Raw genomic sequence first — 288,358 nt, 5'->3', positions numbered from 1 at the left:
AAATGAAATTATTGGCCCACGTGACCCATTTTGGTTGTAGGATTCAGTTGACTTTTGACTTTACTGATTGATGAGCCAAAAACGAAGGAAATTGAGTTTTCTTGCACAATTTGATCCTCACGATCAATTCCAACTACTCTCAAATGAATGCCAAACCTAGTAAATAGTAGGAGAACACTCCACCACCCAATTTTATCTATCTACTTGGTCAGAATGGTTTAATGGTGCCATTTCTATCAGGGCCCTATTTCAACAAAATATCAGATTTCATTGTATTTGAATCTGTGCCCGAATCAGATTTTCTCCAGATCTCTAAAGAGACTTAATGGCAGTAGTTGTGGAGTAACTTTAGTTATAGAACATCTCAGTTATGCCTAAGCTATAAAGGCATTTTTTGTAGATTTTGTTGAGGTCAACCCTTCTCTATTTTCTCTGATATTGCTCTACAATTTCACTGTAAATCCCCTTTGCCTCTGAATTGTATGACATTATTATCTCCTTCAGCCATTGATGTGAAGTGCAAGAACTATTTTCCTCTCATTGGTGTATTGTAGATATCTACAATCTTGCATGACTGTATCTCTTTTGGCCTATGAATGGTATATAAGTGAATCCTCTCTTTCCTTATGTCATTCATTTGGGTTTTTCTGATATGCATGTGATTGTTAGATTAAAGCAAGTCTGGATGTGTATATCTTTTGGTGTCATGATGGTTCAATAGTGCATATATGGGTAGAGATTGGTTTGAACACTCTATTTGTGGTGCATCACCCCCCTTAGGTTAGAATAGGTAGATTTGCTTCTATGCATTCCTTCTCCCTTTTCCTCTCCAAGAGTAGTTAGGTGCACCCTAAAAGTAAAGGAAGTCGGCCTTCTCTAGAGACACAACCTCACATTTCAAGTCCCATAGCTTGGAGGTTGTTTCCATGTTTCACAAGGTTGTCCTTAGGTAAAAACTTTGGACAAGGGTGCAAACTTTTTTGACAACAATTACTTTTCTTTTACACAAAGTTTTTGTCCTTTTGTGACTGTTTGTAAAGTGTAAATACCTTTTGTAAAAGGACACTTATCAATTCTCTACACCTAAATCTTGTTGCATCTCACACTTTATAAGTGAGATTCTGAGGCTAGAGAAAGGGTCCAAATTTTAATACAATTTGAGTCTATATTGAGTATAGTTTGGTCCAGTTATGGTAGCAAACTTCATGATGTATCTTCTCTGTAAATTTCTTTGAGAATACATTGATATCATATGATCCTTGTATCTTTTTTAGAGTCATTCTAAGTTTTAGTATAATTGTATACAATTTTCAAGGAAAATTAATACAAATTTGAGCTGTCACCATATCTGTTCTTGTTGAATTTTGTCTCATTTGTTATTACTTGGTTATTATGATATTGTATGAGTAAAGCTTTTCCAATTGAATGTAATTCACTTAGGTTGTATGTGAATTCATTATTGTCATTAATTCAGTGAATTAAGTAAAGGCTTTAGTGAATTTGATGGGATTGCTATGGTAATAAAAAGGATGTCTGTAAGAATGAATTCTAGTAAGATTTGTTGATAATATTTGTTGTAATGCAAAAAATTAGATCTATAAATTAGAGGACACTCTAAATCCCAATGGAATAGGCACTGATCTAATTAGTCTAGTATGTAGATAGGTAGATCATGAATAAGCATCAAGTCTAAAATTAAAATCACCTTTATTTTACTATTTGAAGAGCTTCAAAGATGGTCAACACTTCTTTGCATGTAACATTTTAGCTTTAGTTAGCTACTATTGTTGGAAATACCTACAAATCTAAGAAGAATTATGACCAAATCTACTTATAAGGGATGTATATCATCTAAAAATATCAAATAATGAATAAATGATATATAATGTCAGAGATATAAGATGAGAATCAGAATGAAACTAATAAAATTCTTATACAGTAGCATTCATTCTGAATCATCCCTTAGGTATGCCCACCTTGGTTCTACAGAGCCTAAAGAGTAGAAAGCCAGTCCTAGTTTTGTTGAAGTTGGTTTCGGATAATATGCAAGCATAATTGTTAATATAACATAGCTAATCCTTAGATTTATGAGTATTATTATCCTAGTATTGAACCTTTGTTATTCAATAGTTGAAAAACACCAACACTCGGCATCCTCTATAAAATTGGTTGGCATGAACTAAATTTTACTAGTGCTCAACATCAACTAAACTTTACTTAGCATCCACTATTTTGCTCAGGATACACTAAAACAAACTTTTACTCAGCTCCAACTAATTTTCTACTTGGCTTATATTGACTTTGCTTAGCACCTACTATCCATTCGGTCAAGCTTGGTAGAATAACTTTGTTTAACTTGTTCTTCTAAACTTTCTTAGTGTAACCAACCTTTGCAACCTTAAGTAGATTATCAATGCACTACGAGATCATTGTCTTTGCTGATTCTTGTACTCCTTTCTATACCATAAGTCAACCTTTCTTATAGGTGTTTTTGTTACATCTTTTTTATCAAGTCCTCTTCATCAATCAAACAAATGATAGTACTTAAATTATATAACTAGTTGTCTTATTATCAAAATAACAGGTTTGACATCAGTGAAAAACAATGATTGAAACACATTTATCATACTTGTATCAATCTATTTTCAACAATCTCCCTCTTTGACATTGATGGAAAACCAAAATGATCAACCAAACTAACTTAGTTGAAATAGTAAGACCAAAAAAATACCAAAAAGAAAATAATTCCTTCTATTGAAATCTCTTCGTCTATTAGCAAATTTCATCTTCTAAATAGTTTACAAAATTCTATTTTGTTCTGATCAAAAGACAATCAATAATCAATTCATCCTTATGACTTCCTCTAAATTAATTCTTATATCTCCCTTCTACAGTAGCTCCCTCTTACTAGGTAGATGATATGTCATCAGTAGATTTCCCCCTCATACTATGTGTTAGGATTTCTCCCTCTTTGTTCAATCTCCAATTTCTTGTATTTCTTCCTTTAGGATTAGGGATCAGTCTCCCTCTTTGTTTAATCTCCAATCTCTTGTATTTCTCCCTCTTTGAAAATAATTCCAAAGACTTGTCATCTTAATATGTAGATGTGAACTTTTTTATTTTCTCTTGTGTCACCATGCTTGTGACTAATTTGTATTTTCAACTCTTTGATTACTTTAGGCAGCTCCTAGAGTAAGATCCACTGCATCAATTTGTAACATATGGAAATTAGCTTGTTTGATGTGGGGCACTCCTTTTGTTATTTAGATAGCCTTTGATAGGGGTATCACCCCTAGTTTACCTCTTAAATACTCATGAGCATCCTTAGGTAATTTTTTTGTGAAGATATCAACAATTTTTTCTTTTATGTTAACATATTATTTATTCACCTCTTTATCTTGAACTAATTATCTCAAGTAATGATACTTGATTGCAATGTGCTTAGAATATTTAGAGCACTTGTATTATCACAATAAAGTGTTGCTAGTTTAGTGTTCTCTTCCTTCATACCTTTGAGTAGTTGTTTGGTCCATACAATGTTTGTACAATTTATGGCAGCAACAACATATTCAGCTTCAGCAGTAGATTGTGAAGTACAATTTTGTTTCTTACTAGTCCATGTAACCAGCCTCTTGCCTAAGAAAAATGCTCCTCCATTGGTTCTCTTTTTGTCATCAATGTTTCTAGCCCAATTAGTATTAGTATAGGCTATTAATTTAAATTTCTCATTCTTCTTATAGTATAGACCATATTCCTTTGTTCCTTTCAAGTATCTTATTATTCTCTTTACAACCATCAAATGAGTCTCCTTGGGATTAGCAAAGAATCTTGTAACTATCCCTACAAATAATGCAATATCAGGTTTGCTATGTACTACATATTATAAATTTCCAATCATTGACCTGTACAATGTTTGATTCACCTCAACTAAATCATCATTCTTTGACAAGTTATGTCCTGTCACCATAGGTGTACTTACTAGTTTGGAATCCTCCAATCCAAAAAAAATCAGTATCTCCTTGACATATTTTGACTAAGTGATGTATATACCATATTACATCTAATGTACTTGTAAACCCACAAAGAACTTGATCTTTCCAAACATAGACATCTCAAATTCTTGCTTTATTTGATTTGCAAAGCCTTACATAAAGAATCTTGACCTTCAAATATGATATCATCAACAAAAAATTTAGATAACAAAATACCTTTTCCTTTCTCTTTCTTCATGTACAAATTGTTGTTATCACTAGTCCTTTCAAATCCAATCTTCACAAGATCATTATGAAGTCTCTCATATGATTCTCTTTGTGCTTGTTTCAAACCAGATAGAGCTTTGTGTGACCTACTTACCATGTTTTTATTATTAATATCAACAAATCCTTTTGGTTGTTCTATGTAAACTTTTTCCTCTAATATGTCATTTAGAAATATAGATTTAACATCCATTTGATAAACTTTGAAAGCTTTGTATGCAAAATAATCAAGCAGAGTTCTCACTTCTTCAAATATAGCAACAAGAGAAAATGTTTCTCCATAGTCAATTCCTTCTTCTTGTGCATATCCTTTGTAGACTAATCTTACCTTGTTTCTTGTGACTCTACCATTTCCTTCTAGCTTATTTATGAATACTCACTTGGTTCCAATTACATTTTTTGTCTTCTGGTCTAGGAATTAGAGTCCATGTCTTATTTTTCTCAATTTGTTCAATCTCTTCTTCCATGGCTTTACTCCAATACACATCTTATAAGGCATCTTTTACTGATTTGGGCTCTTTTATACTTATTAAGCATTATCATTTCTCAACCTATTCCTTGTCGTTTGTCTAGCATCTTTATCTCTAACAATTTGTGTAGCAGGATGATATATCTTGACATATTTGGACAATCTTGGTTCAGCTCTAGTTTCTTCAACTAGTCTATCTACTTTAGAGTCACTGTGTACATCTTTGTCAGGTATTTCACCATCTCTCTCATGTAAACTAATCTCCTAATTGGAATATGCATCAAATTCATTATGTAACTCAACATTTAAATCTAGCTCGGTTCTTGAATGCAACTCGGCATTCATAGTATGTGACTTGGTAGTCATTGAAACTTGCTGTTGACTTATAGCTTGATTTGTAGCATCTTCTTCAGCAAGCACACCTGCATAAAAGTATGCAAATGATTTGTATTCTTTTTTTTCTTTCATAGGTTCATCTTCATGTACTTTTGTATATTCATCAAATTTCACATTTGTACTTTCCACAACTTTGTTAGTGTTTGCATTTAAACACTTGTAAGCTTTACTTCTTGTGGAATAACCTAGGAATATACCTTCTTCACTTTTTGCATCTTGTTTACCATTCCTAAAATCTTTGAGGATAAAGCATTTGCTTCCAAATACCTTAAAATATTTTACATTAGGTGAGTATCCATACCATATTTCAAAATGGGTTGAGTGAGTACCTTCCTTGACTTGTACTAGGTTTAGGGTATAGACCTTTGTACTTATAGTCTCTCTCCAGTATTTCAAAGTAACATTTTTCTCCATCATGAGTGTCCTAGCATAGTCCATTACAAATCAATTCCCCATTTCAACAATTCTATTTTGTGGAGGAGTTATAAGAGCAGATGTATGTCTTTTGATACCTTTGTCATTATAGAACATTTCAAACTCATTTGATGTAAATTCTCATCCTCTGTCAGATCTCAACCATTTTAGACTTTTATCTATTTCCTTCTCAACTCTTGCTAAGTACCACTTAAACATTTGGAAAGCATAAGATATTTGTTTTAGAAACATAATTGTCATCATTCTACAATAATCATCAACAAGCAGCTTAATATACTTATCTCCTTTGTAGCTTTGAACTTCAATTGGTCCACACAAGTTAGTATGAACAATCTTTAGTATTCCTTTAGTGGTACGAGTTTTACTCTTAAAAATTAAATTTGTTACTTTTCCTAATTGACATTTTTTGCACATTATGTTATATGGCTTCTTCAACTTACACAAACCTCTAACTTTTCTCATGTTACTAATACTAACCAAGTTATCAAAATTAACATGACATAACCTCTTGTGCCATAGCCACACATCATCAAATTTTATAATTAGACAAGTAGCATCCTCTATATCAAGATAGAATAGATTACTCTTTGTTAGAATCTGTATAACAAATTCTACAGGAGTCAAGATTATAATCCAAAAGCAAAATATAAGCTACAAGAAGAATTGAAGCATGAACACAAGAATAAGAACAAAATTACAATATATTCAATATGTGTTGGACTAATCCATCTTGGTCACCTTGGTTCCCTTGGTTTATTACATGTGAGCTAGCTTGTTTATATAGGAAAGAGTCAAAGTTAGGTACCTACCAAAGTTGGGCACCTACCAAAGGTAGGTGGCATGTGAGAAATGAAGACATGTGTTTAATTTTCCTATGAAAAATTAAATATATGTCTCATAATATATCTCAATAATTCCTAAATAAATAAACTAAATTCACCTAAGTAAACTTAAGTAAATAGAGAAATTGGGAAAATCCAATTTACTCTAACACCCCCCTTAAGTGCAACTTAGGGAGATGTACTTAAGCATACAATGCATCTGAAAAAATGTATGAAAAAGAAAGGTAACTACAAACAAACTTGAGTCCCAACAACAAGGTCTAATTAGGTACCCAATCACAATAAAATCTCTATGAAGTGGAGAAATAGAGAAAATCAAATGGGAAAAACTCTACTCCAAAAAGAGATAGCTAAAAAAAAAGTTCCATAAAATAGGAACAAGGCTGATCTTGAGGAACACCACGATGAAGTTGCAACCAACTATCAAAAATAAATTTTTGATGTGAAGATCCTCTGTGGCAATAAAACCTAGCCAGACAGAGAAGACTCTTATCTGTATGAGTTCTTTTTTATGACACTACTTGAATCAAGAGGTACAAAAAGGCAAACAACTAAACTCAAAGATATAGATGGCATAAAGCACCAAAGCCTTAAGAGCTTATCAATGGAAGGTGGCATCCAAAATAGGAATGAAAAGAAGAGTGTCCATATGGTAAGTGTTCCATCTCACCGGAGTGCATAGATACCCAACCACTACAAACGCTTAGTACATAGGAACAAGTACTGAATACATGGTTTACTCCATCAAACAAAGGAAGCATTAGAAACCAATGGTGAAATCCCCCCTAAATGCTAACAAGGGTGAGGTGATAGGAAACTAAGAAAGTGGGTAAATATCTCCTATAGAAAAAAAGAGAATCAAGAACATAGAGAGTGAGGAAGGAGTATAGACACCTATAAAGGCACGTGTCATTCATCGACACATCATGTACCTATAAAGGCAAATGTCATCGACACATCATGGGGCTAATGTCTCTAAAGAAACATTGACTAGACAAAGGAAGAGGGCACTAAAAGGAAAACAACTATCTTGCCATGGTACTTTATAAATTAGTGTAAGTACAATAAGTCAAAATGATGAGAAAGATCCCAAAAAGCAAGAGTGGCACTTTATCTCAGTGCGATTTGCAATACAAACTTACAAAAGATGTCATCAAAGATCATGATATGCCTACTAGTGTAGAAAACATAAATCTAGTCTTTGATTTCCAAAAATAGTAATCAAACTGCATCAAAATCCCAATATTCCTGCACCAATGGATAGCTCTTAGAACTAGCTTTCTGGTGATATTTTGTTTGCCAAAAATAGAGTTTGTATGCTCAAATTATGGAGAAAAAATAACAGTAGGTCAACAATAGACCTGAAGGCTTGTAGGTGGGTGATGTAGTGGGTCATCATGCCATGATGAGAAATTGGACGGCCATATGACCACCATGGCATAAAAGTACTGCCACGTGACATCTCATGTGGTAGTGATGTGTCAGTTGATTTGATGTTGACTGGATGCTGACAATACGTCTATGTGGCTATGGGCCCCACTATGATGATGTCATGATGACATCAACATGTCACAAAAAAATGCCATACCGAAAAAATTCCAAATGTCACAAAATATCCCCCTAGAGACAAATTTGGTCAATGGGAAAAAGATCCTCCCCCTAGAATAAAATATTTGGTTGCCATAAAATATCCTCCCTCCCCCAAAAATAAATCTAAGCTCCTAAAAAGATCCCCCTTGCTAGAAAAAAATATCCAACAAATGGAATTAGGTCAGTGGCTAGGAAACAAAGCCCAATGGCCATAGGTTGTAGGCAGCCTGTATGGTTGTTTGGTCACAGGTAGTGGTTGATGGTCGCAAGCAGTGAGGAGGTTGTTGTTTGTGACGTTGTCATGGGCACAATAGTCATGGCACATAGAGGTCACCTAGTGGTATTGGAGGTTGCAATAGATAGATGGAGAGGGTCGCAAGCAGTGGATGGGTCGCATGGGCAGATCTAGAAATGCCTGTGATGGTGCTTCTGTAATTTTTACATTTTGTGAAAAAAAAAATTACTTTATATATATATATATATATATGAATATGTATATTCTTGCAAAATTTACACAAAAAAAGTGTCCACAAAATGACCTTTTAAAAAATAAATTTAAAAAGATATAAATATATTTTTTTAAATAAATAAAAAACTTGCACATGCATATGGTGCAATTAAAAAAATTTCAACAAAACAATGGTGAAATACAAAAAATATATATTTAAAAAATATATATTCACCTTGATTTGTGTGCCAAGGGGTTTGACATGCTAGGAATCCAATTATGAGGTCCATTTAGGCCCAAGGTGCTCTGAACAAAAGCTCCTCTACATATTCAACTGAAAAACCTCTAAATCCTTGTAAGCAGTCAAATGCTCCAAAGATCTTCAAATACGAGTGAGTAGCTTTTAAATACAAAGCTCTGATACTATGTTAGAATTTGTATAACAAATTTTGTAGGAGTCGGGATTATAATCCAAAAGAAAAATACAAGCTACAAGAAGAATTAAAGCATGGACACAAGAATAAGAACAAAATTACAATATGTTCAATGTGTGTTGGACTAAGCCATCTTGGTCACCTTGGTTCCCTTGGTTTATTACATGTGAGCTAGCCTATTTATATATGCAAGAGTCAAAGTTAGGCACCTACCAAAGTTGGGCACCTACCAAAGTTAGACACCTACCAAAGGTAGATGGCATGTGAGAAATGAAGACATGTGTTTAATTCCTATGAGGAATTAAATATATGTTTCATAATATATCTCAATAATGCCTAAATAAACAAACTAAACTCACCTAAGTAAACTTAAGTAAATAGAGAAATTGGGAAAATTCAATTTACTCTAACACTCCTAGTTTGATCACCCTTTCCAATCAATTTTCCATCAGCATCATATATCTTAGCAATCTTGTTTTCAAACTCAACCTTACATCCTAAATTATTCAACTATGACACACTCAATAGATTATAGTTAAGTCCTTCAACATAGTAAGCATTGTCACATAAAATCTTTATGAGTTTGATAGAGCCTTTTCCTTTTATCAAACATGGTGCATCATCACCAAATCTTACACTATTTCCATCATAACAACTCAAGATAATGAACTTAATTTTATCTCTATTCATGTGATGTGAACACCCATTGTCAATGATCCATTGGTCATTCTTGTTCACAAAAGACACAAGGGCAGTTGCCTCATCTCTATCAGATTCGTCCTTCATTGCAACATACACCACTTCATCATTATGTTCATCAAATTCATCTCTCTTTTTTCCTCTTCAGCAATGTAGCAAGACTTCTTGTCTTTTTCTTTGTAATCCTTGTTGTCTTCATCTCTTCTACTTTTGCACTTGTTACCACCTTTGTAGTTCTTCTTCTTTGGACATCTAGCAGCAATATGGTCAACTTCTTTGCAATTGAAACAAATAACAGGTAGTTTAAACTTGCCTTTACCTTTATGAAATCTCTTTGCCAGTAGTGCTTCAAGTTGATCTATGTCCTTCTCATTTGTATCACAATTACTAGACACATACTTTATCTTTTTCTTCTTCTTTTCATCTGGTTCCTTCAATGACAGCTTAGCTTTGAAAGCAAATTCAATACTTTCAAGTTTGTAATTATCAAAGTTAGATAGCTCAAAAGTAGTGAGCCTACCTGCCAGACCTTCAAGAGATAGAGTATTCCCTAGAATACATCTCAGTTCTTGTATTACAAAAACTCTATTAGCATATATAGGTAGTAGTGCTCTCTAAAATGTGCTTAATATAGTATCATCATCTATTGTACCAGTAGCTCCTCTTATTGCATTAACAACATCTTTTTTCCTTGAACAATATTGAGGAACATTTTCACCTTCTTGCATTCTCATATCATCAAACTTACCTCTAAGACTTTTAGCTTTGGCTCTTAGAAAATTATTGTCTCCTAAATAGATGGTGTTTAAAGCATCCCACACTTTTTTTGTACTCTCAAGACTTTTGATATCATCAAAGTTAGCATAGCTTAGGGCAAAGGCAATCTCCAACATTGCCTAGTTGTGTTCTTTCTTCTTTTTCATATCCTCAATAGTTAGGACTCCAATAGGAGCAACATGCTCAATAGTGATGGTAGATTGTGCATGATCTCCAAGTCCTCCAATGTTTAGCTTCATTAAAATTTTCCATGTAGGAAAGTTATCTCTATTGAGCTTGGGTACATCTCTTTTTGACATCTTGATCTTTGTGCTTGTACTACCTTCAAACTAGTCCTCTTAAGTAGATAGCTCTGATACCAATTGTTGGAATTCTTTAGAATAATTGAAGGGGGGATAAACCAATTATCCAAGGTCTGGATGTATAAACAAAACTTTTCACAGCTTAGTGAACCCATAAAAAATTTATCATCATGAATGCATCCATAAGGTTATGCAATCACTTGAAACTTGTACATTATTGTCAAATAAATTTGCAAAAATGTAACATGAAACATAACAAATTCAGCAACACATTTGACACAATTATTTGCATGGAAACCCAATTTGGAAAAAACCACCAGTAACATGCTACTCTTTTTCACTCTTCTAAAGTGATGCCCTATGAAAGGCCAACCCTATTAAAGGTTACAATACAGACTATTAAATATGACCTTATTAAAGGATTTCAATCACCCTGTTAGGAGTGAACCTTGTTAGAGGACTTTAGACCATTCACTTGGAATGTCACCCAATTAAAGGATTTACAAATGACTATTAGGTCAACCTTAATCCAAAGGATTTACCCTAGATTGATACAATTATTAGAGAGTAACATTAAGGATTCATCTGATAACAACTTACAACTCCATTTGCAAATTACAAATCTCTATTTTAGTCCTCCATTATGCTTGGCTTTCACACATTTAAGCTCTAATAGCTTGTTCACCCTTCAAGAATCCATACCCTAATGTCTTCTTATATAACATGCCAATGTAGACTCTTCACTTAGGTCACTTGATGAAGCAATATCCTTGACTCCTTTTCATCCTTAGGTTCTCACACATGACAACCCTTGCTTCTGACCAGCTATCCCTATAAATAGAGAATTAAGATCTTTTTCCATTCATTCTCCATTGTCCAATTTAGGGTTAGGATAGATTAGTTTGGATTCAATGAATCTACCCTTCATTCCATATCACTTCTAGAAACTTCTCCTTCAAAATGGTTTCCCATGAATTATGTGCCACTAGCTCATCAATCTTATCTTCCACCTAGTTCACACAATCCAAGAAAACAAACTCATCAGCTCAAATCCATCAAATTCACAATCTTTCTAATAATACTAAGACTTGGCACATACTGCGTTTCTTGACATCCTCTATAAAATCACTCGGCATGAACTAAAGTTTATTGGTGCTTAGCATCAACTATCCTTTACTTAGAATCCACTATTTTGCTTAGCATACGCTAAAATAGACTTTTTCTAGGCTCCAACTAATTTTTTTACTTAGCTTGTATTGACTTTTCTTGGCACCTACTATCCATTTGGTCAAGCTTGGTAGAAAAACTTTGTTTAACTTGTTCTTCTGAACTTGTTTAGTGTAACTAGCCTTTGCAACCTTAAGTAGATTATCAATGCATTATGACATCATTGTCTTAGCTAATTTTTCTACTCCTTTATATATCATAACTCAACCTTTACTCTAGATTATTTTATTACATCTTTTTTATCAAATCATCTTCATCAATCAACAAGTGATAGTATTTAAATCATATAAGCAGTTGTCTTACTAGAAAAATAGCAAGTTTTTCATCAATGACAAAACAATGATTGAAACACATTTATCATACTTGTATCAATCTATTTTCAACAATCTCCTTCTTCAATACTTAACCATGTCATCAAGAAACAATGTAGAACATGTCCTCAACTATGCCAGACCTTATCATCAATACACATTTTGTATGACCATGTTCTATGTTTGCTACTCTGTTGGTCTTTACAAAATCAATACTATGTTGAGATCAATGACAAACACAAGACATGAATTCAACATGTCAATCATGCTAACTATCTCTCCAATGCTTATGATATGCCCCTAAAGGAATACCATCAATATTCATGCTAACAATCCTAGGTTTTGAAAGATTTGGCCATATCTTCCAAACAAGATGGTACTCAAATCTCAAATTATTTTTGCAGCTTAGAGATGCATAAGAGATGACTCATTTCAAAATTCAGATTTTTCTTATCTGCTTTCTGTGAGTTGTGTTTTTTTTTCTTTATTTTTTATGGAAATTAATTTTTGGTTGCAAATCAGCAAATTTTTTGAAAAAAGTGTATTTTTTTTTGTAGTTCTATGTATTCTACAAGGCTTTTCCTTTTTTAGTTTTTAATTAAGATGCAATATCATGACTCAAAAACTCGATTTATAAAAACTAGTTTGTTTTGGTAAAATGGGTTCCTAGAGCACAAATCAAGAGATATTGCTAAAAAAATTGCATTTTTGGAAAGCACTCTAATTTTTATTATAGGTCTATTCTTTTTTTTATTTTCATTTTTTGGGGCCAAAATCATGGCATATAGATTCAATATTGTTGACTAGGTCAAAAGCAAAAAACAAACAAAAAGCATTTTGTGATTAGCTTGTGCTTTATTTGCACAAAGTTTAAAGCATGTATGAGTTTTCATTTTGTATGGACTAAACTAATTCAATGTATTTTCTTTGACTTTTCATATTTCTTCATGATTTCATGCACTTTATTGAAGTTTTTGAAGCAAAAAAACTATAAAGTGTGAAATCAAGGTGTAGACATTCCAAATCTTCTTGTTTGCATTGTAAATATTGATCATTGTCTTTTTTTTTACCATCAAATAATTTCTTTCCTTTTTCCAACCTATTTGGTGTGTCTTCCCAACATTGAAAAATAAGGCTTAAAATCAATTATTAACATTTGGATTTGAGCTTAAAATGAACCCCTTTGTCTTTTAATCCCCAATATTTTCTTGTGTGTATTTTCTTCTTGCATCCTTGTTAAGGCATTTGAGGGGAAGATAAATAAGAGTTTTTAATTTTTTATTTTTAGGGGGCCTTCCTAGAGAAGTGATCAGTATAATTAATGACCTCAATTCTAGTGTTTTAGTGGAGTATAAATAGCAGGGCTTGAATCTAAAGACAAGCCTCTTAAAAGTAGCAATATTGTTAATCTTGGCTAAGCCCCAAAGGACTGTATACCTTTGGGACATGAAGGTGGAGATTTGGTTACCATTTACTCCTAGTTATTTGACAATATTCTCTTTCATCTATGAATTTGGGCCTCACATACCTCACATATATCAAAGTTATCCCCTAGTTGAGCTTGTGCATCCTAGTAGGAAGTTGAATAGGTGGTTGGTGTGTTTGATGTGCTTGAATATTTAAAAACTTCTCCACTTGGATCAAAAGGGGACACATCCATCAAATTGAACCTTAGGAATTTTTCCTTTTTGCACACTTTCATTGTGTGTTTGTATCCAAAAAAATCATAAAACTTCAAAAATACTCAAAAAGTGTTCAAAACATTTTTCCCATGTCAAAACATCAAGTATAAATATTTTTATTTTGTTTCTTACTAGGGGAATTTCATCATTTGAATTTTATTTGCTATGTCTATTGTGTCTTAACTTGCTTAAAATGTCTCTTTAGTCTTACCACTCCCGGTCTTTTCTATCTTCTTTGTTTTTGTCAACACACTAGGACCTTTTTTTGTTGAAACATTACCTTGAAATCTTGACTACACTCTTTGGTTGGAAATTTTGGTCGCTTTTCAATATCTTTGCCTATCTATCTATGGCTTGGATACCATCTCTTGACACAAGTCACTAATGTCATAAATTACTTGTATACTTTACTTGATAGGTCACTTTAAAATATCTCTACTATCTTGTCAAGTGAACACTCTACCTCTCTAGTTTTGACATCAAGTTATCTTGTGCCACCTTATTATCTTCTTTTAGTCTCCTTCATTCTTTATTTCTATCCACCACTATGGGATTTTAATCTTTTTATTCCAAACCTCAACCAAGTATAGATGATCATGAGCTCCTACATATCACAAAGGAATTTTAGGATCTATAGGCTCGATGCAAAAAACTAGAAGAGGTGGATGATCCTACTTATCTTTGTATCGCTGAGGACATCATGGCTATGTAGTCTAACCTTCTAAAACATATAAAATAAAGAATGACATAATCACATGATTTTTCATTAGGTCCTCTACATGCACATGGGTAATCTTCTCCAATATCACATTCATCCTCATCTTCTAGGTCTACATGCTTTATCTATGATTCAAACAAATCAAATGACTCTTGAAACATTTTGGGCACCTAGATCTAAACATAAATTTACCCCTTTGGGATACTCATATGATGTGGTGCTCAAGACCATAATTGTGAACAAGATGATTATGTTACCAAATAACTCTAGACTTTATGAACCTATAGTAAAACCTACTTGGTGGAATGATAATTGCTATTGTAAATACAATAGAAATAATAGTCATAAAAATTAATATTATGTAGAGTTGAAAGATAAATGCAAGATCTTTTTGATGATGGGAATTTTTATGTTGTAACCCCTAATGACTCATGTGATGAATATGCTACTCATGAGAAAGATCATATCAATGAACCTATGTCTAGTGGTGGTTTTCTTGACACTCATACTTCTTCCAACACTGATACTTCTTCCAACATGTACGCATCTACCAAAAATTCAAAACTTTCCAACATTACTTCATCAAACAAAGAACCTAATGTTTTCCGCATTTATTATGCATACCCTTAAGGGATACCTCTAAAAGAAACCCAAGCTGATTTTCATTTGGTTGCAACCCATTAAGATACTACTAATATTAACGATCCTCAACCTTCATGTGATGTTATGCCTACTTCAAACAGTCCTTCATTACCTCTTCAATATCCTACCATGCAAACCCCACTTTCTCCTTTGTCCTTAAAAGTGGCTCCATCTCAAGAGGACTCTCAAAATGATGAAGATATAAATTTCAAGAAAGATCAAGATTTAGCACCCATTAATCTCCTTCAATATTTTGCCCTTCCATATACTATGCCTTTTTCATCTCTCAAGTATGATGAATATACCACTTCCACTATCTCATTTGAGCTTACAAAAAATTATGAGAAAAATAGTATGCCTATGTTATCCAAAGAAACATGTCAAGATCAAAGTATCCCCTTACTTTCTTTTTCTACTTCTCCATATCCACTTCAAAACTATGCTCAAGTTTTAAATGCTCCTATCAGAGTTACTCATGAGTGTATTGATGGCCTTGATCACATTTCTCACTCTAAAGATGTTGATCTCCCTACTCACTATCCATTTGCATCTCCTAAGTTTATCCTTGGTCCTTTTCCATCCAAGCTAAAAGCCTTCAAACCTTCCTTTCATATTGGGGCCTTATGTTCCTTTGTATCATACTTTCACTCCTAACTCTCCTATCATACCTCAAGATCAACAAAGACATGCATCCTAGATAAATGTGCATGCACCCATCCATATAAATCCACCATATCAGCCTTTTCCATCCACAAATTGCAATTATTTTGTAAGAAATTTGAATACAACATAAGAATAAAAATAATAATCCATTGTCAAATTAAGATTACCATGACCTATCTAATCGACATGTGAATGCAAATAAAGAAAAAATATTCAAGAGATAGAAAAGGTCCACTAAGAAAATAGTAAAATCAAAGAAAATATTGTTTCCTAAATCCAACATTGAAGAAATGCATTCTAAAGCATCCAAAGGAAAAGAAAAATCAAAAGTGATATGGATTCCCAAGTCTCTCTTACATGTTTTAATATAGAAAATAAATCAAAGTTGGTGATCAAGCTTCCATAGGCTTCCATCTCATCTTCTTCCAAACATCTACCTCAAAAGATTCCAAATCCTTCCACCCCATATTCTTCCAAAAGTATTCTACCACCTCATACATCTAAACCTTAAGCTATTTCCTCAATTATTCATTTGTCATTCCATCACCCTCAAGGTGTGTGTCAATGTTGATCTCTCCCTCTTTCTCACCTATCCTTATGCAATCCTTTCAATCATGTACTAGCCTACTATCCATACTCCTCCTAGCCTTCAAAGGCGTGAACTCTTATCCTTCATATACCTTTTCTACCATCTCCTTTACATCACCTTATCCACATCCTTGAGCACACCTTTCTATGGTCCTAGTTTATCATGACTTATCCTTATAATATGATCACTACTCAATTTTAAAAGGCTTCAACTCTTTTGAAAAATCCAAAAGGAAAAAAAATCAAAAAAGAAAAAGAAAAAAGTGCCTTGGTGAAAACATGAAAAATGGACACCTTGGTAGAAAAATTAAAGAGAAATAAGTTTCTCTTAGGGTGAAAACTACTTCTTGTGATGCCTTCAATAAGTACCATGATGAAAACCTGGCAAACAAGCATTATGTTTAATTCTTCCACAATCTATTCATTCCATCTTTCCTCTTTGATAATGACAATGTTGATCTATCCATGAGCATTGGCTATCTTATCTATTGCTTACCCTGTTATGGTCCTTATCACAAATGATTCACTCATAGCCTTCATATATAGATTCATTCTTATTTCTTTATCCTACCACCATCCTATCCAATTAACCTCTTGGTCTTGATCACAATAAAGATGAAAATTTGGTTCTTAGAGGCCTCTTGACATATCCACTCTTTTTAGATATAAACTTTCATGACATCATGTCATTAGCCTATATGTTGTCTTTCACTCATTATCTTCCATTTCTTATCCCAAAACATACTTCATATGGTTATTTTAACCTTTTCCCTAGCTTCAGAACTCTTGAGGATATGGTCCTTGTGGATCACTTTTTCTTTCTCTATCCATCATTGTCTATTTATCTTATCTATTAAATTGTTAATCCATGATACCTTGTACGTTGCTAGATACTAGGACAAAACAATGTGATCTTGCTTGAGAGATAGTCAATCTTGCCAACAAATGAAAACCTAGAAATAGGTACTACTTGAGACCCTTGTAATTATGTTTATCATCATGTCACTTTGCACTTTGAACCTATCCATCTCACATCTCCATAGCCTTTCCTAGTTTAGAATTGCCTCTCATCTAAGTCTAAGGGCATGAGTTGTATAACTTGTTAGGCTCTTGGCTACATTGGAATTCCATTGGTAGTGTTGCTTCTCAAAATTATTGGTTGAAAACTTATAAGTCTTGCTTACTTGATGTTGGAAAATCAACACACTTACTCAACCTTCACCCTTTAGGCTTTGTAAGACCTAGGTAGTTGTACCTTATATCTCAACTTGTATAGAGGAAAAAAATCACCAATGCAGACTGAAAATTGATACTTTTGAGTAGGCAACCTTTTACTCAAGGAGAAATCACAAAGTAAATAAAAGAAAATGAGTGAAAATATATAGAATAGATTAATGCAATACTTGTGGATAGAACTTCACTAGTCTACAGCCATACATATCAACTTGAAATGAACATATAGAGATTAGTCCCTTAATCCATTAGGAAATTGAGTCAATCTTCCACATATCCTTATCATCAAATAACCTCAAGAGACAATGTGCACCCCATCAACCATTAGATAGATAAGATGTAAATACAATCCTAGACTAAATGTTTTTAACTCCAATTGAAGGAGACCAATTACATAGATACCATAACTTGCTAATAAAATATCTAATAAATCAAGTTCATGTATTATTCTCATCCATCAGAATAATAACACAATCCAAAGGGACAATAAAAAGTATGAGGTATTAAAACTATATGCCATTGAAAAAGAGAATGCATCATCACACTAACTTTATTCAAAAAGTAATACAATAGAGAATCTTCATTACATATCCAACAAGTAATTGTATGAAACAAGAATTACTCCATAATGTATCTCTCATAAAAGAGTACTTTAAAAATCAATACTTATATGTTTTTAGAAAATGAAGCCTCCTAAATAAGGGCTTTGGTACCTTTTCTTGTAAAATGAAAAGGTGTGCAAATAATCAACCCCTTTCATAAATATAACTAACTATTAGTTAAAGCATAAATAAGAAAATAATTCTAATCATCTCCTACTTTATTAGCAACCAAAAATTCTTCAATGTTTTCCTTAGGAACTTTGAGATAGTGATCGATCCATTTCACAATTTGACCATGAGTTGGCCATATAAACTTTGATATTTTTGGAGAAAATACATGTAGTTCCACCCACATTTTTCCTTGTTTTGTCTTTACTTTTGTTATGAATTTTCTAAACTTCACTTTTGTTGTGATTATTTTATTTTATAACATGTGGAATAAATCAATCTAAAAATATTGTTCCTCTTTGAATCTAGTTTCTTTCTTGAGGCAACCTTGTAAACTTTGACCTCCATTACTCCAATTGTTTAACTTTTCCATTTGCATTCTTAATATAAGGCAAGAAGGAATGATCAACAAAGGAAAATTGATTCAACTTTTCTTCCAATTTTGGATGTTCCTATCTTATGTAGCTTAGATTCTCTAAAACATCATTAATAAGATCAATAGTGGCTTTTATTTATGTAGGGGCATCAAGATCTCTCTTTGTGACTCAAATAGTTTGTTTAATTCACACTTGGAGGTTCCCCATTTTCTCTCTATCTCAAAAAAGCTTATATTTTCCTTTTTCAAAGAACTCCAACATATTCCCAATGTTATTGAATCCTTCATACACTTGATCACACTTAGTTATAATGATATTCACCCTATAAACAAGAATTTCTTCTAGAGTTTTGAAGCTACATTCCTTATGATCAACACTTATAGCTTCCTTAATTCTCTTATTTTAGTATCTACATCTCTAGGCTTATGAACCACAATAGCTTGAGATTTTTTAGGTTTTGAACCTTGTAATTTACTCTCCAACCTTCTTGTCTTTACATGCATCTTGTTTATAATTTAATTCATTTCCATTTCTCTTCTTTGTAATTCCACAATCATTTCTTTCATGTGTTTAATATGGGCCTGATTAAAAATTGATTCATGTGTCAACCTGGTTACGACAAGAATGGGGTCAGTATTTTCCATTATTTGTATCAGAGCCATTCCCTGTTCCCCTTTGATATATCAATAATCCTTGGCTTATTTCTTTTGAATGTTACCCAAGTGGCAAGGGTTTATATCTTGTGTTCATACCATGTTCCTTCAACTTTGTCTAAAGATTTCATTTTTGATACAAATGTGGAATCCTGTTGATTTCTTACTTGATCAAGTAAGAAGATTTCCTTCAATGTCAAACCTCAAAGAATCAAGATATCAATATTATTTACCATCTCTTTTTCTTTTTCTTTGGCACATGAAATATTATCTAAATTCAACTCATCTAGCATTTTCTACACAATTGAGGCATGTTAATCTTCTTCAATGCCCTTAAGCCTCTACTGGCTTTCTTCAAAATCCTTCATTTTGTATTTGATCCAAAAATATTTAAACTCTTTTATTTGGGTGAAATTATATTTCTCAATAAATCTGAGGGATATGTCTTTCTTTGCATCATTAGTATCTATTAGAATATCAATTGGCATAATTTAAGCATAATAACAATATTGTTCCTTAGAATATCAAGGAGGTGGCTCGGATGTCTCAATAGTCTCTTTCATTTTCCTAAGAACATTGACATCTCTTATTGACCCCTCATCTTCTGAATCCTCATAAGATACTAGGGGATTACTTTCTACATCCTTCTTTTGAGGAGTTATAGATGATTGAGTAACACTTGAACTTTCTTGACTCACCTTCCTTTTCTTTGCTTGAGGAGGTAAAGGAGATGTGTGTTTTGACTTGTTACCTACATCCTACTCAACATATTCTTTATACAAATTTTCAAAGTCATGTATACATTTTTCAATTCTCAAAACATTTTATTTTTTGATTCTTTGAGTTATCTCCTACACATCATTTCAATTCCTTATAACATCACCATCTATATTTAATTAATGAGAATATTCAGCCTTTATAGCCCTAAAATTTCCTTTAGGATCATAATCTTTTCTTTTATCACTAGTCAACAATGATTTATTCATAAGGAGTTCTTGTACTTCTTGAATCTTATGAGCTCCAATCACATACCCATCAAACCTTAAAAAGGTAGGCATCATGTTTGCCTTCTTTCTTGGTTGAGTGTATTCCTTCTCAACCCACAAAAATTGTCATATGAACTCTAAGAAACCTAATCTCTCTAAGAGAAACACATGGAGTCTGTGAGTTGGTTTTCTACATCTATATAATCTTATCAAAGAATACTTTGGCTTAAGAATCCAGTCACCTAGGTTGTATTCAAAACCCTTGCTAGCCAAAAATTCCTTAAGTCTCAACATGTTCTTGATTGATTGTAGTTTTTTGGTGAGGGTTTCCCAAAGTTCTCTTATTATCCATTGAATGAATATATCTCTAAAAATTATGAAATCTCCCTCCTTAGCATGTGTGTCCCACAATTGACACCATTATTGAATGGGTTGTATATTTCCTTCCTCATCATTAATTGTGGCCAACTTCATGGAATTTATAAACTGGCTGAAATTTTGATGAAGAATTAAATAACACAATAGGGAATATTTCTTGAAAGACTTGGTGGCCTTCCACTAAATCAATTGTGAAGAGTCCTCTCAATTTCACTAGCAAAATCAAACTCCAAATATGTATGTGGTAACAGTATTTTCATGCATATGTACATGTAATCTAGAGGGATTATCTATTGTTCCTCCTCTCCAAACAATTGAATCCATGCTTAAAATGTGTACTTGAAAAAAATCATAAAGGAATCAACTGAGTGAGGACCCATGTGATCCACATGCATAATTCTATTGGTATGCCTTCTATACATGAAATATGCAATTTCTCTTAACTTCCCAAACTTCATAGTCTTCTAATACTCATATTTGAAATGTTTCCTATCAATTTTTTTAGGGCTTGGGTCCTCAAAACAAAACATTCCTCAATGTGGGACTTTGTGATAACCAACAAAGGCATTCCATCCATTTTCCTAACAAACCTAGTGGTGGCTCATAGTGATTCACTACAACATCTATTAGCTCAGTATCCACAAAAACATTTGGGACCATAATCTTTCCTAAATCAAGCCTCCATGACTTATTTCTAGGCTCCTTCCTATATATCCTTATTTGCATAAAAATACCAAAATAAATCATGCCCATACAATGAAATGTTGCAATCCCTACAATCTTGAAACTCATCTAGGAAGACTAACTTTTGACCATCGAGTGAGGAATTGAGAAAGATATATAACAATATTTTTTGAATATATTTCTCAATAGGAACTTCTTTAGACTCTTCAATCTCCTTCTTGACAAGCATTTTCATTAAATGAGTAATAACCAAAGAAATAAAAGAGCTCAAAGTTACTATTTCTCCAAACTCCTAGTGTACTCCTGAATTCTCCTCACCAGCTTCTATTCCAGATCCACTCATATGAAGTTATGAAAAAGATCATTTTCACAAAGATGATTAATTCACTTCTATTCCACATGTATGGCTCATAAATTTATGTCCATGTACCCACTTTGCAAATTGTCCATGTATCCCATCAAGTAAGTACTCGGTTCATACTTTGCACCATTAATTTAACAATTTGTATTTTTTCCCTTTCACATCCTTGTTATAAAATCATTTACAATATTGTGATTTTCAAAATCTCAATAACTTTGTCTCTATCGAATATCACACTCTAATCAACTTTCAAATCTTTCATCACCAAAATCGCACATTTGGTAGCACTTCTTTCATTCATTAGTGAAATTGTGATCTCAAAATAATTCTTTTGAGTGACCAATGAAATCATAATTTCAAAATTAAAGATTTTAGGTACTTCTAAAATTGCAATTTCAGAGACCCTTTGTCTCGTCTTACCAAATTTTCCAATATTTTGTTGACAGCTTAATTTGTCCATTCTAAAATGGAAAAAAATACATGAAATTGGGGTTTTGTACAAGGATTTTTTAAGGTCTACCAGGTATCTCTCTAAATAATGTCTTTCAACACTCCCCTTAACATTAAGTGTTTCTCTACTCTTATCGGATGCCTTACCTTGAGTCAAAACTTTGTCTAGTCCAGGATGTTGTGATATTTTTCACTTGCAGACATGAGTTCTAAGGTGACAATAGATTGAGTTTTACACAAATACTTAATCTAAAATGATGAAAACTTTCTTCACTTATTTTCTTTGTGTGTTTTCTATGTTAATTTATTTGTTGAATGTTCCCTCCTTAGTCTCTTGATGATGTCATTGAACTAGAGGACTAGGGGCATGGGGCATGTTTTCCTTTTCTTTATGTCAATGGGTGTACTTTGCAGATCTTAGGTGTCTTGAGCATCTTTCTTCACCCCCTTGACACTTAGGATCTTCAAACATGCATCCTTATCTATTTATTGCAAGATCATACTTGTGGCCATCTTAATATTTTGTGTCTAGATGCAAGCATAATCTTGATATATTAAACCTAGGGATTCTAACTACACTGTCATCTTGACCTTTATGCCTTCGATGCATAGGTTGGATTTCCATATTCCTATTCGATATAGATCATATCATATCCTTATAGTTTAAACTAGTGATGATTGTATGATCATGTGATGTCCCTAATAAGGTTTGATGATAAAAACTAGAACCTACTTATATAACCCTTACAATTGCATTTTTTTATACTAGCTTGCCTTCTAGGATTTATTCTAGCTTAGTTTTGCACTTGAGTGTTGAGAGAGTCTTCTTTATCTTTCATACACATGTCGATCAGCAGTGTTCTTCCTCTTAGTTCTCCTTGATCATGTCTTCATCTTCTTTTGATTTTTTCATCTCATCTTCTTCTTTTCCTAACATCACAAAGGAGTTAATCTTATAGTCACATCTATCTATCCTTTTGGATCCTTTATATAGCATTTTGACCTTATTTTCTGAAGTTTCATATTTCTATGAGAACTTCAACCTTACCTAAATTTGATATCTTGGATCCATTTTTGGGATCAAAATCAAAATTCAAGTTCATCTTTCTCATCAAAATTACATATTAAAATTATTCCTTATTCTACGTAGTTGGTTGATCTTTTGAGGCTTAATCTTCGAATATTTCTGAGGAGATCTTCATCCTTTTTGTTTCTTCATCATTTATACTCTATTTCACTCTTCTTATTCATTCCATTTCATTTAATTTCACCTTTCTTCATGTTTTGACTTAATTATGATGCTTTATCTTTCTTGGTCAAACTTAGTCAAATTGGGGCATATCTTCATGGCTTGGTAGTCATTACTTTAGATTATCTTTATTTGATTAAACCTATCTCATTTCTACATCTCCTCTACCTTATTTTGATTTTGATTCCTATAAGGGGGTAGAAATACTCTATCGTTGTTTTTTCATCACTATAAATAATTTTGCTATATCTATTTCTTCAGAGCATATGTGTGACCTTTCAATTTTCTCTTGATATACCTATCTCTCTATGGAATATGCATCACCTTTCCATTTTCTATGGATCTATCTCCCTCCTAATGTCCAATCATGTTTCTTATCAACTATGCATTTGGGATCAGCTATGTCTCTATGCTTCATTCTTCGGAGTCATATTTCTCTATCAGCTTTGGTTTTTTATTCTTTGACTTAATGTGTTCCCATATCAATCACAAATTATTCAAAGAAGGACAAATATAATCATCCAAAAATGTTAATCTAGATTATGAGCCCCTTTTCTAGCATTTTTTCTTAATTTATCCATTGTTTTTTCTTGATTAAATCATCACTTTACTATTTATTTTCTTTTAAACTATGGTTTGACCATATTATCCCAAATCTTTTATTTAATTGATATAACTTATCCCCTTTTAATTAAATAAAATCCCCAAAGTCCCACTTATCCTAAGTGTGTACATGAAAAGCATTATTCTTATTTTAAAAATAAAAGAAAAGGCAATTTTATCTCACATGAGGTGCACACTTTCCAAGGTGGGTGAAGTATTTATTCTCCTCCATACATCTTTTGCCTCTTAAACATCATTGTTGATATTTCTTAGGTGAGATAATTATGCACATGGATCTCTCAAGATTCATTGTCCACCCTTGATTTTGTCTCTTATTCTCTACCATCTATTTCTCTTTAAAAAGAAGCTCTCTCCTCACTCTGTCATCTCTTACACTCTCATGTTATTTTTATGTTGCATATTTTCTTGGTGGTTTTGGAGCACTTGGAACACTCACTTTTCACTTATTTTTGTATTTACATTCTCTTACTTGCATTTATCTTAGTTTCCTTTTATCTATGTCTAAACTCACATAGTTTAACTAGGTGGATCTATAACTCTCCATACTTGTTAGCTTAGTCTTTCATTTCATTTAGCTTAGATTGAATTGCATTGCATACTTTATTCTTGGATATTGGCATCCTTGCCTCTACTCTTTGAATATTCCATTATATCATGCATCTTGCAAGGGTTTCTTAACCTAAGTTCATTTGAGAGCCATCATTTCATAGCTCTTGTACATCATAGATAGGAAGCTCTATTTTTCTATTCAATGTTCCTAATCTATTGGATTCCTTGGATAGAATGTCTTAGAGAAGAATGTCATAATTTATGCACATATTTACTACCCCTATTTCTCCTACACGCTATGAAGAAGACTATGAGTTTCTTAAAAGGATGGGATATCCTTTGACTAATTTCAAGAATGCCCTTTCCAAATCTTTAAGAAACACTAATGGATAAAAATTTAAAGATACCACTATATTAGGTTTTGATTTTGATGATGGATTAGCTATTTGTGACCAAGAACCTACTACTACAAGTAATTCAGAAGAAGATGTCCAACCTGATAAAACTACTCATCAAGAAGATGAGAACTTTGTGCCCTCTACTTCAATTCTTTTGGGAAAAAATGAACAACCAAATGATCATAATATTGAAGCATCTACCTCTAGGAAGTTTGATTAATCATATGTACAGAAGATCTTAATAGAGATAGAATTAGGAGAAACATTATTCACTTAGTCGAATGTGATCTTATTACTAATTCTAATGAGTATGAATGGGATTATCTCTCTATTTTTTCTCATGAAATGGGATAGATGTTATACACTCTTATATGAACCAAACTAACATGGTAGATGAGTGACCCATAGGGCTTGATAAGTTGAACACACATGTTGACTTAGTGGGCCATGTTGACCTTACTAGGGAGTGGCCTAATTTGAGTATTTCCAAAGACTCCCTTATACATTTTGAATATCTTATTACTAGAGATGAATCCCTCTATATCATAAAATTAAAATCTTCTACTTTCCTTCTACTCATGTATCCTAGCCTCATCAATTGGTCCTTATTAAACCAGTGACCTAAACTACCCTCTTTTCAACATGACTAAAAAATTGCTTTCTATCTCAATGCTATTGAGCTCATAGCCTCTTCCGTACATGAACCATCTACCAACATGATAGAATTAGATATCAAGTACTTTAGTCATAAAATCAAAATAAAATTGAAGAAGAATAGGTGCTCTAATGGTGAAAACCACTTTGTGGCAGTGTCAAAGCTAAAAATAGTAACAAAAATAAAGACATATCCAAGGGTCAAAACCACTTTAAGGATCCCAAGGATGAGGTACTTGGTATTCTCTCTGTAGACACCTAAAAATCCTTTAAAAAATAAAGTATTTTTATTTTTTGAAAAAATTCCTGATGACATCATCATTTATTAATTAATTATTTAATTAATTAATTAATTAATTATTTAATTAATTATTTAATTAATTTTTATGCCATTAAATCCCTTTATCTTAATTAAAAATATTTAATTAAGGAATCCCTCCCAAAAAGTTTAAATCTTATTTAAACATTATTTCCTTATTTATTAATTATTTAATTAATAAATTGACCAAAAATCCTAAAATAAATTAAAAAATTATTTTTTGCCCAAAACTTGGCCAATTTCCTTATGACCAATAACCTCTTCCAAAATCTTCTAATCCTTCTTTAATTTCGATTAAAGGCTAATCCCATCATTTCCTACCCCTAATACCAACTTAAAATATTTAATTAAGATTAAATATTAATCCTCATGTTTATTAAAAAAGTTTTAATAAATATCTCCTCAACCCAAACCCTTGAAATAAATAAATCTTTATTTATTTCCTAAAAATCTAATTTATCCTCATCCTAAGAAGTTCTAGACTCTTCTAGAAAGTCTTCATCCTCATCCTAGGAAATTCTAGACTATTCTAGAAAGTCTTTATCGTCATCCAAAGTTTAGACTCTTCTAGAAGATGTCTTTAAAACTAATCCTAATGCCCTCCTAACCTTGTCACATTCCCTAAACATGAGTTAAAACTTCCTAACCCAAGCCAAAGTTAACAAATATCTCCTCCTTCACCCACCCTCATTAAATGCCATCCACTTGCCTATCCCTAAGCTAATCCTAAACCATCCTAATCCATCCTCTAATCATTTGTACAAGCCTAAGCAAGCTTAAAACCCTCCTAATCAAGCCCAAGTCGAAATTGCTCTCATCTCTCTCAAAATATCTCAACCATAAAACTTTATGAAGTCCATTAGGCCATAAATGACTCTTACAAGCCCTTTTATTGCTCTTACAAGTCATTATGAGGGTCTTTATGAAGATTTTATCCCTTGAGCCTCCTTTGTTGACTCATCCTTCCCCTTTCCTCCATCCTCTCACCATGTGACATGTGTCACTCTTTGATTGGCTGTAAGGAAGCACAATCCATGTGCTCTCCTCTCATGCAATCTGAGCCCTTCATAAGCTTTTTCCCATCCTTGCATCTTAGCCCTCAATCCCTCAAGCCTCTTGCCTATAAATTGGATCCTTCCCCTTTGCAAAATAACACAATCCATGAAGTAAAGTCATAATGCCATTTTGAAGAGCCATTTTACATCAAAACCATACACTCACACCCAAATTCCAACTCCATTTGAAGCCCTTTTTGAAGCATAAAGCTTGAGCATACATCCTATCTATTTAGACAAAGCTACTCAACAAGAGAGCTTCTCATTGAGAGAGCCCATTAATGGCTCATATTCTCAATTGAGAGCTCATCTTAGTCTATCTTGAAGTTTATGAATTTTTTTAGTTTGTAGAAGCTTTATTTACATTTGGTTTCTATTAGCATACTAACATTTCTCATATACATTTTGGCACGCCCGGTGGGACCCTGCATGGATCATCTTCATTAGCTATTTTAGTCAAGTTTTGTATGTCATTTGCTAATTTTGGCTAATTTTGCTTGTTTTTGTGATTGATGGGATTGTATAAATTGGTTTTGTAGGTCCACATGAGCATGAAGAAGACAAAGGAACTCATAGTATATCTCATAGTGTTTGCAGATTTTTCAAGCTTATAGGTGGACAAAGAACTTGGAATTCTTCTTCCTCTTCTTGTATATATTCTTCTTATTCCATCTACTTCTTCTTCTTCTTCTTGTGGGAGATCTTGGCCATTTTTTTAAGGAAGCAAAATCATACACACTTCTTTTTAGTGCTTAAAATGAACCCCCAAATCATACTTAAATCCATTAAAAACTAAAAATTTGCCAAAAAAAAAAATCTTTTAACAAGTGAAACTAAACCAATCCAATCATTTGCATCCTTGCAACATCAAGGTTTTAGATGCATTCATGCAAAGTTAGGAACACTTCATTTTTGGGAATTTAAAAAGAACTTTAAGTATCCATTTCAAAAGGTTCAAAATCAACACTAAGTGCACACTAAAATCTAAATCAAACTCAAAGCATCAATCAAGGATAAAATGAACCTCATTTGCAAATATTTTAAAGTTCTTTTAAAAATCTCATGAAAACTAAGAGTCCTAAATGGTTGCCAAAATTGTCCTAAAAAGCTTTGTTATTTGTTCCAAACAAATGTCTTGTTGCAAAATCTTGAATGTTTCTTAGGTTTTTCATGCATCAAAACAATCTAGGAATATCATTTTTGGGGCTTAAAATATGCAAACTATAACACAAAATCTTGAATGAAAACCAAAGTCCAAAGAGTCATTTTCACTTTTGAGTCCAAAACAATCTTGAATGATCTAAGGTTAAAACAAAGCACTTCAAAGTTCTTAAAACAATACACAAAATCTCAATCTTGAATGCTCAAAGGAAAAAACTTGAATGTTTAACCACTTGTTTTTGAATGCATGTTGCTAAAATCACTCTTGAATGCCATGGATTAAAATCAAATTTTCCTTGAATGCATGATTAAAACAACAAATCCAATCTTGAATGCCAAGGATCAATTAACCATTGCAATATCAAACACTTCATTTGGAGCTTCTAAAAATTGAACAAAACAAATCTCTTTTCCACATGCAATCTAGGTAAAGTTTGATTTTTGGACATTTAAGAAACTTTGTTAAGTTAAAATACAAATTTGTAAAAATCAATTTGAGTAGTTCCTTGGACTCACCTCTTTTCTAATCACCCATCAAATATTAACCATTGGTTGCAATCTCAGCACCATTTATGGGGATGGGTCTACTTGAAAAAGGTGTTAAATGTTCCACAATCTAACTCACTCACTTGGTCATTGAACGTTTGCTTTAACTTTATCAAAATTCTTAAATGATCAAAAATCTAGATTAAATCGATCACACTTCAAGTTTGGGCACTAAAATTGAACAACAACTGACGTGGAGAGCCTCCGGGCGCGCGCTTGAAATCGAATCTCACACACTTTTCTTTTGGGCTTAAAACAAACTCGCACTCAATCTTGAATGCCTTAAAGAAAATTAATCGATACTTGACGTGGAGGGCCTCTGGGCGCGCGAGTTTTCTTTTGTTGACCCTAACTCTTCTTATTGTTTGCATTCTTCGATTGATTTACTTTTGTTGGCGCTTCAAGTTGGAATTGAACATTATCTCTTAAACATGAGTGCTTGCAAAGTCTAGATTAGCACACATAAGAGTCAGTTGGTAAAAGAACAAGCGTGTTTTTTAGCCCAAGGTCATCCAAGTCTTCTCTCCCCTTGTCATCTTTCGAGGCCATCTTGGGTGCATAAGATTAGGATCCAAAACCTTGTTTGTTTTTAGGAGGCCTGCTTGGGGATTTCATCACCCCTTGGACGACCTCAACTCCAGCGTTCTGGCGAAGTATAAGAATTGGGAGGTGAATCGAAAGAAACCTCTCTTGGGATCAAGATTTTGTCACTCGGGCTAAGCCTCAAGGAACTTTATACCCTTGAGAAGTGAAAGAGGAGAAGTAGGTTACCGCTCCTCTCGGCTGTGTGACATCTTTTTGGTCTCATCTACGGATTTGGGCCTCACGTACCTTGGGTATATCGAGGACTCCTTAGCTAAACCTACTGTCAGCCTTGTAGACAACCATCTAGGATGTTAATGTGTTTGAGGTGACTGATCGAAACATTTGTAGAACATACACACTCCTTGGCGCAAGTATCACTTTCTGAGAATCAAAAACTTCTATCTGGTTGTTTCTATCTATTGCTTGATCTTTTATTTGTTGAATGAATGTTTTCCAAACTTGGTCAATCCTAGCTTAGGGCATACTTAGCGTAGTCACTGCCTATTCCAGAAGTTGAATGAGTTGAAGCAAAACAACCAAGATCTCTCAAAGCCAAGCAGATTCAGGAATTGATGTCAGAGCAACCCAAACCCAAACAAAAGTTCCACAAAGTTAAACTCAAACCATCTTTAGCATACCAAGAACTTTCAGCCAAGAGAAAAGAAATAACACCAAGCCCACGAATTGCCAAACTCCACAAAGCAGAGGACAAAGCTACCGATGAAGCACTTCAAGAGGCCTGGTTAGAGCACAACATCAAATTTAGCCAACATCCAGGAGTTAATCCTGCTTATGCCTTACCAACTAGGCATGACTTCTATGATTAGACACCCTTGTTTCTCCACATCTTCTTGGATAAGCCTCAATTTAGAGTCATCTTTGTAGAAAAGCCAACCATCTTAGGTTATCCCCTTAAGCATTATTAGCTCATCCATCTCATTTAGAATCAAACCATCTAGCCAGCAATCAAAACCTCACATCCAAGCCTTCAAAATTGTTGTCACTTTTGCCAAAAGTTTTCCATTCCTAAAATCTTTCAAAATCCACCAATCTCACCAAGGTTATCCCTTTGACAGAGCTTTGTCTAGGGTAATCCAGCTTTGTCACTTGTTATCCCTCATCACCTTGAGCTAAAGGTTGGGATCCACAAGTGGTCAATCTCGTGTTCTTCCTAAAGGATCATCAGTCTATCCTTAAGTTGACACAATCACCACCAAGCGTGCACATAGGAAAGCAGACCTTTTGTGCTTTGGCAACATATCTTTGAAGTTAGAATCTCCAACCCAATCCTCCTTAGGTTTTTTCATATAGCTTTGCCTTAACCTAGGAAATCATTTGCATAGAGAAGCCTTCCCCCTTTTGCATCCATCAGCATTATTGCATCTCATCCCTACGAGCATTTTTCATGCCACCCGTCACTCGCTTAGCCAAGAAGAAAGAAACAATGGAGCCCTATCATTTGGATCGAACAGCCTCACCCCCCTTGAGCACTCAACCATCCTTCAGCCCAGAGAAAGCTATGCCATCATGTACTAACATTGAAGCTTTCATGAACCAACCAGGAAATGCAGTATTGGTAAATGCCATTATAGACAAGAACAAAGAGACAATCATGGCTAATTTTTGAAGGGACAATGTAGGAACCTTTGACTTTGGAAGACCCCCTCCATTATTAGATCCATCTCACCCATTGTTTGGGCAGCTACCATCACCCATAGGCTCTTATGGTCCAAATTATCCTCAATATATGCCAAAAGAAGAGCCTCCAGCCAATCCATATGATCCAACAGACCCAAACATACCATCATCCACCCAAGTTGAAATCTCCATGCCGCAAGCCAACCCAGCCACCACCACTCCATCCTTGGTTCATACCTCTCTAGTCCAAACCCCCTTTACCCAAAACAGCTCACCGTTCACCCCCTTCACTATTGTTGCTACTGCTCCCCAACCCAGCCTTCCAAATCCACCCATCTCCCAAATCAGTGCTAGCATTTTTGGCCAACCTTAGCAATATACAATAGGGATGCCACCCATGGGGCCAAGTAATCAACCTTTCATCACCCCTAGCTTGTTCACTACAGCCCAAAGCACAATCCCATCATTTCCATTAGGTCTTGGGAGCTCAATACCATTAGCCACAAATCTACAAGCTACTACCCTCACTCCACAAAGCTATCAAATTCCACAAGCTACTACCAATTTTCTACCAAGCTCCCAAGTGACCCCAGCCCCTGCCACCACTCTACCAAGCTTCCAAATCCAACCACAAAGCTATCAAACCCCATCAGTTCCATTCCCAAGCTTTCAATTCCCACCACCTCCACCACCAACTAATCCATTACCTCCAATTACCAACTACTTTTCAATGCCACTTCTAGGAGGTAATCCACCACCCCAGCCAACCACCAATTATTTGCAGATACCATCCCAAATGGGGGCACAACCCACATATATTGGTCAAACCCCAAAAGCCCCCCGATCCTTTCCCCAAGCCTCACAACCATCTTATACCTCCACAAAGCAATCCATTTATCCCACAGCTAGCTTATGTTCCTCAATCCCAACCTCAAATCCCATATCAACAGCAAGCCTCACAGCGCATGCAGCAATATGGGCCACCTCCCCCTCAGCAAACTGTCATCCACCATGTGGCTGCCCAAACAATGTACAATCCCTATCAGCAAATCCCTCACAACCATCCATATTCAGTGGCCCCATCCAACACATACCTACCTCAAGGAACTCCTACATTAGGGGCACCCCAGCCATCACCTATCAATTCAGAATGGGAGCAAATGAAGATAGCTCTGAAAGCCATCCAAGAAGGGAATGATCCAAAGACATTCAAGTTTGAGAATGTGTGTCCTTACCCATTTGACAAAGCCATTACCATGACACCATTTCCCAAACACTTTGAGGTACCCAAATTTGACAAATTCAGAGGAAAAGGAGACCCTGTCACACATATCAAAGAATTTTACATGCACTGCCAGGACGTGGCATACAATGATGTCTTCCTCTTGTGCCTTTTTCCCAAAAGCTTGGCTAGACCAGCTCTTGAATGGTTTTATAGAATCCCCTATGGCACAATTAAAAACTATGCTGAATTATCTGAGGCATTTGTAGCCCAATATGCCCATCTTGTTGAAAAAGACCTATCAATAGTTGATCTTGTCCACACCAAGCAAAAAGGTGTGAATACCTGCAAAGATGGCAAACCCTTACCACCCGCATATCCTGCACCTTGCCAGAACGCCATGTGGTGAAAATGTTTATTGATAATGCCCATCCTAGCTTGGCTCACCACATGACCATGAACTGTTTGCAGACCTACAAAGATATCAAAGAGAAAGGAATGATCCTTGAGCAAGGACTCATTAAAGATGGTGTGGTCAAAATTTACAAAGAGGCCAACCAAAATCAATCACATTCCAATGACAAGTCTAGGTATTGGAAAAAAAATAGACATGTTGCAATAGATGGCATCATTGACACCAAACATGTGAATATTGTTGGTCCTTCTCAAAACCTGTCCAACCCACCATATCAACCAAACAATCAACAAGCTATCAATTACCAATAGCATAATCACCAAAGATATCAAAACCACAATCCAAGACCCAACTTTCAAGGGTCTAGCAATCAAGCTAATGCCATCAATGTAGCTGCAGGACAAAAGCCCAGATTCCAACCTACACCTAGAAACTATACACCCCTTGGTGAGCCATTAGATGTCATTTTTGAGAAATTAGTCAAGGAAAACCTCATCAAATTTCCTCCTACCCAGCAAATTGACCCAAGCCAATCCAAAGCTGCATGGTACAAAGATAATGAGTACTGCAAATTTCATAGGGTAAAAGGTCACACTACCCTCAGATGCATGAAACTGAAAGACTATGTGCAAGACCTCATTGATCGGAAGGAAATCACTATTGGTGCCCAAACCTCTCCCAATGCAGGCTTATAGATCTATCAAAATGCTTTTCCTCCACACCACAACCAAAATCCTGGAAAAGCACCTATCCAAACCAATAACAACAACACCAACAACTGTCAGCCAAACCAATAGCATGGGAAGAACAATGACCACACTTCATCCTATATAGACTATGGTAGCCTTATAGGTTGTATATCCGAGAAAGAGCCTTCTGTCAATGTTATCAATATCCAAGGACCAAACAATGAGTGTGCAGTCACCTCTCGAAGAGCGCGATTTAACATCGCAGGCCCACCCGTTCCACCAGCACCATCAGTTCCATCAAAAAGCCAGTACAATATCTTGGAACACCTTGGGAACATGCCAGCCCAAATCTCAATTTTAGACCTTCTTCGCACTAGTCCTGTGTACAAAAACATCCTTGACAGTGCTCTCATAGAATCTCGTGTCCCTTCAGATATCAATGCTACTAATTTTTGTAATCTTGTTGGACACCTATCCTCCTCATGTGCCCTATCTTTCAAGCCCACCGACATACCCATGGTCGAGCCAGATCACACCCTTCCACTTCGCATAGCCATCATGGTATCCAACTTTGTTGTGAAAAGAGTAATGATAGATAATGGATCAGCCTTGAATATTTGCACCCTAAAATTCATAAAACAAGCTAGGTATACTGAGGCAGATATCATCAGTGAGGTTATCACCATCAAAGCTTATGACAACTTGGAAAGAACCACAGAAGGAACTATTTTTCTGCCAATCAAGGTTGGGCCAGTCATCCAAGAGACACTCTGCCATGTTATTGATCTAAACCTACCATTTAACATCCTCCTCGGTTACCCATGGATTCATGCCATGAAAGCCATTCCATCCACTTACCATCAGTGCATCAAATTTCTGCATCAAGGCACTGAGGTAACCATCCATGCCGATCCAGAACCCTTTTCTTACTGCAATGCGGTTGAAGCTTCATATACAAACCATTGCCCTGGAATTGATATTGGCACATCCATTGCCAGCTCATCCCACACTTATAATGACCCAGAAACCATCCTCGCCTCTACCTTGTCTACCATGAAGATCAATAACAAAGGTTGTGGAGAGTATAGTCTGTCATATGCATTTGCTGTCGGGGCACTCCCACTTGATCCACATGCCCATGGACGACCGACATATCACAAAGCTAAGGAGATTCCACCTCCTCGATACAAACAGTTTGGCCCAACAACCTTTGTATCCTCGAAAATCCCTCTTCATGAGGAGCTCACTCTAGATATCAACAAATGGTTACATAAGGATGCACCTCAAAGAAATCAAGCATGCCTTGATCACTTCAACCAAAAGTATCCCCAAGAACATAAGCTCATCACTGACAAATGGAACTATCAAGGTGGTGGTCTAGGACCAGAAGAAAGAGGCATGCAGTGCCCCATCGACACACACAAGTGGGAATCGAAGTCAGGTCTTGGCTTTGGCATACCCACAACTGGGGGCACCAATGAGAACGGTCACGCTTTTTTGAACATTCACCGTGACCTTGTCAAAATTGAAGACATTCCTGAGGAAGTTGAAAAGAGAGCCTACGACAATATCCTAGACCAAATCTCCCTCGGAGACTCTGTTCTCCAAGAACTATCCATCCACCTCATTGACCTACCACTCACCCATCCACAACTCATAGATTGGGACCAACCAAGTGTCATACACATCGATGAGTTCACATCAGAGGAGGCACTTCTAAGATTCATGGGAGCTGAAACTCCTCACAAGAAAACAAAGCTAGATTCTACCTATTTCAACAAGCTAGATCCCAAGGGGTATTTTGGAGAAAATCCCCAACCTAGTTTCGATACACCCAAAACTAGAACTAAGGTGAATCTGAGACTAGCTAAGGCAACAAAGAGAACCCCTCAGCAAGAAAATCTAGAGCCACAAGAAGAACATGAGGATTTAGCATTGCCTCCTCAAGATAATCGACCAAAGATATCTTCTATTCTAATTGAGGATACTAGAGAAGTCAACATCGGTTCTTCAGAGATCCCTAAGCTTGTTCACATTGCTGCATCCCTATCATAAGACCAAGCCGATCTCCTCTTTGAGGTCTTAAGAGAGAACATTGGCTGATTTGCATGGTCATATCAGGACATGCCAGGGTTGGATCCAAAGCTTGTAGTTCACCATCTTGCAGTCGATCCAAAGATCAAGCCCGTCAGACAAAAGCTTAGAAAAATGCACCCCAAGGTGGCATTAATGGTCAAAGCTGAGTTAGAAAGAATGTTAGCTGCTAAGGTTATCCAACCTATTGACTATTCAGAGTGGATCTACAACATGGTCCCCGTCACTAAACCTTCCGGTGACATCAGAATCTGCACTGATTTTAGAGATCTTAACAAAGCTTGTCCAAAAGATGATTTTCCCTTACCCAACATAGATATGATTGTAGATCTTACAGCTGGACATGAAATTCTGTCCCTCGTGGATGGATTTTCTGGGTATAATCAGATCAAGATTGCAAAAGAGGATCAGCATAAGACAGCATTCACTACCCCTTGGGGAACCATTTGCTACAACATGATGCCTTTTGGCCTAAAGAATGTTGGGGCTACCTATCAAAGAGCTATGACAGCCATTTTTCATGATCTCATCCATAGCATTTTGGAGGATTATGTGGATGATATCTTGGTCAAGTCTCATACCTTCATGGATCATCTTGCTGACCTGGAGAAAGTCTTTGATAGGTTAGCCAAATATCATCTCATGCTGAATCCCAAGAAATGTGTCTTTGGGGTCACATCTGGTAAGCTTCTAGGCTTTATAGTTTCTAAACAAGGTATAGAGATCGACCCTAAGAAGGTCAAGGCTATCTTAGACATGCCTCCTCCCCAGACACTGCGACAGCTTCGTTCTCTTCAGCGAAAGCTTCAATATGTTCGGTGCTTCATCTCCCAACTTGCAGATAAGTGTACACCATTTTCACATTTACTAAAGAAGGATGAGAACTTTAAGTGGGATCCTTTATGTCAGTGTAGCTTCGACCATCTCAAGTAGTATCTCATCAATCCTCCTATCTTGGTTCCACCAATTCCTGGTCGTCCCCTGATTTTGTACATATCAGCAACACCTACTGCTCTAGGGGCACTTCTAGCACAGCTTGATGACTATAGTAGAGAAAGAGCCATCTACTACATTAGTAGAACCCTAGTTGGTTATGAACTCAATTACACTCCTATGGAAAAAGCTTGTTTGGCAGTTGTTTTCTCAACTCAAAAGCTTCGCCATTACATGCTAAGTCATACCATCCAACTAGTCTCCAAGATTGACCCTCTCAAGTATATGCTCTCCAGAACAGCACTTACAGGCTGTTTGGCCAAATGGGTTATGCTCCTTAGCGAATTTGACATCCAGTATGTGGATAGAAAGGAAATCAAAGGGAAAGCTATAGCAGATCACCTAGCTAATGCACCTCTAATAGATGCTTATCCGTTGATCACAGAATTTCTAGATGAGCATATCTGTCTAATTGAAGAACAACCCCCGTGGAAACTTTATTTTGATGGCTCATACACATCTCATGGATCAGGGGCAAGAATATTGTTGGTCACACCTCAAGGAGATTACATTCCAAAAGCCTTCAAGCTACAATTCCCTATCACCAACAATATAGCTGAATATGAGGCCCTCATAGCAGGATTAAAGATAGCTGCAGAATGGAACATTGCTGAGCTACAAATCTTTGGCGATTCTCAGCTCATCATCAAGCAAGCCCTAAATGAATATCAAACCAAAGATGAAAAGCTATTACCCTACAAAGAGCTAGTTGATCAGCTAACCCAACATTTTACAAAGCTTCAGTTTACACAAGTGCCTCGAATACAGAACAAAGCAGCAGATACTATGGCTACTATAGGCTCACTCTTGGAAATTCCCCAAGTAGCTACACAGTATGAGTTTTTAGTGGAGCAGCTCCTCACACCCGCCTATGCGAATGAGGATTCAAACCATGTTTTTATCTTGGTTGGTCCCCAATCCCCTTGGTACCATGAGATTCATGCTTACCTTAATGATGGTATCATATCCCTTCACCTCACATGTACCCAATGCCAGAACCTCATTCGAAAATCATCCCGCTATGTTATCATAGCCAATACCCTATATCGTCGAGGTTATCACAATACTCTCTCTCGATGTTTAGACCAAAACGAGGCCGCAATGGTGTTAAAGGAAGTACACTCTAGACTTTACGGTGCTCACACGAGTGGTATTGTCCTAGCATTACAAATCCTTAGAGTAGGCTACTATTGGCCTACCATTGAAGAAGATTCCTATGACTTTGTCAGAAAGTGTCTCCCATGTCAGCAGCATGCAAATCTTGTGCACGCTCCAGCACAGGATCTACAGCCTATTGCACCACCTTGGCCTTTCGCTTGTTGGGGCCTTGATCTAGTTGGAACTATCACACCCCTCTCATCTGATGGACATAAATGGATAATAACAGCTACAGACTATTTCACTAAATGGGTGGAAGCAGTCCCCCTAGTCTCAGCTACAGGAGTTCAGGTCTCCAAGTTCATCTTGTACCACATTGTTTACCGCTTCGGCATCCCATCCACCATCTTCACCGACCACAGAGGTAACTTTGAAAATCTCAACATGGAAGAATTATGCACTTCCCTCTGCATCCATCACCACTTTTCTAGCCAATATTTCCCACAAGGTAACGGCCAGGCAGAGGCAACTAACAAAACCCTCCTCAAAATCCTAAAGAAAGTTGTCAATGATTCTGGCCGTGATTGGCACCTACAAATAAATCCAACCCTATGGGCCTATTGAACTTCCTTCCGTACATCCACAGGCACAACTCCATACTCCCTAGTCTATGGTGTCGAAGCGGTACTACCTATAGAGGTTGAACTTCCCTCCTTGCGCATATCTTTGCAAGGGCAAATATCAAATGAAGAATATAGAGTAGCTCGGCTCACCCAGCTAGATCTCTTAGACAAGAAGCGACAACAAGCCTATGATCATCTCACAGCCTATCAAACTTGTCTCAAAAGGAATTTCAACAAGAAGGTGCTTCCACGACACTTTCAGCCAGGTGACATGGTCCTCAAAGAAAACATGAAAGCCCAAGTAGATCGAGAAAAGAAAGGCAAGTTTGAACCTACATGGCTTGGTCCTTATGTTGTCACTGCTTCCTTTGGCTCTGGAGCCTATCAGTTGTCTACACCAAAAGGAGAACTCTTGAATGATCCTACTAACATCATTCATCTCAAGAAGTTCTATGCTTGAAGATCCTTGGTATACCCAGCTTTTGAAAAATACAAAAGTAAAAAAAAAATAGTAAAGAGAAATAAGCGTCCAACGATGAAAACTTGGCAATTCAAGCGCCTTGGATAGGTACCTTGGTGAAAACCTGGTAATTCAGGAACCTTGTGTACTAAGACTAATCCATTATCTATCACTATCCTATCCCTCATCCATTCACCCACCATCCCATAAAACATCTGCGTGTTCCCTTGGTGTTCCAACCAAATATCCAAAATCTAATGGAGCTTGTAAATACCTCCTGTACAGCTTGTAAAATCTTGTACCAAAGCTTGTATTATACCTTGTAAATCTTGTACCGTACCTTGTATATTTGAATCTTGTCCAAAGCTTGTACCATACTCCAGCTTGTAGATAATCTTGTATCCTAGCTTGTATCCTATCACATGCACACAAAGAATCTCATTTTTCTTAAGCTTTTTGCAAACCATCTACCTATCCACCTATCAACTATTATAGACATCCCATCCTTCACAAACATTTCCATCTCACAAAAACCAAAACATGAACAAACTTGTACATTTGTAACATATCTTGGTCCATCAGCTTGTACATCCTCTTTAGCTTAGCACCATTGTATCTATCCAGCGTTTGTGTCAGTTCGTCCTTGATCAGCATCTTGCACCCATCGCACATCTTGGTTAGCTATTCCAATGCATCCTTTAGCTAGATTTCCTATCACAAAGTGTTATCTTTCTTAGTCCAACTTGCCAGACGCATCACTCATCCAAATCCACCAGCTTAGGTGCTCTTCGATAGATCCTTGCAGGATATAGCTTTCCTCATGTCTGATCTTGGTCCGTTAGTACCTCGTCCTACCCATCTCATTGGCAAACGGTTCTCTTTTGGATTTTCACTTTCTTTTGATTTGGACTCTTCCTTGTTGGATCTTGAAATATCTTTTCCAAGCAATCTCCTTGTTCCCTCCTCAAGGTTGCCATGATCTTCTATATCATGGTATACTGCGAATGGGGCAATCAAAGCATAAGGTCTTGATCATGTCTTTTGTTTGTTTTTCTTTTCTGCTTGTGGGTTACCCAGTGTCGGTTCCACTCTGATTCTTTCAAGATTCATGTGTGATGCTAGGGAAATCCTTGCGTGTTTGTTTTGAGTCAGTTCGTCAGTCCTCTGGACAGTTGGTGAAAAGGCCTTGATGTTCTTAGTAACCTTGGCAATTAACCAACAGTCCTATAGCAAATCTAGTGCTCAACTACATGGTGTTACTTCTCTTTAAAGTATCCCCCTGCTCAAAAAGCTTCAATGGTTTTCCTTCATCTCCATTGTCCCCCATCAATATCTAGCATCCATCTCTCCTACCCCAGCTTATGCATCAGTATCTCTTTGAATCACTCCTCACCTTTAGCTTTAGGGATCCACAATCCTAGTCTTAGGGATCCACCAATCCAAATCAATCCACCAAGCCTCATCTTTCGAGATCCACAATCCTAGTCCTAAGGATCTCCGAAACCCATCTTCTGCCAATCTAACTCTTTGAAATCCTGTTGCATCAGCTTTATAATCCCCTCATCCATCTCCCTATCCTAGATTTCTTTTTATAGCGCTTCGCTCCTTCATCCTCCACCTTCCCTAAAGTCTTAAGCTTGCTTCCTCTTGTGCATCTGATTCTCCTTTATCATTCTCCCATAGTGAGAGTTTGAGCTAATTCAGCCCCTTCTCTTTTCCAATCTGAGTCTCCTTGCTCATCTGAGATTTTTGTACTTTTCAAGAAGCCATCGAGCCTCGCTTTCTCTCCCCGCCGCCTTCTTGAGGGGGCATCTCACAGTCCATTCTCTCCTCTTCTGCTCTAGCCTTGGGCATCTTATTTTCTTATCTTTGATGCCATGCCACTTGCGGCATCACATCAAAGAGGGGCAAAATGTAGACACCTAAAAATCCTTTAAAAAATAAAGTATTTTTATTTTTTGAAAAAATCCCTGATGACATCATCATTTATTAATTAATTAATTAATTAATTTTTATGCCATTAAATCCCTTTATCTTAATTAAAAATATTTAATTAAGGAATCCCTCCCAAAAATGTTTAAATCTTATTTAAACATTATTTCCTTATTTATTAATTATTTAATTAATAAATTGACCAAAAATCCTAAAATAAATAAAAAATTTATTTTTTGCCCAAAACTTGGCCAATTTCCTTATGACCAATAACCTCTTCCAAAATCTTCTAATCCTTCTTTAATTTCGATTAAAGGCTAATCCCATCATTTCCTACCCCTAATCCCAACTCAAAATATTTAATTAAGATTAAATATTAATCCTCATGTTTATTAAAAAAGTTTTAATAAATATCTCCTCAACCCAAACCCTTGAAATAAATAAATCTTTATTTATTTCCTAAAAATCTAATTTATCCTCATCCTAAGAAGTTCTAGACTCTTCTAAAAAGTCTTCATCCTCATCCTAGGAAATTCTAGACTATTCTAGAAAGTCTTTATCCTCATCCAAAGTCTAGACTCTTCTAGAAGATGTCTTTAAAACTAATCCTAATCCCCTCCTAACCTTGTCACATTCCCTAAACATGAGTTAAAACTTCCTAACCCAAGCCAAAGTTAACAAATATCTCCTCCTTCACCCACCCTCACTAAATGCCATCCACTTGCCTATCCCTAAGCTAATCCTAAACCATCCTAATCCATCCTCTAATCATTTGCACAAGCCTAAGCAAGCTTAAAACCCTCCTAATCAAGCCCAAGTCGAAATTTCTCTCATCTCTCTCAAAATATCTCAACCATAAAACTTTATGAAGTCCACTAGGCCATAAATGACTCTTACAAGCCCTTTTATTGCGCTTACAAGTCATTATGAGGGTCTTTATGAAGATTTTATCCCTTGAGCCTTTTTTGTTGACTCATCCTTCCCCTTTCCTCCATCCTCTCACCATGTGACATGTGTCACTCTTTGATTGGCTGTAAGGAAGCACAATCCATGTGCTCTCCTCTCATGCAATCTGAGCCCTCCATAAGCTTTTTCCCATCCTTGCATCTTAGCCCTCAATCCCTCAAGCCTCTTGCCTATAAATTGGATCCTTCCCCTTTGCAAAATAACACAATCCATGAAGTAAAGTCATAATGCCATTTTGAGAAGCCATTTTACATCAAAATCATACACTCACACCCAAATTCCAACTCCATTTGAAGCCCTTTTTGAAGCATAAAGCTTGAGCATACATCCTATCTATTTAGACAAAGCTACTCAACAAGAGAGTTTCTCATTGAGAGAGCCCATTAATGGCTCATATTCTCAATTGAGAGCTCATCTTAGTCTATCTTGAAGTTTATGAATTTTGTTTAGTTTGTAGAAGCTTTATTTAGATTTGGTTTCTATTAGCATACTAACATTTCTCATATACACTCTCTAGTTACTATTGGAAACTACAATTAGAGAAATTTCTATGTGGTCATTGATGTCAAACCTATTGGTAAGGTAGAGTGTCAAACCCACTAGAGAGACAATTCGCTAACAATGTAGAGTGTCATTTCATTTGATTGATGAAGAGGATTTGTAAAAAAAGAGATCATAAGATGACCTAGTAAAAGGATGAGTTGAGAAGTTAAGTATCATGGAAATATAATAGGCACTTGATAATTTATTCTTTGAAAAGATAATACATTTTTCAATCAATATATGAAGTGAAGAAGATAGTTGGATGAAATTAAGAGTTGAGTCAAGTCAAAAGGATAAGCTTGACTGAGTATCAGTATTGCCTGGTCAATGAAGGAGCTGAAGTAGAAGATTAAGGAACTTATGTAGAAGTCAAGAAAAATATCTCAAGTTGAGTGTTAGTTATTACCAAGAAAATTTATGAATAATTATTGTAGCTTCCTAGCATAAAAATAGATGAGTGGGCCTATTAATGTTGAGTGAGATAGTATATTGTGTGTCAAGCTACATAGTAACGATCGAGCTAAAGAACACAATGATTGTCTAGTGACAAAAAGTTATAGTTGTTGATATATGATTGTTATTGTTGTAAGAATTATTTTCAATCATTGTTTTGTCACTAATGTCAAACTTGTTATATGTTGGTAAGATAATTGCTTATATGTTTCAAGGACTATCACTTAGTTGATTGATGAAGAGGATTTGATCAACAAGATGTAACAAAAGTACCTAGAGGAAAGGTTGAGTTATGATTATGTATTGAAGTGCAAGAATCAGTTAAGACAGTGATAACATAATGTATTGATGATCTACTTGGGGTTACAAAATGTTTGGCTACACTTAGAAATTTTGAAAGAAAAAGGTTGGACAAAGTTCATTTGCTAAGCTTGACCAAGTTGGTAGAAGGTGTCGAGCAAAGTTAGTGCAAGCCGAGAAAAAAGTCAGTTGGAGCAGTGAAATAAATTTCTAGTGGATGTCAATCAAACTAATAGGTGTCATGTAAGTTAGTAGATTCTGAGTGATTTTTAGTATGTGTCGAGCACCAGTAAAATCCAATTGATGTCAAGAGATTTCACAATAGATGCCAAGTAATATAGTATGTGTCGAGCATCAATAAATTGATAACGTCGAGCTGATGCATTATGAATAAGATTAAAGATTTGACAAATAAAAGCCGACAAGTTTATTTTCTTGGAAATTGTAAAATAGGAGAAGATAAGATTGATGAGCTAAAGGCATAAAATCTTATCTAAATTGTTTTGGAGGTGAATTCAAATAGATTCTAGGAGAAGTTTCTAGAGAAGACAAGATATGGGGTAGATACATTGTATCCTACCTAATCCATCAAAAACCCTACATTTTGAGATGGATAATGAGTAGGAAAAAGAGTTATAATTCCCTATATGTAGGGATTTATGGTCATGAAGCAAGGTTGGCAAGAGAATTCAGAGAGATTTTAGATGTGAAAATCTGATACGGAGAAGGAAGAAGGCTTTGCTTCATCAAGTGACCTAAGAGGAGAAGTCTGCAATGGAAAACTAAGCAAGAAGGCTTAATGAGGATGAATGCTTGAAGGATGAACAAGCTATCAGAACTACAAAGATAGAAAGCCAAGGAGAGTTGAAGACTGAATAGTGATCTATAATCAGCAAGTAAGGTTGTAAGTTATATCAGATCAAACTCTACTGTTACTCTCTAATAATTATATCATATTAGGGTAAATCCTTTGGAGAAAGGTTGACTTAACAGTCATTGGAAAATTCTTTAATAGGGTGGCATTCCAAGTGAATGACCTGAAGTCCTCTAACAAGGCTCAATTTTAACAAGGTGATTGAAATCCATTAACTGGGTCACATTTAATGGTGTGTTGTAACCTTTAACAAGGTTGGCCTTTAACAGGGCATCACTTCAGAAGAGTGAGAAAGGAGTAGCATGTTATTGGTGGTTTTTTCCAAATTGGGTTTCCACGTTAAAGTATTGTATCAGGTTTACTGATGGATGTGTTATGCTTTATGCTTTACATTTGTGCATGTTAGTTTAATAGTAACATATCAGTTTTGGTTAACACATAATGAATGCATGCATGATTAAGAATGTCATATGGGTTCACTAAATTGTGAAAAAAATTATTTGGACATCTGGACCTTGGATAACTGATTCACCCCCCCTCTCAATTATTCTAAAGAATTCTAACAATTGGTATTAGAGTACAGTCGCTTAAGAGGATTAGTTTCAAGGTACTAAAAGCATAAAGATCAAGATGGCAAAGAGACAATACCCAAGCTGAATAGAGATAACTTTCCTACATGGAAAAGTTTGATGAAGCTACACCTTGGAGGACTTGGAGACTATGCATAAACTTGCATTGCAGCAGAACATGTTGATCCAGCAAGAGCCCTAACTGCTAAAGATTTGAAGAAAAAGAAAGAGCACAATAGAGCGATGTTGGAGACTACCTCTGCCCTAAGTTATTCTAAATTTGATGATATCAACGACCTTAAAAATGCAAAGCAGATGTGGGATGCCCTAAACACCATCTATGGTGGAGACAAAAATGTTCAAAGAGCCAAGTTAGAGAGCCTCAGAGGTAAGTTTGATGACATGAGAATGGAAGAAGGAGAAAACATTGCTCAATATGTTGCTAAAATAAAAGAGGTTGTTATTGCTATAAAAGGTGCAACTGGTAAAATAGATGATGATACTATGATAAGTAAAGTCTTGAGAACTTTTTTTCTTGTATATGCCATTAGATTGTCTACAATTCAAGAGTTAAGATGTATACCAGGAAATGATCTAACCCTTGAAGGTATAGTAGGTAGACTCACTGCATTTGAGTTATCTAATTTTGACAACTATAGACTAGAAAGTATTAAATCAGCTTTCAAAGCCAAATTGTTGTTAAAGAATTCTTAGGAGGTAAAGCCAAAGAAGAAGAAAAGAAAGATAAAGTATGCATCTAGTGACAGCAGTACAAATGAGGAAGACATTGAACAATTGGAAGCATTGTTGGCCAAAAGATTCCACAAAGGAAAAGGTAAATTCAAAGGTAAGCTACCTATCATTTGTTTTAATTGCAATGAAGTTGGCCATATTGCAGCAAGATGTACACAGAAGAAGAACTTTAGAGAAGGGAACAAACACAAAAATAGAAGAGAAGATGATGGAAGAGACTATAGAGATAAAGGCAAGAAGTCATGCTTCATTGCTGATGAAAACAACTCTGATGAAAATTATTGATGAAGTGGTATATGTTGCAATGAAGGATGAATCAGATGGGGATGAGGCTACTACACTTATGACTTGTGTGAACAAGAATGAAAAATGGATCATTGACAATGGATGCTCACATCACATGATTGGAGACAAAAGTAAGTTCATTACCTCAACCTGTTATGATGGAAATAGTGTAAGATTTAGCAATGATGCACCATGTTCTATAAAAGTAAAAGGGTCTATTAAGCTTACAGACAAGATCTCATGTGACAATACTTATTATGTTGAAGGATTGAATTATAACTTGTTAAGTGTGTCACAATTAAACAATTTGGGATTCAAAGTTGAGTTTGAAAACTGTAAGGAAACTTGGCAATAAAGAATATAACCATTTCCACATAACCCATAATAGATCTAAAATAAACACGGAATTAAAATCCACATGCAAGAGAATAGAAAACATACCCACAAAATTGTGACACAAGATATACCCTGGGAAACCCTCATTGAGGGAAAAAACCCAGCCTCCAAAAGCATCCATCATCATGTATTATTCAGCAAAAATACCATTGTCATACAACCATGGAAGCCTTCATGGCCATAGCCACAACCGAGCAAACTATGTGAACAAGCATGAATCCACACATCCCATGCCATGCTTTCAACCTTCACAAATGCTCCCTTGGAAAACCTGTCAAGCCTTGTCCCGCTCGACTCTTGCCTTTTGTCTTCTCCTTGTCACTCTCTTTCTCTATACAACAACTACCCTTGTGGCTGCTTATATAGTAGCAAGTCCCACAAAACCACCAAGTGGTATTACATAAACCATGTGCTACCTAACCCACTGACCCCACATTTAATATTAGGCATTTAATTCTTTTTCCCCAATATTAAATAATTACATGAAATATTATCACAATGTTACAAAACAACTCATCAAGAATATTCCATGAGAATCTTTACATGGTGCACGTCCATCTAGGCACAACATTACATACCAAAATAAAATATAACAATATTATGCAATGTGTGCAACACCCATTATCTCAAAAATCTCCCACTTGCTGTATACATTGCATAGGGTCAATCTGTAGCCACTTAAATAAACAAGGGAACAATCCCTCCCAGCACATCCACCATCATGGATCAAAATACACCAAGTGCTCCATCCTAGTACCTGCAACAAAATCAAAGTATCCAACATCTCGAACATGAATGATCTCACCTCCTATTATGCCACTCCCACTGGACATACATAGAAGCCATCCAAAGAGAAAGCCACCCAACCTGTCGCATTAGAATATCATAAAATCCTGTACCAACTGAAATTCCAAGCACAAAAACCTGATCCAAAGGTAATCACATATATCCGTAGTTGTCAAAAAATATCCATAGCTGAAATAGCACCCACAGCAAAGTGTCAAACCCATCCAACTATCCATACCTCAAAGGTATAACAAGTGAATCTCATATCACCAACATATCCAATCTATAACCTGCAATCACAAGCCTCAAGAGCAATACCTACCACATATATACCAAGAAGCTCCCACTGCAAAAGATAATGTCAAAACTATAACCAATCCACTCACAACATCTCAAAGAAGTGAATCCATGTAGTATCAAGAACATCCACATAAACTAATATCCTGCAGGAAAAAATTCTCATAACAAGTCTCCAATAGTCTCCCAAATTCTCCACAACCAGCAAAGGAAAGAGATAAAAGAATAACCATGTCATCTCTCACATGACATACATGAACACAAACTAGTGATCACAATCTCTAACCAATCTCAAATCCAATGTAAGCAAAAACTAAACATCCAGGAAGATAACCAAGACTGGAGAAACCATGCAAATCATAACTTGTATCATGTCCTTCTACACACACCTCTAGATGTAAACTGTGCAAGTATGATCTCCTCCATAAAACCCCAACAAGAAGCCTCAACAACACCCAAACCATACCATATAACTAATCATGGATGTAAGCCTCTCACAAGAAGATCAAACTCAATAAACCATTCCTAAACCAAGGAATAAACATTCCTAATCCAAGGAATATGCCCAATATAAAACCATCTCCCAAACTCAACCAGCATAACAACATATGCACATGGAGATAACCAATGCTTAACCATCTCTCAAATGAACCCTCCAGAACTAACTCATGTGCCATAGCTCAAGATCCATATCCATGAAAGACAAGCATAAATATAATGCAATTGAGAGAAACAATGGGCTATACCTCTCAAGTAGCAAACCGCCGAGTAGACCAAGAGTGGGGAATGAGAATGCTCATCAAGATACCCAAGTCTCCAACCAACACTCATCTAAGAACAATCTCCTCTCAAGTTCATATCAGGTGACTACCCCTTGGACTTCCTGCTGAAACCATCAACCATTCCAACAAATACTTCTCTAATCCAAGAGAAATCAGCGTCACCACCGTCTCTAAGTATCTATGAGCACTTGTAACCAATCAATCCATGCCAACTCCAAATGCAACATATCAATATCATGAAGTATCCAGCTTATGATCAGTGTACTCAATACCAAGAAACTAAACCAAGATCAATGTCAAAGTTCCAACCATGGCCTCAGGAACATAAACATGACAACATGATCTTACCATCTCAACTAAAGAGATAACATGCTCCACATGAACATACTATAACATGTCATAACTTTAAACACGTATCAAGAGTATACCATGACATAATAATGAAACCATCCTCATACCAAGGATAACATGCCAAATAAAAGCATAAACCACACCTTTGCCAAGAACCCTGTGAGTCCTCAAGATGCAACCATCTCCATACACCATGAAGAAAACCATCTCCACATACCATGAAGATAACCAAAAACTCCATGAGTCCTCAAGATCTAACCATCTTCACACACCATGAAGATAACAAGTGCACCATGCAAATGTCAAAGATGCTTCTGCAGCAACAGGATCTAAGACAAACCTCCAACATCTGCAAACACTCAATAAATATATCAATGCCAACAAAACTCCCACTCAACTATGGTACCAAGTCACCTATGGCATCATAAAATCCATCCTCTCCAAACCAAGAAGATATAAGCCAAACCAAGAACTAATCCTGCACTGTCACCCCATTACTGTCACAAGTTCCCACTAAATCGTGTATCCAAGCTATCCATGACATAATGATAAAAAAAAAATCCATCCTCTAACCATGAGAATCAACCAAAGCATTAAACCATCAAAGAACTCAAAGTGCACATCATGAGCTCCTCAAAAAAAATTAAATAACCATGATCCTCAACCAAGAAGATATACCACCATAACTAAATCAGAAAATCCAAGCTAAAAAATATCAAGGATGTACCTGTATATCCAATCATGTCATGCCAAAATCCATGACACCATGATCACATCCATGAACTGAGCATCTGGCTCTCAATATGTCCAACCTGTCAGCATAGTCAACCACAATCCTCTGCCATGACTGTACCTGGTAACAACATCTCATCCCTTCTACATGAAGATAAAATCGGCAAATCATGGGACTTAGGGCATAGACAACCAAAATCCAAGCCACCAATCTGAATATGCATCAATAATGAAAGATCAATGGGCAAAGACAACCCATAACCAAGCTATAAATGCAACCTATAAGTATAGACCGCTTACAACACTACACAACTTGTAGACCCAACAAGTCATCATGCATATCTAAACCAAACACTAATAACCATATCATCATGAGACCAATCTAAAATATGAACTGAGTATACAATGACATCAAATCTTAAATCTCCAATGCCATAAATTCACAATGTTACCATAGTCAAAATATATTAATAAACTATTCAGGTCAATATATCAACAAATAAATCATGCCAAACCTACACCAAATCTGAACCAATTTGTAGAGCTCTCCAAGAGCTTTTCGTTGACTACCTGAAGTCCAAAATCCGACTCCGTATGCCCAAGTTATGCCCCGATTTGTGCTTAAAATAAATAACATCTGACTTTAGGGCTCTTAAAACCTAACAAAATCTCAAAATCATAGAACCAAACTTACACCATCTTGTAGTGCTCTGAATTAGCTTTCCAACGCCTATAAGAACTCTGAAATCTGATATACTAAGAGAAAGTTATGGCTATTTTACTAAGACAGTATTTTTACCATTTTCAGTATGATTTTTCTTTTTTCAGTGACAAAAATTCTGACGGGATTAAATTTGACGGCCATCATGGGCTGAAACCAAAAAACTCTTTCATTTCCTCTTAACATGGCCAAACTAGGGCATATTAGATATCAAAATTTATGGAAATGTTGACCCGGATCCAATGGTGAGGTCTGTTTTTACCCAGGACCCCCCAAAACCCTCATTTAAATGAAACATCTGAAAAACTCTTTTGTCCAACAATTTCACATGCCCAAATATTTTAACATCTCATCACAATAACAAATCCAAAACCCTTAGATCTACAATAAATAATTCATATATCTTGCCCTTTTCTTTTATCCTCTCATGCATTCCCATGGATTCAATCTAGGGTTACAATGATAAAACCATAGCTCTGATACCACTTGTAAGGAAACTTGGCAATAAAGAATATAACCGTTTCCACATAACCCATAATAGATCTAAAATAAACATAGAATTAAAATCCACATGCAAGAGAATAGAAAACATACCTACAAAATTGTGATACAAGATATACCCTAGGAAACTCTCATTGAGGGAAAAAAAACCCAGCCTCCAAAAGCATCCATCATCATGTATTATTCAGCAAAAATACCATTGCCATACAACCATGGAAGCCTTCATGGCCATAGCCACAACCGAGCAAACTATGTGAACAAACATGAATCCACACATCTCATGCCATGCTTTCAACCTTCACAAATGCTCCCTTGGCTAACCTATCAAGCCTTGTCCCGCTCGACTCTTGCCTTTTGTCTTCTCTTTGTCACTCTCTTTCTCTATGCAACAACTACCCTTGTGGCTGCTTATATAGTAGCAAGTCCCACAAAACCACCAAGTGGTATTACATAAACCATGTGCTACCTAACCCACTGACCCCACATTTAATATTGGGCATTTAATTCTTTTTCCCCAATATTAAATAATTACATGAAATATTATCACAATGTTACAAAAAAACTCATCAAGAATATTCCATAAGAATCTTTACATGTTGCACGTCCATCTAGGCACAACATTACATACCAAAATAAAATATAACAATATTATGCAATGTGTGCAACACCCATTATCTCAACAAAAACAAGTCAACCAAGATATATGATACAAATGGAAATCTGATTGGAAAAGGTGATTGAACTAGGAGTAATCTATTCTATTTGGATATAGAAGATGCTACTTGTCTTATTGTAAAATTTGATGATGTATGGCTTTGGCATAAGAGACTATGTCATGTTAACTTTGATAATCTAATTAGTATAAGTAACATGAAAAGAGTTAGAGGTTAGCCTAAGTTGAAGAAACCAGAAAACATAATGTGCAAACAATGTCAGCTGGGCAAGATGGCAAAGTCAAGCTTTAAAAGTAAAGTGTATACCTCTAAAGAAATACTTGAAATTGTTCATACTAATTTGTGTGGACCTATTGAAGTGCAAAGCTACAAAGGAGATATCTATATAATGTTGCTTGTTGATGATTACTCTAGGATGATGACAGATGCTTTTCAAATGTTTAAATGGTACTTGGCAAGACTTGAGAAGGAAACAGGGAAGATTTTGAAGTGTTTGGGATTAGATAGAGGAGGTGAATTCACTTCACATGAATTTGAAGTATTCTGCAATGACAAAGGAATTAAAAGATAGACACTAGCACCAAGGACTCCCCCACAAAATGGAATTATTGAAAGAAGAAATAGATTTGTAATGGACTATGCTAGAACACTAATGATGGAGAAAAATATTGCCCTAAAATATTGGAGAGAAGTTGTAAGTGATGCAGTATACACTTTGAACTGTGTACAAGTAAAGAAATGTACTCACTCAACACCTTTTGAACTATGGTATGGTCATCCACCTAATGTGAAATATTTAAGGTATTTGGAAGCAAATGCTATATTCTTAAAGATGTTAGGAGTGGAAATTTTGATGCAAAGAGCAAAGAAGGTATATTCCTTATTTACTCCACAAGAAATAGAGCTTATAAGTGTTTTATTACTAACACTAACAAAATTGTGGAAAATGCAAATGTGAATTTTGATGAGTTTACAGAAGCACATGAAGTTGAACCTATGAAAGAACTAGAAGACTACAAGACATTTGCATACTACTATGAAGGAATACCTATTGAAGAAGATGCTACAAATCATGTAGCAAATCAGCAGCAAGTTTTAACAACTATCGAGTCACATCCTGTGAATGTTGAGTTGCATTCAGATGCTAAGTTGCAAGATGAGGATAATGCACAATCTAACTCTGAGATTGGCACACATGAAAGAGATGCTCAAATACCTAATAGAGATGCACATAGTGATATTGAAGCTGAGAGACAAAATGCAGCATTGAGAACTAAGCCTAGACTATCCAAATATGTCAAAAGACATCATCCTATAGATCAAATCATTGGAGACAAAGATGCAAGGCCAATGAAAAGAAATAGGTTGAGAATTGAATCATGTTTGCTAATCATGAAGGAACCTAAGATAGTAAGAGATGCATTGGAAGATGATGATTGGTATAGAGCTATGGAAGAGGAAATTCAGCACATAGAAAAGAATAAAACTTGGAGCTCAGTTCCTAGACCCGAAAACAAGAATGTGATTGGCACAAAATGGGTATTCAGGAACAAGCTAGATGAGAATGGTGAAGTAATAAGAAATAAAGCAACACTAATTTGCAAAGGGTATGCACAAGAAGAAGGAATTGACTATGGTGAAATATTTGCCCCTATTGCTAGAATGGAAGGAGTAAGAATTATGCTTGCTTATGCTACATACAAAGGTTTCAAAGTTTACCAAATGGATACCAAGTCTACATTTCTGAATGGAATATTAGAAGAGGAGGTCTACATAGAATAGCCAGAAGGATTCGTGGACAAAAAAATAAGAATATGGTATGCAAACTGCAAAAAGCCCTATGTGGATTGAAACAAGCACCAAAAGCATGGTATGAGAAACTTCATACTTATCTTGTTAAGATTGGATTTGAAAGGACAGATGATAATAGCAACTTATACATGAAGACAGATAAAGAAAAGGGTATATTGTTATCTAAAAATTTTGTTGATGACATAATATTTGGAGGACAAGATGCTCTATGCAAAGACTTTGCAAATTAGATGAAGCAAGAATTTGAAATGTCAATGTTTGGTAAGATCAAATTCTTTGTGGGATTACAAGTCTATCAAAAGAAGTAAGGTGTATATATCACTTAGTCAAAATATATCAAGGAGATATTGAAGACTTTTGGACTTGAGGACTCAAAACAATTACGTAAACCTATGATAAAAGCACTCAAACTATCAAAGAATGATGATTCAATTGAGGTTAATCAAACATTGTATAGATCCATGATTTGAAAATTGTAATATGTAGTACATAGTAGACCTAATATTACATTAGTTGTAGGGACAGTTACTAGATTTTCTACTAAATCTAGAGAGAATCACTTGATGGTAGTGAAAAGGATAATGAGATACCTGAAAGGAACAGAAGAGTATGGCTTATACTATAAGAAGAATGAAAAGTTTGAACTAAAAGCCTTCATTGATGTTGATTGGGCTAGAAATATTGATGACAAAAAGAGCACTAGTGGAGGAGCATTCTTCTTAGGTAGAAGACTTGTTACATGGACAAGAAAGAAACACAGTTGTACTTCCCAATCCACTACTAGAGCAGAGTATGTTGCTACTACTATCAATTGCACAAATATTGTATGGATCAAACAGTTGCTAAAGGGAATAAATTAAGAAATTATTGAACCAATGATGATTTATTGTGATAATGAAAGTGCTATAAATATATCAAAGAATCCTATCATGTATACAAAGACAAAGCACATTGCAATAAAGTATCATTATGTAAAGGAGTTGGTTCAAGTCAAAGAGATGAAAATGGAATATATCAACACAAAGGAGCAAATTGCTGATATTTTCACCAAAGCATTACCTAAGGATGCTTATGACTATATAAGAGGTAAATTAGGGGTGATACCCCTATCAAAGGCTATATAAAAGATAGAGGGAGTACCGTACATCAAACAAGCTAACATTCATTTCATATAAATTGATGCAGTGGATCTTACTTTAGCAAGTTGTCTAAAGTAATTATAGAGCTAGAATTTCAAATCAATCACAAGCAAGGTGACAAAGGGAGAAAATTGAAGAGCTTGCAAAATCTTATATCTACATATATCAAGATGCCAAGTGTTGATTATGTCTTTGGCATTGTTGTCAAAGAGGGAGAATGTGTAGTAAACTGACCAAATGTATTGTAAATAATCAAGTGTATATTCATCAAAGAGGGAGATGATCAAAGCAGAAAATCAAGTAAAAGGGAGTAAGTGCATTGGATGAAAAGTACAGTGCAAAAGAAGTTCAATAAAGTGAAGATACATCATTAGAAGATCAGAAGACTGGAAGCAAGAAAGAAAGAAGGAGAAAGTAGAAAAACAAAAGAGGGAGATGTTCTGATATTCTGTTGATCCATGACTAAAGAGAATCAGATAAGAGATATTTTGTAACCAAAGAGGGAGTTGCTGATAGAGGGAGAAGTTTTATTCACAAGCTTTCTTTTTGGTATTGCCTTATTGTTTTAACCTAGTTAGTTCATCATTTGTTTAATTGGTTGATCAGTTTGATTTGCCATCAATGCCAAAGAGGGAGATTGTTGATATATGATTGTTATTGTTGTAAGAGGTGGCTTCAATCATTGTTTTGTCACTGATGTCAAACTTGTTATATGTTGGTAAGACAATTGCTTATATGTTTCAAGCACTATCACTTAGTTGATTGATGAAGAGGATTTGATCAAAAAGATGTATCAAAAGTACCTAGAGGAAAGGTTGAGTTATGATTATGTATTGAAGTACAAGAATCAGTTAAGACAGTGACAACATAGTGTATTGATGATCTACTTGAGGTTACAAAATGTTTGGCTACACTTCGAAAGTTTAGAAGAAAAAGGTTGGACAACGTTCATTTCCTAAGCTTGACCAAGTTGGTAGAAGATGTCAAGCAAAGTTACTGCAAGCCAAGCAAAAAGTTAGTTGGAGCCGAGTGAAAGCAATTTCTAGTGGATATTGAGCAAACTAATAGGTATCAAGAAAGTTAGTAGATGTTGAGTGATTTTTAGTATGTGCCAAGCACCAGTAAAATCTAGTTGATGCCAATATATTTTACAATAAATGTCAAGTAACATAGTATGTGTCGAGCATCAGTAAATTGATAATGCCAAGCTGCTACATTATGAATAAGATCAAAGATTTTCCAAATAAAAGCTGACAAGTTTATTTTCTTGGAACTTGTAAATCAGGAGGAAGATAAGATTGATGAGCTAGAGGCATAGAATCTTATGTAAACCATTTTGGAGGCAAATTCAAATGGATTCTAGGAGAAGTTTCTAGAGAAGACAAGATATGGGGTAGATACATTGTATCCTACCTAATCTATTGGAAACCCTAAATTTTGAGATGGATAATGAGCAAGAAAAAGAGTTATAACTCCCTATATGTGGGGATGTCTGGTCATGAAGCAAGGTTGGTGAGAGAAGTCAGAGAGTCTTTGGATGTGAAAATCTGATAGGGAGAAGGAAGAAGGGTTTTCTTCATCAAGTGACCTAAGAGGAGAAGTCTGCAATGGAAAACTAAGCAAGAGGGCTTAATGAGGTTGAATGCTTGAAGGGTGAACAAGTTGTCAAAACTACAAAGATAGAAAGCCAAGCAGAGTTGAGGACTAAATAGTGATCTATAATCAGCAAGTAAGGTTGTAAGTTGTATCAGATCAAATTCTACTATTACTCTCTAACAATTGTATCAGATTAGGGTAAATCCTTTGGAGAAAGGTTGACTTAACAGTCATTGGAAAATCCTTTAACAGGGTGGCATTCCAAGTGAATGACCTAAAGTCTTCTAACAAGGCTCACTTTTAACAGGGTGATTGAAATCCCTTAACTGGGTCATATTTAACAATGTGTGTTGTAACCTTTAACAAGGTTAGCCATTAACAAGGCATCACTTTAGAAGAGTGAGAAAGGAGTAGCATGTTACTGGTGGTTTTTCCCAAATTGGGTTTCCATATTAAATCATTGTGTCATGTGTACTGATGGATGTGTTATGTTTTATGCTTTACATTTTTGCATGTTAGTTTAATAGTAACATATCAGTTTTGGTTAACACACAATGAATGCATGCATGATTAAGAATGTCATATGGGTTCACTAAATTGTGAAAAAAAATTATTTGGACATTTGGACCTTGAATAAATGATTCCCCCCCCAGTTATTCTAAAGAATTCCAACAATAGTTTGAGTAAGATTTGAATTTGAGGCTAACATGGTTGGAATTTTGAATTAGTCAAGGTGCATGAAAGATAAAGATTGATGAGCTAGCATATTTAATGCATGAGAAGATTTTGTTAGTGATCAAAGGAAAGGATTTGATCAAAAGTTTCAAAAAGAAGGAGAACAAAAAGATGGATAGAATCAATGAATATGAACTAACCCTAAGATCAACGATGGTGTTTAATTGGAAAAAGATTGAAATTACCTATTTAAGGAGACATAAGAGATATTTTCTAAGGTTGGTTTGTGGTTGATTAGATATCTTAAGGAGAAGTTGTGAAGAGAAAAATAATAGAGGTGAAGTATGAAGAGTTTGGTGAAGATTGATTACTTGAGGAGATGCTAAGCATATCAATGATGGAGATGTCAATGCAGGCTGATCAGTACACCAACAAATGAGCGAATAGAGATTTGAATTTGAAAAGTGAGTTTTACATTATAGATCAAACCTATTTTTATATTCTAATCATTGTATTAGTTAAAATCCTTTAATCAAGGTTGACCTAATAGTCATTTTGTAAATCCTTTAATCAAGGTGATATTCTAATGAAATGATCCAAGGTCCTCTAACAAGGCCACTCCTAATAGGGTGATTAAATCCTTTAATAGGTTCAATTTAATAGTGTTTTGTATAACCTTTAACATCGTTAGCTCTTAATCTAGCTCACATTAGAAGAGTGAAAAATTGGTAGCATGTTACTTGGTAGTTTTTCCCCAATTGGATTTCCATGTTAAATCCTAGTGTCAAAGTGTTATTTTCATGTGTGTATGTTATTGTTATACATGTTGTATTTTATAGTAGTTTATTTACTGGTAGTTGACACATATATCAACAATGAGTTTAGTAATTGAATGAAAAGTTATTTTGTTGATGATTTTCTATATTGATCGAGTGAGTTTCTAAGATTGATTAAGTTGTTTGGAGATAGTAAAGTTGAATTGGTACATTTTGTCCTGAGGATAACTGATTCACTCCCCCCCTCCCCCTACCCCACCCCCCTAGTTATTCAAAATCATTATAACAATTGGAATCAGAACTTTGGTGCTTGTAAGAAAAGTTTGAAGGGACTCAAGCCAAAGATCAAGATGTATAAGGGATAGATACCTAAGTTGAACAAGGAGAGCTTCTTAGTGTAACAAATGGATTTTCATAACAAATTAAAGGTGATCTAGGAAGAATTTTCCTCAACTAACTATTGAAACAAAATATCTTGAATTCCTTTTCATGATACATTAACTGATTTTAACTACTAACGATTAACTGATATAACAAAACCAAATTGAAATAACTATAATAATGATCAACTGAAACAATTGTAACAATGATCAACTGAAATAACTATAATAATATCAACTGAAACAACTATAACAATGATTAACTAAAATAACTATAATAATGATCAACTGAAATATTGATTTACTTTCTTTACATACAAGTAAAGTAAATGCATAACATGAAATAGAAAGAGGAACATACGAGAAGTAATTGGTGAGTCTTCAATTGGTTGTGCAAGCCTCGACTTTTGGTAAGGGGAGAAGTATTGACTTAGGCCTAACCTCCCAACCTTAGACCATATTCATCCCCACACAATCTATTGAACAGAAAGGCCCTCCCTACCCTGAGATCAGGCTTGGGATACTTTTAGTCCAGCTACCTGAGTATTCTGGTGTTTAGAATGTCCACAAAGTTATTGTAGATTTCTATTTCACCTCTTCACCTCTTCCTTGGCTATATAATTAGTTGAGTCCTGGATTTTTAAATCTCAGAGCAATGAGTTATTTCTATTTATCTTCAACTAGTATAAGAATATTATATGTTTCCATCTTATCATATTTCTATGATCTAAGAAATGTAACTTTAAGACTTGTAGAATAAATACCATTTGATTTTGACATTCAACAGAATAATAAAGATATGATATCATGTCATGGATACTTGGTTTTGACTCATCATAAGCAGTTATGTTCTAAAGAAGGAATAATTGATATTTAACAATAAATGATTTACAACATATTCTAGAATTGTATCTTGCTGTTGTAATTTCAAAATGTAGTAGTATCTAAAAATAAAACATATTACAATCACTAGGATATGGGGGCAACCACATAACCTGGTAAAATCTAGAAATATAATCGAGTCTTGGCTAGATGCTATCAATCAGCCCCCTTCATGGAAGAACTCTAGTTGCATCCTTAGTGTGATTACTAAGCATGTGCTTCAACAAGGAAAATATATAATGAAATGGTAAATTGTAATGTCCCCACTAATAGGGTTAGTTAGGGACAAGTAATACCTAGAAAAATAAACACTAGTCATAATAATAAAACTAACTATGTTATTCTACCCTCTAAGTTAAACCCAATCTTAAGGACATCTCTAGATCAGGCTTCATAACTCATAGCTACTTTGTAATCATCTTGGAAGTGCACCCCTTAAGATTCTTCTTGGATAGGCATCCTCTATCGAAGGCCAATGACATATGCATATGTTTGACAACATTAGAATTTTCTTGCAACACGAAGAATTCTTGGCCATGGTGGTTGGTTCAAGGTGTTAATACCTTGCTACCCCCATGCTTCAAGCTTTATAATTCTCCTAATAGATTAATAAATTATTATTTAATTTCCAGTATGTAAGTTCTATGGACTAACACAAAGGAAAAATATTCCTTGCATAAGGAATCATGTTCATTTAATTGATATCATTATAATATCCATATTTTCTTATATTAAAATAATATAGTATATTTAAAGATCATATCCAAATGTTCACAAAAACTAATAATATGTTATTCAAAATATAATTAATGATTTTATAACATATAACAATAACATATATATATATATATATATCCTATATTGTTCACAATACTTCTAAACACTTTAAATGACATTATAAATTATGATATCTTAATTATTATTACCTTTCATTTATATTAAATCAAAATTCACTTACTTTTCTTAGCCCACGATGGTGATGTGGGACCTAAAGTCACTGTAAGATAGTTCCTTTCTCTACGTGATTGGGAGTTACTTCATTACCTAATAAAGTGGACTCATAAATTTGTTCAACATCTCTAACCCTTCCTTGAATGATGTGCACCCTAATGGTTTCATGATGTGCTCGGTTGCCAACCATACCTCCTTATGTCAATTTGTGTATCGATGTGGCAATTTCACCTATGTGGCTCTTTGTTCTGTGTTTGACATGTTATCTTTTTTTGTCTTGTGCCTTCTTCCTTCGATCTGTCCTTTGATTGATTGTGTGTCCTTCTAGAGTATTTGGATCCATGCATAGGGAATATGTTCTATGTGAAACCTTTACCCTTACACTTAGATGTGTTATGTTTAATGGGTTGTGCCCTTTTAACCTATTAAATCACGACCTTTAGTGTATGGGTCCCGTATTGGGGATTAGTATTCAATGTTTATTTATTAATTGAGATAATATATATATTTCTTAAAATGTTGGTTTATTTAGGAGATAGTTAATAAATAGTATATATTTAATATTATACTTGTTTTTATTTTACTTAGCCTACCAAATACTAATCAATCTATATTGATATTCAGTCAACATATACTTAGTAATTATGAAGTATCTATATTTGTTTATAAATTTATTTATTATAGATAACTGAGATACCTAATAAAAATTTTATTCTTTAATTTATTACTCAAATATTGTGTGTTAAGTCACCATATTAGAGGGGAATATTGTATAAATCACGGCAAGCAAATATGTAGAGGGATATCGAGTGTAATAATGCAGAGATGTGTCGTGATTAATATTGTCCATGGTCTCTCACAACTTCATAATATAAAAAAGTATTCAAAAAAAAAAATTGACTTCCAAGAAGCTATAACTTAAAAAGAAAAGGACTTGGCATCTTGAACGCCAATATGCCAAATGTACATTTTGATTTCTAGCAAGAATTTGAATAAATAAGGAAAAAGATTTGAAGGATATAAATCAAGGATAATTATAATATATTTATCTACTTACACATGGATGTACTTATGAGGTGACATCATATTATTTATTTTATTAAAATAATATTATGGTGTCACCTTTATTCATATCTCTATGTGCATGTATATAAATATACATTATAATGATATGGTGGAAAAGTCAATCAAAAGCAATTTGAGGTATGCATTACTTTTAATCTAAATAATGAATGTTTTAAATGTTTATTTAATAGCTCATGTGGGTCCATTGATTCTAATGTTCACGTCGCTAGGTCCTTACCAAGACAATTAAATGTCATACCTGTCAACCCAATAATTGGACTAAGCTAGTATCTCATTTCGTTCATCTCGTTTAGCAATGCTTCTCCCCTTAATCTTCTCCTATAATCACTTGTGCAAAATTTAAATGATAATAATAAGTTCCATAATAACATTTAATGTAGATAATAAATTTAATTATTAATTATAATTTTGAAATCAAGCAACTACTAATCATCACATAACAAACAATGAATAACGACCATCATCATTAAATAGTTAACATAATTTGAATACAATGGATATATTTAACCACTCTCTTCACATGATTATGAAAGATAATCCATCCAATCCAACGGTTCTAAATAAATTTAAATTAGGTCAAAATTTGGGATGTAACACCTAGCTTGGAAAAGGCTGATGAGATTGCATTTATATGGTATTGGAGATTTCATGTCTTGCTACTTGGACAATAAATATATTGAGGTGCCTGAATTTGTGATAATTAAATAAATAAATGAGAAGTGGGAGCACAATCAAATGATGATTGAACATGCAAAAGCCCTTAGTTATGCAAAATTTGATGATGTGAATGAATGCACCACTACAAAGAAAATGTGGGACAAGTTGGGAAAAATCAATGGAGGAGACAAGAATGTGTTGAGATCTAAGGTAGAAATATTGAGAGGAAAATTTGATGACATGAGAATGAAAGAAGATGAAACTATTGCACAGTATTGTGGTTGAATCAAAGAACTGGTGAATGCTATTAGATGAGCTAAAGGAAAAATAACTAATGAGACTGTGATAAGTAATGTATTGAGGACTTTACTTTTGATCTATGTAATCAGAGTATCTGCAATTCAAAAATTGACATGTACACTTGGTAATGTTCTAACCTTGGATAGTTTTATTAGTAAACTTATTTCATTTGAGTTATCAAAATTTGATAATTATTCCCTTGCTAGTGTTGAATCTTCATTCAAAGTACAACTAATCCTTCATGGATTTAAGAAAAATAAGAAGAGTAAGTATGTAGAAAGAGGCAGTGGATCTAATGATGACCTTGATGAACTTGAAGCATTATTGGAAAGAAGACTTCCTAGAGGAAAAGGAAAATACAAAGGTAAGCTTCCTATTATTTGTTTTACATGTAACAAAGTTGGTCATATTATTGAAAGATGTCCTAACAAGGATGAGAAATAAAAAAGGAAAGGCTTAAAGTACAAAGAAAGGAGAGATGACAAAGGAAATAGAGATAAAAGAGACTCCAAAGTAAAAGGTAATAAATCTTGCTATATTGTTGAAGAGGATGGTTCTAACATTAATTATGATAGTCATGGTGAATAATTTGTTTATAATGCACTTAAAGATGATTCGGATGAAGATGAAAAAACTAAATTGATCTTACTTGTGGGTCAGAATGATAGATGGATGATTGATAGTGGTTTCTTCCATCATATGACCGGTGATACAAGTAAGTTTGATAAGATAGAACATTATAGTAGAAGTAGTGTTAAAGTTTGGTAATGACACACCATGTTATGTAAAAGGTAAAGGATTAACTGAATTGAATGAAAAGATCAAATGTGACAATGCTTGTTGGGTTGATGGTTTGAAATATAATTTTTTGAGTGTGGTATAGTCGATAATTTTATGCTACAGATTTGATTACCAAAATAAAAAGGCAAAGATCTATGATACTACTAGTGAACTAGTTGGAAGTGGAAAGCAAACAAGAGGTAAGTTGTTCTATCTAAACCTATCTGAAGATACTTGTTTATTTGCATAATGTGAATGTGTATGGCTATGGCATAAGAGGCTATGTCATGTAAACTTTGATAATTTTGTAAGCATAAGTAAGATGAAAAGAGTTAGAGGGTTACCAAGACTAAAACTTGATAAAGTGATGTGCAAACAATGTCAAATGGGTAAAATGACATAGTCTAGTTTCAAGAACAAGACCTATTCTTCTAATGATATTTTGGAGTTGGTTCATATTAACTTAGGTGTTCCTATTGGAATACAAAGCTATTATGGTGATGAATACTTCATTTTGTTTATTGATTACTTTTATAGAATGATGACTATGATGTTTCTTAAAGAAATATCTAATGCATTTGAAATATTTAAGTGGTAACTAGCTAAAGTTGAGAAATAAATAGGAAAGAGTTTGAAATGCTTGAGATTGTATAGAGGTGGTCAATTCATTTCAAATGAGTTCAACATATTTTGCAATGACACTAGTGATTGAGAAGGATGTTTTACAGAAGTATTGGAGAGAGGTTATAAGCATTGCACTCTATACTCTTAACCGAGTTCAAGTGAAGAAAGGAACAAACAAAACAACTTTTGAACTTTGGTATGGATATGCACTAAATGTGAATTATTTGAAAGTCTTTGGAAGCAAGTTCTACATATTAAAAAATGAAATGAAAGATAATATTGATTCAAAAAGTGATGAAGTCATATTTCTAGGTTGTCCCACTAAGAGAAAAGCTTACAAGTGTTTGAATTCTAACACTAAAAAAATTGTGGGAAGTGCAAATGTTAGAGTTGATGAATTTGAAGAGCAAAATGAAGAAGAATAAAAGAAAGAACCAGAAGATTATAAATTTTTTTTCTATATCTATGAATCTAAACCTAGCACCTTACCTGAACCAGAAAAGGTGGCTACCAAGCATCAAGAGTCACGCATTGTTGAGGTTCTACAATATATTTTTGTGGAGCATCAACAAACTATCGAGCATCAGGCTATAGGAGCCAAGTCATAAACATTGATTGACGACCAGCAAATAGAGGAATCCAAGTTTTAGTCAGAGACAACAAAAGTAGTTAAACATGTAGAATCTAGTGGACAATAGAAAGAAGAAAGTGTACCTGAACATGTATTGGAAAAGTATGTGAGAAGACATCATGCACCAGATCTAATTATTGGAGATAAATATGTAGGAGTCATGACAAGAAGAAGACTAAGAAATGATACATGCTTATTATGTGAGTTTGAGCTTAAATCTATGAAAGATGCTTTGGAGAATGAAGATTAGATTAAGGAAATGAATGAAGAAATTGAGCCAAATGAGAAGAAGAAAAAATGGGAATTGGTGCCTAGACTAAAAGATAAAAATGTGATTGGAACTAAATGGGTGTTCAGAAACAAGTCGAACAAGAAAGATAAAGTCACAAGGAACAAGGAAAGACTAGTTTGTAAGGGATATGCACAAAGAAAGGAATTGACAATGGTGAAACTTTTACCCCAATTGCAAGGTTGGATGGAGTGATAACTTTGCTTGCATATGTTTCTTACAAAGGATTCAAAGTGTACCAAATGGATGTAAATCTATAGTTCTAATTAGAATTCTTGAGGAAGAAGTCTACATTGAATAACCTAAAGGTAATTTTGATCCAAACAAAAATATTATGGTATTTAAGTTACACAATGTTTTATATAGTTTGAAGAAAGACCCTAGAGCATGGTATGAAAAGCTACACAATTATTTGGTGAATATTGGTTTTGCAAGAACTAATGGCAATAGCAATCTATATCTAAAAAGTGAAGTTGAAAATAAGATATTACTAACTAAACTTTTGTTGATGATGTCATATTTGGAGAAAAGGATTCATCAAGAAAATTATTTTTTTATCAAATAAAAAAGGAATTTGAAATTTAAATGTTTGGAGAGATTAAATTCTTTGTTAGTTTACAAATGTATCAAATGGAAAAAAGGTATTTTTATTGCTCAATCCAACTATATCAAAGAGATTTTGGAAACTTTTGGTATGGAAGACTCAATACTAGTTGGAATACCTATGGTGTCTAGACATAAATTATCAAAGAATGATGATTCTATTGAGGTTAATGAAACATTATACAGGTCAATGATTGGAAAACTACAATATTTTGTATATAGCATACCTAACATTTCATTAGCTATTGGAATTATTTCTAAATTCTATTCTAATCCTAAAGAAAACCATAAGATGGTAGTAAAGAGAATGTTGAGATACCTGAAAGGAATTATAGAAGACTATGATGTGTAGCACAAGAGAAGTGACAAGAATGAGCTGGAAGTTTAAATAGATATGATTGGGTAGGAAATGTTGATGACATAAAGAGCACAAGTGGAGGATATTTATTTTTGGGAAAAAGATTGATTTCTTGTACAAGCAAGAAGCGGAACTTTATTTCACAGTCTACAACAAAAGTTGAATATGTTGTTGTAGTAGTGAATTCTTCAAACATTGTATGGATCATGCAATTGTTGAAAGGAATGAAGAGATTACTAAATATATTTAGATATCTTATGACAAAAAAAGTGTTATAAACATATCAAAGAATCATGCAATGCATATAAAGACTAAGACTATTGAGATCAAGTATCATTACTTGAGAGAGTTGGTTCAAGACAAAGAAGTGAGATTAGAATATGTGAATACAAAGGAATAGTTAGCTAACATATTCAAGGCACTAACTAAGGATTCTTATAAGTATCTAAGAGGTAAGTTAGGGATCATTCCCCTACCCAAAGAAAACTAAGTAGAGATTTTGCATTGCATCAAATTTTTGAATCATAAAATCATATACATTGATGCATGAGGTCACACTTCAAGAGCTGCCTAAAGGTGTGAAAAGAAAGAGACTAAACTATGAGGTCATATACATTGATGCATGAGGTCACATTTTAGGAGCTACCTAAAGGTGTGAAAAGAAAGACACTAAACTATGAGTAGATAAAGCTACAAGAAGTTGATGTTGAGATGATATTTATATATTAGTCAAAATAGTAACATGAAGATGTGTGTATCATTAATGTTTTTGGCATTATTATCAAGAGGGAGAAGATTATCAAGAAGTTACCAAACAAAATTTATCAGTTAAAGGGGGAGAGAAGTATGTAGAGAGAGAATGATTATTGTCAAGTGGGAGACATATATTGTTGAACTTGTGAGCTGTTGCTAAGAAAGAATATGTATTGAACTAATAGAGGGAGCATCTTGAGACAAACTGGATGTGAATCATAATGAAACTAAGAAAGAGAGAACACAAACATAGAGAGATTCAGTATACAATATTTAATATTTTGGATTACATGGCAACTAGAGGGTTGTTGCCATCAATGCCAAGGAGATTGTTGGAAACTACAATTAGAGAAACTATTATGTTTTAATTGATGTCAAACATAGTGGTAAGACAGAGTGTCAAACCTATTGGAGAGACATTTTAATAATAATGTAGAGTGTCAGATCATTTGATTGATGAAGAGGATTTGAAAAGAAGAGATCATGAGATGACCTAGTGAAAGGTTTGAGTTCAGAAGTTAAGTATCATGAAAATACAATGGCCACTTGATAAGTTAGTCCTTGACATGTTAATGTGTTGTTCAATCAATAAATGAAGTGAAGAAGATAATTGGATGAAGCTAAGAGTTGAGTCAAGTCAAAAGGATAATCTTGACTGAGTATCTATAGTGCATGCTCAGTGAAGGAGCTAAAATACAAAATTAAGGAACTTATGTAGAAGCTGAGAAAAATAGTTCAAGCCTGTAGGACTAGAAAATAGGTCTAAAAGCATACTATGAGCAACCCAAAACTCAATAGATATACTAATCTACTCTAATATACCATGAAAATCATTTAAAATAAGGAGATTGAAAACAACAAAACCCCATTTTCAATTGCAATTCCCATGTCCTTCTTTCTTGTCCATTGTTGATGTAGCTCCAATTTCCTATAGCGCACATACAATTGAAAGCAAAATGCTAATGAAAAATTTATGGGATGAATGTTATTGAGAATACTAGAAGTGTAGTTTGGGCATAATGGATTCTTTAGGTGAAAATGAATGCAAGATGGCTCAATTTATAACCAAACTACAAGAGATTAGACATGAATGAGGAAATGGAAATTTGTCAATTCAAATTTGCAACTTGGCACAATATTCCTTGGAATATTTATGACAAATATGACACAATATACCAAATATAGGATTCTATGACACATTCAAGTCAACACGGCTAAAAGTGGAAGAGAATCTATGATACATCAAAGCCAATTGTAGACAAGAATACATGATGAATGTGGCTTATTATAGTCATGTGTAAGGAATAATATATGTCAAATATGACATATATTAGCCAAGTGTAGAAAGAGGATCTATGAAGTATTATGGCTATGTGTCAAGACTAGGTGGAATATTTGAATTCATAATTCATAATTCTACACAAATGGGAATTGGTAAATTATAAATTATAAATTATAAATTATAAATGGAAAAATAGGACTTAGGAAATTGAGAGTTCCCATACTTTGGAAAGATGGACCAATTAATTAATAAATATTAATTAATTAAGAACATTATTAAGTAAGAATAATTAGTAAAGTGGGATGAACAATGATTGAAATGGCATAGGAATAGGTTATGGGTTAATTAATCCTATATGACAAATTAGTAAATGATTGGCCAATTTGATGAAATAAATGTGTGATTAACCTTTTGATGAAGTGTGATGATTATGTAGATAAACTAGGATGATGGTGGGTAGATCAAAGCCATGACCAAATTGATCAAATGATTAGGATTGACAACATGTCAAGGAAATATGACATGGATTAAGGACATGTGACATTTAAGGTACATTATAAATGCCACAGGATTGAGTTTGATTAATACAATTGATCATAATAACATCAACAAACATTGTCAATGTTATTAAATTGATTGGATAAGGCCACGATCTGACACCAAGGGACTCAATGATGTTGATGATCAAATGATGCAAATGGCAACTTGACCTAGTGTTGAGGGACATGGTAGTGCTAAGGTCAAATTTGATAGTTTGAGAAGGCACTAAGAGACAAGACAATGCCTATGGTTAGATAAATGATGATTCATTAGGGATGTTTGACATGTTTCAGACCAATTAGGTTTGACTTTGAATAGTTTTGAGTCAATTTGGGATGGTTTTGGGTTGATTAGAGATGGTTTTGAGTTGATTAGAAATGATCCTGATGATATTGAAAAGGTTCAGGGTTGATTCGATTAGATTCTAATGATGTTGAAATGATTTACAGTCAATTATGGAACATACGGCAATCAATTCAGAAATGATCTGCAATTGATTTGAAAAATAGGGTGTGAATGATGAAGAATATTGTTGAAATATGCTTGAATGATTAATCATGTTGGCCAAAAGATCAAAATTAGTGTAATGAGAAAATGAGATGTGTCGGTATGAAAATGTGATTAAACAGTAGACGCGAACCATTTTTTAGCATCTTCAAAGTCGAGTGTTAGTTATTACTGAGAAAATGTATGAAGAAGTGTTGTAGAGATTGAGCATAGTAATGGAAAAATGAGCCTATTGATGTCGAGTGAGATAGTATAGTGTGTGTTGAGCTACATAGTAATGACCAAGTTGAAGAACATAGTGATTGTTGAGTTACAACAAAAGTTACAGTTTGAATAAGATTTGAATTTGAGGCTAACACAATTAGAATTTTGAATTAGTCAAAGTATGTGGAACATAAGGATTGATAAGCTAGAATATTTAATGTACAAGGATATTTTGTTAAGAAGTCAAAGGCAAGGATTCGATCAGAATCTTCTAGAAGAAGGAGAATAAAAAGATGGAAGGATTTGATGAATCTAACCTAACCCTAAGATCAATGATGATGTTTAAGTGGCAAAAGATAAAAATTACCTATTTAAGAAAGCATAAGAGATATTTTATAAGGTCAGTTTATGATTGATTGGAAATCTTAAGGAGAAGCTATGAAGAGAAGAGGTGAAGTGCAAAGAGTTTGGTGAAGAGTGATTGCTAAAGGAGATGCCAAGCATATCAGTGATGGAGATGTAAATAGAGGTCAATCAGTGAACTAGTAAATGAGTGAATAGAGATATAAATTTGCAAAGTGGGTTGTACTTTATATATCAAACCTAGTGTTACATTCTAACCATTGTATCAGTCAAAATCCTTTGGTCAAGGTTGACCTAAGGGTTAGTTTGTAAATCCTTTAATCAAGGAAACATTCTAATGGAATGATCCAAAGTCCTCTAACAAGGTAACTCCTAAAAGGGTGATTAAATCCTTTAATAGCTCACATTTATAGATTGTTGTATAACCTTTAATAGGGTTATCTCTTAACCAAGCTCACTTTAGAAGAGTGAAAAATTGGTACCATGTTACTTGGTGGTTTTTCCCAAATTGGGTTTCCACATTAAATCCTAGTGTCAAAGTTTTATTTCTATGTGTGGATGCTATTTTTATGCATGCTATGTTTTATAGTATTTTATTGACTGGTAGTCGACACATATAGGAATAGTGAGTTAAAGAATTGCATGAAAAATTATTTTGCTGATGATTTTCTATATAGACCAAGTGGGTTTTTGAGATTGATTAAGTTGGTTCAAGTTAGTAAAAGTTGAATTGGTACATCTAGACCTAAAGATAATTGATTCACCCCCCCCTCTTAGTTATTCTAAATCATTATTACAATTACTTTCAGAAGAGATTATCAATGTTGATTGAGCCTACACAACCTATAAACCTCAAAACAAAAGAGTCTCCTAAGCCCATACATCTAGCTTAGTCCTTGTAAATAGAAGACAAAGAACAATTTAGTAAATTATTCCAAGAGAAAAAGATTATTTTTTCTTGGACCTATGTAGATATGCCAAGACTTGACACTGAACTCATTATGCATCATATATATAGCTCCTAGAGTCAAGGTAGTCAAACAAAAAATGAAGAAAATGAACCCACATATAGCCCTCTTGGTGAAAGTTTAACTATAAAAACTCCTAAGTGTTGGATTCATATGAGCTATAGACCATGTTGAATGGATTTCCAATATTGTACATGTATCCAAGCATGATAAATCCATTAAAATATGCATAGATTTTTGAGACCTGAACAAAGCTTTCCTAGAGGATGATTTTCCACTTCCTAACATTAACATGATAGTGGATATGATAGCAAGGTATGATATGTACTCTTTAATGGATGGGTTCTCAGGTTACAACCAAATTAAGATATCTCTTAAAGACCAAGAGAAAACTTCTTTCACATGTGCATGGGGGACTTTCTATCAGAACATCATGTTGTTTGGCCTAAAGAACACTAGTGATACCTATCAAAGAGCTATGACCACTATTTTCCATGACATGATGAACAAAAGTATAGAGGACTATGTAGATGACACCTTAGCAAAATCTAAAATAAGGAACACTCATCTAGAAGACTTAAGCTTGATTTTAGATTCCATGGAACAAATTTAGATTAGGCTAAATCTTAAGAAATGCGTCTTTGGTGCCACCTTGGGTAAACTATTGGAATACATAATATATGCTAAAGAAATTGAGGTTGAACCCAAGAAGGTCCAAGCTATCATGGAAATGTGTCCTCACAACATTAGCCAACTAAGGAGTCTTCAAGGACACCTTTAGTCAATCAAGATGTTCATATATCAACTAGTTGATAAGTCAAATCCTTTTAATCAGAACTTACACAAGGGTCCACATGCATATGGAATGAATAATGTGAGAAAAACCTCACTCAAATCAAGGATTACTTGGCTAAACCTTCCATTCTAATGCATCCTATCCTAGGAAAACTTTTGATTTTTTACATCTCAGTTATGGCTACTCCCTTGGGGCCATTATTTGCACAACAAGATGAAAATGAAAAGGAAAGAGCTATGTACTACATCAACAAAACACTAGTATCTTATGAGGTTAACTACAATAATATTGAGAAGGCTTGCCTCGTTGTGGTATTTGCATCTCAAAAATTCAAACACCACATGCTTCCACATACTACTCTTGGTTACTAAAATTAATCCTCTAAAGTATCTCTTAAGTAAAGCTGATCTTACTTGTTGACTTTCTAAGTGGATGATGATTCTTTCAAAATTTGGCATTCCATATGTTTATCATAAGACTATCAAAGGATATGCTACTGTTGACCAACTAGTTGATCTTCCACTATAGGATATTGCTCCTATATGGATTAATTTTCCTAACTCATCTATCATGTATGTAACTAAGAGAACTTGGAAAATGTTCTTTGATAGATCTCACACTCAGAATGGTTTTGGTGTTGATATCTTGTTTGTTACCCCTCATAGATACACAATTCCCAAATCTTACAAGTTGTCTCCTTGCACCAACCAACATAGTTGAATAGGAGGCTTTAACAAATGGGATCAAGCTAGCTATTGAATATAGAATCACAAAATTGCACACCTTTGGAGACTCCTAGCTTGTCACCAATCAGATCAATAATGATTATCAAACCAAAGATGATAAATTGATCCCTTATAAGAATTTGATTGATTCTTTAAGGAATTACTTCAGTTTTTTCACATTTCAACATATTCCTAGAGCTAAGAATAAGGCTTTTGATGCTATGGATACTTTGGTATCTATTCTACAATTGTAAGAATATGAATCTAGATATGAATTCTAGGTGGAAGAGTTGCATCACCTTGTTTATTACTCCTTTAATGATAGATTTATTTATGTCATTTTTGGTCACGACTCATCCTGCTATGTTATTGTCTATTCCTTTTTATATGACAAAATCATACCTAACAACTTAACCCGCAATGAGAAATGATATCTCATTCACAATGCCTCTCATTATACCCTCATCTCTAGTGATATATTTAGGAAGGGTCTAGATAGAATGCTTCTTAGATTCTTAGAAAAGGATGAGGCTAAAGAGTGTTAGCTAAAGTACATGAAAAAATATGTGTGTCTCACTCTAAAGGCCTTGTGCTAGCTCAAAAACTACTTAGGGCTAGTTAGTATTGGTTTACTATGTGAATTGATGCTGTATGATATGCTAAGTCCTATAAGAAATGTCATCTTCATAGTAACTTGATTCATGCTCTTTGATGTGAGTTGATACATTCCATTATTCATTGGCCTTTTTAGCAGTGGGATTTTGAATTAGTAGGAAAAATTGATCCTTACTCTTCTAGTAGTCATATGTTCATTATCACAACAATTGAGTACTTTATGAAGTGGGTTGAAGTTGTCCCTCTTTCTGCTGCTATGGGAGAACAAGCATTCTTCTTCATACTAAATCCCATAATCTATCATTATGGAATTCCTTCATCTATAGTTGCTAATAATGGAGGATAGTTTACAAATAAAGATCTCAAAAAACTAAACAAGAAGTTTAAGATTAAAAAACATTGATCATCAATCTACTATCCTCAAGGAAATGGCCAAGCTAAAGTATCTAAAAAAACACTCCTAAAAATTTTGCGTAGAATTGTTCAAAAATTAGGAAGGACTTGGCACTTGCAAATTAATCATGCATTATGGACTTATATGACTAGCATTCACACACCTAATGGGGCTACACCTTTTGTGTTAGTGTATGGATTTGAGGTTGTTCTACCACTCAAGGTCAATATTCCTTCTCGACGGGTCTCTTTGAAAGGTTTGATTATTGGTAAGGACTATAGAACTATGAGAATACAAGAATTAGAGCTTCTAGATGGACATCAAAAAGATGCTTTTGATCACATGAGAGCTTATTTGAAAAAGGATGTCTCAAAGTTACAACAAGAAAGTTTTGTTGGAATGTTCAAAATGGGAAGAGTACTTCTAAGAGGGGGGGGGGGGGGGGGGGGGGGGTGAATCAGAAGTACCACACTTTTAACCTTTTTCAATCCTTTAAACACATAACTGAAAAGTAAACTACATGCATATAAACATATAAATGAACACTAAGTGGACACATGCAATAACACATAACACCATATTTGATAACCCAGAAACACTCTAGGAATAAGAAGGTAAAACCAGGGTGGGGATGATACCCACAAAAATTATTGCAGTAATAAATATTCAACCACTTCTGATGGTCTATCCTATGAAAGGCCTACCCTGTTAAAGGCTTTACATTGTGTCAATAGTGACCTGGTTAGAGGATTTACAAACACTTTACATGAAGTGTCACCCTATTAAAGGATTTTCAATAGGCTATTAAACCCACCTAATACATACGATTTTCAATCACCTTCTCCAAAGGTTCTCCTACCTAGTTGTTAAGCTAACCTATCAATATAGGATTTCTAGCATCTAATACAATGGCAAGAAAGTATTAGAACAATAAAACTGACAGTATACAATTTCTAATTGCTGAATTCAAGCACTTGATCTGCTCTCTCTGATCTTGATCCTCTGAGATCTAATATCTGATCGTGTTCCTTGTCCCTTGTACTATTCTGATCAACTGGATATGAAATTGTTGCTCTGTTCCTCTAAGTCTTTCCTTCTTCACACTAAAATTTTTCTATAGTCTCCCCATACACTATTCTCTCTCACACATGCAGTGGAGTTTTTGACCTCCTTTTAAAGATTATGAAGACTTAGGGTTAGGTATGGATCTATGATCCATATTTAATCTCAAATTCTTGCTCATACCTTGCATTTTTCTCATTAATTGCATGCCTTCTCCATTTTTTTGATTGGCTACATGTAGATCATATAGGGAATGTAAAAGATTCATCCTTATCCTTTTTCTCCTTCAAAATCTCTCTATGTTGGCTCAAAAAATAGTTTGCATCTGAGTTTGTGAGGGCACAAACTCATATGTTGATTCTGTGTTACTTAGCACATACTGGACTACTGGTGCTCGGCACACATACTATCTTAGATTGCTTGGCACCTATTACACTCTGTCTTGTTTGGCACTTATATAATTCTGGTTCACTCGACATATGAAGCATTCTAGCTTGCTTGGCATCAACTGTGACTTGACACCTATATATCACTTGACACCTATTGAAATACTAGTTCGGCACACACTGTGGCTCAGCATACATAGTGTACTCAGCTTCAATACAAAAAGTGATTAAGTGCGTTGACACTCAAATGTCAAAACTTATCTAAGGACTAACAATCTCCCCCTTTGACATGAGTGTCAAAAACACTTAACTGAACATCACTAATCTGTCCTTATGAGTACCTTATTCACAAAATTTCAAAATTTGTTCAAAATACCTTAACTCCCCCTGAGCTGATTGTGCCTTGTCATTCTTGTAACCAAAATTTTGTGTTGAATGTGCTTGATACTCTTTGTCTTCTATCCTATACCTATATTTTGTACCTATGTCTCTATATCTAATTTATCAGAGCTTATGGAATATTTGTATTTTTTTATCAGAGCAACTTTCCATATGATTGCCAAAAAAAAATTTATATCTCCCCCTCTTGGCTATCAAAAAATATATCTCCCCATTTTCTTGTTTATATCTCCCCCTTTTCTTGTTATCTCCCCCTATCTTATTATCTCCCCCTTTTTGACACTTATGTCAAAGGGTTCTAAGGAGTAATACCATACTTAGCCAAAAAAAATCTATTTACCTCCATTATTGTTTTCTGAGTTGCATCCCATTTCTCCAAAGCTATGTCAAGTGGCTTGTGCTAGATGGTAGTCTCTGCAGCAAGGTGTACAAGTCCATCAAGGGTAGAAAGATTTGGATCTTTCTTTAAGACTGTTTCAACATAAACTTGTTCCTTGTGGAGGAATTCTGAATGAGGGGTTATAGAGGACTAGATTTGCATCAATTTTTCCTTAATATTGGCCTCCTCTACTATTAGTACACCTAACTCCCTTTGTGTGTGAAGCGATTATGTAAAATGCTTCTCACTCTAAGCTGGATCCCTAGGTAATTGCATGCTAGAGATTTTCAAGTTTCTTTCCAAGCCCATTATTCTTTGATTCATTTCTTGTGTGAAATTGGAAAAATCACACAACTTTCTATAGAATGAAAAAATGTTTTCAAGAAGGGTGGGGCCCTAGCTCGGTTGGCTAAATCTTCCCTGTTGCAGGGGGTTGGTCACGAGTTCTAGTCTCCCCCGTCCCTGTGGTACCGGTGGGCGTGTCGCACCAGCGCTACCAGTCACGTTAAAAAGCTTACCTAGTGCACTGCAGTTTATAGGGGGGACCGTGCTACACCCGATTCCTGCAGTCTAATTAAAAAAAGAAAAAAGAAAAAATGTTTTCAAGAACAATTTTGGCCGTATCAATTTTCTTGGCCAACTCTACCTGTTCAGGTGCAATGCCACTTGATATATTTGCATTCACCTTTCCTTGAAATTTTCTTTCTGACCATTCCATGAGTTTAACATTGGTGTCCTAGTCTTCATTTGTCACCTGGTCAACTATGTCTGATAGTTGCTCAATTATTGGCTTGGCTTCATCTAGTGACTGCAAGCTGAAGGCATCCATGAAAATGTCCTTTATATCATGAAGTGCTTGCTTAAATTTAAACTCTTTTCTCAGTATTTACTGTCTCATCCTTCTATCCAATGCATTTTGCATTTCAGTCATGTGTGCCATTGTGATAGTTTTGGAATCATAGGAAGGAATCACAATATCTTCATCTAATTCAAGGTCTCCATAGTGAAGTACATTGGCCAATCTTGTTGAACTTGAGCTTGGATTTGAAAATTGCAAGGGGATGCATCAATGTTTAGCTTTTGAATGGTCTTTGTAGGAGTGCCAGTCTTTGGTAATTCTACCAATTTTTGTATGGCAACCTACTCCTTCTCTTTTGTTGCATCTTCTTTTTCATCTGATTCCCTCTCCTCTACACTTGGCATCTGAACAGTTTCACTTGTTGCACTTGGTGGAGGTGGTGGTGGAAGCATCAAAACCTTAGTTATAGTAGCACTATATATGAAGGGTGGTTCCCTTGGTTTCACCTTTTCCTTTTATGGTGTTGCTATTGCTCTTTGTAGTTCATCTACACTCACCAATATAGGGCTTGTGCACAACTGTGCCTGTAAAGTAGATTGGTGAAGGATCTTGGAGAGATCCTCTATAGTAAGTGGATTGATGTTTTGAGCTATCTTGTCAGTAACATCCTTTATGACTACTATTTTTTCAAGTGTGATGGTTGTGTGAGGTGGACTAGAAGGTGGAAATTGTGTATCTTGCACACTTTGTTCTTCTTCTTGCTGCTGGTCAATTGTTGCCATAGTTTCTTCTCCCTTTGCTGATTCCTCCTCTTCTTTCTCCTTATTCTCTTCTTCTCCTTTCTCTTCCTAACCTTTCTTTTCCTCCTCTTTCTATTCTTCTTTCGTCTTCTCTATTTCTTTTGATTCTACCTCTCCTTTATCATCAATAATTTTATATATTGTTTTCCATATCTACGTAGATTTATTTACAACATCTTCAACTTTGTTTTGAAGAATGCAAAAGGCTCTATACTTGGGTGAAAACTTCCCACTATGTTTCTTGTTTGTCTTAGTTATTTGAGCCTTTGTCATATCAGGCTTCACTTATGCTAGGGTAGATTATCTAATCTCCCTCTCCATCTTTAGACAATAATGCCACTTGTTCTAAACTATCTCATATAGTTCCTTTGGCATAGTATTATCAAGCTCTAGAGGTGTTTTCTTAAATTCTGCCATCACGGCATACATAGATTCCTCTATTTTATTATGCTCTTCTCTACTACACTTATTGAAATTAAGAGACTTTAAATCTTTTAAATCTACATTTTTAATCTTATTACATAGTTTATCAATTACAAATTTGGGAGGATGGCTTACCACTTTAAATTGGCTTATGTCCTCTGACTCTGTCCTCTCTTCATCATCTATATTTTTCTTAGGCTCTTCAACTAGCTATGCAGTAGCTTTCTTCTTTTCCTTTAATGCCTCTTTGACCTTTTAAGTGGTTGCCCTTGTAGTGGCCCTGGTTGTTGCTGGCTTAGCTGGAGCTGGTTTGGTTTGAGCTTGTTTGGTGGTTTTCTTAGGCTTGGGCTGAGCTGTAGGTTGAGTTTATACCTTTCTCTTCTTTTGCTTGACAAATGTTGGTGCTTCCTTGGCTTCTTCTCCCTCAACACCTTCCTCTTTGTCTTCTCCTAGGCCTTGGGATAGCTCATCTAGCCCTTGCCCTTGCTCTTCTTCTTCCTCACTATCTCCTTCTACTTCTTCTTCACTTGCTTCACCTTTAATGTTTTCCCCAAATGTCTTCTTTATCTTTATTACCATTTTGTCTTTCTTCTTGATGATAGAAGTAGTTTTCAATTCAGTCTCAACTTTGGACTTAACAACATCATATGTCCCAAAATGAGGAGCATTCTCATCAATTTCTTCTGATAGCAATGTTGTGATTACTATTGAGGCTTCATCTATATCAAGCTTATATCCCAATGGCCTTAGCCATCTTACCCTTGGTATTGTTGCTTGAATGTAGGTGAAATCAATATCAACCAAGAAACATATGTCATTGACATGTTTCTCAACCAGTGAAACTAATATTCTCATTCTTTGCTTCATAGACTTCTTGAAGTCTTCAAAGTAGCTAATCATCTGAGCCTCAAAGTTGTCTCCCATCTGATCAATGAACTCATTGATTTGGGTGACTACAAACTTGTTAGAATTCCAGTTCACCTTCCCAATTGAAGGGAATTCTTCCATCACATAAAAGAATATACACATAAGAACTTAGCCAAATTTGCATTGAGCACCTTTTGATCTTCTTATAGCTCCTAGGTTCTCATTGATTTGCTGCAACATGAGTTCTGCCAGATCATAGGTGTGATCTTTCTTTACCAACTTATAAGCCACATCAATAGCTATGCAGGATACATTGTTTAGTCTACTAGATTGATAAAATTTATGTGAAATTATCCTTAGAGCAAAGTGAAGTGGGGGTTCAGTAATAGTGTCAACAGTCATTCCCCTATTGTTCCATTTTGCACTTGTATTCTTCTCAATTACCTCCTTTTTGTCACTTCTCAAGGTCTTTGGTCGATCTAGGCTTGGGAGACCAATAACACTATGCACAATCCTTTTTGTAATCTTGATAGGTCTCTTCTCTAGCCATAAACATCCATCATGAATTTGACTCAAGACAATGTGAATCCATTCTATCTTAAACACTATAGGAAAAAATGGGGTTTTGGTCAGGCCCTTCTTCTCAACAATTTGAAACTTGTCCTTTAGTATTCCATTGTTACACAACTTATCATAGGCATTGAGGATTTCTAGGTCACCTATGGCACCAATTTTGTAGTTGTATCACTTTCTTACATCTTGGATCATGACAATCTTGGGTGGAATGACAGATAATGCACCAACTGGGTCGTTTTTGTAAGCAACTTTGGGGATTGGCCTAAATTCAAGCTATTTAACTTCATTGCTAACTAGTTGAATCTCATGACTCTCTTTTGCCTTAGGATTCCTTGAGCTAGAGGCCATTTGACCGAACTAGGGTTTCAAATGTATTAAAAATTATAACTCTACATAGATGGGCACTTGATAAATACCTTTAAATCGATGAGTTCATGCTGGATTACTATTGAGATTCATGCAAATGACTGTAAGGTTGCTACTTGATCGCCTCTTTTCTCTTCTCAACTTTGCTCTACATTTGAATGGTGTGAAAATGAACAAAAATTGACCTTATACCTGTGAAAGACCTAGCATTAAATGCTTCATGCATACATCTATAAACTTGGAACTTGAAGGATTCAATATGACTCGGCTCCTATTGTAATTCATTTACTTAGCCTCCACTAGACTTCTACTTCACTCGGCTTCAACTATCAACTCGGGAGCTATTGGAAACTCAGGATCCATTGGAGCTTCAATTAGCATCTAAGGGTAACTCGACAGCTTCTTCAAAATTTTACTTGACATCTTTTCTTATGCTAATTTCTTCCTTGTAGTACTCCTTTGTTCTTTGGGACTGATGTATGATATAACTTTGCATATCGATCCTATACATCTATTTTTTCTTAGTTGGATGAAGTGTGATCACTTGACCTCTTGGGTGAAGTGATCTCTCCATTTGATGTGCTGCACTCACCTTTCTTCTTCCAAGTCTTGTTCATTTATCCCCTTATTTGTTCAACGTCTACCGTCTCTTTTCCTTTGTTGGCTTTTGTCTTGGGTGTTCTTGACTTTGTAGGGCAGTTCCTGCTGATATGACTAGTCTTCAAGCAACTAAAACATGTAGTTTGACTTAGCCATCTTCTATAACTCCCCTTAAAATGTGCTCTTATGCAATTCTCAAGGATGTGTCCATACTTCTGACAATAGTGATAGTTGTACTTGGTGTTGTAATCCCAATTGTAGTGATGTGCATGATTGGTTCCTCTTGCAAGCTAATTAGGTGTCCACATGGGCTTTGATCTGCAGTCAAATGCTCTATGTCCATATTTTTTGCAATTGTAGCAGTGACCTTCCAATCTTGCTATCCTGATGGCCTTGGTTCTGCATTCATGTGCTTGATGTCCTTGTTTTTTGCACTTGTGACAAAAGCTTGCATTTGTAGGCTTATCATGTTGATGAATGTTCTTGCTCTGATACACATTAGAGGTATGTCCCTTTTTACCACAGAAATGACAAGTAGGCTTAGTGTCCTTACCTTTGTTATTCCTTTCTTTTGCAATCTTGGATGATTCTCCCTATTCAGTGTTGGTGTAACCAAGTCCTGAAGTGTCATTACTGGCCCATGGTGATTTCAGCAATTGTTCAAAATACTTAATAGCCTCATTGGGTTTGTTGTAGCTTTCTGCTATATCTTTCTCTCTTATCAATTCATTTTGCAGTTGTTCATTTTGTATCTTCAAGGTAGAGATCTCAATGTCCTTCATGTTAAGCTCATGATGAGCATTCATCATCTAACTTGAAGTGTCTAGCTGCATGTTTGAGATCTTTTCAAACTCAATTGTCTTCTCTTCTAGTCTATTGGTGAGATTTCTCTTGTCGTCTTCTATCATGGTCTTGTCTTCAATAGCTCTCTTCTTTTGTTCAGTCACTTCACAAAGCATTATGGCTTGTGATTCTTGTTCAATCTTGAGTAATCTAATTTCTTCAGCTTGTGCTTTGTTTTTCTCCATTAGTTCTGCTATTGCTGCATCAAATTTCTTGGAATCTCCATTGGAAAACACTTGTGTTGTATCAATCTCCTTGTAGTGTATGTCATTTTCAGATATGGCTATCTCCTTCCTTCCTTTTAAGGACTTTCTCAATTCCTCTCTGGCTTCTTCCACTTTGTGTAGAGATAAATGCACATCAATCACCTGATTGTCTATAATCTTCCCAAGTTTGAAGACTTCCATCTTTAGATCTTTTCTCTAAGATGTTAGGCTTCTCCCTATGAGAACTAGTAGCTTTGATACCAATTGTTGGAATATTCAAAATGGGAAGAGTACTTCTAAGAGGGGGGAGTGAGTTAGAAGTACCACACTTTTAACTTTTTTCAGTCCTTTAAACACATAATTGAAAAGTAAATTGCACGCATATAAACATATAAATGAGCATTAAGTGAGCACATGCAATAACACATAACACTAGATTTGGTAACCCAAAAAATCTCCAAGAATAAGAAGGTAAAACTGGGGTGGGGATGATACCCACAAAAATTATTGCAGCAATAAATATTCAACCACTTATGATGGTCTTCCATGTGAAAGGCCTGCCCTTTTAAAGGCTTTACACTATGTCAATAGTGACCTGGTTAGAGGATTTACAAACACTTTACATGAAGTGTCACCCTGTTAAAAGATTTACAATAGGCTGTTAAACTCACCTAATACATAGGATTTTCAATCACCTTCTCCAAAGGTTCTCCTACCTAGCTGTTAAGCTAACCTGTCAATATAGGATTTACAACATCTAATACAATGGCAAGAAAGTATTAGAATGATAAACCTTACAGTATACAATTTCTAATTGCTAAATTCAAGCACTTGATCTGCTCTCTCTAATCTTGATCCTCTGAGATCTGATATCTAATCGTATTCCTTGTCCCTTGTACTATTATGATCAACTAGATATGAAATTGTTGCTCTGTTCCTCTAAGTCTTTCCTTCTTCACACTAAAATTTTGCTATAGTCTCCCCATACACTGTTCTCTCTCACACATGCAATGGAGTTTTTGACCTCCTTTTAAAGATTGTGAAGACTTGGGGTTAAGTATGAATCTACGATCCATATTGAATCTCAATTTCTCGCTCATACCTTGCATTTTTCTAATTGGTTGCATGCCTTCTCCATTTTTCTAATTGGCTACATGTAGATCATATAGGGAATGTAAAAGATTTATCCTTATCCTTTTTCTCCTTTGAAATCTCTCTATGTCGACTCCAAAAATGGTTTACATCTAAGTTTGTAAGGGCACAAACTTATATGCTAATTATGTGTTACTCGACACATACTGGACTACTGGTGCTCGACATACATACTATCCTAGATTGCTCAGCATCTATTACACTCTATCTTGCTTGGAATTTATATAATTTTGGTTCACTCGACATATGAAGCATTCTAGTTTTCTCAGCATCAACTGTGACTCGACACCTATATATTACTCAGCACTTATATACTGCTCGACACCTATTGAAATACTAGCTTGGCACACACTGTGCCTCGGCATACATAGTGTACTTGGCTTCAATACAAAAATTGATTAAGTGTGTTGACACTCAAATGTCAAAACTTATCTAAGGACTAACAAGTTCATCCTAGAGAGTTCCAGGTTGGTGATTTAGTCCTTGGAAAGAATCGAAAAAAATCAATAGAACAAAGCACATAAAGCCAAATTTGAACCCAACTGGCTAGGTCCTCATATTATCACTATTCCTTTTAGATCCAATGTTTTTCATCTTTCTACACCTAAGGGAGAACAACTCCTTGAGCCTATAAATATCCTACATCTCAAGAAGCTCTATACTTGACACTCTTTCTACCCAAAGCTTTGTACATACTTTATGATCATATAAAAATCCAAAATAATTGGTTTATGGTTCTGAAAAAATAAGAAAAACTCTAAAATTTCTTTAAAAAATGATCTTCTTAGTAAAAACATAGCAATATGTGCTTTGATGTATCACCAAAAAAATAAAATATCTCAAAAATACAAAAAAACATAAAAAGTCTTGAAAATAATACAAAAAAGTAACCCTACCAAGTTGTGAAAAACTAGAAATAAACACTACTTGAGACCCTTGCACTTACATCTATCAACATATCACTTTTCACACTGAACTAAAATCCATCTCATATCTCTTCACCTTCCCTTGGTTTGGAATTTATCCTTATCTAATTCTAGGAAGCACAAATTGTTTAGCTTACTAGGTCTCTTGGTTGCATTGGCATTTTTGTGGTAGCTCTCTAAATAGTGTTTTTCAATACTCCCCTTGACATCAAGTGTTTGTCAACACTTATCAGATACTTTGACACTTTACTTATGGTCTAGGATGATGTGATTTTTCTCACTTGTAGACATGAGTCCTAGGAAGACAATAGCTTGATTTTCACACAAACACTTCAACTAAAATAATTGAGACTTTTTTGACTTATTATCAAGTTGTGTGTTGTATATGTTGATTTCTTAGTTGAGTGTTTCCTCTTTAGTCTCTTGAGGATGTCATTTAGCTAAAGGATTGGGGGCATGGGGCATAGTTTCTTTTGATTTATGTATGTAGGTGTACTTTGTGGATCTTAGGTGTCTTATGACCCCCTTGAAACATAGGATTTTCAAAGGTATATCCTTGTTTTTTCATTGTGTTTACTCCTGTAAGGTTGTGCTTATGGCCATCTCAACATTTTGTATCTCGATGTGAGCATAATCTTGTTGTAGTAAGCCTAGGGAATCTAAATACATTGTAATCTTGACCTTTATGTCTTTCTTGCATAGGTTGGGTTCCCACACTCCTATCTAATATAGATCATATTTATATCTTCATAGTTAACCCTAGTGATTATTGTATGATCTTTCGATGTCCCTCATAAGACTCAATGACAAAAACTAGAACCTAATTATATAAGCCTTGCTACTTGCACCTTGCATACTAGCTTGCATTCTTAGTTTCATTCTAGCTTAATTTCACACTATGAGTTTTGAGAGAGTCTATTTCATATTTCTTGAATGTGTTGTCAATTGAACTTGATCACCTTATCTTCAATATCTTCTTGATCATGTCTTGCTATTTATTCTAGTCTTTCATTCATCTCCTTGTTATCATATCACCAAAAGTGGTTAATCTCATCATCATATCTAATCTATCCGAGTGATAAGTTTTCAAATCATAATTCCATATCAAATGACAAAGCTAGACATATATTAGAGACATCAATATCTATGTGAGAATACAACACATAATGAGTAATAAAAGCAAAAAGAATCAGTATATCTATCAACATTACATTAATACATAAACACAAGTGTTGAAAAGTAAAGATACATATATTCATCACATAAAAATGCTAGATCTAAATTGAGTATCTCATATATATGTGAAATATCAAGTACAATTACAACATGAATATCAAAATCTAGATATAAATGTCTCAATAATACATCAAATATCAAAATGATATGGAGCCCTAGATACAATCTATTACTAGCTTCTTCTCTCCATCATCTGATGAGGTTGTGGAGGAAGTTCTTAGGTCCTATCTGGTGGTGGCATGACTCCCTCTAATCTCCCTACATGCTGTGATTAATCTAGGAGTACCTATTCTTAAGACACTATAGCTCTATATACAATGTAGTAGTATATCACCCTAACACCATGATACTATGTTTCTTGTCATGTTACATCACTCTCTCTCTCTCATCGATACTCCTCACTACAATCTTTCTTATTTATGAGTCATTGGTCCCACATAGTGATGGTAGTCTATGTCTATTGTAGCTCTTTCTCTAGTTCCCTAAACCTCAATGACAATTCCTCATCTCCTCCAAATGGCATAGGTTTCTCCTATCATTGTCCTATCTCTAGTCGAGGTCTCCTAAGTAGTCTCTCCTCTTCCCCAGGCTCATCATCCTCATCCTCGACTCTTACTATCCTCCCACTCTAAGACCAAGTAGTAGGTCAACTAATAAAAGGGTCCTAGCCCCTAAACCCACTAATACTCCCTCGTCTCCTATCTCCCCTCCCTCCATCTCCTCTGTCATCATCCCCATCATCACTCTCATCATTTATATTTGTAGACACCTAAATCTAATTAAATCAATTAAGTAATCCTATTTAGTCATCTCCTAAGACATCATTGATTAATTATTTAATATTTAATTAATTCAATGTCATCCCCTAGTTAATTAATTTTGTTAATCAACTATAGCCCAATTGATAAAATCAAATGAAAAACCAAAATCCTAATTATCAACTAAACCCTATCCTTCTATTAAATTAAATAAATGAATAAATATGTTTTATTTAATTACAAATTCCTCTTTGATTTAATAATTAATTTTAATCAAATCCCCAAACCCTAACTATCCCTAAATCCCTTTCATTAGCTAGATCCAACTCCTTCACCCTTACTAACCCCTCTTAGCTAACTAATTAACCTACATCATAGATGCTAGCCCAGTTGCATCCCTCTAACATGCAATTTGTATCATCATTCACTCCTAAGCTAAGCCCAATCCCCCCTACACATGTACACAACCTTAGCCAAAGGTTAAGAAAGTCCCAAGCCAAATAAAAGTCAAACTTTTATCTTATCCCTCCTACATTCCTATCCAAAAGACTTTAAGGCTCTTACATGACTTGAAAGCTCTTTCTCTTTAAAGGCCTCTTCAACACTCCTTCTCCCTCATAACTCTCTTTGACCTTTCACTTTGACCATACCCTCACATCTAATCCCCTAGTGAAACTTGTCATAAAGTTGTGGACTTGAAGAAGCAAATCCATGTGCTCCCCTTTTGCTTACATCCAGCCCCTCCCTCATGCTTCCTCCATCCTTGCATCCTATCCCTCCATCCTCACATCCTTGGCCTATAAATGAAACCATCTCCCTTCACAATTCATAATCAACTCTTGTTCGAACTCATAATGTCCCTTTGAAGAAAAAATCACCTAAACATGCCCTTACCATGCATGAATCCTCACTCACCCTATACACCATGTTTTCACCCATTTGAATTTTTGTATCCATTGAAGGCTTGAAGCACATTTTAGTATGCATCCCCATCATTGGACACATATACATAATCAAGGAGGCTTGTTGGGTGCTCTCCCTTTGCTTTGCATTCAATTTTGCACTTCCTTTCATTTAATCTATATGTGAGTTTCATTGTTTGGTTTGTGAATTTTATAACCTTTGTTAAATGTTTTTTGCATGCTAACTTTCATAGCTCTACATTTTGGCACACCTAATGGGAGCCCGCAAATGGGTCATTCATTCATCCAATTTATCCTTCTTTTTTCTTACAAGCTAAAAATCTAACAATTGATGGTTTTTAGTGTTTTTAGTGTTTTTGTTGTTTGTGCAAGCTTGGAAATGTGCTTAGAAGACAGATGCCCATGTTAAAAATCTTGAAAACTACTTTAAAACCCGTCAAATAGCATAAGCAGATTTCCTTTTTTACTGTTTTAGTTAATATACCACTTCTTGCTACACATATGTGACTTTTTTGGTGCATTTACACTTTTTTATAGCACCCGATGAACACTTTCACAATGCATCTGCTAATTTAAATAATGCATTTATTTCTTAGAATAGTGCATTTACAATATAAAATAATGCATTCACAATCTTAAATAGTATATTTGATCATTTCTATAGCACATTTCATATATCTTGTAACACACTTAATAGTTTATGTAGCACATCTGATAAATCCTACAACACATTTGATGGTTTTTGTAGTGCATTTGATGAATCCTATAGTGCTTTTGATAGTTTCTATAGCACATTTGATAGATTCTATAGTGCATATAATGTTTTTGTAGCGCATTTACAAAAATTGCAAAATCTTATAGGTCTGACTGTTCATTTCATTTTTGTGCAGGTGGAGCAACTTAGAAAACTAATATTTTACTAACATTGTGCTTGTAGGTTTTGGTTAAGTTTTTAAGGTTGTATTAAAAAGAATTCACTTTCATGTTTAAGCATTGGTTTGATAAAATCACGCTTCAATTTGGGCCTCACAAAATTATCAATCAAATCTTGAATGCAAAAGGCTAAAACTCAACCAAAATTTAATCTTGAATGCTTTAAAGAAATCAACAAACACTTCATTGGAATGAATGAGTAGAAATCAAACAAATCTTGAATTCTTAAAAGATCAATGAACTATTTTTATAACCCACACTTCAATTTCGGCATAAAACACTTTAACTCAATCTCAAATGCCTAAAAATTAATGAACATTACAAATTGACACACTTCGAACTTTGGTGCTTAAAAACAATTCATCCAATCTCAAATGCTCTAAAGGAAAATCACCGTTATTCCCTCTTTTCAAAGCCTTCATGCATGATTTCTTATGTTGACTTGATTTCTTATGTTGATGACACATTATTAAGTTGGAGAGAACCTTGCATGCTAATCATGAGTGTCTTCAAAATTTATGGTAGGAAAAAACTAAAATCTTCAAAATTAGAATAAAAAAAGTGTTGTGCATGTCTTAAGATTGTGTCTTTAACACATCTTTGAGTTATCTTTTTATTTCTTGCAAAATAGAACCATTTAAATGCATGACACATGTACCAAAAGTTGTTAGCAAGATCATTCACAACAACCTAGGAGTTTTTCTAGCAAGTTCGTCATCCTTTGGGAAGCACGTCCCCTTTGGATAGAATCTCAAACTAGTTAAATCCTCTGGCCAATATATAAATGAGAAGAAAGGTAAACTTTTTACTCCATCAGGCAAGTTCAGGTAGTGCATTTTTTACAGTAGCCTGAGGTGGGAAAACTATCCCATGATTTCAGCATGGTTGGAATAGACTCTTTAGTGAATCACGTACGTAGCAATCATCTGGCTAACTACACAGATCTAATTATGAACCAATCTAGTAGCTACCCTTTTAGCCTCACATCAAATCCAAATTGACCATAGGGATAAAGCATTCTTCAAGTGTCTTATTTGTGAAGTGACCTCATGGAAAGCATTTTTTGGACATACATATCTATCAAAGTTGGTTATCAAATATCCTTTTTGCCAAAAAGAGATCTATTATGTATCTCCCTCAAAATTGCTTTGTCCTTTGAGAGATTGCTTGTTCACTTAATCAAAAAATATTGTCTCAAAGTCAAACTAGGGCATACTTGGCATAGTCACTACCTCATCAAAGATTCATCCAAGCTTCCAAAAACATTGTCATACTAATCACATCCATTCTATTATCCTATGTTGTCTTCCTCTAGTACCATCATTTCTAAAGTCTTCCATCAAGTCCTTCTTGTCTCCCAATATCCTAACTAGCTGAGTTTTCTTCATCATTTCCCACCCCATTTCCATCTTCCTTAGAGTTAGTGCTTCCTCCTATTATTTTCTTAATCTAAATCCCATTCTGAGCTTACTTTTTTGGTGCAGGAGCACACCTAGGCTAACCTCTCCATGTCTAGTATTTTGGCTTGTATTTGACTCTAGCCAAGTCAAGAAGAGTAGATTAGTTTGTTTTTAGACCTTAGAAGGTCATTTCCTATGTGGGCTAAGTGAGTTAGTCATTAGGACTGAGGTCACACAAATAACCAATGTTAGTTGATGATTAATTTTCTTAGTATTAGAAGCATAAGGTGAAGTTAGGGTCTTAAATGTGTTCTTGTTGGTGTAAATACGTACTTTACTATTTACACTTACTTAAGTTTACTTAGGTTAATGCATTATTTAATTATATTGCATTATTTTATTATTTTATTTATCAGACACTTAGGAGTTTGCACACCTTGTGATTTGTCATGTTGACAACACAGGAGTACGCAACTCTATTTGAGCACATGGTGTCTACAACACTGTTTTGTGTGTCCCACCCTTGTAGACTTTTCCTCACATCACTACACTTACTTCCGTGCTTAATGGAGGATAATACATATCTAGTGGACATGTGCTTGGTTGTGTGACACTTCATGGTGCTAACTTCTATGCATTCTAGAAGCTCTCTTGAGGCCTTTATATTCAGGCACTCCTAGTGTACTCTTGAATCAATTATTGAATACATTGTTATTCTGATCATACTCTCTTCATTTTTGGTCTACTGTGTGCTTGTGTTTGAGTTCTTAGTTCTTGGGTGAATTTTGCCCTTAGGAAAATTCTTACAGTTCTAAACACATTATGATGTTGTAAAGATGCCATAGGTTCATGAATGGTTTTGGATCCTCAAAATGTTGGAGTTTAGTAATCCTAAGAAATAGGATGATGGAAATTAAGGAAGATGCCAACTATTGTCAAGAAGTAGTGCCAACATTTGCAATTATTGTGAATGTTGCATGCAACTTAGTTACCTTGGATTCCCTTATGGATAGGGAGTGGGTGATTGACCAACATGCCCTAGAATGATGGAGATGGCATCAAATACTACCTAAGACTTGAATCTAAAGAGGAGGAGTGATTATTGTAATAGTTTTGAGTGTGGAATATAGCTCTACAATAATGTTACAACAATTTCTTGAGTTTTAGTAGTGATAGTGCCTTGAAATTGATTGAAAGACTTAATCTAACAATTGGATAGTGTTCTTTTATTAGTTTAGAAAGTTTCTCATTTGATAGACAAGTTGGTTTGAGTAGTTATAGAGTGCTAAATAAATTGTTTTTGTTTTAGAGATCTTACTGGTTTTATGTTGACCAGTCTGTACATTTATGGCTCCCCCATGAAATCTAGCCATGGAGAAGGAAATGTTAGGGGATTCATTAGTGTATATAGGTTTAGGATTGGGAGTCATGGTATTTTGGGGAGCTATTTTTACTACTAGGCCCTAGGCAAGCAAACAGAGTTAGGTTAGAGGTTTAGGATAGAAGAAAGAGAAGATATCTTGCAGGGTAGAAGGGTATGTTGGACTAACCACCAATATTCCCCTTCAAGATTCATGACATGGCTTAACTGCCTCCTATGTTTTATAAGTCTAGTGGTTGTATCAAGCATTGACAGGTCAATCTTTTGGTGTAATGACAACTCTAGCTTTTAACAAGTGGTATCAAAGCTTAGCCACAGGTTCAAATCTCCTCAGGTAAAATTGAGGGGAGATTTTTGGACTAACCACCAATGTTTCCCTTTATGATTTGTGACATGGCTTAATTTTCTCTTGTGTTCTATAAGTCTAGTGGTTGTCTGAGGCATTATCAGGTCGATCTTTTGGTGCAATGACAACTCTAGCTTATAATAGGGTATTGTACGAAAAAAGTATAGTTCTAGGTGGTATTTTAGTATATCCTAATCTATTGAGAGGATTGAGCCTATACCAATTCATTAGATCTAGTTTTGCACAAGTTTTCCACAAGATTATAGTCAGTCCTAAAAACCAAGCCTATTAGCCCTATTTATCCTATTTCATAGGAAGCCAGTGTATGAAGATTGTTAGACCCTAAAACCTACAAAACCTTTTAGGAAATCCAAAAGGGTACTTGAGTTTGAGATTATTTTTCTAAGTTTTTGGGAAATTTTTGGAAAGAAAAGGGAAAAAGTCATTGTTAAGGGCTAATTGGAACTAGGCCTAATTAGGCTTCATAAAGACTAAATCTTAAAATTGATAGGAAAAATACTTGAAGATCTTTCAAAATGGATCCAACAAAAGGAAAATGGAATATTTTCATGATTATGGATAACCCTACAATGAAGAGTGGATTTGGTGAGAAAGTAACACTTTGAAGTGAAGGTGAAGGACTGTACTATTTAAAGGTGTTAATCTTTCAAGGTTAAACACAAGGGTTGAGAACTCTTTGAGAAGAGTTGGAATTGGACTTAGTTATTCACCTAAGCCAATTAGGACCTAGACGAGACTACGTTCCTAGAAGAGACAAGCTACGTCTCTTAGTAGTAGTGCAAGCAAGCCTTCGAACACATACACCATTTTTATCCCAATCTGAGCTTTAGCATTCATCCGTATTCATCCTTCATCTCTATCCAAATCATCATCAAAACATGATGTCACAACTCTACTATGATAAGTTTGGTCATCCCACCTAATCTCCCACACCATCCTATTCCAATGATGATAAAGGTCTTGTTGACCATGATGGGTATATTAAAAGCCTTATAGATCTTTCTCCAAACATCCTCCAAAATCAAAAAATTCCTCCAAACTACTCTATCATGCCTCCATGCATACCCTCTAGTACTCCTTATCATACCTTTGACAAGGGAAATCCATTATTGCAATCATCCATACTTCCTTCCTATATCACGCCCACATATATTCCACTCATACATCAGTCATGTCTCCATCTTCCTCCACCTTCATCCCAATCTCCATCCTTCCAAAATAATGCTACTATCTACATCCCTAGTCCAAACCCACCATCTTAATATCCTCCAAACCATGTTCCAAATCTTCCAACCAATCCTAGTTATACAATGCATCACCTTAATCCCCTTGCTTTTCTCAAACCAATACTCATGTCTCCAAGGAGTTTTACAAGGAAACTAAAAGAAAACCCATCACCACACCTATCATTTCTCTACCATCATCCCATCTCTATCATCCCTATTTCATTAACCCCACTTATCAATCCCTTCCATCTCCTACCTCCCATCCATCAAATCCCTCCAAATACCATCCACATCTCCTCCTCCTAGCATTACCCAAATCCCATGTAATGAACTTAATGAGTCCCTCCCCCATCAACTCATCCCATTGAAGAACACCCCACCCATCCATCTACCTCATTTAAAGAAACCATCCATACATCTCCTATCACACCACCCACTCTAATCCAATCCTATCAAGATCTTGTCCAAAAGCAGTTTGAAATATCCACTAGCCTAAATCATAATCCTACCATTATATCTACTCCATCTCAAGAGATATTATCCTCAGTTGATCCAAATCAAGATCCTATCCCTCCATCCCCTTTTCTTCATGATCATACATCTCCTATAATCCATGGTAGTAGGTTTATAGAAGAGGAACTAACTATCATATCTGAAGCTTTGACTCCTTTACCTACTAATGGACTCACATCTTCTATACCAAATAATGAACATCATATTGTAAATATAAATAAAAGTGTATCTCTAGATGTTGGTATCCCTTCCATCCCTTTATGGTCCCAAGTCCTTCCATCTATCTTAGTCCACATCTATTTTTGGCCCTTATCCTACCACTTCTTTCCAACCCTCCATTTTGGGTCGCTATATCCCTTATCTAAATCCTCTGCCCTTTCTATTCATTTTGGTTCCTTATATACCTAATCCAAAACCTTTATCTCCTCCATCTATTTTGGCACCTACTCCTTCCTCACTTCCATCTATTCTAGTTTCTTATCCTTCATTCCCTCCATCCATTTTGGGAAATTATATGCATCCATATCCTATATTCCAATCCATTACTCGATCCCCTCAAATTCAAAAGCTAGATCATCAAAGAAACTCATCCTTGAATCCCTTCCAACCTTCAACATCTATATTTCCATCCATAATCCCTCCATATCCTCCAAGCTCTTTTTCCCATACCATGGCTAATAGAACCAAATTAGATGCCAAAATTCCAAAGCATAAATCCCAAAATCTACAAGATCCCAAGTATCAACATGTCCCATCTAAAATACATATTCAAGAAGAAAAATATTTGATCCAAACAAAAGAAAAAGTTCAAAAGGCCACAAAGGCCCAAGCTAAACAAGTCTAAAATTATGTGGACACCCAAGATTCTCATAAAAGAAATGCATCTCAAAGAAAAATCTCAATTTGCATCCATTCCTGCTGCTAAAAAAGTCTTGTCTATTTATAATTTATCCAAATCTCCAAATGTACATCCTCCATCCCCCAAATCCACTTTTAGTCCTTATGCTTCTTATCTTACACTTCCATGCCTCCATCTTCCAAGTTTACTTTTTGTCCTTATATTTCTCCTTAATCTCATCAAAAACCATCTTTTCGCCTACTTCATTCCCTTTTAGGGTGTGTACCAATAATGATATTTCCAAATTCCTCATACATTTACCCACAAGTCTTATGCCTTGCTATCCATTATCTGCCAACTCCCATCGACCATTCCACTCATTTAATCCAATGTTTTCATGCACCCATCCTACCAACATGTATGAGTAAAACTCCATCAAAATAGTGGGGAAAAAAAGGCAAAAAAGAAAGTAAAGAAAAATAAGGCACCCACTGGTGAAAACTTGGCAATTCAAGCACCTTTGAAAAGTAACATGACAAAAACTTGGCAAATAATCATCATGCATAATCCTTCCATCCAAAAGATCTACACACTTAGGGATAGGTTCCAACACCCACCATACCAACATCTTATCTATTTCACCTCCTCCCTCCTTCAGATCTTGATAAAAAAATTAAAGGCCACCTCCAGATGCATGCTTTTGTTCACCTCTTTGACATCCATTTACCCATCAAAACTTGTATCCACCTATCCTTTATCCACCCATTCTTTCATCCATATAATCCCTCCATCAGCCTCATCCACCCATCATAGTTACCCTCTACCTCATTCACCTTTCACATCCTAGCTTCCATCTACCTCTGTCATCCTTTTGTTGACCAATCTTCTCCCCTATCACACCCCTCATAAAACCTCCTCTTGAATGACATATGATAGTTTGGGGCACTATATTTCTTGGAGACCATATCATGTCCATATTTCCATATCCCCATTCTAGTCTCATTTCCATCTAGTAATCCCTGACACCATTCATCTCCTAATCCTTATCTTTTTACATTCCTCTACCCATATCCTTCTATCCACATTCCCATTTATGTTTATCCTTACACCTCCCAACATCACCTCCATCTTTCCATCACTTGTTACATCCCTTATTATGAGTATCTAGCTAGCCCCATGTACCCCAATGTCATCCATTCATATACTAAATGCTCCTAGAAATCTACCATCAATTGCACCATCCCATTGCACATCTTCCAACTCATCCAATCACATTCCTAAACTTCTTCTACCCAACCTTGTTGCAATCCTTGGTTACAATCCAATCATCATCATTAGGATTCATCCTTCCCTATCCACCATCAATCCATCTTGTCATTTTCAAACTTGACTAGGGCATCATCATATATTCCATCTGTTATCTCCTTATCTCAATCTTTTCATCCACTATCTCCTCATCCCAAGCTTTTCATCCACTATGTCCTCATCCTAAGCTTTTCTTATATCTCCTTATCTTAATATTTTCATCCACTACCTCCTCATCTTGATCTTTTGAATCATGCTATCTCTCCATCCTAATCTTTTCATCCTTTATCTCCTTGTCCCAAGCTTTTCATCTGTTATCTCCTCATCCTGAGCTTTTCATCCACTATCTCCTCATCCCAATCTTTTCATTTTTTTACCTCCTCATCCCAATCTTTTCATCTACTATATCTTCATTTAGAGCTTTTCCTGCTATCTCCTCCTCCTAAGACTTTTCCCTCTATCTCCTCCTCCTAAACTTTTCATCCACTATCTCCTCATCCCGAGCAATTTCCTTTATCTCCTCATCCTAAGATTTTAATCCTCTATCTCATCATCCAAAGCTTTTCATCCTCTATCTCCTCATCCTAAAATTTTCTTCTATCTCCTTATCTTAAGATTTTCATCCACTATCTCCTTATTTTATCCACTATCTCCTTATCTTAAGCTTTTCAACCTTTATCTCCTCCTCCTAATCTTTTCATCCACTATCTCCTCATCCTAAGCAATTTCATCTATCTCCTCATCTTGAGCTTTTCGTCCTCTATCTCCTCATCCCAAGCTTTTCATCCTCTATCTCTTGATCTTGAGCTTTTCTTCTATCTCCTTATCTTAAGATTTTCATCCACTATCTCCTTATCTTAAGCTTTTTGTCCTCTATCTCCTCATCCCAAGCTTTTTCATCTGATATCTTCTCATCCTGAGCTTTTCTTCTATCTCCTTATCTTAAGCTTTTCATCCGCTATCTCCTTATCTTAAGATTTGCATCCACTATCTCCTTATCCCAATATTTTCATTTGCTATCTCCTTATTTAGAGATTTTCCACTATCTCCTCATCATGAGTATTTTCTGCTATCTCCTCATCCCGAGCTTTTCACTCTATCTCCTCCTCTTGAGCTTTTTCACATTGTCCTATATCAGATCACTTTTGCTATCATATCATACTAAGATTTTGTATGACAGTCCTTATAAATATATTAGTCTATTTGTTGTATATCCCAGAGTTTGTCCCTCTCTTAGTCCCATTGTATATATCTCATCTTTGTGTGTCAGTTCACATCTAATCAGAATCTATAGTCCTCCTACCTATTCATTATAGAAAGCCCTCATGTGAAATCCTTTGTCATCCAAGCATTATCCTAAAAATTTCAGTTTGCCTACATCCCATCACCATATTGGAATTCACTTTTGGTTTTTTATTATCTTTTCCAAGTAATTTGGTTGTTCCCTCCTCAAATTCACCATGATCTCTCATATCATGGTGTACTGTGAATGGGGCAATTAGAGAGCCAGGTCTTGATCAGGTCTTTCATTTTTTTGTTTTCTGCTTTTGAGTTAGTTGGATGTGACCCTTGCATATTGAAAACATGTGATCACTTGTGGTTACATGGTGCCCTTGGGAGATATTGTTTTCTTGTGGGTTACCTAGTACAATTTCCACTTTGATTCCTTTGGGATTCATGTGTGATGTTGGGGCAATCCTTGTGTGTCTGTTTTGAGTCAGTCCTATGTAATATTGGTGCAAAGGCCTTTATGTTCTTCATAACCTTGTCATGTCTCCAATATTCTTATATCAAAATAAGTGCTCAACTACATGGTGGTGCTCCCCTTTGGAACATCCCCATGCTCAAGCTTCAATGGATTCCTTCACCCCTCCATTCTACAAAATCAAAGCCATTTTCAAACTCCTAACCAAGCATCCAATCCAATAAATCCTACGAACATGATCCAACCACTCTATCAATCCCATAGTATCTACAACTCCCCACCTCCTTTCCATCTCAAACCTTGCACCCTCCATCCCCAACTTGAGTTCTTAACCCATGGCTATTCTTATTCATATGGTTGTCCTTTATCTCATTCTCCCATAGCAAGAGTTTGAGTCCTTGATAATTCTCTCTTAGCTAATCTAACTTCTCCATATTGCCCTAGATTCTCATACTTTTCAAGAAGTTTTCAAGCCTCATCTTTTCTCCCCACTGCCTTCTCGAGGGGGCATCACATAGTCTAGTCTCTCCTCTTTCTATTCGAGACTAGGGAAACTCTATTGCTTTAAAAATCTTCTTTATGTTATCTATCTTCAAACTTCTTTGAAATAGTATTGTTCTGCCACTATGTCAAAGAGGGGAAAAACGTAGACACCTAAATCTAATTACATCACTTAAGTAATCCTACTTAGCCATCACCTAAGAAATCATTGATTAATTATTTGATGTTTAATTAATTCAATATCATCCCCTAGTTAATTAATTTAGCTAATAAACTATAGCCCAATTGATAAAATCAAATGACAAACCAAAAGTTTAATTATCAATTAAATCCCTATCTTCCTATTAAATTAAATAAATGCATAAATCCATTTAATTTAATTCCAAATTCCCCTTTGATTTAATTATTCATTTGAATCAAATCCCCAAACGCTAACTATTCCTAAATCCAGCCCCTTCACCCTTGCTAAACCTGCTTAGCCAACTAACTAACCTACCTCATAAGTGTTAGCCCACTTTCATCCCTCTAACATGCCACTTACATCCTAATTCACTCCTAAGATAAGCCTAATCCCCCCACCCACCCAAACATGTGCACAACCTTAACCAAGGGTTATCCTATCCCTCTTATATTCCTATCCAAAATATGTTAAGGCTCTTACATGACTTGAAAGCTTTTTTAAAGGCCTCCTACATCCCTCTTCCACACTCATTCTCCCTCATAACTCCCTTTGACCCTTCACTTTGACCATCCTCTCACATCCCATTTCTTTGTGACACTTGCCACAAGGCTATGGACTTGAAGAAACATAATCTATGTGCTCCCATTTTGCTTGCATCCTAGCCTCCCTTATCCTTCCTCCATCCTTACATCCTATCCCTCCATCCTCACATCCTTGGCCTATAAATGAAACCCTCTCCCTTCACAATTCATAATCATTTCTTATGCAAATTCATAATGTCCCTTTGAAGAACAAATCACCTGATCATGCCCTTACCTTGGAGGAATCATCACTCACCCTATACACCATGTTTTCACCCATTTGAAGATTCATATCCATTAAAGTCTTGAAGAACGTTTGAGCATATATCCCCATCACTGGACACACATAAACAATCAAGGAGTCTTGTTGGGTGCTCTCCCTCTAGTTTGCATTCACTTTTGTACTTCCTTTTGTCTAATGTATATGTGAGTTTCGTTGTTTGGTTTGTGAATGTTATAACCTTTGTTAAATTTTCTTTGCATGCTAACTTCCATAGCTCTACACTATCCACTACCACTACATCCGGGGAAGTTAACCTAGGGAATGGATGTTCCTTCATATGTCTCATGTAGCCAGGAGACATCCCCACATCTATCACCATTAGCAATAGATCCCATACTACATATTGTAGTTGTTGTATCTCTTGTACGCAAGTTAGATAAATCAACATAGATAACCATCCATTACCCTCCTTGTCCATGTATCTTGCATATGATATCATCTTTATTCTAACTCATTGCCTCCTCCCAAAATTCCTCCAAACTCAGCTAATTGCAAACCTCTCCACTACCCCCAGATGTTGCCTAGCAATGGCCTACTATAAAACATGTACGCCAAATCAACCCTAGCCTCAACCTAGTCATCACGTCCTATGTATGACCTCCAATCAAATGAAGGAAGGTCATCTAAAACTAACTGAAAGTAGGGTGTCTGCCCTTTATGTGGTTGTGCAATGAATCCTAAATACATGTACATATATGGGTTGCCCCTTTGTCTCGATTGAACTATAGGATACACCACGACAATGTTCTCTCATATCCACACCTGTGTCAATATAGCTTCACACTCCAAAGTCTTTTCCTTCCTATAAACTATATTGTGGAGTTTATGGTACATGTTTATTGGGAGGGAGGGTCCCCATACCATTCATCTAAGTATATCTATCATATTCATAACCAACCTCCCCCATCCATACCAAAACCCCGTATGGATCCTACAAGTAGCCATAAACTTTCCAATTAGAGAGCACACAATGCATGTCACTAGATAGTCATGTTGGATACAATTAATTGTGTGTTGTCTTTGATGTTATAAAAATGTCATATCATTATTAGTCAATATATACTGAGCTCACTCGGGAAATGAAGACAGTTTTCTATGTCTATCGAGCATTCCTATGGTTGCTTAGTTTAGAAGGTAGTGTCTACTGAGTTCACTTAGGTGTCAAAGGAAATTATGTAGAAGATGTGTTAACCAAGCTCACTCGGTTAATGAAGGAAATTTGGATTAAACTAGTGCATATTGAGCTCACTCAGTTGCCAAAGGATTTTCACAAGTTTGTAGTGTTAACCAAGCTTCTGTTGGTTAACACAACAAATCATTTCTGAGTTAGCTTCTACCAAGTGTAGTCAACTAACGAAGGATTTTCTTATTTTGGCATATTAAGCTTAACTGATTCATTTATTGATTCTAGCTAACAGAGGTGATGAATATTAATTATTCTAAGTTGTATTTGAGCCGACTTGACAAAGTGAAAGATATAAGTATAAGGTCAAGTTGTGGTTTCAAAGGGTGTGTGGATGTGCAAGTATGAAGATGTTATTGAAAATTTAATGATGAAGAGAGGAAGTGAATTTAAAGGATAAGTAAAATATCCTTATGAAACAAAAAAGCTATATTCAATCAAGAAGGATCAAGTATAAGCCAAAACAGAGATCTATAACATCATGATGATCGATATTGCATTTGCTCTTAGTTATGATGAATTTGATGAAGTCAAAGACTACAAGATAGCTCATGAGATGTGGATTAAACTAAAAGACATATATGGAGGAGATGACAACGTAAGAAGGGAAAAAGTTAAAAGTCTTAGAGGTCATTTTGATTAGATGAAAATGAGAGAAGATGAGAACATTACAAAATATGTGGAAATGATCAAAGCAAGCGTAAGCACAATCAAAGCATTTGGAGGAGACATTAAAGAAAAAATAGTTGTAAGAAAGGTACTTAGAACTCTTCTTCCTATTTATGCAATTAGAGTATCACCTATTCAAGAGATGAGATGTGATCCAAATAATAAAATATCTTTGGATGCTCTAGTTGGAAGATTGACAGCTTTTGAGTTAGATGACTTTGATAACTATGTTCCTACTTCAAAGGTTATTGAATCTACTTTTAAAGCTAAACTTTCACTCAAAGAAAAGGGTAAGAAATCAAAATCCCATCAATTAAGAAGTGAAGAAGAAGGAGCATCAAAAGAAAGTTTAGATAATGATCTCGAATTAGTTGAAGCCCTACTTGCAAGGAAGTATTCCAAAGGTAGAGGAAAGTACAAAGGTAAAGTTCCTCTAATCTATTTTTCTTGTGAAGAAGTTGGTCACATTGCTGCTAGGTGTCCAAATAAGGAAATCAAAGATGAAACGAAAGGCAATAATCACAGAGGCAAGAAGGACTCCAAGAACTACAAGAACTACAAGGACAAAGGTAAGAAATCTTGTTTTATAGCTAAAGATTCTAATAATAGTGAAGATGAAATGGTGTACATTGTTGTAAAAAATGAATCTAATGATGAAGGAGATAAGATGGCACTTATCTCTCAGGTTAGCAAAAATGATATATAGATTATTGACAGTGGTTGTTCACATCATATGACTAGAGACAAAACAAAATTTGAGCACATGGAATTTTATGATGGAGGTAGTGTGAGATTTGGAAACAATGAACCTTGTAACATAAAAGGAAAAGGATGCATTTCATTGACTAAAGAACTTATATGTGACAATGCCTATTGGGTTGAAGGACTAAAGCATAATCTACTAAGTGTGTCATAGTTGAATAACATTGGATTCAAGGTAGAATTCATGAATGTACAGGCCAAACTACTCGATGGAAAAGGAAATTTGGTTGGATCTGGCAAGCAAACAAAAGGTAATCTATTTTATCTTGATCTCAGTAATTGTTCATGTTTTATTGCTCAAGTAAAAGAAAGTTGGTTATGGCAAAAAAGGTTGTCATGTAAACTTTGATAATTTGGTGAAGATAAACAAACATAGAAAAGTAAGAGGAATTCCTAATTTAAAGAAGCTTGATATGGGTTTACGCAAAATTTGCCAAATTGGTAAGATGGGAAAGACTAGTTTCAAAAGAAAAAACTATCAGTGAGAAAAAGTCTTAGAAATTGTTCATACAAACTTATGTGGACCTATTGGTATAGAGAGTTACAATAGAGAAAAGTTTTTCATTCTTTTTGTTGATGACTATTCTAGAATGATGACTATAATGTATCTAAAAGAAAAATTAGAAGCCTTTCAAAAGTTAAAGTGGTATCTGGCAAGAGTAGAAAAAGAAACTAGAAAAAGGTTGAAATGGTTAAGATCAAACAGAGGTAGTGAATTCATCTCCAATGAATTCAATAATTTCTACATAGAAAGAGGAATTAAAAGACAAGTATCAGCCCCTGGTACACCACAAAAAAATGGTATAGCTGAAAGAAGAAACAGATCTATCATGGATTATGCAAGAACCCTAATGATTGAAAAGAATGTTGCTCTAAAATAATAGAAGGAAGCTATCAACACTACAATTCATACCTCGAATAGAGTATATTTGAAGAAAGACTCAAACAAAACTCCTTATCAACTATAGTATAGCTACAAACTTAATATAAGTTACTTGAAAGTATTTGGTAGTAAATGTTATATTTTGAAAGAATCTAGAAAAGAAAAATTTGATGTAAAAGGTGATGAAGGCATATTTCTAGGATACTTCTACAGAAGTAAAGCATACAAATGTTTGAATTTGTCTACTCATAAAATAATAAAAAGTGCACATGTGAGAATTGATGAGTTTGTAGAAAAGAGTGAAGAAGAAAGCAACAAGGAGCTAGAATATTACTCAAGATTTGTTTACTATGAACCTAATACCCTATCAAATCTATCTAAAAGAAAGGAAGCTTCATCTCCCGAGTCCCCAAAATCTCCAAAAGTTACTAAGTTGTAGAACTGCAACCCGAGTTATAGTCTAAAGGACCTGAGTCACAATTAGAGGCTACTGAGCTAGTTCATACTAAGCCTAATGGACCCAAGTCACAGATAGAAGGACCCAAGCTTGAAACTAAAATTCATAATGAAGATAGTGGAACTCATTCAAAGCCTAAAGAGCCTATGTTAGCAAGATATGTTAGAAGGCATCATGCACTTGATCAGATCATTAGGCAATCAAATGGAATAATGACAAGAAGCAAATTAAAAAGTACATGTTTACTTGTTGAATTTGAACCTAGAAATGTTAAAGATGCTTTGGATAATGAAAGTTGGACTAAAGCAATGAATGAAGAGATAGAACAGATAGAAAAGAACAAAACTTGGACTCTTGTTCCTAGACCCAAGGATAAAAATGTAATTGGTATGAAGTGGGTATTCATAAATAAGCTAAATGAAGATGAAAAAGTTTCAAGAAAGAAAGCAATATTGGTGTGCAAAGGCTACTCTTAAAAAGAAGGTATTGATTATGGTGAGACTTTTTCTCCTATAGCAACACTAGAAGGTGTTAAAATTTTGCTAGCATATGCAGCACATAAAGGATTTAGTGTGTATCAAATGGATGTTAAATCTACATTCTTGAATGGAATTCTTGATGAGGAAGTCTACATTGAACAACCAAGAGGTTTTGTAGATCATAGCAAAAGAGACATGGTTTGCAAGTTACACAAAGCATTATATGGTCTCAAGGAAGCTCCTAGAGCTTGATATGAAAGACTTCATAATTACTTGGTACAAATTGGCTTTCAAAGGACAAATGGTAAGAGTAGTCTATCTATCAAAGAAGGACCAGACAAGAAGATTGTGTTGGTAGAAATATTTGTTGATGATACTCTATTTACAGGAAATGATGACTTGTGCAAAGCATTTTAAGAAGAACTGAGTAAAGAATTTGAGATGTCCATGTTTGGTGAGATAAAATTCTTTGCTGGATTGTAGATACACCAGAACAAAAAAGGTATCTACATCACTCAATTTAAGTATATCAAGGAAATACTGAAGAAGTTTGGAATGGAAGATTCAAGACTAGTTGGAACCCCTATGTCTACTAGACATGAGCTCTCCAAAAATGATGATTCCAAAGAAGTAGTTCAAACCACATATAGATCAATGATTGGAAAATTACAATATGTAGTACATACAAGACCTAATATTGCTCTAGCGGTTGGAATAGTAGCAAGATTCTTAGAAAATCCTAAGGAAAATCACATGATGGCAATTAAGAGAATCATGAGATATCTAAAAGTTACTGAAGACTATGGCTTATGGTACAAACTTGGAGACAATTTAGACTATACTGATGCTGATTGGGCATGAAGTATTGATGACAGAAAAAGCACTAGTGGTGGAGCATTCTTTCTTGGTAAAAGCCTAGTGTCTTGGATAAGCAAGAAGAAAAATTGTACATCTCAATCCACAATAGAGGCAGAATATGTGGCAGCAACAATTAATTGTTCTAGCATTGTTTGGTTCAAACAATTGTTGGAAGGAATGAAGATAGAAATCAAAGATCCAATAGTCATATATTGTGATAACACCAGTGTAATCAATCTATCAAAGAATCTAGTGATGCATACCAAAACAAAGCACATTGCTATAAAATATCACTTCTTAATAGAGTTGGTGCAGAATAAAGAAGTCAAATTGGAATATGTGAATACAATAGAATAGATGTAGACATGTTCACCAAACCATTACCTAAGGATGCATTTATATATCTAAGAGCTAAGATAGGATTCATTACCCTATCTAAAGTTCACTAAATAAAGTTTAGTGATGCATCAACAAGAGCTAGTTGAAGATCAATCAGTTGGTGCAAAATTCACAAGGGCATATTGCAAATGATTCATTACTTAAGGTACATTAATATTAATAGAGTTGTTTTCTTTGGCATGTGTTGTCAACGAGGGAGAAGTTTACTGTCATACCTCTAAGGAATTTTGGATCAAGAATAAAGTAAGGAACTAAAAGAGGGAGAAGTTTACTGAAGAAAAGTTTAATGGAAGAGGGAGAAAGTTCTGTGAATGAACTTGGAAAAAGTTATTGCAAACAGAGGAAGAATCCAATGAAAGGAAGAGCTCAATACTGAAAGAGGGAGTTCTCAAGAATGAATCCAAAATTTTATTTGTGTTATGATATGTTGTGTTTCCATCAATGCCAAAGAGGGAAATTGTTGGATATAATTGATTAATTGTGTGTTGTCTTTGATGTTACACAAATGTCATATCATTATCAGTCAGTATATGCTGAGCTATAGTTTTCTGTGTCTACTAAGCATTCCTATGGTTGCCTAGTTCAGAAGGCAATGTCTACCGAGTTCACTCAGGCATTAAAGAAAATTATGCAGAAGATGAGTGTTAATCAAGCTCACTAGGTTGCCAAAGGATTTTTGCAAGTTTGTAGTGTTAACTGAGCTTTTGTTGGTTAACACAAGAAATCATTTTTGAGTTAGTTTCTACTAAGATGGGTTAGCTAACAAAGGATTTTCTTATTTTGGCATATTAAGCTTAATTGATTTATCTATTGATTCCACCCGACTAAGGTGATGAATATTAATTATTCTAAGTTGTATTTGAGCCAAGTTGACAAAGTGAAAGGTACAAGTATAAGGTCAAGTTGTGGTTTCAAAGGGTGTGTGGATGTGCAAGTATGAAGATGTTATTGAAGATTGAATGATGGAGAGAGTAAGCAAATTTAAAGGATAAGCAGAATATCCTTATGGAATAGAAAAGTTATATTTAATCAAGAAGGATCAAGTACAAGATAGAATAGAGATCTGTAATCAAAAATTCAGTTGTATTCAAATTAGATCATTTCATTGTTACTCTCTAACCATTGTAGCAATGATCTAAATCTCTTAACAGAGTTGGCTTAATAGCTATTTGCAAATCCTCTAACAAGGTGGCAGTTCTATTGAATTGTCTAAAGACCTCTAACAAGGCCACTCCTAATAGGGTGATTAAATCCTCTAACAGGGTCACACTTAATAGTGTGTTTTGTAACCTTTAATAGGGTTGGCTCCTAATAGGGCTCACTTCAGAAGAGTGAAAATAGTAACTAGTTACAATTAGTGGTATTTCCCAAATTGGGTTTCCATGTTAAATCCTAGTGTCAAATGTGTTCATGCTATTTTCTTTTATGTGTTTGCAACTAAGTTAAAGCAATGGTAGTCATAGATAATATCTAAATTTTGTATGTTAGGGATTTACCAAGCATATTCAGTTATTACTAAGTTACAACATTTTATGTATGTTTATCGAGCATCAGTAGTATTCAATTTTTATTTTGCATATTTGTACTAACATCTAAGGGATCTGGGATTTATTTTAGTAGTAACTGATTCACCCCTCTCCTCTCAGCTACTCCTCTTATATTTCCAACAAGTCATCCTTATATCACTCCATCAACTTCTCTCACATGATGTATCAATTTAGGATGGTGTCATCTGCAAACACTTCATGTAATGTGGCCCAACCATCCTCTAGAGACTGATTAGAGTATATCTACAACCTAGATATGCATCATAACTGGTATTAAAAAGACTAAGAACATGAATAGAGCTACATATGAAACTTATCAATGATTCTTAATGGATCTCCACTACATGGAATACAAAGAATCATGTAAGCATCCTCTAGGGTGATCATTGCCTCACCTATTGATAGATGAAAGGCATTATGCTCATTGTGTCATCTGTCAGCCAAAGATGTCAACAAGTTGTGGTTTTCTCATATTTTGGGAAACTATAGTAACTCTCCAAAGTTGATGGCTCCAAGAGTGACCCTATATGTAGCTAATAATTGAGGGACAAGTCACAAACCAACAACCTTAGGTGCATAGATGACCAAATTTGGAAATGTCACTTGTATCACAAACATAAAAAAGTGCATCAACATGTGTCCATGAGAATTCAAATGAAACTAAGGATATTAATACTCAACTATAGAAACAATGAACTAAATCTTATTGACACTAAGTGACTAAATTTCTAAGTATGACTCATTTGTGGGTGAACAAGTCTCATACAATACTTCTTATACTACATGTATGATACTTCTTGCAAGTATGACACTTCTCCCTATCTCATATGAGTAATGGGTACTTCTGAAATGACATATTATATAATTGCAAGATGACACTTTACAACTGCTAGAACTATCATGCGATAGACCATAATGTAGTGGTATGATACTCTATGAGTATCGTATGATTTTTAGCCTATAACTACTAAAAACATGAAGAAAAATGTTCAGAATCACTCAAAACAAGCTCAAATATCGATTACTCACCAGTGCATTATACGATAGGGCCAATTTTGCAACTAGTTACACTCTAAATGATGCTTGTGAATGGGAATCCTCATCTCTTTCATCATGCTACTCTCTTTATGTTTTGGACATTAAAGATCAAAAGTGACAAATGATTTGAAAATGACCCCTTGGGCCCGTTATATACATTTCTAACCTATTTATGACTTAATTGTTTATCACTTTAGATTTTTGCATGCACCCTTACCTAATTCTGAGATTCTAGATCCATTTTTGGGATCAAAATCCAAATTTAGATTCATCTTTATGGTCAAAAGTATGTTTTAAAACTCTTCCTTCTTTTGCGCAATTGAATGACTTCTTTAGGCTTAATATTTTAAATCTCTCTGATGTGATCATAATTTCTCCACTTCTTCATATTTATACTATATCCTTTCTCTTCTCATTCATTCCATTTTATCTTTCTTCTTGTTTTGACCTAATTCTTATGAGTCTTTCTTGTCAAACTTACTCAAATTGAGGCAAATTCTCAATGCTTGGTGGTCAACCTTTGCTTTTCATCTTTCATCTGTCATCATGGACTTTGTCTTATCATTATTTGATTATATCTATCTCATTTCTTCATTACCTCTACTTCATTTATATTTTGATCTCAAGGGGGGAAGAATACTATATCTACAATTCTGCAAACTAAATCTACTGCATCTATCTTCTTTGGACTCGTCAGTGCTCATCTTATCATTATGGGTCCTGATTCATCTTGACTTGATCTATCTACTTTTATGGTCAATGCTCATCTTATCATTACGGTTTCTAATTCATCTTGACTTGACTATCTATCTTGTATATATTAGTTCTCATCTTATCGTTATGGGTTCTGATTCATCCTATCTTCAACTACTATCCTAACATATTCATTCTTTGACCTAAAATGTTACCAGATCTCTCACACATTAGTCAAAAAGGGGAAAATGTAACCACCCAAAAAATATTCTAGTAAACTATGAGGCCCCTTTCTACATTTTTAAATTCCTAAATGCTAGACTAAATCTCTTTTATCTATCATCTTTCATCAAATCTTGATTTGATTCAAAATGGTTTATACTTGACCACCTTATCCTAAGTTCCTATTTGATTAAAAGAATCATGTCCCCTTTTAATTAAATAAAGTCCCCAAAGTCCCTTTTATCCTAAGCGTGCACATGAAAACGGTTATTACCATTTAAAAAATAAAAATAAAAGCATTTTTTTCTACACATGTGAAGTCACACTTTTCAAGGTGGGTGGAATCTCCTTTCTCCTCCACACATATTTTTCCTCTTAAACATTATTGTTGATTTTGCCTCTTGGACATTCTTGTGCACAAAGTCAACTTGAGATTGATTATCTGATGTAGATTTTGCCTCTTATTCCCTACTATCCATTTCTCTTTAAAAAGAGGCTCTCTCCTTTCTGTCTCATATCTCATGCTTGAGCTCTAGTGTTATGTTGTCATTTTGCTTACTCAAACTCTTGAGAACATTCACACCCACTTTTCTTTACTTTCATTGTAACTTAATTTCATTCTAGCTTAGATTTCCTTTATGCATTAGCTTAGCTTACATAGTCTAAATAGGAGTTTTTTAACTCTTTCATTCTTGTTAGCTTAATATCACATTTACATTTCACTTAGCTTACACCTTGCATTGCATATGTTTGATTCTTGGATATTTACACTCTTGCCTCTACTCCTTTGAATCTTTTTTTCTATGGTGCACCTCACAAGGGTTACTTACCTAGGTTCATTTGAGAGCCACCATACTATTTTGAATCCTTACACATCAGAGGTAGGAAGCTATAGGCCGCCTCTTGGGGTGCTCTATATGATGGTTTCTCTCAAGAATAATGGTCTATAGAACTGCGACCTTTTTGTACACACACTCATTAACTTGTTTATTACAACCCAACTATTTCCTTCCTCCTTTAGACACCAAAGGGCATTTATTATCATCATATTTTACATTCAATGGGAACTTCATGTCCCTAAACATCACACTATTTTGTATACCATTAGAGTTACCTTATCTCATACTTGACTTTGACATCATATATTCTTTGTTACAACTACTAATATATTTCTCACCTAATTTTTTCATAACCAATTTGTCCTTATCTTTGGTTCCTCCCTCCCAAGGAACTTCTACATTCAACAACTCCTTTCATCCCATGAAGATAATCCTTAACCTTTGAAAAGCTTCACCATCCTGCAAAGGGGTCAGCATATATATTTTGCCACCCTATCTAATAGTATATGTTTTCTTGAAAAAATCATGCATTGTTCTCCTTGTATATTTTTATGGTCATCATTATAATATGTCCTAATAATCCATGGGTACCATGTTGCACAAGACCCTATCATAGTAATCACCAATTGAAAAATTAAAAAATACTCATTGTTTAACCAAGAGAAATTATTCATCATTTATCTAAGAGGTTTTATAAGGATTCATATGAGGAAATTTATTTGAATAAAACTTATCTACCATCTCTTGAGAAACTAGATTATCGTGAGATATGGAATCATTCACCATTTTACATACTTTGCCCTTACTTTTGCAATTTATTTTGAAATTTGAAACCTTTAGTGTTTCTTCATATTCCAAGTATTCTAATGGTGTCTTAAACATCAATGTCTCTCCTACCTCTAGGTTTTTAGGTATGATGTCATCATATTCTTCCTCTTGGACCAATTATACCCTCTTCTCAAAATTTTCATTCTTCTTAGAAAAATTGAATGATGTGTGTCCTACTTCATTACAAGTATAACATTTACTAATGAATACCCATGATCCTCTTACTAATCCAAATCTTTTTTCTCCTCTGTAACTCCATCTTTGATATGTATTTATTTCTTTTTCCTTTGATGCAAAAGCATCTTGGGTCTTGGAGCAATCTTGCATCAACCAAAAATATTTCTTGTTTTATGTACCAGTATGTTGTTCATGAGGTAGTCATTGTTGCTTTTGTTTTCAGGTTGTGTACAATTGTCATCACATCAAGAACCTATCCTAGATCCTTGTCCTAAGTGTGTGAATTCTTATGTTGGATTATTCTCAAGTTCTATGTTGTTCGTTGTAGTTCTATTTTCCAATTGTTTTCACCTTACGCAAGGTGTTGATTTGATTGGTGCAATACTAATTGCTTATATGGCATCTTGCATAGTTAGGAGGTGACTCCTACCACATGTGTGGACCTACCGTCAAGCATGTGAGATTTCATATGATTATTGGCATGGGTTTTTGTTTACTCTTCCATGTATGGTCCTAAAATATAATTAATGCTTGACTAGTCAACTTGTGGCTTAGTTGGCTATAAAAGAAGCTTGGTTTGATGTAGAAGATATAGGGAACAAGTCAGATAGAAGACAATAAGAGTTAGAAGATGCAAGATAAGACTATGATTTTGTATACTTTCTATTCTATTTAAGGTCATAACCTAGAAGGCCTCATAGCTGGGTATGTTGTGGTTATTCTTTATGCAAAGTTGAATAATTACACCTAAAAGATGTTGCATTTGGCCTTGTGTTCTCTATGGATTTATTTGATTTCTATATAGCATTTGTGTGTACTCTTAGCAGGGACAAAAGGTTGCAGTTGAGTTTATTCTTCATGTTGTTTTAGGTCTCTTCTTGCACCCTCCTTATTGTTATCTCCTTGCCCTTGGCTTTTGTTGTTCTACCTGGAACCTATTTCTCTATTGGCATTATGTCTACCACCTCTACCTCATTTCCTTTGTTGCCACTCAACCCTTTCTTCTGCTATGATTGTTAACTAAAAATATTCTACTAATATCTTAGAGACATTCAACCTTATATCATCTTGTGAGTTATAGCTTAGCCCATTCATGTATCTTGCCACCTTTTCCTCTGCATCTTGTACTCATCCTTAGATACTCAACTTGTGAAATTTCTCTTTGTATGTCATCACATCCAAACCATTTTGTTTTAAATTTTGTCTCAACCTTTTAGTTTAAATTGCATAATTTGAAGGAAGGAACTGATTCTTTATCATGACCATCATCCTACTCAATGAAGTGGCTTGTGTTTCTCCTCTAGCCACTCTTTCTACCTATTCACTAGTCCACCATGTTAATGAAGTGCCTCTTGATTTTGTTTTTTAAAACTTCACCTTCTTCTCCTTAGTCATCTCCTCATACATAAAGATTTTTTTTAGGGCATCTATCCACCCTAACTCTTCTTCATTATCCATCTTTCCATGATAGATAGGTAGATTTGTATTTTTCCTACCTCCTCCACCTTGCACTACCTCAAGAAATCTTACCATCCTTTTATCTTCATAATCTTCTTCTTATCCATCTCCTCCATGAGGATTTTTATTTTTTGTAACATATTCTCTAACTTCTTTCCCTTTCTCAAACTATCCATCCCTCCTTGGATTATTTTTTAGTACTTCTAAACTTTCCAAAGTGGATGCATTCTCTCTCATTGTATAGCTTTGTTCCCTTTCTCTAATAGCATATTTTATCCTCCTTTCTCTCAACTCTATATATGTGGTTTCCAATGTCTCTCTATATTATTGCATCTTCCTTATAATTTGTTACTTTGGAGACATCTCTATAAACTAATATCAATCTAACCATCCATCCCTCCTTGGATTATTTTTTAGTACTTCTAAACTTTCCAAAGTGGATGCATTCTCTCTCATTTTCTACCTTTGTTCCCTTTCTCTAATAGCATATTTTATTCTCCTTTCTCTCAACTCTCTATATTTGGTTTCTAATGTCTCTCTACATTATTGCATCTCCCTTATAATTTGTTACTTTGGAGACATCTCTATAAACTACTACTTTGTTAAGAACCTACTTTTCTCTTTAATAACACTATGATATAGAGATATTTGGTCCTTATCAACATAACAAGAAATATCCAAATAATTTGTCTTTAGGCCTTCAATACTAACTTACTTTATACCTTGACCATATTACACTCAATAACCTCAACTAAGATTTCCAACATCCAAGGTCTTCCCAATATCTTCAATTATCCCAACACACTTGCATCAATATTTCTTAAGGTTCTACACACCTACTTCCCTATGTTTCAATTATGAGGCCTAAATTTCTCATTCTAGGCCTTGTTCCTATTAGTCCTCCTAATTTGCCATTTACGACTTAACTCAAAAATATCCCAAAACACTTAGCAACAAAACTATGGTTTCAGGCACCCTTTTTAAAGTTTCACAACATATCAAAAATCCAAATATAGGAACTTTGGACTATCTACCAGAATCAATACCCTTCAACCTTACAATTATGCCTCATTAGCCACCTTTAAAAAGGAACTACCCTTAGATCTTAACCTCTTGACTCCAAAACTTCAAAAAATCTTGAGTTTATCATAAATGAACTAATTTTCATGATTTTATAAGGTATCATTCTCATTTACCCACTCAAACACAAAACCCTTGTCTTCAAGCCTATAAATCAAGGCCTTCTCAAACACACCCTTCCAATAACTTCCAAATCCTTCTAATGGATCATTCACCATCTACTCGACATGAATGAACACAATCTCATATAAAATACCCCCTTATTCAATGAAATTACTCAAATAAATACATGACACCATGTATGCACTTTGTTCCACAATCAATCCTTTAACCTAGGGTATCCAACTCATTCATCCATTATATTCCCCACATAAATCATGTAGAAAAAAACATTGCATTCATAAAGATCCATTCTACAAGCCAAAATTTCTACATAGAGTAGAATGGGTCAATTTTCCATTTTAGACTCTCAAACCCTTTAAACTGAAAACTATAACAATTTACCGACTAGACCAAATAAAAGGATCAACACATATTTAATGAACCTCAAAATAAATATCAAAGGAACTTAAAACATTACTAGTCAATGTTATTATGCTGGCACACATATGAACACATATTTGAAAACTTTTCAAAATCGATTTCCCCATGCGTGTGTCTGGTCAGTGAATATTTTATCCCTAAACATGCATGTTTCTAAAAATTATTAATTTATTTGTTACAAAATTAATTACCTTTTAAATTTAAGTTTGATTATAAGATCCATTTGATCTTTTTATTTAACATTTCAGAATGAATTTTAGATTGAAACCTAATCAATAATAATTAATTAAATAACTAGATTCATAAATGTTAATAAAAATACTTTTAACTTAAATTATTTCATAAAATTTATACACTATAGTTTTATTTAAACTAATCAGACTTAGAGTAAATAATAATATATTCTTTTAATCTATTAATCTAATACCAATTTACTACAACTATCAATAACTATGATACTAATAACTATTTTTTAAAACTATTTTTTAATATTTAAAATATTAATTAATTAAAAATATATTAATTCAAACAATTTTATTACTATCTATATGACACTTTTTGTTATTGTTATGTGAAACATTCTATTATTCGTATACGCACCTTTAATTTTCACACGTAAACTATAATTCTATCAGATGAAGAAAATCTGTTAGCAGACCAAAGAAGAGTTTGAATCCACCATGGATCTGGGCTCATCAAGTTTTTGAGATTTCTGTGCATTGAGAAGAGAAATGAGACATTCAAATGCAGATTCTTCATAGGGAATGAAGAGACCCATCTCATGATCGATTTCGAACTCTTCCTCGATCTTTTCCAACAATTGGCGAAATAGGGGATGATTCAAATGAGTTGCAAGGATGATAAATTTGCTCTAATTATTCCCAACACAGACAGGAATGTGTCCCTTTGGAACATTAGATCCTTTCATTTCCTCCAAAATCAGATACCCTCTACTGCTTAATGAAAGAGAAGCCTTTCTAACAACGGTGATCCTCTGAAACCTTCTCATTATCTTTCTTACCAGAAGAATTTGAGTTATCAGGTTTCCCTTGCTCTTCTTCCTTGTTAAATCCTCCATTTTCAACATTCTAATGGCAAAACTAAAGTGAGATCCAAAGTTGCAAATTTGGAGCAAGGGAAGCTAAATGAACTATGAAAGAAGGATTGAAGGACCAAGTTGAAAGAGAAATCATACACAACTAGATGAAAAAATGAAAGAAAGATTGAATGATCAAGTTGAAAGAGAAATCATGCACAACTAAATGAATAATGAAAGAAGAATTGAATGGCCAACTTGAAGAAGAAACCACATAGAGCCAAATGTAAAACTAAAGGAGGATTGAATTCATTATAAATTTGTAATTGAGAGAGTAGTTGCATAACAAAGATAATTAAATCTCTAGTCTGAAACCATCTTTTTGGTCGTTTGTTATATGGTTGGTTTCTTTGGATCCCCTTGGTGGATTAATAGATGTCTTTTGTTTGTTATGGTCGATTATTAAGAGGGTGGTTCCACTCTATTAATCAGACTCGGCTGAAACTTGTTCATAACAACTTTCTTTATAACATAAAAAGAAAATGGCTAAGGCGATGAAGTTATACTTGTTTTGCGCGGTGTTAGTAGTGGCATTGGTAGTGGGGCGGATGGTCGATGTTGCAAAGGCCAAAGAAGCAACAGATGGGCTGCTTGATCCATTGTCCCCCTTATTTCATTCAATCTTATTAGATTATTCAAGGAAAGTTCAACAAGGATAGTTCATAGCTTATTCGAGGAGCAAAGTCTGATTGCTTCATGGCTCAGGGATGCAAGTTATCGCAACTTCCTATGAAATCACACTTGAAATAGTGGGGACAGTTGCTTTATTGCAATAAGATATGATACTCAAATTTATTGATATCTCGCTTTATTAGTTCCTACCAAAGGCAAGAATACTTATGCATTCATGTAGTGCTAATATAACATTAACACTGACCAATCAAATCAAAGAATTTAAAACATTATATGAAATTTCAAATGTTTATATATTTTTTAATTTTTCATTATTTTATAAATCACATTTTTCAATCATTTTATTGGTCCATACTATTTTTGGTAGGGAAGAAAATTAATTTTCTTCAACAAAAATATAAATATTTTCTAACAACTTCATCTTGCATTAATGAATGCATTAATTACAATTTTATCCTTTCAACATTTGTGACAAGTTGATAAGATTTTTTTTTTCAATCATTTTATCTTCCACCCCACACATGTCTAATCAATATTAATTCTCAATAAAAATATAATTTCAATATTTTATATGTTTTTATTTGAATTTCTAATTTTTTTAAAACTTTGATTTTTTTAATAAAAGTTGTTAAATTATTAGTGTTATTTTACTTTTGTACAAATAAATTAGACAATATTATTTTTTAATTATATTTTATAATAGTGTTTGTAATATGTATAATTGATAAGTGTTATAATTTGTAAATTATATCATTTATTATTATTAATATTTTATATTTAAACAATTTATCATTTAGTTTAAATATATTTAAAACTTAAATATATATTTTGATATTTTTTAAATTAAATAATCGAACATCCAAAAAGAAATGAGTACAAAATCAGAGCAGGGGAGGCAAGCCTCAACCACCAAGCTCAACCATCTAGTTCAACTGAGATCCAAAAAATAGCTAACTCGTACAATATGAATCCGTTTTTTTGAGAATACAAAAGAAAAAGATGAGAATTAATCGAGAATGTGATCATGGTCTTCAATCCAAGCAGTCCAACCTTGCTCTCCTTCCATCCAAGCTATTTTCTTGCTCTCACAGATATGCGCAAAGAAATCTAGCCTATCAACAGAAGGGCCTTTGGTGTCTCTAATTTCCTTCAGCAGACGCTTAAGGGCAGTCTCGAAAGTTGCCTGATCATCTACAATGCTAGCCTGTTCCAGCCCATGGCCATCATGTAGGAATCTTTTCAATTTATTTTCCTCAAGCTTCATGATACAACACCCCTGTGAAACAATCTTAAATTGTATGAGTTTCAGTTGAAACAAAGTAAGGGATCTACCAATGTCTTGGAACTTGTCCTCATTTCTAAATTTCCAGATAAACCAAAGAATATGAGAGGATAGAATATTCCAAAAGAAATTAGCATCCTTTTTGAGACCAGTAATATTGCCAAGAATAATATCCATAACAGGCACATGATCAGTAATAATAATTCCAAAAAATTTCCATATAATCTTAGCAAACTGACAAGTAAGAAAAATATGTCTTAAGTTCTCAGGAGTCCTGCAAACAGAGCAAGAGTTAGTAATGCCAAATTGATCTTTAATAGGAAGTCTATCAAGAAGAAGCTGCCACTTGAAATGCAATATTTTGGGAGGAATATGAGATTTCCAGAACCTATCAAGAATTTTTTGCCATTCAAAAAAATCAAGATTCATATACCAAATAGAATTCAGATGTGAGAGAATGGAATTATCTTTATTAAGGACTTTATAAATATCCTTAGCCTTGAGTTTATGCAAGAGAGAACCATCATCCCAACGAAAGGATACGAATCCATGAGAGTCTACATCACACCTACAAGGAAGATTGAATGAATTGCAAGCATTAGAAATCAGATTATAAGTACGTTTGTGGGAATCAGGAAGATTGAACTTAAGCTTGATATCCTGCCAACTAGCAAGATTATCATTCTCAAGGATATCAATGAAACATTTAATACCAAGGCTATTCCATAGCTTAGCAGAACACCCTTGAGTCAGGGCGAGAGGCTTGTCTTTGTGCTTCAAATTCCACCAGATGGAATGTTCACCATGAATGGTATTATTATTGTCAGAGTTAGAATTATAAATGAAACCTCTAACCAGTTCCCAAGCCTTCCAGATAGACTTAAAAACCAGAGAACCTTGAACAGAGATAGAGAACGTCCCAACAACGAGATCAACAAAAGGAAGATTCTTCCAATACTTGGCAATTAATAATTATATTTTACATTAAAAAATACTAAAAGAAATAACCACAAAAAAGAAATAATTCAATTCTAAAAGATATATATATTATTATTAAGTTTTTATAGACTATGTATTAAAATTAAATAGTTATATTCTATTTCTTATTTATTATATCATATTTATTCATCAACATCAAATTTATATGTATTGATCATTGGGAGGGTTTTTCCAACTACTTATGGTTCTCTAGTAGCATGCAGAACATGCTTAAACATATAATGTGATACTCCAAATGCTTCATCACTTCTTCAAGTTCTATAATCTTGGGCTTAAATGCCCAAATATATAATAACACGAGAACTTAACAAAAAAAATGAGTCATCCTATTAGATCACAAGTGCATTTTTAGGCAAAAAATAATGCATTCACAATGTTAATTTAGAACTATTTAACCTCGTTCTCACTCATCTACACCTCTACAACCATTATGCATTGGGCAGAACTATGACGCATTGCGTCTCTTGTTGCAATCAGATATGATACTCAATTTTACACAATTCAAATATTTATTAAAAGATTCACAACCTAATTTGTCCAAACCACCTTTCAAAACACTTAGCAATTTTACACGTCGGATGGGTTTAGATGAAAGTCTCACCTATAATAGCCTATCGGCTAATAAACAAAGAAATATCTTTCATTTGAGTCAACCATTTCTAGAGCTCTACTCTATCTTTGTAGTTAGAGGCATGTACTAAGCAAACACCAAATTCCAACTTTATGTCCTTTAAGACAACCAACACCACTCTATTGCAAGGAGATGAGTCCCACCTAACAACTAGATTCTTCCACTTGAATCCCACTGGGGTAGCTCCTCCTCCTCTATCTTTACTGTGGCTTGTAGTAAAGAATACTACATCCCTCTAGGTACACTTCAATTTGATATCAAGATTAAATTCTATTGCTTTGATCTCTTATAAAAGAAGGATATCCATCTATACATATTGAGGAACCTTTTCATAATATATGTCATGTCTAGGGATTCCAAACCCCTAACGTTCTAGCAGGCACATTTTAAGATCATGTGGAAGTATCCATTGGGGCTTCAAAGCTCTTGTAGTACTTTGACAAGGCCTTTGAGATGGTTTTCTTGCCAAGTCTAGAACTAGTGGAACCTAAAGGCCTTACTCTCTTTTTAACAATTTATAATTTAGAAGACTAGTCAAACCCCCAAAGAGGGTTTGATATTAATTAGGATTTTTACTTTATTTTTAAAAATATCTTATTTCTTTTTTTTGATGGAGGTCATACACAAACAAAATTTAGGTACCAGATATGGGCCCACATGTGCTTGAAACCTCTTCGGCTAAGAGCCAAGGACTAAGAAGCATCCACGCTGCCAAATTCACCCGAGGCATGATCCCAACCTCATCCCTTATGATGCCTTTGAGCCTTGCACTCAACAAGACTTGATCTGTGGTGGGCTCTTTGCGAGCCATTCAACTTCACCAGCAGACCAACCATTTTGCTTCCTTGCTATTTTTTTTTTCTTTTAGAGTTGATAGAACTTCAACCATCACATCCTCAATCCTAATGTCTTCAAAGTAAACAATGACCCATCCCAAATCATCCTTAACAACCTGATCACATGACCTTTGAGCCTCTCAAGGTGGTCACTAAGGCTCCCACCTTTAGGGCCCGTTTGGTTGTTGGAATAGGAATAGAAAAGTAGGAATACATTTTAAATTCTCCATTTGGTTCGTCAGTTGGAATAGGGAATAAGAATACATATTCCCATTTTGCCTCTAAAATGAGCTTATACCCATTCCAAAAAATAGTTGTTATTGGAATACCCATTCCTATTCCCAATATTGCAATTCTATTCTCCATTCCTATTCCCACAACCAAACGAGCCCTTATTAGTGTGAGGTAAGTTATTAGTGTCATCTTGACTACAACTAATGGCGAAGTTTGGGAAGGTTAAAAAGTGATAGTCTTAGCAGTTGGAATCACAATGAGGGAGATTTTAGAGTAGTTTGTAGGAGATTTTGAAGTAGTTTTCAGGAGATTTTGAATTAGTTTTTTTATTTTTTTTTATTTTTAAAGTTGATCAGAATGTTTAAAATCTGATATGATGGATAGGGGAGAGGACCCAATAGTGGAGCAGGGTCCAATAGTGGATCACCCTATAGTGAACATAGATTCCAATCTTCCAACACATTTTACTATATATTGTAATTAATTGATCTATTTGTAAATATAAAAAAAAAATCTAAATGTTAATAAAAAATACACCAATACTTGAACACATGAAAACTTATAAATGTTATAGAAAAAATAAATAAATGAATTCATTAATGAGTGAAATAAATAACTTTTTGTCTCAAACAAAATATCATAGCTCTCTAATATATGTATGTCACTCAAAACATAATATGCTCACTTAAATAAACATTGATATCTTAGTGTACACACTATTTTTACGTGTACAACTATTGCGGTAGCAATGTACATACACAAAGTAAACCATATCAATAATATGTATCATCACAAATATAAAAGGTGAATACCAATAAATGCCTTGTATTTTCTCATGAAATGTGTGAGATTGTTAAAAAAAAATTAGTGTCCAACTAATGGTCCCTATGTGTTGGATATAAGTTGTATTTTATATAATAATATGCTATTTTTATAACAACAAATAATCTTTTTATGTTGAAGTATTTGTCCTTTTGTGTTATATATAAAAGTTATATATAACAAATGTTTATGATTAATAATAACTATTTGGTCCATTTAAGTTGCATATATGTTACATTTCATATAGTTATACAATATTTTATTAACAACAAATGATAATTTTAAATTCAATTAGTAGAGATCTTTATATTAACCTTTGGTCGAATGTTCAAAAAGTCATTTTTAGACACATTTCATTAAGTGCACTATTTTAATGAGTTGTGTGATGAGTCACACCTTCAAACGTTAGTTGTAGGTAGTTCAATATCCATTTTACATTTAAAAAAAAACGAAAGTCTTACGACATCCCTTATAGCAGCTACATGTTGACGAAATTAGCCCTCACCACTTTGGTTCCTCTCCCTATAAAGGGAGAAACAACCTTATTATATCTCCCTATCAAATGCAACTCAGCGCGAGAGAGTTTCATACCTCATCCTAACGAAATAATTGGTATTTTTCGTACAGGAAAAAGGCCACAATAGTGGAAATTATGTAACGAGTAACCATGGACCTGTGACGTTATTTGAATGCTAGAGGAACTTGCAGAAATGATCGTGCCCGGCCTGCTAAGACAAATACACCACAACAGTCGGGATGCTCTCCTTTCCTCTGCAAAGGTATGGTATCCTCATTCCATATTCCACTTTCCGCAACCTCTTTGCCTTCCAGCCATTGAAAAAAACGCTTCTCAAACTTTTTTTCATTAAAAAAGTTTTGGCCAAAAGCTTTTATATGCAGCGGGCAGCAGCAGGTCCTATGCTAAGAAGACTTTTGTTAAACTTCCAACCCCCAAGAAAAAATCAGAATGGTGGGTTGTGGATGGAGAGATGCATGAAATTGGAGATGACGTGCCTCCCAGAGAAAGGTTTCACATACCCAGGGATAATATCCCTAATAGAAAGAGGAAACAATTGAGAAGTCAATTCATGAGGAAGACCCGCTTGAACCTCAAAGAATCTGTATGTTTTTCCAATCTCGACCTATAGTTGAAGCATTAAAATTCAGGATTTTGTCCTTCAAGCGGGTAATGTTGTCGTTATTTTTCATAATGGAATTTCGGCTCGATTTAATTTATTTAATCATTCTCAAATTACTACTTGGGAACCTCTGGCTGGTAAATGCTACCTGGAACTTGTATAGACCTCATTTTTATTATTATGAACTTTCTAAGACTTGCTAGGCGAACATTGGTAACGTTAAGACCCGCTTTAAAGCTGACGCAGGCAGCCGCCCAAATTTCAGAAACACTCATTCACACAGTAGACATATTTCTGTCCACAAACCCAAATATCAATGACACATAATTGCAACAAACTACTCTATTATATTCAATTTATTTTACAATATATATGTTTATCAGCAACAAATCAATTACGAAAAATTGCACTTCCAATAGCCCATTGAATTTCAGACTCTGTTCTTTTCCTATTCTCCTTCTCCCTTATTTGGTTCATCTCGTGGCTCTTTCATTCCATGCACACTACCGTTCTTGTCTTCTACTGCAAGCTGCCCCGTTCTTTTCAAACTAATACACAGCCTTGTCTCTCTTCCGACGCTACTCTGTGTTTCTCTGTTCAAAGCATCTGCTCACGCCTTTCTTTGCTTAAGCCCTTTGGCCCTTTCCTCTTGGGCCACAATCCCCTCTTCTGGCAGTTATTATTACTGCTCTTTATATCTGCAATTAATTAACATTATTCTTTGTCTTTTCATCTCCCTAAGTTGATGCCATTTAACTCTTCCCTCCTATTACTTGAAGTCTTCCTATATATTTTGAAACCTCCAAGTAACAGTTACGTTGTAACGGAAACAAAAATAACATTTAAATTCCTAACAGTCACCGGTTCAATTTCTTCCCCTTCCTTGATTCTTCATAGTTGCATAGAATCAAGGAATACTAAGTCTCCATGAACTGATCCCGTATTGACTCCTTTTCTAGTAGGTCATGTTAAAGTAACTGAGATCATTTTTGCAAATGTACTTTCATTGCCATTGTAATTGATGATTTTCAAATGCAGATTTGGAGCTCATATATGTATAAGATGAGAGGAGGAGACATGTCTCTTTAAGAGACATGAAGAGTCATGTCTCTATAGTTAATCACCATTTAGTTTATAAATAAATATATGCATAACTCCTCTTTAATATATAATATTAACATTGATATTAACCATATATGAAATATAATATAATATTATTATATTATTATATAATAATATATAATGCATAATATATATAATACATATTATATATATAAGATATATAATGCATAATATATAATATATATAATATATATAAGAATCAGCAATAACAATTTATCTGGAAAACATAGATTAGTATATCAGATAAGCATCATTTACTTCTACTGATGCTAAAACATTAACAGATCAACCTTCTAGGAATAATACTTCAAAATTGTACATATCTACCTTCTCATTGAGATGACCTTTTTAAAAGAAAGTTGAAGCCAGTTATTTTTTCAAAACTGCCCCTGGCTTGATCCATTCAAGGCATACGAACCGGATTTATTTTTCAAAATTGCCCCTGCTTGATCCATCCTTGCAAAAGTGTTTTGAATGTAATGGCTTGAATTTTAGCATCATTCAATTTTTTTACGGTCTGCAAAACATATTTAGAAGGCACTGAAATACATGCCAACACACAACACAGTATATCAGAAACACCTTGTCGGGGGCTGCTGTTTGTTTCCATGCCTCACTAAATACATGATGCCAATTTCTATATTCATATATGATCTAAAATCACACAGGAAACAGGTCCACATAACCACCATGTGTTTAAATTGACATTTTAATAATAAAGTTTAGGTTGTTTTGAAGATAACTAGCACAGGCACAAGAGTTTTAAAAGCTCTTTTCTTCAAATCCATTTTGTGCACAGCCTCCAACATCATTCCATAGCAACATTTCTTCGAGGCATTTTTCCTAACAGCTCATGTGTGCACTTCTGCGTAAATGTTTAAGACAAGAACATAAGTTATAGTACACTGTTGAATGTTTATAAAACATTTTCAACTAATCAATTTTGTGTCCATGCTATCTCACAAGATGACATCTCCATGAGGCATTTTGTTAATTGCTTCATATGCCCTGTCTGTGCTTGCATGCTATCATAATAGGGCCGCTGCAACTACAACGACGACGAAATTCCTCAATCCTTCACACTTTGATGGATCCCTACACACTGTCACAATGCTCCCATATCGATGCAGACAATGATGATGTTGACAACAGTGGTGAATTTGGCATTACTTTTTGCCAACTGCATTTGTTTAAAAGTTTCCCCTTCTGGCTTTGGATGATGGGAAAGTTGTAGGACTTGGCTTTACAGTCGCCATTTGCATTTGCTTGAAATTTTCCAAAGTCTTTTTAACAAATCTGTCTAGTGTTAACTTCCAAATGCTGCATTTCATGAGACATTATTTCTTAGAGCCATCCTGTCAAACATTTAAAGTGCTTTGCCTGTGCTTGCACATTTTGAATACATGTTTGTCACAGTATTTCCAAATCTGACCAAAACCCCATTTTGGTATGCTGTTATTGATGATTGCATGCTGCATGCAAGGCACTGGCATTTTGGCTTTACGCCTGTCAATTGCATATGTCTGGAAGTTTCTAAACTTTTCTTAGCAAATCATTTGAATATATGCTGCTTTCAACAAGCAATTCAAGTGCTTTCTCCATAATTCCCATATTGCATGTGTGTCAATCATTGCCCTCACAATGTCCGTATAACCATTTACCTGTCTGAAGCTCCCATTCTCTATGCACAGGGAGGAAAGCTAGTGCAAATTACAAAATTTAGCTTTGTACCTGCCAATAAACTGCACATTTAATGTTAGGGAAGTGCTCCATTAATTCAAAGATTTTGATATCATCTTTTCGAAATATATATTTTGTGCATGGCTTGCATTAATTGCATTCCATGAGATGAAATCAATTCGATGCATCCCAAGGAGCCAGTTCCCTTGCCTTGTCTACAGTTCCATGCTTTGCATACCATTCTACCAGAGCATTCAAACTATCATTATGCTTTGTTTAATGTTTATACTCTGTTTCAATTTTTCTACCTGGCCACAGGCAGAAGGATGCGGGCAAAGGTTGTATAGTCTGGCTTTATACCTGCAAATTAAATTTGCTTGTAAGTTTCAAAATCCTTTTCAACCAATCCAATTTGTATATATGCTGCAGTCACTGTAGTCCAAGAGGTACACCTCTTTGAGACATTCTACCAAATGACAAATGTGTTTTATGAAATCTGCCACATTTCATTTCTAAACAACATATATGCTTCCATCTTTTGTCAACATATTAACTAAGGTGCAACTACAAAAATCTTCTCTTTTTTATATTTTATGGTTTGTGCATACGCTGTTTCCAGTTTCCCACTTTTGCGCAGGTGTTTGTGACATTCTGGCACACAGTTTACATGTGTTGACACCTCTCCATGGACTACATAGGGAGGAATTAAAATGGAATTTTTCTTTAAGCTGCCATTAAAGTTTCTGACAAGATTCCAAAGATTTTTTAACAAATATATTTTGTGCAAACATTCGCATAATTGCAGAGACTGCTCAGAGAGGCTGCATGTATGAAAGGGATGGAATTTGTATTTTACATCAGTCAGTGCATTTGCTTGAGAGATTCTGAAGTCTTCAACAAATACAATTTTGTGCATATTGCTTTCACCAGTTCCAGGAGATTAGATTGCTTTGAGACATTTGAGATAAACAGCTCATATGTCTTGCCTTTGCTTCCATAAATTTCATACAAGCTGCATGCCATTTTACAGACAGTTATGAGTTTTGCTTCATTTTATATGCAAGGATTTGTCAATTTGTGTTGGTGAGAGCACATGAGCACTTGCAAAGGAATGTGTAAGCTGTGTGATTGTGCTCAAAGTGAGCAAATGTGTGACTTGTGTGGTTGCGCACAAGTGAGAAAATTGGTGAGTTGTGTGGTTGTGCACAAGTGAGCACACAAGCCTTGACAAGGGCAAGCTTATGTAAAGACTACCTTTTAACTTGTCACACTTGACAAACTTTTAAAATGCCTGAGAGGCTTCCATTTATCAATGCCTTAGAAAAATTTGCAAATTTTCCACTTTCTCATTAGTCGTACTCCTTGATTAGAGCTCTTCATGTCATAGAAGATGAAACACATGAGTTTTAATTGGCAAAATATTTTACCACAAAAATTTTCCATGAGGATAAAAACAGTACTGATAGAAAAATCCATAAATAAAATCACATTCCCAGTAAATAATTTTTTTAATTTGATATCCTCCAAAAACTGCTTGGTAAAAATTAGAATATTGAGATCTCTCAAATCAGGGAGTGGGTTGATGCAAAAATTGGTCGTATTGCTTGGAATATCATCAAGAACATGCCCCTAAAAGGACTCTCAATCATCTTTGCCATATTTTCAATTTAATTGCTCTTTGAATTTTAGGCCAATACATATGATCAACTTGGAACACAATCAAAGTGAGTATAGGATTGTTCGTGATCTGGTAGCAAAGATTTAACTCCACATCATTAGCATATGGAATGATCAATTGAACCTGAATATTCATAAGGATTTTGACGGTTAGCAAAAATAGGGAATGTGTCAAACAGTTGACAACAAGACTCATCATCTTAGTTTATTTATGTTGTATCTATTTTTGTCTCCAGTTTACGTTTTTTAATTGCCTATATATTGTAAACTCTCTTTTTATCATTCATTGATTCAATATACCATAGATTAAAATATCAAAGACGTATCTGCATGATAAACTATGTAATTTTATTGCAGATTTATATCACCGAGATTCAGCAAATTTATCACCACAAATAATTACTTATCACCAAAATATCAGCCGCAGACCTAGTACAAGTTCTTGATTTTTTCCCGATAAGCTGTCAATTTATCTTTGATATTTTCCCCTTTTTTTTTGCCCTTGGTGAGAAGTTGCTGTTAATGATATTTTGAACTATGCAGTATACAATTACCATTACATGGTATTAGAGTGGCTCTAGGTCTTAACTCCCTCATGAGAGTCCCAGGGCTATGTGGGTTACATGCTCCTGCATGTGCTTTTTGCGAGTAGCATGTTGCTTCAATATGCTGTTTTTGCACAAAGGTTTCTCAGCTCTGTCGAAAGTCTTATAATTTTCTTGATCTAGGGTGTGATGGATCATGGGTGCTATGATGATATGTTTTCCACATGAAGTATTTTCTTTTTTCATTGCGCGATGAAGTTTGACCATTTTTTGGGGCATTTAACCACATGAAGTTTGGTGTTTTGGTTTGTTTGTCACAACTATGACCTTTTTTTTGCATTGTGAAGGTTTTGCATGATTTTGTCCCAAAAATCATGGTCTTCTAGGTTTTATGATTTTTCTCCACAAAAAATCATGGAAGGGTTTTACATTATTTTTTCCATAAAAATCACGGCTTTTTTTATTTCCCACAAAACTGAGGTTTTCAGATTTTGTTTTTTGCCCAAATTATGGGTTTTGCTTTTAACTGATTTTTTTAGATAACTAGGGGTTTCTTGTTCTACTCAGCGCCTTGAACCAAGGGTTTTGCTTGTTTTTCTCAAAAACAAAGTTTTGTATTTTGACCAGTGTTAAAGGATTCGACGATTCTTGAGGCAAGGCAACCTTCCAGAGGCTGGTGGCCTCTTGCCTTAGACTTGACCAAGTCTTCATGGACTCTCCGAGTCTGGTGAGTCCCGCTGGTTTGACTCTGCGGTTGGTCGACAAAAGCTAAAACATTTTAAAATAAAATAAAATCTATATATATATATATATATATATATATGTTTTTTGGGTATGTATGCCATGTCTAAGACCTAAAAAGGTGATTCTATTACTTGCAAACACAAACAAGAGAGAAAAAGGGCTTGAGAGAAGAGTATTGAGGTTTTAGAAAATAAATTAGCAAATCGGCTGGCTCTCATATATCAATTGCTGATTGTTTGTGGCACCTTGTAGCCTGAAGGAGTTTAGAAAAAACATTTGGAGAAGGCTTCTACAAGTTTGAGTTGCATTCCGTTTTTAGAGAAAATTTGAAGAGGTAAGTTACATTTCTTTATGTTGTTTTGTAATTTTTGTTACATTCATGAATTTTTTTTGTTTCCATTTTTTTCATATTTGTTTGTCTTTAAATTTGTTACATTTTATGTTGATGAAAATGTTGAAAAGTAAGCAGTCCTAGTCTTCGCAAAATTGATTTTCTACATTGTAGATGCTTTTTTATTTATTTATGATATATGCAACAACAACATCATGTCTTAGCTTGAGGGTAGTAGATCTAGGCCTAAGTATAACCTTGATGCTGACCATGTTACAATATCAAGGGATAGGGCTTGGAAACATGCCATCCTTTGCCCAAAAAAGTTGTTACGTGTTGTCAAGATGAGGGAGGCAAGAATAGATTGAAATATCATCTTGTACATATACCAAGGCATGATGTATTGTTGGCAATTTGGCTAAGGTAGATATTGAATGTTGTCATTTATGGCAACATATCTTCAGTACGAAGAAGACAGACCTTGAAGATCAAGTTATGGCATTCATACTTAGAAAATTGTCTAAGTATTAGTTAGCTTATTTGGCAGAGCAGGTACATTTTTGATATGTGTAGTTGACAGAGGCATTATTGGCACGTGCACAGTTAGGTTTAGACAGGACAGAGTGTTAGGATGACGTGTTCAAGTGCGCGAGTTAGTACGGAAGAGGATATAACAGTTTTATCAATTGCAACAGTATACAAACAAAACAAAGCATGATAGGAAATGGATAATTACGGATTTAGGAATTACAAAATAATTACTTAATTAATTAGGGATGATATCCTAGATGTTAACCTTAAGACAACAAGTTGTAATAATATATTTTGTCAAGCATGTGAAAGCTTGAAGACTGATTGGATAGTATTTTGAGAATTGCAAAGGTATAAAAGAAAGTTTCTAAGTGCGAAGTTAAGTGTGCTTCTTAGGAAGACTATGCGAACTTTATATGATGTGAATTGTGATGTATAATCAAAGGTATGCGAGTTTTGTGAAGAGCAATGAGAGTTATATTAGATATTGAAGATATCGGTAACAAACAAAGAGGTTTTTTGTATCTATCTTTTGTATCAAGGAATTACATTGTATATTGCATGTTTCAGCAGTGGGCTCTTCTTGTATACTTTTTGTATTTGTACATAACAACTCCTAATAGGGTTGGGGCTTCTAACAAGGCCTAAGTCTTCTAACAAGGATCGAGACACTACATGCATGTAATAGACTCGTAACAGGGTCAATATCTTTAACCAGAGACTTTTGATTAGTGGATCATTTTGTGGGTACCATCCCTACCAGGGTTTTCCCTTGGTCAGGGTTTCCCTAGTGAACAAAATATGGTGTTATGAGTTCTCTTATTGCATGGTTATGTTTACTGTTCAACATAATTAGTTGCTTTCATATGCAAGTTATAAGGCAATTAATAATATTCAATTTTGGGCTAAAGTTTGTAGAATACTAATTTACCCCCCCTTTTAGTATTTTCTATTTCTAATAGTTAAACCATACGAGGCAGTACCCCAAGCTGTCATATATGATATGCAATCTCTTTTGAGGCATCTCAAGAGAAAAAAGAATTAAGAAAGAAGCAACATGAAGAAATGACACACTTAGCTAGAGAGGGCTCTTAAGTTATTGCTCTCCAATTCCACCTACTAGTACTACTTTTACGATTGTGAGAATTGGGCCTTGAGTTTGTAAGCAAAAATCCACACTAGATTCCATCTTTGCTTCACGCACAACTCTAGGTTCACAATCATCACTTGAGGGCATGGGTTAGAATAAGGAGAAGCACGAGCAAACAAAAATAACACGTGGAATTTTCTTTTTCTACAACAACCTTCCATTTAATGCAACAAGGTACTTATTATTTTATTTTTTAATTTGTATATCTTACTCCTCTTGCTTTCAGAAACTCAATAAAATTTATGACTTCTCTTACTAATAACTTAATAAATATACTTATTTGTTTGTTTAATTTGTTTTAGGTCTCCTTATTGGCAAATTGTGATAAATGTTGTTATTGTTTGTGGTCTGGGGTTCAAAACCCCTAATGATGAGGAGCTAAAAGGTCCTATGTGGACCCGACAAGTGGCTGATGTAAAAGTTAAAATTGAGGGGCAACCTAAAGTATGGAGGACAAAGGGTTGCAACATCATGACCGACGGTTAGACTAATAAAAGAAATATAACACTGCTGAATTTTATTGTCTCCTCATTAGGTTATTGTACTTAAAAAGTTAGAACTTAGACATCAGTAGTGTAAATTGATCATTGTACTAAATTGCTTTATATTTTCTTATAGGTGCCACAATATTTTTGAAATCAATTGATGCCTCAGGGGAAACCAAAAATGCAGAGTATCTTTATGAGGTAATGGAAAGAAGTGTTGAAGGAGGTGGGTGAGAAGAATGTGATGCAAATAGTTTCAAATAATGCATCAAATATGTTGTTGTAGGTAAACTTCTTATGGAGAGGCACCACTAGTAGTTTTGGACCCCTTGTGTTGCTCATTGCATTGACCTCATGTTGGAGGATCTTAGTAAACTTTCTTGGGTAAAAACATGTTTAGTGCAAGGAAGAAATAATTGTAAATTAATATATAATCATGCTTGGGTCCTCAACTTTATGAGGCAACACACAAAGAAAAAGAGTTATCTCATCCAAGGGTAATTAGATTTGCAACAAATTTTCTCATGTTGCAATCCTTGCTTAAGTCAAAGGCATGTTTGTATGTGAGGAGTGGACAAGATCATCATATGCAAAGAGCAATGTAGGGGTTGAGATGACTCATTGGGTTTTTGATGAGAGTGGCTTTTGGCAATCGGCCAAAGAGATTATGGAGGCAATTTTCTTTTTTTTTTCCTCATTTCCATCTCATTTCATCCTTTTTCTTAAACACTTGTTTATGTTCCTTGTTCATTTTTAAATGCTAAACTTAATACCTTAAGCTTAATATTTCACCTTTCACAATGATTGTAGTTCATAGAGTCTTTTATTGTTCTCCCATGCATTGTTGATGGAGAGAAGCCCTCAATGGGATATAGTTATGAGGGTATGGATAGGGAAAAAGAGTCCATTCAAGCTTTTTAATACGGTGTCACGCTCTGCTTGGGAACCCAAGAGAAATTAACTTACTATGTTACAATGTTTTAGTGAACATTTAAAAAAAGGTTTTTACAACATAAGATATCAATGTAGAGGAAATATAAACATACACATCAAGTATACATAAGCAATTGCAAACATAATTTCCATTCCTCAAGGGTTCCTTCATGTTGAGTCTTATTTAAGAAAGTTTTATTAATTAGTATTAATTTTAACCACAATGTCCATAATTATAAAGGAATAATAGATACATAATGTCCATAATTATAAAGGAATAATAGATACATAATCTCATAAGCATATACATAAGTACAACTAATACAATGAAACACATCCAAATAACCACATCCACTGCACATGTCGCAGGTTATGTAATAATAAATACAAGCACATCAAAATACAATACATCATCTTGTAGGATCTTAAGGCACAAGATACATGAATATATATACATATCGACCAAATTAAAATCTCCAAGATAAGAATAAGAAAGAACTGTACAACTGCATCAAAGAACATCTAACATCTTCCAATCTGAGGAGAAACAAAAATAGTAAGAAGTCACTACCTCTCGATTGTGTGGTTACCTAATTAGGCTCCCACTCCCACTCCCACCGTGTAGGGGAGATAATGTACAATCCACACACAGATAATCAAACCACAAAATCAACAACACCAATCCTAGGCAAGGATCCTAAAAGCTTTCTACAACAAGTGGTACTACTCATACAAAAAGATGATCGTAGAGACAACCCAAAACAAAAACATAAATAGAAATATATAGGAAACCTAAGATGCACATGGGGAAGTGTCATCACATGAGTCAACTCTAAGGTTACCTTGGCAGTCTCTCTGAACTTTGGCACCCTAGTGACTTCATACAACATCAGTAATCCTTTTGTACAGACAATGAAACTAACAATGCAAGGTCACAATTAAACATCTTCTCCCGCTCCCATCCTAGCTTGTACTAGTGCTCAAGGCATGGATGAGGAACACTTAATCTATTTAATTCGTTTGGAAACCCCCCATTTAATGTGTAGTGTTATCACTTAATTAAGATACTGACAATGAGTTAACCTGACAGTCACGTAGGGCCTTGACACCCATAGCAAGCCACTTCCCCTCTATATACCTAGATAACCTACCCAAATGCTTCATTCAAAATAATTCAAATAATACCAAAAAACATTCTCAAAAATCATAATCATGAAAGTCACCAAAGTAAAATAATGGAGCATAGAAAAAAAATCACATTCACACAAGTATTCATTGTCCATCTCAATATAACATCTCAAAGAATCATCCATCTCATAATGGATATCCTATAATCATAGTAACAATCAATAAAGTCTCATAATCACGAGTATAATAAACCAATATCAATAACATCCATCTCTATCATAGAGTACATCACACATAAAGATAACCATTCAAATTATAGAATAAATCATAAAATAACATACTCTGCAACACAACCATCCAGAACATAGATCAACATAAATGATAACATAAGGTGACCATGTAAATCGGACTTAACAAAATAATTGTTGTCACCCCTTTTGGTTAAAAGACATAATGATTGTATCAAGAATACTCACGCTTACACTCCAAATCATATACTAACTAATCGAGATATAAAAAAGGTTATATCATTTCACATAAAATATAGAATCCCATAGCCTCTGGTGTACTTTACTAATCGGTCAACTACATAACCCCCAAACATCATAAAAGGAATTCCAACAAAATCATATACTAAGAAATCACAATAATAATATAAGTTTAGTTTTGTAACTAAATTAATTAATATTCTAAAGTTCAGTTTGGCTTAAGAGTTAATGTTCAAAACATGCACGAATACCTATGGTATAATTGTAAATAAATACTTCATATATATATTTAATTACCGTGATTAATCAATATTATAATGATATTATTTCCTATAATTTATTGAATAATTTAATATTCAACTAAAAAATTATCTCTTGATTAATTATTATATCCATTTTGAGTATAACATATTATCATATTATTTATTTAAATGATCTTAGATTATAAATGTTTTAGTTAATGACAAAATATTAGATTAAATATTAATATCAATATCATTCTTAAAGTATTACTTTAACTTCCATATAAGTGCAATATTTATATTTAATTTCCGTTGAACTCATAGTTCTTTTATAAATAGCTCAACTTGAATTATAATTACAATAAAATTAAATATAATTATGTCCATCATATCTACTCACCATAAATAAATGATCATCTAGTTAACTTCATTATAACTCCACTAAAAATATAACTAAATCATAATTAATATTTACTAACCACACATGCATTTATAAACATGTAATAAGATTATATTCCACCAAGAGTTAACTGAACTTAGTTGTATCAATAAAAGAATTATTCTTATTATTATTTTTACAACTCACATGTAAAAATAATAATTTAATTGTTTATTTAATTTTCCAAAATAAATAAATAATAATATATATATGGATATTTTAATTTTCTAGAATTCTGAAATTAATAATTAAATAATTAATTTTTATAATAATTTAAAAAATTAATATATATAAGATAAAAATAAGCTTGCATGCATTATTTTCACATGCCCGTTTACTTTTAGCATGCGCGATTATTATATCAATTTTTTTAACATGCATTTATTCATTTTCACATGTATAAATATATTCATTTGTATTTATTTCTTTACATGCATAACTACATTGATTTGCATGTATATCTTTATACATATGTTTTTAAACACAATTCTTTTCACAATAAAGTAATTCTATTTTATTTATAAAATATGTAAATATATTTTGACATAATTTTTCTCAATTTGTTTTTAGATATTAGACTTAAGTTTTAATTTGACTGATAATGTCCAATTTATCTTTGTCTTCCAATTTGTTTTAATTTTATTTACAAAGACACTTAATCAAACTCTGAATTGGATGAATATTCATATTTTCTAATTATTTTGCATGTAAGCTTTCTCAAGAGGAACCTAGGGTTTTGTTAGGTTTTATGCAACATGGTTTTGCTAATTTTAAAATAAGGGTTTTTAGATTTAGGTTTTATCATAATTTTCTACACAAGAATATTAATTTTTTTCCTTCTAATTTCTCAAAGATAATGTAACCCAGAAGTAATTTCTCTTTTAAATTTTACAAATAAAAACTATTCATAAATTTTAACAATCACTATAGTGCAACTTGATAGAAACGAAGAAGACAATCTTTTTAAAGGAAAGATTCACAAGGTTCTCAAACCTTACCTTAAATCTACTAGTGGAATTTCCAAAACAACTCAAGCTCAAAACACGCAATCCAAAATACTCCTAATCTTTGAATTTACTCTTTAACTTCAATGTTAAATAACTATGAACCTCTGTGTAAACTTGCTAATTCTAACTTCATCCAATTGCTTCCCCAAAACTTGTTTATCTCTAAAATAACCAAAAAACCTCTAATAAAGAGCCCAAATCCTAACTAGAGTTTCCTAATTTTTAATTTAATAAAGTCACTTACTTTTTTTTTGGTCAGTAACAAGTTTTTTTTATTAACTTTGAAGTAAAACATTACATAAGTTCTCACAAGCTTTACAATAGCTATCTTTTTCACATACTTCCTAACTTCCTTAATCTCATTATATTAACATTTTCTATTTTAACCCTCCCCTTTACATTATAATATAAACATCTATATACTTCCTAACCTTTCAAAATTTGCTTTATCGGAACATTAAACGGGACATTAAAAGACCCTTATTACAACACCTGTAGCATTGATTAATCAAAATATGCTTTCCTTCGTCGATCAACTTTTTCTCCATATCCTTTACCTGCAGAAATAACGTTCTCTCTTCGTTTGGCTCCACTGAATTTCCTCTGCATATCCAAAAAAAAAAAAAAAACCTTTGTTGGTCGTCATCCTTGTCGGCTTTCTTCCAACGCATCAAAACCTCCCTTGCTCTTGTCGTCTCAAACAATTTATCACCCAAAACTATAACAAAACTGCCCATCAATTGCACATTTTTCAATCATCTTCCACCCCTATCCAAAATTTTTCCTGTACCATCTCCCTAAGTCTTCTTGCATTGACACTCCTCTTCTTTGGGAAATTTTTGAAGAAGCCCTTGATTTTTTGCCCATTCTCCTCCAGAGACAATTCAATTTCCCTCTTCAATGTTGTCCGTGCTTATTTTGTTTTCTCTCTATACATTTCTTTTTCTATGCCAGTTGGCCACCACAGAAAGCCATATCTCCCTTTCTTCAGGCCTTCCTCATAGTCTTCAAAGCATTCACTATAATCAAATCCCTTGCCCGACCAAGCCCACTCGAGACGGGATTCTATCCCTACTATTAAATCCTCCTGGAACAAATTCCTCATCACCCATTCAACTTTCTCAATCGGCTGCTCTATTTCCAATCCCCACACCATTACTATGGCTGCAATGTCAACATTAATTTTCCAATGATGCTTTGAATTTTGGAAAAGTTCCCCAGCTGTCTCTTTCACCGCCATAATTACTCCAGGTGTTGGGCACTTTAAAAGCAATTTTAATCTCTTGTCCTGCACCGGTCCAAATAGGGCTTTCTGTTGGTGACTTGTCTGAAAGGTAAATGTAGCTTCCATTTTCTCAGATGTCCGTTCCTTTCACTACTTTCACAATTACTATTTTGGGTGGTTTGTTTTCCTCCACATAGTAATTTATAAAGTTTTTTTTTGCCTTCAGCTTTAGACATCTAATCCATCATTACTTTACATCTCTCGACCTGACATTTGCCATCACTTCTCATAATGAAGATCATTATTTGGCGATCTTCACAATCTTTCCCATCGTTCTCTGACAGTCCTTTTGCTAACTGATGCCCGCCGTCACTTCACCTTTTCACACAAGTTTCCAATTGCTGTATAGATTTACTTTATTATTTTAAACACCACTCCCCATCAACTGCCTCCTTAAATGCCCAACGGCTACTTAATTCATAAGTGGGATTGCCGTCCTCTTTTAAACTTGCCGCCCAATTTGATAAAACATTTGCTTCCCTATTTGCTTCCCTAAACACATGGCAGACTTTGAACTCTTCAAATGTGTTTAGCTCCTCCATGATAGATTCCTAAATTTTGTTTAGATGCCATGCCTAGATTAAGTTTCTACTTACCGCTTGTATCACAACCATAGAATCTCCTTCTAAAATAGTCTTCCTCCCTTCACATTTTTTAATACATTTTAAAGCTAGCATAGCAGCTTGAAACTCTGCCTCATTGTTTGTTCCATCTTTTAATTTTAGTGCTCCATAAGCCACTGTATTCCCTAAATTATCCCTCACAATGCATCCTGCTCCCAAACTTCCCAGGTTCCCCTTTGAAGCTCCATGAAAATTTACTTTTAACCATCCTTCCTTAGGGGCCTCCCACTTAGCTTCAACCCTTTTCCTAGCTTTGGAATTTACCTTTCCAATATCTCCAACTTTGCCTATTTTTATCCTTGGCCATTTATTTTGGATTACCATATCTGCTTTCATAAATACACAATTGAAAAGGTTTTTTCTGAAGACTGATGCATTCACCACTTCTTCAATGGAGTGATCAATTCTGTTTAAAAGCTGCTCTAAGGTCTCTACTTTATCTTGGAAGATCCTCCTATTTCTTTCCTTCCACACCTCCTATATCACTATTGAGGGGCTTATTCTCCATATACATTCTAAACAATTCCTCTTTTTTCGCCTTGGCCATGAAATAAAAAAGGCCTTTAAAGAGGGACTCCATGGTCCATCCCATCCTAATTTTTTTTGAAGGTGACTCCAACACTGTGTTGCCATCTTACAATTTAACAATAAGTGATCCACATTTTCCTCATCCATTCCACACATAAAACATTTTGTAGGGCCTTGAAAATCGAATCTTCTTCGCCTTTCTCCTGTTAGTATTCTTTCTTGGATTGCTAACCAGGCAAATGTTGCCGCCTTTGGCAGAATTTCCTTACTCCAACACAAATCCCTTGCCTCAAAACTATCATCTGTCCTTAAATCTAGAATTTCATATCCCACTTTTACTGAATATTTACCTGAGGCTGCTGCACACCAACTGATCCTGTCCTCCTTATTTAAGATGTACACCTTTCTTCCTTTGAAAATTTCTTTCAAAATGAGTTGCTGTCTTTCTGAAATCCCATCCACTCTCCAATCTTTCCATTGCCATCTTTTTCCAAAAATTCCATCCACTTCACACATAATTTATCACACAACTTCCCCATTTTTCACATAAGAGTTTTTTCAAATCTTCATCACCAAATTCCTCCTCTATAGATTTATACCCATTCCATGAATCCTCCCAAAATTTTGCCTTATTACCATTTCCTATGATCCAAGAAATATGATCAGTGATGACATGTCGGCATGACAATAAAAAACTCCATATTGTCGAGCCTTTAATTGGATTCTAAATAGTTAAAATCCGCATCTACTCATTAGAATCCAGATATTTCGCCTTTACTATCCTCATCCATAACTACTCTTTATCATTTGCCAATTGCCAAACCAATTTAGCCCCTAATGCTAAATTCATTGTATTCCAATCTCTAATACCAGCCCCTCCATATTTTTTAGGTTTGCAAATTTTCTCCCACTTTAGTAATAGCCATTTTTTATCCTTACCTGCCCCACTCGAAAATAAATTTTTCATTTGCCTTTCTACTAAGTTTATCACCTTCTTTGGAATCTTTAAACACATCATTGAAAAAATGGGCACCGCTTAAACTACTGATTTTAATATCAAAATCCGTCTTGCTAAGGTTAGCCATTTTCCTTTCCAACCCTCCATTCTTCTAAAGCATTTCTCCACTAATTCCTTCCAAACTTCTGCTCTACTCTGTCCATGGAATAAGGGGATTCCTAAATTTTTGCTTGGGAGAGCACCTTGTCTAATTCCTAAAATACGTCCAATATCTCTTCTCTTTGAGAAAGGGGTATTAAAGAAAAAAATTTCAGATTTTGCCCAATTTATCTTTTGTCCAGTTACATTCCCATAAATTTCCAAAGTTCTTTCATACCTCTCGCTTCTCTCTTTGATGCATCACCTGCAAGGAAAGTGTCATCCACAAACTGTAAATGAGAGATTGAGTCTACTCCTCTCGCCACCTTCACCCCCTTCCATTGGCCCTTGGTTCTTCTTTCAGTTATCAGTCTGCCCAATACCTCAGCCAGAATTATAAATAGAAAAGGGGACAAGGGATTCCCTTGTCTTATCCCTTTCCCTAATTCAAAAAAACCTTAGGGGCTTCCATTTACTAACACAGAGAACCTTATTGAATTTAGACAACCCTTAACCCAACCAATCCATTCATCCTTAAAGCCAAATTGTTTCAAAACTTTAAATAAAAAAAACGCTATTTACCTCATCATAGGCTCGTTTTATAGCCAGCTTTACCATCATTTTGCTTAGTTTTTTCGTTTTGACCGAGTGAATCATTTCATGAGCAATAATCATTCCTTCAAAAATAGATCTTCTTGGAGCAAAACCACTTTGTTCTTCTGAAATTACACAATTCAGCACCTCCTTTAGTCTATTTGCCACCACCTTTGAAATAATCTTATACACAATGTTGCATAAAGAAATTGGTCTAAAATCCTCAAAGGAGTTGCACTCCTTTTTAGGAACCAATGCAATAAAAGTGTTATTTAAATCTTTAAGCACAAACCCCCCCCTTCTAGATTCCTCGACCATTTCCCAAATTTCATCTTCTATACACTCCCATATTGGCCTAAAGAAACTCCCTGTGAAACCATTAGGCCCTGGGCTCTTATCCTTCCCTAAACTCCCCAATGCATTTTTCACTTCTTTTGAAACTACAACAATTAGCCTTGCATTTTGTTCTTCAGTTATACATTTTTGAATATTGCTCAAAACCTCCTCCTCTAAATCCTCCTGTCCAACCTCCATTTGACCTCTGTCCTTGAAGAACTTCACTGCTTCTTTTTTTATTAGGATTGGATCATTTATCACTACACCTTAACTATTCTTTATTGAGAAAATTTTGTTATGAGTCCTTACTTTTACAGAGTTATGAAAAAACTTAGTGTTCATGTCCCCTTCTTTTAACTACATTTCCCTTGATTTCTGCCTCCAAAACAATTCTTCCTTTAACAGTGTCTCCTCATACTCTTTTTTTAGCCTCTTTTCCTCCATAAAATCTTCCTCAGTCATTCCTCCCTGAATTATCTTATCATTTAAGATTTTAAGATCCGCTTCTAGGTCTTCTTTTCTTTTAAAAATATTTTGGAAGGATTCCCTATTCCACACCTTCAATTTTCCTTTAATGAATTGAAGCTTCTTAAAAATCTTAAAAGCCATGTTTCCTTCTCTCGTAGGGGCTTCTTTCCACCATCTTTCCACCATTTCTTTAAACCCATCTGCTCTCATCCACATTGCTTCAAACTTGAAAGGACAGCGGTCTGGGGATAGGTCCTCCTGTATTCTCAAAATTATGGGAAAGTGATAAGATCCATGAATGGGTAATATCTCCGCCTCCATAGACCAATCAACTTTAGTCCAATCTCCTCCCAAGAGGAACCTAACTTTTTTGCAATATTGACATAACCTTGTCTTCTATTATTCCACGTGAATTCTCCTTGCCTAAAAGGCAGATTAATCAGTCCATTATCCATGACAAAGGATGAGAAGCCCATCTGTGAAGCTGACCTCCATCCCCTTCCCCCGCTTTTCTCCTCTGGATATAAAATTGTGTTAAAATCTCCTCCTATAATCGTTATTTTAAAGTCACTTACTTTTAATTAAATATTAAATAACTTAATTTAATAAATCTTTTTAGGTACACAAAGTATTTTTAAATTTAAAATTATTATTTTCTTTCTTTTCTCCACTTTATTTATTTTGCATGACATTTTTAGAATTATAATTTATTATTTCTAATTACTAATAATAATTAAAGTCCACTATTTAAATGCAACTTCAATTTTATCATTATTAATCAAATGATTATAATAAGTCAATATTTACTCTTCAATATTTTAATCCTCTTTTTACTTAATTTTCCAATTTAGATTCTTAAATTAAGTTTTAAAACTAAATTAAAACATATTTTTAATTAATCTCCAATTAATTAAATATTATCATACATTTTTAAATCAAATAATATTCAATAATTCAAATATCATAAGATGAATTTAAGCATCCTAATTAAACCATTTATCAAGCAAATCACATAGTTAAACCCACATAAAAACAACATAAGTAAAATTGACCAAAGTCAAAATTAGATAACACAAAGAAAAATTCATGGGTTTCAAAAGGGTAGGCAGTCAGATAAATGTCCTCCTTAGGACAAGTAATTAGGCTTTGGCTGAGATTGGAGCTAATCATTATCTCCCCATTCTTACCATTGAAATGCTCATCCTGGCAATTTAGGGAAGTCGATGCTCGGTACTTGCAACCTGCATAAAAGATAAGAATGTACATGTGCATATATATATATATATATAAGCTAAACAGGCAATGGCAAGGAGTGATACATCGTGTAGTTCTCGACTCACAAGTGACTATGACTCCCTTCCTCAACCACATTAGGCACATCAAACAGAAATGTAAAACATACACAAACTATACACTTGCAAGTATGGGGTAAGTATAATTAATTAAGCATGACTATAAATATCATCATATTCTAACATAAGCAACTCGTCATCATGAAGATATGGTAAACATTACCTGAAGACACATCATATGACATTATTATGAAGGTAGTGTTGACTTGGTGGTTAGCACCTCCTTCGGGGTTTTGCGACATGACTTAACCACCTCTCGTGGATCTGGAAAAGTCTGGTGTTTGTGATGTTTGTTGATAGCTCGACCTTTGGCGCAACAACAAACATACCAACAATTGGTATCAGAGCCTTGGGTCATGAGTTCAAATCTCGGGAGGTTTCCTTTATTCTGTCAGTGCAGAACCCTCAGTTGGTGTTGAGGGGGAGATTGTTGATTTGGTGGTCAGCACCTCTTTCAGGGTTATACGACATGGCTTAACTATCTCTCGTGGATTTGGGTAAGTCTAGTGTTTGTGATGTTTGTTGATAGCTCGAGCTTTTGGCGCAATGGCAAATGTACCAACAGGTAGTTACATTCATTGATTAAGAGCAATTAGAGCATCATCATTGCAAGTAAGTAGCCATTGTTATGTGATATAATCAATTACCCCACATAACAAAGTATTGTGTTTCAAATATCAGTTAAGGGCAAACATATCCACATAAGAGTCAGATAGAACTTTAACAATAGTTTGTACAATGATTGCAAAGGAGGGGTATTACATATGGTGCCATATAGGATGTCATTGATAAGCGATGACACAATCTACTTTACAGGCCTATACATGCAGCTGTCCACTTCCTTATCGATTTAACCCAAGTTTTAAGGCTGATGACGAGGTGTGGAGTGGCCTCTGTGATGTTATAGAGAGAATGTTACATGATGAAATAGTTGGAACAATTATAGTCCTCAAGATAGAAATTCATAAGAAAGCACAAGGAGAACTATTTGCACGAGAGTTATGCAAGAAAAATAGGACGAAACTAATGCCTGGTAAAAATTTATGATTCCAAATTCTAATTTCTAATTCTATTATCACTTTAGATTGATTAAGTCAAAGTTATAGAATTGATTTAAAATTTTCTTGTTTCAAATGTATGGTGGAAGATATTTGGTACTAAGGTGCCAAATCTATAAAGGATTGCAGTTCATATCTTGAGCTAGCCATCTAGTGCTTTAGGATGTGAACGCAATTAGAGCTTGTTCACTGCAACCTTCACCTTCGTTACAAACAGATCTTGGGCACTGACACATAGCCTACTGTGTTAGACAAGGTTTATCCACTAGTAAGGTGGAACATAGAGATTGATGATGTTGTCCTTAGTGATGAAGACTTGGAGTGGGTTGATCAGGTGGATCAAGAGGGAAAGGCAGTAGTGATGGTAGTGGAGGAGGTTAGAGCAGTAGGACCCTAAAGTTGAGAGTGATGGATCTGATTCTGATGATGAGGATGAGTATGATGACGAGGAGGATGATCATGAGCATGTCACTGAGGTTCAGCCTTAGACACAGGAAGAGAGGATGACACTAAATGCTTCCATGACCTATCTTAGGCATACTTGTATGAGGACATAGTCTACTATGAGCCTTTATTTTTGTATATGTTATAAACTTTTGATTCCATGGATTTCATATTCCGTGAATATTGTAGACATTTGATAGTGACACTATATTTCTATTATGCTATTCAGTTAACTAATTTCCTACAGAAATTGGCATTTATACTTATGTGATCTATGCAAAGTTGTGTATGTGTGCAAAGTGGCTTCTATTTATCTCAATTATTGTGTATTTGATGTTAATTGACTAAATGATGCATGGAAAAAACTTTTAATCCTTAAAAATCTTTGAATTTCTTGGGTTTTTTGATTTGCAAAGTTCGGACGCCAAGTCCGAGTTTGAGCCCGTTGTCGGCTTGTTGAGTCCGAGCTGAGTTTGAGGCTTCTAACACTGATTTTGACCATGAGGACGTGAAGGGTTTTTTGTTTTTTTCCACAAAAATCATGGTGGGTTGTATCCAGATTTTCACAATTGCAGGTTTTCATTTTTTGCACGAATTTTGCACTAAAAAACTATGGGATCTCTCCACAAGAGGGTTTTCTGACTTTTTCCACAAAAAAATCATGAATGATGTTCTAATGACTGGTTTTGATTAATTTTTCTCCTCAAAAGTCACATTTAAAAAATTTTCTCCTTAAAAATCATTTTTTTTTTTTTGAATTTTCCAAGAAACATCATGACAGCTGTTCCTGGTCTTAGTGGTGTTTGATTCTTTTCCAGAAAAAATAGTCATTGGAGTGTGTTTTTGATTTTTTTACAAAAATTGTGGTTTCTTGCAGTCAGTATTTTGGTCGTAGTACCCATCTGCAAAAGTTTTGGCATTTTTTTGTGCAAAATCATGAGTTTGGTGATTTTTCCTGCAAAATCTTGGTTTCTGTTTGAGAAGCTGAACTCATTGTCTCTGGCTTCAAGGGGTGACTGTTTTTGTTTTCCCAACATCAGGTTGGAAGGACTTTGGTTATCTGGCTCACGACTAGAAGTTCTACAAATTCAGAGAGGGCCTCAGCAGCAGGCTCATTTTGTCGAGCATTCTATGTATTTGTGACAAGAAGGGGCACCCCTCTATGCATTTGTCACCAAAGGACATGCAGATTGTCTTTGTAGGATGGTTGGAATGTTGATTATTAAGGGAAGGTATTGAAATGATGTAATGTTTCTCTAATGGTCAGCTTTGTCTATTTAGACAATCTTTGTTTTCGTCTTCAGTTTATGTTTGTTTCTGTTAGAAACATTGTAATGTAATTGCCTATATTTTGTAAGCTCTGTTTTCATTATTCAATAGACAATTACCACTACATGGTGATCACCAACATTGGAAAAAAAAAAACTCTTGGCAAGTGCATGTCATCTATAGGGAGTTTGGATTTAATGCAAAAAATTTAAATTTGATTTTTTGAAAATTGGGGCAACAATGAACACTCTCTGCATAGTAACTGGAGTTCATCTTAGTGCCTATTTGGGTATTGTTATTAAGAAAGAAGTTATGGCAAGTTGGCAACATTCCCTCTGACACAGATTGGGATAAACTTGGACCAAAAATTTGAACATTTGTAAACATTTTTCTTGCTGGAGTACTTTCCATAATCACTCAACAAAAAACTTGCTATACGTTGGCATTAGTTATGAGCCACCTGTTTGCAGTAAGGCAAATCTGAACCTGGGTTAGTGTTTTTGCAAGTGGACTCCATTATCATTATGCCTCTTCTCTGCCAACCCTTGTACTATTAATTTTCCAGTTTCCTTTTTTAATTTAAGGGAGTTAGATCACATGAGTAGTAACTAAAAAGCAACTAGAGTTCATCTGAGTAAGTCGGAGATCTTTTTGTAGGATTTACCTGGCAGCAATCTCTCCTTTAGCAGCATGGGTCTTGGCGTAATACAATAGTAGGAAGAGTCCTAATAATTGCTCAATCTTCGTGTGGACACTGATGATATAATAACTTAAGTAAACCTTATTATTTTATGCTCGGAAGTTTTTTGGATCAGGTTATGGTGAACTATCATAATGTGGAGTGGGGTAATGCTTTGATGCTTGGAACCCTTTTATAATGTCCCCTATTAGGATTTTACACAATTTGCCCTAAATTTTCCTAATTAGGATTTGGTTGATGTTTGAAGTACGTATTGCCCAAATTTGTATCTTAATATTGAACTTTGAACCAAGTTAGCACCACAAATTATAAATATGAACATTTACAATGCATATATAGAACTATCATTTCAAGATATCACATGGAAGCCTTTGGATGTTCCACCCAAACTATTCGTTGCCATTATGGAGTACTGTTGGAGATTATACAAGACGCCTTTAAGCCTATCCAATAGGTTCAGGAGTCCAGAAGTACAACTGCCCTATTGCCTCCTGCTTAACTCTCTACAGTTTAGGGGCACAGAAGCATAGTAAGATTGTCCATAATTTTAATGGTAACATTGCAAAACCCAGAAATTTCCCTTCAAGTCTATGTATTTCCATTTTATATTGATCACCAAGATTACAACCCAGGCACATAAATATAAAAAATATAGGGTGAAGTAGACATTTATGATCATAAACGGATATTAAATACATTACATATGCTGCTACAGAAGCAATAACAAACTGAAATACAATGCATAATTTTATGCCAAGTTGCAAATCGTACAAGTTTGAGGAAGGTGGAATCTGCCTCAGTCACAAACTTTGAATGAGATCACCATACAGGGCCAAAAGGATTTTATGCTTTGACTTGTGAAACCAAAGGGAATTCATTCTCTAATCTTCTGCTAATCCAAGGGTTTTCATACTCACATGTGATTGCATGTGCACAAGGGTTTGTAATAGCTTCTGACAATTTTTTTAAATTTCTTTTTTAAACAAATTATGACTTTTATTTTTGTGTAGAATATGCATGATACTCTGAATGAACTTGTTCTCTCCTTTTGATTAATCAAATTGACGGACAATTATATATCCACCTGAAAGAGAGTGTCTTTGATTGTATGAGAGGACCAACGGGCTTTGGGATGCAATCATCACATTAATGAGGGCATGCCATGCATCTGCCAATATATCATTGACTTCACAATACAGAACATGGATTTCATAAATAAAAGCCTAGGAAAGGGACTAAAATTTGAATGGGCTGTTAACTACCAACCACAATTATTATTTACCCCATTCTTGAGAGCTCCAATGTGATCTGGCAAATGACTGCATTACTTGGAAGTTTTCCGCTTTCCAAGTATTATAAATTGGGCTGTCAACTGGCTGCAAATGTTTCCAAATATTATGTCTAAGATCCACTTTCTTCCCTTTCCAAGCTTACATCTTTGAACAGATGCAACTTGCTGCCACAAGTTCTTTTTTGCTCCTTGTTGCAGAAACTGGCTTTAAAGAAACATTTGCATAATGGATTCTTGTTTTTTATAAATTTACAACAAAAAATGTGGGAAATGTATAGAATTATACCAATGTTAATTGGCAACACAGAAGGGATCCTTAAACAGTTCTACTCTGAACTCAAGAATTCATGTCTCACCATTCAATTTACAAAGGAATTGTAAAGCAACAGATTTCTATCTTTCCTATATTTAACTTATGAAGAAGTTTGGATGTCTACTTCCAAGCCTTCTCTCATCCTGATTTACTTTTAAAGTAAAAACACTTTACTAGTGTACTTGTTGAAAATAGAATGTATATTGATCTCTGCATTCAAGCCTTCTATCATCACGAGCCATTTCAAAAGCTATGTGTACTGAAGAGTCAAAACCCTTAATATGTAGTGGCTTCAAGGTTGCTGATCGGAATTGAAGGATATTGAAAAGAAAATTTCATCAAAAATTGAATAAATGTAAAGTTATTACCAGATTTAATTGATTGCAGAATTTTGTTGCCGGTACAAACAATAACACCAATGTTTTGAATTGCTTCCAGAATCTGCAAACGTTAGTGCAGTAATAACATAAATGAAGTATTATCAAACTCAGAATTATCTTCGATCCTTTTATAGTGCTTGCATTAATAGATTTCGATGCCAAGATTACATCGGGCAGATTGGATAAATACCAATGGAAGGGGTGTGGGGATACATGGACATTCATTCTCACACCCGTTCATTGTTAACTAATACTCATGATTAGTTACTGTCATAAACACAGTGATTAAATCTATAACCAAGCATTACATCTGCGGCCCAATATAAAGGATAGATCTATCATGATCTAAACATCAAAGGAACTAAAAATAATCTTGATCATGCCTTAATGATCTCGGAACAAATATATATCTCATCGGTTGTAGATTGTGGAAGATACAATAGCATTTACGTATGCATATATGCATAACAGTGTGTGCATCATGCTGTTGTGTGTATATACATACGTATGTACTTCTCACAGTAATGTCAGACTGAAGCTACATGCATTGGCACTCCCTCTTAGCTAGGGAAGACAAAGTGCATATATATATATATAAGAGTTCTTTATATGAGAAGTAATATCCCCAAGATATATATAAGAAAATCAAGTCTCATAATATTCTTTCTAATTATTGTGCGTATACAGATATCAAGTCACATGATATCCACCATAAAAGATCATGGTACATTCATTGATATTAAGTCACATAATATCCACTATGAGTTTGAACATATTGATCTTCAACAAATATCTAGTCACATGATATCCATCAACATGATCTTTTAACTATCATGATTTTTCCTTGAATATCAAGTCACATGATATTCATCATGATGGTAATCTACTAATAATAAAGTCATTGTAATGTCCCCGTTTTAGAGGTAGTTTGATTTAATTAATCTAATTAACTAAGTTGTCCAAAATAATGATTATTTTATGAAGACGGCTAATTGATTATTTTAATTAAATTAAAAAGTGGTATTAAGTTAATTATTTATAAAGTTATCAAATAAATAAATATTAAAAGGTAACTTTATATTTAATTAATTTAATAAAGTGACTTAAATAAAATAATATATCATAAAGTCACTCAATAAAATAATAAACTAATATTCCTTCTAGAAGGTGACTTGGGAAAGTTCTAGAAGGAGGCCGACCTCTTGAGGAAAAAAGTATAAATGGACATGATGGGCTTCATTCTCACCAGGCAGATTTGATGTTGTTGTTGTTGTTTCATCTTGTGGAGCCTAGGGTTTCTGCAGATTACTTCTTTGTCATAGGAAACGAAAACTTCCTATTGATAGCAATTTTGAGGGTGTGAAATATCACTTGAATTATTGCAGCTGGGAGGAAGATACTTTAGTCTTCTATTTGTGCTACATTGAGAAAAATAATTGAGTACAATAGCTGATGTATTATTGTACTTTCTGAATAAAGGGTTTAAAGGTTATTACTTGCAGATCAGATTTAGTGTTGGCTGCTACAGTACCTGTGAATAGTGTCGCGCTACAGTGATCCGTTACAGTAACTTGGTGCATCATTCAAAGCATTCTTAGCCTAGGCACAATTTTGGAGAAGCATTACACTCTTCCTTGGCATCAAATATTGAAAGGAGAAGGTCTGATATTATTTTTAGATTCTGAAAATAAAAACTTAGTCACATTAGGGATGCTTGTGGAGACCATGATTTTGTTCGTTACTCCCTCATCTTGGGTTGATTTCCCTTCCTACCTTGGGCGCACTATATAGAAGGATTATTGGATGAAGCTGGTTGCATTTTGGAGCCCATAACAGCTGGGAATTATTTTATAAAAATCTTTTATATCAGAACAGGGTGGCTGCTTCAGACATTTACATTGGGCATTAGAGGCCATCACTCTTTGGGACATTGCTTGCATCTTCATTGGAGAATCAAGGTGACTTCAAGAACCAGGTTCCTTTGTTCAATTCATGCTATTATATGTCATCTAATTGCATTTTAGGAGGTACTGTTGTAGGTGAAAGCTCATATCAGATTTAAGCATATGTATGTAAGCCAAGAGTCTTGGCATCTCATCTCATTGCCATTGTAGAATTGTTGCATTGTCAATAATATATCTGAAGTTGGGAATTCTCTATTTGAGTTATTGACTATTTGAAAGTTTAAAAAGGGGATGTATGCCAACAATTTGATATAATGACTATAGGCTGTAGCTGCACATTTAGGTCATGATACTTCATCTATTGCATTTCAAAATACAAAAAGAAATCTGCATTGCATCTAGGACCTTGTCTAAACATCATAGGACTCTTTTGCAAGTAGTATATACATTGGATATCATTGGGAAAACATTTATGCACTCAGACCAGCAAGTTACAAGGTTGCACATGAATTGTTTGACAAAATTACAAGCAGCAAATTAGGGCAAATTGTGGTCAGTTTGAGCAAGGCTCATTATAGTGGTATTAGAACCATTGTCCTGCCATCCTGTTGGGTGAGTTTTCAGCTGCAAATCAGAAGTTTCAGTTATAAGCATGGCTTCAACAAGTGAAAGAGTTTTGGAAGAAAGAATTTACAATGTAGGGAAGAAATTAGAACATCCATCTCAGCAAAAGGAGGTTCTTCTAAGCACTTTGGAGGAGTTAGAGACTTGTCTATGTATAGTTGAACAGTCACATTTTGATTTATGGAACTGGCTTTGTCTCCAGCAGTGCATTGCTTGGTTAAGCCACAACTTATGAGACATCATGATGAGGTGGTACGACTTGCAGCCATCTCTTACATTAGTGAAATTATGAGGATAACAGCTCCTCTTGATCCTTATGACAGCCATATTATGAAAGAGGTACTTCAAATCATGGTGGCAAGTTTCAAAGGTTTGGATGACATCAAAAACCCTTATTTTTCTAAGAGGGTAAAACTATTTGAAGTATTTGCAAAGTTCAGATTTGAAAACATTATGTTATCCATGGATTGTGTTGATGATATTCGCAAGATATTTCATATATTTTGGAATGTTATTGATGAGGTTCATCCTAGTAGCATGCTCAGTTCAATGCAATACATCATGTCTTCAGTTTTGTATGAGGATGATGCTATTTCTAAGCTCGTGACAAATGGCCTATGGGCTGTTTGGAAAGGTGAGCAAGATGTGTCACCCATGGCACATGAGTTGTTAAGAAGTTTGGTTGAACAATGTAAGGATAATGATACTTTACCTATGGTTTCATCTTCTTTTCAAGAGGATAGCATGCAATCATCTAATGTTTCAATTGAGCAAGATGATGATGAGGACAGGAAGCAGCATGAGTCCTCTCATTTTCAGACACCTATTCAAGACACTGCTGATTTGACATATGGAATTGGTACTGACCCACTTGCAAATCGACATGAGAGCATTCAGGAATTTGTGGAAAAAGAATATCAGGCATAGTTAGAGGCTTCTTCACGTGAGGATGAAGCTAGAGATACTCTACATGGTTTACATAGTTTGAGGAACCAGTTAAAGGTGAATGAGGATGGGATCGTGGCAACTCTATCTTGTTATGACAGGATGCATAAGATGATTGAAAATCAGCTTTGGGAATTTCAGCTTGAGAGAAGACAAAAGGCAGTTGTGGCAAAGTCTTCTCATGATAGCTTGCAGGTGATCAAAGAAGGCATGGGAGGGATGAAATCAAGTTATTTACACCTTCTTTTAGACCGTGACCACCTTCTTAACCTTGTTGGGATCTATTTAGATGCCTTGATGAGGAAAGAGTTCACCTAGTGTTCACACTCAGGATACAGATGCAATGTTAGGTGGTGGTGTAGACACATTAGTGCTAGTGGCAGATTCAGGTGCTAGTGGAGTTCTGAGTACTACTATCTTCTTTGGTACTCTAGAGGCTAACATTGGTCAGTTGAATCAGAAGGAGATGATTCCTTCTAGGACTTGCACGTTGGGTTTTGGTATTGATTCAACACCTTTCCAGGCAATAGATAGCATCCACGATGAGGGAAAGACTATAGATGGCATTCATGGTGATGTTGTTGCACAACCAACTCATCCTATTATGAATTGTGAGCCTTCTTCCGAGGATGGCAATATTGGATGGAATACACTTGATCATTCGGGTATTCCATTAGCTCAGTTAGGAGAGTCTCACCTCGATTGCATCTTAAGGTGTGCTCATCAGTTTGATTTTAGTCCACATGTTTAGGATTTGACGATGACTTCGATGACACAGAGAGGTGGGTGGAATAAGGAGTGTTCTAGTCAGCTTAGATATGATTTGATTCTAACCACAAATGATGATTCCAAGTTTGGCAGGTCTTCTACTTTTCTCTCTCATGATGATTATCATTTGTTTTAGGACTTGGAGACTTGCAGTGTTTTGGAGACATGGGGTATTAGAGCAGTACAACGGCAAGCAATAGGTAGTGGCTTTCCAATCGTGTGGTTGCATTAAATTCGCTATCACAGTTTTGGGAATGAGTTGATTCAGCAGATTGTGCGAGTGCTGGTGCTACAGGCGTTGTTTAGTGATGACAGGGACATTATGTAGTTCTTCTTGTGGGATCCAGGTGGTGAATTGCTTGAGGACAAGCAATTTCAAGAAGGGCGAACTGTAATGTCCCCGTTTTAGAGGTAGTTTGATTTAATTAATCTAATTAATTAAGTTGTCCAAAATAATGATTATTTTATGAAGACAGCTAATTGATTATTTTAATTAAATTAAAAAGTGGTATTAAGTTAATTATTTATAAAGTTATCAAATAAATAAATATTAAAAGGTAACTTTATATTTAATTAATTTAATAAAGTGACTTAAATAAAATAATATATCATAAAGTCACTCAATAAAATAATAAACTAATATTCCTTCTAGAAGGTGACTTGGGAAAGTTCTAGGAGGCCGATCTCTTGAGGAAAAAAGTATAAATGGACATCATGGGCTTCATTCTCACAAGGCAGATTTGATGTTGTTGTTGTTGTTTCATCTTGTGGAGCCTAGGGTTTCTGCAGATTACTTCTTTGTCATAGGAAACGAAAACTTCCTATTGATAGCAATTTTGAGGGTGTGAAATATCACTTGAATTATTGCAGCTGGGAGGAAGATACTTTAGTCTTCTATTTGTGCTACATTGAGAAAAATAATTGAGTACAATAGCTGATGTATTATTGTACTTTCTGAATAAAGGGTTTAAAGGTTATTACTTGCAGATCAAATTTAGTGTTGGCTGCTATAGTACCCATGAATAGTGTCGCGCTACAGTAACTTGGTGCATCATTCAAAGCATTCTCAGCCTAGGCACAATTTTGGAGAAGCATTACACTCTTCCTTGGCATCAAATATTGAAAGGAGAAGGTCTGATATTATTTTTAGATTCTGAAAATAAAAACTCAGTCACATTAGGGATGCTTGTGGAGACCACGATTTTGTTCGTTACTCCCACATCTTGGTTTGATTTCCCTTCCTACCTTGGGCACACTATATAGAAGGGTTATTGGATGAAGCTGGTTGCATTTTTGAGCCCATAATAGCTGGGAATTATTTTATAATAATCTTTTATATCAGAACAGGGTGGCTGCTTCAGACATTTACATTGGGCATTAGAGGCCATCACTCTTTGGGACATTGCTTGCATCTTCATTGGAGAATCAAGGTGACTTCAAGAACCAGGTTCCTTTGTTCAATTCATGCTATTATATGTCATCTAGTTGCATTTTAGGAGGTACTATTGTAGGTGAAAGCTCATATCAGATTTAAGCATATGTATGTAAGCCAAGAGTCTTGGCATCTCATCTCATTGCCATTGTAGAATTGTTGCATTGTCAATAATATATCTGAAGTTGGGAATTCTCTATTTGAGTTATTGACTATTTGAAAGTTTAAAAAGGGGATGTATGCCAACTATTTGATATAATGATTATAGGCTGTAGTTGCACATTTAGGTCATGATACTTCATCTATTGCATTTCAAAATACAAAAAGAAATCTGCATTGCATCTAGGACCTTGTTTAAACATCATAGGACTCTTTTGCAAGTAGTATATACATTGGATATCATTGCGAAAACATTTATGCACTCAGACCAGCGAGTGACAAGGTTGCACATGAATTGTTTGACAAAATTACAAGCAGCAAATTAGGGCAAATTGTGGTCAGTTTGAGCAAGGCTCATTATAGTCGTCACCTTATATTATCAGAGTCAATATTTCATTATAAAAGATTATCACCTTAAATAATGAACATAGGGTAGGCCCATAAGTCATAGAGTCACACATATGGCAAAAGAGTTTAAACATCTTTATTTAAATTATACAAATTTACAAAGTTGAGATTCAATCTCATAAACTTACATTTCAATCAAGCCAAGCTTCTTTCTGAAATGATCAACTTTTACTTTAGGGAGAGTCTTGGTGAGAATGTCAGCTGTTTGATTACCTGTATTAATATATTCTAATTGAATAACTCTTCTTTCCACCATGTCTCTTACGTAGTGGTAAGGAATTTCTATATGCTTAGATCTATCATGAAATACCGGATTCACAGATAACTTGATGCAACTTTGGTTATCACAGTGAATAGTGGTAGGTTTCATAGGTTCACGAAACAAGTTAGAAAACAACTTCTGAAGCCACATTGCTTCTCGAGCTCCTATAGTTGCTGCAATATACTCTACCTCAGTAGAACTTTGAGCAACAAAAGCTTGCTTTCTGCAAATCCAAGAGATCATGGCTGATCCTAAATTGAAGTAACATCTTGATATGTTTTTCCGGTCTTTTACACTTCCGGCCCAATTGGAATCAGTATATCCATGTAACTCCATGCTGGTATTCTCATATTTAATTTCATACCCAATAGTACTTTGAAGATACCTTAATATATGCTTCAAAGCAACAAGATGAATCTCATAAGGTTCACACATGAATTGACTAAATGCATTCATTGCATAGCAGATATTAGGTTGAGTATTTACAAGATACATCAAAGACCCAATTATCTGTCTGTATAAGGTGGGATCAACTAGTTTGGATTCAACACTTGTTTCCTTTAGCTTGTGAAGGTTGGTTTCCGTAGGTGTAGACATAGGTCGATATTCCCACATTCCAAATCTTTTCAAAATATTCATAGTATACTTCTTTTGATGTAGAAAGATATTACCAGACTTCTGACGTACTTTCAAACCAAGAAAGTAATGAAGAATTCCTAAATCCTTTATTTCAAATTCAGAAGCCAAATCTTTCTTACACTGATTAATGAGATGTTCTTCCCCTGTAATCAGAAGATCATCAACATAAAGAATTAGAATTAGCATATCAACTTTAGATACCTTAAAGCAGAGATTTGGATCAGCCACGTTCTTGGTGAATCCAAGACTTAAAAGGTATTTTTCAATCCTTTCATACCAGGCCCGGGGAGCCTGTTTAAGTCCATATAGAGCCCTCTTCAATATACAAATATGAGAAGCAAGATCATGAGTTACAAATCCTTCTGGTTGTTGCAGGTATACTTCTTCTTCTATTTTTCCATTAAGAAAAGTAGTTTTTACAGCCATTTGATAGACTTTCCAACCTTTGGCTACTGCGATGGCTATTACAGCTCTAATAGAAGTGTACCAGGCAACTGATGCAGAGGTCTCTTCAAAGTCAATTCCTTCCTTTTGAGAAAAACTTCTAGCCATAGAACAAGCTCTATGTTTTTCAATGCTATCGTCTGCAGCATACTTAACTTTGAAAAACCATTTTGAAAACACAACAAATTTTTCCTTAGGTCTTGGAACTATGTCCCAAACATCACTTTTTAGTATAAACTGGTATTCTTCCACCATGGCGTCTTTCCAAGCTTGATGTTTAAGTGCTTCAGAAGTACTAGAAGGTTCAGGATTTGAGCTCTCACACAAGAAAGCATTTTATGTTAATTTTCTAGGTCTCTTGCTTTCTTGAAAGGTTCCTGAAGGGGCTGCGAATCCATCTCCTTCCTACATTATTTTTCTTGCCCAAAGTGGCCTTTTAGAGTGATCAAGACTCTCTGGAAGGATTTCAGTTTCAGTTGAAGTCTCTTCAGGGAATGCCCTTTGAATCTCAGGAGCAGGAGTCTCTTCTGGAGATACATCAAATGTATCTAGTTCATCGGAGGTTTTGGCTCTTCTGAAAGCAATGGCTTCCTCAAAGATAACATCTCTGCTTAGTTCTATTTGCTTCTGTCCAGGTATGTAGACTCTATATCCTTTTACTGTTTCACTAAAACCAATGAGAATACCCCTTCTTCCAGAAGGTTCTAACTCAATCCTCTTCTCCTTAGGTACTGTAATGTCCCCTTTTTCTGGGATATTATAATTCTGTGTTGCCAACTCACTTCGCCTAGGTTTCGGGGGTGAAAAAGTTCCTCACGGGGTTCAATTTGAGATTTGGCCTAGACATTTCTAGTTTCAAGCCCCATCAGAGTAGTTTTGGTAGGTTGTTTAGATGCTTACTATTTTTAGTAAGTAAATAGAGCTCAGAGTTCTTGGTATCTCAGTGTTGGTTTGGAAGCATCTCGACAAGAGCTTTCCAACGAGCTATTGCACATGCTTATCTGAGCTCATTTGGTTAGTTATTTTGATGCCTGATGATTATATGGTTTACTGACTAAGTGACTTTAAAAGTTCATTTAACTTGTCACTTTATTTTAGAAAAGGTATTATGTTCACTTAAGTGACTAAAGGACAAAAAAGGTGTTTTATCCCACATTGCCTAAAGGGGCGTGCATCACGTTGGAAAAAGTGATAAAGGTACAACAACCTAAATAAATATTAATCTGGGAGTTGGAAATAGTGACTGGTTATCTCTTTGAGGACACAAACCCTTGAAGAAGCTTTTGGAGGTTGGACGCAAACCTAGCCTTCTTATAGATTTTATCTACATTTGCCAATTTGACTGTTATTGCTGTTTATAAGATTGGATTGTTGCATGTTATTGTATTGCTGTTGTATAATACAGTAACGTATTTGACAACTATTTGTGTTAACTACTGGTTTAAATATGTACTTCTAAATATTGGAGGAATCAAACAAACTTTTTTGAGTTTTCTTGTATGCATATCTGCTGGTTATAAATCGATTAAAGTTTTGGAATTTATATCAAATATTGTTTTCAGTTCAGTTTTAAATCTGTACATTTATATCACGTGTTTTTAGTAAAATATCTGGAAAGGGATATTATAGTGGTATCAGAGCCATGCATCCTGCTAGCCTGTGAAATTATATCAGCAATTAAATTGCAGAAGGAATTGACGCAAGAATTTATGAACTCGATACATTGACATGTCTTGGTTGCTTTAATGTGACTGGCAAGAAACTTTGAGATGAAATCCGTCGAGTTTAGTTTTACGAGGAAGTTGGACGTCACCCCAACCCCTCACATTTGGTTTTGCCTTATAGTTTAGACTAGATTTTGGTTAAGAGTAGGAACTTGTATTTAACTAGAAATATTTCTTACCACAAGAACAAGCAGGAGATCTCAGGTAATAAGTTTGTGGTTACTGGTTACTGTTAGTAGTTGGGTGAAGGAGGAGGTACTAAGTTTTACCCTCTGTCATATACAATATTGTCTTACCCATACCAAGCATGGTTTTCGGAATACTTGAGGTCGAGACCAACAGAAGACTACAGACTGGGAGGTTTGTTGAATAATAGTCGTAGTTGGGCGGAATACACGGGCTGCGACTGGAGTTGAACGCTGGAGGTTATAACCAAGGTTCCCATGGCATATGAAGTTGGCCTGACAGTGAGTATACTCCCCTTCATTTTGTTGAGTCGTTCCTCCATCAGTTAATACGACATTCAAAGGTATAGCAGACAGATGTCAGTTGGGATAATAGTAGGGGTGACGACATTGAAGGTTACCATAGTTACAAGCCTTCCTCCGTTACATCAACCTCACGGTGCAGACGCACAGGGAGCAGTTTCAGCTATAGGTTGTGGATTGACGGTATAGGTAGTTGCAGGTTGCAATAGGTGTCACGGGCCAATTTTTCATCAGTTGGACATAATCCCAACTCGTACGCCAGCAGTGAAGACATGGGTTGTTGGATGGTGGTGTCACTGCAATCTAAGCCATGCAACATTCATCCCTTTGCGGGTCGGCGCACACCCGGTGATATCTCCCTAGACAGGGCGACATCAACACCACACTAAGGAGTTGTTTTGCTTTAGCATTTTGTAGCAGTGACAGTCGGGGGTGAAAGCGATGTCTTTGGCGGATTTCATCAGTTGTTGCAGGACCTAAAATAACTAATGTATTCATTTGAATCGGTGGGTCGACTCACTCCTTTAGTCAAGACAACACTCAATGGTGTAGCATACAACGTTTAAATGGAGTAACGACAGTGGTGGTGTGGTTGAAGGTTATTCCAGTCATAAGCTTTCCCATCTTACATCCCCATCACGATGCTTGAATCAAAGCAGTGGTACAATATTTTACAAAATATTTATATATTGAAGAAATTAAGATTGCATGGCAATTGTGTGATAAAATACCTCAGTTCCAGAGCAGACACAAAGGTCTGATTTAGTAAAGCTTATTTCAAATTTAGTAAAGGTCAGAATCCAGTGACTACATAACATGAATAAAATATGTAGCATCATTTCTTGTGCTTGATACTAAAGATGTATTTCTTCGAAATGTACAATGTCTTGGGTTGATATAGTCACATTATATCATTTAATTCAATGGGGCATTATTGTATGAATATAGTATTACACATTGAAAAAGGGTTGGTTGTTTGACAATTGTTTGTCAAAATTTCTACCAGTCATAATATCTATATTTTGATTATTTCAAGTAGAGAACATTATAGTACATAAACCTTGGTCACGTGAGTAGACAGATTTTAGTCTGTAGCAAACAACGAATCTTCATTTCTCGCTCACCGTATCACTTGCAAAGGAAGGTTCATGGTCTCCACTGCATACGCAGTAAACAGGGCAGTGATCTTATTTCACTTCACGAGTGAGAATGCTTCCTCATTCAGCCAGAACAACAGTAGGACGTAGCAAGGCAGTAGGTGGTCAGAGTACAAGGATTGATGATGGTTTGAAGGTTTTATCAATGGTAAAACTCGTCTCGGCTTACCCACAACATCACGGTTTGGGTACCTACTGAAGGGACTAAGATTTCATGGTAAATGTTTGACGAAATACCTTAAGCCTAGATCATAACTCTTTGGTCAGAATTTGTGAAGTTTATTATAGTGATTGGCATTGAGTCAGAAGCAGATTCAAGAAGTTGGACGGTGCCATCTATATTTCGCAGGCTCATATCTCAATGCAAGTTATTCGTAGGTGTCAGTTCAGTAGCTATTTAATACACAATAGTGCATAATCATTGTGCTGGTAGAACACATATGCAATGGTGTAACTCAGAGAGTTAGTGTGAACCAACAGATTATAGAGAATCTTCAGGTGGACCTCCAACTAACAATGCAAAATTGAGCCTAATGATAGAAATAGTTGAGAAAGCAGGATTTCATTGGGAGAGTTTAAATTTCTAGGATGGTTTTGAAAGGCCTTTTCAAGCAGTGGATCCAAAACCATCTGCTGCCTCGGAGAAATGTGCATAATGCTGCTGATTGTGAAAGGACTTCATACAAGCAATAGTACAAAGTAGATCTTGATCAGTCTTTCAAAACAAGTATAGAAAGATAGGAAGTTGTTGAAGACACAAAACATGGCTACAACAGACCTTCAAAAAAATAAGAATTTAAGGTACATTCATGATGGGCAAGTAAAGATCCTTATGAATGTAAAATTGAAGTAAGGAGACTGTACGATGATTATAGAAAATTCCCGTCAAAGCTTCAAAAAGAATTTTCTTTCATTGATTATGTGGACTTTCAGCTAGAGCTTCAAAACAAGATGGATATGATAAGAAACAAATGTTATGATTTGGCTCGAGATCTCCTTGCAAAGGATAGTTATAGAAATTTGCATAGGGAAGATATCGAGCAACTTGATAGTAGTACTAAAAAGGAAGAGCAACCTTTGCATGATAATATGCAAAATACTAATAATGACACAAGTATACTAATAGGTAATTGGGAGACAAAAGTATCTTATGGAGCTGTTTACACTAGTCCTTTTGATGAGCATGTTGATGGCCCATGTAGAAGAGTTGACCAAACCGCCAATGTTGGCAACTCCCCATCTTATTTAGGCATGGAAAACACTAGCATCTTATTTAGTGACATGGAAATTAACTTGGATAAATTTTATGGTGATACTAGGCTGGAAATTATGTCAAATTTTGAGGAGCAAATGGACCACAATGTTGGCAGGATAGATGATCTAACACACGTTGAGTTGGAGGACATATCTGAAAATGTTGTTCCCTTAGGCGATAAAAAATCAGAAAATTCTATGGAGAACAACCCACTTGTGTTCGAAGGAGATGGTCAAAAACCATTATCACTCCTTGACTTATTGGATATGTTTTTGGTCAAAGAGGACAAGCTTGTCCAAGTGTTGACAAGGATGGATGATTCTTCCAAATTGATTGAGGATCTCATAGGGAAGATTGTGATAGACGAGAGATGGGAATGTATGTGGTGTCACAAGTCCTCTTTTACATATTACTTTTGAAATTTTGAAAATGATAAAATATGATTACTTGCAACTATTAATGGATAGAGATCTAGCGATAAAATTTGGAAAGGACAAGGAGAGAGGTAGATGAGTTATGCCTTCAATTGAGTTTAACACATTACTCCATCCACAAAGCTGAAATTCAAATAAGTGGGGCAGCCACACATGAAGAAAATAACTGTGGTTCATGGGCACAAGAAATCACACAAATCATTGAAGGAATTCATAAAGCGGGTAGATGTGAAGGCAAAGAATGTAATTCAATAATGTGTTCCCTGTCTAAGATTTTCCATGATGAGAAAAATTCTATGGACCAGCAATTTGATGAGTTTGGAAATTCTGATTTTTATGAGAGCAGTTGTACATTTTTACATGAGCACATGGTTAGTGATACAAGTGAGGATAATTCAGAGATTTCAATTAATGGCGAACCTTCCTTTTATGAAGACTTTGACATAAGCGAAGGTACTTATGGTGGAGTAGGAAGTTCAGATTTATCCTTAGAGGGATTTTTCAGCTTATCTAGAGATTTATCACCCAGCTCTTATGAGATGGCCACGACCTACTTGTTGATTGGTATTTTACTTGTTGGTATATTCCAATTATCAGTGATTTTCCTGTGTATGTTAGTAGTATTTTCGCTGATTCTATTGGGCCTTCAAGGATCAATGAGTTAATTGCAGATAAGTGGGGAGAACATACATTACCCTATGTTCCACATGAGGTGTCTACATTTTGTATTCAGTAGTATATTGAAGACAGTGTAAGCATTCATGATGTCAGTGATTCACCAACCACTCTTTCCTTTACCCAGGATCATGATGATTGGGTGAACGGGGATCTAGGTGTTAATTGTATTTTAGATCTAGTGGATTATGTTGTGTTGTTACACAGTCACAGGATTATGATGTGTGTTTCAGCCTTCTGACACATCAGAGTTCCAAAGATTAGGATTCTTCTATTTTCACTAGTGTGATATGATGGTGGTGGAGTTAGATTGGCTGGATCTGTCATTGTCATCGGCACAGATATTATAGGAGTGGTACAAGTATTACAGGAGCTGGCCAGTGGTATCTCAAACAGTGTACGAGTTCTCATTTGAGACCCAGGTGGAGCATCCCCATGTATTGCCTTTTATCGAGGAGCTAGGTGGAGAGTTTGGTTGCTATCATCTTGGGGTGAATATTGGTATATTGTTGAGATCCCATCTTCACTTGACGGTAGAGACTCACAATGTCACTTATGGAGTGAGGCATTCATTCTGACTGAAGGTATTGACACACAAGGCAGCAACACATGGCAGTTGGCGTCCCTTTATGGTAAGACTTGGAATTCTGGCATTGATTTATTTGACACATCGATCCCTATTGTACTGTTTCACCATTCCGAGTTTGGGAAGATGCATGTTGGGGTACATCGGCTGAGGAGTAGAACCTCATTCTCGAGGCGAGTATAGGATCTTGACATTTGGTTTCTACAGGTATGAGCAGATTGCTTGAGGGCAAGCAATCTTCGAGAAGGGAGGCCTTGTAATGTCCCTTTTTTCTGGGACATTATAATTCTGTGTTGCCGGCTCACTTCGCCTAGGTTTCGGGGGCGAAAAAGTTCTTTATGGGGTTCAGTTCGAGATTTGGCCTAGACATTTCTAGTTTCAAGCCCCATCAGAGTAGTTTTGGTAGGTTGTCCGGATGCTTACTATTTTTAGTAAGTAGACAGAGCTCAGAATTCTTGGTATCTCAGTGTTGGTTTAGAAGCATCTTGATGAGAGCTTTCCAACGAGCTATTGCACGTGTTTATCTGAGTTCATTTGGTCAGTTATTTTGATGCCTGATGATTATATGGTTCATTGACTAAGTGACTTTAAAAGTTTATTTAACTTGTCACTTTATTTTAAAAAGATATTATGTTCACTTAAGTAACTAAAGGACAAAAAAGGTGTTTTATCCCACATTGCCTAAAAGGGCGTGCATCACGTTGGGAAAAGTGATAAAAGTACAACAACCTCCGCATGGGGAGTTATGAAGATGATAATATTTAAAAATAAATATTAATCTGGGAGCTGGAAACAGTGACTAGTTATCTCTTTGAGGACGCAAACCCTTGAAGAAGCTTTTGGAGGTTGGATGCAAACCTAGCCTTCTTACAGATTTTATCTACATTTGCCAATCTAACTGTTATTGCTGTTTATAAGATTGGATTGTTTAGGATTGTTGCATGTTATTGTATTTCTGTTGTATAATACAGTAACGTATTTGGCAGCTATATATGTAATTTTGAATATTGGAGGAATCAAACAAACTTTTCTGAGTTTTCTTCTATGCATATTTGCTAGTTATAAATCAATTAAAGTTCTGGAATTTATATCAAATATTCGTTTTCTGTTCGGTTTTAAATTTGCACATTTATATCAAGGGTTTTTAGTAAAATATTCAGAAAGAGATATTACAGGCACATGAACATATACAGGTCATCCAAATATCCTTAGGTGACTAATGTCAAGTTTCTTTCCAGGAAAATGCTTTTTCAGGAGTCTTATTGTCCAAATGTGAGTGAGGACATGTATTCTGAATATAGAGTGCAGTATTGGATGCTTCAGCCTAGAAGGACATACTCAAATTTTGATAAAAAAATATAGCCCGAGTAGCTTCTACAATAGTTCTGTTCTTCCTTTCAGCAATCTCATTTTGTTGAGGATTGTAAGGGACTATGAACTCTCTCTTAATCCTAGTAAATTTGCAGAACTCTTTAAATATTTTAGAAGTATACTCCTTCGCATTATCTATGCTTAGAACTTTAATGTTCTTACCGGAGGAGTTCTCAGTGATGGTTTTGAATTCTTTAAACTTAGAGAGAATCCCTTAAGATTCTTTACATTTAAGGAAGTATATCCATGTCTTCCTTGAAAAATCATCAACAAATATCAAATAGTACAAGAATCCTCCTATAGAAGGTATAGACATGGGCCCACATAGATCAAAATGTAATAGTTCCAACGCTACTTTAGTTTTGCTCAAACCAATGAGGAAATGGCTTTTTAGTGTTTTTCTCTAAGGCACAACCTTTACATGATTCATTGTGAATATGGTTAAACTTGGGCATTCTGGTTACTACCTTCTCAATTGATGTTAGAGCACGGAAGTTGATATGACCTAGTCTTCTATGCCATTTTTCATTTGAATTTGAGGTCTCATGTACAAGTGCAAGGTTTGTCTTAGCACATAGCTCTTATAAAAGTCCTTGTCTTACTCCTATTGTTACAACCCTTTTAATGGTTGAATTTTTAGGCCATGCTAGTACTTTCCCTCCCATGAATGCAATTCTAAAACCATCATCTTCAAGTGCAGATATAGATATTAAATTCCTCTTAATACTTGGTACATAAAGAACTCTAGAAAGTTGAATAGAATTCCCAGATTTCAATTTTATGGTGCAGGTCCCAATTTCTTTTACGAAGTGTGCAGAATCATCACCAATTGTAACTTCTTCATCTGTTTCTATTTGCATGCTTTCTAGGTTATCCTGATATCCATTGATGTGTCTAGAAGACCCGCTGTCAACTATCCATTTATTCCTTTTGGTTGATATCTGGCTGGATAATGCTGAATAGAAGGCATATTTCTCATATTCATTGCCTTCATTTGACTTCTCAGATTTTGCAAAAGATGCTTGAGGTTTAGATCTATTGGGACAATTTATTGCACAATGTCCATATAGATCACATCTGAAGCATTGGATTTTGGACAAGTCTTTCTTTTGTTTGGATTGTCCTTTTCCATAAAAATTTCTTTTCCTTTTGTTGTTTTTCTTCTTTCCTTTCTTATGAGCACTTGTATTAAGAACTTGAACATCTTCTTCTAGGGTTTTGTGTTTTCCCTTAATCATTAATCTCGATTCTTCTTGAAGACAATCTGATCTTAAACGATCTAGTTTAGGATTTTAGACCTAGCACTTTGTTGGTAAACAGATTTGTCACTAAAGAAAATTGCCCAACGGAGTGTATGTGGCAAATTGTTCACAACAGTTGGATAGGCCCTTGATATCCGGCCTTCCTCTGTGTTTAGAGGGGCAGCTCCCTCGTAAGATGGAATTTTAGATTTTTCAAAAAGGATAAGAAGAACTTAGAAAATAGGAAGGAAAACCATTGATAGCGAATGCACCACACACCTTCTACGTTTTCATAAAAATGATGTAAACTATTAATGAGAGCTATCAAAGACTACGCTTGAAAAACTTTCACCAACACGATGCTAATTCAAACATCCACAAATACTCACATCATACCATGAAAGTAATCATAGATGAATCAACACTTTAACAATCTAGATTCCTTGGAGAGAGAACGCTAAATGTACTTCCTTTTATTTCTTGCACCAAGAAAGAAAGAAATAACTGATTACACAAAAACAACAATTGTACACACTTTCCAAAAATTGCTTTATGATCAGAGCATAAGTGTTCCCCTATATCCAAGTCCAAAAAGTCCCTTATTACATTGATTTCCAAAAATTTATAGCCAATCTAGAATAACTAACTTTTCCGGTTCGTAACTACCCAAAAAGTTAGAGTTTGGACTACTTGAAGACGATTCATAACCAACTCTAACCCTTGAAGCTTAACTATGGTTAGAAAAATGAAAACTAGAGTTAATTCTAAAGTTGACCTTTTTACAAATTACATCAATAAAATTCTAAGACAACTTTAGACAGAAAAACTTCTAACTTTTAATTCTTTGAACTCGTTCCTTGATCTGTAGGTGCTACCAGCAACTGAGTCAAGTTTGCCTTGTACGCTCTAAATGATTTGATGACTTGAGCCAAAGTTTTGTTCTTAATGACGATTAAACTCTGCATCTTCAGCTTACACAACTCATGTCTCTTTCTAATTTCATCCAATTCTGTGACACAACCTGACAAGTTTTGAGTACAGGAGTTCAATGCTACTGAGAGATTGCTCAATTTCATCATAGCACTAGCATTTGAACTTTGTTTACTGCCAAGTTTGGTGTTGATTTTTGTTTCTATGCATTTCAAGATGGACGATATGTCTGGATTTTGAGTATGTTCATTAATAGGAATACCTTCTATGATCATTGGTATTTCTCCCAAGGCCCTCTTTTTCAGTAACTTGCAAGAGTTTAAGAATTGTTCTCCTTCACTCAATTGTTCATTCATACTATCATTCTTCCATCGGATGTTTTCCAGCCATATGTCAATTCGCTCTTCTTCTCCAGTGCTGATTAACTTTAGTGACCTGACTATATTGCTGTCCATGCTTTTAATCTCTACTAAATTGGCATCAATTTCTCTCCAGAATGTTTGTTGTTCCTTGAGAGTTGCCAGTTCTTTTTGAATGCTTTGTTGTATATGATCCGCTTTGGTAAATGTACCTTGCACATCTTGAAATAAGCTTGATGCCTGTTCTTTCATACTTTGTACCCATGCTTTCACCATTTTACCATATGTTTGGCATTCTCCTATGTTTTGAATGGTTCCTTCATCAAACATCTTCTTTGGATCTTCTGTACTTTCTATGGATGAACTAGGATCTGGAAAGGAGTCACCAATCATCGATTTGATGCATGAAGAAAGAGCTCGGACTTGACACTTGAGTTGATTCTTAACTTGCTTATCTCTCCTTGATTGTTCTATTAGGACAGCAGCTGACACTTGAAAATTGTGTTCTTTCCCTTCACGAGTAGTCCGGCCTAGATCCACTTTAGTAATGCTAAAATCAGATTCATTTGTCTCATTTATATCCTTCTCTGTGATTGGTTGTGCAATTTCAACAGATAAATTACCTGAAGTAGGGTTCACTGTTAGTCTGGAATCCATTTTAGTCTTCTTTATCTTTGTACTTCTGTGCATCAAGTCAGCTACAACATCTAGATTGGGTGCCTCCAACTGAATCATCCTTTTCTTCTTTCTCTCTAAACTTTGTTGTAACCAAGATGTTGAAATACTAGCGGATGAGCCGATTACTGAAGGAACCTGTAAGACTGTAGATGATAAGTTCAAGTTATGCACATCTTCTACAACTGGCTCCTCTTGGATTGCTTCTGTGTTTTCAGGAGACAGTGAGCGTGAAGGAGATGCTATTGATTGAATCATCTAATCTACAAATGAGGGTAAAGCATTCATCTCAGGAGCTTCGTCAATCATTTGTTGAATCGGCTTTAAGGTCTTCTCCTTGGGTTTTGATCTCTTCTTCCTGGTGATCACATTGAGTTCACATGCTGAAACTAGGTTAACACGTTTATCTGGATCTTCACCATCATCTCCCCCTTGTGTGCTATGCAAAGAGCCTGAGGATGTAGGAATAGCAGACGGAATGGCTGAAACTGATGTTCCTTCTTGAGAAGTATTATTATTATTTACACTACTTCTTCCTGTTGACTTAGTAGTAGTAGTGGCTTCTTTGACTTTATTCTTTAACCAAGTCTCAGTTCGTTGAATCACAAAGAAAGTCCTTTCCTTGAGGTCTTTTAGTTCTGGCAGCGACCAATTGATATATGGCAATTCTAGTAATTGTATCCGCTCAAAGAAGTAAGGATCAATCAAGTCTGACCCGTCCTCCGTTACGCCTGTCACATCCCATCCCATTTTGTAATCAATGATTTGTTGTATTGTAAATCTCATCCAGTCCCTTTTTCTAACTTCAAAATCATTCTCACAATTCGCCCAATAATCTTCCAATGTGGGAAAATGAAGATAGCCAGGTCCAAGTGCCAAGTTATTTTTAACATACCCGCTACCATCAAATGGAAAGCGATTGTAGAAAAAGTGTAGAGTTATGTTCACCATGGATCTCTCAATATTTTGAACATCCAAAGAAGAGAAACAATTGTAATGTCCAATGCCAATTGGAAAAGGGATTGATCTTTTGTTCTTGCACTTTTTGTTTACTAGACCAATTTGCTTGCAGACTTCTGAAAGTACCAACTTGTCATCTACAAAGCGAGGCAACATGAGAGGACAATCTTGGAAACCTCCGATGCGGATGTAAGTGAATCGAGGATATTGTATGAAGAAGCTACCATAAGTACTAATGAGACTGGCCGCTTCAGGAGAAATTCGAAGTCCTATGTCTCCTTGTAGTTCCCTGGCAGTGAGCATAGAAAAAGCATCATTCACCCTGCGGAAGTGTGCATTGCTTTGTTTCAATTGCAACTGGGGGTAATAGTTATAAATTTGAGTGGTTAAGCTATACTCCCCATAAGGATTTAGACCGGGTCATGACTTCATACTTGCAATTGCGTACATTAGATATGAGGACATGTAAAATCCTTGATTTGCATTAAATCCTGTCAACTGGTAATGGAGAGCATCGCTAATCATTTCTCCCCAGTCTATAAATTGTTTCCCAGTGGTGATGGTATTAATATACAAAAACATCCAATCATGAAAATCTTCAGCGGCCTGATTTCCCACCACTCTATTGAGAAGAACTATCATATCAGAAATGTCTTCATTGAAGATATTCCTACGTAACATTCTTGGCAACTGCGATTGTCCTCGCCTGGGTTGATTGAGCCAACTTTTAGCAATAACATTGAGGCATGTTTTCTTATTCTGATGGAAATAACCTTGGGCACCTTCTTTAGAAATTTCTGTAAACTCTTCTCTTACTGGCAATCTGAAAATGATGGATATAGATATTGGGTCCAACCTTGCTACGACATTACCTCCTGTAGTCTTGATGTCCCTCGAATTCTGATCATATGCCTTGATACATTCTAAAACCAATTCCACACATTGAACTGCGAGTAGATGCCCTCCTGCATGGGCCAGACCACTTTCCAGCGTTCGACGTGCCAGGGGTGATTTATCTTCTTTGCTCATCATCTTCCAGAAGTCTGCGATTTCTAAATGCCCCATATTTCGGGGAGCGTGCTTTTTAGTATCATAGGAGGTTCCTTACCCTGAAAATTATACCTCATATTGTCACCTGTCAACTGTCAAGGGCTGTCCTAGCAGTCGCACGGAGTTAATAGCCACTTTTCTTTATTCAAATTTGATGTTAAATCTTCTCCAATTATAAATTTCACCAAAATCTTTACTTCGCTTTGAAGAATCCAGCTCTCATGTGCAACAGAAGCATTTCATCGAACAATTCACCTCTTTGAGAGCTTGCTTTGTGACTGTTCTATGTATTCTTGTGCGGCATTTTAGACGTGCTTTATTGGCATTCGAGGTTGCTCATTTTGTCAAACGGATAGTAAGCACGTTTTAAAAATATGTGCTTCTTCTTGATGGCAGGATTGCTTGCTTTTCCTCGGTCTTCAAATTACCTTCAAATGTCAATGGTCACGTGCTTGTCTATGTCCATGCACCTCTGCCCATATGTCTTTTCATACGCTGCGCTTATTCTAATCAATTGATGATGTTTCGATTGGACTACATGAGCACACTGGCTTTGAATGTATTCACTCCATTGCTTTGCCAACTGTTTGAACTAATTAGTGACATGAAGTTCTTCCTATGGATACCGTGGGTGAGAAAAGCCGAGGGTTACCCGAGTGCTGGAGATGAAGAATTCTGTCAAACGTTTCAGTTACACTCTAAAGCGCATTCCATCAAATAAGTTGCACCCACTGCCTTGTGTTTCCCTATGTGATTCTAGACTCAGTATTCAAATGCATTGTCAGTCTTTCAACTCCAAATGCGGCTTAGGAGTATAATAATACCATTGCTATGCCGTGACAGGTCCGAAATACCATTGTTTTGACAGTATCGGGTGCCTTGGAGCGTCTTCCTGCGATTTTTGTTTAACAATGCTCATGCTTTGTTGGGGGCGGCTTATTCTTGATCTGCACATTCATTTTCGTGCACAGTCTTCCCACGTTTAATGCTGCTCATGGCACCACAGCCTGGAGACAACGCATTTTGTCAAACAATTCCCGTGCCTTGCTTATGATCGCCATTCACGTGCAAAGAAAATGCTTTTGATGTGGTGTTCCAGTGAGCTTGGGAATTCCTCTCGGCTTAATGCATTTCGATCCCACCTTCTTGATGTTTCAGACAAGGATGGTATGATCTTTCACGGCGAGCTTTCTATTATTCTTCTGGCTGGTCCGCAATCTCCATATCAGCAGCTTCCTGCGTTTTGGATACTGTGAGTTGCTTGAGATTGGATTTGAACGGAATGCGCATCTCTATTGAATATGGCATTGTTTCAAACAATTCACATGCTTAATTCAGCCTATCAAGGCCGCGTTGTGTCCCAAGAGGGCGATAACCAAATGATCCACATGCCTAGTTTATGTTGTGAAGCCGCAAATCTCTATTGCATGAATGACTGAGCAACGTGCAGACATATCAATTCATATTTGTCTTGACTCAGCACTGTCAAGAAAGCGGAGACATTAGACGACACAAATTTATTGCCAAGACTTCATTGCTTATCAAGTTTGATTTCTAAAACGGCTTCAAGAACTGTTACTTTATTTGCGTTGATGACGAACCACGGTAATGACAAGTTAATGAAGTAGTTTCTTTTCTCTAGAGCCATTTGTTTGATAGAAAATAAATTTCAATCAAATTGGGAAGATGTATATATGTGAAACTGGGCTTTGCGAGGGTGGTAGGACCGGTCTGGCATCGTGAGCACCAAATAAATCTATGATTCATGTAGTTACAGCAACGAGTAATTCAAAGGAGATCTATTGCTGGGTGTTTGATTTGGCTCTGTTACAACCTCTTCTTGACAGCATCAAATATTGCAAACCTCTGATGATGAGACCGTGCTACCTGTGTCTTCATTCATATGCCTTGTCCACCTCCCAAAATACAAATATTCACCATGACTGACCTGCAAGCGCCTTCTCCATGAATAGAACCAATGTTTCAAATTATTTTAGTGAACTTTATTTAGAGCCGGTGGTTATTTTCTAGTGGAAGTTTGGGTTGGGAGGTTCAGGTTAGAATTAGGTCAAAAAGTTGGAGTACGGGGAGAGAGAGTACTTTAGTACATGGAGAGAGAAAAATGGGAAACTCAAACTTAAAACCTTAACCCGAACTTCCTCTAAAGGTTTTAGTACGTGGAGAGAGAAAAGTGGGAAGAGAGAGTAAAAACTCAAATTTGAAACCTTAACCCGTACTTCTCTCTAAAAGCTTTAGTACGTGGAGAGAGAAAAGTATGGGAAGAGAGGAAGTTCGGATTTTCTTGAGTATTTTCTCTTTTCAATTAATTAATATAATCAAACTCTCCGTAAAATGTTGAGAAAACACACTTATACCTTGTACAAAGGATTCCTAGGAGTTTGGAAGTCCTCCTAATGCTATAAGGATAATTCTTGATTTTCAATTTCATAACCAAGTGCAGATAATTGATCTTTCAAATCTGTGATTATCATAAAGAAAGCATTTATAGTTTCTCCTTTATTCATGCTTACATTATTCATCTGCCTTTTAAGAGCAAGTTTTCTGCCTGTATTATTGATTATAAATGCATTTTCAAGAGCATGAAACATACAATATGTTGTGGTATGTTTGGCCATAATAGGTGCTATGTGGTCTTGAACAACATCCACAATTATCTTCATAGCCTTTTCATTTTTCTCGATCCATTTTGATTTCATAGGATCATCTTTAGCTTCCTCTTTGTCCTCTCTTACAAATGATTCCAATTTGTTTTCTTTTAACAACATCATTAATCGAAGTTTCTAGGATTCGAAGTTATCAACACTTCCAAGGTGATGTTCGAATCTCATTGTGTTTGTCATCTTTGTAGAGAGAGGGAGGACTGTTATTTGAAGTAAAATGTGATCCTTATAAACTTAGTGTGATCTTTCCTTAGCCAACGTTTGATACCATGTAAAGTTTATTACTAGATTTAATTGATTGCAGAATTTTGTTGCAGGTACAAACAATAACACCAATGTTTTGAATTGCTTCTTGAATCTGCAAACTTTAGTGCAGTAATAACAAAAATAAAGTATTATCAAACTCAGAATTATCTTCGATCCTTTTAGAGTGCTTGCATTAATAGATTTCGATGCCAAGATTTCATTGGGCAGATTGGATAAATACCAATGAAAGGGGTGTGAGAATGAATGTCCATGTCTCCAATTGGAGACATGGACATTCATTCTCACACCCGTTCATTGTTAACTAATACTCATGATTAGTTACTGTCATAGACACAGTGATTAAATGTATAACCAATCATTACATCTGTGGCCCAATATAAAGGATAGATCGATCATGATCTAGACATCAAAGGAACCAAATATAATCTCGATCATGCCTTAATGATCTCGGAACAAATATATATCTCATCGGTTGCAGACTGTGGAAGGTACAACAACATGTATGTATGCATATATGCATAACAGCGTGTGCATCAGGCTGTTGTGCATATATACGTACCTATGTGCTTATAATAGTAATGTCAGACCGAAGCTACATGCATTAACAATAAAGGAATAGAAATAAGATCTCTTGATGTTATATCTTCCATATGGTGAATGGATAGAAAATAAAACTGAAGCATTTTGAGAAGACAGAAATCCATCTGCATACATCCAAATAAAATTGATGCCATGCTCGGATCGACTATAGATGAGCTAGATCCAACTCACATTGATTGTTTTTGTAAATGGGTAGCTCCTTCAAACAAAGAATTAAAGAATGTTGCAAAGATATCCACCACAGTTGTGTTGAAAGCAGCATTGGCAGAATAAACTCACTTAAAATAACATAAGATTTACCTTGAAAAAGCACAAAAATCTAGTGGCTTTTCTGGCATTTATGAAGAGAAAACTTAGGGAAGCTATAGAGATAAGAAAGCAATGAGATAAATTATAAATAGGGATGAAGCATAGGAACATAGAGTTTTTTGAAACCCGTGATCCATCTTCTCGTAGCAGCTGATAGAAAACATTTAAATACATGCTGAAAATTAATAAACATTCGACACTTGGTCATTAATAATAAAGAAATGAACAAAGTGTTTAATAAATGACTTTCTGTTTATTTATTTAATCAAAGTTATCCACATAAGGAGTTCCATTTATAATTGTATCATTCATCTTGCTGAGCAGACACAAAGTATGGCCTCAAATGTCAATATCAATTTTTCTGACAGCATTGTCTTGACAATTAAATTGGTATTTTTATGAGAATTCTATTTGAAAATTACAAACCTATATTAACTGGCAAATAATATCACAGATTGATAAACATTAACCTTCATCTATAATAGCTGCCAAATTTGGAATTTATTTTTGTAGTAAGACAAACCTATAACCTAGGTTGCCAGCATGAACAACTCGGTTCCCTTCCCAGTATGATCACATTGCTGCAATATGCCTAGAGTTTTTGTTTATCTTACCTAGAGATTTTTTAATCTGCATTGTCTTGTAGTGTTTGAACAGTGTCAATTTTCATCCTAGTAGTGGGGGACAAGATCTTTTGCTTCCAAATGCACATTGAAATAAATGCAGTTCATCAGCAATTAATGTTAACAGATGAACTTAAAGGCTTTTGTTGATTGAGGATCAAGCAGATTAAAACTTTTATAGTGAAATATTGCTTTTCTAGTTGTTAAAATTTGAGAATTTAGATACTCTCTTGATGTTACCATGTCACGCATCCATAGATCCTCTAGAAGGGTCATACATTTTTTCCACATGCTTGAAGTTATAATTTTTTTATCACATTATTTAATTAGTTGGTTTATAATATGTTATAAAACCCTTTTCTGGAAAGAGACACTGTCAATGCTTGTAGATGATACCCTGGCTTTATGCTTTCCATTTCTTTCATACTTCACTGTTTCACAAAATGCAAAAATTTATGTGATCTTCCTTATCAAATTAAAAATCTGAAAATCTCTTCCAAGATTGTCTTGTCACCGAGTGTGGTGCTATATTCCAGTTAAATTGATTCTTGAATGTTGGAAGCAGATCTGATCATTAAAGACACTTGGATATTTTATCGCATCCTTATAAATCACTTGATCATCTACAATCATATTCCATGGGGTAGATAGTTTAAGATAAATCCTTGAATGAATCTTCTGATCTAGAACTATTTTTGGGCTCTGATGTATTCATTACTGGAAATCCAAAAAAGAACATAAAGTTAGTGTAAGTATCTGCACCTGAAAAGGATACTGAAAAGGTCTTTTGAGAATGTTATTATATCATGTTCAAGCTATTGATCTATGATCTTAATTTTATGTGATTGTAATCTTGATTAATTTCCAAAACTTGAAGTTGTTATTTTGTTTTGCTGTTGCTGCATCCTGTTTACACCCACACGTACTCCTTCATTTATATTGCAGTAATTATACATAAATATGGAAGTACATTGGGGAATGTTGTTTTTTAAAGTATTTTCCAAACTATCTGGGATTATTGAATTTATCAGGTGCTTTTAATGCTTCTTGATTTGTTCATTTAACTGGTTCATTTAAACTTTGAAGGACCATGAGACCTGGTGCAAACAGTACATAGAATTATATCAGGAGCTGAGAGAGGACTGGGAAAAGCTTTATTGGGATGAGGGCTATTCAAATAAAGTTGCCCAGGAACATGCTGCTCATGATTCTGAAGAAGACGACGATGCTGACTTTTCTCCGAATAGGTCCTGTTTCTTGCCCTTATGTTTAGTTCTCTTGCATTTTTCAGATATTATCTGGACAGACATCGGTGTGTTTGGACAATGCTTGTTCTGTTCCATTAGCACACTTCTAATTTTCACTAAACTAATTATTCTATGCTGTATACATAACATTTGAATTTTGCACCATTCACATATGATTAAGGAGAGGTTCTTGAAAAATACTTGTCAAGTATTGCATGAATGTATAATAACAAGGTTGCATGGGATGGGGGTACTTAGGGTACGGGTACGGTTATTTTTCATAATAGGGGATGGGTACTTGGGTGTGTCAAACTTTATTTTAATTATACTTTTATATATATAGAAATTCTGAAATTGTGAGTCATGACAATTGTTTTTCAAAACAAGAGCAGTGATAAAGTTTGCAAATGTATTGTATTGTTTTCAGTTTCAGAGTTGCTATATGTTTGTAATGATAATATATGATAAATGTTTAGATGCACAACAGAGAAGGCAGACTTTAAACATGAACAAGATCATAAATCATATGAGGATGACATATTGCAAAGGATAAACTTCTGACTTGAACAGTGATAAAGTTTATTGCTAATCAATATTGTATCAAAGTTTCAAACTGATTAGGTGTTGATTAAGCTTGATAAATAACAAGCTGATACGCAAACAAAAAAATGATTTGTTTCTTCAGAAATCTTAATCAAGGATCTTAGCTATGATGCTCTCCATCGAGTACCTGGTACTTGGGATATGTGTACTTGCCACTCGGTACTTGGGTAAGAGTACCAGGGGTGTGGGTGCGAGTACCCATGCAACCTTGTATAATAGCAATGCTCTCTTAAATGTAGACTGCGTAGATGTCATATAACAAAATCTTTGTGCTACCTTTTTATAATTATCTATTTGACATTTTGGTGGTCAATGTAGTTTGTGTTACCCAACAGACCATATGGGAGTTAAAATGAAATTTCTATAACAATAGCGGCTGTAATATTCTGAGCTCTTATGCTCATAGGTTTTCTGGTATGTAAGTTTCAATTTGCCTTAGATCTCAATAAGCTCCCATAAGATATGCACCACCCTTTCTGCTTTCATACTTCTTTATGATTGCAGTTAAATGTACATTGGTTGAATATATGTAGATTATTATGAGATAACTTAGGTTTACCTATCCAGTTATTGATCTGTATAATTTCTTTGATGCTCATTCTTTTTATTTATTTATAATGCAGGAGGCGGGCTTTCCAACCTGCACAAATGAAGGTACCATAAAGATTATTTTTGTTTGTATTCTGTCACGTATTTGTTATTAGCATGTATTTGTTAACACTGCTATCCACCCAATGAATGCTAGAAGCATGAATGCAACATTTCTGGTTTTCTTTAAAATTTTAATGAAAAGGGTTTTGTTCTCTGTTGATTATCATGCATTCCCTCATCCTAGATTGAACACATATTCCTTATCTTGCAAGTTGTTACATTTATTATGTAGTTTTTTGATTTTCAATTCAGAGAGCATCCTGTAAATGTTTTTGCATCTCTATAAGATTGTTTTCTTAATGTCTGGCTGCATTTTGTGTTCTTTATTGGTTAAAGTCCACTTTTGTAACATTAGAATAATGAATGGTTTAATTAGAATATTTATATTTTTATATGCCATGATCTTGTCTACCGTTTTTTCAAATCATCCGCAGACATTATATGTTGCCTATTCATGTCAGGAAATTTGGTCACTGTACCTTCATCAGGTGGGTAGATATTTCTGGAAAGTTGTGCAACAGTAACAGAAAAATTAGCACACTAAATAGGCAGTCCCAAGTACTCATCACCCTCTTGTTGTAATCAAGCTTCTTAAGCGACAAGAAGGGCAGTGCCTCTTGTGGGGTTCAAGGGTAGTTTCCCTGGTGTATTCCTATCATGATACAAGGCTGGGTCGAGGGGCAGAGGCTCTGCTGGCAAGCGCAAATTGAGGCCTTTGAAACCACACAAACCTTTATGATCCATGCCATTTTTATACTTTATCACTAGAGGGAAAATTAGGTGTTCAGGTAATTTTTTGTTTATGAAATGTTTATAAAAAAAGAACTTTTTTTTCATCTTTTTAGGAAAGCCCTTCAATTTGGCCTAGGTTTGGGCAGTTTGTTTGTTTTCTTCATGTTACTGTTGACTAATCAACTTGGGAAAATAAGGAAATATTTCATTAGGGTTTTGTAATAAAAATAATCTTCACTAGATTGCTTCATGGGAACAAAGACAAAGCAATGCCCTTCATCATCCCAATAAATTAAGCTTTGCTGTAATCTTTTACATGGATACTAGGATACATGTTATTTCTACATATAAATTGGTAAAATCCAAACCATGGTAAGCACATTTGGTACTTCAGAAAATAACCCGAACTACAAACTGAAGCTTTAATAAACCTCCTGCCTTTGAGTATGTTAACTGCAAAAATAAAATTAAAAAATCTGTTTAAACTACAAAAAACAAATGATAAATTAAATAATAATAATATTACTTTATGTCTAAATATTCTTATTCTAAACTTCTATGTACAAAAATGAGTGCCCATGGTCATTTAATAGACATGCTGACTTGCACAACCGAAACAGAAGTAAAGTGCCAATTAGAGCTTTATCTCCTTTTCTGTTGCTTTAAATTTAAGTCTTTGAATTGGATTTTAAAAATTTCAAATTTTCGGCAAACCTAAAACAAACCTTAAAAATCACCACTGTAAAGTTGTTGAAGGAAAAGTTAGGGTATTACATGACTTTTCCTATAAAACGTGTTTTGATATGAGTCATGACTGAAAAATGTGTACTCTGTTGGCTTTTTGCCAATGACTTGGTTTTCATCACAGCTATTTGTGAGTGCCTTCGTTTTTGTGTTTTGGAAACCATATTTGTGCTCTTGCTGCACCCTTTCTGTACTGGTTCATTTGTTTTAAAGGTGTGAATGTGTTGCGATATTTTGTATGTGCGATAATTATTTTCTTCAAAAAAATGCATTTTCCATATGACAAACTAAATGGAACCCACAAGAGTCAAGACTAATTAGTACTTGTCAATAATGACCCAAAAATGAGATGGAACCACAAGACTTGTCCCTAATTATTACTTTTCAATAATGATCCAAAATGAGATGGAACCACAAGACTTGTCCCTACTGGTTGATAAAAGATAGAAAAAAGATGACAAGAGGACCTATATAGTTGGTCCTATTAGATCCAGAAAACTGGTCACAGATATTTTAAATTTTACAAACCAGAACAGCATAACAAACAACAGATATAAAAAACACAATAGCACCAGAGATACTCTGGGAAAACCCTCCTACTTGAGGGACAAACGCAGCCACACCAAAAAGTACTCCTTTATTTTAAATAATGACAGAGTCTCAGTACATAGCTCACAACATTTGAGCCTTCACACACTGAGCAATTACACAAAACTCTCTTTACAAAAATAACGGATCTTCTACTATAAGTAGTTCTCATATGATGAACATTCCATACAAGATGAACGAAACCTTACTCTAGCTTCTATCAACAAAGAACTTAATAGTGAAACACACATACGCTGATTACCAACATGGTGATTTGAACACAATTATACAGTACTTTTCAAGGATAAACATTAGGCTCCATAAAATAAATCTTCAACAGCAGAATGATCAGATATCTCTCAGAATTGATAATGTTCAATACTCAACTATTGATCACACACGAATCCAATAGAATTGTGTAACGAGGCACCTCACAGAAAATTACGATCAAGAAAGGAATGATGCAAAGATACTCATAATCAATGTCCCAAAACTTCTGCTAAAATATTTCCACTCCAATAACGATGCACTGCAGATAAAATCACAATAAAACTGATCACACCCAATAACTTCGACTTCAATTTTTGTAACCAGCCTTCAGAGAAGCATCCTCACAATATATGCAGAGAAAAGTCAAGAGTATCACGACAGGATGAGTCATCTCATGCCAAGCGTTGACACTTAAAGGAGTTCTGTAACAGCCACGAACACATGTGACCTAATGCTGATTGACAGTTACACATAATGACTCTTTGAATTCCAGTATCGAGCCGGAATAAGACTCTTCAATATCTATTCATGGTCTCTTTAGATGCAATGTGATAGCTCCTTGTTTACACAAGAAAAGTCTCTTTAGAACACACACATGACCTTCCATTAGCCATGTTGAAGACTCTTCATTATCTTCAAAAGAAGTGGCTTTTCATATTAAAGATTGTTCATGAATGAACACTCTTTGTTGCCTGATCATAAAAAAGGACTAACACAGCAGAGAATTACATAGAAAATATCTCTAATATAACGCTGATGCAACCACAGGTACGCGGATACGTCCTGCAGCTACCAAACTTTAACAAGATATACCTACCAGATATAATTAAAATACTAATTTGCCTCATGGTTTGAAGTTCACATTTTTTAATATCAGATGATTAGGAAGAAATGTTCAAAAAGTCCTCTCTCCTTAAATTGCTTTGCTGGTAAAGAAATGTTAGTTAGAAATAGAAAACCTTCTCATTCTTTTCATCATTTTGCTTTATTGAGATGTTCCATTCCTTAGGGAGCATTCCCTCTTGGATCAATTAGCTAGAGACTAATTACTGACAACTTTATAATGATGACCACAACATTGAATGAATTATTTTGGCTGTGCACCACATTATGCCTACATCACGACCACAATATTGAAAAATTTATTTTGGTTGTGCACCGCATTATGCCTACCACAACAAAAGTTAGCTATTTTTTAAGGCTTGGATTTGTTTGAATAAAATTTATTTAAGATGTCCCAATCACATCGATCAAGAGTGGAATATCCATATCTGAAGATCTTAGATATCAATTCTCTCCCAGAACTACCGGATGCTGATGCTGATGCATTCTGGTGTGCAGGTGCTTCTAGATGCTGCCCGGATGCACCCACGAAGCTTGTTCCAGGCCTGTGGATGCTTGTGGAGGCGCTGTGAGTGCCTCCACAAGCATCCACAGTCCCTCCACAAGCATCCACAGGCCCGGAATGAGCTTCCTGTGTGCATCCGGCAAGCATCTGGATGCATCAGTGAGCAACCACGTGCCCTGATGATTTTTTAACGCCCAAAATGACTTAAAAGTTGTTTTTTTGAGATGACAAGAATGTGGATTTTTTTGAGTCCTTATGGTTCTGAATGACTGAATTTGATTAGTGAATCTTGAGTCCTGACTCTTGACTGATCAACATTGAATCATGAGGTAAGTTTTGATTTTGTTATTAAAATTGCGCTGGAATCTTGAACTTGAGTAATTTACTAGTTAGTTATTTCAATATGTATTTTTGTGTTTGTGAAGTTTGAAGTTGAACGTTCAATGATGAAGTTTATACTATGGAATGGTTTATTTTGGTATACATCTTGCATTTCTTTGCACACACATGCCCACACACACACACACACACACACACAGATATATATATAGATGTGTCCAAACACATCCAAAATCTAAAAAGCAAAATTGCGTGCATCTGTGCATCCGATTCGCGCATCTGCATCGGGAACTGAGCTGAAGATATAACATCACTAACCTTTTTAACATTACAACTGATGTTTAGCCAAAACCAGATTAGCCTTTGGAAAATATGTTTTGCCCTGAGCAACTAGCTTGCCAAGAAAATTGCGCTGGAATCTTGAACTTGAGTAATTTACTAGTTAGTTATTTCAATATGTATTTTTGTGTTTGTGAAGTTTGAAGTTGAACGTTCAATGGTGAAGTTTATACTATGGAATGGCTTATTTTGGTATACATCTTGCATTTCTTTGCACACACATGCCCACACACACACACACACACACACACACACACACACAAATATATATATAGACGTGTCCAAACACATCCAAAATCTAAAAAGCAAAATTGCATGCATCTGTGCATCTGATTCTCGCATCTGCATCGGGAACTGAGCTGAAGATATAACATCACTAACCTTTTTAACATTACAACTGATGTTTAGCCAAAACCAGATTAGCCTTTGGAAAATATGTTTTGCCCTGAGCAACTAGCTTGCCAAGAAAAAACATACCACAAGGTTTTGACTCTAAGACACAAAGAAGCCATGCATTGTGGCTGCTGTGATTTGCAATTTTTCTTCAACAAGCTCTTGTGATACTTTAGACCTAGCCATTTAATTTTGAGAGAAACTTTAGGCATATGTTTGACCCAAAAAAGTCTTAGAAATGTGGCAAAAATATTTTTACATGTGGAAGAATAACAAAAGATCCAAATGTGGCAGCTGTTCTTGTCCTTTCATGCATTCATATTTGGTATTTGATGTATTGGCATAATTTTGATCGTTATCTGGTAAATTGCTTGAGGTACCTTTATTCAGACTTTTTACTAAGGGCATATCAAACAAAGGCCTTTTTGTAAATATGTTAATTTTAAGGATAGGACAAGCTTTATCCGCATCTTTATTTTCAACCTCATTTTCACAAAAATCTTTACTTGGGTTGAGAGCTGTATTGATAGGACGGGGCTAAATGATGGGCTTTGCTCATAGTCTTCCCAGAAATTTCTTCAAATTGTAGTTGTCACTTATTTTTGATCTACTTTATTAGATTGACATGCTCTGAGAAAGATAGGTCTTGAGAGGTATGCACGATATGTTTCCCATACACTCGGAAATGAATCAAAGATGGATCATATACTCATCACTTCCTTGACAAAACATTATTAAATAATGTTTCTTTAATGACCATCTTAGTTAGTTTAGGTAGGTTGTAATTGTATCTTTTGTTTAGTTTCTTTCTTTTACAACATTGTAATGTAATTGCCTATAAACTCTATTTTAATTATTGAATACAATCACCATTGCATGGTATCAGAGCAGGTCGATTGGGCTTTTTAGAGTTCGGTGAATGGTGGCTGGTCTGGAAAAAAGAAGTAGTTTTTAGAAATTCACAAAAATTAAGAGTCTTGTCTTCTGCAATTTTGTAGTTTTCAACCCTATTCTTTTCTGCATTATTGGGAGGCTTTGTATCTATAGAGGATTGGTGTTGGCTGCTTCTTGTGTGTTTTGTGACCACACCAATATAGAATAAAATACCAAGGTATCTTATCCTCTCATGAGAAAAATCCCGTGTATGCTAAGTTTGCAAAAGATCATACAAGTAATATGTTAGGTCTTGCTGCTGTGTATAACCTCAATGGCTATTGTAACATGCTGGTGACACAAAGGGACTACATAATCTGCTCTCAAGCTAACTTAGACAATACTGGTTTTGGGAGCTATTTGAATGATTTTGCAATGTTGAGTAGTTTAAGATGTTTTTGTGAGATGTGTTGAAAGTAAATGAGATAGGGATGAGAAGTCATATTCTAATCCTAATAATTCTAAAGATAACAACTGCTTTTGTGAAATCTACCACACTTTTTTTTATTGACTCAACTACACAAAAAAGGTGCGATCTTCAAAGGTTGTGCAAAAATTTTATGTTACAAATGAACACCATTATGGAACAATGTGCATTTGTTAATAGAAAGTAAGCATTCACATACAAGCTCAAACCAACCTTACACTGTGCATAGAAATCATCCAATTGCAAAAGGTATGAGCAAATGATTTCACCATCACAATATTATCTATCTCATTCATCTAACAACCTGAAAGAAAATCTAATCTGAGGGAACAAAGAAACCATGCGAGCTCTAAAATACTTGAAGTAGTCACCAAACTTAATGGAAATTCTATTATTCAGGTAGATCTTAACAAATAAACTCCCAAGTTCACTCTGTTCCAATGAGGGGCCTCTTATATAGGTTTACAAATTACAAGGGGCAATCCAAATTGAAACATAATCGAGGGCCCATATTGTCTCCTCAACCCTAATTAGAGTTAGGTTATGGAGAGAGAATCTTGTCATAAAGAAGTGGGCCCACATGGACCAATAAGAAGAGGCCACTTGCTTAGTGGGAGAGAGGTCAAGTTAATGAAATGAGACTTCCACTATGAAAAGAGAGTGCTCAGTGGGAGAGTGGGCCTCTTATATAGGTTTACAAATTACAATGAGCAACCCAAATTGAAACATTGTCGAGGGCCAATATTGTCTCCTCAACCCTAATTAGAGTTAGGTTATGGAGAGAGAATCTTGTCACAAAGAAGTGGGCCCACATGGACCAATAAGAAGAGGGCCACTTGCTCAGTGGGAGAGTGATCAAAGCGATCGTTATTGAAATGAGATTCCTGCTATGAATTTAATCCATAGTCATCCAGAATAGCTCAAGTTTGATTCTTTTCCTTAAATGTTAAGAATCCTGGCATGACTATTTCCAGCTCATCTATGCAGAGACTTCTGTCATCTCCTATTTGAATTCCATAATGGCTATATCCCTTTCAAACTTGCAGAAGTTCTCTCAATCTAATGCTGATTCCTAAATCCTATATATGATTGAGAATACGGAAATACTCTCCAAATCTTCTGCCAAGGACTTTGTGCCAAAGAGCTCTTCTACTCCACTCTTCAATCTTTCTGCTGTTCATTTGTCATCAACTAACCTCATTCCAAACATAGCTTCAATTACATTGAGTATTCCTTCCTGAATATTCTGATCTTCCTCAGTTGGATTGGTTCATTTGATTTACGGAGTAGTTCCTTCCCAATGATTACTGCACAATACCTTTGAGCAAAGTCATAGGCTTCACCTTACCTTATTAATCCATTTATCGGTGCTTGTCTGGGAATCCCCATCGAAGCCTCCAAGTGTGGGATGGACTTTTTCTGGTAAATATGGGCGCCTTCCCACACTTCATCTATGCATTATGTCTTGGAAATGATAAGCTCTACCATGCATCTGAGTCAGGTCCTCAGCAAACCTATATGCCATATGATGAACATTCCTTATTCAATTTCAGTGCCCTGGGCGACTCTCCTCATTCTTTTAATGTTATCCACTCACTCTTTTAGACAAGCTGTAGGGGGAACAAATGCTTGATTTTCCTGCCTGACTTGGTATGCTAGGTGCTGCAAGCATCCACGGAAAGCCTTGTTCTCACTTTTCAACTTTCTATATTTCTCTTCCATCTTCCTCATACTTTCTTTAAGTGCATGGGTGGAATCGTCAGACTCCTCCATCACCCATGGCTTAGTAGCATACTCTATGTCAATTGTCATTATGTCGTACTCTAGGGTGATTTCATCCTTGGTCTTATCCACCTTCGACACTTCTACATCCAGAATTCTCAATTCTGATTCATCCCAAGTGACTTTGGAGAACTTCTTTGCTTTGCCCTTCTCTACTAGTTTGTTAATTTTGTTCAAAAGTTTCTGCAACTCTAGTGTAGGATCAATCTCTTCCTTATGATCTTTTTGCATCCTCTCCAACCACCGTGGCCTTTATCTTCTTTTTGCTGTGACATTGTTTTTTAAATGACATTCTTCTTTTGGGACGGGAATCCCCGTCTCTACTGCTTCAATTGACATTGCCTCAAGAGATTCTTGAAATTGAAGACCAGTTCTGCAGGAGATCTCTATTCCTTATCTCTCAGCATGCTGACTTCCTGAGTATCATGCACTGGTAGAGTGATTTGGTCTTGTGACTATCTTCTTTTTAGCTGATAGGCTTTAAACATGGTTGGTGTTGCCCACTGTGGGTGTCTCACACAAACACAGACACCAACGGAATTCCCAAAGACACCATCAGAATTGTAATGTTCATTTAAATGTTAGTGGGCCCCTTATGAATTCAAGTGGTTGTAATGCTTCAGTGAGCTGCCCAGCTCTTTTCAAGGTTGAACTAAATAGGTATTTCACATCAGCAATGAAAAAAATTAATATGAAAAAAATTAACATGTTGCAAGTCAGCAAGATTAATCAAATGTAAATGTAGCTGGGATGAACACTTTTGACTCGACAAAGGGTACTTAAAATGTTGGCGATCTATCGAGCTCATAGAGCAATTAACATGTTGCAAGTCTGCAAGATTATCAAATGTAAATGTAGCTGGGATGAACGCTCTTTGACTCAACAAAGGGTACTTAAAATTTTGGCGATCTATCGAGCTCATAGAGCTTGGAAACTCAACAGAAGGAAAAAGAAGCTTCATTGAGTATATAGTTCTTGTGTGGCGCATGGCCTAAGTTAACAAACAAGGAGGCAGCATTAGTATTAGGGTTTTTATTCCAGAATGCAGATGATAATAATTTTTTTCTCTAAATCTTGAGCCATTTTGAGTGCACGGTGCCATTTTATTGAAATCTATCATGGCAAATCACAGTGATGATATGAGATGTTTGCAAAATCTGTATAATGAAATTGTTGAAGTTGTTATACATACCATCTAGAAAATGCAACTCACAGATTTGAGCACAGATTGAACAGCAAGTGTCAGCATGCCCTCTCTGTCCTGTGCGTGAATGGGAATTTTGAGCAAGGTACGGTCATTCATTAAAACAATGAATGAATTTTTTTTTTACAGAGTGCCTCAAAGAATTGCAGTCTCAGAACTGCCCTAATGGCTGATCTGCAGAAAGATGAATTTGGTAAAACGTTTATAAAAACTAAATTACTTTGACAAATGCAATGGCAGGTGTATTGTCAATTTTACAGTTTTCTCATCACCCTCTTTTCTTGTATATCATCAAGGCAGTTCAAACTTCAAATAGAAGAAACGTATGCAAATGTGGAAGCATGCGCAAGGCTTATGAACTATCCAACAGAATCCCTCAAAGAACTGTCATAACAGGAACAAGGCACATGAACAATCCAACAGAATCCCTCAAAGTACTGTCATCACAGGAATGAAAAAATTACTCCTAACACGTTTTCAGTTTTGTGCCATGCAGATTGTGTGAAACGCTTTAAAATCCTTTAGCAAATGTGATATGTAGGTCAAAAGCCAGTTCTAACTATTTTATGTATCCTCTCTTCTGTGCCAGATAAGGAATAGGGTATGGTAAGTTTTGAAACAGGCCTTGTCAGATTAGTAATCTGAACCATACTGCCTATTAGCTATGTCTGCAATATGTGGAAGCACAGACATGACAAGTGCTTTGTTTAATAAAAAAGTGAGATTTATAGTCTTATGGGTATGTACTATGTAGCAATGGATGCAGGATATGCACGAAAATATGGTAAAATTACCATAGAAACCTTCAAGTGGATGCATTTGCAGATGTCAAGCTACATTCACAACCTTTGCCAGTCCCAGCCAAAGCATAAACAGGAGGCTTGAAATAGGGCATGGATAGCAATTAAAGTTTAAAATGTTTTCAGGAAGCAAAATAAAGTGAATTAATTGAAATAGATTTGGGAGTTGTTGATATGTAAAATATTTGTGGAAAATTGAAGTTTCAATTGCTTTGTGCAAATGGTATAAATGTAGCAAGTGCAAAAAGTGCTTCTCTGGTTAAATATGATCTCATGCATTGCAATATTCATAGAAAGTGGGTACATTGAGAAGGTTTTAGGAATTTGTGAATGAATGAAATTATTAGCAACATATGCATGTTTGTTTCTTCTATTTTAACTCTAGGAGTCAAACTATTGAGGTGGTGGCTCAATGAATTTAGAGTTGGTAAAAACTCTTTCACTGAAGATGTTATGGGTGAAAGTATAGATTGAGGACAATGTAAAGTCATTTGCAAAGGGAAAGATGATTGTGTTGATCCTGATAATTGTCAATTTGGTGAAAATATCTCTACAAAAATTGTAAAAGGGAGTGAAAATGTTTAAGACAAAGATGAAATATAAAAATACAATCTATTCTTTCACTCGAGTGAGGTGAAAATGACAAACGTCAGGTCAATTGTTATTTTCTTGTATTTATGGATTAAACTGCGTATAATTCTTCATCATTAACATTTTTGATCATACTACATGATCCATCACCAGGATGAAGCAATAACTAGAGAGCGAAAAAGATGGAAGAGCTGCAGACTCTCAGAGTTAAAATAGAGGGAGGATGGAAACCTAAGTCTTGGGGAAGGAGAAGAGAGAGAGCAAAAACTGCAAAAAAATACATAAATTATAAAAATTAAGACGAGAACATGAAGACGAAAGAAGGAATTATCTAAGTCCCACAAAATAGAAATGAATGAATAATTTTATTGGTTTTATCTGTTATTTTAAGAAGCTACTTTATCTGAAAGAGTAAGGCTGTCAACAGTAAATACATCCATGGTATTGCTTCATTTGCCTAAAGTAGAGCACGAACCTGCCAACTTTTTTAAAATAATAGAATCTCAGTTGCATTAATAACTCAAGTGATTCAAGCAGGTTAAGGGAAAAATTCAGTACCAACTTCAGGAATCATATCCCATTGTACAACTACAACGTCATCATCAACATGTTCAAGTATGCCCCGGTTCCTTCTTGCTTAACATAGCTGTCCTAACATCAGAGATTCTCCCATCTCAGGTGTAGCTTCCCTTTCAACAACTTCATCTCTCTGCTTGTTCCTCATGTGCGTCTAAGTTTTGTTTTGCTTTGCTCAAATCAACTTTTAACAATGAAAAGCTCTGTGTTTAACATTCCGACATTTGAAACAATTACCTTTGAATTCTCCATTACTTTAGCCCTTTCTAGGAATTTTTTGATCAAGTTCCTCCTCAATCACCAGTTTTTCTTTGCCCTTATCAACGATTGGTTTTTCCCTAACCCTAGGGTTAACTTGCCTCAACTTATCTTTTGCCTTTAAGGCATACTGATAATCATCCTCAATTGTACTAATCCTTAACATACTTAACTCATCTTGAATGTTAAGCCTCAAGTCATTAACATACCTAGCCACCTTATCCTTAGATGGCTCTCATTGTGATCTGATTTAAGAAATGGGCTAAACACAATAGTTGGTGAGAATCAAGTATTTGTGATATCAAAGTTCAATTTTTGGAAAACTTGCAAAAACTCAAAAGAGTTGTATGCAAACCACAATCCATCATATTATTCGAAAATGTAAGAATATATACAATGATGGAACATCAAAAATCACCATAGCCATGAATTCGAAATGTATATGCAACTATAATAAAAACAACAATATTTAACTAAAACTATTCAAAACTAGGTGTATTTTTACCCCAACTTGTTGGGGTCATAACTTTTGACTTAGAGCTCAGAATTCAAAACCGTTTACACTGTTGAAAAGAGCTAAAAATCTAATTTTAGTCCCTTAAACAATGAGCCTTTGACTACCTAGTTTTATGGATTGATGAAAGTTTTGACTTAAAATTTTGAGCAGAAGACCTCCGAAAAAGCCATTTAAAAAGACCTAGAAAAGCTTTTAAAAAAATATGAAAAAGTTTCAAAATTTGATCGTTCTGGATAATCTGGATCATTCCTCCCCCCTTAAGAGGCAATGGGCCCCATTGCATCAAGCTTCTACAATAGATGAGGGAATTGTGCTCCAATCTGTTCCTTGGTTAACCACTTGCCCTGATGAGAGAATTGACCAGCTTGAACCACCCAAAATAGAGGAATTTTCTTATTTCTCAAAGATTTTAGCATGACTTCATTGACATGATCACACTGTAATGGAGTAGTAGTTGATGGATTCAATTTTGTAGCATGAATATGCTTAGCAACTTGAGAGATGTCCAGTAATGGAGGAAAATAAGGTTGCAACATTTCCACATTAAAAACTGGATGCAACCCCAAAAACAATATCAAATCAAGTTCAAAAGCATTCTCACCAACTTGTTTCCTAATAGTATATGGGCCATACGAAATAGGACAAAGCTTTCTATTAGGTCTTTGGAGGTGTTCTTTCTGAAGATGTAGCCATACCTTGTCACCAATCTGGAAATGACGGGGAGTTTTATGCTAATCATGTCTTTCCTTATACTTCTAATTGCTTTGCTCTAAAATATCATGAACTTGTTGCTGTAATTGTTTGATCTTTTAAATAAATTTTTATACTTTATCTACCTCCTTTTTAGTATTTAGTGGCAGACTAGATTGCAAGATAGGTAGTGCTACATCTATAGGTGCCAATGGTTGATACCCAAGATAAACCTCAAATGGACTGTGTCTTATAGTAGTGTGGAGTGCACGGTTGTAGCTATGTTGCACATAAGGAAAGCTCTCATCCCATGTACGTGGGTGTTTGGAGTGATGCATTCAAAGGATATGGCTAATCATTCTATTGACTACCTTTGTTTGGCCATCTTTATGAGGATGGAATGCTGTAGTCAACTTTGTGTCCATTCTAGCCCATAGTGAAGACCAAAATTACTAATGGACCTGCTATTCGTATTAGAACTAATGCTTTTTGGCAATCCAAAATGAACCCAAATATGTTCAAAAAATAGCTTGGTAGTTTCCTCTACTGAAATCATTTTTTTACAAGCCACCATGATAGCCATTTTAGAAAATCTATCTATCACCACATATATACAATCATTTCCCCTTCTGCTACTTGGAAGTCTAGACATGAAATCCATTGAAATCGAATGCCATGGTTTATCAGGGATAGGTAATGGTAGATAGAGGCCCAATTTACGATTTGAAGGCTTCGCAATTGCACATGCTACACTAGATTTTATATATAAAATGATATCCTGTTTCATTTTTGGCCAATAGAAATACTTTTGGAGAATTGCAGTAGTCTTACCAATACCAAAATGTCCTGCCACTCGGCTATAGTGTGCTTCCCATATCAGTTTCTTTCTTTCTTCACTAGGGACACATATGTGACCAATATGACAAAGTAACCCATCATGTATATAAAATTCAGGAACATGCTTCCCTTCTAAGACTGCATTGTAAATGTCACAAAAATCATCATCATAGTTGAGCCCAAGTTTTTGTTTGATGGCCATAGGAATCCAACACCATTGTCAAGCCTATGATTGGAGGCCTACTCAAGCAATCTGCTACTTTATTACTGCTTCCCTTTTTATGATGAATGTTGAGGTGAAATTGTTGCAAATATGCTGACCACCTCTGATGCCTATCATTCTGCAACTTCCCCTGTGTTTGCAGGAATTGAAGAGGTTTATGATTTGTAGGTATCACAGTTTCCTTTCCCAAGATATAGTACTTCCATTGTTTACAGGCTAGAATAATGGCATACAACTCCTTGTCATAGATGGGGTACCTTTGTACTGTATCAGAAAATGTCTCACTATGATATGCAATAGAGTGCCTGTGTTGCATGAGTACAACACCAAGAGCATAACCTGATGCATCTGTTTCTATTTCAAATGATTGTTGCAAGTCTGGAAGGACCAATACGGGAGCTGAACATATTCTTAGTTTTAATTCCTCAAATGCTTTTTTGTTTTTCCTTTGTCCACCAAAATTTTGTTTGTGCTCTACCCCTGGGTCACTGATTAAGAGCCCATGATAAATGTGAAAAACCAAATACAAATTTGTGATAGGAGTTGGCTAGACCCAAGAAACTGCGAAGTCCTGTGAAATTTGTAGGAGGTGGTCAATCTTTGATTATTTGTATGTTTGTAGGATCCACATGAACACCCTCACTATCAATGACGTACCCTAAGTATTGGATGCTTTGCATACCAAAAGAACACTTTTCTAAGTTGGCATAGAGTTTATGTTTCTCCAAACTCAAAAGCACTTGTTCAACATGTTGCAAATGTTCAAACCAGTGTTTGCTAAAAATGGGGATATCATCCAAATAAACAACTACAAAAGAATCACTAAATGGTTTAAGCACATCATTCATCAACCTCATAAACGTAGTAGGAGCACTTGTAAGGCCAAAGGCATAACCAACCATTCAGACAAATCTTCCTTGGATTTGAATGCAATCTTCCATACATCCGCTGGGTAAATTGGTACTTGGTGATACCCAGATTTCAAGTCAATTTTTGTAAAGAACTTAGCACCCCTAAGTTGATCCAAAAGATCATCAATTCGAGGAATTGGATATCTATTTTTCACAGTAATTTCGTTAAGTTCCCTGTAATCAATACAAAGTCTCCATGTCCCATCTTTCTTTCTTGCCAAAACAATGGGATTGCCACACGGTGAAGCACTTGTCTTGATGTGTCCCTTTTCAATCAATTCTTGAATCTGTCTCTTAATTTCATCATTTTCCAAAATTGACCTCCTATATATCGGTTCATGTGGTAATGGTGTTCTTGGAATTAAATCAATAGAGTGCTTGACTTGACAGTGTGTTGGGACCCCTATTGGTGATTTAAACACGCTATGGTACTCTTTCAAAATTTTATCCATCTCCTTTTGTTGGTCTATTGTTGTGGCCACCTTAGCATGTGTGTTAAGAACAACTGACTTTGTTTGCTTAGGATGAATTATGAGGAGGACAACATTTCTAGTTTGAACAATTAAACGTTTACATTGTTTAGCACTAATCAAAGAAGCAGCTTGAGTAGGGCATGCCTCTGGTATTCGATCTCTTTTCACCAAGCTTGATTGTGACACTGTGTGGTCTGGATTCATACACCCCATGCCTTTGATACATGTATGGCTTCCCCAACAAAACATCACATACATCTAAAGGTGCTGCATCACAAATTACTTCATCCTTGAATGGTTTGATTGAGTATGGTAGGCGACACTATTGATTTATTTGAATGTCTTTCCCTTCATTAAGCCATCCCATAGAGTATGGTTGTGGGTGTCTTGTCATTTTAAAACTTAAATCTCTTGATTGTTTCCATAGAAATTAAGTTCTTTTGGCTACCACTATCAACAATAAAATGTAGAGGCTTCCCATCAACCCACATCTGTGAATGGAATAATCTCTCTTCATCTTCACGTGGCACTACTGTCGTAGTTGCAACTATGGCATACAAGTCAGCTTCCATCACTGAATCATTCTCTTGTTTGTTAGAAGTTTCTATTGGTGTGGATTCAAGCTCAACTTCGTTTCCTCGTATTTTTGTCATCAGGTTCTTAATGCTTCGACACTCCTTTGTGTTATGGGTTGGGCTCGTGTATCTCACACCACATGCCTGTATCTATTTTTTGTCGTTTTAGTAGCCCACCATGTATTCTTGGGTGGATTTGAGGGAGGGTACTTTCCCATTGGTTTTCCTCCAAATTAATTACTACCTTCACCACTTGGCTTATTATTTGAAAAGTAATCTCTTTTCCCTTTTTGTTTGAATTTTTCTTCAATTTTTGTAGCATATTTGAAGGTAGTTGCCAATGTTTCAATATTTAAGAATTCCATTTCATTTTTGATTATATCTATGAAGCCTGCTACAATATTTAAAAATTTGGTGCTTCTCTGAATCTTCTATACCAAGTTTTGTAGAGAGTGCATGGAATGTATTGGTGTAATCTTATATAGATTGGTCCCTCTTTTGTCGAAGCAACTGCCATTCTATATATTTCTATTCATATATATCTTCAGGCAAGTATGCTTCATTTATGTATTCCAAATTCTCCCCAATTGGGTTTGTTATCAGAGAGTATTCCCAACCCTTCTCCGGTTTGGCTTTCTTTATTCAACATTTTTGTTTCCCATACTAGTTTCGCACGAGTTTCAGCTTTCAAGAGGGCAAATTTTATTTTTTATACATCAGAGAAATGATTCACAGAGAAGTATCGATCTAATTTCAATAGTCAGTTATCAACAACATCAACATCAACTTTTCCTTCAAAATTTGGGATATCAAAATTCACCTATAAAAGGGGCGTTTCAATGGAATGGTGCTACCGAACTGTGCGATTGTTGGTTCTTCAAAATTTGTGAAAATTGATTCATCATCTCTGTTCGTTGCCTAGCCAAAGCCTCTTCCACTATCTTCTTCATAGAGTTTGATGAATTATCTGACATCTTTGGTTTTGTGGCTATAAAGGAGGGTATTTAGACAAATCTTGTGTGGCCAATCCTAATCTTTGATAGGAAGTTCTTGTGTTGGTTGGTATACAGGAGCGTTCCAGCTCTGATACCATTGATCTAATTTAAAAAATGGGCTGAAACACAATATCTGTTGAGAATCAAGTACCTGCGATATCAATGCTCAATTTTTGGAAAAACTTGCAAAAACTCGAAAGAGTTATATGCAAACCAAAAGCCATCGTATTATTCAAAAATGTAAGAATATATACAATGATTAAACATCGAAAGTCACCATAGCCATGCATTTGAAATGTATATGTGGCTATAATAAAAACAACAATATTTAAGTAAAACTATTCAAAACTAGGTGTTTATATATCCCAACTTCCCAACTTGTCGGGGTCATAACTTTTGACCTAGAGCTCAGAATTCAAAACTGTTTACACTGTTGGAAAGAAGAACTAAAAACCTAGTTTCAGTCCCTAAAATAGAGAACCTTCGGCTACCCAGTTTTAGGGACCGATGAAAGTTTCAACTTAAAATTTTGAGCAAAAGACCTCCAAAAAAGCCATTTAAAAGACCTAGAAATTTAAAAAAAAAAATATGAAAAGGTTTCAAAAATTTGATCGTTTTGGATAATCTGGATCACATTGTCCGTATCTGATTGTCATCTTGTAGAACTCCTCTGTATACTCCTTAACTGTCAAATCCATTTGTTTCAAGTTTTGCAATCTCTTAAACAAATCTAATTCATAATCTTCTGGTATGAATTTGGCCTTAAGTCTAGAAACCATTATGCTCCATCTAGTGATCTTAGGTTCTCCATTACCTTCCCATCTTTCTACAATTCTTTCCACCATAAGGCAACATAACCTTTCAACTTAGTGTGTGCTAACTTGACTCTGTGTGGATCTCTAAAATCTTCAAGCTCAAAGTAATCCTTTAGCTCATTAATCCAATCTATCAATTCGTCCATATGTAGAGAACTAGAAAAGCATGCAGCATCAATTCTATGACTCTTACCCATTTGTGCCATAGCTCTCAACATTCTTTCTTCGGCAATAATCTTAACTTTAGCTATCTAAATATCTTCAGCAATTGTCTCAAATTCATCTTTAGTCTCAGGGCTTCTCCTAGCCCTAACCAAAGCATTCCAGATGTCAGTCCCTATCTCATCTCTGAAATCTTCCATCATTTGCTCCAGTCTTCTAGGATTTATCCTTCTAGGTGACATGTTTACAAGAATACCAATCCTCAAATTCCTTAGGTTCGATGATCTGATTAGAAGTGTTGATTGCCCTAATTTGATTCGACAATCTATCAACATCAACAATCTGCCTCAGCAACTAGGTCTGTTTTGTAACCAAGCAACTATCAAATTGTCAACCAACCAATCCTTTCTTGTGCAACCCTCCACAATTGCAGGTCAGATCCAACCTTTTGCCACCCCACATCTAGGTTCACAAGTGTGATCTCCAATCTTCCAAGCAACTGATCCTTCTCTAGCAACCTTGCACTAACCTTTGGTTGATGCAGATTAGAACCTCATCTTTTGCCACTCCACAACAATGAAGCATGCAAGTCAGAGACACTCGATTCCAAATGCTTGATTTGCACTGATGTAGAACTATACTCTGATACCACTTGATGCAGTCAAGGGAAGATAATCCCCAAAGGAGATGTCTAACCTTGCAGATAGATTATACCACAATGAAAAATGCCCTAATAAACTAGCAAGCAATGAACTCCAAAGGAAGAAAATCACTGGATTATCATCAAGTTGGCTTGCAAATGCAGATTTTACATCATTGTCAATATACAACTGCAAACAAGACAAATACTTCCACAGACTTTAGTTATCCCAGTTGCTTCTACCAATTCTCTTTTTATCCTTCTATCTTCCAACCATCTAGCACTACTCAAACAATGACTACTGCCCTACTTATACACAAGATTGCCAACCACAAGTTGACTTATCTGGTCATTAATTTCCAAGACAAAGGAAACATATTACGAACAAATAGATGACCCCAATCCATAAGGAACAACCCTAAATGGATACATTGTGTCGTGCAAACATACAAAAGAGTTGATTAAATGCATTATAACATAGAACAATGTGCCATTAAACATCACATGTTGTGAATCTTCATTGCAAGCTGCAACTCGCCACCCTGATTATTAGAACAAGAAAGCTAGTATAGGACTAGACCCATCTTAAGATGACTTCATTTGAAAACATTGGAACAAGATGCGAAGCTAGACTTAGGACCTTCATGATATCTAGACCAGGCCATAAAGATTGCATAAGAAAACGAGCCAACTGGATTGATCGCAACCTAAAACAAGAGGAAAGCTGTCCAAATGAACACTAAACAGACAAACTCAAAGGAAATATTTTTGGGCAATGCAAAATTGTCAATGATCCAAGGATGCTCCTACATCAATTTCAATAAGATACCTTATGAATACAATCTTATTACCTCTAACTTTTTTTCCTCTGATGATGGTGTGAATAAGGTGTTTTATCTATTTACCTCACCTAGTAGGTCCTATTCACATGTTAAGTTTATTTGGGTCCTAGGAATCATTCTAGAAGTCTTAGTTGTAATGTGATATTATCTTTTGTCATTTAGTTCTTGAATCTTAGGTTAGTTAAATATTTGTCTCATGCCATAGGGTTAAGACATTATCATGATCTTGTCTAATCCTATCTCTCAATTTGCCTATATAAGCAGCTTAGTTACCGATGTGTACCCTGCAACCATGGAGGCAGAAGCAGATTTGGGGGGATTCAGATGCCTTGTGGATGCCTCCCAGAAACAGAGAATGTTATTTATGGTTTCTTTAACTCCAATGACACTTCCTTGAATGTGGAGGCCTTTCATTCCCAGCCAAAGATTTTGAAATATTTTACACGCCCAATTATAACTTGTAAATTCATGATATCTCCGCCAAATTCATAACCATGATTTTATGAAGTCTTGTATATCCAGTGTGGCAGGTGTGAGCAACTTCCTCGGGCTTTTCTGTTAATTTTATCGTCCAATGGAATATGGTATTAAATCAAGAGATTTTGGATGAGCCAAACTTCAGAAATATTTGCCCTATAAGATGCTCTTCTAATTTATTAATTCTTGTCCATCAATAATATAAAGCTCAGTGTTAATATTTGCAACCAAAGACAACCTTAATAAATTACTTCCCCTGCAAACTATAGTCAAGAGTAAGAGATCTTTGACTTCCACAACAATGAATCAGGGCCTGCGATAAACCAAGAGAATATCACCTTTTAAGTGGTATGAACATAAGAACAATGAAATACATATGCCATGAAGAATAGCGGGTCTAAATATGTGAAGCAGGTTAGATAAAATTCAGATACTCATAATACAAATCTCCTATAATATTCTGGCCTCCACTATATATATATATATATAAAGGCATCGAAAATCCCCCAAAAAGATTTCAGCCATCCGATTCTCGCTCCCACATCCACACTTGAATTGGTAACTTAGTTTGCAGGGTTTGTCAATATGTAAGCAAGGATCACAATCATCTTCTTTCATTTTTGTATCCTTGATTGGTGGAACAACATTTACTGTTGTTGTTTAACTCATGTATGTGGAAGGTTATTTGGTATTATAGATAGTAGATCCTGGTTGCATCCTGGTTGCTTTCTTAAACATTTGAAAAGCAACAACTTTGGAACTATAAATTGTCACTTTCCACTAAAAAGATGTATTGAATTAATCATTCACATAATTGTTCACCACCTCTACTTCTAGTAAAAGTATATGTGTAATATTGAGCATCAAGATTTGTAATGCACAGTTTGTTCCAGAGAAGAGTTGTTCAGTTTATTGATAGTCATTTATGAAGGTTTATATGAGAACTGCATATTGTGTACTGATTGTGGTTTAGGTGATTACCAAGTTTCATTCATCCATTTCCAGTATGCATTCGAGTTATTGATATTGTACTTTGTAAGTTGTGTAATCCTCTATTACACCTTGAAATAACTAAAACATAAGTACTTTGCATTTAATAGAAAGGCTACCAATATAATTTCTTGCTTTTTCACAGGCGGGAGTGGATGTGTACAATCGGTTAAACTACAATCAAGGCAAGATAAGCTACCTCCGGGACAAACTAGAACGTGAGCAAGAGAAAAGGTTTAGAGATAGGGGTAAGTTCCTGATGTAAATTGATGCCTTGCATAATGAAAGTATTGTTTTACTGTTTTACATATATTGGCCTGAATTGCATACCATTCCTTGTCTTTGAACCATGTTTTACATATTTTCTTTCATTTTAGTTTGGTGCAAGCCCACCAATGGCTTAGTTTCCATCATATTCCAACGTTTCTGTACCAAGAATTCAATTATGACCACTTTCACCTTTTCTGTCTGGTATAGGTGATAGTCATACAGAACGTTTAAGGAATTGAGATTGCTTGAAGTTATGTTCTAGTTTTTAACATCCATGAAGTTATTTTAAGCATTTGAGCCTTGCCTACTGGACAAGTTACTCTTTGATATTTTTTGGTAGTCTTGCAACGTCTTCTTCATGAAATTGACAAGCATGCATAAGTTCAAAAACTGACAAATGGAAAAACTAAAAACGATCTGAAATAGATCAGAGATTTTTTTTAAAGTGCTCATACATTGTTGTGATGCAGTGACAAAGACAGCATTTTGTGAGGTCATGTGGTTTGTGCTTAAGTGGCCAGTATAGCATGTCAATATTCATTCTGCAGTCTGTATGCTCAAGGCCATGAAGGGAAAATTTTGGTCTACTGATTTGGATTTGTGTCTTTCTTTTCATATGAATTCTCAAATGGAATACAATGACGCCTGAGATCCACATGATTTGTAGCCTGGTACTACTACTGCAGGTTTCCATGTTGTAGTGCCAAGGTCTTGCAGTTTGTGAGAAAGGAATAAAATGCATTTTTAAAAAGTATTCAAAGGAATAAAACATTTTTCCCACTCCCAGTGCCCCAGCAGGGGGGCACAACTAAAGACTCTTTATTTTACCTCACCACTTCAATGTCTGAGTTGCCACCACTCTTGAAGTGGAACTTCATAAGTTCTTTGTGGGGTTCTCAAACTGATTATAGGACTATGTATGTCCATATCATAGTTCCAAGAATCACGGCGATTCATGTGATTCACGCGATTTGGCGATTCGATTCAAGCCAAACGATTTTTTGTGAATCGGTGAATCGAATCAGCGATAAAGGGTTTATGAAATAAGTTACTCACTAAATTTCAAGGGTTTTTTAAATTTTCCGATTCATGGCCGATTCGATTCCGATTCATGGCCGATTCACGATTTGATTCGGCCTTGCCGATTCCGATCCGATTCCGATTCTTGTTACTTTGGTCCATATCCAACTTCTTGTCTATTCAATGTCACAATACCATCACCAAGTAACTTTAAGAACTTTGCTTTGGATATTTCCATGGTGACTGTACCCTGCTTGGCAACAAGAAACTACGTGAGTTGTTTATCAAACTCAGTTTTGTCCTAACCGTATTAAACTTCTCAACATTCCTTGCCTTCCAAATAAACCAAAGAATCTGGGTTGAAGGTTGCAATGAAAAAAAAGTATGCATTTTCTCAATGTCATTTACATAAACAGTTAAGATTTATAGCCAATTACGATACTTAATATCCCAATTCATCATTCCAGCATAAAATATAGACCAGATTTCTTTTTCTTAAAAACAGTTAAAGAGAATGTGCTTAGTAAATTCTGGTTTCCTGCAAATAGAACAAATGTCTATATCAGAATTTTTGAGGCTATAAGAAAGCCACTGATCCAAGAATTGGTAAGATGATCATAAATATTAGTATCATTAGAGAGAGATTTATATACATATTTAGCTTTGATATTATGCAAGAGGCTGCCATCAGTCCATTGAAGTCTTTATGCTGATCAGACTTGTTGAATACGATGGATAGGATGTTTAAGAAGCTTGCAAGATTCTATAAGAATGATACAAGTCCTCCAATTGGATCAAGAAAAGTGATGCTTCTGACTAATAGAAGCTCACATTTTGACAATATGACTGGTACTGATCATGCCATTTGAAGCATTGAATGCTTTTTAGATACCATTTCTTGGCCGAGCATCCCTGAAGCAAAGCTTGGAGCTTCCCTTTATGTTTAAGGTTCCACCATATGGACCTACTAGCATTTATTTTATTGTTCTTATTATTAGTGAGAAGCAATTGGTAAATTATTCTATGTATTAACAAATGATCAAGATGATTGTTATAAATAACTACAAATATAGAAAATAGTTAGTTTCTAATAAGAAACTGAAGATCATAGAAATGATCTTATCTACCTAATTTACATAATATACAAAAGATGACCATTAAAGTAATGTAATAATATACTAATACCATCCCTTAATGGTCAATCTGTCAACAACACCAAGCTGCCGATTGAATTTAGCAAATTTATGTGGACAAAGAGACTTGGTGATGTTTGCAGTCTGATCCGCTATTGGAGCATATTACAACTGAGCTGTCCCGTCTTCAATCAACTGCTGAATATAGTGACAATGAATGTCCACATGCTTGGCTCTTTCATGGAAGATGAGTGGGAAGATTCCGTTTCTGGATTTGGTTCCTCAAATTAGAATTGGAATACGTAGTGCTCTGTTATCCTTATCAAGAAAAAAAGATTTGATAAAATTGAATATTCAATTCAAAACCACGTATGTATTAGATTGTATGTATGTAGGTCAGTGAGAACAATCAACTCATTCTCTCAATCCTTATCGTCAACAACATAAGCGCCTTATTCAATTCACACTCAATTGAAAATCATATCTTCCCCAGTAGATAGACATTTAATATTCATTAGGAACAACGTGATTGACACTGTAAATGCATAATGGCTGTCCTCGGGGAATTGCAGTAGTAGAGAAATAACATGGAGAGCTTCAACTACTTTGTATGTGGCAGTTTCTGGGCACCTCTCTTACAAAAGCAAGAGTCAATTTCTAAAATGCAGAGACGAACAAAACCATGGCATCAATAAGGGCTTTAGTCTCTCCTGCTACCACCCTATCGAAAATATCTCCCCAGTCAACCTTCAAAGTGACAGAGAGAGTAAATGTGAGCCTGAACGCAGGTATTCGCAAGCCCTCCAACTTGAAACTCTTATCAATTAGAAGGTATGTTACAACTCTGTCAGATTACAAAGTGTCTCAAACAAATTGTGGATAATTCATGACTTAAGGGATTGTGTATGCATCTTTCAGGGGTCAATTGAAACATGGCATTTACAAGGTTGGCTTTGCCCAATGGTTTAATTTACACTTCCACTGAAAGTAGTAACACTTCATCTGCACCTGCACTGCCTTTCAGAATAGGGCATGGTTTTGATTTGCGCTGGTTGGAACCAAATTTGCCCCTTTTCATTGAAGGAATCAAGATAGAAAGGAGCGTTTACAGAAGAAATGGTGAATGCAGAGCAAGAGCAAAGTTTGATTAGTCTGAATATGCAGAGTTGCGAAGTTCAAACCCTGAAAAGTGAAAATGAAAATGGTAAAAAAAAATTTAGGTTAACAATGTTGTAGTTGCTGGTGGACTCCAAAAAACAATCCAATGTAATTTTGAGCAATGGCTGAAAAAAGTGTAACCAGGTTTTAATTTTCAATTCCTAGTCCGGAGAGGGAAGATTGATAATCTAATATTGAGGCAAAATTAGAAGTCTGATATTCTAATTCCATTTTTCTATTTTGCCATATGCAAACTTTTTCAAATTCAGATTATGCAAATGTCAATTCCAGTCATCTTCCACGAACCAAATGGATCCTTAGTGTAAACAAGTCCATAATTAGAGGTGCCCTTCACATAATGCAACACATGCTTTGTTGCTACCCAGTGATTAGTCTTCGGGGCTGTTATGAAGGTGGAATGTAGCTCACTGCAAAACTGAGATCAGGTTGTAGTGAGATAGATGAGACTGTCCACTAGTTGCCTGTAAGTGGTTTTGTCAACAAGAGGAGAATCATACTTGGTTGACAACTTTAATCCTTTCTCCATAGGTGAAGGCAGGTTTACAATCCACATTTGAAGCTTGTCAAGCAAGATCCTGACATACTTAAACTAAGAAATAAAGATGCTACCTTCAGTTTGCCAATCCTCAACACCTAAATAATGGAGAAGCCCTAAATTTGTCTATCAAAATCCTTGCATAGGTCTTGTTTAATTTATGTAATCAAATGTATTGAACTGCCAGTGATGATCAAGTCATCCATAAAGACAACAAGAAGAGAACAACACCAAAGTGTTTGATATAAAGATTACTGTTAGATTGACAAAGCTGAAACCATGAGCAACCAACTAGTGATCAATCTTTGATGTATTACACTCGAGGGGCCTGTTTGAGTCCATAGAGTGCTTTCTTGAGTCGACATACTTGGTGGCCTTTGCCAATAACTTTGAAATTGGAAGGCTACATCATGTAGACTTCTTGCAACTCACCATTGAGGAAGACACTCTTAACATCCATTTGATGGACTTTCCATCCAAATTGAGTCGCAATGGCGAGAAGAAGACAAATTGTACTCATCTGGGCAATAGGAGAAAAAATCTCCTCATTATTAATGCCCTTCCACTATATGAACCCTTGAGCAACTAATCTGGCCTTGTATATATCTAAGGTACCATTTGCATGATACTTGATTATACACCCATTTGCAGCTACTAGGCTTCTTCCTTGGAGGAAGATTAGAAATAACCCAAGTGTTGTTCATCACAAGACTCTAGGATTTTGCATCCATTGCCTATTCCCACTCTAGAATCCTTTTTGCCTCTTCAAATGTTTGAGGCCCATAAATGCTGTGAAGGTTGGCCATGATGTTAGGATTAACCTTAGATAGAAATAACAATTACATGCAAATATAACCAATATTAGAAAATAATAAATTGCACAGAAGAGAACACAAGACACTAGGATTTAACATGGTTCACCCAATCTCTGGGCTACGTCCACCAACAAGAAGTTCAATAGTATTATTATCCAATGATTACAACCCACAATCCCTTACAACTCAATGCCGCCACAAGAAGCAACAATATCACCATACGTTATGAAGTCCCTAACCTTAAGCCATTTCATGCAAGCTTTTGCCGCTTACAAAATTAGTGCTAGAATAAGTCATCCAAATAGAAAAATAGCACCCGACGCCTTTTACAATATAAGGCCATTATTGGCTTTAGGGGTCTTGCCTCTAAACCCCCATAGAAATGATTTGGGAAGAAAATGCACTGAATAAACCTCTGAGTTTGATTAGGCTCCACATAACAACACATGAGAGCAAAGTTAAACTACATTTTTCTTTTTTCCCTTATTTCTAGAGGATCAATCCGCAATGAGCTCATTAGGACAAAGAGCATTTATGGTTTTAGCCCACGATTTAGGCTGGAGAGTAGATGTGACAACATCAAAAAGAGGAGAGATAACTAGAGGATTAGGAATAGGTGGAAGATTAGCATCATCCGGAGGAAATTTAGATAGTTCATCTAATTTTTAGAATCTACATCATCCCCCTCATTAAGTGAACTCAATGGAAGATGGATACCCAAACTAAGGCCTTCAAAGGTTGATCCTCGCTAGTCTGCTCAATCGAGGAAAGTAGAAATGGTCCCAGTTCTTCATCAAGGACAATATCACGATTGAAGATAAGATGATTGGTGTATACATCAGTCAGCTAGTAAGCTTTATGGTTGTCATTGTATCTTGTAACCATAGATTTCTGACACTTGGAATCCAACTTGGAGCACTGGGCATCTAGAATCCGTGCATATGTAGAGTCAAAAACTTTTGTAGGGTTGATCCTAGGTTTATGACCATTTCAGGCTTCCTGAGGAGCCTTTCCCTTAACTACATGTGTGGGAGACCGATTAAGGAGGTAGACTGCAATAAACATTGCTTCTGGCATATTTTGTAAGAACATTTACGTGTTCCATCATAGACCTAGCCATTTCTGGAATGGTGTGGTTGTGACGTTCTACAATGTTGGTTTTGTTGAGTGGTGTATGGTGTGGTTAATTGACGTTTGGTGCCATGTGTATCACATAAAGTACAGAAAGTGTTAGAACAAAACTACCCCCCTTTATCAGATCTAAGTGATATAATAGAACAACCAGAACTTTTTTCTACTAAGGCCTTAAATTTATGAAATAAAGTAAATACCTTTGATTTATGTCTAATAAAGTACACCCACATTTTATAGCTGAAATCATCAACAAAAAGTAAGAAATACCTGCACCCAGTAACAAAAGCAGTATTCGTCAGACCAAATACATTAATGTGGACCAATTGTAGTACCTTAGGGGCTCGCCATGAGTCACCATCCTTGAACAACGTCCTGTGTTGCTTTCCATTTTGACAAGCTCCACAAACTTTGAAGTTCAAGTAGGCCAAGTACTAAGTTATCCCGAACAAGCTAGGCAAGATAGTGAATGTTCAAGTGATCATAGTGTCGATGCTAGAGTCTACTGAAGAAGATGATTTTCTTGTAAAGGCATTCTCGAGAGAATCACTTGTATCCAGAAGTCTGTATAGACCATGATTCTCAATGCCAACAACTAAAGTAGTGTGTGTTGCACAATCAACAGTCAAACACTTGTGTGCAGTGAATACCAAATCAAGATGAAGAGAATCCCACATGATCTAACTCACTAACAATAGGTTAAGTTCCATGCCAAGCACAAAGTATAGTTTAGGAAAATGAGATTCCTCCCACTAGACTATATCTAAATGTTACCCTTTCTTACAATAATTTACTCTTCACCTCTGCCAAATATAGCTGAATCGGTAAAGGGAGAATTATGTAAACCGTTCACGCCTATGAGTGAAATGTTGAGAAGCACCAAAATCTATAAAATAGGTTGTAGCCCAAATTTCAGTCTATATCTTTGCTTTAGGGTTTTTGAGTCAAGTCAAAGTTAAAGTCTTGACTCTGGGTCTAGATTTCCATTAGAATGGTCTTTCTTCTCATCTCCCTTTGAGTTAACCTAATGCGGGAAATCATATGAGCAATACATTATTTCTTGGCTAGGTGATTAGGTTTTGGGAAGCTTTGTTATGCATTTTCCTGATATGAAGAAGATCTGGATGTTTCTAATGATTCATGTTCGCATCTCATTATCGTAACTATAATAAGGGGCGTCACTCACCTAACCTTAGGGCTAAGCCCCTAAAATTTTCTGGGCCTAAAATTTTATGATTGTTCCTAATCATGTTTAAGGAAAGGATTAAACATATATTGAACACTAAAAAATGCAGAAATGGTGAAAGAAACTAGTCAAAGGTGATACGACTTCTTTTGAAAATAAAATCGACGGCTTAGATGCATATTATAATAAACTACGTGGTGGAGCAAAGTCAAATTAATGAAAAACTGCACGTCATTGGCCTGTTGACAAGTCAAATAGTTTAAAGAAAGATTGCAGGTCGTGTATGTTCTCAGCCACCCGATTAAAATAGATCTATAATTCTCGTTGTGTTGCTATAAAAAGTTGATTGATCTTTAAGTAAAGTGACATAGTGAGGGAATGACACATGTCCGGTGGGCCATCACTTTTCATGAAACACAATCAGAGTCTAGTCATGAGGTGCTAATGAGGCAAAACAGTTCGATGTTAGACAATAAAATTCTGTCATCTATCTGCCATGGTGTACCTAGTTGGACAGAGGGACCTGTGCCACAAAGTAAAGAAATTTAACATTTTTTTGTCATCATCGTCAGATAGGAAAGAGATCCATGGTTGCCGCTATCTCACTATATGAAGTTGCTCGATCGTTATTCTTAGTGACAATGCGACGAGAAGACACGTGTACTCAGTGGACCCATAGTGGCAACCATAAAGGAAAGTCTCAACATTTAAATCACAATCGTTGATTTAACATCGATGGTTAGAATTTGAAAATATAGTGACCGTTAGAATATGAAATATATGGATTTGGCACGAACAGACAAAAAATGAAGAATAAACGATTTTCTATAGGATTTTCTAAAATTGCATGAAGATGAACAGTCATGGTGTGTTTTCAGGAATATCATGGATTCAAAATCATCAATAGAAGAGATAACATGTGCTCATATCGCGATACAAATTGGATATTTACATAATTTATTTTCTATTATATGACTGTTGCTCTGCTAGAATTTAGAAATGATAAAAACAAACTATAAATGTAATCTCTTTTGACATAACAAAGGTCGGCAAAGTTGAGAGGGAATGGTTCTGTAATTCCATTTACAATATTTTCTTTTCATGTTTTGTAGTCCATGCATTAGATAGATTTGCATTTAGAGTTGAAAGACAATTGTGTATGATCCTATAAATAATCAGATGGATTCCACTTCTCTTTGATATTTGTAATACAATAATTCCATTTGCTGCTTCATATATGGTTCAGTTTTTTTCTTTTGATAGTTTCATACCTGTTAGATATTTCATTGGGAATTAAAGGATAATGTATGCGAATCTATTGGGTACTTGTTGAATTCCATTTCAGTCAAGGCTAATAGCCAAAGCAATTTCACCTGTCCTCGTATGTATAATCCTTTCTTTCCTACTTCTGCATTTAGATGAGTAATGTGCATTTAAAATAGAATTAGAAGTCAGAAAATATCAAGATAATCTACTGCAATCATTCCATTGAGTGTGATAGGTTATTCATATGCATCTTGCTTGAGCTATTTGTGCCTACAAACAACTTGGTTATCCTTTACTCTCTCAGGTTAAGAGCTTATAATATCAAGAATTTCTAATCACATAAATCATAGGGAACTGTACCTAATCAATTTAAAGGGCAGTGATAGGATACATACACTGACCCATTTGTTGGTAAACATCCTTTTGTTTCTCCAAACATTGGGTATCAAAGTGTTAAGATTATCAAGTATAATAGGAGAACAAACTGTTAACCAACAGTTTTTGGCAACTCTACTGGGGAGAATTCAGATGAAAGTTCTGAAGAATTTTTCTTCATAACCAGTTATACTCTAAATATATATTTGAGTTGCAAGAAAGGACTTGTGGTATTCAGTTGTTTGCCATAAGAACTTGATAACAGTTTACAACCTCAACTTGGTGAAGAAGTGTAGCAAATTTCAAAGTTGAAGACTAGTAAGACAAATTTGAAAAATACTATTTATTTGAATATTTGATACACTCTGATTCTAAATATACCAAGAGTGCCAAGGAGAAAGGAAAGATTGATCCAATATATGAAGAGCTCAAGAAGGCTAACTTTCCTATCCTAGAAAACCTGTGTAGAAGAGGAAGAACATGTGCAAGGGAATCTGTAACCAAACAACTTCAAGATACTCTATTGTCTGCAATTGTCCCTCCAAATAGAACACAGAGAAGTCAGTCTTTTGCTCCTCCTGTTGTCAGAAATTCTATTCCTTCTATTTTTGATGCTTTGTTGTTGCTTGGTACTGCTCTTCTTGTTTCTGTTACTTTTCAAACTAATCAAATCACTGTACCAGCAGTTATGGCCCAACCATGGGGAAATGGTATTGGTCCTCTTCCCCTTGGGGCTAATAACGATCTGCCAAGAGTGTCATGAAGAACTTTCCAAGATTCAATGGAGATGGCTCTACTTCTGCAGAACAACACTTGAGTGCTTTCCATAAGGCTTGTGGTGTATTAAATCCACAACATGAAGATGTGGCAGTCAGAATGTTTGTAGATACACTGGTGGATAATGCTATTGATTGGTTTCAAGACCTACCTGCAGGATGCATCACAAATTGGAACACCATGAAACAAAGGTTTGAGGAAAGATACAAAAGCGCAGAAGATGCACAAACCTTGTTATTACAATTGACACAAGTAAAGAAAGAAACCTCAGTTTCTATGAGAGATTTCAATGTGAAATTCAATAAACTTCTCAAAAGAATTCCTGCTACAAGTGCACCTACTGATGATAATAAGAAAACTTTCTACATTAGCTCCATGCCACCTGATCTAGGATACCGGATTAGAACAGCAAATGTAGCCAACCTGCAAGCTGCTCAAACACTAGTTGTGGAGATGGAGGATGACATGATAGCCTCTAGTAAGTGGAAAAGAGAGTTTCAGTCTGGAACCATGAGCCATACATCTAGTACTTCCAATTATATAGAGGGCATGCTTCAAAAGTTGTCTAATGAGCTCATCTCATTGAAGAAACAAATCAATATACCTTCTTATCAACCTCATCAAGAAGGTTACAAAAATACAAATGGAAGTAAATCATTGCAAATACCACCTATTCAATAGAGACTAGCAATTGAACTTGCTCCAAAAAGACAAAATATGTGTGCTTTTCACCTAAGAGCAAATCATGATGGAGATACATGTGCTGATATGATCAAGTATAGATAGATGGTGGATAACAAATAAACAAACAATTGAATATCCTGAAAGTGAGGATGATCATTGTCCTTGTGGCGACTCTGAAAATTATTTCTTGGAGTATGAATCAGATTTAGGAACAGGAGGTGATTGTTTTGCTACTCTAGAAGGACCTCAGTTAACAGTAATGACCAGAGGTTAGAAAAACAGAAATCAGAACAACTCAGTTCCTGTCAAGAATAATGTACCATCAAATAAAGTTGATAAAGACAGTGTCATAGTAACTTCTTCACTAAAGGAGTACAAAGGTAAGTTTGCTGATTCCTTTGACATGGTACAATATTGTGAAGAAACAAGAATTCAGATATCTCCTTTGGATTATTTGAAATCTAATCCTGATCATTTGAAAAAATTAGTTGAGCATTGCAATAGTAAAGAGACAGATCATGCTAATATTAATGCCAATGTTGAATGTCATAATAAGGTTAACACTAGTGGAGCTTCTTTTGATAATGAAGATTTTGCGATTCCTAGACTGTTTCAAGAAGAAGAATCTACTGTTTTAGCTACCTACCCAAATCAAAAGCCATATCGTTTTTATATTTCTTTGTTCATCAATGAAAATAGATTGAATAATTGCATCATAGATTTAGGAGCCTCTGACAATGTAATGCCTACCTCTATAGCCAAAACTTTAGGTCTTCCATTGACTAAAACTTTTGGTAGATGCTACTCAATGGATGCCAAACAAGTGCCATTGCTGGGACAGATTAAAGATGCTCAAGTTGCCCTTGTTGCTTACCCCTCTAAGAGATTGAAACTTACCATTCTAGTAGCAGATATCCCTGCAAGCTATGAAATGCTCTTGAGTAGAAGTTTTTGCAAAGACATGGGGAGAGAAATAAAATTAGATTGGTCTAGCGCCACTATACAAGTTGTAGACAAAAAGGTGCAGCTAAAACCAGAAGAGAAAGCAAAATTCACTATTTTGAAATCAAATGATCCTAGATCTCAAATCTTGTATTATGAAATGCAGTTTGACAATTATATGTTGTTCTCTGGTATCCTTGAGATCTTAGAAGAATCAGAACCAAATAAAGGTGATCAATTGTGGACCCTGGAATTTGATGGCAGTTGTGCAAATGTTGGTTCAGGTGTAGGCGTGGTGTTGATATCACCTGATGGAGAAATGACTTGTTTTGCTTAAAAGTTGGATTTCAAAAACACCAATAATACTGCAGAATATGAAACTCTCCTTCTTGGTATAATAGCAACAAAAAAAAAGGTAGTCAAGAGGCTTAAAGCACAAGGAGATGCAGAGTTGGTAGTAAGACAAGTCAGAAATCAATATACCATGAAGAATTCAAGATTGAGAAACTACCATAGTAAGGGGTGGGATGAAATTTAGGGTTTTAATGCCTTCTCAATTACATCAGTACTTAGAGAATTCAATTCAAGCGCTGATTCTTTTGTAGTCTCTGCATCATTGCTCTTAACACACCTTGATTTCAAAAATCAAACCTATAAGGTCAAAGTTCTATTCAGGCCTAATGTCCTTGATAATAAGGAGTCATGGCAGGTATTTGAAGATGATAAACATGTTGGAAATATAGATGCAGTAATTGTGGGAGGGGGGGGTGAATCAGTTACCACAAAAACAAATCCACAGATCCCTTAGATGTTTTATAAAACTAGTTACTGCTGTCACTTGGTAGCCACATAGAAAAAAAATGTTGTCACTCGGTAGATGTATTGTAAGTTAACTTATTACAGATCCTTAAGCATTCATAAAGATTTAACATGCATGTATAAAAGAAATAATATGAACACAAGAGACACCAGATTTAATGTGGAAACCCAATATGGGAAAAACCATCAAGTAACTAGCTACCAATTTTCACTCTTTTGAAGTGAGCCCTATTAGGAGCCAACCCTATTAAAGGTTACAAAACACATTGTTAGGTGTGACCTTATTAAAGGATTTAATCACCCTGCTAGGAGTGGCTTTGTTAGAGGACTTTAGAACAATTCAATAGAACTGTCACCTTGTTAGAGGATATACAAAAATGGTTGTTAAACCAACTTTGTTAAGAGATTTAGAAATCACTGCTACAATGGTGAGAAAGTAACAATGAGTTGACTTGAATGAGATGCAACTGAATTGCTGACACAGATCTCTTTTCTGCTTCACTAGATCCTCACTGATCGAATAAATCTTTGCTGCTCCTCAAGGATATCTGATCCTCCTTCAAAATTCGCTTACACCTTCCTCTTTACATAATCAACACACTTGCATGCTCGCTCATTCATACTTTAGAATTCACAACATGACCTTTTATTTATACCTTACAAATTGTCAAGTCAGCTAATTTACAAGTTACAATTATCAATAATCATTACATGAAACAATTAAACTTTATTTCCCAAAATAATGAAATCCTTCATTGGCCGACCTTGCTCGGTAAACATTGCTCCAGAAATGATTTCTAGTGTTAACCAACTGAACCTCAGTGAACACTGCAAACTCTGCAAAATCCTTTGGAGACTGAGTGAACTCAGTAAACACTGACTTTCCTTCGCTGACCTTGTGAGCTTGATACAAATTGACTTCTGCTACAAAAACCTTCGACGCTCGAGTGAGCTCGGTAGAAATTGTTTCCACAGAGTATTTTTCAGGAATGCTCGGTAGACTCTGGAATTTGCTTTACTGACCAATTGAGCTCGATAGACTCTGTAATTTGCTTTGTTGACCAATTGAGCTCGGTAGACTTTTTGTGTAACATCAAAGACAACACACAATTGGACAATTGTATCCAACAATCTCCCTCTTTGGCATTGATGGCAACACAACATGTCATAGCAGATGAAATTTGAAAACAAGTCTTTTTCTGACAGAACATTTCTCCCTCTTAGGTTTTATGCCACAAACTTCTCTAATGTAGCAATCTCTCTGTGTGAAGGAATTACATAACATCTTTTCTAAATAGCAAACTCTCCACAAACAAGTTCAAATTTCAGAAAGATATGATAGTATACTCTCCTTCTTTGACAACACATGCCAAAGACAACACATATCAAATGAGTAACAATGTACCTTAAGTACTGATTCATAAGCAATGTTTCCATGATTATGCTGCATCAACTGATAGATCTTCAACTTGGTTCCTGTTGATGCATCATTAAAACTTCATTTTAGTGAGCTTCAGATAGGGGAATGACCCCTAGCTTACCTCTTAGATACAAGAATGCATTCTTAGGTAATGGCTTGGTGAATATGTCAGCAATCTATTCCTTTGTATGAGTATATTCCAATCTGATCTCTTTATCCTGCACTTATTCTCTGACAAAGTGATACTTTATTGCAATGTGCTTGGTTTTAGAATGCATCACTGGATTTTTGGATATGTTGATTGCACTTGGATTGTCACAAAACATAACAATTGGTTCTTTGATCTCCACCTTCATGCCTTCCAATAACTGTTTAAACCAAACAATATTAGAACAGTTTACTGCTGCTACAACATACTCTGCTTCTGCTGTAGATTGGGATGTACAATTTTGCTTTTTACTTGTCCAAGAAACCAACCTCTTTTCAAGAAAGAATGCTCCACCACTTGTACTCTTCCTGTCATCAATGTTTACTGCCTAATCTGCATCAGTAAACACTTTCAAGTCCAGATTACCTCCAAATTTGTACCATAATCCATAATTTTCAGTACCTTTCAAGTATCTCATGATCCTTTTGATTGCCATCATGTGATTTTCTTTTGGTTTTGCTGAAAATCTTGCTACAATACCAACTGCAAGAGCAATATCAGGCCTTGTAAGAACTACATACTACAACTTTCCAATTATTGATCTATATAAAGTCTGATCTACTTCTTTTGATTTATTATCCTTGGTTAGCTTTAATCCAATATACATGGGAGTCCCAACTGGTTTACAATCTTCCATACCAAATTTCTTGAGTATCTCCTTGATGTATTTAGACTGAGTAATGTAGATGCTATTCTTGCTGTGCTGAATTTGAAGACCAACAAATAATTTAATCTCACCAAACATTGACATCTCAAATTCCTTGTTCATTTGCTCTGAAAATTCTTTGCATAGACCATCATTTCCTGTAAACAAGATATCATCCACAAATATTTTTGCCAAAACAATCTTGTTATCTGGTCCTTCCTTGATACACAAGCTACTGTTATCATTAGTTTTCTAAAAACCAATCTGAATAAGATAGCTATGCAATCTTTCATACCATGCTCTATGGGCTTGTTTCAGACCATACAATGCTTTGTGTAATTTGTAGACCATGTCCTTGTCTGGATCAACAAAACCTTCAGGTTGCTCAATGTAGAGTTCTTCATCTAGAATACCATTGAGAAATGCAAATTTGACATCCATCTGATATACCTTAAATCCTTTGTATGCAACATATGCAAGTAAGGTCCTGACAACTTCCAGTTTTGCAACAGCAGCAAAAGTCTCTCCATAGTCTATTCCTTCTTCTTGAGAGTAGCCTTTACATACCAGTCTAGCTTTGTTTCTTGATACTTTACCATCTTCATTCAACTTATTTCTGAATACCCACTTGGTTTCAATCACAATTTTATCTTTAGGCCTAGGTACAAGAGTCCATGTTTTGTTCTTCTCTATTTGCTCTCTCTTCATTCATAGCCTTAATCCAACTTTCATTTTCTAATGCATCTTTGACATTTCTAAGTTCAAAATCAGCAAGTAAACAAGTACCTTTTATCTTATTTCTTGTCATAGTACCTTTAGATTTGTCTCCAATAATCTGATCTGGTACATGATGTCTCCTAACATACTTAGCCAATACAAGTTCCGTGCCTTTTGACTGAGTTCCACTGTCTTTATTTTGTATTTCAATTTCTGGCTCAGGTTGATCTAACTGTTGCTCGAGTCCTTCAGATTCGGTAGGCATTGGCTCGGTAGTATCTGAATGTGACTCGGGTTCCTGCAACTCGGTTTGAACTTCTTTTGAATTAAAGACTTGGGAGTAGAAGTTTCTTGATTGACAGATGTATCTGGTACTGTATTAGGTTCAATGAAAATAGATCTCCTGTAATCTTATGGTTCCTTTTTGCTTTCTTCTTTAGTCCTTTCTGCAAACTCATCAACTTTCACATGTGCACTTTCTATGACTTTGTGAGTAGACAAATTCAAACATCTATATGTCTTACTTTTGCAAGAATATTCAAAAAATATGCCTTCATCACCTTTCACATCAAATTTACCTTTTTTAGATTTTTTCAAGATGTAACATTTACTTCTAAATACTTTTAGGTAACTTACATTGGGTTTATAGCCATACCATAACTCATAGGGGGTTTTGAATGAATCCTTCAATTGTACTCGGTTCAAGGTATGAACTACAATGCTAATAGCTTCCTTCCAGTGTTTGATAGCAATGTTCTTTTCAATCATTAGAGTTCTTGCACAATCCATGATAGATCTGTTCCTCCTTTCAGCTATTCCATTTTGTTCGGGAGTTCCAGGAGCTAATACCTGTCTTTTGATTCCTCTTTCAATGCAAAAGTTATTGAATTCATGGGAGATGAATTCACCACCTCTGTCTGACCTCAAGCATTTCAGTCTTTTCCCTATTTTCTTTTGTACTCTGGCCAAATACCATTTGAACTTTTCAAATGCTTCTGATTTCTCTCTCAAATACATGACATTCATCATTCTAGGCTAATCATCAACAAAAATAATGAAGAACTTTTCTCCAGTATAGCTCTCAATTCCAATAGGTCCACACAAATCAGTATGCACAATTTCCAAAATTTCTTCGGGCTGATAGTTTTTACTTTTAAAGCTAGTCTTTCCCATCTTACCAATCTGACAATTCTTGCATAGACCAACCTCAGGTTTCTTTATACTATGAATGCCTCTTACTTTCTTGAATTTGCTTATTTTCACCAGGTTATCAAATTTCACATAACATAACCATCTGTGCCATAACCAACTTTCTTCAACTTGAGCAATAAAACATGAGCATTCACCAAGTTCAAGATAGAACAAGTTACCTTTTGTTTGTATGCCTGACCCAATAAGCTTTCCTTTGTCATCCAACAGTCTTGCTTTTCCATTCATGAATTCCACGTTGAATCCAATATTGATTAGCTGTGCCACACTCAATAGATTGTGTTTTAGTCCTTCAACCCAATAGGCATTATCACCTACAAGCTCTTTGGTTAGTGAGATTCTTCCTCTTCCTTTTATGCAACAAGGTTCATTATTACCAAACCTCACATTACCACCATCATAGTGTTCAAATTGTTCGAACTTTCTTTTGTCACTAGTCATATGATGAGAGCAACCATGTCTATGATCCATGTATCATTTTTGCTCACATGAGAGATAAGTGTAATGTTATCTTCCTCATCATTATCAGATTCATCTTTCACAGCAATGTAAACAATTTCATCTTCACTATTGTCAGAATCCTTAGAATCCTTAGCCATGAAACATGTTTTCTTACCTTTGTTCTTGAATGATTTGAAGTGTTTCTTGCCATTACACTTGTGACCTTTCTTCTCATCCTTGTTTTGCTTGTTTGCTTCAACCACCTCAAGATCACAGTTCGAATTCTGTTTTGATTCTTCTTCGCTTTCTGATTGAGAATCCTTTATCTTTTTGCCCTTTTCTTTGAGTGAAAGCTTGGCTTCAAATGCTGATTCAATGTTCTTGGAAGCTGGAACATAGTTGTCATAGTTATCTAGCTCAAATGTAGTCAATCTTCCTATTATGGCCTTTAAATTTATCTTATGATTTGCTTCACATCTTCTTTCTTGAATTGCAGAAACTCTAATTGCATAAATGGGAAGCAATGTTCTAAGAACTTTGCTTACAACTGTTTCTTTTTTGATATCTCCTCCAGAAGCTTTGATTGCACTGGCACTTGCTTTGACTCTTTCAACATATTTAGCAATGTTCTCATCCTCTCTCATTTTCATCTGATCAAATTGTCCTCTTAGACTTTCTGCTTTGGCTCTTCTCACATTGTCATCACCTCCATAGATATCTTTCAACTTGTTCCACATTTCAAAGGCAGTTTTGCAGTCCTTGATATTATCAAATTCTTCATAGCTTAGGGCAGATGCAATATCTATTATCATGGTGTTATGAGTTTTCTTCTCAGCAATGTCATTGACAAATAATGTACTAGAGGGAGTTACATATTCTTGATCAAGGTATTTCAATCCTGTATCTCCAATGGAAGCCAGATAGAGTCTCATAAGACCTTGCCATGCTGAAAAGTTATCCTTGTTAAACCTTGGAATTTCCCTCTTGTAAGACATCTAGATCTTTAGCTTAGATATTTGAAATCCTTCCTGCAAGCACCAAATGCTTTGATACCAATTGTTGGAAATATATATGGAGTTACTGAGGCGCGGGGGGGGGGGGGGGGGGGGGGGTGAATCAATTACCACAAAAACAAATACACAGATCCCTTAGATGTCTTATAAAATTAGTTACTGCTGTCACTCGGTAGCCACATAGAAAAAAAATGCTGTAACTTAGTAGATGTATTGTAAGTTAACTTATTACAGATCTTTAAGCATTCATAGAGGTTTAACATGCATGAATAAAAGAAATAACATGAACACAAGAGACACCAGATTTAACGTGGAAACTCAATATGGAAAAAACCACCAAGTGACTAGCTACCAATTTTTACTCTTCTGAAGTGAGCCCTGTTAAGAGCCAACTTTGTTAAAAGTTACAAAACACACTGTTAGGTGTGACCTTGTTAAAGGATTTAATCACCCTGCTAGGAGTGGCCTTGGTAGAGGACTTTAGAACAATTCAATAGAATTGTCATCTTGTTAGAGGATTTAAAAAAATGGCTGTTAAACCAACTCTGTCAAGAGATTTAGAAATCACTGCTATAATGGTGAGAAAGTAACAACGAGTTGACCCGAATGAGATGCAACTGAATTGCTGATACAGATCTCTGTTCTGCTTCACTAGATCCTCATTGATTGAATAAATCTTTGTTGCTCCTCAAGGATATTTGATCCTCCTTCAAAATTCGCTCACACCTTCCTCTTTACATAATCAACACACTTGCATGTTCGCTCATTCATACTTTATAATTCACAACTTGACCTTCTATTTATACCTTACAAATTGTCAAGTCGGCTTATTTACAAGTTACAATTATCAATAATCATTACATCAGTCGGCTACAATCATTATATGAAACAATTAAACTTTATTTCCTAAAATAATGAAATCCTTCATTGGCCGACCCTGCTCAGTAAACATTGCTCTAGAAATGATTTCCAATGTTAACCAACTGAAGCTCGGTGAACACTGCAAACTCTGCAAAATCCTTTGGAGACCAAGTGAACTTGGTAAACACTGACTTTCCTTCGCTGACCTTGTGAGCTCGGTAGAAACTGACTTCTGCCACAGAAACCTTTGACGCCCGGGTGAGCTTGGTAGAAACTGTTTCCACAGAGTATTTTTCAGGAATGCTCGGTAGACTCTAGAATTTTCTTTGCTGACCAACTGAGCTCGATAGACTTTGTAATTTGCTCTGCTGACCAATTGAGCTCGGTAGACTCTGTTTGATAACTGATATGACATTTGTGTAACATCAAAGACAACACACAATTGGACAATTGTATCCAACAAAACAAATACTCAAATTCATTGAAGGGGAAGGTCGTTTTGAATGTTTGTATTTTGAAGGAAGCACTAATGCAAAAGGTAATTATTCAGTGGCAAGAGATGAAAAGAAGACAGGATCTGATGTGTTTTAGTTGGAGGTAATAAGATTCCACCTCATTTAATCTCTTTAGAGAAACTCTTTGATAGGCATGATATATATATAAAGAAAGAAAGAGATAAGAAGGGAAAGACATGTTGAATTTGATGGAATCAACATAGGGACAAAAATTAACCCCAAGATGATAAACATAGGAAAGTGTTGCACACCAAAAGAGAGGGTAGAGATCAAGAAATTACTTATTGAATTTCAGGATGTTTTTGCTTGGAGTTATGAAGATCTAAAGAATTTGATGGGTGGGAGGTTCAGACATGAAATCCCTCTTAAACAAGATGCAACACCATTCAGGCAGAAGTAGAGAAATTATAATCCTATAGTTGAAGGGGCAATCTTCAAGGAAATTGACAAAATGCTGCAGGCTAGGATTATATACCCTATTCATCATTCCACTTGGGTGGCTAATATTGTACCAGTGAGGAAAAAGAATGTGTAGATTTCAAAAACTTAAATCAAGCCTCACTGAAGGATAATTTTTCTCTCCCTAATATGGAACATCTTTTATAGATCGTTGCAGGATCAGAGACGATGTCCATGTTGGATGGATTTTCAGGATACAATCAAATTTAGGAAAATGAAGCAAATTAGTTCAAGATTGCATTTACCACACCATGGGGTACATTTGTATACAATAGAATGCCTTTTGGCTTAATCAATGCAGGAGCAACTTTTCAACATGGAATAAATTTGGCTTTCAAAAGTTTGAAAGATAGAATTATCATCATATATTTTGATGATTTCAAAGATAGAATTATCATCATATATCTTGATGATTTGACAGTCTTTTCCAAGAAGAGAAAAGATCATATCAGGGATCTAGAAAAGGTGTTACAAAGAGTAAAGAGTATGGTATCTCCCTAAATTCAAAGAAATCAGTATTTTGTGTTACAAAAGGCAAGTTGCTTGGTCATATTGTATCTCAAGGAGTGAAGATTGATCCAAATAGGGTTAAAGCTATTGAACAATTAAGTCTACCATTGAGTAAAATGGGAGTAAAGTCCTTTGGCCAGGTAAATTTCTTGAGAAGATTTGTTCCTGATTTCTCTGAAATAGTTAAATGTATAGTTGATATGATGAAAGGCAATAAAACTTTCAAATGGAGTGATGTTGGGGAAAAGGCCTTTGAAAATATCAAGGATGCCATTGCCAAAGCCCCTATGCTTGTTCATCTTGACTACACCAAAGAGTTCATCATTTGTTGTTATGCTTCAGAGCATACTATGTCAGCTATATTGATGCGGGAAAATAAAGAGAGAATACAAGTCCCAATAGCTTTCATGAGTATACCATTAAAAAATCAAGAACTGAGATACTCTCAAATGGAAAAACATGCATATGCAGTGGTGAGAGCGCTCAAGAATTTCAAATTTTATGTGTTGCATTCTCATTCAATAATAAATGCTAGATCCTTTAGTGAAAAGTATTTTGACAAACAAGATGTTGGTTGCAATAATAGAGTGTGGATAGCCAAAGTTCGAGAATATGATATAGAGATTAAGCCAACCAAACTTGTAAGAGGGAATGCACTTTGTAAAGCCTTCGTAGAGAACCAACAATTCAAAGAAGAAGATATGCCAAAAGTTCTTATGGTAAGTCTTCAGGATCCCTGGTTCTCAAACATTGCTTATTTTGATGTATGGTGAATGCCCTGATGGATTGACTATTAAGCAAAGTAGAGATCTAAAAACTAAAGCCTTGAAATATGCAATTCATGATGATGTCTTGTATAAGAGAGCTATTGATGGAAAATTTCTAAGATGTGTGGATAAGGAACATCAAGAGAAGTTGTTAAGATCTATTCATGATTAAGCATGTGGAAGACATTTTTCTAGCACTATCACTAATTCAAAATTTTGAGGCAATGTTATTATTGGTCTGGTATGTTTAAAGTTGCATATAAGTGGGTCGCTAATTGTGAAAAATGCAAGATGTTTACTGGTAAACCTCAATTGGCTGCCTTACCTCTTAGGCCAATAGTAATTGAAGCTCCTTTCCATCAATGGGGTTCAGATTTTATAGGGCCAATTAATCCTCCCTCTAGTCAAGGACATTCATACATACTGCCACAGATTATTTCAGCAAATGGGTAGAGGCAAAGCCAATGAAGAAGACTTCCTCAGAAGTGGTATGTGAGTTCCTCAAAGAACGTATTTTGGTCGGGTTTGGAGTTCCTATGAAGTTAGTAATGGACAATGCATCTTATTTTTCCTCTTCAGAGATCATTAAGTTTGCTATGATAATGGTATTCAAGTTAGACATTCCTCTGATTATTTCCCTCAAGGAAATGGGCAGGCTGAGTCTAGTAATAAAAAATTGATTAATATTTTGAAGAAATCGGTCTCAGATAAATTGAAAGGCTGGCATAAGAAGATTCATGATGCTTTATGCGCTGATAGAACCACACCTAAAAGGGCTATTGGGATCTCACCTTTTGAATTGGTGTATGGAGCAGAAGCTAATTTGCCACTCCCATTAGAACTAGCCACATGTAAATTAAAACCTACAATTGAAGATGATGTCTTCCAAGATGGGTTAGAGAAGAGGATCTTGTATCTTACTAAACTGCAAGAAGAGAGAAAAGAGATGGTTGACAAGATTATTGAACATCAGGGAAGGATAAAGAAACTGTTAGTTAGAAGAGCAAGGCCTAGAAAATTTATGGAAGGTGAGTTGGTGTTGTTATGGGATAAGAGACATGAGCCAAGAGGCATGCATTCCAAGTTTGAGTCTTTGTAGAAATGACCTTTTCAGATCACACAAGCAAATCAAAATAATTCTTTCAAATTGGCATATCCAATTGGAGAAACCTTGCCATGTTCTTGTAATGGGCAGGATTTGGAGTTGTATTAAATGCAAAATTGAAAACAGGTAACCCTTGTGTAGTGGATAGCGAGGTAGGTTTTCCTTTTCATGCATTTTGCTTAGTTTAGTTGCTTGTTTTCCTTAGGTAGTTCCTTGTTGCTTTCTTAGTTTAGCTTGTTCTTTTCTTTCTAAGTTGTCACCCTTGTGTGGAACCAGAGATTTCTTGGATTCTTTCAAGTATTATCATGCTTAAATCCCCAAACAGAGCCAACCGTTGCCCAAGTTTCAGTCTATATCTTTGCTTTGGAGTTTTTGAGTCAAATCAAAAGTTAAAGTCTTGAGTCTGAGTCTAGATTTCCCTTAGAATGGTCTTTCTTCTCATCTCCCTTTGACTTAACCTAATGTGGGAAATCATATGAGCAATACATTATTTCTTGGCTAGGTGATTAGGTTTTGGGAGGGTTTGTTATGCATTTTCCTAATGAGAAGAAGATCTGGATATTTCTAATGATTCATAATTCTTTGTTCCTAATCATGTCTAAGGCAAGAATTGAACACAGATTGAATACTCAAAAATGTAGAAATGGCGAAAGAAACTAGTCAAAGGTGATACGACTTCTTTTGAAAATAAAATCGACGGCTCAAATGCAAATCATAATAAACTATGTGGTGGAGAAAAGTCAAATTAATGAAAAATTGCATGTCATTGGCTAGTTGACAAGTCAAATAGTTTAAAGAAAGATTGCAGGTTGTGTATGTTCTTAGCCACCCGATTAAAACAGATCTATGATTCTCGTTGTGTCGCTATAGAAAGTTGATCGATCTTTAAGTAAAGTGACATAGCGAGGGAATGACACGTGTCCGTTGGGCCATCACTTTTCATGAAACATAGTCAGAGTCTAGTCACGAGGTACCAATGAGGCAAAACAGTCTGATGTCAGACATAAAATTCTGTCATCTATCTACCATGGTGTACCTAGCTGGAAAGAGGGACCCGCACCGCAAAGTAAAGAAATTTAACATTTTTTTGTTATCATCATTAGATTGGAAAGAGATCCATGATTTTCGCTATCTCGCTATATGAAGTTGCTCGACTGTTATTTTTAGCGGCAAAGCGACAAGAAGACATGTGTACTCGGTGGACCCATGGTGGAAACCATAAAGGAAAGTCTCAATGTTTAAATCACGACTGTTGATTTGATATCGATGCTCAGAATTTGAAAATGCGGTGACCATTAGAATATTCAATATATGGATTTGGCGCACAAAGATAGAAAATGAAGAATAAACGATTTTCTACAGGATTTTCTGAGACTGCATGAAGATGAACAGTCATGGTGTGTTTTCAGGAATATCATGGATTCGGAATCATTTATAGAAGAGATAGCATGTGCTCATATTGTGATGCAAATTGATATTTCCATATTTCATTTTCTATTATATGACTGTTGCTCTGCTAGAATTTAGAAATGATAAAAATAGAGCATAAATGTAATCTCTTTTGACATAACAAAGGTTGGCGATCTTGAGAGGGAATGGTTCTGTAATTCCATTTACAATATTTTCTTTTAATGTTTTGTAGTCCATGCATTAGATAGCTTTGCTCTTAGAGTTGAAAGACAATTGTGTATGATCCTATAAATAATCAAATGGATTCCACTTCGTTTTGATATTTGCAGTACAGTAATTCCATTTGCTGCTTCATATATGGTTCTGTTTCTTCTTTTGATAGTGTCATACATGTTAGATATTTCATTGGGAATTAAAGGATAATGTATGCAAATCTATTGGATACTTGTTGAATTCCATTTCAATCAAGGTTAATAGCCAAAGCAATTCCACTTGTCCTCATATGTATAATCCTTTCTTTCCAACTGCATTTAGATGAGTCATTTGCATTTAAAATAGAATTAGAAGTAAGAAAATATCAAGATAATCTATTGCAATTATTCCATTGAATGTGATAGGTTATTCATATGCATCTTGCTTGAGTTGTTTGTGCTTGCAAACAACTTGGTTATCCTTTACTGCTCTCAGGTTAAGAGCTTATAATGTCAAGAATTTCTAATCACATAAAGACATATCCATTGCATATTATTGCAAGAATCATAGGGAGCTGTACCTAATCAATTCAGAGGGCAGTGATAGGATACATACACTGACCCATTTGTTTGTAAAAATCCTTTTGTTTCTCCAAACATTGGGTATCAAAGAGTTAAGATTATCAAATATAATAGAACAAACTGTTAACCAACATAGGTAAAAGATTGTACATGGTTTATAGGCCTTTTATCCATGAAGTTGTAAAAGGAAGACTCTTTTTGCTCCATGTGCTCAACAACATTGGCTTTAGGTTGAGACCCTCCCTACTTCCGTTGATCATAAGTTAATCAATTGTGACAATCCTTGAGAGAATGGCTATATTTGTGATAGTAGTTACACTAAACCTTCTTCTTCAAACCATCCTGAGACTAATTGGGGCCCTTCTGCTGAGATGAACGTGATTTGAAGTAACCCTCACTTGGCTATAACTTGAGCAGTTCCAGTTTTCATTAAATTTTCACCAATTCTTCCTCACGAATCAGATGTTTAGCATTTCGTCAAACATTTGGCATACAGCTGGTCAATGCTATATTTATGGTATTTGGAATGTACTTTTTTTGAGTTTGGCATATGTGATTTTTTAAAAATAACAAGAAGTAATTTCAAGGAAAGCACAATTCAGGAAATTTATTTGCCTATTTGTTATAACATAGTTTGTTGATGTTTGCAAATGAATTTCAAACAATTCACAAATAACAAGCAACCTGAATTATATTGTGTGGATCCTTACCTCACAGTTGGCCTGTCCAAATGTAATGCCAATTAACAAAAATAATTTCTAGAGCTCAAAGTAAATCGCAGCACCTACAATATGTTTTGCCACCTTTAAACTTCAATCACAAGGTCAGAGAATTTAAAGCCCAGGTCTGCAACTGTGTGCCATCCCTCAACGTCTAGATTTGGAGGTGACAAACTGAACCATAGGCCCTAAAATGCAAATCGCAGACCAAAGTAAATGTTGCAGATTTAAATTGCATCAAACGCAACCCCCTTCAGTACTCACACAGCCCATAACTTGGTCTCCAATACTTTGAAATATAAATCGCAGCTGCAGATAAATATGCCGCCCGACCTCCAAGTGAAATTTGGCTCAGAGACTCACCTAAGAACATGAAACACTACCTCTAGGTGTAAATCAGTAGACTTCGAGTGCCACAATTCGAAATCACAATTTGCAATCTCACCAATGCTAGATGGTAATTCGATCCTCTTCACCAATCAGTCAATATTTCAGCCAACCTCCAAGACACAGTATGAACAATAGGAGGAAAATAGACAAATTGTCTATCAACACAATTTGCAATAGGAATTATCAAGAAAAACCCTTATACTTCAGCAAGGGCACCCTATTCAAAAAACTCAGAAAAGCCACAAAGACATCAAAAGCTAAAAAAAATCCAAGCATGCTTTTTCCAGTGAAATGAGCTCATATTAATAATGCCTTTGTTGACAAAAGTTTCCAAAAGAACTCAACTTCTGAAATTGTTAAAGTTTCCCAAAAGAACTCAACTCTTGAAATTTTCCAACTTAACTCTTTGGGCAACATTTAATACTTGGCTTGGCATAATATTAATTAAAATAAATGACCCCTTCCAATGATTACTCAACCCTCAACTTAAATGATATTATAAAGTTAAATTATAACTTTATAATAAGTCATTTAATGATTTAATAATAATGTGGCCACGAAATATACTATAACTCCCATAATACTCATCATTTAAATATGCCGTCTGAAATAACAGTCATGCCTATTATTTCTCCATGTGACCAAATGCACTTTCCAAAAATAGAAAGGGTCAATCTCAATCAACATCCAACTTATCTCAAATAGTAAGTACACAAAACTAAGCCCAAATGAAGTCCGATCTGAGCCAAACAAAGACCAACCTATAACTTATTGAATTGTGGAGAAGATAAGATCCTTCCAAGCCAAGCCACTGTCTCAAAAGACCCTTTATCCACAATAATTAGCCTATGAGGATCACAATAATAGGCTAATCTCTCAAACTCTGATACTGACAAAAATGGGGACATTATAGTCCTACCTCCCTAGGATTGCTTGTCCCCAAGTAATCTTGTAGCTAAATGAACATCACAGACCACTTGGATCCCAAGGGTAGAACTGCATACTATCCATGTTGTGTACAAGCAACTCCTGTAGCACCAGTACCTAAATAACTGACATCAGCATCAAAATCATCTGAAAACTGACTCTAGGTGCTGAGAAAGGCAACGACACATCAGAACTTATTCCAACTGAAATACCAACTCTATCCATACTTGAGTCCCCATCAAACTGACACTCATACCCAACTGCATTGTGGAGATGGTAACAACCATAGATACCTGAAACATTGATATCAATTCCAACCTCTGCTAAGCTATCCAGGGTATGTAGATACTGCAAGCAGTCTAACTTGCAGTTATCAATCCCATCTACAAAAGATGGTGCCAACCCATCTCATAATGGATGGTATGAAACTGGAACCAATCCACACCGTTGTGAAACCAAATCCTCTACTTGTGGGTCAAAAGAAAAATGACGAGCACACCCTCTTATATAATATTGGTAGAAAGCTCCAATCTTTGTCAATTGATCATCAATACCAAACTGGGAATTAGAAGATGACTCCAATCTCTCACTCTGAACTACAAGTCGGGCAGGATCTTGGGCGATCCTCTGAACAAACCCAACCTTAAAATCCCTATGGGGAAGCATAGTAGACAAAGTCTCTACGATCTTTCCCACCAACCTCTGAATGGCATGAGAGCCTCAGATGAGAGTACCCTCAGACACTCTGTATGAATCCTCCTGCACATCCGAACTCTCCAAAAGATACTCCATGAAAGACTTTGTGCAGTAGAAATTACACGTGGAAGCATCAACTTGCTCCCTTGTGACCCACAACTGATCGCTCTAAAAATGTGGCATTGCCATCTGTCCAATGGTACCAGCTGTATGAAATGAAGAAATAAATGTACTTCTGACAGATAGAAGCAAATCACCATGAGAGCTCATATCCCCTGATGCCCTTACCTCCTCTATACCTACTGCACCCATATGCTAGATGGATGTGCCAGCCACATCATCACGTCCCTCATCCCCAATCGTGGAAGCAAACTCACCACTAATCACAATATGTAACTGAACATGGTCTGGGGCTGGTGCCGACTGTACCCCCTCTAACTCCACAGTAACCTCATCCAACTATGACTGTGACTCTTGAAGAGCCAACTGAGTATACTGAAGAGAGTCCATAGTCACCTCAAGCTCCTGGGTGAGCTCAGCTACATCCTCCTCTTTCCCTAACAATGTCTCATAACAGGTGCTACCCCACTCTAGAATGTAATCCCTGTCAGCAACTAACTAAGAGTAACTATGCTTCAAGATCTTGATAGTGTCTCGAAGTGCATGAATCTTTACTAGAGAAAGAGTACTATCACTACGCTCATTAGACATAAGAGTACCCCAACCAGATGTAGCTAACATCTGACGGATAACATCATAATGCTCAAGAGCTAAAGAAATGTCACTATCACTCACCTTCAGCTGACTGGTCACATGATGTCTTTGTAACCCCTGACTCCTATGCAAGCTCTCTGTCTCACTAACTGCACTATGATAGGAAACTGAATCAGAATTGCCCACCACGAGATCGCTCATACGTGTGCTAACATCCTCGCACAACTCAACATCTGAGATACAACTACTATGTACCTCAATCAACTCCCCATCCGAAGAAATGGAAGCCCTCGCAATATCAATCTCCTCACATGTCTCAGCTTCCGCCTCAATAGTAAGATCATTTAAACATTGATCTTGGGACTCATCCAAAACCTCCTCCAAGTCATCACCCAATATCTAACAAGGGGTATCATACTTGGTGCAACTCATAGCATCATCCAACAAATCATTACAGGTGTTCATTGTATCTGTATCCCCATCACCTGATAGAGCCTCAACTGTCATCACCAGACTTTGCACACATGACTCCATGCCAAAATGTGAATAAGAAATGCTAGAGCATGAACTCACATCTACTGACTCCACTATAAGAACTAAATCACCAACATCACAGTTGGGTGTTTCCATATGTGCATCGGTCCCACTTGAGGAAGCAACTACTTCCTGTATTGGAGCAACAGTACGATAGTTGACATATAAGTTTCCAATAACAACTCTCTCCTCGGGAGAGTCTAAATAGTTAGTGACAACTATGACATTAGCTGCCTCTGAACTAATAGTAGCAATTGCTTTGGGAGGCTTAACTTGCTGAAGCTCAATGTTGTTGTTCACCAAGTGCACTGACACATCCACATGTCCCTGTGAGATAAGTCCGTCATCAACATTGCGGATAGGACTAGCAAGTGCCGTACTAAATATAGGTACATCTGCATCGTGGACACCTATCGGGGAAAACTTGAGCTTCCTTACCTGCAACCTCGATGTCAGCCTTCTAAAGGCAGAAACCATATACTTTGCTGCCCTCTCAACTGTTTCTGGATCCGTCAAGCTCTCCGCCAACCTTTGTTGATGAAGCTTGAGTTTCTCCACACCCTCTTGCAAAGCATTCATATTCGCGCTAACTTCCTCATTACTCCACCAACTTCTAGAGCTGCCAATCCTCCTGTCTGTCCATGGCTAGAAAAAGCTAGAGTGCTGGTCACTCCAAATGCAACAACAAATCTGAAAATAAAATAGCTTTCCTACCCCATAGGATGGCAGGAAACCGCTCTGATACCACTGAAATAACCCTCACCTGGCTATAACTTGAGCAATTCTAATTTTCATTAAATTTTACCTAATTCTTCTTCACGAATCAGATGTTTGGCATTTCATCAAACATTTGGCACACAGCTGATCAATGCTATATTTATGGAATTTGGAATGTACTTTTTTTTGAGTTTGGCATATATGATTTTTTAAAAATAAGAAGAAGAAGTAATTGCGAGGAAAGCACAATTCAGGAAATTTATTTGCCTATTTGTTATAACATAGTTTGTTGATGTTTGCAAATGAATTTCAAACAATTTACAAATAACAAGGAGCCTGAATTATATTGTGTGGATCCTTGCCTCACAGTTGGCCTGTCCAAATGTAATGCCAATTAACAAAAAGAATCTCCAGAGCTCAAAGTAAATCGCAGCACCTACAATATGTTTCACCACCTTTAAACTTCAATCACAAGCTTAGAGAATTTAAAGCCCAGGTCTGCAACTGTGTACCATCCCTTAATGTCCAGATTTGGAGGTGAGAAACTGAACTGCAGGCCCTAAAATGCAAATCATAGGCCAAAGTAAATGTTACAGATTTAGATTGCATCAAACGCAGCCCCCCTTCAATACTCACACATCCCATAACCTGATCTCCAATACTTTTAAATATAAATTGCAGCTGCCGATAAATATGCCGCCCAACCTCCAAGTGAAATTTGGCTCAGAGGCTCGCCCAAGAACATGAAACGCTGCCTCCAGGTGTAAATCGACAGATTTCTAGTGCCACAATTCGAAATCACAATTTGCAATCTCACCAATGCTAGATGGTAATTCGATCCTCTTCACCAATCAATCAATATTTCAGCCAACCTCCAAGACACAGTATGAACGATAGGAGGAAAGTAGACAAATTGTTTAACAACACAATTTGCAATAGAAATTATTAGGAAAAACCCTTATACTTCAGCAAGGGCACCCAATTCAGAAAATTCAGAAAAGCCACAAAGGCATCAAAAGCTAATAAAATATCCAAGCATGCTTTTCTCAGTGAAATGAGCTCATATTAATAACGCCTTTGTTGACAAAAGTTTCCAAAAGAACTGAATTTCTAAAATTGTGTAAGTTTCCCAAAAGAACTCAACTCTTGAAACTTTCCAACTTTAACCCTTTTGACAACATTTAATACTTGGCTTGCAATAATATTAAAAAAATAAATGGTCCCTTCCAATGATTACTCAACCCTCAACTTAAGTGATATAAAGTTAAATTATAACTTTATAATAAGTTATTTAATGATTTAATAATAATGTGGCTACTAAATATATTATAACTCCCATAATACCCATCATTTAAATATGCCGTCTGAAATAGGAGTCACGCCTATCATTTCTACATGTGACCAAATGCACTTTCCAAAAATAGAAAGGGTCCATCTCAATCAACACCCAACTTACCACAAAGAGTAAGTATGCAAAACTAAGCCCAAATGAAGTCCGGTTTGAGCTAAACAAAGACCAACTTGTAACTTATTTGATTGTGGAGAAGACAAGACCCTTCCAAGCCAAGCCACTGCCTTAGAAGATCCTCTATCCACAATAATTAGCCTACGAGGATCACAATAATAGGTTAATCTCTCAAACTCTGATACTGGCAAAAATGGGAACATTATATGAGTGTTGAGATTTTCCTTTATCCTTGTTAAAGGATTTGGTTGCAAAGGCATGCTTTAAGGAGGACGAAGTGGCACTGTTACCAAACTATTGTTTCCAATGATCTTGCTGCAAAAGTTTGGTGCACAACTCCGGAAATTTCAGATAAACATTAGTGGAAGTAATGTTGAGAGTCTCTATAAAGTTCTCATAGGATTTAGGTAGGTCTTCAAAGTGATGACTACCATATCTGCCTCCATTCCTTTGATCAATTGTTTCGAGCTGATTTTGAATTTCCTTAATCTTTGTGAGATGCTCCTGTACAACACATGTTCATACATCATGATGGAGAAGAAGTGGTTCTTTATGATGAATGCTTTGCTCTTGTCAGATGTCTCATGCAACTTCTTTAGATGTTGCTAGATGTCTGATGCTAACTTGCTAGAAGGAACCTGAGGCAACTGATTGTCTATGATAGAGAGCTTGAGAAGTATAATAACTTCTCGATTCCAGTCATCAAACTTGTCTTTGTCTGCTTGGACTGTGGTAGGTTGAGCCGCTGTGCCCAAAACAAGCTTATCAAGGTGGCCATATTTTAAGATTGTTAGCATGCACACCACTTCTAGGTTTTATAATGTTTCTCGTTGATCTTTGATTTCCCTCCAACATTAAGATGCTCAATGATGCCATCTCATATGTTTCTCAATGCAAAAAAACAAGAAACGAAAAAGGGGCAATAACACAAAATCTGAAACAAGACCCCAATAAAGAAAACATAGGCAGATGCATCAACATGCTTTAAAGATATAATGAAGTACAACTGATACAAATTTTGAGTCTCAAAATTTGCAACTGACCCAGGAAATCCAATGAAGACCTAGAAGAGATCTCAAAACACCCAAGAAGAATTTGAAATCAAAATAAAGTTCAAACTGATATAAAATTCAAGGCACAAAAATCAAGACACTCGCAAAACAGCGATGATGACCCAATTGAAGTTTCAAAAAGGCGACCAAGAATTTGTAATTAGATTCTTAATCTGACATGGGAAAAGAGAGTTTCAAATAAAACCCTAGCCTTAAAAAACCCTAAAAAATGATAGAAAAATAACCACTAATTGTAAAACAATAACCAAACAAGGTTGGGAATTGCAGAAGACGACCAGAAGAATGGTAAAAAGTGGTAGAGAAGGCTGTCAATATGCCCGTCATAGAAAAATGGTAGGAAAATGGTCGCGTAAGTTGCAAAAAATTAAATGTCGTGTAGGTTGTAGAGGATCTGTGTGAGTTGCAATAGTGTCCTTTGTCTCTTAGATGCAAGAAAAACCACAAAAAACAAAAAAATAACATAACCACACGGGATTAAAAACAACATTCAAAAAGGGATTTTGACTAAGAAAACAAGTTGCAAAGACTCAAAAAATCCCTTTGGAGTTGCAAAGAGTAAAAAAACACCCTACGCGTGGGGCTAAAGGGAACAAAGTGAACACGGGTAGGAAAGAATATTGTCCTAGAATAGACCCACAAACTTCAAGTAAAATTTGTTTTGAAAAAAACATTACTAAAAAGATTTCCAAAAAAAAAAATTAACGAGATTTTTTTCAAAAAAATCTTGCTCTATTACCATATTACCTAGAAGTAATTCGTAAATAATTTAATGTATAAACAAACGATCAAGATGATTGTTATAAAGAATTTACAAATGTAAGAATTATAAAGATCTTATCCACCTAATTTACATCATATACAAAAGATGACCTATAAAGTAATATAATAATATAAGAATTTGCCTAAGGTACAGAATGAAATCCCAAGCTCTAGAATCTTAATTGATAGCACAAAGGAGATAGAAAAAGTGATTTGAGCAATTGATTGATTCAATAGTGATCAAGGACACATAGTAAAATGCCCACTGATATTCAAGTATATAGATATACATAATGTAGATATACCTGAATATATAGGCAATACATGATAACTAGGAGATATGCATGAGATATTCTATCAATTACACTAAGCATAATCACATGTCCACCAAAGGTGGATCATCCTTTTGTTTACCGTACAGGTAAATAAATCAACGCATATAGACAATAATAGCAGAATAATATTCGCATATGCCAGAACATACATTAAGCTTCATAATATTCGCAATAGCAGATGATTGATGATTTACAATGATCCCAGACGGGATATAAAAACTACCGCCGAACCTTCCTGAAGGAGTTCGTCGGCCACAAATATTCTATCCGCTACAAACTATTTACTGATGATGTCGGCTACAGAATACAGAAACACCGCCGGATATCACCCCGTCGGCTACAAAATACAAAAACACCGCCGGACATCATTCCGTCGGCTACAGAAACACCGGCGGAACCATCCAGTCGGCTGACACTATCCCCCTCAAAAAGAAAAGTCGTCTCTGGACGACAATTACAACATATCTGAGACAAATTAACAAACAAAAAATATCATCAGAGTGATTACAACAAAAAATTTGCTTCTATCACATCACTTCCACATTCATCCCGTTACATCTGGAGCCTCTGCTAACACAATACTGTCTCCTCAAGCTGACCTTGATAGCCACCTGTGCTGCTTTCTTTGTTTTCAATCCCTCGGTACTCTGAGCCAAGTGTCGCTGCACTGCCTCCAACTGGATGATCAGCTCCTCCCGAGCTCTCTACGCATCCACCAAGACAGCCTCACAGCCACACCTGCTCCCACTGCCTCTGGTACACAGAAAGTCCATGCCTGTAGCAACTTCAACTCTTCTCAACTAGTCAGACTCCCACGACTGATATCCGCCACGACTGGGGGTCCAGGGAATGCCCCCGGCGGGGTCGAGGGGCAGCGCCCCTCATCGCCAAGACCAAACTAACACTTCGCAACCCACACAGAAATGCACGGAACACACCATTTTTGTCATTATCTGCCAATTCTGCACTCTTTCTGGCAACCACGGATGTGTCTCCTTCCCTTTGGCATCATCTGTCACTCATTTTGAACAACTTGATTATGTCGTTTTTTTTTTTTTTTTTTTTTTAATCCTCTATACAGAAATTCTTCTCCTTTTGGCAGAACAAGCACTCTTCTTTATGTCTCTGTTTCCCCGCAAAAGTCTGGCTAGAGGAGGGAATGGAATTTGAGGCTTGCATTCAGCTTCATGCATTTCGATGCTTTGTTCAGATGTTTTCAGTGCCTCCTCATCCCAACCGATCTGTCTCAAAATCCTGTGCAATCCTTTTGTGCGGACTCCTATGTTTCTTTCTGGCAACGAATGGTAGTAGGAAATTGCCATGGAACAAGAGTTCGAACCCTGTGGTGGCCATTAAGGGCATGGCGGGCAGCTCCAAGGCGGAGGAATGGAACGACAACGTACTTTAGACGGGGGATTCAGAAGTTTTATGCCCGCGGCTAATTTTTGGCGGAGGAGATCGACCGGCAGAGACACTCTGACTTGACTGGCGGAGGAGTTTTTTTTTAAAAAACTCGCGGCCTTCCTTTCTAGCGGCGAAGACTGCTCGCGGACCTTCCCTTGTTACCGGTGGAGAAAGACTGTTTGGTGATCAACGCAGAGGAGAGAGCGGAGTCTTTTTGGTAGAAAGATTTAGAAGTGCAGAGCAGAATATTTCTAAGTCCGTGGAGCTTTCCTTGGCGGAGAACTTTACAAGTTGTATGCCCGCAGACAGCTGTTCGCGGGGCTTTTAACAACTTGCGGTCAGAGTGTCCGTGGGGACATTCCTGTCACTCCTGCGGACAGGCTATTGCCCGTGGGGCTTTTCAGTCCGCGGGCCTTTCTGTCCGCGGGGCTCCCAAAATTTTTTTTTTCAATTTTTTTTTTTTAAAAATATTTTTCTTTCAAACTTTTTTTTTTATAAATTTTTAAAAGAAATCAAATAACAGAGGTACCTCCATTTTGCCTCCAGGCGTCGCCATTCTGCAACGACGACGGAGTCATCTGGCCATCCTATGACAGCGATGGAGTCTTCCTGGCACCATATATTTTGAATTTGGATCTGTTGACTACCGGAGGTACCTTCTGCCCGTCCAAAGTTGATAATCTGATCACTCCATTGTCGCCGACCTTCCGAATCTGATATGGTACAACCCATCTGCCCTTAAACTTTTCCACTTTGATTTCATTCTGACCGTCGTAAGCCTTACGTTTGTTCTGTGCCACTTCCGTTGCCCACTGTGCCTGCGGTCGTCCCGCAACTGGATTATTTCCTTGCTGTCGGTGCCCTTCCACTAATTTTATGTTGCGGTGTAACTTTTTCTTTTCGCGCGGTCTATTCACCATGTACCGGACAGTGGGATCTTTCGTTTTTCTGTGTTCAAACTGTATGTTCTTCCCCTCAGCTTCAGCCGTGGCAACTTTTCCTTCTTCCGCTTCCCTGCATTCCTTCGGACATTCATTTTCCTGTGTTTTGTCACGTTCGTCGACCGTTAACATATTGCAACTCGAAAACAGTTCGTAGTCTTCTATCTGCCAATGGAACAGGCCATTCACCGAGTCCAGGTTGTCGTCATTCGATCCTCCATCAAGTCTCAATACTCCCTCTTCGTCTGGTTTCATTCTCTTCTTTGCTTCGTCGTCACTTTTGCCGTCACTCTTTGAATCTGACGATGTTGCCTCCTCACCGACCATTTGTGTATGCAGGTCAATTGTGAATCTTTTGCCTCCGCCCTCCATTGATAGGGTATTTCGTTTCCAATCATGCTTTACTTTTGCTTGCACCAACCAATCTCGTCCCAGAATAGCATCATATCCTTTTCTTTTCAATGGAATAACCACAAAATCCAATAAAAATGGTTGCGTACCAATAGTTACCATTTGCGCCCTTAAGGTTCCCAACGGTTTGATCCTGTGCTGGTCCGCCGTGAGCAATTGGAATGTAGGTGGCCACAGCGTCGGCTTCCCCAACTTCTTCCAGGTATCCTCCGGTAAGACATTCACGCTGGACCCTCCGTCAACAATTGTCTCTGTCAAAACATTTCCCAAAATCCCCATCTCGACGACTGCCAGATGCCGTCCGGATGTGAGTGCCAGCAGCATTGGGTCTGTTGTCATCACTTCCCTACTGTCCCTTCCTGTGTCCTCCGGTGCTTTTGAAAACGGTGTATGATTCAGAATGGTCGTCCGTAATTGGGGCATTGTGAGAAGGAGGTCACTTATCTTGATCGGTATCTCCGTTTGTAAGATCTGCCGTACAATGTTTTGTTCTGCGAAGTTCTTTGCAAAGGTGGCAGTAATGTCCTTCAACTGAGATGTCCCCGCCGACGATGCCTTTGCAATGTTCGCCGGCGCTTCCCCCACTTTTCTTTTTTCCTCCGCTTGCCTTCGTGTAGTTGCCAGAACCTCCTCTACATCCGTGCCAACAGTGATCAAGTTTACTCCAGCCTTTGGACACTTGGAATCTTCGTGATCGCTGGGTTTGCACCATCTGCATAATAATTTGGGTGTGTTTGCCGTTGTACAATCCCGCGCAAAATGACCCCACAAATTACATACTCGGCATTGAACGATCGGTCGTTTGTTTGCATCATACTGAGTTTGACTTCGACTCCCATTATTATTGTTATTGTTTGCATTGTTATTTTGCCCTCTGCTATTATTCCTGTATCCTCTAGATGTAGCACCGGCTGTATTCGTGTTTCTGCTACTACCCGTCGGGGAAGCCTCCTGTGTGAGAAGCACCTGCGGAGATCCTCTTGTCTTCATGTTAAAGGGGCACTCCTTTGTCGAATGGCCCATGATCTGACAAATGTCACAAAATTGGTTCTTTGGACACGATCCTTTAGTATGACCGTTGGTCTTACATTCCGTGCACCATAGCTCACTACCTTTTGGCTCCTTCTGCATATTTTTAAACTCCTTCATCATGTGAACCATATCCTTCTGTAGGGCACGAACATTCTTGCTGCTGCCTTCGTCATCGCTGCTATCATCTCCGGCAGGCTCGTCGTCATCAGAATCAGAGGAGCTAGTTTTCTTCTTCTTTGTCTTCTGTTCACTTTCAAGGTCCAGTGCTCTGTTACACGCATCCACATATGATGACGGTGGGACAATTTTCATTTTCCTCCGCAATTTCGATCGTAGGCCATCCACAAACCATCTTTTCTGCAATTCGTCTGCCGGCTTGCTTTCCATTTTGTTTATTAAGTCTTTTAATCTCCTGGCGTAGACGCGAACAGTTTCGTGCTTCCCCTGTTTGGTATTGAAAATCTCCGCTACGATTTCATTATCATCCCGTAAGAGTTTAAATTCCGCCGGGAACTCTTTTTTAATGTTATCCCAGGTATCCAGCTTTTGTGGATCTGTATCCGAAAACCAATCAATCGCAACACCCCGTAGGGTTGCCGAAAATTGCTTGACCCATTCGTCGGCATTTGTGATTCCATTTGCCCGCCAGATCGTCTCACATGTCTTACAATGTCGGATGGGGTCGACTGTACCATCGCCTTCAAATTTCGGTAGCTTCTCTTTGGGTCCCGCCATCACAACACTGGAGGTCTGCACTGTCACACCAGAGGTCTGCACTCCTACACCGGCAATCGGCACTCCCGCGCCAGCAGTCTGAACTCCCGCACCGACAGTCTGAACTCCCACACCGGTGGTCTGTACTTCCGCACCAGCGGTCTGCACTTCCGCACTAGAGGTGTCGACAGGTGCGAACCTTGGTGAAGAAGAAGGATCCTCTGAAATTGTTTCCCGCGGAAGTCTATCCTGGACGAAGAGATCACTCCACGCTCGTGCTCCGTCGGCACTGCGAGCCGTGCAAGTTGATGCTCTTTCGTCAGAGTTTTCCTCCCTTGGCGAACACAAGTTCAAGAACTCCTCCCGTGCTTCTTCCACCAATTCCACCCGCTGCCGAGTCTCCTCCAACAATTCTTCCGCGCTTCAGTGTCCGTCGGCAATCTTCTGAAATCTCCGTTGGCGTTCGGCTTGCTGTGCGAGAATTAAATTCTTTTGTGTAATACAGATTCCATCTTTTTCCTTCGCCTTATTTCGATCCTTGTTAAGCTGATTTGGCATTAATCTTCATTCCTCCCACCTTCCAGATTCATAAGGCAATGGCGCCAAATGTTTACCGTACAGGTAAAGAAATCAACGCATACAAACAATAATAGCAGAATAATATTCGCATATGCCAGAACATACATTAGGCTTCATAATATTCGCAATAGCAGATGATTGATGATTTACAATGATCCCAGACAGGATATAAATACTACCGCCGAACCTTCCCAAAGGAGTCCGTCGGCCACAAATATTCTATCCGCTACAAACTATTTACTGACGACGTCGGCTACAGAATACAGAAACACCGCCGGACATCACCCCGTCGGCTACAGAATACAGAAACACCGCCGGACATCATTCCGTTGGCTACAGAAACACCGCCGGAACCATCCAGTCGGCTGACACCTTCATTGTACAATAAAGTATGTGCAACAATGAGAGGATGATAATGTGATAGGAGCACTAAAGGCAAATCTTAGACACGAAGAGGTATGAGATGACAGCTAACTCCACCTCAAGTGGATTTCTCCAACATGTGCTAAATGAAATGCAAACTCCAATTTGTCTACATGACAACTAAAACTAAAGTAAATTGTAATTAGTGATATTTAATTACACCAACACAAGCTCCATTTTTGACCTGCAACAAAGTTCTTTCCAAATAGGCTATACAATGACACTCGGTTTTGATACCATTGTAAGAATTTGCCTAATGCAACAAATGAAATGCCAAGATCTTGAAGCTTAACTTATAACATAATAGAGATAGGAAAAATGATATGATTAATTGATTGATTTAATGATCAAGAATACATGAATAAAATACCCATTGATATTCAAATATGCACAATGTAGATATACCTAAATATATATGCAATGCATGATAATGAGGATAAATGCATCAGATATTCTATCAATTACGCTAAGTGTAATCACATGTCCACTAAAGGTGGATCATTCTTCAATGTACAACAAAGTATGTGCAACAATGAGACAATGATAATGTGATCGGAGAAATAGGTGGATCTCACACACAGAGGTATGATATGACAACTAACTCCATCTCAAGTTGATTTCTCCAATGCCATGTGCTGAAATGAAATTCAAACTCATATGTATCTACATGACAACTGATATACAAACTCCTATGTGTCTATATGACAACTAATATGCAAATGCATTATCGTAGTAAACTTTAGTAAAGTGTAATTGATGATATTGCATTACATCAACAAATAATATACTAATATTTATAATGAATGAACTTGCATTTGATGACCTTGCCTTTCACCAACTCCCAAGCTTTCCACAAAATATGAAACACCTTGGATCATGAAGAGGTATTGCTGTATCCTCTACAAGAAGACCACTAAGGGGAAAACCTTTCTCATGTTTGGCAAATTTTATGGAAGCAAGTATAATATTGTTTTTGACTAAAACCTTCCATGGTTCACCTCCTCTAGAGCACTGATAACCATTTTACAACAAGAGCAATGCCTTGCTTCCTGAAATCCTTAAGACCTAGCCCTCCATGATACTTGTCCATACAACACCAGTCCCATTTGACTGAGTGCTTTTTTCTCTTACTTTTCTCATCTCGCCACAGGAAACCTAATCCTTTTTTCGAATTTTGTTTGCTAGATAGTTGCTAAACAAGTAGAGTGAAGCATAATAAATGCTGTATGGAGAAAGGGTTCTTTTTGGCACACCTGTATTCTGCTTCTGAGGGACAGAATTTGTTGTTTCATCCATCAAGTTTCTTTTCAATTCTATTTTTGATCCATGGTCACATATCTTTCATATTTGGGCTAATAGTAAAAGGGTTCCCTAGAGACAAAAGACACAATAAGGGTCTCCCTAGGATGATCACGGATGCATGGGGTAGGGGGAGGAACATGTTCCCCACTATCAGAAGATTTTATCAAGGGATTAACAGAGAAGTCAGACAGGTTTCTTAACAGATTGAAAGTATGAAAGCTCAGGGAGGGAGAAACAAATTGGCACACTGGCTATCTTATGGTCTCAAGCTGATTTAATATTGAACTTGAAATTTAAATGACGAATGCTTTATAGTATTTATCATTTATGTTTTAATGACATACAAGTTTATGGTGGTTCTGTTGTCTATATGATGCTATGTGATATTCTAAACTTAATTCCTGCTTTTAGACTGCACAAATGCACAGTGCACGTGTGGACACATGCATGATTTTTACATGTTTTTTTGTATGGGTGAAGCCTAACCAAACCCAACCCCAGAAATAAAATAATATCCCTGTATGGTTATTTAAAGGATGATGTGGTGTTACAAAAACCACCCAAAATCCTATTCCTAGAGTATCATCCTCCCTCTAACATGGAGGCTGCATGTAGTTTTGCTGTGGATTTTCAACCTGGATGTTTTGCCCCAGTTTAGAAGAGGCTGATGTGGCCGCTGCCTTAGGATAGGAGCAGCATGGCTATCCTCTATTTCCAGTATTCATTTTTTTCAATTGTTACTTCAGCAAGATTTCTTTTCCACCCTGTTCATGAATATTTCTAACAACCTATCAGTTTCCATAGGATCCCATGTCTTTCGTATTTAATAGATTTTTCATTACTGGTTATTCTGCTGATTGCCGAGAAATTTTTTGGCTAACTGATATTTCTTGTTATCCATTCCAGCATTTGCGCCTATGGATTCAGAGAGAAGTTTTAGCCGGCATCAGGAGGGACATTTTGATCGGCACCAGGAAAAAGGTTTTAACCCACACGAACAGAGAGGTTTTAATCGGAACCAGGGAAGTTTTTTTAGCCCCCAACAGGAGTACCCTAGGAAAGAGCCATTAAATATTAAGAGATTTTTTGATGATCGGAGGCATTGAAGACAATACATGTTCATTCAAATGCTCTGTAAACAAGTAAAATCAGTTCACTATGCAGCAGTTTTAAAGTTTTCAACATCTCACAATATTTAGCCATTATCCAAATTAGTTTTCTTATCAGGAGATCTTACCTTGATTACGTTTGGAGCTTGACAAGTGTTGTTTATATTTTCCTTATAAACTATTGCGCACAAATAGGATGGTCAATAAAACTGTGTGCTGCTTCTCTCTTATGTTTGCACTGCTATGAATTTGAAATTCATGGAGGTTTTGAGGGCGTAGGCAGATTATGAGACCTGCTTTACTTTCTAACGTTGTTAAAGTTGAAACCTAGGGGGTACAGATTTTAAATAATGTGCAAGGCAATGTGATTTTCTTCCCCCTTATCTTCCTTCAGAGTATCTAATATGTTGAATTGGCATTCTGGCTTCGAAGCCACCTGCCTAAAGGTCACCTTTACATTCACCTTTTATATACTTACGAAGTCCAATAACCTGTAAATTTGAACGGCCATTGCATTTATTTGTAATCAGACAGTACACATTATTAATGATATAGTAGATTCAGCTTAATCATTAATTTACTTTCTATGTTTCTGTACTTAAGTATCCAGTTCCTTGGCTGTGCTCGTTATCTTTTTAACTTCTCTTTTGAAATGTTTTTTAAGTGCTCAAATTGTGTAATGTTCTTTTTTTTTTACAATAATTATAAATTCAAAATATAAGAGAACAAAAATAGGAATAATAAAAATAATATAAAAGAAAAGAATTAAAATTTAGATAAGCTTATATAAGTTAATGAAGGGTCAAAAGACATGAAATAAAAAGTTGACATTTTCAAATATGATTTATAAAAAAGAATAAGAGAACTTAATTTGAAAGGGGATAGAAGAAGGGAGAGAAGATGTGGTAGAATCAAGAAGTAATGGAAGAGGAAAAAATGAATGAAAATAAAATAAAGAAATGACCTCCTTAAAAGACAAATGTTATGAAGTGTTGTCTCTTCTAAAGGATGGTATATATGGAAGGTTGTGACTCTTTCAAATGACATAAAGGACTATGACTCTTAAAAGGGATGGTAATTATGAAGGGTTGCGACTCCTTCGAAGAGTGACAATTATGAAGGTTTGTGACTCCAAAGGATAAAATGATTAAGGGTTGTGCCTATTCCAAAGAGTCACAATGATAAAATGTTGTGACCATTGCGAAGTGCGGCCATAGTGAAGAGGTGTGACTCCCCACCATTGAAGATATAAATGAGAGATCAACTCATTTGAAAGACACAAGGTATATGTATTTATTCATTGGTATAAATATAAACAGATTCAAAAGATGATACCAGACCTAAACAATGTATAAATGAAAAAGCAACAAGATAAATCAAAATAAAAGACAACAATCAAGGCAAGATGTATTGATCATAATAATATAAGAGAAAGTGGTCTCCATTAATAGCTATGGTAGAAATTAGAAAGATTTACTGATAAATAGAAGAGGTTAAAATTATTGTAAGAACAATAATCCTTGGCAAAGACATAGCTTGGTTAAAGTTGTCACTCGATCCTCAAAGGGTGTGAATAAAATAATAATTAAGAGATATCATTTATTGCTAGTGTCTATTTGTCAAAAAGACGCGACTCCTTTGCCTCAAGGGAAGGGTGTAAATATAAAAGATTAACCATTAAAGGGTATCAATAATAGAATGAATTATAGCCACAACAAAAGTAATCATATCTTCAATAGAGGCAATGGGATCCTGAAAAGGGACGTCATGAATTGCTTCAAAACATTAATGGTGGGATGGATTGACTCAAAATATACTTTAGACAATTGAAATAAGGGAACATGCAAAAAATGTATAAGATAAGATAAGACAAATCTATTAATGTCCAACAAAAGACCTTCAAGGGTCTAAGGGACTAAGAGCATACAAGCAAGGAAGTAGCGAACTACAAGACACCAAATGGTGTTTGGGAAAGAGCAAGCGAGAACAAAATAAATAAAACAACAAAAAGGCCAACAAGGAGGCAAGAACTAGGGACCTTTCCTCCGCTGAAAGAACTCCAACATCGAACGAGATGAATCAGGGCATAAAGGACCTCTGGTTTGTCGTTGTGAGTTGCGAGAGTGGCGCCGCTGAGGAGTAAGAGTAGTAGTAGTCGTACTAAACCTAGTGTGGGGTCTCACTGATCTAGAGTGGTCAACCATGGGGGTATTGTTGGCATTGGAGGTCCGCTTCACCCCCCTCGTCGGAGACAAGGGGGAGAAGAAGAAGGTGGTGATAAGGGGCTGATCCGTGACGTTCTAGGGGGTCAAGCGTTGCAAAGTGGAATCTTGGAATTGCATTGCCTCCCTAAGATAGAGCGCTAGGCATCTCTGATTCGTATAGATGAAGAAAGTTGTGAAGGAACTACACTTTCTGAATAGGCAATAGAACATCCCTTTGATCTTATAGTAGGATGGGCAACGAAAGATGAAATGGTTCTTTGTCTCAGCCTTTGACAAAGAGCATAAGCGACATTTCTGGTCCTCTCTGCTAATATGATGATCTGTTTGGATCCGTAATTGGTGGGAGCCAACTCTGAAAGATCCAAGGGAAATGCGTAAGGCATGACACCAACGCCGTGATAAGTAGCTAGGCTGTGTAATAACCCCATTAGTGATAACTAAGAAGTGCTCAGCATAAAAGGCCATCTTAGGACATAACCCCCCGGTCGGGTTACTCCAGGTCGTGGTGATGTACTGTCTATAAATATCTATCCTAACATGCCCATTCAACTCTTGTGGTGATGGGAGGAGATGAGCATGAGCATCTAATGAAAATTAGAAGGGAGGGAGGTGGTCAATATCAATCCCTATTTAGCTCAACAACGAGGTTGCCTGAGCGTACCAACATAAATCTCTAGGGGAGGGATCTGAGGCAACAACGACAACAGAGGAGCAATAGGCCAAGTGAGAATATTGGTGATGACCAACCGTTGAGTCCGCAAAGCCACGAAGGTGGTGAAGAAACCAAACCAGATAAAAAATGACACCTAGTCTGAAAGGATGAGCATAATGTCATGGGGGATGAATCTATGGCATTTGATAATGCGTCTAAGAAGCAAAGTCTAAACATGCTCAATAGAGGCCCAATCTGAGTCGAGAAGAGACGGTTCCCAAACCACTGAACCATAAAGCACTGTCGGTCTAACCAAGGAGTTCAGGAGGGACAACTTGGATATCATGTCCTGGGAGTGGTGTCTAAAGCATTGTCTCTCTAGCATAACAAGGGAGCACATCCCCTTGTTAACTCTGGGCTGGATGACCAGTCTCATACTGAAGCGATGTCTCGAAAACTTGACACCAAGGTATGTGTAAGAAGAGGTGATCTCAATCTCTTGACCCTAAAAATAGAAGTGCAGATCAGAGCTCTTCAGAAGGTTGAATACCATAGCCCGAGTCTTACTCAGGTTCACAGTCAGCTGTTGTAAGTCACAGTAGGAGCCTAGACCGTCTAGGAGCCTTTGAAGACTCTCGAGAGAAGATGCTAAAAGGGCCACATCATCAACATATAGGAGAACGAAGATCAAAATTCGGTGTAAGTAGCAATCATCACCTGGGAGCAAAGACTCTCCAAGGAAGGTCTTGAGCTCATCAATATAAATGCCAAATAATGTGGGGGAAAGAGGGCAACCCTGTTAGAAACAATAGTCCACCAAGATAACTGAGAGGGGGGTTGGGGAGGGCGGGCGGGTGAATCAATTATTTGACAATTAAAACATTTATCTTCTTTAAAAAAACTTAACCAATCAACCAAAGTAAACAACAACCATAATAAAATGTACATAAACAATTACACTAGATATGTTGACTAGGGAAACCCTTGATCAGAGGGAAAACCTCGGTGGAAACGATGCCCACAAGATGATGTACTAATATAAATATTCCTTATTAGAGGATGGACCCTGTTAGGAGTCTATTACAACATTTAGTACATAGAGTCCCTATTAGTAGACTTTGAATCCCTATTAGGAGATTCCAACCCTGTTAGGAGTTGTGCCAACCCTGTTAGGAGTTGTAGTACAATGTATGCAAGATGAGCCTACTGCCCAAACATGCGATTTCAACTACAAGAAGAGCTCACTGCTCAAACATGCAATTTATTATTGTCTTCCTCTTTCCTTTGTTCTATCAACCGAACTACTCACTATCAAACCTTGTAGACCAGGTCACCAACCTCAGATCCAAATATCAAACCTTAGATCACTTAGCAAAACCTCGACAATGAAGTTTCCTTCACTTTCGCACTGCTCTACTCAACTTCACATTCTGCTCTCCCTCTTCTTACAATCTCTTTGCATCAATATAATTCATGTCCTACTTGATAAAGGAAAATGTCCTTTCTTTATACCAAGTCCTCAAAACAATTCCCCAATTTAGTTGTTAGACCTTCTTAATTAATTATTATAGGGCTACACTAAGAACACGTTACACTTAGCGATAACATTAATCTTCCGCCTTACAACTTGAATAGCTTTCCATACACACAATATTATGACGAGTGAACTTAGCCACACCATCACCAATATGTCTTCTTCATGTCCTCAACCTCGATCCTCAGAATATCAACTCTGCTAAGAGATTTAACAAGTTTACCAGAACATGCCTCTATAAACTCTATCTTAGAATAGACGTCACCAAAACTTACATAACTTCTTCCAAACTTATCCTTTCTTCTTCCAATGTTAACTGCATATACCAGAGACTCAGAAGTATCTCCAATTACCTTGGGTAGTTAGAATACTCAACTAGCCATCCATACCAACTTGATCTTTCTTCTGTTCTTCTGTCAAATACCACAAAAAAATGCTACGTTGACATCAATGACAAACTTAGTCATGAATGTAACATATCATCATAGTAACATATCTACAATACTCCCCCATAGGAATATCATCAACATTCATGCTTTCAACCAATGTTCTAACAAACCCTGTTTCACCTCAATAATGCTCAGAATAGGAGCCAAAAAACCCTCAAGGGTCTTGAATCTGTCCACAATGTTCTCGTATAATCTCATAATAGCTGTCTATAAGATCTTTGAAATCTCGATGTCTCTGAGCTGCTGGAAAAGGCCTCCCTACGGGACAGTGTGAAAAGCATTACAAAAGTCTATGAAACAATAGTAAACTTTTGTAGAGTGGTGCCAAGCCTCCTTAACAATAGCCCATAATGTCATGATGTAGTCCATGGTCTTGTAACTTGCCTAGAACCTAGCCTGGCCTATAGCTCTACAATCTCTCCTATCAAGCTCTCTAATAAGAATAGTGTTAAGTGCTGTGGCGTAGAGCTTGACAAAGGTGTGTCCAATCATGATAGTCCTATAGTTGTTGGGATCTGAAGTCAACTTGGACTTGTGGATCAGATAGATAACATGCCTTGACTAGGAGGCCGAGAAGCTAGTGCAGACCACTCTGTTAAAGAGTGTGGGAATAAAGGAGCACAACACCGAGGTGCGAAGCTTGAGGAGCTTCACTTGAAAACCCTCCTCGTCGGCTGCCCTACTGCATCTCATGTATATAATGGCCTCAAGAATGCTGGTGGGGGTAAAAAGATGCCGACAATGGGGAGGTGGGGTGAGGTGAAAGGAGGGTTGGCCCGGGATGCTGTACAGAGTGGAGGCATGGACATTGAAGGAGATGAAATCAAGGGAGGAGAGCGAGGTGGTGGAACAATGAGGGAATAAAGTGCGCCAAAACAACTTGGTATCTTGAGAAAGCGTAACACACAAGAAGCAACATTCGGAATTAATGAACGATCGTTTCTTGGAGTGAAGGAAATGGCGGTAAGTAGGACGAAGGCTGGTGAATGCAACGAAGCAAGTCTCAAAGGTCGAACGCAAATGGCGATGATAAGACTTACAGTCATCATCAAACCATTGGTTTATAGGGCATGTATTATGCCACTTGGAGCAATGAAAAGGATGATGGGGGATGGAAAGGAGAGAAGATTCCCATATCATAGCTGTTAGCAAGTCAAATAGAGCAACAACTTAGTCGATCTCAGAGAAGCTACCAAGGGGAAGAAGTCACCTAAGATGGAAAGTGAAGAGGGTAGGGTTGCTCTCGGGGAAGTGAAAATGGGCAGGGATGCGGGCTGGGACAAGAGGAGGGTGGGGAAGGAAAAGCACCGGGGGGGGGAGCTAAGGGCAAGCGGAAAAGGTAAGCAAAAGGTTGAGGAGAGTGTGATCAACCAAGCTAACACTTGAATGCAAGAGGCTGAAGCAAGAGCATAGTCCACAACACTCACACCACCAGAGTGTCGCCATCAAGCGAAGATCTCAGAACCTGGGAAGTACGAGAGGCTGTTCAAAATTATGTCAGAGGACTCACATCTAGAGAAGGTGGCATCCATAACTGGATAGAAGTCCACAACTATCTTCGGAGGTGCCTTGGAGCCCAAGACTGGTTGGATCAATCCCCGAAGTGCAAGACCAATTTGAACCACAGTCATGTAAAGGTGTCTACAAGTCTCTAGTCTGGGCGTTAAAGTCTCCTAAAATGATGATGTCACCCCTATCCACAAACATGCAAATACACTCCTGTAAGTCTGAGAAAGGGTCTCTGTCCTCTGCATTATGAATAGCGTATTGAGAAGAGGCAAGCAGGATGTAGAAAGCAACGATGAAGATATCTCTTTGACGATTTCTAGTGTGACTAGCATGTTCGATGCAGATTCAAAGGAATTTGGTATGGACATTAGTATAGATGACTGAGGCAGCCTCGAAAAGATCGTCTAATCAGAAAAGACAAGCCTCTAGATCCCCGAACCCCACTAGAGTTATAAATCTCCTCTCTACATATGGATAGCCATTGATAGCCTACAAACCGTGGAAGGGGACAGTTCAAAATCTCATGAGTCTTCGTGATGATAAGGATATTTGCTAAGCCAACTGCATCCTAAAATAGGCTAGGTAGGGACCATAACGAACCATTGCCATTCCAACAATTAACAAGAATAGAGCCAGAGGAGAACCCATTCTTGTCAAACTATTGGTGTGCGCGTCATTTGGTCTTGTCAGTCTGTCTCGACACCAAACCACTAGGGGGGAATCACAAATTCTGAACCACAACCCACTTCCCACTACTTCCAGTCTCAACAACTAGGCCCCTCAAGTGTTTCAACTCTACCACTTGTGATTTAGTGAGATCTTCATCCAAAAAAGTTTTAGTAGGAAGAGAGAATAACATCTTCTTTTCTCTAAGAGCTTGTAGTCTATCTGAGAGGGAGTGAAACCGGAGAAAGAGGGTGCTGTATGGGCTTAGCCAACACCTATCTAGTGAAATATGTGAGATGCCAAGTTGGTCTGTAAGGAAAAAAATGTCCAACAACAAGAGGGTTAGAAGTGGGAGGGAGACCATAGACCCGCAAGTTTAGTTCCTAAGCTTGTCTCGTCCACTCCTCGTTTATCTTCCCTTGGACCAGCTTCTCAACACCTGAGATAGGTGTTGCAACAATAGTATTACACAAGGCAGCCCAAGTTTTTACCTTGTGTTAGTTTGTCAATAATTTCAATCTCTCTCTCCTTAATAGTTGTGAGGTTTGCAATTGTAGTGTTGAAAGTTGTTGAGAGATTACCAATAGTAGTTGTATTAGAGGTCGTCAGCTGCTTAAGTTCTAGGATCGATGTTGAGAGAGACTCGACTATGTCTTTGAGTTGCAGGTTAGATTTAACCTGAGATTCCAGTGTAAGAACCTATTCTGTTAATTTGTGAGAGATGTTAGATATAGTGAACATTGTATCTTTCAATGCTGCATTGTCTTTATCTATCATTTCAAGATGGTCCACAATCTACTGCCATGGGATTAGATCGAGTGGAGGAGTCATTCTGTCAAACAATTGAATAATACACGTGTCATGGTCCTTCTCCAATTCACCAATTGTGTTCTCAGACAGAGTGTGATGCACAATGACCAGAGAGAAGAGGCAACAAAGGATTAACCTGTAGTTCTAGGGTACTGTGGCTATTCTACTTGAAGAGGCATTTTGTCAAACACTTGGTCTACATCTTGTAATGCAATTGGTGATGCCTCTCACAAGCGGTTCACCTGCAACAGGAATAAAGAACAAAAAATTGAAGCTTCTTGCTACATTTCCCCTCAGTCTCTGTCTAACTTGACAACATACACTCGATGCTCAGAGATAAGCCTGTTTTCAAAACAAACAACAAACTCATGCGTTATGGGGGACTACGACAGGTAGGCACATCACATGGTTAAAGACAACTCTTGGAATTTTTATTAGTCAAATTAAAGAATAACCTACTTGAGACTTGAAAAGAATCTAAAAATTATTTGGTACAACTAGAAATTCAAAAGGTGAATGTAACACACCACTTCTCAAACTCTTGAAATGAAACCTATAAAATGCAATGAATGCAATATACTACTTAAGAGTTGCAAATGCAAACTAATTGTGAAATATAAAGTTGAGCAAGAGTATGAAGCAATGGTAATGAGGTAGGAATGCCCAAATATCTGAATGTAAGACCCACACTAGCACCCTATTCTAGATCCTGATGAAAGAAATATGATTAGGACTTAATTAGGTCATGATGGAAATTTTTGTTATTGATAATGAGGTATGGGACCCTATTAGAGGCTAATGTAGATTTTGTTTAATATAAGATTGATACCCTATCCAATAACATGAGGACAATAAGATAACACCACATGAAAATGAGAGTCAAAACATTCAAGCTAAGAACCTGGTCACAAGATACACGGTGCAACCCACCAAGTGAATAGGAAAGATAAATAGCATTCATTCTGCTAAGAACAACTATGAGCATAGATTAAGATGACATTAAGACATATGGATATGTTTGGAAAATTAGTTTTAAATTGTTACGACATAATTAGTGAAACAAGCTAATAGTTTGAGAAATTAACCCTAGGGGCACACAACTCATAATGGGATAAAAGAACCTTGTTAGAATTACTACTTTAGTTGGTTGATTTGTAAGGATGCTAGTAAACAATGTGAAAATAATGATGTTCACTTAAGACATATATATTAAGGATTCAATTTACATGTTATAATGATTTAATGGATATGACTTGATGTTTTATTGTTAAGATGGACAAGGATTGTGATGAAATTTAGGACGATACTTTGTTATGATTAGAAAGATTAATGTTATGCATACCTTGATGTTTCAATGTCTTGAATATTTCAAGGAAATAATTAGATGAAAGCTAATTGTATATGCTAATGCAATTATGTGATAGAGGAGCATTCTGCATTTATCTGTACATATTTTTATATTATTTCATTGAGCTACTGATGTTTAAGTTAAGAGTGCAGGATAATTGAACCATGGAGATTATTGGGGGAAACAAGGTTCAATCTTATGTGAACACAGTAAAGCCAAGGTGAATCTTTGGAAGATTCAAAACCTCGTTGTATTGTGTTTATTTCGTAATGTGATTGTGCATGAGTGTTATAGTCAGAAAGTATGAGTACTTAGAGACATGTCATCGTGATGTGTAAAGTATTTTGAGGTGTGTGTGTGTGTGTGTGCGTGTCATTTGACACTTGTACTGTCTATGTGTAAATGACATGTCAAATAGGGGTCTTTGGCATGAAGTCACTTAACCTAAGCCTAATCCTCATTGCGAAATCAATTAAACCACCCTAGAGAGTGTTAGGAAAAGTCACCTTCTTGACGGAATTCAAGTTATAAGTTGATAGGAACTTTAGTGAGCCAAAAGTGTTTTCCAAGTGTTAATTTTGTGACAATAAGTTATCCACATGGTAATAGTATGAGTTGGGAGTTTAAATATAACCATAAATAGGTCTAGGGGACCCTAAAAAATAGTCATTTCCAAGCCAATTCGAAAATCATATTGTCACATGACTTCTCCCCTCATTACACCACTTGGTTAAGTTCTCATTGGTGGAAAGACACAAAAAGTAAGAGGGGTAGGTGAGGATGAAAGTTAAGGGCTTTATAGAGAGCTTGTGCCAATCTTGGTGACCATTCACCCACTCTCTAATTTTAGGGACAAACTGAGATTGGAAAGGAGAAGTTTGGAAACCAAGCAGGAGGAGGTCTTCATTCCATTGCCATAGCTTGTAAGCAGGTTAGTCCTTCATGCCATGTTTTCTTTATATCTTATAGCTGAAATGGAAAATTGTAAGAGTGCCTTTGGTAGGAATGTTCTTGGAATTCTTGTGTTGTGTTGTATTGTGAGGGTGTGGTTTGGTTCATGAAATTTTTTGAGGTTCCTTTAACATTTTCTTGTGTTGTTTGATTGTCGAAATTTGTTCATGGGTGTGAAGGCTTCACTCACCCTTGGGAGGGAAGAGCAAGCCTTGGGTGAAGGAGTTAGTTGGGCTTGAGATATAGTTGAGAACCTTGGAGTATGGCCTCCACTGTATGCCATATGTTTCATAGTTGTTATGGGTAGTAAGGAGAGTGATGGTGTAGTAAGAAGATTGATGAAGTATGGAAATTCAGGGATGCTTTGGTTGATGGTAGTATGATTGGAGGATGGTTATGAAAGCCTTGAAAGGGCATGAAAACTTGTTGTTTGTGAAAGCCCCGAAAGGGCATGAAAACTTGTTGTTTATGGAAGCCCCGAAAGGGCATCTTTGATATGTAATGGAAAGTCTCCTAATTGAAAGCCCACCTTCAGCCAATGTTATGATTCCATTTGTGGATCATTGTGCAAACCTTGGTTGGGGTTGTAAATGTGTTATGTAATGTTGTGATCTTGTAATTCTTGTTGTTGTGATGTTGTTTGAATGCATCTCGGTTGAGCCTTGCTTCCCCTAGCGCGGGGGTGGTCTCCTAGAGGCCTAGGTTGGGTAGTGAGCCTCCATGGTTCTTCATATTGTCTCTTATTGCAGGTACTTGTTGGAGTCTTGGATAGTTGGAAGTTGTGGAGACATGCCTTTGCATAGTAGAGAGAATACTATTGTATTGTATTGAAATGTTGGTATAGTAGAGAGAATACTATTGTATTGTATTGAAATGTTGGTAAACTTTATCTTGTTATGTGAATTCCATTGAGTAGTGGAAGTGATATTACCATTCTCATGCATATTCCAATACAAAAAATTCTGTTAAACATCAAGTCTATAAAAGTCTTACATTATGTATCCTGTTAAGATGATATCACCACCCCAGCTGATGTTAGTGTTTGTGTGGAGTGTATGATTCAGAGGAACACAAACAAAAAAGAATGTTTGCTTAAATGTTGCCAATCCACGTGGTTAAATTTATTAAAGGAATAGCAAATTTGTGTTAGAATATACATTGCATGAAGAATATGAGGTTATCATTTGTTATATTTATTTCCACAAGTTCTTATGAATGATTCAAAAACATTTGAGTTAATCTTGAAATTATATCGAGTGTAGGCTATGTTGAAAAGATAATGATTCAGTGATCATGATTGAAATATCAACAATAAATCAGAGTATTCGAGGTTTCTAGATTTGCATGCAAAAGTTGTATTGCCTTCCAAATAAAAGCATTGTATTATAAGTTTTAGGGTAATTAGGATAGTTGTTGTTTCTAATGATAAATTCCAATATGGAATAATCCATGAGATTTATGAAGTAATGGTCTATCATGTTAGTCTTCAAATAAGCATATAGATAGAAAATGAAATTGGAAAAAAAAAACAAACAAAAATACTTAAGGATCCCAAACATAAGAGCAAATCCTGTAGGTGCACATTTTATTGTCTGGAAAATGTATGGAAGAGTAACATAAATCTCTTTCCTTGATGCAGACATTAAAATAATCAAAAGTATTCCTTAGGATCCTAGAACCCTATAACCTATGAGACTTAACGTTATCATATTTAAGCATTGGGGGGGGGGGGGGCTCATGTGAAACACGTAATCCAAGTCAATCTCCCATCAACTCAAGAAGCTTTTGTAAAACACACACACACACACACTTGTCTAAGCTAGATCATCTTATAACTAGTGTCAAGTCATAAATAAGGGTTACCATGACTAAACTAATAATTACCTAAACCCACTAGGCGACCACCCATTTTGACTCCGCACATTAAAGTTTATCATGCAAAGAGGAAGAAAAGTGGATGGAGGACCCCACTAGGCGAATTGCTTGTCTCATGGAAGAGGAGACCAAAGTATTTAATTTCTCTGACATGACCAAAACTTATTTCAGCAACCTATTCCCTAGGCGCTTGGAGCCTTAGAATTTATATTGGAAGGTCTTGCAAGTTTATGACATAATTCTGACAAGAGGAAATGACTTCCATTTTGTCCTTGGCGCCTTGATTTCCTTGGAAGAAGTTATGTCATTTTACATTTTTTTTTTGCTTCACCCACCTAATTAAGACTAGGATAAACTCCACGCTGCCAACAAGATGGGACCTAGGAGCAAGTCGATTTAACATGGGAATTCTAAATACATATTCACTAGCTCATAATTAATGGGATTTGACTCATGGAAAAGGCGCCTATGCTTGTCTTGGACAAAACATTGGTAAGCGAGTTCACCATGGAGAGCAACCCAAGGAAAATTCGCATGGTCTATGGGTAAGTGTAAAGGATTATGGGTAGTGGCACGTGGGTAGTAGGGTAATTTGGAATTTTGTTAGAGAAAAAGTAATTTCATCTTCTTAGGAAAAAGGTTAGTGTGTGGTCAGTTTGCAGATTATTTGTGATTCAAATGTGAGTGGGGTCAAGTTAGTGGTTTATGGTTAATAGGGTATTTAGATAGATGAATAATTAATATGTTAATATGCATTCATTTTGTTCTCTTAGTTTTAGTAAGGCTTTTTATTGACAACTAATTCTTTGTAATTAGCAAAATTGAAAAGAGGGTGATATTGATAATAATTAAATAATAAGATAACATAAATTAAAGGTTATGAACAATTATGTTGGAGTAAATACTCAAGAGGTAGTCTATGTAATGCTAATACTACGTTCACAAAATTAATACATGGTACAAGTAATGGAGCTATGATATAAACTTTGTGTGCTCTAGAGTTCATCTTATAAAAACAAGATAGTAAAGAATGTTATGAACGTACATAATTAAACAAAGGTAGGAAAATTGAGCATAAGTATTAAGAATAAATGCATTAGCAAATGAATCAAATTATGTGTATTCAACACAGATGCTTAAGTATAATAATAATTCTAATAATAGAAAAATAAAAAAAATAATGATAATAATTGAAATAATTACAATATAATAATAATAATAATATCAACCTAGGATCTACCTAACATTTATGGAAGCCACGTTTTAACGATTTAACATCTTCTCAAATCAACTTCGGGATCCTCTTTCTTTGATGTTATAATTAAGTGTATTTTTGGTCATCAAACATTTTGTACCAGATGCAGAAAATTAAGTACTCACTCTCATTACACCCCTCGTAGTTGGCTCCTAATTTCTTTAGTTATCAGATGATCATCACAAGAGGAACTAGGAAAGGTCCAGATCTCGAGCAAACTACTCAGTACCACCAACATTCTTCATGTTCCAAACTTGCTTGTGACCGAAAACAGAACAAAAAAAATTACTTGTGTTTTGTATCGTAGAAATTGTGGCATGACACTGAAGATGTAGGGTGCAAATGCGAAGAATGCACTACACTGCAACAAGTTGTTGATACATATGTTGAAAATTCAAGCACAACAAATTCTAAGATTAGAATCTTACAAAATTTAGATGTATTTGAGCTTGATAGCAAACTATGATTAATGCACGTTAATAGGTCTTATTGTTAGTGTAGTTTTTTTATTTCCTAGTGGGTTATTTATTTTTCCCTATATTGCTAGTTTTTTCCTACATGTTTAATATTCTTGCTTAGGTTAATAAAGCATGTCTTATTTAGAAAGTGGTTGTGAGGTCTCACCTTCCTACACGTGAGCATCCATTAGCTATCTTAGGAAGATACTTTGCTATCTTTAGTCCAACTAATGGTTGCTCCTAATTGGTCGATGTTGCCACCTCCTCCCTTTTCCTAGTCTATATAAGCATGCTACTTGGCTTGTATTTGGAATCGATTTTTTTTGCATCTTCTTAATGTTGTTTTGCTTCTAGCATTTGCATTGCTCTCTTGGAGACTAACTCTATGTTGCTATTTTGATTTTGTATCATTTGCATTCATAGTTTAGATATCTATTCTTTGCACTAGTTTTCTAAGTTATCAATCTTTTCAAATTCTAACATGGTATCAGAGCTTTTCTATGTGCAAGAGTAGATTTTAGTTTCCTTATTTGACAGATTCCGGGAGGGTGGTGGCTAATAAATCTTATTATAGTTTTCTGAAAAATGAAGTATGCTCTTCTCTTGCATCTTTGGATGATCTTGAGAATCAAAAAAGTTTTGACAAAAATATTTTTAATCTTTGGGGTTTCAATCTCAAATTTGACAACCAAAGTGCATATTTGAAGTTTTCAATTAGTATTGCAGGTTCCAATATGCCATTGATGGACTTATGAAGCTGATTCAACATTTGCATGTCATCTTTTGATTGCTGGAGTCGTTTCTTGGTTTTTGGAGCTATTTTTTATTGTTAAAGGTGTCTGATTTACAGTATAGCTACATCTTTTGTACATCAACAAGAAAAATGCCTTTTGGGTTTTGTTTGCAATACCGAAAAACCATCTGAGTATCTTTTAGTTTTTGCAGACAATCTGTATATTTTGTAGAATCGAGCAGAAAAAAGCTACAGCCGTACCCCTCTCCATTGGTAGTCGCAAATTTGAACGCAATTTTCAAATGCCTCGTTCTTGCTCATACAAACTTTGATCTTGACGATTCTTATGATGACCTTGGCTATTTTTTTGTGCTTTATCCACTAGTGGAGTTCTTTTTTGATTTTCATGCATAAATTATTCATAAATTGTAGATTCTCGGCCGTGACTGTGCACAGTTCTCGTTTTGGAAACTTTGAAAGATCATAACTTTCTCATACGACCTCGTATTGAAGCGATTCTTTTTTTGAAAGTGCATTATTTTTTGAGTAGATCGTAGTGGTACTATTTATTTCCTTGATTATTCTATCCAAGTTTCACTTTCAGCATATGCTCTTCATGAGGGTTTGTAATGCATTGAAATCAAGACCACTAAGTATTTCTTTCTAGTGGTAGTTGTAAATGCACTAAAATAAAGTGCCAAATCTTTTTTCTTTGGGGGGTTGTTTGATTGAGTAAAAGGGGGCGGGGAGCATTGTCATGGTTGGGTTCTTTTCTTTTGGCATTTCTTCTCTACATTTCTTCATCATGGATAAAAAAAATATGCCCATCCTAACTCCATACAATTACTTTGAGTGGAAATCACGCATGACAATTCACTTAAGGAAAGCTGGATTAAATATGATAACTATGGGACTTGAAACTGAACCTGATAAAGATGAAGATACGCCTAAGTGGTTTAACAAATGTGATGAGGCATATGGAACATTGTGTTTGTCTGTTTCTCTTGATATGCTATTTCACATTGAATCTTTGAATACACCAAATGAAATATGCTTAAAGCTAGAAGCACTATTTGGCACACAAGATTCAATGAGGGGTCATATGTTGGAAAATGAACTAATTAGCTATAGTCCAGGCAATTCCAACACAATCCAAGATTTCTTCACTAAATTGAAGTCACTAAGGTTGCAGTTAAAACTATGTGGAATTGAAAAGAAAGATGAACAACTGATTCTTAGTATTCTCTCTAAGCTAAGTTCAAAATATTCCGTGTTTGTCTCTACCTTCTATGCTACTAAGGGTGCACTTGATACTCTATTCACCATGCCATCTTTAGATGATTTTGCTGTCAATCTCACTCGAGAACAAGACAAGCTAATCCAGCTGGGCAGTCTATCTTGTTACATGCCTTGGCTGCCAACCAAGGCACACAAGAACAAAAAGGATAAAGTAGTAACAACAATAGTAAGGACAAGAAACAAAAGAATAGCAAGGAGAAGAAGGATAGATATCGGTTTCTTCAAAAGCAACTATTGATACACCATCTTCCAAGGGCGATGAGCCTAAGAAAGAAAAGGTCAAATGTGCCTATTGTAAAAGACCTGGTAATGATGAACATAAATGTTTGAAGAAACAAATTGATCACTTGACATACATTCTTGAGAAGAATAATATCAATGTTCTTGAGTCTATCAAAAAAAGTTCTAATGAAGGGTCTAACAAGGATAAAGAAAACAACAAGGGGAAAGCAAAGGGCAAGGCTGTCGTTGCAGTTGCTTCCTCACCATCCACTTGGTTTCTTGATTTGGGTGCTTTGCACCACATGGATTCATCTAAGGAAGAACTTCCATCCATGGAGCCATGTACTATGCCTTCTATTTTGATAGGTGATGACACTCTTGTTGAGGTGTGTGGGAGAGGGTCTATTGATGTGGGAGATGGCACATTCCATGATGTTCTTTGTGTACCCTCATTATCAACTAATCTCCTATTAGTATACCAAATTAATCACAAAGGTTTAGGAAAGTGAGTTGAGTTTACTCTTGATTCAATGGAGATACATGAGTTGCATAGTGATTCTACAGTTGCAGTTGGAAGAGTAGATCATCAGTCATGACTCTATCTATTTTCTCACTTTGTTCCTAATCCTTCTTTGACTATTTTGCTCACTCACTCTAATGATGTGAGTTAATTATGGCATGAGCGATTTGGCCATCTTAACTTCTACTACTTGCATCAACTTAACCAATAGAGCATGGTCATAGGGTTGCCTTCGATTCATTTCTCAGGCGGTGTTTTCCAAGGTTGTATTCTTGGTAAGCATCCTAAGGAAAAGTTTGACAAAAGTAAGGCATGGAGAGCTTCACAGATACTAGAGTTAGTTCACAGTGATTTGGCTGGTCCATTTCAACATCCTTATTTTAGTAGGGCTCGATATGTCCTCACATTCATTGATGACTTTTCTTGATATACTTGGGTCTACTTTCTCAAATAGAAGTCATAGGTATTTGATCATTTTCAAGACTTCAAAACTTTTGTAGAGAAGCAATCTAGGAAAGCCATCAAAGTTTTGTGCACAAACAATGGTGGTGAGTATGTCAACCATTGGTTTGAAATATTTTGCAGTTTAGAGGGGATTGATTTACAACATTCAGTTCCATACAATCCTCAGCAGAATGGTATTGCAGAATGGAAGAATATATCCATGAAGGAAATGGAAATCTGTATGATTCACTCTAGATCTCTTGCACCACAGTGTTGGGTAGAAGCCATTAACTGTGCTTGTTATATCTAAAACCGTGTTCCTCATCGAGCCTTGAAGGGAGTTACTCCTTTTGAAGCTTGGAATGGTCAGGAACCATCAATTAAGAACTTTTGAGTTTTTGGCTCTCCAACATGGGCCCACATTCCTGCAGGGAAACACAAGGCCTTGGATCCGTAGAGAAAACCTTGCATATTTGTAGGTTATCCTGATGGTGTGAAGGGTTATCGGTTGCTCCACCCTACTACACATGAGTTGTTCATTGAGAGGAGTGTTCAGTTTGAGGAGGGACCTTCAAGCTCCCTTTCTATCACTTCTCCAACTCCTTCTACTTTGACATTGGAGTCACCTAGAATACATGACAAATATTTTGATGAGTCAGATACACCTAAGCTATCTTCTACCTCCACTTTCGATGTAGAGAGTGATTCAGAGGACTCACCTCCTTCCTCTCCTAGTCATCATTCACATGTTGATGATTCTCCTCCAAATTCTCCATCTTTTGGTCCACTTTGGGCTAGAGACCTTGCAGTTTGTAGGTGATTGGGTTGGGGATCCATCATACACCAGGCAGACTCGTTCACAATTCTAGGATGCTCCACATGTCTTCATTGCTATTGCCTCAGATTCACAGTCCTTTCATGAGGCTTCTAGTATTCCTGAGTGGGATACAACTATGCAGGAAGAGTATAGTTCCTTGATGAGGAACCACACTTAGGATCTTATCCCTCTTCCTAAGGGAAGAAAACTTGTTCGATGTAAGTGGATCTATCGGACAAAATTTGCAGCAGATGGGTTAGTTGACAAACATAAGGCTTGCTTGGTTGCCAAAGGATTCTCCCAGGTTCCTAGGATTGATTACTCTGAGACTTTTGCACCAGTTGCTTGAATGTATTCCATTCGACTAGTTCTTGCCATTGCTGCAACTAATTGTTGGGAAGTACATCAGATATATGTGAAGAGTTCTTTTCTTCATGATGACCTTCATGAGGAGGTCTACATGGAGCAACCACAGGGTTTCCTTCAGGATTCTTCACTTGTGTGCCATCTTAGAAATTCTCTCTATGGCCTCAAATAGTCTCCTCGAGCCTGGTATGCCGAGATTGACTCCTTTCTTCTATCAGTTGGGTTCACTTCCTACCATTCTGATCCTAATATCTACAATCTGCAATAGGGTGATTCACTCCTATTTTTGGTTTTGTATGTTGATGACTTGCTAATCACAGGAAGCTCTTCACCCACCATTAAGGTTGTCAAAGTTGCCCTTCAAGACAATTTCTTGATGACTGACTTGGGCTTATTGCATTACTTTCTTGGGATTGAGATCTTTTAGTCTACTTCTGGGATCACCATCACATAGTCCAAGTATGCTCTAGATTTACTCTCGAGGTTTCATATGACTGACTGTAAGCTTGCTTTGACTCCCTTCCTTTCTGGAGTCAAACTTGAGGCTCAGTGTTCTTCTCCACTTGTTGATGGCACCTTGTATTGCCAACTTGTTGGGAGTCTCATTTATTTGACTCATACGAAACTTGACATGTCATATGCTATATGCATAGTCTCTCAATTCATGCAGGAGCCTCATGAGTTGCAGTGGAAAGAAATGAAGCAGATCCTTCACTACATTCAAGGTTCTCACAGTTATGGGATTCACTATGCAATAGGGATTGAGCTTGATTTGGTGTGCTACATAGATTCAAATTGGGCAGGTGATTCTCAAGATTGCAAGTCTACTTCAGGTTACAGCTTCTCACTTGGTTCTGGTCCTATTTGTTGGTCAAGTAAGAAGTAGTTTGCTATGGCTCTATCTTCTACTAAGGCTGAGTATTGGGAGGTTGTGAATGCCACCACTGAGGCCATTTGGCTTCAACATCTTCTCACTGAGTTTGGTATCCAGATCAAACGACCATCAGTCATCTTTTGTGGCAACCAAAGTATCATTCAGATCTCATAGAATCTGGTCCATCATCAATGGACCAAAGACATCGATATCCACATGCACTACATTTGGGAGCTCATCCATGGTCATGTCATTGACCTTTGCTATTGTCCAACTTCCGAACAGGTTGCTGATATCTTCACCAAACCCTTCACTAAGAGTGAGTTCCTTCATTTACGAGCTTTGCTGGGGGTGCGGGGTGCTTCATCTTTTGGGGGGGCCTCTTCCTCTTACTTGGGGTCTTGATTATTTTTGTGGGTCTCTTCTCTCTCTTTTGGGGGAAATTTATGTACATAGGTACCTCATCGAGCCTAACTTGCCAAGACCCATTTCTTCATCCACCTAAGCTTCGCTTATGGGGGGGTATGAGTGTAGTTTTTTTATTTCCTAGTGGGTTATTTATTTTGCCCTATATTGCTAATTTTTTCCTACACTTTTAATAATCTTGCTTAGGTTAATAAAGCATGTCTTATTCAGAAAGTGGTTGCGAGGTGTCACCTTCCTACATGTGAGCATCCATTAACTATCTTAGGAAGATACTTTGCTATCTTTAGTCTGATAGATGGTTGCTCCTCATTGGTCGGTGTTGCAACCTCCTCCCTCTTCCTAGTCTATATAAGCATGCTACCTGGCTTATATTTGGAATCAATTTCTTTTGCATCCTCTTAATGTTATTTTGCTTCTAGCATTTTCATTACTCTCTTGGAGACTAACTCTATCTTGCTATTTTGATTTTGTATCATTTGCTTTCATAGTTTAGATATCTATTCTTTGCACCAGTTTTTTGGGTTATCAATATTTTAAGATTCTAACACTTATGAGGTAAATCCCATTTTGATTAAAAATAAATAGGTGAAGTGATAAGATAAAATGAGATAGATAATTTTATTAATGTCCTACAAAAGATGACAACTTGGGTCTATGGGACTGGAAGCTTACACCAAGAAGATAACTAATAGACAGAGCATCAAATGGTGTCCACAAAAGAACAAGTATAATAAAAGAAGAAGAAGGAAGGAGACAACACGAAAAAGATTAGGTATCTGTCCTCAAAGGGAAAAAGTCCAATTGTGACTAATACAGCTGGCATCTACTAGAGGCCCTATGGTGAGGCTGAGTGCTATGAGAGGAGTGTCACTGGCAACGAGGTCCCCTGCGGGGTCTCACAGATCTGGAATGGCCCATGTTAGGGACACTGCATGGTCGCTTCACACTTTGAGCCAGAGCTAAGGGCGAGAAGAAGGTTGTAATAAGTTGTGCCTAAGTTTGATTCCTAGAAAATTATAGCTGTAAAGTATGGTTGCGATGCTATAAGGACTCATAGAGATAGAGCACAATGCAACACCGATCTATGTACATGAAAAAATCTAAGAAGGATTTGCAATCTCTAAATAGACAATAAAAATCTCCCTCTAATCTCATAGTATAATGGGCATCTGAAAAGGAAATGCATCCCAGATTCTACCTTAGCTAAGGTACACAATCTACACAGCCAATCCTCTCTAGGAATATGGTGATCGACGTAGATCTTGAGTCGATGCGAGCCCACCCTGAAGGAACCAAGGGAGATACATAGGGCATGTGTCCAATATTTGTGTAAGTACTCAAGGCATACAATAATCCCATACTGAATATCTAAGAAGTGCTTAGCGTAGAAATCCATCCTCGAATGTAATCCCCCTGGAGGATCAACCCAGGTCTGTATAATATATTGCCTATAGATGTCAAGTTTGACATGCCTATTGAACTCCTACCGAGAGGGGAGGGGATGAATAGGAGCATTCAATGAGAACTGGTAGGGAGAGAGATGGTTGATATCTGTTCTGACTGAACTTAGTAGGATAGTAGCATGAGCATACCAACAATAGGCTCTAGAGGCTGGATCAAATTCTGCAATAACAACTGAAGAGCAGTAGGCTAAGTAAGGGTGTTTGTGTTGGCCTTCAGCCAAATCTGCAAAGCCATGAAGATGGCAGAGAAACCATATCAGGTCAGAAAAGGCTACAAGCCTAAATGGGTGAGCACTAAACTCAACCAAAATAATACTGTGGGGGGTAGATCTATGACATCTGATAATTTGAAAGAGTAGCGGAGTTTGGGTGTGCTCAATCATGGTCTAATCCAAGTCCAAAAGGGAAGGACCCCATACCACTGAACCATGGAACAATGTGGGTCTTACTAAGGATTCTAGGAGGGATAGCTTAGATGGTGTATCTTGAAAGTGGTGTCTGAAGAACTATCTCTTGAGCATGGCAAGGGAACCCATCCCTTTACTAATCTGAGGCTAAATGGTTGATCTCAAGCTAAAACGAGATTCAGAAAACTGAACCCCAAGTTATGTGTAGAATGATGTACTATCAACTTCCCAACCCTAGAAGTGAAAATGGCAATGTGAGGTCTTTAGACCATTGAAGACCATAACATGAGTCTTCTCTAGGTTCACAACCATCTGTCTCATGTCACAAAAAGACACAAGTCTATCTAGAAGCCTCTGGAGACCCTCAGGAGAAGAAGCAAGAAGAACTACATTGTCAGCAAAGAGAAGATTGGAGATCAATGTTAGGATTAAACCACATATAAAAATAACAATTACATGCAAATATAATCAATAACAAAAAATAATAGATCACACTTAAAAGAACACAAGGCACCAAGATTTAATGCGGTTCACCCAATCCCTGGGCTAAGTCCACCAAATAGCAAGTCCAATATTATTATGATCCAATGATTACAATCTGATTACAAATCATAATCTCTTATAGCTCAATACCACCACAAGAACCAATTTTGCATCACAACTTAATGAAAATACCTAACCCTAAGCCCTTTTATACAAGTATTTTATGCTGTTTTAGGGTTATGACATGTCATCCATATGTCGGCCATATGTCGGCTACAACGTTGGCCACGTCGAACCCTAAAAAATTTATGAAGTATGTATAGCACTTTCCTAATTAGTCACCATAATCTAACAATCTCCCACTTGAGGATTGATCAGGCTCCACACTAAACAACAATCTCCCACTTGGAGACTGATCCTATAGCTATACCGCTACCACATGGGGCTCCCACTGGATCAAACCACCCTGGACTTTGCTATTCTTTGAGTCATGGTCTATCTAGAAGACCAACCGAAGCTGAAGAGGAGTTTAGCTTCTCCCTTATTACTACCTTTGTCAACATATTTGTTGGATTTTCATTTGTATGTATCTTCTCCAGCTTTAACTGTCCATCCTCCAAAACTGACCGAATGAAATGGTACCGCAACTGTATGTGTTTGGTTTTAGAATGCAGAGCTGAATTCTTTGCAAGATGAATGGCACTTTGACTATTTGTAAACAAGTAATCATCCCTCTGAGGGTGTCCCAATTCTTCCAAGAAGAACTGAAGCCATATCATCTCCTTGGCTGCCTTTGTAGTAGCAACATACTCTGCTTCTGTAGTGGATAAAGCATTAACCTTCTATAACTGAGAAACTAGCTCACGGCTGCCTCACCAACAGTAAAGACATAACCTATAGTACTCCATGTGGTATCAATATCCCCTGCCAAATCAGAGTCAACATAGCCTTGTAAATTAGTAGTAGAGCCCCCAAAGTGTTTTGATTGCATTCCAATGCTCAATTCCTAGATAACTCATATACTTGCTAACGACTCCCACTGCATGTGCAATATCTGGCCTAGTACATACCATAGCATACATCAAGCTTCCTACAGATGAAGCATAGGGTACCTTGGACATCTTATCCTCCTCTTCCTGTGTCTTAGGACACATCTCCTTAGTCAACTTCAAATGACTAGGTAAAGGTGTGCTAATAGCTTTAGCATTCTCCATAGAGAAACGTTGCAACACCTTCTCCATATAATCAACCTGAGATAGCATCAATCTCCTATTCTTCCTATCTCTACAAATCTTCATACCAAGAATTTGTTTTGCTACCCCAAATCCTTCATATCAAATGCATGTGCTAATTGGCTTTTCAGCCCCTTAATGTGATCCATGTTAGATCCAGCTACAAGTATATCATCAACATATAAACATAAAATAATGTAGCTATCATCATCCAACCTCTTAAATTAGACATAATGATTTGAATGACACCTAGTGTAACCATGCTCATGCATAAAACTATCAAATTTTAGATACCATTGCTAAGGTGCTTGCTTTAAGCCATATAAACTTTTCTTCAATTTGCACACTAAGTTCTCCTTACCTTTGACTGCAAATCCTTGTGACTGAGGCATACATATCTCTTCATCCAAATCACCATGAAGGAAGGTTGTTTTAACATCTAGCTGCTCTAAATGCAAATCTTCAGTAGCCACAAGACTTAAAACAATACATATAGAAGTCATTTTAACAACAAGAGAAAATATCTCATCAAAATCAATTCCCTTTTTCTATGCAAATCCTTTTACAACTAACCTGGCTTTAAATCTTTTCTGGCCCCCTTCCTCTTCTTTTAACCTGTAAACCCACTTATTCTGTAAAGCTCTTTTACCTGCAAACAACTTGCACAAATCCCATGTCGTATTCTTTAGCAGAGAGTCCATTTCATCTTTTATTGCAAACTCCCACTGAATCTTAGTATCCACCTGCACAACTTCATCATAACTTTCAGGTTCACCGGTATCAGTATGTAAAATAGAATACAAAGAGGGAGAGAATCTTTCTAGAGGTCTAATTTGCCTTGTTGACCGTCTAACATTCACCGATGTATGGGGTATTTGTTGTTGCGCTTGTTGCACATCATGAGGAATGGCTAGAACATCAACTTTTTGAGTATCATCCAACACTACATAATCATCTTCTTTCTTCTCATGTTGCTACAACAGATTTTTGTACAACACTTTCTTATTGAATATGACATCCATGCTTCTTAAAATTTTATGATATTCAAAATCCAAAAGCCTATAACCAAATTCATTAATGCCATATCCAAAAAATACACATTTCTTTGACTTAGCTTCCATCTTGGTTCTATTTTTAGAATCTATGTGAGAAAATGCTTCACAACTGAAGGTCTTGAGAAAATAATAACTCACCTTCTTACCAGTCCATGCTTCATCTAGAATACCATAGCCCAAAGGAGTAGAGGGACCTCTATTAATTAAATATAGAGTAGTATTGACAACCTCCACCCACATGTGTAAGGGCAACCCAACATGCAACCTCATGCTCCTTGCACGCTCCATTATAGTCTTGTTCATGTGTTCAGCCACTCCATTTTCCTGTGGAGTCCTTGGAACAATTTTTAGTCTAGGAATACCATTAGTGGAGCAATAATCTTCAAATTTATAACTGTAATACTCACCACCATTATCAGATCTGAGACATTTTAACTTCTTACCAGTCTCATTTTCAACCAAGCATTTCCATTTCTTAAAAGTTTGAAACACATCAAATTTTTGTCTAAAGAAATAAACTCATACTATTCTAGTTGCATCATCAATACATGTTACATAATAATGAGAGCCTCCAAGGGAAGATACCTGAGCTGGTCCCCATACATATGTATGCACAAGCTCTAATTTCTTCTTTTTGTTTACCTTCCCAGTCTTCACAAAACTCACTTTTTTTTTTTTTTTTTTTCATACACACAACTTTCACAGAAATCCATATTAACACATTTTAGATCTGGTAAAACTTTCTTTGAATGAAGTACTTTCATACCTTTCTCACTCATGTGCCCAAGTCTGTTGTGCCAAAATATTATATTAGGATCTACAACAACTATTTGTTCTCCCTACTCAACTGCAACAATTGTTTTTGAACATTCATTTTTCTCTGAAATAATTAAAGTAGAAGGAACAATATGACCTGTACAAAGATATAAGGTGCCTACTTTCACACCTTTTGCTACTACAAGGGAACCTTTTGAGACCTTCCAATTTTTATCATTAAAAGTAACTACACAACCCTCATCACCGAGTTGCCCTAATAAAATTAAATTCTTACTCAACCTTGGAATATGTCTTACCTCATGTAGTAGCCAATGATTCCCATTCTACAACTTAATCTTAATATTTCCCTTTCCAACAATCTGACAGGGTTCATTATCCCTCAAATAAACAAGCCCAAAATCTCCTTGGACATAATCAATGAAATAACCTCTATGAGGTGTAGCATGAAATGAAGCACCATAATCTAAAATCCATGAATCATCACTTTCTAAAGACAGAATCAAAGCATCCTCTTCGGATTTGTTACTTACCACATTTTCCTCCTTGTCTCCATTTGATTTATTTCCTTCATTTTTCTTTTGATTCCAACAATCTTTCTTTTTATGACCTAGTTTCCCATAGTACCGATAGTAGTTTGGTCCTCTCAATTGAGACCTCCTCCCCTTTGACTTTCCTCTTGATTTCCCATGATTTCTAGAGTTACTTCCTCTCTTAGTTGTTCTGCCCCTACTTTGTGCATTCAAATCACTTCCTGATGTAGATCCACCTGAAGTTTTCCTACAAGTTTCCTCACTCAAAATAACATCGATCACATCTTCACATTTTAGGGTACTAGATCTAGGAACAAAATTACTCACAACCATTACCAAGCCATTCCAGCTTTTAGGCAAAGAACACAAAATCAAGAGAGCCCTAATTTCTTCATCAAAATTGATACCCACATAAGATAATTGACTAGTAATAGTATTAAACTCATTTAAATGATCTGCAATAGATCCACCTTCTGTCATTTTCATATTAAATAAATGCTTCATGAGAAATATCTTGTTTGAATCGGAGGGCTTTTCATACAATGTCGCTAGGGTTTTCATCAACTCTTCTGTCATCTTCGCTTTTGTAATATTAAATGCCACTAATGGTGCTGGTGCTAGGCATAACTGAATGCTTCCAAGTGCCTTTCTATCCAAAAATCCTATTCATCATTTGACATAGATCCTTGATTCTTGTCTTTGCCTTCCAATAGCTTCCATAAATCCTTCTGATAAATATACTCTTCCATTTGCATCTTCCATAACTAGAAGTTCTGCTCATTAAACCTATCAACCCTCAGCTTACCCTCATCTGCCATCACTCCCACTCAACTGTGACACTCCCACTTAATTGTGAGACTTTCTTGCAGAGGATAACTGAAAGAAAACCTCACTCTGATACCACTTGTTAGGGTTAAACCACAGATAGAAATAATAATTACATGCAAATATAACCAATAATAGAAAATAATAGATCACACAAAAAGGAACACAAGACACCAAGATTTAACATGATTCACCAAATCCCTAGACTACGTCCACCAAACAACAAGTTTGATATTATTATGATCCAGTGATTACAACCTAACTACAATCCGTAATCCCTTACAGCTTAGTATCACCATAAGAACCAATTTCGCATCATAGCTTAATGAAAATATCTAACCCTAAGCCCTTTTATACAAGTATTTTATGCCATTTTAGGGTTACAACATGTTGGCCATATGTTAGCTACAACATCGGCCATGATCAAAATCCAAAGATTTTATGAAGTATGTATAGTACTTTCCTGATCAGTCACCATAATCTAACAATTAATACTTGATGTAGATGAAAACCATCACTCAGAAGCGAGAAGTCACTGAGAAAAGCCTTGAGCTCATCAATGTGGATCCTGAACAAGGTGGGCGAGAGAGGACAACCCTGCTTCACCCCAATGGTGCTCTAGATAGGGCCAGAGAGGCCTTTGATGGTCCTGAGTCTACCAACCATTGTCTCATATAACCTCATGATAACCGTCAATAAGATCTTAGAAATACCGATATCTCTAAGTCTCTAAAAAAGGGCCACTCTGGGGATGGAATCAAAAGCCTTACGAAAATTCACAAAAGAACAATAGACTTTCTTTGAGTGGTGCCAAGCCTCCTCGATAATAGCCCATAGTGTGAAGATATAATCCATGGTCTGGTAGTTCACTCTAAATCTTGTTTGACCCTTACCCCTGCATTTTCTCTTGCCAAGCTCACAAGATAAAATAGTATTCAATAGTATAGCATAAAGTTTGGAAAATGTATGCCCAATCATGATGGTCCTATAGGTTTCAGGATCAGAGGCCAACCTAGACTTATGGATTAGGTGAATAACGTGTCTCAACCATGAGTTTGGAAGACCAAGACAAACCACTCTATTAAAGAGTGTAGAGAGATAAGGGCCTAAGATTGTGGTATCGAGCTTGAAGAGATCCACTTGAAAACCCTCCTCTTCAACTGTCCTGCTACATCTAATAAGTATGATGGCCTCGTAAATGCCAGAGGTGGAGAACAAGTGACAATGGGGGGGGTGGGATGGGAAGGGGAGCAAGCTGACCCAAGATGTCATACAATGTGGAGACATGGGAGGCAAGGAGGTGAAGCTTGGGGTTGGATAAGGGTCAGCTACGTCAGGGGAACATGATGCGCTAAAACATCTTGGGATAGTGAATAAGCATGTCGCAAAGGGATTTGCCTTATGAAGCAACCACTTCTTATGGTGAAGAAAGTGTTTGTAAGAGAGTTGTATGGTGGTGAAAGCAGGGGAATGAGTATCGAAAGTCGAGTGCAAGGAGCAGTGGAAACTTTTACAAGTATCATCAAACCACTAGTTCATGGGGCAAGTATTCTGTTGAATAGATCTGGGGGTGCTGGGAATGGAGCGATGGGGGATAAAGAGGAGAGTTGACTCCCAAATCGCTGTGGCTAGTGAGTGAAACATGGTGGACACCTTAGTATGATCTATGAAGCTAATAGGATAGAGGAATCTTCTCAAATGAAAAATGAAGAGGTTTTGATCACTATCCTTGAAACAAAAATGGGTATGGGGGTAGATTTGAGTAGGGTGTCTAGAGATGGGTGGTAGAGGGTGGGAATAAATACGAACCAAAAGGCTAAGAAGGGCATGATCAACCAAGGGAAGATGAGAGAGATAGTAAGTTGTGGATGGAGGGGGGGAGATAATCAATAGTGAGGATATAATCAGCCACACTCACACCCCCACTATGAGGCCAACATGTAAAAAGCTCAGAACTTAGGAAGCAAGAGAGGCAATTCAAAATTCTCAAGTCGGAGGACTCACAAAGCTGGAGAAGGTGGCAACCATAGCAAGAGAGAGGCCTTCTCTGATCGTCAGACAATCATTGAAGCCCCATACTAGTAGGATCCCTCTTTGTAGTACAAATCAAGTCAGATCCACAGTCATATTGGGGGGTCTAGAGATCTCTAGTATGTGCATTAAAATCTCCTAAGATGATGATGTCACCCATAGCCCTAAACTTGGAGATGCACTCATATAGGTCTGTAAAAGGGTTCTCGTCCTCAACACTATGCATGGCGTAAGGTGAGTAAGCTAAGGAAAAGCAACATACAACAGTGAAGATATCTCTCTAATGCCGGCTGGTGCCTCTGACCTGATCCATATAAATTTGGCATAAGTATTAGAAAGAACTAATATGATAGTATTGAAAAACTCATCTCTAATCAAACATGTAACCCCACCAGAACCATGTATAACACCTGAAGCGTGGACCTCCTCTCTGCAAACTAAAAGCCACTGGTACCTTGTGTAACCTAGAAGGGGTTGTGTAGGACTCTCATGAGTCTTGGTAACAACCAAAAAATTAGTAGAACCTACTGCATCATGAAGTAAGCCTGACAAAGACCACCAGGAGCCATTTCCATTCTAGCAGTTGACAAGCAGAGAGCCAATTGGGGGCTTAGACTTGCCCAACTATTGGTGTTCAAACTATCATTTGGTTTGGGTATGTCTCACTTCCCAACCATTGGGAGGTGAGTGACGAATAACTGCTTTTAGATTCCTTATTACTACCCTTTTCCCATTTCTCCTTGCCTCTCCCACAAGACTCCTAGAGTGCTTTAGTTCAGCTACCCATGATTTTGTGAGGTCCTTGTCAAGAAATATCTTTGTGGGAAGAAGGAAGAGCTTCTTCTTTGTCCTAAGAGCTTGTAACTGATTAGCTAGTGAGAGAAACCTAAGAAAAAGGGTGCCATTGTGTCCAAACCATGCTTTGTCCAAAGTAATATCTAAATTACCTAGTTTCTCATTGAGAAATGAGTATCCTATGGGGAGAGGGTTAGTGGAGGACAAAGGAAGACCCCTAACCTGAAGGTTGAGTTCCTGGAATCACCTAACCTAGTCTTCTACTGGCTTCTCTTGGACAATTTTTTGACCTCAGGCAGAGGTGTAGTGCTGGAGTTTTTGCAAGTGGATGCCCAAGATTCAATTTGCCACTCTATTTTAGTCAAGAGAGATGTTTGTTTATTAACAAGCTCGGTCTGCTTGCCCTTGAGGTTTTTGATATCTTCGAAGTCTTCAATAATGGAGCCAATATCTTTTGTAATGCCTACTATTAAGGTTTCATAGAGGTCTTGGATGCATGAAGAATTAGCCACAACCTGCTGGTTCAAGTCATTCAATGACTCAGATAGGGAGTGAATAGTGTCCTAGAGAGTTTGATTCACTAATTCAAACTTCTGTAACTACACTAAGAGACCTTGGGAAAATGCAGAAAGAGAAAGAGTTCTAACTTTTAGAGCTACATTATCCTTCTCTAGTAATGTTAAGTGATCAACTATTTGCTGAAATGCTACTAGGTTGGGTAGGGGGTCCATGGGTCAAAAATGTCTTTAAAAAAAAAAAAACAATAATATGTATTACTTGAATAAACAAGAGTAGATACAATACCAGACATTTTGTCAAATAGTTCCCATGCAATCTAGTCATTAGTGATAACACTACTAGCTGCTCCCACTAGTTGTTCACGACACAGTGCACACTCCAGTATGACACTGCAACATCCCATTGTAATCAATTGTAAAATGAAATATACAGTACCCACAATCAAAAACCCATGATAGAAAAGGGGGCAAGAAATAGGGTAGAGCAGGTAGTGGTAGCTCTTGGTTTGTGGCTCCTAAGCATAGCACAATAGAAGGTAGTGGTGGCACATCGGCATAGGCATAGCGATGACACACAAACAATGGTGGCTCACGAGCTCATGAAAGAATTCTCATGTGCATAGCAATAGATTCCAGTCGTTGGGCATAGTGGCTCACGAGCATAGCGACAGAGAGAAAAACCCTAGTCAAATTTGAAAGATGGATGGACCTAAGTAAAATTTGATGATGCATCAAAGTAAAACCCTAGGCCCTTTGATGCAAACTTTTTAGTAAGAGATTCTAGAAGAAACACCATTGTCACTAGGGCAGAGAATTGAAGAAAAAATAAATAATATGGCAAAAGTTCAAGCAACCTTAACATGGTATTGATGAGATTCATTTGGAAGATGAATTGATGGTTGTCATAAATGGTCTTAAACAAGGTAGAGTGATTTTGTGGAATATTAAAAAAATTATACTATCTAAATGTGAAATGATGAGCTTCTTTCAAGATTTCAAATTCATGTGTACTACCCCTTTGGAAATGATGTTGTCAATAAATTATCCAAGTGGCCGATATTGCTAAATGATGATAATACATTGTACTCCTAGGTGTCATTTGATGATTTAGTGTAGGATGAAATACTCATAAGGTAAAATATTGATGTGACATGTCAAACATCACAATTAATTTGAAATTTGCATTCCTAAGCCTCTAATTAGCTGATAGGCTTTATTTGCGAGGTTTCTCACATACATCATCAACAAAACCCATCTCCCTGTTGAAACCAATGTGTACTTGATTTTGAAGTGCAAATTTGGTTTTACGGTACCTAACATGCTAGGTTGTGGGGTATGTGCCTAGTTCCTTTCTCCACCTAACTATGCTTGTTTGATTGAATGATTAATTTTTTTTGGTTACAACATGCATCAACATTTTGGCACTTGTAAAAGTTTTTGTGAACTTGAAATGTTTCAGGGATTGTAGCAAAAACATTGTGGCACTTTTGGAAGACTTTGGCAAGCCAAGTTCCTTCATTAAAATGATTGTGCACAATTATCTGAAATTGCAAGAGTTGCCTCAAGGATTTCAAAACTGTTGGCCGTAATTTTTTTTGCTTTCTCAATTGTAACATTTTAGAACTTTAGCGCATCTTCCTTTAGGGTTTGGGGAGCTTACATGTTTGGTTAAGGGGTTCGTTAATCTCAAGTCATCCAAATAGATTCGAGAATCCCATAAGATTAGACTTTTTTAGTAATGGAATGATGTCACAAAAAGACAAAATTGTCAAATGATTTTGAGGCTTTACCATCTTTGACTGTTGGTGAAATTATTGAACTATTACAAATTCGATGGAGTAGCAATGGTGGGAATTAAAAAATTACAACATTGCTAATATGTCATGTCCCCTTTTCAAATAATTAAAAATAATAATATTTGCTAAGGCAGGCAGGCCCAAAAAGGTGAAGTTTCAGCAAAGGGGGATAATCTTTGGAAGCAAATGGACTAATAAATGAAAATTATTATTAAAATATGTTTTATTAACCCCTCTTGGACGTGAGTTAGGGTTATGCCCTCTTTTAAGGAGTTTGGAGGCATTTTGGGCTCATTCTAGAACTTGATTTTTGCTCATTTCTTTGTTATTCTTCAGAGGCTGCCAAACATGTGGAGAAGGAGACCCAAGAACGGGAGTTTACAGGTTTCCAGGGAGACCCAAGAATGGGAGTTTTTAGGTTTCCAAGAAGGCTAAGGATGGGAGTTTGAAGCCATTCCATGTGCATGCTCATGCAGAGTTTGCCTTTGTGCTGAACAGTGCAGATTTGTGAGTTTTCAGGTGTATTTTTTGTAAGAGTTTGGTGTTTTCGGTTGAGTATTTCATATCAATTTGGGTTGCTGCTGTATATTAGAATTTTAAATGTTAAAATAGAGTTGAAAATATGTATTTGGATATGATTATACTTCTATTATAGATTATTAAGTTTTTGTGGTGATTCCAGGCTATTTTTTGCTATTTTTGGGAGCCCGATGAGCATTATTTTTGTCCTCCGTTTGGGAGCTATTGTGTGCATGTTATACAGATCTGAAAATGTCATTTTATAGGCTGTTATGCTGCTCAAATTTCTGTAAAAATGTCCACTTTCAGATTTATTAATAATAGGTGAAGCTGTGAAGCTTTTGGCACTATTTCTGGCATACCCGATTTGGGGTTTCTTGAGAAATTTGGTGGATCTTTGTGATATTAGTTGTTTGATTTTGAAAATCTGATTAGAGGCATGAAATATCATTTAAAATCAGTAAAGGGACATTTCATAATATGTAGATATCGAATGAATTAATAGATTTATAGAGAGGTGGGAAGAAACACAAGAGGAAGGTGAATATCCAATGGTCTTGTGTACTATAGAGAAAGGTAGGAGGAAGTTGTGTTGCAGAGGTCCAAGCATGTGTCTTAGGGCTGAGGATTCTTATGGGGGCGATTATCTTCAAATTTTGAAGGCCAAGCAGATGTACTAAGTGCCCAAAAGAACCTAATTTTTTTCATTTAATAAGATTTAATACACTGATTTAAAAACTTATATTTTAAAAATTGATTAGTGTTTTATAACTAAATTTTATTTATTATATTTTTTATTTGATTATATTTTTAGTATTTTAATGTGTCCTATGTAGTCATGATTTTGAACACATCATATTTTATTTTCAATATGTTCATGTATGAATATATTTACTTCAAATGAATATAATACTAGCACAAAAGTAGACAAATTCTAAAATGATTGCAAATTATAGAAAGATGATTTATATAATATAGTAAATCTTAAAGGTGTCATTGTGCAAGTACACATTTTATAATGTCATCCCAAGAAATATGAGATCTTGAAATGAGAAAAATGAGAGAAATATACATATTCAACACATATTGAGGACATCCTATGAATATTTGAGATTATACTATTCATCCATGATTAAAATTTTATGTAACTAGATGAATGACATGGGAAAACAGAAGAAAAAATATTGTGCTATTATATAAAAATTTAATTTCACACACACACACACACACACACACACACACACACACACACACACACACACACACACACACACACACACACACACACACACATTTTAAAATATTAAAATATTCTTTATTCATGAAACATGTAAATTTTGCATTTAGTATGTTATTACAATTAGTCATAAAATTGAAATGTATGTCCTATAATTTCTTGCTAAAAAATAGTCACTATATTTAAAACCATAATTTCAAAAAATTTTGTAAATAGTTGCAATTCAATTATGGTTTCCTTTTATGCTCTATTTTGTTCCATTTATGACTATGTTGACTTTAAAGTAACCTTGTTCCACTTATCTACAAATTTTTGTGAACAAATATAGCTAATAGAAAATATTTTATAATTATCTTTTTCTTTTTATTATACAGTGAGATTTAAATAGAAGAATTATATTACATCAATGAATCATATAAAAATATTTATTTTTAGATCACATTTAAAATTTACTTATTAGTATAAACAAAGACACACTACCTATACTTAAACAATCTAATGTTATTTTTAATTACATACTTATCACTCTTGATTGACATAAAAATGAAACCAAATTTCTTTTATAGTCTACCAACAAAACATGAAATTCATCATGTAATCTAAAAAGCTTAGCTATAAGAATAATACTTGTTAAATAAATTTTATAAAATGTTAGAAGTGTTTTAAATTTATACAAAATTTTGAAAAGTACAAAGTTAAGATTCTATCTATGAAATCCTTCATCCTACTCTCCAAACATAAATCACATTGATTTTTTTTTAATGATTTAGATTTATTTTATTTTATTGGAAAATGTAAAGATTCAAGAAACCTAGTAAGTTGTAGCATAGTATAACTCAACAAACAACCATCATAAGAAAATGATATAAGGGTAGTCTCCATAACTTTCTACATAACACTATCATAACTCACCAAAATCTTAGGCCAACACTTCCCATTACTTTTATAGTCACCAACAAATGGTTGACCTTGTTGGCCTTAATAAGCATATATTATAAATGTCTAATGATTTACCAATTCTAGCTCATAAGAATATACACTTTGGAAGAGTGTTATAGTAGAGTCATGTAGTTTTTGGATATAATAAATTTACAAGAAAATTGTATTTGTAAGTGTGCATTTTATTTATTTATGCCTCACATTTTGTTTTAGTAAAATATGTAGTCATATTTACTTGATGTTACTTTGAAAGGATACAATATTCTAAGAGAATTTGTACAATGATTTATTTGTGTAAAACAATAATGTGTGTAGTATGCAATTATTCTAATCTAGTGACATGAATACAATTATGCTTTCTTTGTGCAAGTTTCAAGTTAATTTCTATCTTGTTCAAAAAACATCCTTGGTTTCGTACTTAGTTTCACTTATGCTTGTTCTATTTACAAATACAACATTTTATAATGTGTTGGAATTAATTGAAAAGTTTTAAGCCACCGTTCTACAATATCACATTTTTTTTGAACCTATTAGCTTACCCTTGCACCGTCTTCTAGTGCAAGTGCTATTCTTAAAAAGAGTGACGATGGGTATTATTGTCCCCAAAAGTATTTTATAAAGAGGAATTGTGAGAGATGGATAGGGCTAATATTACTATTTTAACAACTAAACAACAATATACCTAAAAATTCTTAGGTGCATCATGTGTGAATTCAATAAGCATCTTATTGAATATGTTATCTATTTACGTAATGATTTGTTCTTACCTTCCATACATTAACATATTAAAAATCTTCTTATTCAATAACCTCTTCTTAGCTTCATAAGTGAGTTGTTCATCTCATGATTTCTGATAAAAAGGAATATCTTAGAGATAATTTCTTCTCTTATCCTTTTATCCTCCTCATGTGAAATTATTCTTCTCTCTTGTGATTTGTATACAAGATGTAATGTATTTGATCCTTAATATCAACCAGTATTTTACTAAATTTGTTGAAATGAACAATTAATCCTTGTTTAGGTCTTTCTTGGACCTTCTCATCAAATAATTGATAATACTTCTTTAGTTCAACTAAAATACCATGGTTAACTACTTTGTCCAAAATCTTACAGTAGGATTTGTTATTATTTTTGACACTTATAGGTGTTTCCTTAATAACTCTTGTTGCAGTCACACCTTTAGTTACAATTATTTTCTTTGATTGATATGATTCTATGGATGAATTATCCTCATTTTCTTTAACTATTTTCGATGTACCTATACTTTTATTTTCTCCTCACTAGTACAAAATATGATTTCTTAGTCATCTTCTTCTCACATTTGTAGGTATGTCTCTATATGTACTCTTTGCTATCTTTTGACTAGGTGGCATAGGGATAGGTGGAGGAGGTGTTTCTTCCTTCTCAACATCACATAGTTGAGCTTGGTTTGAACTTCCCCTCTCTTCTCTTATAGATTCCTCCTCAACATATGGATACAATATTTTCTTATACTTTCCTTCTCCTCAATGTTACCAACCATTGTCTTAATCTTCCCACTCCTTGCTACATCATTAAGTTACCTTTGAACTTTTTGATACTTCTCCGTATAAGCACCAAACCTTTCTGCATTAAGATCACTAGGTTTTCTTATCAATATTTCCTTAATATACCCAACTATAATCATAGGGTTCACTTCATATCCCATTTTTTTAATCTAAAAAGTTCATGGTTTGACTACCTCCATATACGAGGCATCAATATCCACCACGCAACAAATAATACCGAGATATTTCTCCACTAGATTCTTTGGAATTTCCTCTCTCTCTTTTTCAACTTCTTCTAGAACAATTTGAAATATCCAAATATCTACTTATCAAATAAAAGAAACTATAGATAATCAATGATCCATAATTAAAGATTTATAAATTATCCTTCTCAATATTTCTAATTATCCATCAATTGTGATGAAGAGTTCTTCCCTTAATACCACAAACATACAAAAAAAATAGAGAAACAACACATTTTTTGCCATAATATAAAATGGGCTTCTTATTATCTCCACACATATGTAAATACAATTTTTCAAAAGTACAATAGAAAAAGCAGGTGTTTTCTTTACAATATTCTTTGAGACAAAGCTACAAACCACTACCTTGAACCATTATAGAGAACACTACATGCCTTCCTTATATATGCAATTTTCCACCACCTAAGAAGGTTCTAGACATTTTTCCCTAACTTGTGAGGTTGATCAACCCCCAAATAAATATTATTTTCTTTTTTATTACATAGGGTCACCTCAAAAAAATTACAAATTATAATTTTAGTTAATTTGAGAAGTGATCCTGTCATGTCTTAGATGTTCAGAGGAAAACCAAGATGGTTAACCTTATCCCTTATCAGCCACAATGAATCATCCATAGGTCATCCTTTCCATTTGACCAAATATTCTTTATATGTTATGTTCCTTGTGTTTCCACCAACACAACTATCCAATATGTCATCAATCTTCTTTGTAGCTAAAGTAGTTGTTGAAATACTCTATTGCACTTATGTGACCTCATCTTCAATACCCCCCTTATAATACTCTGTTAGATTTGAATGTTGAATACTAGTGAAATATTTAGTTTAGTAGGTAACTCAACTTCATATACATTCTCTAAATCATGCTTCTTTAGTATCTTGCATGACCCAAACTTCTTTATTTTTAACTTGTTACATGTACCTACTAGAAATTGCTCCTTCGTCAAATGAACCATGAATCCATCCCCACCATAGAATTCCTTATACCTCATTTTCTCCTCTACCTTGACCATGTATTGTGTATTCATATTTGTGATATGCTTCCTTACCTCCTCATGGATTTTCTTTGAGTGTTCTACAAAATCCTCACCTTCAACATTACTTATCTCTCCTTTATCCAACTTCCTTAATTCTTTAGAATTTATGGGACTACTCCCATATACAATTTGGAATGGTGATTTACTAGTGCTCCTATTGACAAAATTATTATATGAAAATTCTACCTATGGTAAAATCATCTCCCATCCTTTTGGCTTATCTCCAACTAACTGTCTCAATAAATTCCCCAAACTCATATTTACCACTTTTATCTATCTATCAACCTATGGATGATGTGATGAGATGAACTTCAAATTTGTCTTCAACTTCTTCCATAATGTGCACTAGAAATACCCCACAAACTTGGTATCTTGATCTAAAACTATGCTCTTTCATAGACCATGTAGTCTCATCACTTCTCTAGTAATTTTTTTTCCACATTCAAATGATATTACTAGTCTTCTCACAAGGAATGAAAAGTATCATCTTAAAAAAATCTCAATCACTACAAAAATAGAATCATGCCCTTGCTAATTCCTTGGTAAGACAAGAATAAAGTCCATGCTGATATCCTCCCATAACTTCTTTGGTAAGGTAATGGTTGATACAACCCTATATTATACTTTACCTCTTTTTCCATTTAATATCCTTTACAATTGTAAACAAACTTCTTGGCATCTTTTTGTAACTACGGGTAGTAAGAACTCTCAAGTAACCAAAGAAATAGTTTTATCTTTTACTAAAATGTCTAGCCAATTCTCCACTATGCTTCTTCCTAATGAGATTTTCCCTTATAGAACTCCTTAGAATACACATTTGACTTTCTGTAAAAAGAATTCCATCATAGAGGATGAAAGCCAACCACTTTGTCCTATCAAATGTAATAGGATCTTTACAAGATTTCCAAGCTTTACCAAAATCAAGATCCTTTAGATTCAAACTCTTGAGTTCCTTGAGCCCAACTACCTCAATCAATATTTCTATCAACAAAGTTTATCTCTTGCTAAGAACATCTTCAACCTTGTTAGACTTCCCACTCTCAAATTTCAAAACAAGTGTGTAACTCTACAAAAACTCAATCCACTTCAAATACCTTTGATTCAACTTTCTTTGACTATTCAAATATTGCAAAGCTCGATGATCAGTATAAAAAATGAGCTCCTTAGGAAGAAGATAGTGTCTCCACTTCTTCAATGCCTAAACTATAGCACAAAAATTCCTAATCATAAAAAAATATATTTCCTTTTGGCATCATTTAACTTCTCACTAAAATATGCACACGTCTATCTTCTTGGCTCAAAAATAACTCTTATTGCAGTGCCACTAGTGTCATAATCTACAAGGTAGTTTGAAATTCCTTATTAAAATTTGGAAATGGTAAAACATGTTGGTGTATAACTTTCTGTAACTTTTTAGTAGTGCATTGTGTTATCTATGAGGCCACCTTGGTCACCTTGTTTTGTCAGGTGACCTATTTCATCTAAGGGTTGGTGTTTCTAAGTTTGGGTTTCCTTGAAAATTAAAATATCTATAAAGGGTTTTAGGCACCCTTTGAAACCTATTTTCCTTAATCAAAAACTTTCTATTTCAAAAAATTAAAAATCTTATCTCACTTGTAGTCCACTTAAACTCTTTCCTATCCCCTCTCATTGTTTTAGTCAAGGGTCCACAAATATTACTAATAATCCTAAAAAACTTTTTGTAAAATCTATTTAAACCATGAAATGATCTTACCTTAGTATAACTCTTTAGAGTAAGCCATTCAAGGATAGCCTGCACTTTCTCAAGGTCCATTTTTAGACCTTCTATTGAAACTACAAATCTTAGATAAACTAGCTTAGATAAACTACACTTCTTCAAATTAATCCTCAACTTTTCTTCTCTCATCTTCTCAAAAACCCTATGATTATGCATTATATGATCCTTCAGTGAATTACTAAAGATCAAAATATCATCTAGGTAAACAATGACAAACTTATCTAGAAAATTCTTTAGTTCCACATTCATGAGTCAAATGAAAGTGCCCAATCTATTGGTTAGCCCAAAAGCCATGACTAACCACTCTTATAATTCTTCTTTTTTCTTAAAATAAATATTTCATTCATCTTCTTCTCCAATCTAAATCTGATGATATCTACTCTTCAAATCCATCTTTGGGAAATACACATCTCTACTGAAATAGTCCATAGTATCATCCATCCACAACGATGAAAACTTGTACTTGATTGTAATCTTGGTGATAGATCTAGAATCTATACACATCCTCCATTCTCCATTCTTCTTTGGTTCTAATACTTCTGGTATAACATATGGAATTAGATTCTCTTGAATCAATGCCTTCTGTAACAACTCTTGTACTTGTTTGTTCAATTCTTCACTTTGTATTGGTGTCATTATGTGTGCTTCCTTATTTGGAAAATTAGCTCTTAGAATCAAGTCCATCTAATGATTGATCTTTCTTATTGGTGGTAATTTATCAGAAACATTATTACATATTCTACTTCTTTACCAACTTTAGGGATTTAATAGGAAAAACACATATGCTCATGACTCATACATTCTAGGGACTTTCTTCCATCAAAAAAAATTATTTTGGAAATAGTATACCTTTTCTTCCAGGTCCTTTAATGTATTTATCTTATGTTACACTCCATCTTTTGTTGGGGCATATGTATTCACATTATCATCATGCACAACATTCCTACTAAATTTCCATGGCATACCCAACGACATATGACATGCATCCATAGGTATGATGGATCACATAGTAACTCATCATGGTAGCCCTTATGTATTATCAAAGTTGCATAACAACTAAACTATGTAATATCACATCCTAGAAAGCTCCAAACATCCAAAGTTTGACTCCATTCTAAAGCTGTTTAGGCCTTTAAAATTGAGCTCAAAGATTTCATATCCAAAAACCTCATAGAAATTATGAAATACATATAGTATGACATCGAAGATTCACAGATGGTCTGAAATAACTAAGATAAAACTCCACCTATGAAATCAAAACATTCTAAGGTTGTATGATTCATTTACTAAAGATACCAAGTTTCCACAAACAATATCTTTGCATTTCTTGAAATAACCCTTATTGAAAAGACAAAAACAATTTTTTTTTGGGTGGTGCAAGATTTCCCTTATCCCTAGTATGCTCCTACATAAAATTGTTGCCTTAGACTCTCACAAACATGCATTTAAGCATATTTTTTTAACATTTGGTAAGCACTATGAATGATGGTAGTAGAGGTTGATTATATTTGGTAACCTAGTATAATTGAAGAAAACTTAACATCAAGTTGCTGGTTGTCATTGATTTTCATGGCTCTTTATCCAACTTAGACTCAATAAGTTGTTTAACTACATTCTTCTTGGATGATTTGAGAGTTGGTACCTCTTTGATAACATTAAAGTCAATAACTACATGAGTCAAATCCTTTGGGATACTAATAGTGTAGACACCTAAATCTAATTACATCACTTAAGCAATTCTATTTAGCCATCTCCTAAGGCATCATTGATTAAGTATTTATTATTAATTAATTCAATGTCATCCCCTAGTTAATTAATTTAGTTAATCAACTATAGCCCAATTGATAAAATCAAATGACAACACAAAGTCTAATTATAAATTAAATCCCTATTCTCCTATTAATTAAATAAATGAACAAATCCATTTAATTCAATTCCAAATTCCCCTTTGATTTAATAAATCATTTTAAATCAAATCTCCAACCTCTAACTATTCATAAATCCCTATCATTTGATAAATCCAACCCATTCACCCATGCTAACCTCACTTAGCCAACTACTTAACCCTCCTCATAAGTGCTAGCCCACTTGCATCCCTCTAAAATGTCACTTGCATTCTAATCCCATCATAAGCTAAGCCTAATCCCCTCCCTAAGCATGTGGACACCTTAAAACCAAGGTTAAGAAGTCCTAAATCAAAGCAAAGTCAAATTTCTATCCTATCCCTCTTACATTCCTATCCAAAAGACTTTAAGGATCTTACATGCATTAATGACTCTTTAAGGCCTCTTACATCCCTCTTCCACACTCCTCCCTTACACTCCCTTTGACCCTCCACTTTGACCATCCCCTTTTATATCCAATCCACTTATGATACTTGTCAAAAGACTATGGATTTGAAGAAGTACAATCCATGTGCTCGCCTTTCCTTGTATCCTAGCTCTCCCTCATACTTCCTCCATCCTTGCATCTTGGCCCTCCATCCTCACATCCTTGGCTTATAAATGAAACCCCCTCCCTTCACAATTAACCAAATTTCATGCAAACTCATAATTCCCCTTTAAAGAAAAAATCACTAAATCATACCCTTACCATGTAAGAATCTACACTCACCCTATATACCATGTTTTACTCTTTGAAGGCTCCCATCCATTGAAGGCTTGAAGCATGTTTGAGCGTACATATCCATCATTGGACACATCTATAGAATCAAGAAGGCTTGTTGGGTGTTCTTCCCTTGGCTTGTACTCTCTTTTTCACCTTTCATCTAATATATATGTGAGTTTTGTTTTTGGTTTGTGAATATTGTAATCTTTGGTAATTTTCTTTGCATGCTAACTTCTATTGCTATACATTTTGACATGCCTGGTGGGACCTTACATATGGGTCATTTGTTCATCAATCTCTATTCATTTTTGGATTTATTAACTTACAAACTAACAAAATAATGGTTTTTTTTGTTGTTTGATGTGGTTAGATATGGTTTCTATTGATTATGTAGGTTTGAAGATGGACATAGGAGGAAGAATCATACCTTTAAACACTCGAAACCCTTCAAAAACTTCTTCATAGTCTTTCCTCTCTGTCTCGATGCTTTTTTCTCTCTTTTCTTGTTCATCCATTCCTTACTTCCGTGCATCCATTCCTTCATTCTGTATATCCATTCCTTACTTCCACACATCCATTCCATCTTATGTGTATCTATTCATTCATTCCACACATCAATTCCTTTCTTCTATGCATCCATTCCATCTTTCCATGCATCAATTCCTTGCTTTCACGCATCCATTCCCTACTTCCATGCATCCATTCCTTACTTCCGCACATCCATTTACTAATTCCATACATTTTTTCAATAATTCTTCCCATCCATCTTGTAATTCTATGCATCCATTTACTAATTCCATACAACACATTTGTCGATTAATTTTGCAGATCCATGTAATAATTCAACACATCCACATAGTAATTCCACACATCCATTTAGTAATTCTGCACATCCATGCATCCATACTATAATTCCATGCATCCATACTATAATTCTGTGCTTTTATTTAGGAGTTGCATGCATCTATTCTGTGTTACTGCGCATCTGTTATGTGTTTTAGTGCATTTACTCTATCTGTTTGTGCATCTATAACAGGGGTTTTTATCCTTTTCCTAGGTTAAAGAACTTAGGAGATTATCATTTTTACTAACCATTTCTTGCATGTTGTCATTTAAAAACATTTTTTTTAAGACTTTACTTGCATGTTTAATCATTGGTTTGATGAAATCACACTTCAATTTGGGCCTAACAAAATTATCTATAGAATCTTGAATGCAAAAGGCTAAAACTCAAACAAAATTCAATCTTGAATGCCTTAAAGAAATCAACAAATACTTCATTAGGTTGAATGCATAGAAATTAGACAATTCTTGAATACTTAAAAGGTCAAAGAAACTACACATTTCATTTTGGTCTTAAAAAGAATATTCCAAACACTTCAATTTAGGGCTTAAAGAAATCACGTCTCGATTGTTCTAAAGGAAAATTTGTCTGATTCTCATCCTTTTCAAAGCTTTCACGTGAATAGTTTATTATGTTGACTCATTTTACTTTATTGACCATTGCTATCAAGTTGGAATAAACCTTTCATGTTAATCACAAATATTTTAAAAAATAGATAGAAAACATAAAAGCTTAAAATATTGGAAAGAACTAGGTTTTTTGTGTGCCTTAAAGATACCTTTCATTTTTTTCAAAGTAGAACCCTTAGATTATGTGATGCATGTACCAAAAGTTGTTAGCAGGATCATTTCCAACAACCTAGGAGTCCTAGTGAGTTCATCATCTTTTCGAAAGCGTCTCTCCCTTGGATAGAAGCTCAAATTGGTAAACCCCTCTAGCCGATATATAAATGAGAAGAAAGGTAATATTTTTTCTCCATCTAGGACAAGTTTGAGCAATGTGTTTCTGATGTTATCTTGAGGTGGGAGAAAATTCCCATGATTTAAGCATGGTCAGAATAGATTCCTAAGTGAATTATTCATGTAACAACCATTTAAGATGACTCCATGGATCTAATTACAAACCAACTAGTAGCTACCCTTTTAGCCTTACATCAAAACCAAATTGACCATAGGGATAAATCATGCTTGAACTGTCTTATTTATGAATTGACCTCATGGAAAATACTTCTTGAAAATACACATTTGTAAAAATTGGTTATCAAATGTTTTTTTTGTCAAGAAAGAGATCCATTATTTATCTCCCTCAAATTCTTTTTTCCTTTGAGGGATTGCTTGTTTACTTGATCGAATTTTTTTTTCTCAAATTAAAAATAGGGCATACTTAGCGTAGTCACTACTCCATTAAATATTCATCCAAGCTTCCAAAAAATTGTGATCCTAATCACACCCATTCTATTATCTTACATTGTTTTCCTCTAGTAGCATTATTTCTAAAGTCTTCCATCAAGTCCTCCTTTTCTCTCCATATCCTAACTAGCTGAGTTATCTTCACCATTTTCCACCCCATTTCCATCTTCCTTGGACTTAGTCCTTCCTCCTATTATGAGCTTCATCTAAATCCCATTCTGAGCTTACTTTTAATCCTAATGTAAGCTTTAGCATTCATCCCTATCCATCCTTCATCCCTATCCAAATCATCATAAAAACTTTATGTCACAATATTATTATGATGAGTTTTGCCATCCCACCTATTTTCCCTCTCCATCCTATTCTAATGATGATGACAGTCTTGTTGACCATGATGGTTATATTGAAAGCCTTAGATATCTTTGTCCAAACTTCCTCAAAAATCCAAACATTCCTCAAAACTACTCCATCATACCTCTATGTATACTCGATAGTACTTTTTATTATACCTTTGACAAGGGAGATCCATTATTGCACTCACCCATACCACCTTGATGTATCACACCCACATATTCCCCTCATACATCAATCATGTCTCCATTTTCCTCCACCTTCATATCCTAATATCCACCCTTCTAGAGCTATGGTACTAGCTACATCCCTAGTCCAATTCCACATACTCTATATCCTCCAAACCACTTTCCAAATTCTCAAACCATTCCTACTTATACACTACATCACCTTAATCCCCTTACTCTTCCCAGTCCAACACGTATGGCTCTAAGGATTTTTATAAGGAAACCTTAAGAAAACTCATCTCCCACACCCATCATTCCTCTTTCATCATCCCATCACTATAATCCACCCCACTTATCAATACCATTCCATCTCCTCCCTCCCATCCATTGAATCCCTCCAAATCCCATCTAGATCCCCTCCTCCTAGCATTACCCAAATCCCATGTGATGAACCTGAAGAGTCCCTCCCCCATCAACTCATACCCATTGAAGAACTTCCCATCCATCCACCTCACTTAAAGAAACCATCCATATATCTCCTATCACACCACACACTCTAATCGAATTCTATCAAGATCTTGTCCAAAAATATGTTGAAATATCCCATGTTACAAAAAAGATCCCACCATTCCACTTATTCCTCTACATGATCCACTTTCATCATTCATTCCATCTAGAGAGCAGCCATCATCCCCTCCATATCCAAATCCTATCATTATACCTACTCCATCTCATGAGCTACTATCCTCTCTCCATCTAAATCAAGATCCTCTCCTCCCATTTGAATTTGCTTCATGATCATAGATCTCTTGTAACCCATGTCAATAGATTTAAAGAAGAAGGAATAACTATCATATCTAAAACTCTAACTCCTTCACCTACTAATGGACTCACATCTCGTGTTCCAAATAATAAACATGAAATTGAAGAAAAAAATAAAAGTGTATCTCTAGATGTTAGTATCCCTTCAATCCCTTTATGGTTCCAAATCCTTCCATCTTCACCCCAAAGTTCCCATCTATCTTGTTCCACATCAATTTTGGTCCCTTATCCTACTACTTTCCATTCCTCCATTTTGGGTCATTATATCACTTATCTAAATCCTCCACCCTTTCCATCCATTTTGGGCCCTTATATACCTAATCTGAATCCTTTATCTCTTCCATCTCTTATGGGACCTACTCCTTCCTTGCTTCCATCTATTTTAGGTCCTTATCCTTCATTACCTCTATCTAGTTTGGAAAATCATATACATCCATATCCTCTATTCCAATCCATCACTCCATCCACTCAAATCCACAAGCTAGATCATCAAACACACTCATCCTTGAATTCGTTCCAACCTTCAACCTCCAGCTTTCCATCCAAAATCCCTCCATATCCTCCATGCTCTTGTTTCTATACCATGGCTAATAGGAGAAAATTGGATGCAAAAATTAAAAAGCATAAATCCAAAAACCCACAAAAATCCAAGTATCAACATGTCCCATCCAAAATGTATGTTCAAGAAGAGAAGCATCTAATCCAAACAAAAGAAAAATTCAAAAGGCCATAAAGGCCCAAGCTGAAAATGTGAAAAATCATGTGGATACCTAGGATGCTGATAACAGAAATGTATCTCAAAGAAAAATCTCAATTTTTGTCCATTCCTACTACTCAAAAAGCCCCATCCATTCATACTTTATCCAAATCTCCATATACATGTCCCTGATCCCCCAATTGAGTTTTAATCCTTATGATTCTTATCCTACATTCCCCAATCTCCATCTTCCAACTTTACTTTTGGTCCTTAGATTTGTCCTACTCCATTTTCTCCTTAATCTTGTCCAAGACCATCTTTCTTGCTACTTCATCACTTTTTAGAGTCTATGCCAATGATCATCTTTCCAATTCCCTCATTTATTTCCCCACTAGTCTTATATCTTCCTATCCATTATTTTGAAAATCCCATTCACCATTACACTTATTTAAATCCAATATTTTTCATGCTTCCTAAATCCACCTATCCTAAAAACATCTATGAGCAAAAATCCATCGTAAAAAGTCAAAATATAAAAAAATGAAAAAAAGCAAGTAAAGAAAAATAAGAATCCATTGGTGAAAACTTGGGAATTCAAGCACCTTGTACAAGTACCCTGATGAAAACTTGGAAAACAAGCATCATGCATAATCCCTCCATCCAAAAGGAACATTTTCCAATGTAGGCCTTTATCAACCCCTTCCAATTCCTAGCAGGCCATGAGAGTGCTTAAATATGGACTTTGTGGTAGGGCTACTAAGGACCAAGAAAGGGTTTGATAATATTTATGTTGTAGTGGATAGATTCAATAAAATGACACATTTTATCCCTCGCAAAATAGTCCATGATGCTTTCCAAATTACACATCTTTTGTTAAAGGAGGTGGGAAGAATCCATGGCTTACCTTTAAGTATTATTTTAGATAGGGACACAAAGTTCATGAGAAAATTCTAGAAAACCTTGTGGCATAAGCTAGGCACAAATATGTCTTTTGGATCTACCTATCATCCTCAGATAGATTGTAAAACTGAGGTAATCAATAGAAGTCTTGGCAACTTGCTAAGGTGTCTTATAAAGGAATATGGACCAGTTTGGGATCAACTCATTAGGTAGGTTGAATATGCATACACTGATACAATCAATAGGTCCGCTGGTAAAAATCCATTTGAAGTTGTTTATAGGTTTCATCCTAGAGGGGTGTTTGAACTAAGGGAGATGAAAGATGGTACAAAAGGCAATGACTATGATAAGGACATTTCCCACTCAATGAAAGAAGTCCATGAAATATTGAAGAAGACCTTAATTGAAAATGTTGAGAAACTCAAGCATAAGGTGGATGACAATAAAAAAAGATGTATAATTCCAAGTTGGGGACCTTGTGATGGTTCATCTATAAAAAGAATGATTGCAAAAGAGAGTCCTTCATAAGATTTAGATGAGAAGGTTGAGACCTTGCAAAATACTAGCCAAGTATGGAAACAATGACTATAGGGTGGAGTTTCCTATAGATGATGAGTTATCACCAATTTTTAATGTTGTTGATTTGGTTAGATGCAAAGGCCCCACTCGAGATGTTGATTAGATACTGAAGGAAGTCATTCAAGATGTAGAAGACTTGACCTTAACTCCTACACCTCCTCAAATTGGTGAAAAAGTATTTGACTCAAGAATTTACAAGAAAGCTAGGACAAAGGATTATTGTGAACATCTTGTAAAGTGGCATGGAAAAGGTGTTGTAGAGGCTACTTGGATGAGGGAAGTAAACTTCAAGAAGCTAGGCATAGACTCTAGTCTATTCAATCTAAGGATGGATTGAACTTTTGTGTTTTTTGGAGTGTAGTACAGGAGCACCTAGGCTAACTCCTAGTCCTAGTTCCACACTTTGGTTTTTGGCTTTTACTAACCTTATCCAAGTTAGTTAGATGTGTTTTGACCTTATATGGTCATTTGAGTTTTCTCCTAGATGGATTTGACTAGGTACAATCCCTTCTAGTTGTTTTGATTACCTTGTGTTTAGGTTTTTAGGGAGAAAGATTTGTGTTATGGGTCTTATACCCTAGAAGTCTAGGAAAAGTTTAAATTTGAGTTTAATTTGTCTTCTAAGGTGTTGTTACATCTTTTTGCATAGGTTGGAGGTAATTTATTATCATTTGATGTGAAGTTGGGAAAGATGTCACAAAGATGTCAATTAGATAAAATTGGTCCAAATCATGTGAGTTGATGCTCTAAAGGATAAATCATGCTTAGACATAATAAATGGACCATAATAGTCCTATTTGGAATTTTCCAAGGGTTAAATGAAAAATTTGCTAGGAGATGGAAAAAGTTGCTAGCAATTTTGAAAAATTGTATGACAACATTGTGTCAAGAAAGTTGTATGTCATGAACAAGGAGTTGATAGTTAGGATAACTATCTAACACCTCTAAAAAAACCTATAAAACCAAAAAGGATACCCATTCCAAGGGTTGGATATTTTAATAATTGGAATTTAAAATTTGAAAGCCACGAGGTGTTGTTCAAATTTGACAGTTTATTATGTTTTTGGTTGCTCAAGTGCTTCAATGGATTTAAGGATTGATGTTAGTGTTTTATATTTGTATTTCATGTTATTGAAACACATGTTGATTTACATTCCAAGTTGATAGGAGTTCATTAGTTTATAGCTATAAAATCAATTGTAAATAGACTAGTTGTTGTTCCTATTTTGATAGTTTTGTGGAAAATGGCTCCCCCATGAACCCTCAACATGGAATCATCATGGCCTTTAGGGATATGGAAGTGGAGTCTTTTTATAGTATATATAGCAAAGGAGAAGTATGGACAAGCCAGTTTTCTATTTTTCAAGCGATGCCCTAGGCAATATTTCAATGCATGGCTAGGTGACCACAATGCTTGCAAGTTGATTTTGGTAGATTGAATGTGTTGGAAAGTTCAATCTAAGTGTTGTGGAAAGAGAAGGGATGTGTAAGGAAGATATTTGTGTGAGGAGAAGTTTCCAAGATAATATTTGCTAAGGTTTTCATTAGACCCTAGTAGATGCTAATATTAACTTCTTGAAACCCTTACTTATAGGCACAAAATTAGAAAAGTGATGTACAAAAAAGTTAAGGACCAAAGGCCTAAAAAATATTGAAGTAATTCTAAAAGGGTATCATGTTGGTAACTAGTTTTCCACCTTGTTAATAGAAAGTATGAGTTATAGTCCAAAAATCAAGTTTGGAGACCTAATTCAACTAGGTCTAATTAGGAAAGTGTTGCCAAATTTTAAGGAAATGATAGAGAAACCTATGGATTTTGAGACTAGGATGATAGGAAGAGTCTAAAATCCCTCAAGTTGAATCCCTCACTCCAAGTTAAAGGTATAATGACCATTCTTATTGAAATTGAGAGTTTGGGGAACAAGTTGGAATGTTTTCATGATGGATGTAGGTTGTAAAAACATTAGTGTAGATGGATAGTGAAGTATGGAGGATAAGATAGCTATCCTCTTGAGGTTAGGGTAACAAGGGGAAGCCTAGTAGGCTATAAGAGAATCCTAGGTGAGTCCTTAGTAAAGGAAAGGGCTTGAAGAAATCTAGTTTACAACATATTGGTATCAAGGCAACAAAAGATTTGGGGCTGGTGGCATGTATTTGTTTACTAAAGAGTTAGTAGGGAAGGAAAACATGGTGACAAATTTAGAACTTTCCAAGGAGATGATGGAGTAGAAGGAAAGGAATAGGATCATAGAGGAAGCACTATAGGAGATGAAAACACAATTGGAGGAAGTTGTTGAAGCAACTAAGAAGAAAGATCAAGATGGATAAAGTAGTGATAGAGGTAAAGGAAAGTTTGATGAGGAAGACAAAATTCTTGAACCAAACCCTCCATAGATTGAGGATCCATTCTTAAAATCCATCAAGGAATTAGGTGGGAAAGCCCTAGAAGGAACCCCTTTGTTTAGTGGAAATATGGATACTAAAATTTTGATGGAATGAATTGAGGGGATAGAAAACCACTTCAAGTATGAAGGTGTTACCGAAGAACAAAAGGTTAAGGTATCCAAATCTAGGCTAAGAGGATCAACACTAACATGGTGGGAGTACCTCCAAGAGGAGAGGAAGAATATGGGAAAGAAACCCATTGAAAATTGGAAAACCATGGTAGCTAAGGTAAAGGAACAATATCTACCTGAAGATTATGAAATTCAATTACACAAGAAAAGGAAAACCTTGAAGCAAAAAGATATGGAGGTGGCAATTTATACTGAAGAATTCCAGATGTTGTGTTTGAGATTAGGGATCCAAGAAGAAGAGCCTCTTAAGGTTGCTAGGTATCTAAGTGGGTTTAAGTGGAATTTACAAGAAGAAATTAGTCTATGGACATCCACAATAGTTTGTAAATGTTTCCAAATGACACAAAAAGTAGAAGATAAGAATAGGAAGAAATTAAACACCAACTTTAGAGGCAGGGGTAGATACAAAGATGGTAGGAATAAAAGAGGTAATGGTGGTAGAGGTTTAGATTCAAAGACCCAAGAGGAAACCAAGTGGATTGAATAATAAGAAGGGAGCTCAAATAGAGGAATTTTTAGTAGGGGAAGAAGCTCTAACAGTAGTGTAAGAGGAAGAAGAAATAGTCAAGGTAGAGGATCCTACTTAGTAGCTATGAGATGTTATCAATGACACTAGATAGGTCACCCTATATATAGGTTCCTTGAGAAAGGTTCTACTTTCCGAAGGGAGTGTAATAAAAAAGGGTCAATTATGTAAAAGAAGAGTCTAGCAACAACAACAAGCCATCTTAAGTACCCTTAGAATTGCACGAAGAAAAAACTTAATGATAAGGAGGACATTGATTAAAGAAACCATAAAAGAAGAGCCGAGCCAAAGGAGAACACTATTTTGGGTGAAGTGCAAGATGATGGGAAAAGTGGATAAGGTCATCATAGACGCAGGTTGCACAGCTACTATTATATTAGAGGAGGTAGCTAGCAAACTGAATATGAAAATAATTCCACATAATAATCCCTATAAAGTTACATGGGTAAAAAAGGGGAAACATATTCTTGTAAGTGAACAAGCATGGGTGGAATTTTCAATAGGAAGATATAATGACAAGTTATTATGTGATATTTTACCTATGGATGCATGTCACCTTCTACTAGGAAGGCCATGACAGTTTGATAGACAAGCAATGCATGATGTAACAAAAAATGCATACTCCTTCAAGGAAGATGGTGTGATAGTGAGGATTCAATCCTTAACTTGAATGTACTTATGTTGGGAAAAAATGAGTTCTTAAAGACTTTGGAGGAAGGATAAGGAGTAGGTTTTCCCTAGTGTTGAAACATAAACAAGAAGTTGGTGACAAGGAACAAAATAAAATAGAGCTACGTAAGGAAGTTCAAGAAATTCTTGATGAGTACAAGGATAGTGTTAGTGATGTACAACTTGCTATCCTACCTCCCAAGAGACTTGTCAGCCATAAAATTGACTTTATTCCAAGATCCACCCTTCCCAACAAAGCTTCCTATAAAATGATCCCTCAAAAAAATGAGGAAATCGCTAAGCAAATCCAAAAAATCTTATGCCAAGGCCTAATTAGGAAAAGTATAAGCCCTTATGCTATACCCACTATGTTAGCACCCAAAAAGGTTGGAACTTGGATACTTTGTATTGATTCAAGATCCATTAATAGGATCAACATTAAGTATAGGTTCCAAATAGCTAGGATTGAAGACCTAATGGACTGTTTAGGGGAAGCAAGGTACATTACCAAGATAGATCTCAAAAGTGGTTATCACCAGATCAAGATAAGGGAAGGGGATAAATGGAAAAAAACCTTCAAGACCACATAAGGTTTGTATGAATAGATTGTAATACCATTTGGCTTGTCAAATGATCCCTCAACTTTTATGAGTCTTATGAATGAGGTATTAACAGACTACATTGGTAAGTTTGTTGTTGTCTATTTAGATGACATATTGATTTTTAGTAAAACTAGGGAGGAGAATATTAAACATTTGCAAATTGTTTTCAAGAAATTACATGAAGAAAAGCTAATGATAGATTTGGAGAAGTGTGATATTATGAAGCAAGAGCTAGTGTACCTTGAGTTTGTTTTTTCTCAAGGGAGTCTCAAGATGGATCAAAGTAAAGTGGATGTCATCCTAATTTGGCCTACTCCCAAAGTTGCAAAAAAGGTGAGAAGTTTTCATGGCTTGGCCTAATATAATAGGAAATTTATCAAACATTTCAGTGTTATTTGTGCTCCTATGTTAGACACTATCAAGGGTGGAATAAAGACAAAATTTCATTAGAATCTTAAAGAAAACAATGGGTTTGAAGTTCTACCTAGTTTTGTCAAGCTCTTCATAGTGGAGTATGATGCTAGCAATGTGGCTATTGGGGCAATCCTAAGCCAAGAAGGGAGGCCAATGGATTTTAATACTGAGACACTCAATGACGAAAATAGGAAGTAATCTTCATATAATTTAGAGTTATATGCTCTAGTCCAATATCTAAGAAAGTGGAGGCATTACTTGCTTCCAAAGGAGCTTGTGGCATATTTAGATAGTCAAGCCCTTAGTTATGTTAACTCCCAAGATAAGCTCAATAGAAAGCACATGAAGTGGGTGGAATATCTACAAGCTTACACCTTTAATATCAAGCATAAGAAAGGAGTGTAGGACATGGTAGCTGATGCCTTGAGTAGGAGACTCTTCATAGTACAAGAGGTTTAGTTGCAAAGCATTGGTATTGACAATTTCAAGGACCTATATGATGATGATGAAGATTTTGTAGAGATCCAAGGTATGTAAGGAGATGGTGAATTTTTTGATTACAATTTGTAAAATAATTTATTGTTTAAGGGGAGTCAACTATGTGTTACTAGGGGTTCAATGAGGAAAAAATTGATTCAAGAAAAACACAATGGAAAACTTAGTGGTCATTTTGTAGTCCTTAAGACTTAAGATTTAGATACTAGATTCTATTTTTAGCCTAGAATGAATAAGGATATCAAACAGTATGTTGAATGTTATGTGGTGTGTCAAAAACCAAAAGGAACATCTTCCAATGAAGGCCTTTATCCACCCCTTCCAATTCTTAGTAGGCCATGGGAGTACTTAAGTATGGACTTTGAGGTAGGGTTACCAATGAACAACCAAGGTTTTGACAATATTTATGTTGTAGTGGACATAATCAATAAGATGACACATTTGTATCCCTTGGAAAAAAATCCATGACACTTTCCAAATTGTGCATCTATTCTTAAAGGAGGTGGTAAGAATCCATGGCTTACCTTTAAGTATTATTTCAGATAGGGACATAAAGTTCATGAGACATTTCTAGAAAACCTTGTGGCATAAGCTAGGTACAAATATTTCTATTATCCTTAGATAGATAGTTAAATTAAGGTAATAAATAGAAGTTTTGACAACTTGATAAGGTGTCTTAAAAAATAATATGGACAAGTTTGGATCAACTCATCGAGCATGTTGAATATGCATTCAATGATACAATCAATACGATAACTGGTAAAATTCCATTTTTAGTTGTTTATGGGTTGCATCCTAGAGGGGTTTTTGAACTAAGGGATCAAAAAGATGGTGCAAAAGGTAGTGGTTATGCTGAGGACTTTTCCCATTCAGTAAGGGAAGTCCATGAAACTATGAGGAATACCTTAACTAAAAATGATGAGAAACTCAAGCGTAATGTGGATAATAGTAAAAGAGATGTACAATTCCAATTTGGGGATCTTGTGATGGTTCATCTACAAAAAGTATAGCTATAGAAGGGAGTCCCTCATAAGCTTCAGATGAGAAGGTTAGGACCTTGCACAATACTGGCCAAGTATGACAACAATGCCTACAAGGTGGAGCTTCCTGCAGATGTTGGGTTATCACCAATTTTTAATGTTGCTGATCTATTTAGATACAAAAGCCTTACTCTAGATGCTAATTAGATACTAAAGGAATTCATTCAAGATGTAGAAGACTTGACTTTAACTCCTAGACCACCTTAAATTGGTGAAAAGGTACTTGACAAAAGAGTTTGCAAGCAAACTAGGACAAAGGCTTATTGGGAACATCTTGTAAAGTGATATGGAAAAGGTGATGCATAGCAAATTAGACCAAGGAAGTAGACTTCAAGAAGCTAACTCCTAGTCCTAGTTCTACACTTTGGTTTTTATCTTTTACTAAACTTAGTCAGGTCGGTTGGATGTGTTTAGACATTAGAAGGTCATCTGAGTTTTCTCCTAGATGGATTTGACTCAGTTCAATCCCTTCTAGATGTTTTTCTTACCTTATGTTTAGGATTTTAGGAAGCAGAATTTGGGTTATGGGTTTTATACCCTACAAGTCTTAGAAATGTTTGGATTTGAGTTTAATTTTTTTTGTAAGGTGTTATAACATCTTTTTGCATAGGTTGGAGGTCATTTGTTGTCATTTTATGCAAAGTTGTGAAAGTTATCACAAAGATGTCAATTATTGCCAAAGTCATTAATTAAGTAAAATTGGTCCAAATCATGTAAGTCGATGTTCTTAAGGATAAATAATGCTTAGACATCATAAATGGACCATAATAGGCCTATTTGGAAGTTTCCAAGGGTTAAATGTAAAATTTTATAGGAGATGCAAAAATTTGTCAACAATTTTGAAAAATTGCATGACAACATTGTGACAAGAAATTTGCATGTCGTGAAGAAGGAGTTGATAGTTAGGATAACTATCTGACACCTTTGAGAAAACCTATATGGTGTAGGAGCATCTAGGTAAGGCTACTTAGTAACCTAGGGTTCCTTGTTGAGTTTTGGCTTGTAGTGGCCCTAGCCAATCCACTATTTAAATAAAGGGGGTTGGTGATTCGTAGGGTAGGACTTAGCCATTGGGAGGTCTAGTTGGGTCCTCATTACCACTTGTTTGACCAAACTTGTTAGGTGTTGTACAAATTATTGCTATCATTGCTAAGGATGGAATTTGTGAATTTAGAGGGCTAGATTATTCAACTAAGGGGTGAAATGATGGTTTCATGTCATAAGTGACATATCAAAGCACTTGGTAGAGTTTCATGGTGTTTTGACCAAGCCTGGTCTTACTATGACTCAAGTTGTCAAATTGCATGAAAATTTTGCAAAATTACAAAAGTTGTCATGAGAACTTTTATTATAACAAGTGCAATTTTGGTTAGAAGGTTGAATAACCACCTCAAAGAGGTTGGATTAGGTGTAACGGATCTATATAAGGCCTCCCTCAACCTACAACTAGGGTTGGATGGCATTGTGTAAGAATTTTGGTTAATGAGTAAGCATTTTTCTGTCTTATTTTACAACAGTACAATTTTTTAAAATTTCTTGAGGGTAGTTGATGGATTGAATCTGGTACTATACCTTGTTCATAAGTTGGTAGATGACATTTTCTACTTCTATGAGTGATTAGATAGGTTTTTGATTCCATTTCATTCCATTTTTGTAAATATTTTGGTTTGTGCATTGTTGCGGGTCTGAACTAGATAGTTTGTGAAGATGGGGTCATAAATCACCTTTCCACTATGGCATCTTTACGGTATATTGGAATATGTGAGATGGATACTTTTATAATAGGCATACAAGTGCACGGGCCCTAGAAAGAAAGTTTGGCCTTTTTAAAGTGATGCCCTAGGCAAGCCAAGTAATCATGGTGATGGAAACAACATTTAATAGGGTTGAATACATTGGTGGCTTCAACTCAAGTTGATAGAGAGAAGGTTACGAAGGTGGAGAAGCCCCATGCCAAAGGAGAAACCCTATTGACATATTTTTATAGAGATTTGAGCAAACCCTTGTGAGTTATATCAATATATTGATGAAATCCTTAAGTTTAGGCTTAAAAATAGCATCCCACTATATAGACAAGTTGGAGACATGAGACTAGGTGAATCTCAAAGGTCTTCCAAAAGAGTATAAGGATGTGAATTTTTTTTGTCACTTTATTAAGCCTTTTTCCAAGTCATGTGCGAAAAGGTGAGTTTGGAGGCCTAATTCCTTGTAGCCCTATTAGGCCTAGTTTAAGGAAATTTCTTGAAATTGATAGGGATGACTTTGAATTTTTAGTTAGTGAGCCTTGGCATGGATGCAATTTGCTAGAGACAAACCCCTCTTTCCACTATTAGGTAGTTTTGATCATCTTTGGTCATTTAGTGTGGATGAACCAAGAAGGCATCCATGAAACAAGATAGTAGTTGAGTTGATTACATTATTGGTGTGGGCAAGTTGAAGTGAAGAAGGAGTGGATTAGAATCCTTTAGAGGAAGAGTTGGTAGCAGAACCCTAATAGGCTAGAGAAGAGGCCTAGACCATAGCCTAGAAGAAGATAGGGTGAAGAAAAATATTTTCCCTCACATGAGAGTGGTATTAGAGCCCCCAAAAGATTTGGGATTGTGGCTAGATGTTTCAAAATGAAGACGAATCAATAGGTGAGACAATCATGATAACTAATGTAGAGTTAGTCAAAGAAATGAGTGAGCAAAAGGAGAAAAACAAAATCCTTGAAGAAGTCCTAGAAGAAATGAAGACAAATAAGAAGAGGTTTCTGAAGCAACCAAGAACAAAGACAAAGAAGGTGAAAGTAGTCATAAAGGGGAGGAAAATATTGATGAGGAGGAAATCATACCTAAACCATACCCTCCATTGATTGAAGAACCATTCTTGAAGGCCATCAAAGTAGTAGGAGGAAAAACCCTAGAAGGAATTCCATTGTTTAGTGGAAAGATGGACATTGATACAGTGATGGAATGGAGAATCACTTTGAGTGTGAAGGTGTTACAGAGGCACAAAAGGTAAAGGTTTCCAAATAGAGATTCCAAGTTTCAATGTTGACATGGTGGAGATACATGCAAGATGAAAGACTCAACATGGGTAAAAAGCCTATAGCTAACTAGAATGCCATGGTGACCAAAGTGAAGGATAATTATTTTCTTGAAGATTATGAGGTCCAATTACATAGAAAGAGGCAAGGTATAAAGAAAAAGGACTTGGATGTGGCCTCTTACAGAGAGGAATTTCAAAAATTATGCCTAAGGCCCAAGATTTAGGAAGAGGAACTTGTTAAGGTAGAAAGATACTAGGGTGGATTAAAGTGGAGCATCTAAAAAGAACTAAGCCTATAGTCCCCTATAAATAAGGTGAGTCTAAGATTGCTGAGCAAGGTAGTGAAACTACTTCAGGGTAAGGATATAGAAGAGGAAGATGCAATCAAGGAGGATCCAAAAAAGGGAGAGGTGAAGGTAGGAGTAAATCATATATTTCAAGTATGAAGTGTTATACTTGTGGTCAATTGGGCCTCCCCACCTATAGATGTCCTAAAAAGCCTACTTCTTTAGGTGGTGATAAGAGAGTTGCATATGTTCATAAGAATAGAATGAGCTCTAAGGTATCTAAGGTGGACCATATTGAGTCAGAGAGAGGAGAGAACTTAATGTTCAAGAGGGTGTTGATTAGACAACCAACCAAGGATGAACCCAAGTATAGAAGAGCCTTGTTCAGAATTAGGTGCATGATTTTTGGTAAGGTGTGAAAAGTTATTGTATATTTAGGCTCCATAGACAACATCATATCAAAGGAAGTAGTGAATAAGATTAATTTGGTAAAGGTACCTCATGTTAATCCATACAAGGTGATATGGTTGAATAGAGGGGATTGTGTGTTAGTGAATGAGAAAACTTGGGTTGAGTTTTCAATTGTAGGGTACAAGTACAAATTACTCTGTGACATACTACCTATGGATGCATGCCATCTAATGTTGGGAAGGCCTTGGAAATATGAAAAAGGTGGTAGCTATGATGGGAAGGATAATTCCATTTTGTTCAATAAAGATGGAAGAACTTTTAAGATTTAATTCTTATTAGAGGAGGATGAATCATAGTCTAAACTCCCAGCGTGTTGCTGAGTAGTGGAAAAGAGTTCATAAGTGCCATTAAGCATGAAGACAATGAAGGGTATGCTATTATTCTTAAGCCTAAGGAAGAAGAAAAGGATAAACAAGAATCCTTACCAATTGATATCCAAGAGATTCTTGTGAAGTATAATGATATTGATAGTAATGAAACACCTACAACTTTGCCTCCTAGATAATGCTAATTCATTAGATTGAATTTGTACCTAGTGCTTCATTGCCAAATAATAAATCTTATAAGATTACCCTAGATCAAAACAAAGAGGTATCTAGGAAAGTGCAAGAACTCTTAGATCAAGGTCTAATAAATAAGAAGATCAGTCCTTGTGTAGTACCCATAGTTTTGGCATCCAAGAAGGGAGGAAATGGAGGTTTTGTATAGATTCATGGGCCATTAATAGAATCATCATAAGGTATAGGTTTTCAATACCTATAATTGAAGACTTGATGGATTGTCTTAGAGGAGCTCAATATTTCACAAAGTTGGACCTTAAAAGTGGATACCATTAGATAAGGATAAAGGAAGGAGATGAGTGGAAGACAACTTTTAAAACTATAGAAGGATTGTTTGAGTGGCTTGTGATGCCATTTGGGCTCTCAAATGCTCCTAGCACATTCATGAGACTCATGAATGAAGTGTTGAAATATTACACTAGAAGGTTTATAGTGGTATATCTTGATGATATACTCATTTTTAACAAGAAAAGAGAAGAACATCTTCAACATGTGGAGATGGTTCTAAGGAAGTTGCATGAGGAGAAGTTGGCGACCAATTTGGAGCAATGTGAATTCATGAAGCAAGAGCATGTATACCTGGGATTTGTAGTATCCAAAGGGTCTTTGAAGATGGACCAAGAAAAAGTTGTAGCTATCATAAACTAGCCACCACCTACCACAACAGAGGTAAGAAGTTTCCATAGATTAGCTCAATTTTATAGAAAATGAATTTTAGTGGTATTTGTGCACCATTTCTAGACACCTTTAAGGATGGAGAGAAAATCAAGTTTAGATGGACTTCTGAAGTAGGATATGTATTTGAAAAATTGAAGGAAATGGATACACAACCTATCCTTAAACTACCTACTTTTGATAAATTGTTTACCCTGGAATGTGATGCAAGTGGGATGGTAGTAAGGGTGTGTTAATCCAAGAAGGTATGCCAATAGCCTTCTTTAGTGAGAAACTAAATGAAGCCAAGAAAAAATATTCTTCCTATGATTTGGAATTGTATTCTCTTGTTCAGTCTCTTAGGAAATGGAGGCATTATG

The 288,358-nt window shown here is 35.7% G+C and overlaps 1 protein-coding gene across 2 annotated transcripts; it reads left to right on the top strand.

Moving 5' to 3' along the window:
* The first annotated feature begins 116,460 nt into the window (after window positions 1-116,460).
* Window positions 116,461-230,226, top strand: LOC149554938 (uncharacterized). Of its 2 annotated transcripts, none has more exons than XM_089828948.1 (6): window positions 116,461-116,686; window positions 116,795-117,028; window positions 167,342-167,502; window positions 168,729-168,759; window positions 189,373-189,475; window positions 229,455-230,226. In XM_089828948.1, exons 1-6 carry the CDS (start codon window positions 116,597-116,599, stop codon window positions 229,652-229,654), a joined length of 819 nt encoding a protein of 272 aa, XP_089685074.1. In that variant the 5' UTR covers window positions 116,461-116,596; the 3' UTR covers window positions 229,655-230,226. The 2 variants fall into 2 exon arrangements, with proteins under 2 accessions (XP_089685074.1, XP_089685075.1); XM_089828949.1 differs by having other exon boundaries at window positions 116,524-116,686; window positions 116,782-117,028.
* The last annotated feature ends 58,132 nt before the right edge of the window (window positions 230,227-288,358 follow it).

This window comes from Cupressus sempervirens, chromosome 5 (assembly GCF_028749045.1).
Source record: "Cupressus sempervirens isolate cs-2001-9-10 chromosome 5, ASM2874904v1, whole genome shotgun sequence".
NCBI classification, from domain to species: Eukaryota; Viridiplantae; Streptophyta; class Pinopsida; order Cupressales; family Cupressaceae; genus Cupressus; species Cupressus sempervirens.
Note: the sequence above shows the minus strand (reverse complement) of the source record. Positions and strands in the feature narration are given on the sequence as shown.

Coding starts and splice junctions, on each gene's coding strand:
- LOC149554938 (XM_089828948.1), top strand. CDS start 116,597: ATGCTAGAGGAACTTGCAGAAATGATCGTGCCCGGCCTGCTAAGACAA. Junction 116,687..116,794: donor CTCTCCTTTCCTCTGCAAAG/GTATGGTATCCT, acceptor TTTGGCCAAAAG/CTTTTATATGCAGCGGGCAG. Junction 117,029..167,341: donor GCTTGAACCTCAAAGAATCT/GTATGTTTTTCC, acceptor TAAACTTTGAAG/GACCATGAGACCTGGTGCAA.